At 41.5% G+C, this 288,358-nt stretch overlaps 3 protein-coding genes and 1 long non-coding RNA gene across 11 annotated transcripts; 1 reads left to right on the top strand and 3 right to left on the bottom strand.

The window, feature by feature from the left end:
* The first annotated feature begins 20,188 nt into the window (after positions 1-20,188).
* On the top strand, positions 20,189-37,191 carry LOC148685900 (uncharacterized). Its single transcript, XR_015949842.1, has 3 exons — positions 20,189-20,471; positions 31,981-32,154; positions 34,897-37,191. It is a non-coding gene; the product is annotated as an uncharacterized LOC148685900 (long non-coding RNA).
* Positions 37,192-59,372: 22,181 nt separating this feature from the next.
* On the bottom strand, positions 59,373-90,803 carry CLCN4 (Cl-/H+ antiporter 4). Its single transcript, XM_035115114.3, has 12 exons — positions 90,677-90,803; positions 84,211-84,362; positions 83,094-83,193; positions 81,020-81,207; positions 75,726-75,848; positions 75,223-75,429; positions 75,037-75,117; positions 73,534-74,079; positions 69,065-69,251; positions 68,304-68,702; positions 64,527-64,743; positions 59,373-61,258 (listed from the first exon to the last, which is right to left on the bottom strand). Exons 2-12 carry the CDS (start codon positions 84,352-84,354, stop codon positions 61,168-61,170), a joined length of 2,283 nt encoding a protein of 760 aa, XP_034971005.3. The 5' UTR covers positions 84,355-84,362; positions 90,677-90,803; the 3' UTR covers positions 59,373-61,167.
* Positions 90,804-94,183: 3,380 nt separating this feature from the next.
* WWC3 (WWC family member 3) lies at positions 94,184-154,768 on the bottom strand. Of its 2 annotated transcripts, none has more exons than XM_060273486.2 (24): positions 154,046-154,768; positions 135,808-135,917; positions 134,980-135,183; positions 130,453-130,529; positions 127,931-128,010; positions 127,452-127,581; positions 125,505-125,654; positions 124,971-124,994; positions 124,188-124,261; positions 121,505-121,747; positions 121,013-121,102; positions 119,242-119,816; positions 113,137-113,257; positions 111,652-111,726; positions 110,541-110,627; positions 107,169-107,361; positions 105,436-105,603; positions 104,223-104,374; positions 103,167-103,327; positions 102,248-102,393; positions 101,743-101,835; positions 100,023-100,253; positions 99,172-99,299; positions 94,184-97,725 (listed from the first exon to the last, which is right to left on the bottom strand). In XM_060273486.2, exons 1-24 carry the CDS (start codon positions 154,312-154,314, stop codon positions 97,659-97,661), a joined length of 3,648 nt encoding a protein of 1,215 aa, XP_060129469.1. In that variant the 5' UTR covers positions 154,315-154,768; the 3' UTR covers positions 94,184-97,658. The 2 variants fall into 2 exon arrangements, with proteins under 2 accessions (XP_060129469.1, XP_060129470.1); XM_060273487.2 differs by having other exon boundaries at positions 113,209-113,257.
* A 19,906-nt stretch (positions 154,769-174,674) lies between these two features.
* Positions 174,675-283,953, bottom strand: SHROOM2 (shroom family member 2). 7 transcript variants are annotated; one of them, XM_035114461.3, is made up of 11 exons: positions 283,506-283,931; positions 230,153-230,304; positions 209,888-210,019; positions 205,614-208,272; positions 203,473-203,573; positions 188,136-188,213; positions 186,008-186,769; positions 184,027-184,578; positions 181,806-181,992; positions 179,054-179,326; positions 174,675-177,458 (listed from the first exon to the last, which is right to left on the bottom strand). In XM_035114461.3, the coding sequence occupies exons 1-11, from the start codon at positions 283,737-283,739 to the stop codon at positions 177,192-177,194; spliced, it is 5,397 nt and encodes a 1,798-aa protein (XP_034970352.3). In that variant the 5' UTR covers positions 283,740-283,931; the 3' UTR covers positions 174,675-177,191. The 7 variants fall into 7 exon arrangements, with proteins under 7 accessions (XP_034970352.3, XP_088523836.1, XP_034970351.3 ...); XM_088667710.1 differs by having other exon boundaries at positions 207,993-208,272; positions 283,506-283,880; XM_035114460.3 differs by lacking the exon at positions 188,136-188,213 and having other exon boundaries at positions 283,506-283,953.
* Positions 283,954-288,358: the final 4,405 nt, after the last annotated feature.

The following is a 288,358-nucleotide window of genomic DNA, read 5'->3' as shown; positions in this document are numbered from 1 at the left end:
GCAACTTAATTTTTGACAGCGCATCAGCTGGGCTGTCAGAATTTTAAACATTCCTTCCAGGGAACATTTTCTTTGATTCCAAAGTTTGGCAGCAATAAAAATGGGATCTTAACTTAGAAGCAGCAAAGCAAAGGGAAAGGATGGGTTGATTAAATGAGAAAATGTGAGAAAGCAAATTTGAGGATTTCATCATTGCCATGTAGAGCTCTCCAAAATCTCTCCCGGGGTTTCTTTAGAAAAGCTCGAACTGAGTATGTTGTAGACCTTTGCATTGGAGAATGGTTCTAAGATGGCTGCCAGACTGAGACTTATGTAAAGAGAAACCTAGAAATACCTTCCAACATTCCTTTAGATGAAAGTAGGGACATTTCTCACTCCCCTCAGGAGAAGCCCCTGTTCATCCTCCTCTCCAAGCTTGGCAGCGGCGCTGGCAGGGAAAATCGAGACATTCCAGGACATGTCTCATTCTGAGACTGAGACTGAGACTGAGACACTTGGAGGGTATGTACAGGTTACATCCGTTCTTCTGTGTGGGAAAGTTACAGCAGTCACACAGTACAAACAGTAAACAATTATCCTGTCTCATATGCAGCTGGGCAGTGGACAGAATTGAATGCTAACATGTACAACCTGTTATTCTTTCATCTTACTGGTGTAGCATTTTCTACCTCTTAGATTTAGAAGATTGGAAAGAAACCTTTGTGCTTCTTTCCACAGTGTCTTTGTTCTGCATAGGAACCATTTTCGGTCAACCTGCCCAGAAGATAAGGGAACTGAAGAAAGGCCTCAAAAACAGGGTGATGGAAGGAAACTGTTTCACACACGGTATCAACTGGCCCAGTCCCCAACCTCCATGAATTCATCCTAAGATTGGAATTAGCCCATGTGCAGAGGCTCCTTTCCAACCTCAGGATCAAACCACCAAAACAGGGAAGTGGGGGCAAGCAGACATAATCAGTGGGTTGAACACTTCTTCTTCCACTCACCCACCCATTATATTGGTAAAATATAGCAAAAGGGGGGGATTGAAAGGGAAATGGAAAGAGAATGGAAAACTGGAAAATATCTCACAAATGCTGCCTGATGAAAAGTCATGGGTTATTATCCAGTGTTGGTGCTGACCTTTAAAGCCCTAAACGGCCTTGGTCCAGTATACCTGAAGGAGTGTCTCCACCCCCATCGTTCTGCCCGGACACTGAGGTCCAGCACCAAGGGCCTTCTGGTGGTTCCCTCACTGCAAGAAGCAAAGCTACAGGGAACCAGGCAGAGGGCCTTCTCGGTAGTGGCGCCCGCCCTGTGGAATACCCTCCAATCAGATGTCAAAGAGAAAAACAGCTACCAGATTTTTAGAAGACATCTGAAGGCAGCCCTGTTTAGGGAGGCTTTTAATGTTTAATAGATTATTGTATTTTATTTTTCTGTTGGAAGTCGCGCAGAGTGGCTGGGGAAACCCAGCCAGATGGGCGGGGTATAAATAATAAATTATTATTAATAATTATTATTATTATGCTTGTGCAATAGGACTTTCCCCATTCTCCTCCCCATGCAGCCTCAGAGGAGGACCCATAACTGATTTAGGGGGTACACAGGGGGCAAGCGAAAGGAAAGTCCCTTTGCTTGAGCCAGTTCAAAGGGCCGCAACAGATGAAAGGTGGGTCAGATGGCTAACCACCATTGCATCTAGACATGTGCTGGTTGTAAGATCTTTGAGTTTGCTAGGTTTTTAGAATCAAAAACAAAGACGTTGGAAGCATTTTCCATAGCTACCTAGTTCCAACTGGAAAATCCATAGTAAACAAAAATGATCTAACAGGGGAACAAGATGACCAACCCACTTTTGGACTGGAGCCAGTCCATATCAGACACAATGAAAGAAGCTAACAACATTTTGAGGTATCTGTTTGCCAAGCAAACAATACTTTACATAAGGGCTCTTAAGTGTGTGGAGTGGCTAATTATACTGAGTAAAACATAAAGGGATGTTTCACATCAGCATCAGGGTCATTAATCCTCCAGGAATTAGAAAATTCCCCATCAGCACTTAAAATACTCTTAATACTAAATTAGCATCACTTAGCTAACATGATGGCAGCAGACAGGAGATTTATGCGGACAGTAAGATCTTCAGAGGAAATCAAACACATCCGCATAATAAACAAACAAAGAAAGAAAGAACTATGATGCTTAGAAATATTGTGCTGGGCAGGTTACACTGACCAGAATTTTAAGGATCTTGCCAAAGTACTGTAAGTCATTATTACAATAATGTTAGGATTTAACTGATTTGAGGAAGAGGAATACAATGAAAGAAGAAATATTTATACCTTCAATTTGAAGGTAAGAAGACCAGGCATTTCGGTATATGGGTGTTCCATAGGCTTGAGAGATGTCAATCCTTTTTAAAGGCCCTCTCATATTCTAGTTTCCACAGTGGAGATTCCATATTCCAAGCCACATATCTAGAAATTATCCCTTGCATTTGTAGTTTTGATCTTGCATTCCAAGTGTCACATAGGTGAAAGATTTCTCCTCCTTTATTTCGAGGCAGGTGGTTGGAAAATTGGACCAGGAGTAGATTCCAAGGTTCTCGACTCATCCCAAGGTTCAAAGCAGAATCAATAGCTAGAGGGCAGATCGGAATAAACACAACTGAGATTGCATCTTGGCTCTGCATTTGGCATCATTCCAAAAGAAAGTAGGCATGATCAAGCTGTGGTACCTAATAACAAAGAAATGCTGAGCATATAATGTCATGGACATCAGTTTGGCATGGGGGCTGGTGTGAGAAATGTGGGAACTCTCGATCCCAATTTCCCACTCGGTTGTGAAATCCCCTTGGCCAACTCATGATCTTTCATGTTCCCCTCTTCAAAAGATAGTTGTTAGAACAAAATACTGCACTAAGCTCTCTTGAATCCTACTCATCACATCCACGAATGGATACCTGTGAAGAGAGCTGCTGCAAGTGTGAAAAGGGGGCATGAAAATCTTCTTTGCCATTTCTTCATATCATGTGCTTCCCTTAGTAAGCTGCAGTCATATTTTTCTTGCTCCAGGGATGCCAAATGGCATGTTACGCCATGATTTGATGCAATCTGGGGTGGAGGAGAAGACTTACCCACAGCATGTAAAAGAGAGCAAGATGAGAGAATGCAATTCAAAATTACCACAATTATTTTCATGCTGGAGGGGAAATGAGTTCAAACTTGGGGTTTCTTTTTCTCCTAGGGGAGCTGTAGAAAGATTTGTGCGAAACCTTTGCAAAATGTGCCAGCATGAGAGAAGGGGGAAAGCATCCATACCACAGAAAGCAAAATGTATTTGAAAATCATCAGTAATTATTGATACTAATGTGACTCAGAAAAGCAGGCTCAGTTCACTGGAATATCTCCGTTAGCTTTAGGTTGAATTCACACAAACAAAAGAAGCAGTGTTGAGTACCTCTTTGGAGGACTCTCAGGAGCAAGTGTCTTCTGTACTGTTTACATCTCTCTCACACACACACACGGCTGTTTTTTAACTGCAAAAGGGATCACATTGTTCAAAATCATGAGCAGCTATCCCAACTTATTTCAAGCCTGGTTGACACAAGCAACATGAATTGCATCTACATTTGGCCAGAGGCATTCAGCTGGCTGCAGCAGCTTCTATGACAAATGCTACATACAAGTAGAAAGCACTTTCCTAGCTATCTTCTGGGCCATTGATGCCATCAGTCTGCCTGGAAATTGCTCATAACTGCCGCGATGCTGCAATTTCCTGTCTGGAGATGAAAAGGGATCTCTGTTCTGCTGGAAGCTGCGTGAGAGTGTGGGCAGCGATACTAAAGACCAACCTTCTCATCTGGTGCTCCCCAAATATTTTGGTCAGCACCTCCCATGTTCCTTGATCACTATCCATGCTGCCTGGGGCTGATGGGAGCTGGAATCCATGAGATTTGAATCCATGACAGCTTGGAGAAGGCTGGTGTGGAGGGAAAGCTTAGAAGAGAACTTATCTCTGGAAGGTGTAAGTTTTTGGTTGTGCAAAGGATGTTTCTAGGCTCCATCTCTGAACCAGGCCCAAGTCCCATTGATTTCTATCAAATATGCCTGGCTGTGAGTCAGTGTGTATGCATGTGTTATTTTTGCCACATACAAATTTAACAAGCAGTTTACTTTCACATGCTGATAAGGGATTCATGATCAGCTACCAGAGGCAGTTTTAGGGCAGTGCCAGCAGTTCACCCAAACTGAATGAGGATGGAGCTAAGGAGAGCGCCTTCTCAAAGCCTGGCAAACACTTCCTTGCTTCGGGAAGGAAGTGTGTGGGCTCTGACAGGGTCCTAAGGTCTTTCTGCTTTCTTCCCAAAGCTGGGCAAGTGCTTACTGGGCTTTAGGAAGCAGGTGGGAAGGCTTTAGGGTCCCGCCTGAATTGCATTTGCTATATCATGCTGTATTTCGGAAGACTTCAATGAGATTCCTCATTCAACCATCATTTCCAATCTGTTGTATAATACTGTGAACGTTCTTTTGGGCATTCTTACATTTCCCCAGTGGTGATGTCTCTTTTCATATACAGTCATACCTTGGTTTTCAAACAGCTTCGTTGGCTCCCAAACACCGCAAACCCAGAAGTGAGCGTTTCCGTTTGCGAACTATTTTTGGAAGCTGTATGTCTGATGCGGCTTCCAGGGCTTCCAATTAGCTGCAGGAGCAATCAGAAGCCATGGTTTGGTTTCCAAACATTTTGGAAGTCGAACAGACTTCCAGAACAGATTCCATTTGACTTCCAAGGTACGACTGTACTGCAAAGCTTCCTTGCCACATAAGTCAGAGTTCTCCTTCCATACAAAGCATTGTGTCAGAGCACTTAACCAATTTCCATAAGGGCTTTAAAAAAGAAAAATGGGTCATCACTGAATAGAAGATTTTAAAAATATTTTGGAACAGGAATGAGCATTTATGCATTACATATATTACTTAACCCAAGTGTTTAAGATGGAAGGAATGATATTGAGAGGGTTTGGCATCTTGGAGAGGAAGGGAAGTACACTTAACTAAATCAATTGTATAAGAAAAAGACATATGTAAAACACTTGCAACATTTTTTATATATTCTGCATCTTTTCCACTACCATTACTGTATTTGATGATGAATTAATAACAATATGTAATTCATTCAAAACTGTTTCTAATGCTGTATTTTAAATTATTGTGGCCCACCCTGGGACCTTATGGTGAATCAAAATAAAATAACAACAACAGTGCAAAAATTACAACATTTTGACCCTCTCTGTATCATATAAAACTAATTCTTTCGCTATGTACAAGTTACTAACAAAAGAAGACCCTACTCAGAATGATCTTTGTGAATTCATGGACCCACAGGGGACAAGAGCATGTATTCAACAAGCTGGATGCATAAGTTCATTGAACATGAAAAAAGCAAACAAAAAGGGAGCCTGATCCAGCTTGCATTTTGAATATAATGCTGCCGAAAATCAGAATCTATCAGTTTGTAAGTTGAATCTATCATGTTAAGTATATTAGGAGCCCTTCCTTTCACCCAACCAGCTTTAGTATTTTTGTAATTCAATCAGATACTGATAAAGATACCCATAGTCCCTTCACCTGTGGAGCCTCCATGGCCATGCAATTTGTGCTATTTCTGAAGGAACCGAAAATGTTCCATTATTATCAAGATGCTCTGAATCTTTCTCACCAGAAGGCAATTACACTAGGAGGGAGTTACGGGATCATGTGCAAGGCTGCTCCAGTAAGAAAGACCAGCACATCATAGGGGATCTGCATCAACAACCTATAGGACCTGTGCTTGGCATATTTATTTTCCTGGTTAATGTGTCCTGAGCATGTTAGCAAAGCCATGAGTAGCAACCGGCTGAAGGACTCAATTTCATCAAGAAGATAGTCTATAATTAGACCGTGTCAACTAGATTATTCAGCACTTTCCCCCTTTTCTTGATGGCATCCAGAACATCCTTGATTAGAGGCTCCCTTAATTATGAATATGGGTTGCCCACTCTGCTCTTATTAGGCAACATGTCAGCTTCACTGTATTAGCTGCTCTGAGAGAGGGAGACGGAAAGAGAAGTTGAACAAATTTGCATCCAGGAAGGTCACAGGAATTCCTGCAAGGGCAAAGCAACTAGTTAGAATGCTTCTGGTATGTTTTTTCCCAAAGTGCTTCATGGCGACACGTACGTACTTTGTCTTTCCCTCCAGAGATAGATTATATTTAACATTTCTACAGTGCACCTTATACCTCTGGCAAAATAACTCTATAAGACAGACTCCTTTTCTATTATTTACACCTTTATTCATGGCTCCCATAAAATGCCACTTGCTCGACTAGAAATCTTGGAGCTTTTAATGGTTTCTACCATTCTGCTTCTTTGTTCTTGATTGGTTAGGACATATCTGCACAACTTGTGTGACCTTCCAACTATGTATTGTGGGATGGAACACTGGGGCAGACAAGTCACAACAGTTCCTAGAGTGTCCACTAACAGGAACTCACCTGGAGGGACACCTGACTACAGGTCAGTTCCTGTTCCCTCAGACATGCAAATGAGTTGGATTAGACAAAAGCCCTAGCCTGCAATCACTCTCTCTCTTAGCTACTTCCTCCTTCGATGGGAACACATCTCCAGAGAATCTCCAGTTAGCATGGTTCTCACTCTAGGCCTGCAGCCAAGAGTGAGACCAAATGGAGTCTTACTTTACTAAGTAGTCTCTAGATGTATATATACTTGTAACTTTTCTAAGCAAGCCTGCCTTTCTGAGATTATGCTGTAACTCAGGATGAAACTGTAAGTAAACTCTATCTTATTTTATAAACACTGTGTTGTGTATTTCTTTTAAGAGGGACAAAGGGGACCTTTGCCAGGAAGTGTAATATTGAACTATAAAGTGTAATATTGTTATAGAGATTCTAGCGAATCTAACGCACATGCTTTGCTGCGCACAAAAGGGGAATGTCACTCTGCTAATATTGGAAGCTTGCTAACACAAGCTTGGATAGGATCTATCTAATAATATATCCTAATCCACATCCCTAACATTCCCATAAAGGGTTATTACGGCCCAGGACTGCGTATTTTTGTGTATTTTTGAAGGATTGCTTTGGATTGTGATTTTGAACTGAGTAGGATTTTTTCAGTTAGAACTTCCTGGTGAGCACATGGTCTATTGTTCTCCAGTGTGCCTAGGGGATTAGCTACCCCTCCCCTCCCTCAGAGTTTACAGCACTGAGAACTCAGAGGCAGTGAAGATTATTTTGCATTTTGAGATATTTTTAGAGATTTTGATTTTGGAATTTTTGGCAAATTTTTGAATTTTGAGAAATTTTTAGAATTTTGAGATTCCAAGATGGCTTTTGCAGATTTTGATAGTGGAGTTAAGCCAGGATTCATGGCTCTAGATGATGACAATTATGTATTTTGGAAACAACGCCTGATAGCATTTTTAGATGCAAGGAATGTTTTGGATGCCATTGAAAAACCTATGCCTACTGGCACAACAGCAGAGGATTTAGCCAAGATAGCAACTTGGAAACGCATGAACAGCGAGGCCAGATACATAATTTTGAGTGGACTTCGCAACAGGCATCTAACATCAGTTAATAGCAAAGATGATGCAGCTAAAATCTTAAAAGATATTGAGCGCAGGTATGGAGCATCTACTAAGAACTCCTACAGGAATTTAATGAGCAAATTAACTGCGCTGAGGATGAATTCAAGAGAAGAATTCACTGACCATATCAGCAAATTTAGTGAAATTGTTCAGAGGATTGATCTTACTCCTAAAGCCCTTGATGAAGAAACAAAGGTTTCATTTTTGATAGCATCTCTAGGACCAAGCTTCAGTTCATTCAAGAGTTGCATGGATCACAAAAAGGACCTGACTTTTGAAGAACTGATTGATCATTTGAGAGAGGAATGCAGAGATTACCTTGATTCTTCAGAAAGGAATACAGGGAGAAAGGACACTAATTATGCTTCCAAGCATTTTCAAAGGTCCAGACAAATGCCAAAGGAAATAATTTGCTTTAACTGCAATTTAAAAGGGCACATGGCGAAGGAATGCCGGGCACCTAGGAATAAATCCCGCCCCTTTCCACCAAAAGGCGAAAAGAAGGGGGGGCGTGGGCGTGCAATGATATTGCAAGAAAGAAATGTAGCTTTCCAGAGCTGTGAAGGAAAGCGCAATAAGTGGCTTCTGGACAGTGCAGCAAGCAGCCATTTCTGTTATAAAAGGGAATATTTCAATGAAATAGACAATAATAAACAGTCTGAGATTGAAATTGCTGATGGAAATGTTATAAAGTCAATAGGTGCAGGATCTTTGAACTTGAATTTCAAAGTGAACAATGAGTCTTTTGATACTACAGTGAGTAATGTTAAGTATGCACCAAAGCTGAACTGTAATCTAATAAGTGTGTCTAGCTTGGACAAGAAAGGTTTTGAAATTATATTTAAAAATGGACAATGCAATGTGATAAAAGATGGTGAAGTGTTTATTCAAGCCAAACTAATCAATGATGTGTATGAGATTGATATTTCAGAGAATGAGTCTGCAAGGGTTGCACAACCCAGCAAAAAGGATCAACCAGATCTGGAACTCTGGCACAAAAGGCTTGGACACAGGGACACCAACGTTATCCTGAAAATGCAGAAGGAAAATCTGGTAAAAGGTCTACAGGTAAAGAATTGCAGTACACCAATGCCAAACTGTACAACTTGCATAACTGAAAAGGCAGTCAAGCCTTCCTTCCCACGTTGTACAGAGAAGAGAAGCACAAAAGTCATGGACACTGTTCATACTGACCTATGTGGTCCGCTGAATGTACCTTCCCTAGGAAACAATAAGTACATTCTGATATTTATAGATGACTTCTCAAGATATTGTGTTGGATATTTTCTAGAGGAAAAGAGTCAGACACCGGAATTGTTCAAACTGTACTTAAACATGGTGAAGAACAAATTCCAGAGAGCTCCTTCCACCTTAATTTCGGATAATGGTGGAGAGTTTTGCTCACGGCAGATGAAGGCCATCATGGCACAAGAAGGCATAGCACATGTAACTACAGTTGCTTACACGCCTCAACAGAACTCCATTGCTGAGAGAAAGTTTAGGTCTATTATGGAGATGACAAGGTGCATGTTAAAAGAGGCCAACTTGTCACAGAAGCTATGGGGTGAAGCGGCGAATACGGCGATTTATTTGCAAAACAGATTGCCTACAAAGGGTGCAGAACGCACACCATTTGAACTTTGGCACGGGAGAGTCCCAAGTCTGCAGCACATACGTGTGTTTGGAAGTGTCTGTTATTACCACGTGCCCAAAGAGCGCAGACACAAGCTTGACTCCAGAGCAAAAGCAGGTATCCTGGTTGGATATGCTCCTGGAGGAAAGGGATATAGAGTTCTAGATCCAAAGAGTGGCAGAGTAGACCCATACCATGTGGTTCATTTTGATGAACTAGGAAAGTTTGATACAAAGAACACTGTTATTGACTGTTCTAGAGAGTCACCAGATGAAGAGTTTATAAGTTTTCCTTTAGCACAAGGAACTAATATACCTTCTAGTGTCACAACACCCCCTACAGGCGACACCCCAGAAGACGCAGAGGTCCAGACCCCTGGCGGCACCAGAGACGAAGAGGAGGAGCTGTACGTGGACATGCCAGCGTTGGAGGAGGAGGAGGATGCTGATGCGGTTGCACAACCAGAGGTCAGATGCTCATCCAGAACCAACAAGGGCGTTCCGCCACTACGACTGTCCTACTTTGCAGGGTCGGCGTCTCCACCAGAACCCTCCACTTGGGAAGAGGTAGAGCAGATGCCAGCCACCGAAGCCAGTCTCTGGAGGAAAGCCGCGCAGGAGGAGATTGACGCACTGCACAAGAACAAGACCTGGACACTCACAGAATTACCTGCTGGTAAGAAAGCAATTGGGAGCAAATGGGTGTTCAAGGTTAAAAGGGGTTCAGAAGGGGAGGTGCAACGTTACAAAGCAAGACTAGTGGCACAAGGTTTTTCACAGCAATATGGCCACGACTATGACCAAGTCTTTGCACCGACAGTGAGATACAGTAGCGTAAGATTACTTTTAAGCATCGCAGCATCTAAAGGGATGGAGGTGAAACACATCGATATAGCTACTGCGTTTTTGCATGGGGAAATTTCTGAAGAAATTTACATGAAGCAGCCTAAAGGTTTTATAAAGCCAAATAAGGCACATTTGGTTTGCAAGCTTCAAAAGGGACTGTATGGTTTAAAACAAGCAGCCAGAGCCTGGAACTTAAAATTGCATGGAATGCTGGTGAAACTTGGGTACAGGCAAGGTGAAGCTGACAAGTGTTTGTACACTAAGCAGAGTAATGGACAATTTTCTTATATTCTTGCCTTCGTTGACGACCTTTTAATCGCAACGTCAAATGACAGGGATTATAAAAATGTAGTCCAGCACCTCAACAAGGAAGTGCAAGTGAAGGAATTAGGACCAGTTGAGTATTACCTTGGGATTCAAGTGGAAAGAGAACAGGATGGTTCATTTCTACTTAATCAGAAGCAAAAGATAATTGAACTGTTGGAGAGTATGCAATTGCAGGATGCAAAACCCGTCGACACCCCGATGGCTACAGACTTCTTAAAGAACCAAGAGGATTCGAAGCTGCTGCCAAACAACACAGAGTATCGTTCAGCAATTGGTAAACTTTTGTATTTAGTTACCACATGCAGACCTGATTTAGCCAATGCAGTAGGGATTCTCAGCAGGAAAGTGAGTAGTCCCACTGAGCATGATTGGGTTGGTGTGAAGAGGGTGGTTCGATATCTTAAGGGTACAATGGATTGTAAATTAAAGTTACCAGCTGTCAGTGACCCTAAGCTCATTGGGTACACTGATGCTGACTGGGCGGGTGATAATTCTGATTATAAATCCACAAGCGGGCATGTCTTTATGTATGGGGGCGGAGCTATTACATGGGGCAGTTATAAACAGAAATGTATAGCTTTATCGTCTACAGAATCGGAATATGTTGCGGCTACAGAAGCGTGCAGAGAGATTTCCTGGCTGGACCAACTCCTAACAGACTTTGGCGTGGAGAGAAAGGAACCTATAAGCCTCCTGGAGGACAACCAAAGCTGTCTAAAGCTGGCGCAGAATGAGAAGTTCCTAGCACGCTCAAAACACATTGGGGTCAGGTACCACTACGTTCGCCAGATGATACAAGATGGACTTGTCGAACTGTCGTACTGCTGCACATCGGAGATGACAGCAGACATCCTAACAAAACCCCTGCCAAGACAGAGTTTCCAGAACCTGCGTGTCAAGCTGGGACTCTTGGGTGGTTGAATAAAGTTGCTTATGTTTTGTTTTGTATGTAATGAATGTTGTGAATTGCCTGAGAAGGGGTTTGTGGGATGGAACACTGGGGCAGACAAGTCACAACAGTTCCTAGAGTGTCCACTAACAGGAACTCACCTGGAGGGACACCTGACTACAGGTCAGTTCCTGTTCCCTCAGACATGCAAATGAGTTGGATTAGACAAAAGCCCTAGCCTGCAATCACTCTCTCTCTTAGCTACTTCCTCCTTCGATGGGAACACATCTCCAGAGAATCTCCAGTTAGCATGGTTCTCACTCTAGGCCTGCAGCCAAGAGTGAGACCAAATGGAGTCTTACTTTACTAAGTAGTCTCTAGATGTATATATACTTGTAACTTTTCTAAGCAAGCCTGCCTTTCTGAGATTATGCTGTAACTCAGGATGAAACTGTAAGTAAACTCTATCTTATTTTATAAACACTGTGTTGTGTATTTCTTTTAAGAGGGACAAAGGGGACCTTTGCCAGGAAGTGTAATATTGAACTATAAAGTGTAATATTGTTATAGAGATTCTAGCGAATCTAACGCACATGCTTTGCTGTGCACAAAAGGGGAATGTCACTCTGCTAATATTGGAAGCTTGCTAACACAAGCTTGGATAGGATCTATCTAATAATATATCCTAATCCACATCCCTAACATTCCCATATGTATTAGGGCTCACCAAGTGTTGGACATTTTAGTTTCTGGAGTCCCAGGCAGCCACGGACCCAGCAGGCTCTGGGCACTGTCTGCTTGCTGTTCCATATTGTCAGGGGGACTCCCTACAGGGAGCCTCCCCCCATCATCATGACTAGCACTTTGCCCAGCGACAGCACTAGCAGCGGGTCAGGGGAAAGCAGAATTGAGGAGGGAAGGCTCAGCGAGGCATCAGAGCCCTGGCAACGCTCTGGAGAACAGACAGTGGAAGAAGGGCTCAGCGATGTATCGGAGCCCCTGCACCACTCTGACCATCAAGGGGAGGAGGGATGGCTATGGGAGGCGTCGGAGCCCAGGCACCGTCCCAGCCAGCGAGGGGAAGAAGGGACAGTGCTCTTTCCGGTGCCCGAATTGAGGCGTGTGCCCAAACGCAGGGTGAAGGGGCGGCGTTTTGGGGTGCCCCGGTTATTATGCTGGCCCCGAAGCTGACGGGCGCCATTGCCAGGTTCTGAGAGTGACTAGGCGGTCATGTTTCCTGCTATCTCTGCATTGTAAAAAGCTTGCACAATAAAGCCTTGAAAGAAACAACAGACTGGAGCGTCTGTTGGGAGTCTGTTGGGAGTCTGTTACTCGGGAGTAGCCGCAACAACTCCCTGACACATATGATCAAATTTAGGGTTCTCCTCATCACTACCATTAGCACACATATTCAGTAGAACTCTCTGCCTGCAACAAATCTACCCTCTTTCGTGTGATTTCTGCAGTCAGGGACACTTTGCTTGCCTTGGCCATTGTAAAAGCGTTCATTTCCAGCAGTCTGCCTCTGATTTTGCAATAATGTACTCCTCAGACAATTTTTAAAAAAAATTAAGTCAGCAAGATCTCCATGTTTGGTTCAGCCTTTGCAGATCGCAACAAACCTGAAACAATTCTTCATTTTGTGTTTTTGTATGAGAAACATACTTCTCAAAGGCCTCTACCCCCCCTGCCCAGAGTTCCTCAAACTTGTTTACCGCATATTTGTCATATTTAGACTTTTTAATGAAAATGTATTAAAGGAACCAATTGTTTGGAGCCCTGCAATATTCAATATATATTTTAAAAACTTCCCTTACTCATATCTGCCTCCTCACAGCTCCATTTGTTTCCACGAACAGGTCAAACTGCTATTTAAATCTTTTCCATTTGTCTGCTTCATGGTTGGAAAAATTTAACATGCTTGGGACTTTAAGCTGCTCCATCTCTCATCTTACTCTTTCAGATTTCCTAGCCGCTCTGTGGACCTGGATCTCACTTCTAATAACATGTGCTATTCCTTGTATTATTAAGCAACCCTGGGAACTATGGTACGTGAACATCACTTTATTCTGCTTGGGTACAAGAGTTTGTGCTCTCCACTTCCTCTCCTCTCTTGCAGTACATGTGTCTTACCCTCACAGTTCCCACATCTGCTGTCAAGGAAACCTGAGAGAGGAGCATCTGCTGGTGGAGAGATCGGGCTCTTTTCAGATAATTTCTGGTGCACATGGAATACTGGTCTCAGGAATGCTATGTGTCTTGCAAAGCCATGCACCACCAGCTACAAGCTGTGGGAGATTCTCTGTCCAAGGACAAACTGTGACTCAGTGTGCATCTTGCTGTAGCTTTACCATTTTTCCTTAGGGGGGAAGCTCATGACCCTTTAACCCATTATTCGGATATGAACAGTCCTGCCAACAGTTCAGATTCTGATAGCCTATAAGCAAATGACAAACCTAGACAGCATCTTAAAAAGCAGAGACATCACCTTGCCTACAAAGGTCCGTATAGTTAAAGCTATGGTTTTCCCAGTAGTGATGTATGGAAGTGAGAGCTGGACCATAAAGAAGGCTGATCGCTGAAGGATTGATGCTTTTGAATTATGGTGCTGGAGGAGACTCTTGAGAGTCCCATGGATTGCAAGAAGATCAAACCTATCCATTCTGAAGGAAATCAGCCCTGAGTGCTCACTGGAAGGACAGGCCCTGAAGCTGATGACTCCCTGGAAAAGACCCTCATGTTGGGAAAGATGGAGGGCACTAGGAGAAGGGGACCACAGAGGACAAGATGGTTGGACAGTGTTCTCAAAGCTACCAGCATGAGTTTGACCAAACTGCAGGAGGCAGTGGAAGACAGGAGTGCCTGGCTTGCTATGGTCCATGGGGTCACGAAGAGTCGGACACGACTAAACGACTAAACAACAACAACATAAGCAAACTGCCTTTCCTGCTTTTCCCAGGCACTGTCTTTCCCAGTCCTGTTTACTGTTTCTTTGCAGTTAGATGTTGTGACAGTTTCTAATTGGACCTAATTCTGCTCTGATGTGGCAGGCAGCCCAAATGAGTTGTTGTTTTTTTATGAGCATGCCACTACTGGTGGTTAGCCTGGTGCAATATGTTTTCAATTTTTTTTCGTTGAAATTAAAACATTTGAGCAGTTTGTGGTCAGTGAATGCAGCCAGTTACCCTTGCTGTGGAGAACCACAGAAATACTGAAGGAATGAGTCATGTTCAGAAATAGTGCTGGCATCTTTTTTTAAAAAAATGGGGGGGGGGTAGTAGAGGTCCACATCTTTCTCTCGGACAAGCAGTTTTCTCTGTCTTCTTCCTTCTTGTCACTTCTAGGTTTAGAAACATTCAGTTTTAAATTCAGGTGAAAATTGTAGTTTGCCTGGTTGGTTTCGTGGAACATTCACATAACTTTCACATAACACCACCAGAAAATAGTATTTGTGTCTATATAGGGCATAGAGGTCCAACAACTCTCTTGGAATGTTTTGAAAAGAGTTCCTTCATTCTGTTTCACCTGGTCTTATTTAACGAAACCATGTCTCTGAATTGCAATGTTCTGCTGTGGTTGCTGTGCAAGAAGAAGAAGCAGCCTCTGCCAACTCTGGAATTGCACAGTTGCAAAGACCATCTTACTTTGCTTGTTACATCTTATATAGCTCCAATATCTTTAGTGCCAACTAGTGACATTTACTGTAACTGCACTGACTTCACAAGTATCCGGTTCCATATAGTACAGGATGCCAACCACTGGAAAACAACTTGCGCTGTGCCAGAACCTGTCCTCCAGTTTCTTGAAAGCCCCCACAGACACAAAACAGGCTCCTGGTTCTTTGCCTCATTCGCACGCCACGTTATAATTTTGGTGGGATAGAGCATACCGTATGATTCCAAGTTGGCCAAGCGTGGCATCTGTTTTTCTTTCCATTAAATATCTGAATAGGGAACCATCACACAGCATATGGTTAAACGATGGAACTTCCTTCCACAAGAGGCAGCGATAGCCACCAACTTGGAGGCTTTTAAAAGAGGATGGAACTACATGTATAATAAGGCTATCAATGGCTACAAGCCATAACGGCTATGTTCTACATATGCCTCCAATTACCTGTTGCTGGGAATCCCAAGTGGGGAGAGCCTTTTGGCTTGATCCAGCGGAACACACTGCAATTACACCAGCTTTTCTTGATCTGAAAAAATCCCCATAGGAGGAATCATTTATGATAACTTTCACTGGATTTTAATTGGCACATGGGATGATAGGAAGGCTGGTTAACAAGTTTCCGTGCACTTGCTGATTTGGATGTTTTGTTTTGTTTTTTAAAAAAATCCTTTAAAAAAGAAAGAAAGAAATACTTTGCTTTTTTAAAAAAATAGCAATGCCTTTAAAGGAGACCTCAGCTAAGGATACAACCACCAGAGAGATGATCCACAAAATGTAGGACATTCACAAAACCCCTTGAACACAAGCTTAGCCCAGGAGAACTTCAATGAATTTTCCTCTCCACTTTGATGATTTTGAATGCAAATTCTGTCATTCATTGAGGAAGAATAGTGAAAAGTAGCAGCAGCAGTGATATTTCTGATACAGCGGTAGGAACAACTGTATGAGGGGGTTATTGCCCTCATGTTCCGTTTCTAGTTTTCTTATAGGCATCTTTTGGGCCATTGTTGGCCATTCTAGGTAAGCCTTTCATATGATCTAGCACAGTGGTTTTCAACCAGTGAGCCGTGGCACCCTGGGGTGCCTTGAATGATGATCAGGTGTGCCGTGGGCAACACTGGCCCCTGTCCCTCTTTCCTTCCCCCCCTCCTCTGATGCCCTCTTGTGTCTCTGCCTCCCAAAGGCTTGCACAGCTGTTCTTTGCAGCAGCCTTGGCACCTCTCTTTAAGGTGGGGTGGGGCAGCTCAGAAACCAGGGGCGGTGGCAGCAGCTGCCCAGCAGAGTCCCAAGGAGAGAGGAGAGAAGAGGAGGCTGAGGGAACACTCCACAAATAGGTTGTTTGAAAAAGGGTGAAAGGCTGCCATAACTGGGCTCCTGAGCCCCACAGGGGTGCCACAGAAAGAAGGTAGTTGGTCAAGGGAGCCGTGGACTCAAAAAGGTTGAAAACCTCTAATCTAGCAGGTCTCAACTCCTAAGGGTAAAACAGCCTGTAGGTCTTGCTTTCTACTATCCAGTCTCAGTCCTCCCCCTACTTGGTTATCCTACTTCCTTTTGATTATCCTAGTTTCTTAGCCACTAACTGCTCCAGATACTTCCCTTCCTAACCCACCCCAATTCCAAAGATCCCAGCTCATGTACTATTTATTTATTACATTCAAAATAGCATGGCTTCAACAAGACAATGACAAAAATCCACCAACAGCATACAAATCAATATGGCTAACCTGATCCAAAACACACACACACCCCACTCACACACGAAACAAAGACCACCACAGCCAACCACAAAGGAACAACCATATCCTAGGCCAACCCCCACATCTCTCACCACCAAAGGAACACAAGCGAACAGCAGAGAACCTACACGAGCGACGCTGACAAAATAACCCACATATATTAAGCAAAATAGAAACATTGTCACCCAACCCCAACCCCACCCACCCTCCCCCCATCTACCTCTCTTCCCCTTTTCTTCCCAATGTCTCAACAAATGAAACTGATTTGTAAAAATGTTATGAGAGACATTGCACATATCTTTGTAAACCAAGAAAACCTTTGATAATAATAAAAAGAATAAGTGATTTAGTAGTGGTACCTTGGTTTACAAACACAATTGGTTCCGGAAGTCTGTACTTAACCTGAAGCGTACTTTCCCATTGAAAGTAATGGAAAGTGGATTAATCTGTTCCAGATGGGTCCGCGGAGTACTCAACCTGAAGCATACTTAACCCGAGGTATGAGTGTAATTGGTTCCGGAAGTCCATACTTAACCTGAAGCGTACTTAACCTGAAGCGAACTTTCCCATTGAAAGTAATGGAAAGTGGATTAATCCATTCCAGACAGGTCCGCGGAGTACTTAAACTGAAAATACTCAAACTGAGGCATACTTAAACCGAGGTATGACTGTAATTGCTTAAATTCATATATTGCAGTTACCTTGCCTCTGCAGTGCTTGGGTCCTCTTTAATCACATTTGTAAAATCATTAATAGCTACATTCCATATAGATTTATTAAAGTAATGTATTCCATGCTTCATAAGTGCATCAGTTCTTTTGGGATTATAGAGAATGCACTAGATTGAAATAAAATACATGCGATTGTTACAACAACAACAAAAGTAGCATGGCTTGTCCAACAGACAGGTGCTATATCAGTGTTTCCCAACCTTGTGCCTCCAGATGTTTTGAGACTACAATTCCCATCATCCCTAGCTAGCAAGACCAGTGGTCAGGAATGATGGGAATTGTAGTCACAAAACATCTGGAGGCACAAGGTTGGGAAACACTGTGCTAGATTGTCTTTACATGTATGATGAATATGCAAGCCCAACTTCCACAACTCCCAATCTCTTTTCCAATCTCCCCTGCTCTGTTTCAGCCCTTCCTGCAGCAGATCCTTTTCCAGCTCACTGAGCCCTGTGACAACTCTTGGGCGAAGCACAAAAGGAAATAACATTCATCTCTATTGATTCAATTGAGTACTATCTCTCTCTAATAGTGCCATTCACTGCACTTGGGGTTGGGGGATATTCCTGACTGCTATTTTTAAAAGAACAGCTTCTTTTGAAAATCAGATTTCCAGTGAGTCTGGCTAGCATCTGGTTATTAAATTGAATTCAACGTAGATCAATTTAATTCAGCAGCAGTCTAATCAAAGGGCATTTTGAGATTCTGCTTGCTGAGGTTTTATTTGTTCCTGATTCCATGATCGAAATTTCCTGAAAAACCAAACACTGAAATGCCAAGTTCACATTAGTAATAGTGACTCATTAGTTCATTAGTAGCTGTTGTGACTAAACCACGGCAGGAAACATTTGGGTTAAGTAGCTTCAAAAAAGGCAAAAGAATCACTGCCTTACCAAAGGAACTTGCACTTCCACTCTGCAAATGCTGTTTCGTGTATTCTGCATTTTCCTTTTTATGCAGTGTTGTGTTTTGATAACTTAGGCTGCAATTCTAACCCCAGAGTAAAGCCAATGAAATTCAATAGGACCTTCTTCTCAGTAGACATGGTTAGGATTGTGTTGCTAGTTTCTTCATTGACAAAGATCACAAAGCAGGTTTTCCCATAGCACAGTCCTATAGGTAAGTGAAGTTACGTACCTACAAGATTCTCATAGACCTATAGAACAGCTTTAACCCTTTCTAAATGTCTGACTCTGTGAGCCAAAGCCTGGGAGGGGGGGAGAGGGGTATTTATGCAAATTTGTTGTTATTTCAAGTTACACTGGTTTATTGACAATTTTTTGTAGACTGAAAAAGTGACCTTGAGCATAAGGTTTCATTTAAAAGATGTATTTGGCTCTGAGCTGTACAAATTCCTGCGGATAAATTAAGATGAGTAGATGATGACATCCATGCCTGGGAATTCCAGCTGCCAAAATAAATAAAGTAATATATTGTCCATATCTGCCTTTGGTCATTTTCTCCAGGATACATTTGTGTATGCTGCAGTTTTACCCTCTCTTTATTTGCACCAGAAGTGTAGTTGTCTGCTTTAAAGCAGTCTCTCCTAAACTCCTTCCACAATATTTGGACTCATCTGTTTATTCTAGGATTCCTGACAGTGGGATTCAGTCCCAGTAGCTACTGTCTAAAAGCAATGGAAGGGGTGGCACAACATTGTAATTTTTCTTTGTGTGGGTGTGCTCCTTTGATATTGGGTGTGAACAGAGATAAACAACGCAGACCGATTCATGAACAAGCCTGAATGCTCCACCTCAGGCATCAAATTTAAGACCCAAGTTTAGGATAATACTTCATGACAGATGGGTGCCGGATAATGTGGCTGATTTTACAGGTGTGTTAATAGGTTTTTGTATGTGTATTTAAATACAAAAAGTTGTGTGTTTATCTGAACCCTGAAATTCATAGTATGGGGAGGCACTTCTGGAACAAACCTGTATGTTTATCTGTTAACATTCTATGAGGGCTTAACGCTGGGTAGTTTCACAACAGAGCCACTAAACTTAGTTTAGAATTCCAGGTTTTGCAGAAAACTTTTGAGCAGCATTCTTTACCAAAGTCTCAGGTAGACTTTTCCCTCCTAGTATGGCTATCAGAGCAATACCCACTCAGACCCTTCTTGGATTCCCCTTCAAGGAATCAAAGCTGGGTCAGAGGCGTTTTAGGGTAGTGTGACTCATGCGGGCTCCGTGCTGCAGGAGGTTCCAAAACAATGCTGTAGAATGGAGCTTGAGAGGCAGAGCCCCTGAATTTTAGTGTCACACAAGGCACCGCTGAAATTTCAGAGCCTAAAGTCTGCTGCTGACTGGATTACTCTGCCTAGTTGGATGCAAATCTTTAAAATTGCTAACTTGCAAAAAAACAACAACCCAAAACAAACCTAAACCTTAATGAATTGCTGACTTTACAACCATTTGACAACAATTGTCCAGTCAACAGAATGGGCAAATCACAGTGATTGAATTCCTCCAATGCAAGGTGCACTAATGGTTCCAAAATGCTGTAGCCATCTAGCCAACTGCTCCAGGAAGCCTGTGTTCAATGCATGTTCCCAACGCTTCTTGTGGAGATGCTCTGCCTCTGACCTCATTGCCAGAGCAAGTGGCCAAATGTACTTGGTAGAGCAATCTAGTTGGGCGGGGCAGGGGAGGTAATCTTTTTGCTGTAAGGCAGCGGGGAGGCGGACGCTAAGGTTGGCCTTTGCAAATGAGTCCCACAGCGTTTCTCTGCCTTGCATAGCTGGGCTTTGGTCATGGTCAATGTCTCTGCTGTCAACCGAGTAAACTGCTTCGACTGAGTATACATGCCTTTGAAAACATTCCACGAAGCTCTCTTCTATTTGGATAAGGTTTGCAGCTCGTTCCTACTGGGTGCTTTAAAAGCAATGCTTTGCAATAGCAAAAAGTCCGCGGAAATTAAATTTTGAAAGCAGAAGAGAGAAGATATGGTTGGCAACCTTTCCCCGCTATTTTACTGTCAATCGGGCATTGAATAAATATACTAGGTAAGTGGAAACTGTGCTCAACCAGTATTGTCCAGCTGTTTAAATATTGTTACATGTAGCATAGCTTTGCTAAGTGTGTGAGAGAGAGAGAATGAGAGAGAGAGAGAATGAGAGGATGGCGGGGCAACAGGGAAATTGTTGCCATAGCTAACTTTTCCGTTGTGACAACATATAATAAACTTGTAGACAACGAATTTCCTTTCACACTTCCTTTCTGGTTCCACTTCTAAGGGACACATGTAATCGGAATCTAAGGAAATGGGGACCATAATTTTTTCCAGTCATTTTTTAACCTCTGAAACCTGACGCAGTATTTCCTGTGCTGATTGGCTCTGAGAAGACACCTCTGTTAAAGTGCCCCCATGATGTAAACTTGTAAAGGCTCAGAGTTTAACAGGGAGGAAAAGGACAAGCAGAAGCTAGCCAGTGCAAATAAACCAACGGCATTTGGTACCAAAAGCATAAATGTAAGAGAAATTATACCGAGCTACAGTGTCCTTGTCACAAGCTAAGAAGGCATTTGAATGCTAATCACTAGAAGCGGGGTCTTTTGCACTTCACAATAAACACTTGCGACCATGAAGTTTGTCTTATACTAAGTGGCTGGCAGTCCAGCTCAGAGGAAGTGGGTAATCGTATAAGGACAAAGCATCCACTATGCATACAGAAACTTCCAAGTTTAATCCCTGGCATCTCCAGGTAGGTCTGGGGGAAACCAGTGATGTAATCCCAAAGCTCCTGCCAACCTAGCAGTTTGAAAGCACGTCAAAAGTGCAAGTAGATACATGGGTTCCGCTACAGCGGGAAGGTAAACAGCATTTCCGTGCGCTGCTCTGGTTTGCCAGAAGCGGCTTTGTCATGCTGGCCACATGACCTGGAAGCTGTACGCCGGCTCCCTCGGCCAATAATGCGAGATGAGCGCCGCAACCCCAGAGTCGGTCACGACTGGACCTAATGGTCAGGGGTCCCTTTACCTTTACCTTCAATCCCAAAGAGCTTCTGGTGGTCAATGAACACAATATAGAGCTAGAGGGGTATAAGGTAGCTTCTTGTATTTGTAAGTTGCATGGATCGTAGAATTGTAAAGTTAGAAGGAGCCAAGTGAGTCATCTAGTCCAACCCATGCAATGCAGGAATCTTTTGCCCAATATGAGTCTCAAACCCACAACCCTAAGATCAAGAGTCTCATGTTCCACCAAGTGAGTTATCAGATGGGCTATGCAAGAATTAATGTTGGGTTGGGATAGTTCAATGCCTCTTTTTAGTTGGATTTGGGGCAGGAGACATTTCTAGTTTTAGCAAATTGTGTGTGTTTGTGTGTACATAAACACACACATACTTATAGAATGTAGGCTTTGTTTACTATTACATTGGTCATAGTGAGAGAATGGTAGGTGGTCAGGTGATAATGCAAATGATCTAAAAGGTTTTGCTAGATGAAGGGGGAAAAGGTCTCAATAAGAAGGATGATGGGACAATGACCAAAAATAGGGTCAAAGTAAGACGTCAAGATCAGTCACATAATATCACGCAACGATATACAATATTTTACATGGCAATAACTAGGGAAGTGAAGGTGCAGACAAAAGGAGAAAACAGATTGCATGATTATTTTGGAGCTGACAGGATGACCCCAATGTTTTGGTAAACTGGATTTTCCCACTAGTTAAGTGTTGAAATTAATTGCATTTCCTACAGCATTTCTTTCTATGCCCATGCACAGAAGCATTAGAACATTCAAAGACTATAGACACCCATTTTAAATAAATTTTCACGAGTTGCCATAGCTAATAAGGGAGTAGATAATGTGTTTATTCTTGAAATGTCTCATTGCTCTTATTAAAAGCATAGGTGCTATACTCTTTCCACCAAGTCAATGACAACATTTCCCTTTGATCATGCTCTATAGTTCTAATTCAATGAATTTCAAAAAGGAACAAAAACAGTCTTCTAATGGAAATGGAATCATACCCATAGAAAGGAGCAGGCTGGGATTTGCGGCTGTCCAAATACTATATATTTGCTCTAACTAAAGGGAGTTTATATAGGTCTGCATAGAAAACCTCTTGAGTGAGAGCAAATATAGACCTCTTATAAGCTTAATGGTTAATCTGTACAAGAGATTTAAGTTAAAGGCTGCTGTTTGAAGTCTAGTTACTTCAAAAACATCATCATTGATTCTCATGTTCTCTACAAACAATAGGCATCTTTAGGTTATTCTTATAATGGGACGTTTGCTCTTCTAGCACTGACTAGCATTCTGCATTAATATTCTCCTGCACTCTTATAATAACTAGGTACTATTATACATTTATTGGTGATAATTGCATCCATAAACATTTCAATGATTACCATTTTGATATGTTGGCATTTCTTCTATTGCCTGTTGACTTTTTATTTAAGGAACTTTGGCTTCAGTTGATTCTTAGTATGATTGATGCCTCTAATTATACTTTTACATTTTATGAAATATCAAAATATCTGAAAGCAGGCAGCTGACATTATCAACTTATTAATTGCAGGCAGATGGTGATAACCATAAATAATACAACTTGCATTCTGATTAAGGCCTGCTGGTGTTGGCTACATGCCATGACCTACACCTTGCATACAGCTTATTTTGGGTCACATCTTCCAAAACAAGCATTTCTAAAGTTAATTTTTGAATTGCTTCTCTTAATGATTTGTTTTTAAACTGTTGTGTTATTTATGCTAAATAACTGTGTTGTTTATGCAAATAACTACTGTGCAGTAATTTTCCAATTATTCACTTACCTTCATTTTTATTTCTTTTTCTCTCGTCTTTTCATAATTGCCCAGATTTGAACTCAATTAACCAATTAATTGACACAGTGCCAAGTTCAATAAGACTTGTCAGCTTCTTTCCAGATGTAATTTGCTGAGTCGTTTCTATATAAAGGAACGGTATGAAAAAGGAGCCCTCAACACCTCAAATGAAATACTATCCTTGTGGCCAACTACTCCTTATCAATATGCTTTCCATTAAGTTTAATCCATGGTTATGTGTCTGAAGCAGAACCTAAGCCTGACTTAGAAATATCTGTATTAGAAATGCTCTGCTATACCAGCTGCTTCTTGTGGTTCTTTAGTTTAAAAATATGCATCTGGTTCTCCAAAGTCTCTGCTTCTTTTAAGTCAGAGACAAATGTTTAAATGGAGACATGCTTTTGCAGATGGAGCTATCAGCTTTAAAAAGAAATAATCAGAAAGGGTCTCTCTTTCAGGAAAACCCAACCATTTAAATGCGGATATTTGTTGTACCAGAGTTCACCAGCTAAAGTGTGAATCAGCCCACACATAGTTGCCTTAAGAAAATCATAAACATGAATGCAAGGTGTCTCATTTAACAGACAGAATAACAGCACAATCCCATGCATGCCTAATCAGAAGTAAGTCCCAATACTGAGGTCAGCAATTCCAGAAGAAGAGAGCTTGTTCTTCCCACTCCACTAAAAATCTGTTCGGTGGACTAAGAAGAGTGCAATTACCAGTAACTGTGTCTTCCTTTACATTGCAATACAGTCCCCTGAACCCACACAACAGCTCTTTGATAGGCTGGAAGTGGTAAGGTAAAAGGTAAAGGACCCCTGGACGGTTAAGTCCAGTCAAAAGTGACTATGGGGTGCGGCACTCATCTTGCTTCAGGCCATGGGATGTCCGTTTGTCCACAGACAGCTTTCCGGGTCATGCGGCCAGCATGACTAAACTGCTTCTGGCGCAATGGAACACTGTGACGGAAACCAGAGTGCGCGGAAATGCCGTTCACCTTCCCACCACAGTGGTACCTATTTATCTACTTGCACTGGCATGCTTTCGAACTGCTAGGTTGGCAGAAGCTTGGACAGAACAATGGGAGCTCACTCCGTCACAGGAATTTGAACCGCCGACCTTCTGATCAGCAAGCCCAAGAGGCTCAGTGGTTTAGACCACAGTGCCACCCGCTTCCTGTGCTGAAAGTGGTATAATTTACATTGCACCCCAGCAACAAAAACTGCACCACATGGGGAACGTGGGGTGCAGTTTGGGGCCCTGAGCAACAGGGTGCATATGATATGCAGGATTTCAGTCTAACAGATTGATTTAGGTTACCTTGAAATTAATGTAACAAGTTAGCCATGATTTAAGCCCCTCTGAAATACATGGGACAAGCACAACCTGCTTAGTTCATACCAACCCACTATATCATTCATTCATTCATTTTATCCGTATGCCACAAGTAAATCACTTTGAGCATGATCTCTAACAGTGGAAGAGGGATGCATTTCAAACAAACACTGCCAAAACATGGTGAAAATTTCATAATAACATAGCAAAACAAAAAATATAGTAACATACATAAACCCAATTTCAGTACTGTAGATATTAAAAGATTACTTAAACAATGTGTAACATCCAGTAGGAAAATAACAAGGGAGCTTTACAGTTTCATCTGAGTCCTACAGACAACCTTCCCATGATGTTGCTCAAGACTCTTAAGCTTATTCTGTTAGTAACATCTGACTTTTTACCTGCAGAGCAAAATGATCTTAGATTATATAAAAGCATACCATAAACATCATTGCCCTCCATGAAATAGCACAAAAGATTTGTCATTCAGTTTTGTGAGTCAGTTCACAGATCAGGCTTTCTTCCTGATATTAACCTCACCAAAATCAGACAAGTGGGGTTTTAGTCCAGCAGCAGAAACCCTGGAAGTAAAAAAGTCTGGCAGCCAGATTCTCCTGGAGTGATAGAACTGATTTATCTCTGTCTTTATAGGCCTTAACAAGGCTGCTTCAAGAAACCATATTCTTGATGTTATTTTGTCTCTGAGAAACTCTAACCATCTGCAGGTTTTTTATAACTTAGAGCATTAGCTGGCTGCTCCTCAGACAGCCATAACTTTACAGATGGTGGTGTGTTTGACAGCAAAAAGATACCTATTGAAAATCCCCAAATATCAATATCAAAGCATTAAAGGCTAGTATGAGAACATTTTCCCATCCTTTCCCCTCGCGGCTGTGTTCTAACATTTGGTTAAATTCGTTTTGTTTTTCCACTGTTTCCCATCTACAAGACGTGGGCGCCGTCTTTCAACTTCCCCGCAAATTCTTACATGGTCAGCATTGCAAAAACTGTTAAGAGGGACAAGCTGGCCTGCTTGTTTTTCTTCTCTCTGTGGTCCATGGAATGCTCTCGACAGCCATTGCATAAGATTTCACTAAAAGAGGGCGGCTCAGTGTAGTGGATGTTTGCGGAGACAGCAGAAGGGACATCCTTCCTGTTACATGATAGTAACCTGTGTGTCATCCTGAACAGGAGAAGGCATCCCAATTCTACAGTGTAGTCAAGTTTGTCAAGAAAGCCTGCAGGAAAGCTAAGACTGTGCTAGCTGGAAAATGGGTGAAGCCCCTCTCTCTAAGGTCAGAGTTGGGCAGAAGAACAAAGGCCCGTAGCAGAGTTTCAGGGTTGCAGTTTGCCTGTTGTAAGCAAGAGGGGAAATAGCTGTGTTTTGCAAGCAGTTTGGAAGCTTGAGAAAGGGCAGGAGCAACGTAGAATGACTGTCTGAATCTAAGACAGCAGCCGTGGGACAGATGGGACCCTCGTGGAATATAATGCTGTGAGCCCAGCCCCTCCATCTTAGGCTCAGGTTGTGAATAGGTGTAAATAAACCATATATCGTGCTTTATACGACACCACAATGATTTCCAAAGGAAACACAAACCCTGAGTAGTGCCTGGAGCCCTGGAATATCACACTGCTATGGAGATTGGCATGCAGCACTATTATAAAATTAAAATCCACAATGCTGCCCATACCAAAGTACGCAGACATGCCTTGAGGCTTTTATACTAATTTGCATCCTTCTGCTCCAATAAATACCATCCTCTCCATTTTTACATGTTACGCAAAAGAGTTGGACCAAATTATATATATATATGTTGCTCAGCATACTGGGGGCGGTATTTTTTTTTTAAAAAAAATAAAACCAAACAAATATAGGCCAGCTATTCCTCCTGCCCAACAAGGGCAAACAGAGAGATAAAACATATATCAAAATGCAGGCCCTTTTCCCATGTGCATGTCTTTGAAATTTTACTTTGATGTCGTATGTGACAAATATATGATACATGATGCATTCCTCTTGAGTGAGATGTAGCCATTTTTACTGCTTGGAAAAGCAAAGGAGTATGACTTTGCTATCTTTTGTTCGACCTGCGCTGTATAGATTGCACACATCAATTCCAGTCCACTGTAGACAAGACAACCTTCACATGCTCCCCAGAAAGTGTATATCACCCACAACTGCCTTTCTTTTTTCATAATAGCCCATCTATCAGGGAAAGTCTCTGTTACTGAGCTGCATTGGGTTTTATACTGAGTTATATATGGATTACCTATCATGGAAGTGCTGAGGATTCAGATGCTCACATTGGGGGGGGGTTACCATCTGAACCATGCTGACTTGTTGATCTTTCCAAACTTTGAGGCAAAGTAGGGCACATATTGTAGGCAGCAAGTTCTAAGGAAGTTCTAGATCACGGGTGTCAAACACAAGGCCCGGGGGCCAAATCCGGCCCGCCAGACCTCGTCATGTGGCCCGCCGAGCACCCCAGCCAGCGGGACCCAGCAGCGGGACCTTGCTGCTCAAGCGCCGCGCCGAAAAAGCGCCGACAAACAGCTGGGGCGGGGGGGGGTGGAAAGGCAGCCGGAGCAGCGCTGCGTGGAGCGCCCCAAGCCACAGCAAGAGAAGGAGGAGGCAGCTTTGAATCCTCCTCCTGCTGCCACGGCTCGGCGCCTGGAAACGGCTGTTGCTGTTGCTGCTGCTGCAGCACAGACAAAGCACCCAGTAGCGCCGCTCCAGGTGCATCTCCAGGTACTAGTAGCTCTGCAAAGGTCCTGCATGAAACCCTAGCGAGCCTCCACCACCCAGTGCAGTTACCAAAAATCATTTTTCAATAAATTGTACAATAATTGTACATTTGAATATCTACTTGCCATTATTCTGACTATGTTTCTGCTTTCAGAGCTAGGTAGTTATTACTTACATTATTACAAAAAACAGTAATAATTGAATGCAGTGACAATAATTTATGATAATAAAGAGTGGACACACAGTCCTACAGATACAACCGGCCCTTTGAGGGTGACCAAACTGCTGATGCGGCCCCCAATGAATTTGAGTTTGACACCCCTGTTCTAGATGAACACAAGTAAAGGAACCGAGACAGCCGCCCTTTAGAGGACAATGCTATGACTGTTTTTGTTCCAGCTGGTTGATGTGTAGCAGAACCATAGTTTATAAATCAAGCAAGGCTCTATGATATTCTTTATTCCGTTTTCATTACTGGAATTAAACCTAGAAGTGGGTAAGATATAATAAGGCCGCAGAATGTTAGCAGAGAAAGGGGGATTAAGATAGAGGATAGAACTGGGATTTGATCTCAGCTACACTGGTGAGTTATTGACTATATGGACTCAGCTACACTGGTGAGTTATAACGTTTAAAATGTGTTACACAAATGTGACACCAGAGGGCGCTGTTGGGCAGCAATCCGTTGCCAATGGAAAATTGAATATATTTTATAGCGTATTTTAAATAGTGTTTTTCAGGTCAGTGTAGATCCAGCCCTAGACTCATGGGTCTACAATATTTACTGAAAGTTTCCTTGGATCACAGAAATGTGACAGTTCATGATAGTTTTCTGAAATTCTTAGAATTCCAAGAGGTAATTTTATAGCTGAGTCATATACAACCTTGTTGCACAAACGTAACATCATGTTTATAGGTACTTAAATGTACTACCTGTGGACTTAAGTTCTATTTAAATCCTCTGTGCCAAAACACAGTTTAGTATGTCTTTCTTTCTGAACAGCTTGCTTGGTTTTATGAGCAGGGTTTTTTTTAATGTCCTTGCTGACCTCAGTATTGTGAACAATTAATTATATTCTGTAAGCCCTTGGATGTTACTGTCTTAAAAAGATAAACGGCCAACCAGTCCTAACCACTACATATTTTGGGGCCTTTTCATTTCACCTTGGAAAACATAGCAATATATATAATCTGTGGATCAGCAGTTCTAAAAGAACTTAATCCACACAGGAATGCAGCATTAAACATGTCCTTCAAATCTCTCTGATGACTAAACACATCATTTGGAATGACATGACAAAAACATAGGAAACATGATGGGGGGGAGAAGGGGGGGAAATAGCTTGAGCTAACATCAAACGTGGCACATGCACTGGGCATTTTCAGAGGGATTTCCTGTATACTTAAAAGCTGCAATGATTTGGCATGCCTTGGATCTGCAGCTTCTGACCCACCAAACACTTAACGAAAGCAAAGGGTTGAGCCCATTAAGTGAAAGGCCAGGTGTTTGCAAAGACAGAAACTCTCAGAAGAAGCTAATAAAAATCTGGCTTTGCCCTGTGAAAAGAAAGCCTGAACATTAGCAAGAAATGTAAATCAGAAATTGGAGCAAAACACATGGAAATTTAATTATTCCAATGGCAGCCTAGTCCCAGGGGGAGATTTTAGCTGCAGTGGCACAAGCAACGGTTTTTGCTGTTGTTGCTCAATTTCAATCTGCTTCCAGCTGGCTCTGCTCTTTTCTCTGCGAAGCACTGATTCGTGTTAGGCTTGTAGCCAGAAGCTTAGTGGTCGGGGCTATCATGGGGCAATGTGAAACAACAGTTTAGGGGGAAATTATCTGCTACAAGTAGTCTAATAGGTTCACATGACAGCTAAGATCCATGTTTGCATGTTTTTATTATTGCACATACTTTAAATGAAATATAATTACAGTTTAATTCAAGTACCAGTAAAACATTAGGTTCAAACTATGTCCCTGAAAATTTCTGATACTTGGAAAGCTGTAGTTACAGGTAGGTAGCCGTGTTGGTCTGATGCAGTCAAAACAAAATATGCACACGAAATGCATGCACACGAAAGCTCATACCTATGACAAACTTAGTTGGTCTCTAAGGTGCTACTGGAAGGAATTTTTTTATTTTGTTTTGGAAAGCTGTGTTTGAAATAATACGTAGCAGTCATCCAAAAGCTTAATAGGTAAATTGTTCACATAGTGTTTCTGCATAGACGTCCTGATATGGTTGTATCTGCAGGAGTCCCTCATCTGCAGAGTGCAGATCAGTTGGATATATAAAGGGTCAGATGATCTTTTAGGTATCCTCATCCCAAACTTCCTAGTGCTTTATCCCAAAACCAGCACCTTGAACTCAGCTTAGTAGCTAATTGGCAGCTTTCTTTCTATCTCTCTCATAGTTTCTTCCCATTTTATTCTGTCCAGTACTTCCATGTCTTTAGGTTCTACCTAGATTTCCAGAAGAGATTCTACAAGTTTTATTTAGTTATTTGTTGAATTTATATCCTGCCCTTCCTCCCCAAGGAGCATCTAGGTTTGTGCCTAACATGTGCTTGATAAAGGTTATCTTTGGGCTAAGACACCTGCAAAACTGAAGACACTTTGTGTCAGCCATGACCCTATCTTTTTTCGAAGCATTTCTATTTTACAATCAAGTAACTGATAATTGTTGTTTTTTACTTCAGCCCCGAGTACAGCACCTTTAATGTGTCACCATCCCTTTTTCTAAGTATCACAAAGTACTTACAAAGCTCCTTTCAGTTTTTGCCAGACTGTCTGTTTTTGATTCAGCAAAATGTATGTGCACTCCCATGAAAATCTACAGTTCATAATTTAAAAAAAAAACAAGCAGGGAGATTGTTGTTGTTCAGAAGAATGAGTGTGTATCAGGAATGAGAGAGCTCCAAAAATATATAGCCGGAATACACCGGGCAATTAATGTTACAGCATACATAAATTGTTCCCCTTCCCTTTTTTCTTCTTTTTGAGGGATAAAATAGCAGACTTCTAAAAGTTCCCATGAGAAATGGGAACATAACAGGATACTGACCCCTCAGGCTCTTGTCATCACACTTGGCCAAGTAGATGTCAATGGGAAGTCTGAAAGCAGGACTTGAGCACAAGAACATTCTCCACTTGTTCCATACCCTCAAATGAAAATAGGGACATTTCTCGACCCCACTCCCTTTTTTTTGCCCCCACCTAAGGATGGCTTTCATAATTCCAGGACTGTCCTGGAAAAGAGGGACACTTGGAGGGCATTATATTCAGAAGGTGATATCCATTGATAGTCCTTGTTGTTTAGTCATGTCCGACTCCTCGTGACCCCATGGACCAGAGCACGCCAGGCACTCCTGTCTTCCACTGCCTCCCACAGTTTGGTCAGACTCATGTTGGTGTCTTCGAGAACACTGCCCAACCATCTCGTCCTCTGTCGTCCCCTTCTCCTTGTGCCCTCCATCTTTCCCAACATCAGGGTCTTTTCCAGGGAGTCTTCTCTTCTCATGAGGGGGCCAAAGTATTGGAGCCTCAGTTTCAGGATCTGTCCTTCCAGTGAGCACTCAGGGCTGATTTCCTTCAGAATGGATAGGTTTCATCTTCTTGCAGTCCATGGGACTCTCAAGAGTCTCATCCAGCACCATAATTCAAAAGCATCCATTCTTCTTTATGGTCCAGCTCTCACTTCCATACATTACTACTTTAAAAGAAAATGAAACAAATTTATGGAGGGGTTGATAGGCCTACCCTCCATGAATTTGTTTCATTTTCTTTTAAAGCAGTTGGTGGCCATCACTGCTTTGGTACTTCCAAGATAGAAGGGAGATCCTACAAACTAGGACAGGCATCCCCAAACTGCGGCCCTCGTGGTCAGGGATGATGGGAATTGTAGTCCAAAACATCTGGAGGGCCGAAGTTTGGGGATGCCTGAACTAGGAGATGCCCATAAGGAATATTATTTAGGGGGAGGGCTACAGAGAGCATCTGCTTTGCATGCGAAAGGTCCCAGGCTCAGCCCCCAGCATCTCCAAGAAGGAATGTTCCCCTGTCTGAAACCTTGGAGAGCTGCTGCCAAGTCAGTGCAGACTGCGCTGAGCTCGATGGAGCAATGGTCCGACTCTGTCTGAGGCAGCTTCCAACATTCCCAAGCGAGCTTCTGTCTGTGGAGCCAGGATAGATGAAGATGGCCTCCTAGGGTGGACACTTCTCTCAACAGGCTGCAGCTGACAAAAATGGAAAGGAACTTTGTGGTACTGAGAGGAAAAGAGACTGTCATGCTATAAAGGTGTGCCATACTTGGTATCAATGTAAAGAAGGGATCAGTCACTTTATTGTAAAATAGCTCTGCTTTAAAAGAGAGGGTGGGTTGCACCCACAAAGCAGTGTCTTCCCCATCCAGAGCAAGGGCTGGACTGAGGCCAGAGTGTTTTCACATGTGAGACTTGCAATGCTTTGTAGTCTGGAACAATGGATGTTGCTAATGAGGAATTGATAGTGGAATACAGCCATTTTTAAATTGAATGCATATTCTCTGGCCAAGGTAGACTCCACATTCTATTTACAGACATGAGAAATGCAAAAACGGGTTTCAACTTGATGTATTTTTCCACTCACTTTCTCAGTAGGGCAATCTTACCCTACCCCAGAAGCAAGCCTCTTTAAAACCCATTCATGAAATTGCTGATTGTGTGGAATGGTGTCGTGTGGAGGATGGGCGAGTCTTCCTCTTGTAGCACAATCCTGCACATGTTAACTCAGAAGCAAGTCTCACTGTGTTCAGGGAAGCTCACGGCCAGGTGAGTGTGCACAGTGTTACACGCCACAAGGGCACTCATACGAGTGAAGCCTGCTTCTCATTTTAATTCAGGACAAAAGACGTGTGCTTCATCTATCAGAAATTTGGGAGACACTGCACCATAGAAAAACTCTGTGTTTCTGAAAGCTTTGAATGATGTCATTTTCATGTACGGTATGTTGAACTAAAAGCCAAGTTATCACAATTATTTCAGTGAATTAATCATGTCTGTATAGCTTTCATGAATAATGTTTATGTACAATACAGAATAATGTGTCCCAAACGTTTGGTAAGAGGCGCCATACGTTGAAGAATGAAATCCTGTTGTCATGTCACTGTTATTTCTGAAAGGTGCATTCGCAGTGCAGAGTCAAGTTATTTGCTTTTTCATTTCATTCCAAGTAGAGGCTACCAAACCCCCACCCCCACCCCCACCCCCACCCCCACACAAAAAACACAGACTTTTAGCTATCATTGATTCATAACGCATGTCTTTAATCAAGATAAATTTGGCCCTGATTTAAAGAGTGTACTAACCAGTAATGTATGTGCAAATTCAGATAGCAGAGGAAGGTTGTTCCTGGCCCTTCGCTGAGGAGAATACAGCCAATCAATCACTGAAGTTTATTCAGCGATGGTGTAGTTTTGCTCAGAGACTATTTTGATTAAATTCTGTATTCTCTCAACTGTCATTCCAGTAAAGCTGAGCAAACAAACAGCACCTCCCAGCTGAAATTATACAAAAATATCTGCTCATTGTACATTTGTTATAAATGTGTAGAGAAAATGAGGCACTCCTTTTGCCAAATCCCCTTTCTAACCTACAGTTTGATGGCAAATAACTTAGGAGGGTAATAGAACAAACCGAAGCCAAATACAGTAAGTGAAATTTTACATTCATTCCAAAACAACTAGAAATGAGAGGTGAATAAGCTAGCTGATCTTCCGGTAAAAGCAAACAGGGGCTGCATACATGTAGGCTTCATGTGGGTACATGAAATGGTTGCACACCATCCCTATCTCCAAGCGGTGTAAGATTGCAGAAGTTGCAGGGTTCAGTTTCCTTGAAATGCAGGACAGTGGAGATATATACAACCTGAGCCTACAATAATGGGGTTCACAGCATCAACACCCCATGAGGTATTGTTTCCCCCATAGTCATAGCCTTGGATTCCAGCAGAAATCAAGCACAGCTCACACTCTCTGGCTTCTGCATCTTCTAGCTCAGCTCTCTCACACACACAACTTTCCCTGTTTCCAGCCAGGTGAGGAAGTGAGGCTCATCCATTTGTCCTCTGCCACAGAGCAACTTCCTTCCTTTATACTAATGACCCATATTTAGGGACCATTATGGCCCTTGCCTGGCTAGTTCAACAATGGCATCCTCCATTTTAACACTCCCTGGAATTAGATGGGAGACTCAGGCCCCGCAAACTCACAACAATATGTAGGCACCGAAGTATTTCCCACTGTTATAAGCCACACGTGAAGGATGGGAAAAGACAATAACAAATTCCACCTGTCCCCAGTTGTATGATTTATTGCCGCCCACCTCACCCTAAGGTTCTAGGGTTACAACATTGAAACACAACATTAAAAACAGTTTAAAACAAATTACGATTAAAAAAAAATAAGGTAAGTCCTAAAAAAATATGCACCTCAAGTTTCAAAAGCCAGGGATAAGTGTGCCTTCAGCATTCTCCAGAGGTGCCAGGTGCAATTCCACAGCTTAGGGGCCAACACAAAGAATGCCCTCTCGTGGGCTGGGAAACTACAGTTCGCAGGATTCTTGCTTTACAGGTATGAGGTGCAGGCAGCCTCTGGCAGCCTCAGCCCATCTCTCAGTCAGTAATATACTGATGACATACAGATAGCCTGCTATACAGGGCTTTGTAGCAAGGGCTCTTGCAAGAGATACAAAAATAATGTACTCGAAGCAATTTTCAAACTCTCTATAAATGCTTTGTATTATTATAACACCTCAGTACAAAAGATTGCCTCTATTTGGAAATGATTGACCTAAAAGGCCTTTAGCTTTTCCGTAGAACGTATGTAACTAATTGCCTTGCTTTCATGTTTCTTTTTCCTACGTAGATGCTACCTTGAGCTAGGGATGAATCGTGGCTCTCTTGGTTTCCTTAGGCGCTCTAAGCTTCTCTAACAGCCTGCAAAGTGGCGATTGTGTGGGCGAATTCTCCTCTCGCTAATTATAGCTGAGCACGGAGGACCACAGTTTCCCTCCATGGATCATTAGCAGATAGATATGCCTAGTTTGTGTGGCACCAATCCTTTAAGCCTTCATAAATATTCAGCTCATAGTCTGGAAGGGAAACTGTCCTTGGCTGGCTAGCATGCTCAATGACTCATAGGGAGGTGTGAAACGGTTCCCAAATCCCGGCCCCATTTGGAAGGATGTGCAAACAGCTTTAGACACATGAGGGACAGCTGTGTTTTTAAAGGATAATTGTCCCCCTCCTCCCAAATTTTTCTACTTTGCGCTCTCACTCACTTTCTCTCTCTCTCTCTCTCCTCATTCTCTAGTGGGTTTTAAAATAGCTCTTGATGAAAGCAGAAAAGCATCTCCTTAGCCTGTCAGTCTAGAAAGTAGATCCTCAGGGACAATTGCCACACAGTGGAAATTACTGTACTTTGGGATTGTCACTGCAAAAGATTAACAGTAAGAAGTTCAACGTGTATGTTCTGTGCATTTTAAAATAAACTTATGCTCCATGTGCAATTATAGATCACCTGCAGCAACTCAGTGGAACATAGCACAAAATGGCAGCCACCGAGTCAACTCTCTAACAAAGATGCACAGCTGATGAAAGAAGCTTGCCCAACGGACTCCTGCAACAAAAACCTGCCAGGTTCATGATGACAACCTTGGAATGCTTGATAAGAAACATTGGCTTCAACTTGCTCTGACCAAATGTCTCTCCTCTCCTCCCTTTTAACTTTGATCAGTGTCTGCATTAAAGGCTGACAGTTTAAAAAATGGAAGTCCTCAAGAGCTCTCTTCTCTACCACCACCTTCCACAGCCCTCCAGTTTATCTAGGTATTCTCCTGGGAATCAAACATGACAGGCTGCAGAGACCTCTAGCCTGCCTGGTTTCTTTCTCACTGCAATCTTTTTATCAAATAGCCGAAGGATTATGAGTAAATAAAACTGAGCACATCATAAAACCAAGGATCTTACACCGATGATGAATAAATGGCTATATGCCGCTTCCAGGATCACAGGCAGTAATCCTGACCCGGGATTACTGGGCTTTGAGTGCTCTTTTTCTGCACTCCTACTTCCAGTGGACTCTCCTCACTCCCCCTTCTTTTGGGATTTACCAACCCGATGCTAACAACCCCCACTTTCTTTAGCTGCATTTCAGACAGAGACTAAAGATCCCCACCCCCAAGTGTCTGAAAACAAGTTTGTAGGTTTCTAGTGTGTGTGCGTGTATCACATTAAAGTCAGAATGATAACTTTAACTTGCTTTTAAGGACAATAGCTTAAATTTGTTATCGTAAACACACACACACACAACAATTATACATGTGATATATACTTGAGAGTAACCCCATCAAATCCAGTGGGTTTTATTTCTAAATAGATTTGAACAGGATTGAGAGTTCTAATCTGAGGTAGCGATGGTGAAAACTGAAACACATCAGATTAGTTAATCCATCATCGGCTCCACCAGCAAGCATGACTCCTGGTCCAGAAGATTACCCATAAGGAAATTCAGCTCTTGATATGGGAAGTAGAGGTTATTGGTGGGAATTTCTTTTCCTAGCAACTTCTTGGTTACAATAGCCAAACTATTCTCAGATGTTGTAATTCTAAAGAAGCACAATTGTTTTGGTATGTGTTGTTCAAACACAGATTGGGCATTTGTGGAGCTTGCACTGTGTTATGGGCAAATAGCTCAGAGACTGATAAATTTGCACCCCAGACTCAATATCAAGTCTACATAACTAACATCTACATATTTTTTTATCATGGTGGACATTAGCAGAAGTCAAGAAACTATGAAATTTCAAAACTTCCAATGACAAACTTCAGAAGCCAACGAGAAGCCTACTTATGGGCAGTCCACGTAGTGCTAACTTGTGAAATAGTGTGTGTCTGAGGCTAATGTGTGCATGGGTGGTACATTGCATGTGATGTGACGCATAGACTCATCATCTGTCCGTGTGTATGCACCATATGCATGTTCCATCTCTCTTATGTGCCAAATCTGTACATTGCATTCTTGAGGATATGCCTGGGACTTGCTCCTGAATCCCACTGAGTATTAAAGACAACAGTCAGAATGGTTTTGTGAACCATCCCTTCAATGTGTTTTGGATCAATTTAGAACAGAAGTAACTTGAGCTGCAACACAACATAAACTCTGGTGGCAAAAGCACTGAAACAGATCGGTCCACCGATTCGTAATGGTTGCTGCTGCCCCAACTCTGTTCCGGGTCAGCCCAAAGCCAACATGATTCTTTGTTAGATCTCAGCTGACACAATTCTGCCGGCCAGCATGAATTACAAACTGGTCCACATTCCTTTCTTTCTTTCAATCATTTATCATCATGAATTACATTGTCATTAAAAAGGATAAGAATAAAATACTCTCTGGGAAGATCTGATGAGGCCACTATTTGGTTTGTGTGTGTTTTAAATTAAATACAGGCATAGGCAGGCAGCAAAGGTTCACGAGTCCTGTTTAGTTTGAATATTTTCCCCCACCTGCACAGCTTTGGCTTCAAAATCTTGGGAAAATCACTTCCCCTGTAAGGTTTCAAGTTATTCTAGGCTCTAGTTGGCCCACAATTCATGCAATCTTTCTTTGTGGTGCTTTGTTATTCTGTTTGCAGACTCAATCCAATATTGTTGAGTGAAAACATCAAAGCCCCAAAACATCAGCCTTGCATATTCTATGAAATTATTTGTATTCCTGTTATTGAATGCATCTGAATGAAATATAAGTGGTATGTATCTATGATGTTTGGCCCTTCGAAGTGTGTTGCTTCAGAATAAAGACAGAACTTGTAGCCTCACTGGCTTACTAATGGTTATTTAAGTTGCGCCCAGGCAGGGACAGAGACAGTCAATAACAACACCGAGGGTTGAATCCAAGGGAATTGAGAATTGAGAAGGGAAGATTAATATATCCCTTAAATCAGCCATAGCATAGCATAGTTTGTCCCAATAACAAGCTGCAATAGTGCGCTTGCTTACTCAGAATTAAGCCACACTGTGCTCAGTATAGAGATTACTCCGAGGTAAGTGGGGTTTGGAGTGCAGTTTAAGTTAAAAATCCCCAAATAAGCAGAAATAACTCCTGCCCAGTTGTGGGCAGCTGTGTCATTTGCAAAATTCAGAAGATTGCATGGCATGGCAAGTATACATTTGAGACGTTTGACGTGGCTTGCCAAAGAATGAATCCTGTGTGGAAACATGGCTGCACATGACCAGCAGCTGGTGCGCTGGAAGGCAGCCAGCCAACAGCAGCAGTATGTAGCCACATGGATCTAAAAGTTGCACTGAAAAGGGTAGAACCCTTGGCAAGCTTGGTCCTGCCCAGACCATTAAAATCATGAACATACAGGATTCCTTTTTTTTAATATAGAGAGAGCCTTGGTATATGAAGTATGGAACAGATTTCTCTTGTCACTCATTCCATTACATAAATTTGGAGATATTAAAAAATCCAGGTTCTGGAAAGGGGGGGGGAAGTAATTTTGATATTAGAAGTCGATATGCTACTAGACTTCACAGGCAAGTTTTCCAAAATATTTTCTGGGGATTAATCTGGTTTACAGACTCCGACTTCTTCTGCGTTTGCTTTGATCTGAGACTACAGTAGCAAATGCATTTTCTGTCTAGGTATGAGGCACTGCATTTTTCTGCCCACCTGCCCATTTTCTTTGAACTCCATCTCACATTTCGCGTACTTTTAAGATTTGAGATAACCTCAGAACATGTTCCGCTTAGAGGTTGCGTGCAAGTCAAGGTTTCTGAAGATGCATTTCCACGCTCTTCATATTCGAGTGGAAGAAATGAAAGACAGAATCTCATCTAAAGTAAATGCACAGTAGATGGCAATGCGACATTAATTTCCTTTCAATCAAGTCCTGCAGATCATGTCCTCATCGCGGAGGGCACGTGTTGCAGTGAGATCACCAAGACTGACCCATCATTTGGATAGCCACAACAACCCGATTGGGTCCCTCGATTCCTGGGGTAATTCTACCCAATGGGGTTGAGAGAATTTGCAACTGGAGGACCTATTCATACCGCTGCACGTTGCATCGAGCTTCCTCTTAGCGTCTCGTGCATCGGATCACCTGCCCACCCTCCCTATATTGAGGGTCTCTCTATGACCTTGCTATGCCATCGTGGGTCATCTGCTTTTGGGGCAGGGGCCCAGTAGAAACTTTCCCATTTGGCTGATTGGCTGGTGCCACTTGGGTTTCACCTGCCACGTAGCAAATCATCACAACTTTGTAAGGTTTGGCGGTTAGGCATTTTGGTTCAAGGTGTGGTGGAGGGGGGGTTGTCACACCTGCCCCTCTCAATGTGCGATACGAGTATTCCGTTAAGTGAATCCAGGTGCTCGCCATGCTTTTGTCTGATCCCCTTCCAGGGGTTAGGGCAGGCATCCCCAAACTTCGGCCCTCCAGATGGTTTGGACTACAATTTCCATCTTCCCTGACCACTGGTCCTGTTAGCTAAGGATCATGGGAGTTGTAGGCCAAAACATCTGGAGGGCCGCAGTTTGGGAATGCCTGGGTTAGGGCCACGCCAGAGCACCTGGGAGCATTTTGGGGTGAGCTTGCATCTGTGGTAGGACCAATGCTCCCCCAGGATGTTTATCCTTACAGTCCAGTTCTCAGTGCTGCCCTGCCAGAGGTGTAGGTGCAGCTAGTCGAACCAATGTCTAAGCAAACCACTCACATTCTATAATCAATAAAGTTGTGGCCAAAATAATGCCAATAACCTTAAACTAATATTGGTGTCAACTGTGCCTTTCTTTGGGAGGTCTTGGTGGTCTTCACATGCAACTCTCTGGAATAAAACCATGGTGGTATGAGATACAACCATGTCATCCATCTTCTAACCCAGTGGTCCTCAACCTTGGGCCTCCAGATGTTTTGAGACTACAATTCCCATCATCCCTGACCACTGGTCCTGCTAGCTAGGGATCATGGGAGTTGTAGGCCAAAAACATCTGGAGGCCCAAGGTTGAGGACCACTGTTCTAACCTATGTGGCAGCCTTCACCAACCTGGTGCCCTCCAAATGTTGTTGGGCTGCAATTCCCATGAGCCCCATCCAACACACTTTGGCTGGCAAAGACTGCTGCATGGTGTCTTTGCATAGCTACACTCCCTAAGTCCCACTTGGCTCTGTGTTTGAAACGTATTCCCATAGCCTTAAGGCAAATGTGAAGCGATGGCAACGTTTTGAATGAAGAGGTGTTTTGTGTCCTAAGAGCTGACAGGGCGTGCCTGCACTAGACCCGAGTCTGGGGTAGGGGGGGAAATGTCAGTTTCATTATAGTCAGGGTCTCCGGCTAGACAGTGTGTTATCAGAGATCAGAAAAGCCTATTGTACCACTGCAATAACTTATCCTGGCTTTAAACAAGTCAAAATGTTAGAAAATACTACATTCCACAGTACACTGTGTTCAATACTTCAAAGGGAGCTTCTCCTTCATCCACATTTCAGAAAGAAAGAAAGAAAGAAAGAAAGAAAGAAAGAAAGAAAGAAAGAAAGAAAGAAAGAAAGAAAGAAAGAAAGAAAGAAAAGGGGGGTGGGGAAAGCAGGTCAAAGGTTGAGTGTTTGTAAACTAATAATCCCCAGATGACACAGGAAAAGGTTGTATATAAATCAGCAGTTTTTCCTTCTCCCTTTCTCTTCTTGGATGTACATTGAAAAGTGATTTGAAAAAAATAATTGGCGTCTAATGTAAATGTCAGCGGTCAGACTGTGCTGATTATGAGAGACTGGGGGCAGGGGGAGCTCTGCTCCACACAAGGATCGCTTTCCTCAAAACAGATAATGCATTTTGCTTCCAGATATTACAATGGAAAACAAATTATCATGGACAAGCTTCAAGTTTCCTTTTACAGCGCAACATATCCACTCACACACAATGATGCAGCAATGGTTCAGGCAACTAATATCCCTACAGGACCTTCTACTTCCATTCTCATCACTCTCCCTTTCAAAGAAAATAATACACACTGAGAGAGCCTTCTGTTTTGCAATAGGGTGAGGGCTAACGGATTAGGCAGCTGTGGAAAAATCCCGTTATTTGATCAGCTGCGACTACTTCACTACCCCCTTGTCAAAAAAACATTGGCTGTTATCTACCAATCAGGTATCAGCCGCTACTTTAGTGATGTAAATGAATTACATGGTTTTTTTTTCAGAATTTTTAGAATTCATACCGGAATGCTTAAATTCAGTGGCAAATGCTTCGGAAACATTCTGCCAGAACTGCGTGATGTTTTGCCAATTCTTGTACTCCAGATCATGCTTCTGAACTTGCTTTCCATACAGAATTTAGGCATTAAGAATTTCAGGCTGATAAACCGTGGGCTTTGGTCCTGCCCTGCCTCTCCTCATGTGCATCATTTCAGGGCTTCTATCCTGGCTTGTTGAAACCACCATTTCATCTGAGCTTGGTCCACACCAAGATCCAATCTCTGCTTATGAGGGATATGGAAGATCAGTTGGAAAAGAAAAATTAAATCAGGGTTTCCCAGTTTGGATGCCACAAGAAACTGTGGTTGAGCAAGGAGGGAGTCAACGGTGACAGAGGTCATTCTAGTTCTAATCATGGTTTCTTAGTCCAAGATTGTTGCAATTGAATCAGGCCACTTTGTGTTAAGTATCGCTGCCTGAGAAAAGCCTACACAAAACTCAAATAGCACTGCCTAACTGAAAGAATAAAACCCAATTTAAAATGTTCCTGTTTTCTTCAGGCAACATTAGTGCCATGTGGTTCTCAGAAGATTCCTCTTCAAGTAAACAACTTTGCTCTCCTTCTCAAAAAGAACACAATCCAACCCATGAGCGCCCATTTATCTCCCGAGTTGCCCTATTCAATAGCTTTTCTTTTTCTACAGTCTCTCTGTTCATAATCTGCAATGTATCTCCTTTTAATGGGGCCACCAGGTAGGAAGCGTACACTAAGCACTATGTGTCTCCTTCCAGCCTATTTGATGTCAAGCCTACCGAGTTAAATGATGTACACAAATGACTCTGTATCAAAAGATAAGACCTCCTCCTCAGAGACTGTGGGCAGCTCAGAGCTTAATTGCCTTGCCCAGTGAGGAGCTTTGGTTCCTTTCCTCCTCCATCACGTATGTGCTGTGGCTAATTGCAAGCTTTTAGGATGGGGGCAATCGTTTCTAAGCCTCATCTTGAGCTCGTTACAAAGGTCCTTATGTCCTGCCTTTTCACATAAAGACAGAGTGTTTACGTGCCATTCATCTACAGAAGAGGACTTGTATCAAGGGAGATGGTAGCCCTTGAAGATATTTATTTTAATACACTGGCCTTTCACATTTGAAGATTAGAGATTTCTCTCATGAGGCAGAAACCCCTCGCAGTGAAATTCAAACACTCTCGGAAATCTGGTTCATTTGTATTCATTAAATTGCATATATTTAATGCCCCCCCCCCAACTCTCTCTCTCACACACACAATTTAACTTCATTTTTTTAAATCATTTTTCTGTTATAAAAAATACTATTGCCAGCCTCTAATCTGATGCGCTTCAAAAGTCTGCATAGTGTAGTGATGGGCTTGGACTGATGACACACTTGGTTCTAACTGGGCCATCATGAAGCTAACTGGGAAACCTTGGGACAGTCAGCCATACTCTCTCAGCCTAACCTACATTGCAAGGCTGTTGTGAGGATTAAAATGAGGTAGCCTAAATCCTTGCCAGCCTAAACTCCTCAGAGGAGGAGTGATATACATTTGTGGAATAAATATAACCAGCTGTTTCCAAATTATTTTGCTGGCGTTGGAAGGCGATTACATTTTGGTGACCTTTCTGAACATGCTTCTTTTTTTTTTACATAGAAAACTATTGAATTCAGTGCAATTCTGATAAGCTGCCATGGGATCACCATCAACTGAAGTGCATGGGGGGGAAACACGTGCCAGGGTCAAGCTCAGGCTTGCTGGTAATTTTGAAGGAAAGGACCTTGCAAGTGTTTACCAGTTCAGTTTGCAGGACATCCCAGGCGTAGCTGAGGAGAACCCCTGTCTGAATCGCTAGTGAGCTGCTGCCAGTCAGTGGAAACAATACTGCACTAGATGGGCAGGTAACTATTTATAGGTCAGCTTCCTGTATTCCAGTTAATTATTATTCATTGTTTATTTATTTCTGTATTATTTTTTAATTGTAAATAAACACGTATAGCATTTTCCCCTGCTCAGTACAGTAAACTGTCTAGTATAGAATCTGAAACGTACCATTTTACTTTCAATGAAAGTTACCTTGTCTTAAAATCTGCTTTTATTAATGTTCTTCAACGGTTATGGGTGCATAAAAGCAGTTACTGTAATGTGTTACATATGGGAACTTGAGGCATTAGCTCCTCTCGTCCATATTGAGACAATCTAATATTTATTTGCAGGGGAAATTACATAAAATGTAACAGGGCAGTAGTACTAATATTACTTGTATGGTATTTAAAAAACAAAAACAATGCAGAAATGATGCATTTCAGGCATTAAAGCCAATAAATTTCTTTAATGTCATTAGCTTGTATAAATGTAATAAAAACTGTCATAAAGCAAACGGATGCAGTACACCTCAGGGAATGATATTTTAATTGTCATAAAACTGTCGTCTAGATGAAGTGGCTAGCATAATACTTATCTCCACAGGTTCTAATGCTATTCTAGTAAATTGTAGTAGAAACCTGGCCACTTCCTCTTCAGTGAATGGTTCTGAACAAGTTAGCAATCCATTCTGGAAGTGTCCTGCTATGGGGCGGGGAAGGCGGTTGCTAATGCGGTTAAGTGCAGCTTCAGAGGTCACACAAAAGCCTAACTTCTATCACTCTTAATTGAATTTTCCCTAAATGCTGCATTCTGGAGACAGCCCCCAGGCTGCGCAAGACGTCCTGAAAGAAAAAGGTTTTAATTTGCTTTCAAATACGACCTGGCCGAGTGAGCTCGCGTACCAAGCAAAGTCGCATCTTTCATTACATGCAAACTGCAGCAACTCATCAAATTTCAGAAATGTGTCGATACCTAATGCTTCTCAACGTTCTCAGAGCACCTCAGTATCTTTTGGGCTTTGTGTTCCCAGCTTCAAGGGACAATGCAGAAAGCATTCCAGACTTTTTTTGGGGGTGGGTGTTAATTTGTCTCATACGTATCTAAACTTGTCATACTTTGATTCAGTTTAATTGAGAGCCAAACTACAGATTACCTACAGGTTCTGCCTAGCTTGCACCTATTTCTTTGGGTTTTCTGTGTTCAGTCTTGGGTGTGGGAGGTCTTGATTCTGATTTGGACAGCAGCATGCACACAGCTATGAGGCGTAGAAAACAAGTTTCCATTGACACTAGTGTGTTTACATCACATTGCATAAAATCAGGCATGTCCAAAGTCCGCTTCAAGAGCATATCTCCTGGGGCAAAATCCTAAGAAAAGCTCACAACAACTTTGGTCGGCCCCCACGCATGTTCACTTCATCAAATCTGGCCCTCTTTGAAAAAAGTTTGGACACCCCTAGAATGATCTCTTCTTTGGAATGCTGCAAATTATATTGACACATAGATATTAGATTGTATCCAAAGCTGCATGAGAAGTGTTTCGCTCATGCAATAGGACTTCTCCTTCTTAACTCTTGACATGCCAACCCCCATAATTTACTCCATAGGGTCTCCCAAAGTCTTTTCCATGAGCAGAAGAGCAGCATTGCATAAAACCCATGGTTACAGAAATAATACTTTGCTATCATTTGATGACAATGACATGCGAATGCAGGACACTGTGTTTACAATGTAACCAGTATTTGTGAGTTAGATTACGACACAAAACAGAATAAGTAATAAGTACGATTTTAAGATGTCAGTTTTAAATTGAAGAAATAGGTAGGGTAAAAAAACGACGAACCTTCCTATAGTATTTATAATTTTAAAGGGTAAATCTTATATATTAAAATGTGCAACGGATTGCAGCAGACACCCCTAATAGAAGTATAAAGGTAAAGGTAAAGGGACCCCTGACCATTAGGTCCAGTCATGGACGACTCTGGGTTGTGGCGCTCATCTCGCTTTACTGGCCGAGGGAGCCGGCGTACAGCTTCCAGGTCATGTGGCCAGCATGACTAAGCCGCTTCTGGCGAACCAGAGCAGCGCACGGAAACACTGTTTACCTTCCCACTGTAGCGGTCTCTATTTATCTACTTGCACTTTGATGTGCTTTCGAACTGCTAGGTTGGCAGGAGCTGGGACCGAACAATGGGAGCTCACCCCTTCGCAGGGATTCAAACCGTCAATCTTCTGATCAGCAAGCCCTAGGCTCTGTGGTTTAACCCACAGCACCATGGAGTTCTGTTTGTCAAAGGGTCAAGATTTTTTAGTGTGTTTTGATTTTAAAGCAACCTGTGTAAAAACTATTGTATTGAGTTATTTGAGGCATTCAAGTTTTACAGCAGTGTAGTCCTATGCATGCAGAAGTAAGTCCCATTCTGTTAAATGTGGCTTCTCCTCAGGTAGCAATGGAAGAGAAATTCCATGCAAACTTTTTAATGCAAGCTTTCCAAAGCTATACAGAAATTGAAAACCGGCTCTTCTTTGAAATTTGCACTTCTCTGGATTTTGCAGTGAAGTTCTCCAACCCAAAAAATGTTTACAAGCAGGAGTGCCAACTTCGCTCCACCGGAATTTGTGGGTGCCTGGACACTTCATGGGAAATTTTGTGTGTGCTTGGGAACCCAGGGTCCCAGGGAGTTGGCCCCTATGTTTCCAAACATGTATATATAAGAGGATACTGTATAAAATCCATATATTCATGAAAATAATATACAACATGCATTATATTGGGGAAATTAGTTCAGAAAAATGTGTCTGTTAGGATAAATGTACACTATAATGCTGACAAATCTTTAGAGAAATGCTATTTATCCATCCCAATGCTGAGAGTGGCAAATGTTGGTTTGGAAACAGCATAAAGGTTGGCAAACTTTTGTTTTTCATTTCCTGTGGCAATGTTTAAAAAGGAATTGGAATTTTATAAAATAGTAATTAACACTGGGAACCTATGGAACAAGTGGGACCCGCAACTAATTGTATTCAGAGTTCGAGCCAACCAGTAATAACCTTTTCCATTCCCCTCCAAACTGGTTTTCCATTATTCACCCCAACCCACCAACATTCAATCAACACTCCATAGCCACGGGCATCTTTAGTCTCCATTATTACAAACAAACACTATGTATCGAGAAAGAAAGAGAGAGAGAGTGGGGGCACATATATTTTCCCCAGACTGGGGAAGACATGCCCCCCCCCAGCTCTTGCCCCCGTTTTCTTTATCCCTGGAAGAAGATTAACTCTTCAGGATGCCTGTCATCAAATTGCATTGGTCCAAAGGGGATTCTTATGCTCGCAGGCATCTGGCATCAGCTGAGAGTTTAATCTTTGTGCATTGACTGTCACGCTAGCACTGGAAGAGGACTTCAGGCTTCAAGCCGTGATAGCCCTCTTTGAAAGGAGCTCACCAGCTGTCAGTGAGAATTTTTAAAACATCCCTGCTACAATAGCCTCCCAGGCACTGGTGGGCAATGCTGAAACAAGGCTTCATATGGTGGAGAGGTCATCAAGCGAGAGGGGATTTGCAGCAATGTAATGGGAAAATGTTACATAAACAAAAGATCGTTCTAAGATGGACTTTGTTGATCTGTTGCCCTAGCTGGAGCAAACAGGAGAGAATACCATCTATCCAATTCTGCCTCCACACAAAAATTAATACTTTTGATGTAACTCTCAAACTTTTCATTTTCATGTAGTCAGGGGAGTATTAGATTAGTTTAATTAGTAACATTTAATGCATGGTCACGATTACTCCTATACAGATGGTGCACAATTTTGGTTCCAGATTATATGTCAGGGGATCAACCAGACTCCATAAAATCACGTTTCATTTAGAAACCAATGTGTCTAAGTTATTGAAAGCAAGATTTCAATCAACTTCAAAAGGTAAAGCTAGGTAAGGACCCCGGAACGGTTAAGTCCAGTCAGATGTGACTATGGGGTTGCGGTGCTCATCTTGCTTTCAGGCCAAGGGAGCTGGCGTTTGTCCGCAGACAGCTTTCTGGGTCTTGTGGCCAGCATGATGAAACCGCTTTTGGCACAACAGAACACTGTGATGGAAACCAGAGCGCATGGAAACACCATTTACCTTCCCGCCGCAGTGGTACCTGTTTATCTACTTGCACTGGTGTGCTTTCGAACTGCTAGGTTGGCAGGAGCTGGGACAGAGCAATGGGCGCTCACCTCATCGTGGGGATTCAAGCTGCCAACCTTCTGATTGGCAAACCCAAGAGGTTCGGTGGTTTAGACCACAGCGCCACCTGCATCTGCACAGAGTTTTAAAATGTAGTAGCCCATTTGTTTGTTTTTGTTTGTTTGTTTGTTTGTTTGTTTAATGAAAGTATTTATATCCCACCAGTTCATACAATAAAATATGATGATGTAGAACAGGCTTCCACAAACTCGGCCCTCCAGATGTTTTTGAGACTACAATTCCCATCATCCCTGACCACTGGTCCTGCTAGCTACGGATCATGGGAGTTGTAGGCCAAAAACATCTGGAGGGCCGAGTTTGTGGAAGCCTGTTCTACACCATCATATGTAGAACTATATATAGAATAAAATATAGAACACTATGAAGGGTGTGTGTGTGTGAAATTAAAGTGGCTTATTTAAAAAATTAAACATTTAGATAGCCCTGTCTACATTAAAAGGTCTTCAGAAGACACCTGATGAACCTCCGTTGGAAAAGCATTCTACAGAATGGGATGGACAACACAACTTCCAATGGTGCTCAGCTGAGGTCTGTAAAATGGGGAACAACTAGCAGCACCCTCCCAGATAACTGTGACCAAGCTGGGATATAACAACTTAAACTGTACATAAGGTATACTGGACCCAAGTCCTATGTTTAGTTAGGAAACATATGACACCTGTTGAGAATGCAGATGCCAGCTACCCAGATACTAATGCAGAAAATATTCTATTATAAGAAACTTTGGGAAAGCATTGCAATGGGCAGGGGAGGGGGGGTTGTAACTCATTAAATTGTTGACGTAAATGTATCCCATGCTGGAATAAAAAAAACTTCAATATAGAAATATTGGAAACAGAGTCCTGAAAGTAATATAGATTATAAGAACATAAAAGCTATTATTATTCTAACAAACAAGTATAACAGCAACATTTAATTACTGAAACAATTGCGGAATCATAAAAATGTATAGCTGCACAAAGAAAACAAACTTTAACCTACTCTTTAAAAACCAACTCTGAAAAAGGAGAGACAGAGGGACAATGTAAAGGTCTCACCCAAAGTAGCCATCTTAAACCTTTATAAGGATGTATAAGTCAATGGCACCATTTTGAATTGTATCCAGAAACAGACCAATATAATATGTTCCATTCTCTCAATCTCTGTGATTCATCAGAAGCTAGTAATCTAGTTTCTATATTTTGAAACTGCATTTTTCATTCAAAGGGGGCCTCACGCAGAGTACAATCCAGTAAGCTAAATGCTACCATAATGGGAGAATATGCAAGAAATGTTTTGTTTTGTTTCAATACTTAATTCACTGTTATAATTAAAACACACTCATGTATTTTGTTCCCAATGTTTAAAAACTCGTGTTCATTTCATTATATACTCATGAGACTTACCTTCGTTTCATTAGCCCCACGTGTTTTCATTGTCTTGCATTCCTCCAGCCTTTTTCCATCTTCGCTGCGAGTCCCAGAAGATCAGCTCTCTGCCTTTGCTGGCCTTTTCCCACCTGGCATGGGAGAGCGAGGCCCTGACTGGCAAGTCTTCAAGGGACCCCCAAAGTATTAAGCAGCATAACTGATCGCTTCAACTTGGATTTGTAGGGGGGTGACTGAACCTCCACTTCTCACACATCCCTACTCGGTTTGGGAAGAGTTGCTGCTTTACATGTGTAGGACCAGAGAGCTTTCCCTGTTTTCCTCTCTAATGCCAGAGTTGGATGAGAGCCCCAGATGCACAGCAGCAGACAGCATGACAACACTGAAGGATCACTGCCCAATTTGCTGCGGAGGTTGCAGCAGCGGTGAGTGTGGTAATGGCAGCAGCCCTCCCAACATCAACATCACTGTTCAGGCCTGGAGTGGAGCAGGGCAATGGAAAGATCAGGGCAGCACTGATGGGAGTGGTGGGTTGGATCCGCCGGTGCCTCCATGCAGGCCTGATCTCACTGGCTCCCTTCCTCTCCCAAGCCCCATCCATATAAGCTGCTACCCTGTACCCCTGGGTCTACCTGGTGGCAAGTCCTGCTGGCGTACACAGTACGTCGAGTCCAAAGTTCAACCGTCAGGAAACATAGTCCAAAGGTCCAAGTCCAAAAGTCAGGCAACACACTTCAGAGTCAGACCCAAAGCACAGTCCCATAGAAGTCCTGGAGCACCCAAGCCAAGATCTAGCATCTCAGCTCTGCTCTCCTTTCCTCTCTTAAGTCTTGATTGTAGCATCTGAGCTTGATGAGGCAGGTGACCCTCACCTGTGCCAAGCCTAATCAAGCTGAGGAATCACATACCTCCTCCTTGAGCTAACAAGACCCACCTGGGCTGTGGGCCCTTGCCTGACTCGGCCTGTTGTTTCTCCAGCTTGTAAACCGCCTTGTCTGTATAGAAAGGCAGTATACAAATTAAAAGTGAAATGAAATAATTTATACGCCAGTGAGATGACCACATAGGTGGTCCTCATCAGTGACTGAGTGCCACAGCCTTAATGGGTACTCCTGTTCCAGGAAAGTCTTGTCCTAAACACAAGTTTTGCACATATTACAACATCAAATCAAGTAAAATAAAAAAATTCCTTCAGTAGCACCTTAAAGACCAACTAAGTTTTTATTTTGGTATGAGCTTTCGTGTGCATGCACACTTATCTGAACACGAAAGCTCATACCAAAATAAAAACTTAGTTGGTCTTTAAGGTGCTACTGAAGGAATTTTTTTATTTTACTTCGATCCAGACCAACACGGCTACCTACCTGTAACCAGAACTATGGAAGGCACCACATTGAGCCGCATGAAATGGAAGTCCATCAACCTATCTGAAGAAGTGTGCATGCACACGAAAGCTCATACCAAAATAAAAACTTAGTTGGTCTTTAAGGTGCTACTGAAGGAATTTTTTTATTTTACTTCGATCCAGACCAACACGGCTACCTACCTGTAACATCAAATCAAACCTTCTCCAAAGCTTTTCTGGGCAATCTAGAAACACTCAAAAAGTTTTGATGAACATGCATCCGTTGCACATTAAAAGCTACAGAAACAATTTAGGTAGCCAGTTCCATATTGTTCTAGGATTTTGGTTCTCTCTCTGTGTGTGTCTCTCTGCTGTACTTTCCAGACAGGATATGTACTCTAGAAGGCCAGGCCCATTTGTGCTTCTCATTATTCCTCAAAGGAACCAAAGCACTTTATCCAGCTCGCAATAAAATGAAGAGACATCATACCCAAAAGTAATTTGTAATTACAACTTCATACTTCAAATGGTTGATCAATGTCATCTACTGTGACAATGTCATCTGCTACAAAATTAATAGTGTGTGCATAATTTGCTGGCATTCTAAGACGGTTATACTGAGTATTTGAATGCCATCTAGTGGTCTCAAACGGCAATAGTCTTCTGGTGAGTAGGCCTAGATGGACATCAATGTACATGCTGCAGTTTTCAGTAATGTGCAATATGAATTTTCCATATAAATCAAATGTTCCACCGAGTGTTGCCTCAATTACACATAATCTCAGATAGCGTGTTTCTCACTGAGCGTGTTTTATTGCATCTGCATATAAACAGAGTACTAAATTACCAATAGCTGGTCTACTATCTGAAAGTGCCACATTTTCAGCATTATTCAAGCATGAAACTGCTGATTTAGAAGCAATTCTATTCATTTGGAGATTAATAAGGGATGCGGTTTCCTATTGGTGTTAATCAGCTCAACAATGTTTACAACACTGCAGCCACCATCAAATTCTGCTGTTGTGGTTGGTGTGCTTATTTTGCGTGCATTTAAACTTCAATTGAATTGTCACACACAATGTTTTCCTTTCCAGGACATTCATTTACTACTTACTTACTTATTTCAGAGTTCTTATACCCCAGCAACGCTTAGCCTAAACTTAAAACAGCATCAACACTGTCAGGTTTCAAAGGTCTGAACATATGTAAATATCTTTTCATCTGTTGCATAAATATAGATAATGTTCAGTGGAGCGGGTGTGGGGAAGATTTGGCCCTTAAGGTGTTGCTGAACTACAACTCCCATCAACCCCAGCAAACATGATCAATGCCAAAAAATGACAGGAGTTGTAGAGGAGCAGCATCAAGGTGGTCAAGAACTATTTTGTGATTTTCCATTGGTCCTAGACAAAGCATTGGATTATTGCAAGTGAGTTTAACAAAGGTGTATTTTCATTTAATTTGGCCCTAACCAAGGGCCAACAGCACTTGGTTAGCTGCAACAACATGTTTGGGCTCCATTGTTGTGGTTTAAAGGTGGCTTGTTAGAGGGGAATAAATGGACGACTGTTCCTGGCACAGCTGTGTTTGTATGTAGAGCAACACACTGTGAGTCACTGTCTTGCTGCTCTCCCACAGGAATGCCATTGTTAGCAGAGAAGGAAGCTGAGTCACCAAAGAAACACTTAAAAGGTTGTTCTGATGGGACTAAATTGTGGCACACAGAAGTACGGCCGTTCCTTGTATTTATTATTGTTCCTATTGAATACAAACATCCTAAAGCCTGGCCCCCTTCAAAATGGATTTGTATTCGAAACACAATGACCATCGCGTTCCTACTTTCCTGCCACGCTCAAAAATGGAAACTGGGCTTGACTTTGTCTTTGAACTTTAACCACAAAATTAAGCAACTTTCAATCTGACAGTCATGAAGGGAGATGTTGCCTCCCCATTTGTTTCTTTTCTTATGACTCGCTCAGGAAGTTGTGGACTCTCCATCATTGGAAGTTTTTAGGCAGAGGTTGGGTGGTCATCTGTCATGGATGCTTTAGTTGAGATACCTGTGTTGCAAGGGGTTGGACTAGATGACCCTCAGGGTCCCTTCCAACTCTAAATTCTATAATTCCCTTTGAAAACAGGGAGGGGATCTGAGGGAACACAGAATGCATACCAGCTTTCGTCTTGATGCCCCATTGTTCGGGGGATTTTTTTGTGCATTGCCTGAAGTTTAACCTCTGGAAACAAGTGTGGAGGGCAAGCAGGCATTCATACTTGAAAAAGGAGGTATCATAATAAAAGTCAGTTGCATGTTGGAGATAATCTGTGCTTTCAGGGGTGCTGCTGCTGAATTGTGCTGTGTTTTCATTTTATTTATCCATTTGAAGATGGGTACAATCATCCGTTCAACATGTAAACCAAATTTTATTCTTAGATTTTAAACCAAGGTCCTCAATTTCCTTGGCCATTGATAAAGTTGTGACATGAAATTAAAAGGGATATAGCAATGATGGGGAACCTGTGGAGCTCCAGGTGTTGCTGAACTACAATTCCCATCAACCTTAGCCGGCATAGCTAATGGCCAGGGATGATAGGAGACACAGTTCAGCGACATCTGGAGGGCCACAGGTGAGTCATCATTGGACTATAACAGGCATCCTCAACCTTCGGCCCTCCAGATGTTTTGCACTACAATTCCCATCATACCTGATGTTAGCTAGGGATCATGGAGTTGTAGGCCAATACATAAGGAGGGCCACAGGTTGGGGATGCCTGGACTATAACCAGAAGGCCACCAAAAGGGCTCTTTCATTATTATTTTAATCTATCACAAAGACATTTCAAAGCAATAGTCTATATACTTTTGAGGCATAGAACTAGGTTGCTATTTTCTACATAGATAAAGATAAATGGAAATAAGTAATACAAACGTCCAAATTGATTCACTGGTTTCTGGAAGGAAGTGGAAGGAAGATGAGAGTTTCTGGGTTGCTGGCAGCAAGAAGTGTCACTATACGTTCCAGCTTCTTTAGGTTTGCTGCACATTATTAACCAAAGAAATCAGAGTAAAGGGGGAAAAAATCATGATTGTGTCATGCCAGCTGCCTGGAGTTTGCTTTATGGAAATAGTAAACTTCAGGTTAGGAAGACACGCAAGTATTCTGGTTGCTTGGTTACACAGACAGGCTGTTGTTTGTTTTGAATGCTCAGACTACCTATCCTACATGCTTTTTCAGGGGAAAACAATTAAGAATGAGGAACTGTTAAAGGAAAGGCTTGCCAATTCAAAAATCTTCATCTAGTCATTATAGTGCAGGCATCCCCAAATTTGGCCCTCCAGCTGTTTTGGGACTACAATTCTCATCATCCCTAGCTAACAAGACCAGTGGGCAGGGATGATGGGAATTGTAGTCCCAAATCAGCTGGGGGGGCCGAGTTTGGGGATGCCTGCAGTATAGTGACTATACTGTGTCAATTTTACCTGTGGAGGTGGCTTGGGCAAAAACAAGCCCCATGTGAAAAACTCAAGTTACTTTGTCAGAGAAAACGCTACTTGAAGAATTTTGTGTGGTATTGTAAGTTTCCCACATGCAAAAGCATATTGGTTTTGAATATTATAATGGTGCCTGCCTGCCCACCCATTCTTGTAAGACTCCTGCAAAGAATTTTGCTGGTTACAGTTCTACTTATTGTATGCAAGCCTGCCCACACTTACCCCATTGGCTATAGTGGAATTTACTTCTGAGAAATGAGATATGGAATTGTGCTGACAGAATTAAGAGTTCTCAGGAGAGAAATGCCATTTTAGTCATGGGACGTACTGAAAACGATCAGCCATTTTGTTATCTTGCATGGACCCAAGCATCAGAAAGGGCCTTCTTCCTCAATTTTAAAAAAACTAGCTTTTAGAACAATATAAATAAATAAAGTCATCTCCCCTTCCTCTGGCTTTCCTTTGTAAACCACATGGATTTGTCCCCTAAGTGAAAAAGCCTGGGAGAGGGGAACACCCTTTTCCTGTGGCTGGGCTCAGAATTATGAAATACCAACATGTTCAACCCAAACCGCTCACTAACTTAAATTATTTGAACTCATTGCATTCCATGGCACAGTCTGTTCCACCCACTAATTCTCACCGCCTTGTCCCTGAATGCATTACTTAAGCACTCAGAAATCACTTCAAGTGATGTCACAACCTCAGCATTCGAGTATCACGGCCTTCCCAATTAGCATGCTGACCCATATTGGCAGCTCTTGGTAGAAATGATATATTCATAACAGGAACACTGTGAAGCATCAAACAGCCAAGGCAAGGAAACATGAATTATTGCTCTGGTCATATTGCATTCCCACCCACTCTTCTCCCCAGATATCTCACCCTGCTGTAAGAATTTAATATTCCCATTTTGATGCACTGCGGGGGCCACATTCCTCATAATGGAACTCACCAGCAAACAACGTAAATATGAAAATCGGGGGGGGGAGTGGAGTGTTGCTTGATGGTGGGTGATGGGAACACATATTTGACAGAAGCAAGTGATTCCCGCACTTAGAAGAATTGATTGTAACCTATTTAGCAGTCTGGAGAAAGAGTACTTAGTTGCTTCTAACTTTTTTTCTCTCTCCTGAGCTTTCAGCCAACTCTGCTTGGATTAAGACAAGCTACTTAATCTTTAAAATATGTGTTTCCATAACAAAGGACAGATCATGCATAAATTCTTCATAAGACCATGCAAGCCAGAGATGGAGGGCAGGGCCTATTGGAAACACACACACACCCAGGGCGCTATGTGTGCTAACATTGTTTTGTTCTTTCCAAAATGCAGCCTGTTGACAGGACGGCCACAAAAAGCTACTCAATTAACCACTTCTGGCCTGGGAAGAACTAACAGCAGTGTTATTTCTCTGTCCTTCCTTCTTCCTTCCTTTGCCTTTAGTCATGGCTGGGAAGTAGTAGTAGTGCTGGGAAGAATGAGTGGCGAAAGCAGAAAGAGTGGGCTAAAAATGAAAAGGGTATTTTGCCTTCTATTTAGAGTTGTTCTGATCTCTGTATGCTAATGCCATCCAAAATGCAGATCTATAATAATAATCTAGTGACTGTATGCTTCTGAGGGATAGTCGTCTAACCATAGGCTAGCTTCTCAGGAAGCAAATGATTTATGTTAATAATTCTGCACCATCAGAGGTTACACTTTGAACTGGATTAGTCCCTTGGGTGAATGTTTAACCACCTTTGGAGACTACTTCCTGTTCTGAAGAGAAATAAATGAGGCTGTGCTAGAATTCAGATGAGAATCCTCATTGCTCTACTTTCAGAGTGGAAAGAGGCAAAGGAGTTGTACATGAAAGGGATGGAAAGGTGGGAAGTGGGGGGGACGGACGGACACAAGAATCATGGAATCATGGAATTGTAGAGTTGGAAGGGGCCACCAGGGACACCTAGTCCAACCGCCTGCAATGCAGGAAGCTTTCACCCAATATGAGGCTCGGACCTACAACTCTCATATTAAGACTCATGCTCTACCAAGCTGAGCTGAAGAGCACTTTGTTCCAGAGTAAATGGGTAAGGATACAGCAGCTTTTTGTCTCTTTCACTGCTCTAGAACCGGGCTGGACTGGATACCCCAAGTGGCCAGAGTACATTAAAAAGGAACTAACAATGCAATTTCCACTAGGTTTTTCTCCTAGTGGAATTTTAGAAGCTATTGCTCATGGGCTCAGAGGCACTCTTCAGTCCAAGAGCCTCAGGATCAGGTAGGAAAGGCATTAATCTTTTCACTTGCCAATGGCATGTGGCTATCTTTTGCTCATAGTAAACTTGTGAAGCAGGACTATGTGATGAAATGTCTAATCCTTAACAATTTTAAATTGTTCTTGGCATGCCAGGCCCAGTACTTACATTCTAAGGAAACGTCTCAGATAATTTTAGCTTTGCTTTCCTCTCATTAGAAAGAACTCTCAAGTGCAGGCAGAAAAATTAAGAAATGACACGCAGCCCCACACCCATACTGTTTTACTGGAAAATGACAGTCTTATTTAAAACATTTTTAATTATTATTTTCACTTACAAATGGTGTCATACTTAATATCTCTTGGGGTACATTTGACCACAAAGCCAGATTGAGGCAGGATTTCTTTTCATGCTGATTTTCATAATTACTTTTATTAAAAATATTACTTTTATTATGCTGTTATTCTAATAAATAAATTTGTGTACTACATTATTCATTCCTATGTTTTTTGTCACTTCATGGGAAAGTAAAATCTTATGCTTTATCAGTTGTTGTTGTTGTGGTGGTCGTTTAGTCGTGACTCTTCGTGACCCCATCGACCAGAGCACACCAGGCACTCCTGTCTTCCACTGCCTCCCGCAATTTAGTCAAACTCATGTTAGCAGCTTTATCAGTTAGGTACATCCAAAACATGCATAGCATAAAATTGAGTACCAACCATTCATCAATCATTATCAAATGTTTATTCACCCGTTTAATCTGACATAATCTCATTTTCATGTATTAAAAATCATGTAATGTACTGCATTGGCATAAATTAAATACACTTTTCCTGATCAATCTCAGTCTTAAGTCAACCGTGCTCAGTGACAACACAATTTTGATCCTCAGAATCAATTAAATAACAAGGGAATTGGATCAATATATTATTGAGTCCTTCCAGAAATTATTGAGCTCTGCTGTGCAATAATATACAGACAGAAAATTAACACTAGCTGATAATTGTGTAAAGAATTTTTAGAAACAAAATTTATTAGCCAGCAAATATTCATTGACCAATATGGCTAATGCTGACAATCTTTATGTCACTTTTATCTGCATGCAAAAATAAGGGCAGTGAGAGCACAGGCCAGAGTCACATGTCATTACAGACTTCCATCCTTTGCCTGTGATGGGGGGAATTCCCCAAATAATAAATCCTTTGACACACAAGGCTCTGGATTGTTAAGAGGCTGGGTTGTTTTTTGTTTAATGCTTTCATCTGTCTCTGGATAAATTGATTAGACACATTTTATCAACTGATAGATTAATTTCAACTGGACTTTTCTCTGCATAACTCTCCACTGTGAATCCCCCCCCCCAAATGAAATTTGTAGGGAGAAAGCTTCATAGTGGCACTATGTCAAGCAAACATGTTTGATTTTTGTATCCAATGACAGAATTAGTATTTGACAATGTTTGGCAATTGATGCACACAGATACCAAGGATGTTAATGTATTGTTATCTGATATGTGATAATATAGCACTGTGGTTTTCAGATTCTCAGGGAACATTTTCTACCTTGTCCTGTCTGACAAAAAAAAAAGCATTGCATATCTGCAACTTCCGTACATTACAAAAGCTTCTAGGCCAGATTTAAGGGATTCAAGAGTTCCTCAGCCCCCCAACCATCCTTTGTAGTGTGCAATTCATAAAAGATGAGCAGTGGTTGGCTAGCTATCTACCAGGAGAGCCTGTCTGTTATTATTGATCTTCAGGTTCCCCTTATATCCTTCCTTACCTGCAGAACAGGATTGAAAACCACTTGATGGCTGCAGTATTTCACATTTGACAGCCTTTGAATGCAGCAGCATTTTTAATCTTACAGGGTTAACTATGAGATAATGTTCAATGGTAATTAGTATTTAACAGTTCTCCATTTACAAATCATATTTGACATTTCTCAGTGTCAAAAAAGCCCCAAAATCTCTGGTTTTTATATTCAACTTCTGAAGATAAAAAAATTCAGACTTGAAAATGTCATACTATTATGAATGGCATAAGTGAAAGGGGAAAAAGGCAAATTTAAAATACTTACAAATATTAATTTCACTTGGTGGATGCAGATTTTTTAAATAAAGTCTCAGCATCTGCAAAAAAAAGGGACGATCTTTGTGCTTAACGATGGAAAACGTAATTTGCTTCTAGATACAATTTATTTTCTTACTCCCTAATGTATAAAGTAGATTACACGTACATCCCAAATTAAAATTTATTTTCCTCCCTATATTTCAAGGACAGGAGACCTGTACAGAGGATAAATAGTTCTCAATAGCCAGAACATAAATTACAGATAAATTCAGAGAGGAGGTAGATCATTTGCCCCTCTATTCAAAATTGAGTTGCTGAGTAGTAAAAATACAAGCCTTCCAAAATAAAGTGGCATTAATTCGTGTTCCCTTTTTAAGATGCTGCATTTTATTGCTATTAGTATTTTTGTGTAAGCCACTTTCTTATTTTAATTTTAAAAGAGAAACCTATAAATGAAATGAAATAAGATTTATGCACACCTGGTATAATATGAGGCAGTTTCAACAGTTAATATATATTAACCAAGAGATGTAAAATGTATCTACATAAAAATGTACACCTCTTTGTTAATAAGCATGTACCAAATTCCTCTGTGTGGACCTCTTGTGAGTACATGCAAGTTTTACCTACATGTAAACTAGCAAATAGACATTTCAGTGAGTCCTTTTCTCCTGTGTTTGGAATTCAGAAATGCAAAACTATATTCTGAGAACGGGCATTTCATTGAGTTGGGCTCCCTAAAGTCCCGAGCTACTCTGTTGATTTGGATGCCCCACAAAACGCTGCATTTGTAAAACAACCACTTTATTTTATTTTATCATTTTATTTTATGCGGAATCAAACTGACTAGGGAAACATTTTGAGCTTGAATGGGGAGTGAGTGACAGGAGGTACCTTCTAGGATTTAATCGCAGTGAACTGAATGACAAAGAGCTGCTCTGAAACAGGTCGAGATGCCTCCCAAAGTTACAGAGAAAAACTGAATCTTGTGGCTCGTGCACACCCTTAATACATACACCCAAATAAATAGTGTTATGGTGCTTGTAGTAAAATTGTGAGCTAGAAAACTGAGGTTTTTAAAGGGACCCACATCATCACTACTGACTATTATATCATACCTCACTCTTGCAAGCTATACTTTGAACAATGTGCTTATCAGATCGGCCTTAGCATCAGATTTCCTCTTCCTATACTTAATGTCTGGGGCTGTTCTACAATATGATATTATTTAATCCGTATTTGGTTCCATGCGCTGTTCAGAACTATAGGTTTTGACTTTTAGAAAACTTAACTTTGAGAGTGTGTGTTTTTCTACAATTTATGACCCATTGCTAACTTGGCTACCTAATAAAGGCTTGGACTTCAGTTTTAAAATGTTTGCATTGTGGCTTGTTCAGGCAGTCACATTAAAATATGAAGATAGCTAGGTCACGTTCCCTCAACCCACGTTTGCAGGTCCATTTGTCTGCCGTGGATAGGGATAATTTTCAAACGAGTTAGGCATTCCGCGCCCCGCGCCCCAATAATGGTGTGTCACACTTGGGAAAATTATTACTATCTTTGGGTGCCATTTTTGTTCCACCCCACTCCCAAGCTGATGAAAAACTATGTACTGACCACTTTGGCCCAAGTCTTGTTTCATGGTTCTTGTGACTGCCATGCACCGATGTTTCTTAAATGCCACTTCCATGCTGTTATAAGCAATTTAATCTCCAGGTCATGAGCATTGGAGTAAGGTAATTGTTAGGCATAGCCCACAGCATACCCACAAATACAGTAGATGCCGTATAAATGCATTGTTCAACCATCCACAAGCAATTTAAACCAAAGTACTCATTGATGTTGATGGAATTACAGTCCAAGGAGTCCACATTTACCAATTTGCAAAGCTGTTCTGTAGTGTCTCTACTTTTCCAAGTATGTGGAGTTCTGAGAGATATTTTTAGTGTCTCACATTCTTCTAGTACAAGGCTATCCAACATGGTGATCTCCTGGTGTCATAGACTACAACTCCCATCATCCCTGACCGCTGGCTGGAGATGATGGGAGTTGTAATCCAGCAACATCTGAAAGGCACCATTTTGCTACCTCTGTTCCAGTAGTAAACAATATCAGCCAAAGAAGCCATAATAAAACGAGAACTGAATATCACAAAACATTTTTCTACCTTTCTTTAACGAGATAAAACTTTCCATATGACTCTTGTGCCCAAGAAGATGCGGAGATTATCTCTGCTGTAACAGAGTGTTAGAACCTTCAAGTCTGCGCAAAGAACTTCCAACTGGAGGAATAAGAAAGTAGCTAGAACTGGTACAGAAGTGCGTTCATTACACAGAAAACATGGTTTACAAAGTATTTTACACTGCAAAAAAAACACTGTGGCGTAAACCAAAAAATGATGCAATATTTGCATAGAGAAGTAATAAATATTAACAACTTTGCTGTGCATTAAGAAGGATTAAAAAAATCCTATTGATAAAAATACTGAAGCTAATTTCCCATTATCTTTCATGACCAAGAGATGTGGCTATGGTTCAACTTTCACATGCCATGAGCTTGGAAAAACTGTGATAAAATCTCCAGAATGTAGTCAATTGTAGATTTTACCACTGTGGAAACAGTGGCCCAGTTTGCATGGTTTAGCATTACATAAATAAACTCATGCACTCTCCTCTCTTCCTCCTGCATAGACAAGATGAGGGCTTGGGCAGTGTTTAGTTCTGCTTACATAAAAGTCCTTGCTTGCAGTTGCATATGAAACAGAGGTCATGGTTTGTTTTTTTCAAAATCAACTTCTGGTTAATGTAAAAGCCAGGTTGCTTCAAAACTGACCAAAACTACTTGTAAATCATGATCCCTGGTTCATGCAAACTGGGATTCTGTAAGAGAAGGAGAAGCATGACCCAAGTCGTATTCTTGCTCATTCCAGCCTGCGCATGCAGTGTTAAACCAAAGTTTAGCATTACATGCAAATGCAGCCAATGAGAAGAAATATTCACCATGTAAAAATGACAGTCAGAAGTCACATCATGGCAATTTCATCACATCAAAAATGAACGTGAGAATTTAGGTTGGACAAAATTTAGTAAACGAAACCAGTTTTACAATGCTGAAAGTCAACTGAAGCACAGCTTTAAATCTATTTTGTCTATCTAAAAAAATAGGCAAAAGCAATACATTTTTCATAAAATTATACATTTCCTGAAAATACTTTAGCATAATCCATTAACAAATAAGTGCTAAACTTAGGAGAGAGAGAAAAAACATGGCTAGCACACAGTTGTTTTGAACACAACGTTTTTGCATTTGTCTTAATACTGTATTTATAAAGATGCTTGCTATTTTTCTACATCACCCTATCGAGTTGGTGGCATTCCTCCATGCTTCCCATTCCTTTTCAACACAAACCATTTCACACCTATGCATGCACCAACCAAGCAGTTATAAGTACCTTGGTTGCTACTTATATGTAATTCTGTGGGATCAAACCTCTTGGTGACTTCCTCCTCATCCTCCCCTCCCACACACTTTATCACAGCACTCACATTTTGACTCAAGGCTGATCATGTAGTAGAGTTTCTGCCCCCCCCCATCAGAGTTTATGTGCAAAGGGGTCAGGGAAAACAACTAGGTGATGATGGCTCCTGAGGAAACTACCACGGAAGGGAAGAACTGGAAACTCACCATGGGAACGCTACAAGAGTTAGCGTTTAGCCCAAGCTCATCTGCAGGTGGACAGCATTTCCAAACTCTAACGTTGCATTTGCGCTCCCCCCCCCCCCCCGTCAGCATTTTCCTTTGGTTCTGCCCTGGATATGATTCCAACTTATTTAAATCTCATTTTAACAAAACGAAACGAAACGAAAATGAAGTACTGTACAAAATCCACATCTATTAGTCCAGTAAAGTTCCCTTGAAAGCTTAGATCCCGGCCTGTCCTCTGAGATCAGCCTAGTTAAACATGATGGATTCAGGGTCCTGATTAGCCATTTGAGCCATATGCCTTAACACATCCTTTTTTGTTATGATGCCCAGAAGCCTCCTAGAGAAGAAGAGAAGGAAAGAAACAGAAAAGGTCATTAATCATGAGTCTGTCTCATCTGCTTCTCAAATTCTGCTGCAGGCAGAACTTCACTATAAAGAAACAGAGCAATTTTTAAAAAACCAGAAAATTGGAATATTAGAAAACTGATTCCCGCTAATGAATACACAGGTTGCTGAAGAAAACTCACAATACCATACCATACCATACCATACCATACCATACCATACACATAACCATGCTTTTACTCTGGGTTTTCCCCACCACATTTGGCAAAATGATAAATCTGCCGTAGTTCCTCTAGCTGCATTCCTGAATGTATGCTAGGTAAGGCTGGTCCTTGGGCAAGTAAGAACTTATGCCACCTGACATCATCTCTCAAACCTCTTTCTGGAATAGTTTCTGGCCTGTAGGCCACAACAAGCTGAGCTCAGTCCAAGCCAGACCACAAGGAGATGGATGCATACAAGAATCTCAAATGACTTGCAGCCTAAGGCCTTTGAACCAAGTATTGATGGGCATCTTAAATGAAAGATTTCTTGAAGGCAACTAGATTTTATCCCCCACAACCCCCTGGAAAAAAACCGGATGCAATCTCTCAAGGATTATTCCATTTCACCATTTGTACACAATCACATACGAGTTTATTCATGTTTCAGCTGTAGGCTGCCATGTCAGTTGCAGAAATGTAAACACCACAATAGCTTGTAGGCAACAACAAAACAGCAGAATCATTCAGAAACTTACTCCAACAAGGTGGGGGGATTTAAATCAATGCTGATTTATAAACAGTTTACTGCTGGGAAACAACATTTCCTTGTAGGTTAACTGCCAAATTTTGAACATAGATCAAATTGTCAATTTTTAGACAACCTACCAATAATCAACAAAGGAAAGTTAAAGATTTCTAACTTTCTAGTAAAGAAGACAGGGGGAAATGTAATAAGAAATATCTCCCACCAATACTGGGACTTGGATACAAAGGTCAGCTTTCAGACACAATGTCTGGGAAATGGCTCTCAAAAAATCAGTGTGCCTTATTTAACAGGATACGGCAATAATAGCTCTCTGAATTTACTGACACATTTGGTCATATAGCAATTTAGCACAGGAATTTTCCCCAAAGGATCATGGGAACTGTAGTTTACCTCCTCACAGTGCAGCAGCAGCACCTGCTCAGAGGATTCCCAAAGAGAGGGGAGAGGAGAGCAGGCTGAGGGAACACTCCCCAAGGAAGGGTGTTTGAAAAGGGGTGAGAGGCTGCCAGCTCTTTAGGCAAGGGGTGAGATAACTGGGCCCCTGAGCCCCAAAGGGGTGCTGCAGAAAAAAATGTAGTTGGTCAAGGGATTCGTGGACTCGAAAAGGTTGAAAACATCTGCCCTGGAGTATCTGGTGAATTCCTCAAGAGCCAGAGAGTTTACATTGTATCAGAAAAGTATGAGCTGTTGGGTTTAGAAGTCACTCTTCAATACCACCTTGCCTTCTACTTCAACTGTGAAATGAGCACTCAACGCATCCAACCTTGAAAATGTACTTTATAGCCAGGTACATCAGTTGTTCCACCACTGAAGCTTGGCCTGAATCGTGACTTCAGACTGTTTAGAATCCAATTTGAGCTTCTGAGGGACATACTCTGCATTCCTCGCAAGGTCACGGTTTCACTCGAGTTAGCTTCTGCCTCTTATTTTTAATTCCTCACCTTCCTGTAGGTTCCTAAGTCATGTGCACTTTCCGTTCGTGGAAAAACAAACCTCCGCTGGTTAATTCCCTTCATTTGTCATTCAGTTCAGGATTTTCATAAGCACTTTAGGCGCAGTTAAATCTAGCTAGAGGCTCAACACACAAGCAAAACATTTGCTAACAATGACATTCTGCTGGCACTCCTCCCCAGCAGCAAAATATTTGGCAGTCGTGCTGTCTATAGCCACAGTTTAATTACATGCATTATGAATGCTGCTCTCGTCAGGAGAGAGAGGGGTGCACGACTATGAGCATGAAGGAAAAATATTTTCAAAGGGAACTAGTGATAAAGAATCTTTGGTAACCTGTCAGGCCCAAATTTGTACATTACCAGCACCTGCCCTTGCCTGTTCTCCCTTCCAAGAACATGCAAGTGGAAACCTCCATGCTAATGCCTGTTCACATAGGAGGCCCCACTTAAAATGTTTTATCTCACTCAAATAAAGAAAAATGGAAGTTGCATTGGCACAGGAGTCCCAGTTCACATGTTATCAGAAGTCTGTGGTGCAAAAGCTGGGCTGTCCACCCATTTCTCTCTCTCACAAGGGATGCTGACGCTGAAAATATTATGGACTCTTGCATTCTGAATCTGGCTCTACCGGTAACACCATTGGCTCCCAATATGCTTCCGAGCACAATTCAAAGTGTTGGTGCTTTAAAGCCCTAAACAGCCTTGGTCCAGTATACCTGAAGGAGCATCTCTCCACCCCCATCGTTCAGCCCGGACACTGAGGTCCAGCGCCGAGGGCCTTCTGGCGGTTCCCTCCCTGCAAGGTGTGAGGTTACAGGGAACCAGGCAGAGGGCCTTCTTGGTAGTGGCGCCCGCCCTGTGGAACACCCTCCCATCAGATGTCAAGGAAATAAACAACTATCTGACTTTTAAAAGATATCCGAGGGCAGCCCTGTTTAGGGAAGTTTTTAATGTTTGTTGTTTTATTGTGTTTTTAATATTCTGTTGGGATCCATCCAGAGTGGCTGGGGAGGGCCAGGCAGATGGGCGTTGTATAAGTATATTATTATTATTATTATTATTATTATTATCATCATCATCATCATGTTCACTTTCCATATGGATTAATTCACTGTTCCATAATCATTATTTTTTACAAAGTATCATTGTATTACAATTATAGCAGGTCACAGGGTTGTTTTTGTTTTCATTCCCCAATAAATGTATTCGCCTCTGCATCCCTCCATATCCCCAACCTTTCTTTGTAGAAGTAGGTTTGGAAACTAGTGGCATTTGTTTCAGCCAGCTGCTCCTGACTTTCCTTCAGCTTCTTAGCCTGAAGACTCACCCAGGCCATCCATAATTTTTCAGAAACAAACAATAATTTTCTAGTCATAAATAGTATGAATCGAGCTAGGTTGTCTGAAGTGGTTCTCTACTAGGTTATTATTTATGTGGACAGCCTACGAAAATCTAACAATTCCAATGAGCAGGGCAAAATAGCTCCAACTTATTATGCCAGCATCTTAGCTGCAGACCCTTTTTTGCCTGCTCAGTTACATATATCCAGCTACTTACCCACTGCGTGTGACAAGACACTGCCTGAGTCCAAGCTTCCGGAAAATGTCTACCACCGTTTCCATGGGCGTGTGGTCTGTGACAGTAAAGGGGCTCAGATTGAGAATACGCCGGAGCTTCAGGGGGTGAGGGCTGTTTGCTGGGACTTCCGGAGGCTCTTCAGTGAAATAGATAATGGAATTGCTGACTACACCATCCTGGCGCTGCCTTGCGTTTTCTGTGTAACGGATAGATAAGGGAAAATACACTTAAAATGAATGCAACATCCATTCTTCATTTATTTATTTATTAGATCTATATGCTGACCTTCATCAGAAGATCTCAGGGGTTCACAGAATAAAATACAGGATAAAAGCAAGGAAAGAATTAAAACAAAACAGCAAAACAATAACACACCCACACCCTTACCACAAACACGTTTAAAAAACTGTAGAATATTAATCAGCCAAAGGCCTGGTTGAAGAGGAAGGTTTTTGCCAGGTGAACCTCCCTGGGGAGATCACGCCTCAAGTGGGGAGCTACTGCAGAAAAGGCCCATTCTTGTGTTGCCACCCTCCGGACCTCACGTGGAAGAGGCACACAAAGAAGGCCCTCAGATGATGAAAGTAAGAAAAATTAGCGACCTGAAAGTCCTTTAAGCTGTTATGAATTGCAAAGTATGTATCAGTACTGTGATGCAGGCCCAGAACCAGTACATGGTTTGCTTGAAGAGGCCTACTGCTACTGACATCAGGTCTGGTCAGAGACACCCCTTTTTATTTGTTTGGCGTTGCTGGACAATGGACAGACGCCAACTGGCCCCAGCCCTGGTAAGCTTGTGAGGGGCTCGGGCTCTGTGAGCTGCTGTGGTGGGTCACTGAAGAATGGCACTAAGGGCCCAATCTTGTATTGTTCAGTAGTATTTTGGTGTGGAGTTGACATTATGCAATTCACACACACACATTTGTAACCTGTTTGTAGCAAGAGTAACTGATGACTTGCTTGAGTCAACATAACATCGCAGGTTAACTGCTACACACACAGAATGTGGGCAGCATCCAATAGGTTCACCTCACTCTAATGTAATATTTTTAAATGAAATCTGGCTTGAGAGCAATCACGTTTTTGGCCTTTAAGCAATGCAAATGAATACGTAAAGAAGGAGGGGGGAAATGTACATCTTGAATTGAAAGTGGACTGAACCGTAAATACCCGATTCATTGGTGTAGATTTAATAAAGATTTATTTCAGAGTACAAACATTAACTTGTAAAGTTAAAAGGAATATGCATTCCTTGCTTGATAAATTCAAATGTTATGAGATCAAAAATTCATGACACCCAGCATAGTGAGAAAGGTGAGGTGATATGGGGAAAATATTTTAAGCACAGAAAGCATCCAGAATCAATTTATTACTCAGAAACTACTCAGTTGAGGATATGTGAGTTCCGCAAGCTAAAACAAACTACTGTACTACCTTAAACAAAGCATGGCCTAATTCATATGTAACAGCCACACCATTCCTCCCTCCCTCTTCCTGCCACATGTTAAAACCCTCTCACTTCCTGGTTTGGGCAAACCATTGTTTGCCATGATGTTCAAACTGAGCAAATGGCAATTCAAAAACAGAATTGAAAACCCATTTCAAACTGTGGCTTCCTATTCTGGTTTAGAGTCTAACTATATTCCCCCAATTTAGGTAAAACAGCAATCTAAAGTTTACCTGAACAAGGAAGTAAGGCGACGGCGAGGAATCAGAATGCATGGAGGATGGGTCCATTTAAATCATGACTCTTTAATAGCATTTTTTTTTAAGTGTACAGGACCTAAAGTGATTACAGTACTTAGATGTGCCTGAATTAGTTTAATCACCTATATTGTAGCAACAGTCCTTATTTGACTTTCAAAAATAATTCTCTTAAACCAGGCATGTCCAAAGTCCGTCTTGGGGGCCTAATCCGGTCGGTTTAATCTGGCCCCTGTGGCAGTTTAATTCCTGGGGTAAAATCCCCCCAAAAGCTCAACAACTTCAATCCTTAAAGGTAAACAACTTTGGTTGGCCCTTTGGTTGGTCCTCACGGCCCTTCACTTCATCAAATCTGGCCCTCTTTGAAAAAAGTTTGGACACCACAGTCTTAAACAAATGGCATCCCTCAGTTCCTACATTGCAGTATATATTATATACTATATATTCTAATAATGGCTAGTCCTATATCCTCCCCACTCTAATGTTTGCATAGAAATCCTCTGAACAATTATTGCGGAAGGATGCACCGAGAGAGGCTAATGCCCTTTACCCTCTCTCTCTCCTTTCCCTTCTATTTCCTGTGTGCATGATGAAAGCTCAAGGACACGGAAAGCCATCTAAAAATATCCTGTCTTCAAACACATATCCTAACTAGAGCCAACAATTTTTCCTCTTGATTGATTTGAGTTGGGGCTGATCTTAAGAAGGGGGCTTTATTACTACAAGTGTGTGTTTGTATCTATACACACTTCTTTCCCATCAATCATGGAGCACAAATGTGTCTCTAACTTTTAAAATCCAGAAACACAGGCTTTCCATCGCTATCCAGTTGCATTCTGTTAAAGGACCCCTGGACAGTTAAGTACAGTCAAAGGCAACTATGGGGGACGGCGCTCATCACTTTCAGGCCAAGTGAGCCAGCGTTTGTCCACAGACAGCTTTCCGGGTCATGTGGCCAGCAGGATTAAACCGTTTCTGGTGCAATGGGACACCGTGATGCACAGAAACGCTGTTTGCCTCCTGTAGCATCGATGGGCTTAAAACTGCCAAATCCAAAGCTTTATCACCTTCCAATTTACTGCAATTCACATAAACATTAACTTTTCTACTGTCTTCATATTATAAATGTGCCCTTTATTGAAATTGCAATGTGCTTCCTGTCACCTACGCCAGTCCCCACCCCACCCCCGCACATACATTTGCCACAGCTCAAATATAATCTTGTCAAAACCAATTTGTCAGACTTAAACTTGGATAAGGTATGGGCCCTGAAGAGGTAAAGGGAGGTAGAGGGAAATGAAGCATATATAAACTGAAGGTTCCTCTCTTCAAACAGTATATTTCTGTAATGCAGCTTTTGCCAATCTTTTCTGATGGGAGTTGCCGTTCAAAACATTGGAAGGACACCAGGCTGGCGAAGTACAGAAGTAATAACAGAGGGAAAACTATCCTATGAAGCTAATCCTGAAAGAATCGATAGGTTGTGCCCAACATCCTCTGCCCACTAGCACAATGACTCTTGTGCTAGCTGATGGATGAGTTACGGAATTAGGAATCCAACGCAACAGTTGTACTAGCAGAAACTCACCGTGAAAGAGATTGAGCAATTTACTGCACTATGGCATTAAAAGCAACTTGATTATGCATTCTCCTGCAGAACACATTTGCCGCTGCATTGGATACAACCCCAACTATACTCTTTAAAGCAAAGCTTCAAAAGATGGCATAAGTCCTACTCAGGCATTCAACCCGTACATGATTCCAATGGCATGACGGTGCAGCAGGAACGTGCTCACTGGCTCTGTCGCCTATGTCACTTTCCACACATTGGTAAGGAGCCTGCTCTCAAGGGGTGAAGGCAGCAGGGCCAGGCAACACTGGGGCCGCCCTCCACGCTCTCCCTACCTAGTGAATCACTGAGATGACATGCCAAGCTTAGGTCTTTTGAGACCTGATCCCTCATCCCCACACAGCTCTCTTACTCCTCTCCTCTTCTTCTATGTCATCTATAACAGTAAGCATATCTCTAGACGATACAGACTCGATACTTACTTATGGCAAGAATCAACTCCCGCCTCTGTGCAAAGCCTATAAGGCGTTCAGAGTCCTTAGAAACCACCACTGGAAAGCCGTTGTAGTCCGTCTCCTTGATTAACGTCTCCACATCTTCTACCGTCATGCTGTCTTGGGTCAGGACGGAGAGAGCCGGCTCTCCGCGCCTAGGCCTCATGACATCAGTGGCCAGTGTTCTGTGGGTGAACTCATCCTTCGCATCCAGAAACGGATAGCCGTTCAAATGGATGTGTGCCTCGTAGATCCCTTCTTTGCCAAAGGCATCAGCTACCCATTTGCTAGTGACAGCTGCAGCCATCAAGGGTACTATGTACTCCAATCCTCCTGTTAACTCAAACATGATCACGACAAGAGAGACTGTCATTCTGGTGACTCCGCCTGTCGAAAGAGAGAGGACCTTTGGTAATGGAAACGATTTGCAACATACATGGGTATCTTTAGCAGTATACCAGGATAACCTACGATTCCTAAATCAGAAGCAATGTTGATTTTTTTTAATATAAAGTTTATTTTTTTAAAAAAAAACAAACAGGCATGATAGAGGTTGAAAACTATTTTCTATAAAGCAACATTACATCAGTAAATACATCCATGAATGGTGAGTTCTTAAAACTTAAAAATAAGGTCCCAGCAATGAATCTCCCTTCTGATCAGCAAGCGTGGTTTAGATCACAGCGCCATCTGTGTCCCTATTTAAATACCACATTACATACAGCCAAGAGAAAAGTCACATATTGTACCTAAACAAGCTGCAGCTCCCACCATAGCATAAAGTCCTGGGGTAACACAGTCAGCTCCTGGCCTGCACCAGTTCCGGAAGATGATCCAGTCGTGGTGATGGTAGGCCATCTGCTCCACTCCGATCCCAACTATTCTTCCAGCGATAGCTCCCACAGCCATACTAGGTATGAAGAGTCCTGAAGGGATCTCAAATAACGTAAGCAGAAGTGAAAAGTCAGATTCTCAAAAGGTCAGCTTGACTACATACAATGAAGGCGATTTTAAAGTAATAAATAACTTGTGAATGCATCTCATGCCAAATTTTAATCCACAATCTTTCTGTGGATTAAACCTGTTAGGTTTGTTATATACCGCACTTAAAAAGGATAGCTAGCAGATGGGTTGCAATGTAAGCTTTCAAAACCAGAGCCTACTTCTTCACATGTGGCAAAATATAAATCCAGCCACATGGTAGGGTCACATCGACAGGGAAATGTTACCGGAATGACAAGGGAAATCAGCCATACTTTACCAGCTCCCAGATCTTAATTTTGTCAGAGGTCAATAGCACTGAGAGGGGCCACAGGTAGGGGTGGAACACCCTCCCTTCAGATGTCAAGGAGATAAAGCATTATACAACTTTTAGAAGACACCTGAAGGCAGCCCTTTGTTTTTAATGCTTGATGTTTTTATTATGCTTTTAGATATGCTGTAATCCGCCCAGAGTGGCCGGGGAAACCCAGCCAGATGGGCAGTGTATAATAATAAAAATTATTATTATCACAGCCCTTGGGTTTTAAGTTTTTTTCTTTCTTAGTCTTTTATGATACCCACATATGACTGGATTTATACAACTTCGAGAGTAGTGCCTAAGATTGACATAAAAACATTTCAGCTTTGCCTAATTTCATTCATGAATTTATTCCAAGTTTAGCTATTTTACATTTTCTTTTCTTTTTTTCATACAGCTCAAAACATGCATGCCTTTTCCCTCCTCCCCCTCCTCTTCCTTGTCAGAATCTGATAACAATTCAGGCATGGTGAGCAAGAAAAAATATATCTGTTTAAAACATCTGAAAATGAGCCCCTGTCATTTTGGCATACTTTACAACTTTATTACCGCCCTTTTCTGTATAATTTAGATTGAATTTGAATTACATGTCAAACGCAGCATAAAAATGTTTAACAAGGAGCCTGGCTTTTCACAGGTGAAATCAGGCGGTTCATTCCTGCACCCCTGCTTGTCAAGACCTTTGTGAATTACGCCTTTCCTTGCCTGGTGTGCAATCAAGTCACCAGTCACCAAAGCAATAGCAGGCAGAAGGTGAAATAAAAACATCAGTCACTCCACTTGCTCGCTCCATCCTGGCAAGATATACATTGCATATTTCATAATAAAGCTATTTCTCAAGCCAAGGCAAGTGTTCGTGTGTGTGTAATGAAATTCTTTAGCATCAAAGTCTGAATCCCAGTACCATCTTATTAAAGTCCAGTTAGTACTACAGAGATGAAGTGAGAGAAGCAAGCCCTGTTGAATTCAACAAGGTTTGCTGCCCTGTAAGCAGGGTAGGATTTGCAGCCTTAGATGTCTTCAGTGCGTAGTAGGCTGACAATGTTAGTCTTCCTGAGGACACGGTGGGAGAAGAAACAAAATCTGAATCGGATTTCTCCTATTGCAATTTCAGTGAAATGCAATGTACAAAGTGGGAACTAGCACACCTTCCATGAAATAAGATGTCCCTGTAGAGTGGTACCTCCAGTTACAAACTTAATTAGTTACAGAGGTCCATTTGTAACCTGAAACCATTCTTAACATGAGGCATGCTTTCGCTACGGTAATGGCACGCAACTTCAACTCACATGCCGGGGCAAAGTTCACAACCAGGAGTATCTACTTCCAGGTTAGCAGAGCTCGTAACCCGAAGCATTCGTAAGGAGTTACAAATAGGTAGCCGTGTTGGTCTGACGTAGTCGAAACAAAAAATAAAAAAATTCCTTCCAGTAGCACCTTAAAGACCAACTAAGTTTGTCATTGGTATGAGCTTTCGTGTGCATGCACACTTCTTCAGATATCTGAAGAAGTGTGCATGCACACGAAAGCTCATTTGTAAGGAGGACGGTACGTAAAACGAGGTTCCACTGTATTTGGAGCAAGCACAGATCATGAACTCAGATGTTATTCTCCATGCCAGAATTACAAAATTAGGGGATATTACATTATTTCTACTTCGCTTCCCTCTGCTTCCTTGTAATATGTGAAACCATTTTAATTAGCAGCAGTAAAGGACTAAATTATGAGGCACCTTAGTAACTAACAAGGGCTGAGCAGCTGGATCTCTTTCCTAGAAGGGACGATATACTGCAACATTTTGTTGCAGTGCCCGCTCGTATACAATAACCACCTTACCATTATTAATAAGCATGACTAACAACAAATTAAGAGCATTTATTATTATTATTATTATTATTATTATTATTATTATTATTATTTTATAACCCCCCTTTAATACATAGGTTCTGAGGTTGGTATACAACATCACATTAAGATACCACATAGCAGTATAAAACCATAAAATATCTAAACTGAGAAGCCATTGTGCCTTTCTTGATGCTGAATGTTAAGTTCAGCATAAAAGTATATGGCATGCAAGCTTTTGCTGACATAGAAATAGCTAGCTCACTCTAAGTTATGTTCCCAACGCTAGTTTAACCTTTTCATGCTACATGACATGCATATCTTTTCCACCAGTTAAGCTCATATTGAATTCCCAATCTTTTGTGCGTGGAAGTTTTCATCTGTAAAAATTCCTCACCACACCTAGCCAGAATAACAGGAGGTCTTAATTCAGTATTAAGATAAAGGTGATTTTTATAAATAAAGGAAACAATAAAAGATGAGCAGAGGAGAACATATAGCAGGTTTTCATTTAACAAGGTCCGTTTCCATCATAAGAGTTCACGGCCGTGGAATGAATTTTTTGAAATTATACCAGAAAAGTATAGAATGGAAAAATCACTTCAGAAAAGATTCTCCCCTGTGTAGTGTTTTTGAGGGTGAAGAGAGGATCTGGGAAGCTGACATTCTCACTTTGGGTCTGGGTCTGGTAGGCCAGAACAAAAATAGAGAGAGGCAACTATGCTGAGCCAAACAACCATAACACACCACTGGTTTTTGTGTGTGCTTCAAGTTATGTCTAATACTTGCCCTGCAAACCTATACGAGCTAATATGCGAGTTTTGTTTGGAAGCAAGCTCGTGGGACGCACACAAAATGAACTCTAACAACACACACACAAAAATTGGAAGGTCTTGGCACAAGAATCCACAATCGGTCAAATCAAAAAGTTGCCACAATCAGATCATAAAGGGACCTCATGTGCTGTCAGCAGTTTAGGCATTCGGAACAACTCTGTCCAATTGCACATTCTCCCCAGCCTTTGGACACCGTCCAAAACAAAATTAAAATACTTCCAGTGTAGTTTTTGCCAATGGCATGACAAGTTGATTAGGCTGCCATTTAACATTGGTCAGCTAATGCAACAACTTTACTTCCTGTCAGCAGCCCATAAGTTCTTATTTCAATCCAGGGATTTCAGAAAAGCTTAAGGAGCCTAGAGAAGGGGGAAGCTGAGACTTGCCAGAATGCTGCCATGTCAAAAATTCCTTCAACACAAGAAATGGGGAGGTGCCAAGATGCTCATGTTACGCTATTTGTGAATTGGGCTTATACAGTTTATCCCCTTGCATCAGTTAAGAGATGCATCAGTTAAGAGATGGGGGGGGGGAGAGATGTATGTCTCCATGTTCCTCCAGAGGGAAGTACGCCTCACACTTGACTTCCAATTGATTTGACTACCCAGAATGCAATGGTTTCTAAGCTCTATACCAGGCGTCGACGTTTTCTGCCCGTGGGCTGGAGGATTCCCACGGATTATCGTCCGTGGGCTGGACATGGGCCGGACAGGCACAGAAGCAATTTCCGGTGCTGCGCTGCCCATGTCCCAAACACCGGAAATGGCTTCTGCGCATGTCCGCAGCTGCACAGGAGCGATTTCTGTTGCTGGCTGCCCATTTCCAAAATGTCCACAGCGCCAGAAATTGCTTCTGCGGCTGCGTAGACGCGGTTTCCGGCGCCGCTCGGCGAGCCCCCGCGCCATGCTGGTTTACCACAGCGCGCGGGGGACTTGCCAAGCGGCCGGCTCGGTTCATGGGCAGCCCGCGGAATGGATAAATGGCCTCCATGGGCCGGAGGTTGCCGATGCCTGCTCTATACTCTGAACTAGAACAAACTGTGCAAAAGAAAACAATGGTTTCAAAGTGAACATGCAGCATCTTGGTGCACAGTGCCAAAACCGCGGGGGCTTCGCTCCTGCACTGCTGGGAGTTAAGTCATGGTCTGTCTTAGCATTACATCTAAACCACTTTAAAAATAAAAAATAAAAATGGGAGACCAGATTGCCACAAAATTGACACAGACACTGCAACTTACCTTCATACCAAAGGTAAATATTGTGATGATGATTTTAAAAACGAGAGCCAGGGCTAGTTGCCACATAGCCATGTACACTCCAATCCCAGCCGGTCTGTCAGGAATATCATCCACAGGCCTCGTCATAGTGGGGTCGTTTATGTAGTCGCAGAGCTGCGAGGACTCCAGAGCGCCGCAGTCGTTGAACAGTTCTGAGATGAGCTCGCTGGTGCTCCTGCGAGTGTACGGATTGGGGAAAGCAATGATGGCAGTGATGGCCGTCACCACGATGACCTCTAAGACTGGGTACTTTCCAAGCTTGGTGGTTTTGCGCCTCCTGCACCAGGCAATGTTGCATCGGATGAAAAGCGTCCCCCACAAACCTCCAAAAACTCCCAGCAAAATGAAGGGGAAAAGTTCGGCCATGTACCAAGGCGTGTGGTACTCCACATAAAACAGAACCAGGCGGCTGTTTCCGAACGGATTGATGGATCTCAGGGTAAAAGCGGCAACGAGGGCAGCAAAAAAGGATCTCCAGAGAGTCTTCAGGGGAAAATAATAACTCACCTGAGAGAAAATAGAATCAATCAATAACATAATCATAGCTGCCAAGTTATCCCTTTTTTTAAGGGATTTTCCCTTATGCTGAATAGGCTTCCTCGCGAGAAAAGGGAAAACTTGGCAGCTATGTTATTAATCAGCATTAAGTTACACAGTGCATTTTAAAACATGCTCATCTCCATTACTTTCAAAGGTACAGTCGTACCTTGGAAGTTGAACAGAATTCATTCTGCAAGTCCGTTCAACTTCCAAAACCAAAACGCAGCTTCTGATTGGCTGCAGAAAGCTCCTGCAGCCAATTGGAAGCTGCGGAAGCCACGTCAGATGCTCAGTTTCCAAAAATAGTTTGCAAACCGGAACACTCACTTCTGGGTTTTGCAATGTTTGGGAGCCAAAATGTTTGGGAACTAAGCTGCTCAACTTCCAAGGTACTTCCCTGAGATTTGTGGGGGAAAGGGTGCAATGTCTCTGTCACACAAATCTGTAAAAAAAAATCCCCCCACCCAGACTCTGGGAGAGGACAACAGAGTGCCATGGGGAAGAAAAACTGTGCTGTATTAATTTTGAGGTATCCATGTAGATTTATGCAAATACGTCGCGGAGGGGAATCAGCTCTTTCCCCAGACTTTGGGGGAAGTGAACCAGAAGTGGCAGCTGTACTAGAGTAGCAGTGGCAGCCTACCCATCTGCTAAATAGGAAACTAGGAGGGTCACTACTCACAAGTTTAGTTTCTGAGAGATTTTTAGCAGACCGCTAGCCCCCTCACAGAGCTATAATTCCCGGAGCACTTTAACAACCAACCAATCCCCCTTCCTAGCAAATTATGAGAATTGTAGCTCTGTGCAAGGAATAAGCTCCTCCTTACAACTCACAGCACCCTTAACAAGCCACAGTTCCCAGGTTACTTTGGTCTGGTACGGATGTGGCCTGTGGGCTTCTGCATAGCCCAAGTTGCTTCTTACCTCTTCTAGGCTAAAAAGGACACCACCGATTGGTGCTCCAAAGGCAACAGAGACACCGGCGGCAGCAGCAGCCGAAAGCACCTAAGCATGGAAATAATGACACACACACACGCAAGTTAAAGAGTCTGTGGAAAATACACATAAGTTTACGAGGTGAGGCAAGGAAATTGCAAAGCCCGACGTTACCTCTCGTCTCTTTCCCTCGTTCTTGCTGTACTTGGAGAAGAGGCTGCTGAAAAAGTTGCCACAGCAACAAGCCACATGCACCAGCGGCCCTTCTTTGCCAAGGCTGAGTCCGGAAGACACCACCAGAACCAAAGTTACTGTTTTGATTAAGAGGGTCCACTTGCCCAGGTAGCCCCTTATAATGAAACCGCTCAAGATGGTCTTTATCTGAAAGGCAGGAAGAACAAAAGTGTTAGGGCAGCTCTAGATTTTGTGAAGCTGATGCTAATTTTGAAGAGTTTTTTTTTTTTAATCTGAAGGCTTGTGAAAGCTAAGTCTCTAAAAATACAAATCAGATGCCACCAAAAGTTTCTTCATTTTTACTCCCAATTCCATCTCCTTTAGCCGACCCCCCCCCATGTCTTTTTCAAACCTTCACTCTAAACCTCCCTCAAGCATTGGAAATTATTCCCACCCCCTGTTTTGAAATGCCTGTCAATCCAAAAAGAAAGCAAAAAACTTACCTCTGGAATTCCAGAGCCGCAGGCGTAGGGAGCAAAAACCCGGACAAGGGAGACAGCCAGGAAAGCAAACAATAGAGCCCACAAAATGTAAAGAAAATAATTTAGAATGTAAGCGCTTGCACCCTAGAGAGGAGGAAAGAGAGAGAGAGAAACCAAGAACAAACAACTGTTAAACCAATCCAACAAGTGCTATGTTTCTGCTAGCTGCTATATAAATAAGAGACACTTTGGGGCTAGGTTTCTTCCCTGAATTTAATGACAGGGCTATTGCAGCAAAGAAAGCCCACTACTTATGCAAGGGTTGCATTCTGGGGATCACGCCTGGAGCCAAAATCACATATACCAGTAGTCAAAACACACTAGGTACAATGGCAGGTGGGATTGTCAAAGGATGCACACTCCTTTTCTATTTTTTATTTCTTTGCCAAGCACGTAAAGCTGAATGTGTGCAAGTTAGATGCACGTAAGTTGAGGGCTTACTGTATTTATTACACAGTCACCGATCTCCTCCAAAGGCAGCAGCCAATGGCTGGCCAGAAAGCAAGGCTTTGCCCTCCTGGAGGGGCCACGAATTGACTCTTTTGAAAAACCCTTTTGGGTGGGAAAACAGGCCCCAATATCCCACCGGCTGAGGGGAATTCTCTTTGAGGGGCAAGCAAACGTGTGTGCCCAGGCTAGTGTGGATGGTGGCCAAGAGCAAGGGGCCGCAACCGTCACCCACTGGGAAAGCGCTCAGCGGCCATTATTACATAGTCACTGAGTTCCTCCAAATAACCCATTTATTCAGCCACCATCCCAATTTGCTTGCACATAGCTTAGGCAGTATGTACTAAGCATTCCTTCTGATTTGTTTATGGCAGGCATCCCCAAACTGCAGCCCTCCAGATGTTTTGGCCTACAACTCCCATGATCCCTAGCTAACAGGACCAGTGGTCGGGGAAGATGGGAATTGTAGTCCAAAACATCTGGAGGGCCGAAGTTTGGGGATGCCTGGTTTATGGGGTGGTTGTATGACAATGAGCATACATTCCAATTTGCTTGTGGGGTGTTTATACATCTTTCTATTGATAATTCGTGCACCCCACACTTTTCAATGCAATTTCCCATCACTTTCCTAGCTGCAAAAAGTCTATTTGTTTTTTTCCTAAGTATTTTCTGTGCTGGAGTGACACCTGAATTTGCAGTTGCACTTGTATCCCTTCAGCCACATAGCGACAGGCTGGAGACGCCCAGTGTTTCTCCAACAGTACAAATATCTGCTTTTTGACTGCAGTTCTGCACACACTTAAGCAGGATCCAGCACTGCAGAACTCAGGGAGACCTACATCGGGGTTAAGTTGTCGCAGAACTGGGCTACGTGTTATCTGTGCAGCACCCACAGGAAAGCAATTCATACAGAAAATGCAGCTGGGGGTAGGAAACACTAAACTCTTTATAAATACAGTACAGTGCATGGCAGCCACAACTATACTGCAAACCATAGTTAAACAGATGCTAAACCACTGTGGGAGCTGGCGCAACATTTGGAAAATATTCATTAACTGCCCAAGAGGAAAAATTGCTCAACACATGTAGAAAAGGGTCTGTCCTATAATGCCTAAAAAGCAAGGGTTATGCAGGACAAATGAACACAGATACAGGCAGTCAGGAGGGAAACTTGAATTGTCACCCATCCCCCCCCCCACACACAGAGTCAATAGTGTTTTTCTTTTTTTAAGATAATGCATAGGTGGAAGTAAGTAGATGTAAGTAACTCTCAGTATGAATACTGTTGGACTACAACTCCCATCGGCCCCAGCCAGAATTCCCTTCTGGTCATGAGAGTTAGAGTCATGCAACCATCCGGTGGCACCACATTGAATACCCCTGAATTAACCCCTTACTGTCAAGAGGCGAAGGTTGTGCTAAGAGCCACAGTTTAGTGGAAGAGCATTTGCCTTGAGGGCAGAAGCTCTCTGGTTCAATCACTGCCCATACGGAGTGGGAAAGACTCCGACCTGAAATCTTGGACACCGGCTGCCATTCAGTGTAGACATTACTTAGCAAAATGGACCGACCAACCAGGATAGCTCAACTGGTTAGAGCAGGGTGCTGATAATGCCAAGGTTGCAAGTTTGATTCCCCATATTGGACAGCTGCGTATTCCTGAATTGCAATTCTATAATTCTATTCTATGAATGTTCCCAGCTCAGGATATGGCCGTTTCCTGTGGTCCGTACACCGGATAAGGGAGGATTCAGCTAACAGCTCATCTAATAGCTGGGTCGTTAACCCCTTGTTAAATCACATGGAATCAATGTGAAGCTCCTTGTACATGAATAAGAATGGCATTTCACCATAGGATGGCTCCAAATGCTTTACTGCTGCAAAAGCTAAATAGGGATTACCGCTCAGCAGGCATGGGTCTGCCCACACCTCCCACTAGTCCCTTTGTCTTACCTATTTGCACAGAACAATTATTAATTGGGGGCTCTTCCCACCAATTTTGACAGCTGGATTTGCTTATCCCCAGCTAAAGAAAATATAAATGGCATCTCTGTTTTGACACTTACTGAAGCTGTGAGTAATCCTTATTGCCACAGCTGAAGAGCATTTGTTTAAATTTCCCCATGCACGTCTTCCCATAGAGCTTTAAACAAGAGCCAGCTATGGCAATAATCATTACTCCTTTACAGGATGGGCTTTGTTTGCAAATCAAGGTCCATACCAGTGTGAATAGCCTTGAAAATTTGGTTCTCAAAATACTTGGAAGAGAACCTCTTTGTCCTCTCGATGTAGCTAAACTGTTGCTGGGCTTGGTTCCTACCACTCCTACCCCTTAAATCACAGATATAAGAACTTAAAAGATATATTTTAGAGAAAGGCTACGAAGGCTGCGTGTTTTTGACAAACCTAAATCTGGTGGAACTGGTTTGAGAATATGCATTCTCTGCTCTGGAAATGAATGTTTTGTGGTGTGGAGAATGTGTGTACCCAGATCTCTCATGCTCAGAATGTTACATATGTCTTAAGCCTCCCGTAAGTCCAACCGAGATAAAAGAAGACCTATGTTTCCACCCATGCTTTGAGCCTCAGCTTTCCCCATAAGTATCTGAATGCCCCTAAAGTACTTTCATTTCCTTTCATCAGTCTAAATCAAACCATGGGTATTACTAGGTTCATCCTTCCTCCAAGGAGCTTACAGCAGAATTTTGGCCTCAAGCCCATGAGGTGTAAGTTGAGAGGCAATGACTTGACTTGGCCAGAAAGAAAATCATGCTTTAGGGTTACATCATGCATTAGCTTTAGGGCTGTGTATGCCCAACTCCCTTCTCTGGTATGGCAGCGAGAAGACTTCAAGCTTCCACTTCCATTTTTAATTAACTGAATTTTGGTGTCTGTACCCTAGGTTTTGGTTAGCCTATGGTTTACTGAAACAAGCAAAGACTGCTCACAGTTCTGAAAAAGCACTCAATTTCAGTTAGTAAAGAACAAAAGCAAAAGTTTACAATCTTCTCACAGCCAGTCCAGGTAAGGGAGAGGGGGTACACAAACCATTGTTTACTGTTGTCCTAACACAGCCGGTTTAGTTGCCCAATGGCTGAGCCGAATACTATACCGCCTCTCGTATTTAGTAACTACAGGACAGATCTGTGACAAAATAGTAATGAGGTAATTGACTTACAGGTGACATAGCTTCTGGCACCCATTCACCTCCCAAGGACAGTTTTGATATGGAAACTGGGACGTAATTGGTCTTGGACTGTCAAAGCTGTAGGCTGCACTGGACCAATGTCGCAAGCAAGAGTGGGGAACCTGTGTTTCTGGTCTGCAGCTCCTAGTATGACCACTGGCAGATCAGCCTTGGGCTGATAGGAGAGTCTGACAACTTTTGGAGAGTCACATGTTTCCCATCCCTGCCTTAGTGTTTTGTGGGCTTACATGGGCGTAGCCAGGGTTTTTGTTAGGGGGCAGAACTGACCTGATTGGTTGGTTAGTTAAGTATTTCTATTGTTTTACTTGAGGGGGGGCAGCTGATCCCCTGCCCACCCACCCCGGCTACATCCATGTGGGCTTAGCGAGTACTGTTATGCAGAAGGAAAAACAGAAGGAACACAGGATACGGTGGCTGTCTGATTTGCTTCAGTATTTTTATACACCAGGCATCTGCTATAGAGGTTCTCTCTCTCTCTCTCTCTCTCTCTCTCTCTCTCTCTCTCTCTCTCTCTCTCTCTCTCTCTCTCTCTCACACACACACACACACACACACACACACACAATAATTAAGACAATTCTGACAGGTGTCAGAATTCATAACTGCAGTGTGACAAACATCTCTGAAGCCACGAAAAGGCATGAAACCTCAGGGTAAAATGGTGTTGCAAAAATATCCATCTATATCCATGTCTTCAATCTGTCAAATTCCATTAGCTATGACAAGCAGAATTCATCAGGCGCAGATAAGGAAGAGTCTGAAAATATTACATTCGAGACACTGCCCTTTAAGGATTGCCTACATAAAGCTAATAATTTTCCATTCTTTGTGGGAACGTTTCATAAAAGCCACTGGAGGATATAAAGTTTGTACAATAGCAATTAGAAAGGGAGACGGCCATATTTCAGTGGTGGAGAGCACATGTTCTGCATGCAGAGAGTTCCAAGGTTAATCCCTGGTGTTTTCAGGTAGGCTGGGAAAGGCTGCCATTCAAATCTCTGGAGAGTCTCTGTTGGTTAGCACAGGACATTCTTAGCAAAATGGACTAATGGACAAAGGCAGCTTTATATGTTATTGTGGTTCCGCCAAGCATTAGGCATGTACATATAGGAAAGAGGAGAGTGATTCGAATAATGCTCTTAAGCACCCTGTAACTCCATTCTCAAGAGAGCCAGCACCGTACCATGGCTATAGTGCTAGAGTCCTGTATTTTAATGAGTTGAATTACAACTTTAATCTATGTGGAACATGATTATTATGTTGGTTGCAGATGAAAGATGGCATCGTCTCAGCTGCTGTACTTATGAGAAAAACTTTGCACATCTTCAAGTCATAGAAGCAGGTACAGTGAGTGGCACACTCCCTCTCCTGTGAATTTCAGGCAATTTGCAGGCTCCATATTGTTTTGAACTAACTTGCCTTGGTCCTAATTAGATAAGGCTTCAATGACAAAGCACACCTTCTCCCTCCTCCAGCAAACCAATAGTCTCTTCAGGGCTCCTTTCAAGTTTAGTAGAACACATTTTAATGAGAGTTCCTTGCTAAAATATTAACTGTGCAGGGAAGAACAGTGAAAATTAAATGAAAGGTGTAGACATACCTCGGACTGGTTAACTAGAAGTTCAGACCACTTTTGCCACTGCGGACATTTGTCTCTGTCCTCAAAAGAAGTTTCGTTAAATGTCCAGCAACACTGCTCATGGCTGTACCAGAATGCGGATAAACAGACACCTTCCTTCAGATCTGTCATCCAGTCCACCGCCAAATCGATAACGCCAGCTAATGTTCCTGGCAAGGAGGGGTGGGAACAGACATTAATACACAAAGTATATGTCTAAGGAAAAAACCCAGACATCTGAATGTAAGAGAAATGAATGTGGTTCTCACAGAAATAAATACGAGTCCATCCATAAACAGGTGGCATTCACAGTCAACTCTATGTTGAATCACCACCCTGTGGTGACCAAAATAAGAGTTTATCCCACTCTCCGACTGTATCTGTAATTTATGACTCCCAAGTTTTGTAATTTATCCCTATCTGTAATTTATGACTCCCAAAATTGTCTCAGGGCTGCAGGGCCATTTCAAGAACACGTGTCCTTAAAACGCACATTAGGGGGTTGAGAGAGACCTGGGAAAACAGAAGATAAAGGGAAGTTCTCTTTTACCTTCCTGTAGGATTTACTGTGCAATGTTTCCTTTTAAATGCCATCTGCTTTTCTTGGCTCGGCACAGAGAATTTCTAAACAACAGGCTCCCCTAATCGCACACAAGCAAGCTCATTCGGCCAGACAAGAGTATGTTTGCAGCGCAAGTAAATATGTTCTCGTCTAGACTGCTCCATGTGCCAATAAAATCAATGGGGTTGAAATCGAGGTCAAAACTGGTGGTGGGGCTACTGTGCAGGTCTCATGCCAGGATCAGGCCACCAGATGAACAAGCAAGCATCTTGTGTGCTTATTAGTCTCAATATTCTCTCTCTCTCTTAAAATAGGAAAACATTTTTTTAAAAAAAAGATTTAGGGGATGTCATTTACATTGTGAAGACCAGAAGGTATAATTTACCTACACTATACAACTAAAATGTACAATGGCTTTTGTTTTTTGCACACATCTGATCTGATAGCTTTTTCAAATTACAGTACATAGTACAGCAGCGACATCCAGTGGTAGCTAAAGAATCATGCAGTACTGGGACTGTGTTGCAATAGCTTTATACAGACCAATCCAAAAATTACAAAGCAGTAATTTGCCAAATATGTTCTCCAACACTGTACAGTATAGGCTTTTCCGTTCACCATAGCACTGAAAACAGTTAAATGTATGCACTCTTAGATCTGTATAGACACTGGTAATGAAGGGCAAACTTGTTTCATATGTACACCAAAGTTCTGTTCACATGCAAAAGCCCTTCCTGGGCAAACTATTTTAATTTAGGGATTTATTTATTTGCTTTTCTTTACATTTTTTCAGTCATCACGGTACTATGAAGATATATGGCCTATTAACTGATAGTAAGCCAAAACACCAGTTAGTAACAGAGTTTCCAGTAAGCTGGCAAATGCCTGAAAATAAAAGAGCTATAAAATCACCTGGCTCGGGCGATTTTTTTTACATACTTCTAATTCCTCCTCACCATTTATGGCTTCACCTAAAATGTTCCCAGCAATTAAGCCTGGCGATAGTTGAAATTTTTGTAAAATCTTATTTGGTCTACATTTGGAACAGAAATCTAAGTCTTTGGCATTTGAAAAATAAAAGCATAGATAAAGGGGATGCATATAATCCATTCAGGGAGTTACAGGTTCGATTCCACATTTCCAGTGATACAACGTCCCTTTTATTAATGCCTATTTTTGTAGCATAAATTTAGTCAAGGCCAAGAAATGGGCATATTAGTGTCAACAAAAGAAGAGCTTATCAAAGCATTTCCCCTCACAGGAATATTTTCACAGAGAAAGCCTATTTCTGGCTAATAAAAAAAAAATCTAGGTCAATGTTCAGCATGCGATTTTACACACATGTCCCAAAGCATGAAGCATAGCTACATCTTCCCTTCGGCGTGCTGAAATGTTAGGGATCGCACGCATAAACTAAATTTATGCAGATGCCCTCATAGGGAAGCTGAGAATGTCTACATTGGTCAACATAGCGTAAGACTTTCTTGAAAATACCTGCCAGCAGTCCTATAAGAAGCATCACAACCCATCCCGACCAGGCATCTAGTAAACTTTTGATGAACTCCCATATTGACTCCTTGCTTTTGTTTGTAATCTGGAAGGGGGAAAAAACAGTGTTTAGTTGAAAGACATGCAATTTTTATATAGTACGGTTCTAAATAACCAAGCAGCCCAACAGAAAAAAACAACAACATGTGTATGCTTTGATCGCATAATATTTGCATTTGTTTACAATGCAAATTTATATACAGGATTTGCATGGAGTACAGTTAAAGCAGAGTTTCGGTTCACATAATTGCATGAGCAAGCTAGGATTCCCTGACGAAATTTGGACACTGATATTTGATAGTCTGTCTTGCTGTAAGGCAAAAGGTGCTCATTTTCTCCTAGGTCTGTCCCTTAACAGACAACCACATAATGCAGCACATTATGTAACCTCGGGTTACAAACGCTTCAGGTTGCAGTCTCCGCTAACCCAGAAATAGGGTTAAGAACTTTGCTTCAGGATGAGAACAGAAATCGTGCTCCGACAGCGCGGCGGCAGCAGGAGGCCCCATTAGCTAAAGTGGTACCTCAGGTTAAGAACAGTTTTAGGTTAAGAACGGACCTCCAGAATGAATTAAGTTCTTAACCAGAGGTACCACTGTATACGTTATTTTGAAAGAATAATTTAAGCATTGAGAAAGACAGGGATCGCCAACATGGTGCTTCCTTATGTTGTTGGATTCCAACCTCCATCAGTCCCAGCCAACATGGCCTATATTCAGGGATGGTGGGTGAGGTATAAATAATGAAATTATCACCATCATCAGAGCAGAAACATTCAGAGAGCACCATGTTGACTATCCCTGCAGTAGTCCAAAGATTCATATTCCTCCAGAAGTGGATATGCCTTGTCTTTGATGGCAAGTTCCTTCAACCTTTTCTCAAAGCATTACTTCAGTTGTTTTGATTTCTTTATTTTGTAACATTTTATACACGTGATTGTAATAAAATCTAAAAGTGGTTTATGAAGAGGTCAGACCTATCGATTTGGGTGTGTAGGGGTTAATAATATACCACTTTAGTTATATGAAATGCTCCCTGCTTTTGAAATATTTTTTTCCCTTACCTTTCTATGCCTGTCTGTGTCACGTGACTTCTCCCTCAACCAATCAATGGTATGAAAGTCTTCATATGTCCCAACATCAGGGAAAGGTTCATCCAAGAAATCCATCAAATTTCCAGGCCCATTCATGTTTCCAGCATTAACCATATTAGTACCTGTAAGGAAAATAGTGGGACAAGTTCCATGGCTCAAAATACGTACAGAAATTTACTCCTCAGGTACCTCTCCCTGTCATTCCCACCAAACCAGGCAAACAGAGAACATTATAGAATTGAAGAAAAGGACTGATCAATACTAGAAAAATAACTTAAAATCTATTTCCTTTGTTACTCCTGGCAACGACCAAGTCAACGATCCCAGGTGAGTCACTGACACACAGTTGGTTTGATCCCAGTGTTCTTGTCCAGAGCACAATTTGAAACTCCACCTTGAAGGATCACTCTCCCACTGTACAACAGATTTTAGTTTGTTAAAGACCTAATGAAAGGTGGGTACTGAGCAGACATAACCAACATAAAATGAAGGATCCAAAGAATGATGCAACTAGTTCCACATGCTCAGGGGAGATCTAGAATTGTGTTTCTCGCAGAGCAGTTCCCTGTGGCACACAACAAAACCTCTTTTGTGATTGGGGGGGGGGAATATACACTTGTAGCATCACATACAAATGTGAAAAAGTGGGGTGGGGAATCTACTGAGCATGCCTAAAATGTTGTTGTTGTTGTTTAGTCGTGTCCGACTCTTCGTGACCCCATGGACCATAGCACGCCAGGCACTCCTGTCTTCATGGATCAATGCCTTGTCGTGGCGAAGGGGCTTGAATAACTCAGAGAAGCTATGAGCTATGCCATGCAGGGCCACCCAAGATGGACAGGTCATAGTGGAGAGTTTTGACTAAACGTGATCCACCTGGAGAAGGAACTGGCAAGCTACTCCAGTATCCCTGTCAAGAAAACTCCATGGACAAAGACAACAGGCATGCCTAAAATAGCCCTCTGTATTCCGGCCTTTGCTTTTGAGCAATATTTTCTTTATAAGCATGTCTCTGCCCTTTGATAATTGATTATGCTGCAGTCCATAGTATCTTCAATCAGTTTCTCACTCCTACAAGTAACTTTGCACACAAGCATTTTACTCACATTAGCAGACGATTTGTGCATGTGCTCTCCCTTCTCTTCTGCACTCTCTAAAATCACAAGTTGCAGATTTCCATTTAATGGAAGGCAAACAGCAATCTCGAATCTGTTGCTTTGATCTTATACTACTTATCAAAGTAGAAAACCCATGTGATCAACTGCTTGGCAAACTAGGCCATATATTGATTATTGGAACCGACTCACTGACCAGCATGGGAGATGTGTTTTGCTCACTGGCAAAAAAAAAAAAAAGCCCACAAGCGTGAATTCCAACAAAGTCAATCTGTTCCAGAGGGTTGAAGGATCTACAAGGGCATGAATGGGAATGAAAGGAGACTTTTAAAGTCATTTATGTGCTTCATAGTATATTGGGCAAATCTGTAATGAGCATGTTCAAAAATATGTTTTTATTATTATTCTTAAAAGCTCAGGACCTCAATATCTCAATGACTGCCTCTGTCCATATGAACCAACCCAGACCCTGCAATCATCATCTGAGGCCCTTCTTTGTGTTCCAGAAGACCACAGTGCAGCAACATGAGGATGTGCCTTTTCTGTGGTGGCTCCCCAATTGTGGAATGCTTTCCCCAGAGAGGTTCGCCTGACGCCTTCATTGCATATCTTTAGGCACCAGGCAAAAACATTCCTCTTCTCCCATGCCTTAATTAAACAATCTATGGCCTTTTAAACTGGGGGGTATTGCTTTTGTTTGTTACTACATTATATTTTTTGTGTTGTAAACCACCCTGTGATCCTCGGGCAGTAGAGAAATTTAATTTTTAAAAAAATATTCTCAGGGATTGTTCAGATTTCACCTTTTTGTGAACAATGACAATGGCCATACCTAGAAGTGATCGTAATGTTGGTGCTGGTGGGCTCTTGAAACCCTCATGCAACCCAATTAAGTTTCTACATCTAAAAATCAGTTCTTTCGTTGCTGTTTGGTTGACACTGAAATTGAGTACACCCCCCAGGCTAAGTAGCACCTTCTGGGTGGCTAGACTGGGCACTTCACTTCATTTGAGCTCATTATTGCCACTGTTTTCAAAACTAAAGAACCTGTTCATCAGTCTTTACCCGATAAGAAGAATTTGGCTGAAAGAATGAATGTATTTTAGGATTTGGTGCCTCCAGATGCATTCAACTATACCTCACAGCAGGCCCAGCCACCATAGCTATGCAGACTGGGGGTGATGGGAATGGGATGGGAGCTGTAGTCTATAATATATGGAGGGCACCAGTTCTACAAAAGGCTGTGCTAGAGCTTCAAAGAAATTCTGCATATCCAGTCTGGCTGGAGTTCAGCTGAGCTAGTAGCAACCTGAAAAGTTGGTGAGGTTTCAAAGCTATCGGTTTATAAGCTTCCTGTGACGTTGACTGCCTAGGAACTCAACTCCATGCTCACACCCAACTTTCTCAAACTACAGCTGCAGACACATTCCACACACCCTGGTCAGGAAACCCAAAGATTTCCACAACCCAGTTGTGTTGTAGAACAGGCTTAGAATGAGTTTGAAGTTGTTCTTTACTACTAGCTGCATCCAAGAATGCCATTTTGGATCAGCTGGAAATGGGGAGCAAGATCCAGCAAGTCCAGTAATTCAGAAGAAAATATCCAAAGATAAAAATAATACATTCTAGAACATCTTTAAGTCCTAAGATGTCCACCCAGCTGTGAAAAAAGGCAAACTGAACGGAACGAAAATGAAAATAAAACTACCGGCATCATAACAATATTATACAAATGTACGATAAGACTACTTTTGGAATACAGTGGACAGTTGTGGCCACCTCACTTCAAAAAGGATATTGTAGAGCTGGGCAAGTTTCAGAAAATAACAACCAAAGCGATCAAAGAGCTGGAGCAAATCCACTCTCAAGAGAGGTTAAAACATTCGTGGGTTTTTAGTTTAGAAGAAAAAGTAGAGTGAGGGAGGACACAATAGAGGTTGATAAAATTATGTATGCTGTAGAGAAAGTGGACAGGGATATCTTTTTTCCAGTCTCTTATAATACTAGAACCTGGGGACATCCAAGGTGACAGTGAATGTTAGAAGGCTCCGGCCTGCCAACACGATTTATCTGCACAGCACATAGTGAAAACCATGGTGTTTTCTCCCACAAAATATAGTGATGGCCTCTAGCTTGGATGGTTTTAAAGGCCAATTAGACAAATTCATGGCGGCTATAGCTACTAATCATGATATCTATGTTCTACCACCACTGTTGAAGGCAATATGCCAGTCAGTGGGAAAGATCTGCTGCTGCACTGAGAACCTGCTTGTGGAGTCCCCACAGGTATCTGGTTAGCCTATCAGAACAGGGTTAGGTAAGCCTTTGGTGGGATCCAGCCAGGCTCATCTTATGTTGGGGGGGGGATGGCTTTCTAGGAAGATATAAAATTGCCTTATATTGGACCATCTCAGATGGTCCCTATGTGCAGAATTTCCCTACGTGCAGATGCTGGAGATTGAACCGAATTTCCCTACGTGCATAAACTGGGGATTGAACCGAATTTCCCTACGTGCATATGCTGGGGATTGAACCGAATTTCCCTACGTGCATTTGCTGGGGATTGAACCGAAGCCTTCTGTATGCAAGGCATGCCTTTCCCAGACTTCTTTCTTCTAGCGCTTCTGAAGAAGCCAGACCTTAACAAATATATAGAGAACTGTTTTCTTATCAGACTTGGTTATGTTTCACAGAACAATCCTAAGCGGAATCGTGGCGGAGCAGAGCAGCAGATCCATTGCCACATCATGTGGTTGTCCGAGGACACCCTCTAGTCCATTTTAGTTCAGACCCCACACCTTTTACACACTTAGGAGCCCAACCCATAAATACAAGTTAAAATCAAAAAAACTAAAAGCACAGAAAAAGTGTGTGTGAGGATCACCTCAGGAGGCCAAAGGCATGTCAAAAAAACCGAAGGCCTGCAGAAACATGAAGGTGCTCTAATATTAAGAATAGCAGAGGGGGCTTTCTTGATACTTCTATCATCCTCATGGGTGCAAGGAATGACACCCTGAGAGAGGGCTTCTCCTATGGAACTCCAACCTCAGAGAGGTGCATCTAAACACCATCATTCATCTTCTGTCATATGCTAAAGATGCATCTGGTTATCCTGGCCTTTGACAGTTAAGAGGTAGTTTTATGGGATGCACATCATCCGGTTTGTTACTTTTACCTATTCTGTGCTGCTTCTGTTTGGAATTCTTTTACTTGATTTTTTTTTAAAAAAATTGTATAAACAGTTTCCCCTGTTGTTTATAATTGTATGATTTTATTGTTGCAACCCACACTTATTCTCACACCTTATGGTGAAGGGCAGGAAAGAAATCTTAGAAATAAACACGAAAATATATTTGGTCTGATAAATGGTCCTCTCTCAGAAGGGGGAGGTACATACACTAAGAATGTATCCCAGGGAGTTGTGATGGGTGTGTGTGTATGTGTGGCTGTAATTATGTTTTTATTTTGTTTTTTTATGGGATGGCATTCAATTTCATTGTACTATGTACAATGACAATAAAGTATCTATTATAATCTAGTCTAAAATTAGCATTGTTTCTGTTGTGCTTTACAAGCATTTATTTAAAACACTTCTGCACTGCTTAACATTATTGAATTTTGAAGAGGTGTACCAAGAGATAAAATTGTAGGATAACAAAGCAGGATAGAACAATACATACAATAGAATTCAATTTCTTCCTTCTCCACAGTGAAGTGACTAAATATACAACCCATCATCAGTGATCAAGAAATGCAAGGTGCTTTATTTGCTATGGATGTGGGAAGGCAACTAAGCTAGCATAATAACACACGGTTGAAATAATTTCAGGAGTAGGCTGGTACAGAGCAGAAGGGCCTGTTGTGTATACACACTACCCGTAGCAATACTTTTTAACAGGGGATTTGGAAGGAGTATGGAATGGATGTGGTTATAAGAAGGATCTGTTTCTGCTGTCTAGGCCCAGGTTAATGTAAGATCTGAGTTTCAGCATTAAGGAAAAAGGAGTGGGTTCTCACTTTTCTGTCAGGGCTTTCAGGGTCCAGATGACAGCAATTTGGTTACTGGACAACGAAAATGGATTCTATGCGCCCTAACTGTGGCCAAGAAACAGGTACTGATGAAATGGAAGAATAAAGATTTGGTTCCATTTAATCAATGGATCGACAACATGACCACACTTGCAACATATGAACGGGTTGCCAATAGAAACAGACTTTGGATAAACATATTGACATTTAGAATGAGTTTTTATAGCATTTGGCGGGTTATTAATAATCATATGTATTAGGACAAAAATAGTACTTATAATAATTATTAATATGAACAAATGACAGCAATTAGGGTATTTGCTAGTGACACAGTACATGTGAGGATATTAAATTCCCAGGAGAATGATTAGCATGAAAACTCTTCAGTGATAAAAAGCATGCAACACCAAAGAACTGCGTGCTTTTTAACCATGAGTCATCCTTTTTTGTTCAGGCAGAGACATATTTCACCATGCCCTGACAGAAACTGAAAACTGTTCCAGTGTTGCATTCTTATACTGCTCTTTTATATTTGACCCTTTCCAACAACTGCCATCACTCTATCTGGATAATTAATCCATTCCCAAAACATCTCCAAATACCTTAGTAATATAAAAGGCATAACTCTCACATAAACTGAAAATGCAGGGCAATAATGTACTCATAGCTACAGAGGAATTAAAAAGAAAAAAAGAAATTATATTTCTTTTTTCCCCTATCCAGTATGACAAGGAAGTCATTCAGCTGTAGCAGATAAGCACGCCCACCCACTCCCAAAGAATCTCTGTGCATGGCTTAAAACTGGGTGTTAATTCCCCACAAACAAAAATAACTAGAATTCACAAGCAGAGTGAATTACAGTACGCTAGAAATTTGATGAATAGCACTTCCCTTAAAAGCACGGGAAAATTTACACTGTACAGTAATGCAAATGCTGACATCAATATGCTATAAAGGCTGCACAGCTGCGTTGGTAATACAATCGCTCCCCTCCTGCCAACCTAATGAAATTGTACCACCTTGTTCATTAAAAAAAAAAAATCTGTTAAAACACCGACAACGGATTGCCTCCTTCAGCTTAAAAAATGCCCCATCTGAGAACACAGCTCCTGAACTCTCCAAACGGAAGATCTGGAGAGCAAGCAAACAGCCTTTGCACCTGCCAGCACAGACCGTGCCAGGTTTTTTATTTACAAAAAAAGGAAACCTGCTCGACAGAGGTTGATTTCAAAACAAAGCCAGAAGGTCAAAAGCCCAGTAAGTCGTGTAAATGGAGGGTGTTCTCCTCTTACCTGCAATGCAACATCATTTAGTTCAGCCCCCAAATTCCTGACACCATCCTTTCTTTCCGGCTATGGCTGCAAAGGCAGTGATGTCATATGGAGGAAGCCGTAGCAGTCACGTGACTGCGTGCTCTCTCTATTGGAGAGCTGATTGAGAGACAGGCAGCAGCCGGCGTCCAATCCTTCAGGATTAAAATCTGCCTGTTGAGAAATTTGCTTCCACCTTCGCAGCTGACGCTGCAATTACCGTACTTTTTTATTTTTTGCTTTTTTTATTTTTGAAGCTATGCTATTAGATGACTATTTCATGCACAGTTTTGTTATGTTCTTATATTTTTTTGGGGGGGGATGTCGTTGAATATGGGGGGGATGTCGTTGAATTTTTTTTTATTCTTTTTGAATGAATATTCTCTGTTTTCACTGGACAATCTATGACACAATCCTGAGTAAATTCCACATTTCAACTAATGCAGTTTCTTTTAGTACTTGTGTATAATACTTTAGAACTTTAGTACTTGTGTATAGTGTGTGTGTAACTTATATATATATAAGTACTAAAAGAAACTGTATTAGTTGAAATGTGGAATTTATTCAGGATTGTGTCATAGATTGTCCAGTGAAAACAGAGAAACCGACACAGCTGCAGCTTATGATGAGAATATTCATTCAGCAGGCAAATAAAAAAATGTTCGACAATAATAAAAACCCCATACGTTAATGAGAACAAGAGCAGGATTCTTACCAACCCAGGGAATGATTTCTATACAGTATAGCATTCATTTCCTCCTTTTCCCTCAGTGTGCACACAAACACCATACCAGTCCAGGCTAATATTTTGGAGGCATAGTCTGGGTATGCCTCCCAAGGGCCGCATTTTGCCGCCCCTCCCCTTAAACTGAAATTTCCACTCTGAGGAAAGTCTGAAAGGGATTGCAGGCATGCTTGTTAGCAGGGACAACGGGGTGGGGGTGGAAGGGGCAGGCAGGAGGGCAATTTATGTGCTTCAAACCAAAATGTAGTGTGCATGCTCAGAGCTGCAAATTTAAGGAGGAAAGAGCTGTGATGAAGTAAAATGATCTTTCATGTTGCTTAACAGGTACTGATTTTGTTGTATTAAAGAGTCAATGTTCATAAATATTAATGGATGAGGGGCTGCCCCCCAGGCTGACCCACTTACCCTACCCCACCCCACCCCTCACCAACCCCTCCTCCTTTTACACCTTGCCAAACACTCATCCCCTCTCCCTTCTTTATGCCTCCCCAACCCGCCCCCACTCACCTTATCCTTGTCAAACCATACTTTACAGCCCTCTCAAACCACACACCCTTCCCCCAGGCCTTGCTAAAACCACAGGAGCCAACTCCTAGGGGCCAATGGGTCTTCGGCCTCACCAATAAAATATTTGAGGGTGCCAGCCAAGTTGATGGGCATTGCCATTCAAATGGTGTGTATGGGCTGATTGATTATGCAGGGTAAGGCTTTCCTGCTACCTGCCCCCAAATATTTTATTCAAGTTGGCACCCCTGGCCCAAACTATGCCCCACTCCTCTTATAACTTGCCAAACCCTCTTCCCCTTACAGTTTGCAAACCTGCTTTGCTTCCCCATGCCTGCTTGCCCAAACCCATGAGCTGACAGGACAGTCCTGACAGGTTGTTGCACCTTTCCAGCAGCCACCCCACACTACTGCAATTTCCTTCTTCCTTGGCCTCTGACACTGCTGAGGCCCAAACAGTGGGGTCTGTGGCAGCACAGCAGGATGGTTGCTGGGAAGCTGCTCTGTCCTGTCTATTCCTCTGCTGCTCACCTGTGCTGTGCCCCATCCGTGCTGGTCTTCTGGGCCACTTGCTCACTCATCTGCCTGCTTTGTCATCATGGATGCCTAATGGCAGCATAACATCCTTACAATTTTATTATATAGTTTAAAATGTATCGGTTCTCCTGGCAGATTAGACCATAATGAGTATGTCCCCTCTGATCAGCAGATTATACAAACCAACCTCTCATCCTTTATTTTGTGCCTTAGTATGTTTTCATGTTTCCACCTTATTTAACTATTTGCACCAATGCTTACACCTTTATTTCCAAGTTTGGCATTCCATAAATGGAATCAGGGGTGCAGACTCCTAGGGGCTGAAACCCTTTGGGCCACCTCAATGTTCATCCGTGCTGCACATGATGTTATGATGTATGCAACGCTGTCACGCATGACATCCAGGCATCATGCAGCCATGTGAGCCAGGAACACTGTGGCTGCTCCTCCTTCCATGAAGGGGAAGCAGCCCCTGGCTTGTGGCGGAGGAGGCAGAGGAGGCGCTAGCCATGCGGGCGACACATCTGGACATCACATGTGACGCCTGGATGTGAAATCAGCCCCCCATCTCTTTCCCAGATTGGCGCGCCTGAATGGAACAAAGTCTGAGTTAGGATGCAATCTTAGTAAGATAAAGTGGGATGCCACTGAATGTATCACTCATGATTCACACATTTAAAGTGTTTTCTGTTTGCACAGAGGGAGGTGAGAGAGTAAGCGTTTGCAATGATAAGCGTTTGCAATGAGAGAGTAAGCGTTTGCAATGAGCCAGTGTGGTGTAGACTCGTAATCTGGGGAACCGGGTTCCCATCTCTGCTCCTCCACACGCAGCTGCTGGGTGACCTTGGGCTAGTCACACTTCTTTGAAGTCTCTCAGCCCCACCCTCTCAGGGTGTTTGTTGTGGGAAGGGAAAGGAGAATGTTAGCTGCCTTGAGACTCTTTCGGGTAGTGATAAAGCGGGATATCAAATCCAAACTACTACTCTCTCTCCTCCTCCTCCTCTTCTTCTTCTTCTTCTTGAAGTCCTACTTCAGTTTGGTTATTACATCCATCATGTTACCCTTTGTTATTGTTCTGGGTTGCAGTGAGTGAAGAGGAACAACGGAACTTTCAGGACTAATTTCTGGACAAGTTAAATATAGTCTCAATGTGAGTGCATCAATTTCCACTCTTATAACCATGACATTTAAAACTGAGCAGAGTGTAGTGCAACAAATCTGTGCTATAGTTTAGTTTCAAAGTTATATAACATGAAATGGAACCGATGGTAATAGTAGTGCGAGCCATTTGCTTTAAACATGGTAAATTCTTCAGCCGCCATCCATCATAAAACAAAGTCTTCCCAATCTTTCCTTTGTGGTGGTGGTGGTGGGGGGACAGGAACAAAATGAAGATTTGACAAAATTGTATTCTGGAATTCACTACACTGATTCTAGCAGTGTTTCTGCAAAAGTGCCAGTGTATATGGCATTTAGAGGGTAGCACAAGCAATACTCCAGACTCCACTTCTCATTCGAGAGATCGAACAAGTCATCCTACAGAATACAATACATACTGAAAACCATGATGGGTCATTGATCTGCAAGGAAAAGTCAGTTGGGTGCCACATGATGGGTAGGTGGAGCCAGAACAGGTTTTTAAATTCTTGTTTTAATGATGGTTTAACTATGACCTGTAAAAAATAGATACACAGAGCACTGTATTTATGCCAAGTTTTTTAAAAATTTATTTTTCAGAATACTTTTCAAATACAAATGACACAATCCATTCAGAAAGTATGACAAACACAAGAAATGAATACTGGAGAGGATATTACACTTTAACACACTGAAGTAGTATTCATTTTGACAGTCAGAATCTTATCTTCCCTAAAGTCTCTGGGCATACTGCACAGCTACCACCACTACAACCCAGCAATATACTTTATCAGGGAGCCTCCAAAACGTTTTCTATTTCACATACAGTGCTTTCCATTTACTCCGCATAGGCTTAATGTACGCAAACAAAATACAGTAATTTGTCATAATAGAGGGCAACAAATTTACACTGCCTGATCTTTGTCACAAACAAGGAGTATATATCACAGGTGATAGAACATGGTCTTCATTTGCAGTGTTTATTTGTCTTCACACTGGGGGTAAAATGGGAAAGTCTTCTTTGTCTACTGCATTTTTCAAGTGTATTGGGAGCTGCTGAATTGTAACCCAAATTAATCACATGTCAGTTTGTAATACGATGAAACAACTCAAGGCCACCTCCTGGTTAAGTGCTGGGAAATACTTAATTCTTCCTAACTACTGAACTAGAGCTGTGATTTTTTTTTCCCTTTAGGGCTTCTGCCCCAGTTCCAAACCATTATTCTTGTTCCTTTGGAATTTTGAGCTCATTTTTTTCCAGACAAGAGACCCTTTTCCATCTACCAACATACCAAGCAGAGATTCTATAGAGCAACCCGTAATGGTAAGGCCAAGCGTTTCTCATTTCCAACTGAAAAGCTTGAAGCATCCATCAAAATATGATCATACAAAACCCATGTTAATTTTAACAGATGGAGGCTGCAATCCTTTGTAACACTTACCTGGGAGTCAGTCCCACTGTACTCAATGAGTCTTACATATGAGTTGACATACACAAGATTACACTGTTAGTCTTTAATCCAGATTTAATGATTTGCACTACATATGGTTTAAAATCTCCCTCAAAACACATTGTATGAAATTAAATTGTATGAAAAACAATTTAATGGTTAGGTTCTCGTGAGCTTAACACAATGCTTGAGTTCCAAGCTGACTTGTTTTTAGCTTAACAACTTTCTTTGGTATCAGGTTACCCTAAGGCATTTTTTGATTTTCAACTAACACCAAAGTTTGACTTGACAGTATCCCATATAAAAATGGTGTTCATTTCTTGATGTCCCCAAAATATAGGCTCCCATTTTGTGGGACATAATTCTTTGGGTAACTGAAGTTGAATACAATAGCATAATAAAGTCATTTTCATACATTTGCAAGACACAAGAAGTGGCACTCTCGGGAATTTAAGGTGACAGTCCAGCAATGTTAACAAAAACTACAAGTTCTCCTAAAGCCCAAGTGAACGTCTTCAAAGCTATAGAACACAAATGGAAAAAAAATGTTTAACAGGGCAACAAACTGCTTTAGCAGATCTTACCAAATTCAGGAGAACAATCTATGTTTGATGCAAAAGCTTATGCCATTCAACCACTTTAGCAATGGGATAAGGAAAATGTATTAAACTGTACATGTAATATGAGGTCAGAAGAGATTGCTAGTGCTATGGAGGTTAGGAATGCAACTGAAAATAGTTTTACTCAACAATTTGAATAATTAAAGTGGGGGAGGGAATAGAGATGAACAAAAACAAAGAATTAGCACAGATTTGAAATCATACCACAAAATGTACTACTATCTGGACAGTAGCTTTTTTTGAGGAATACTGTATTTCTAATATAGCAAGACGATGCCACATAGTTGAATTTTGCATAGCAGCTCATGTGGAAACGTGAAGAATCGCTGGTGAAGTCTGCAGCATTCATGGAAAGTGATGGGTTAAAAGAGGTAATGTCTGCTAATAGTTCAGAAACTAAAGAAGTTCTAGGCATGTACACAATTAGGCTTTTTTACTACAAAAGTAGACAAAGCCTTGAGTGAACCATAGGCAAAACTTGCATCACTGTTATGATGCTTCCGCAAACTTAAGCTGGTATTTGATCAGGTGATCCATGGCACCTCCTCTGTAAATATAATGGTAAAGGGACCCCTGACCATTAGGTCCAGTCGTGACCAACTCTGGGGTTGCGGTGCTCATCTCGCTTTATTGGCCGAGGGAGCCAGCGTACAGCTTCCAGGTCATGTGGCCAGCATGAGTAAGCCACTTCTGGTGAACGAGAGCAGCACACAGAAACGCCGTTTACCTTCGCGCTGTAGCGGTACCTATTTATCTACTTGCACTTTGACGTGCTTTCAAACTGCTAGGTTGGCAGGAGCTGGGACCGAGCAACAGGAGCTCACCCCGTCGCAAGGATTTGAACCGCCAACCTTCTGATCAGCAAGCCCTAGGCTCTGTGGTTTAACCCACAGCACCACCTTCTCTGTATGTAGCATTAAAAGCAGTATGGCATTAAGTTTTTTTGAGTCACACATTAAGGTATCGTTATAATTAAAGAAAATGAAGTTGTAAATGTAAGATTTATGAGGAAATATAATGAACTGATAGTCCTATGATAGCTGGGAAAGTTTCCTAAATGAGGTCCTAACCACTTTCTGGGACAGTCAAATAGTAGAAGTGTCCAAATCCTACACTGCTGATTAATATGGAAAACTCACAAGTGCCTTTCCTAAAATAATAGCTAGAGAGACCTGTCACCTTCTTCCTTCCCTCGTTAAACAGAAAAACTAGTTAAAATTATAAGAGACATACTTGACACAACTGAAATGAGAACAATCTAGTAGTGCACAGTAAGAACATGCAGTTTCACCCAGCAATGTTTAATGGCATTTTAACTTATTCTTTTTTAAAAAAGAAAAAAGATAACATTGCAGGTGATATTTTGATATCAAAACAGTGCCAGAAAAAACACGATACATTATAAGATGCAGACAGTAAAGCTGATTAAAAAGTGACAAATTTAGAACATAGTATTTTCATTTCAGCTATCAGAAACAAAACCAGCTCAATGGTTCCATTCTACTGTATGACAAATACTGAGTAACAAAATTTCTGTTTTTTAAAAAATACATATTAAAGTAAATATTTTCCTTCAAGGAAAATGAGTTACTATAAATAAATTACAATACAGTGAATTTGCCTGAACTCACTTTGTTTCTGTCTTCCAGCCTTTTAAGTCAAATAAAACAGCATAAAAACAGTACATAACTCTAACAGGATAGTTGATTTTTTTTTAATATAAAATAAGTTGTCTTCCGAGATGTCAATTTCACAACAAGGAAAAACCAAGCCTTGCTGCAGTCACTATTATAATATATATATAGACGTATATATTTATATATGTTTTTGTTTACTTTATTATTATTATTTTTTTACAAAATGTGTATATTAATAGTCTTTGCACAACGATTTTAAAAAATAAACTTAACTAGTTTAATAACTTCATTTTAAACAGGCAGATAAATACTTCATGTTTACAAAGTAACATGTCATACATCATCAGCCGGCAGAGGAGGTATGTTGATCCTTGGCCTTGTGAAGAACGCTATTTTCTCCCTGCAATTGGTAAGGGAAAATATTACGCAGATATTTAAGCATCTTCTTTTGCTGCTTGTGAGTTCCATGTTAGAGCAGATTTAAGAACCAGTTTTCAAACTGGACATTTCAAGAAACTAAAGCAAAGTAGCATAACAAGTAACACCCAAGTTCAATTTGTTTAACTGAATATTTCTGAACTACAAATCCTTTTGGCAGTTTACGTTTTGTGCTGCTAAAATGACAACTAAATATTATCATATTACCACACTTGTTCATCCTTCCACAGCACCCCCATGAGAGTAATATTTTTAATTTTGATCTACGTTCTTTATGCTATAGTTCACATGTGAAAGGAAACTTTAATATACTTCCACAAATGGAATAAATCAACTGCTTATTTCAGCGTGTACATTTTAGTCACCTGTAACATGTTTATTATACATGAATGAAAAGGCAAAGCTACAACAGAAATATGGCTAAATCTGAAAATGTGACTTCAGTGTTTAAGAGCGGCTGCATTCCAAATGTTCCACATATTTTTAATTCTTCCAAGTCTAGCTCTCAGGATCTCTGTATTAAGGGGACCTATCATAACTTGTCTTAGGCCTACTTCTCACTGAGATGGTAAAACTATGTCTGGGCTAGATCACTTCAGACTGAAAGACACTACGAAACAAAAATCTCTATGTATGAAGCTGGCAGAGAAGAGAGAAGACAAGGCTACGTAATAAGTTGTATACTGCCTTCTCAGGGAGCTAACTCATTTTGTCAGTATCAGGATTTACTATTGCACAACGTAACTCTCCCCCCCCTCCTGCTGTGCCACCCCGCAAATATGCTCCAGGGGGCTGGGGGAACCTCCAGAACAGGTTTAGGGGCACACAGAGTGGGGGAGGAGGAGGTAATGTGCTGTCGGAACACATTAGATAGCTACCACCCTCAATTCTGTTGAGTCCACCTGAAGTTGGAAGTTGTACAGCCCAGAGACAGGTTGATCACCATAATGAGAACTAGGCCTTAGTCTGGAGATCCTGCTGATTCTCTGCTTTTATTTGTTAAATATTTATACCTCATTTTTTAATTTAAACCCCCATCCCCTATATATACTTGATCACCTTCTGGAGACACAGTTCCATGATTCAAAAATATTTTTTGAGTATTTTGAATGTACAAATGCTCAAGAAAACATCCACTTTTAAAGTGTCTGGCTCTAACACACTAAAACTACTTCTATGTATTACTGTTATTCTGTATATTACTGTTATCCAGAATGCAAGGCAGATATTAGATTTAGTAATCCCACTTGAAATCAAACTGTAGAAACGTTCAGGAATAAGCAGCACATAGAGAAGAAACAAACACATAACAACTTGACTGAACATTTTAAGGAATATGACATCTAGTACATTGGAATACATTTGAAAGGAGTGGGGTAAAACCATATTTATTTTACACTTCACTTACCGGAAGGTCTGAACCTGAATAGGCTCCTTCTGGTTTTGACCACGTAGCTGGTAAACTTCTTTGGATGCCTTTTTAAGCAATTTTTCTGCTGCTTGTTGTTGACGATGTTCAAATTTGGTCTGTCTTGTCTAAAGAAGATGTATATGAAATCAAAAATAAGTTGTCAGAGGAACACGGGGCTTAGGATAGAAGCTCAGTCTCTTTCCTTGGACAGAGGGAAACCTCATTCGGGTGACATCTCCCACTTTCTTCAAAGGCAGGGCTAAACATGCTACCTCGTACTGCGTGTGAGGAGAAAAATCCTTCCTTGTACATAACAGGAATATACATTTTTAAATTGTTGTTGTTGTTGTTTCTTACCTATTCTTCTTTAGAAAGTCCCAGAGCGGGTTACAACAATATAATAATACAATATTAAGATAAAAGGATTTGTAAATCAGTAGAGAGTGGATTCTAAATATATATACTTCAGGTGTCAATGGCCACTGTAGAGAAGTGTGTATTCAGCATATAGCAGAAGCTATACCATGATGAGATGGGGAGGGAATTCCGCAATTTAGGAGCTGCTACAGAGAAAGCCATCTTCCTGGCTGACATTCCCTACACTTCGGAGGGTGGCAGAACTACCAAGGCTACCCTTCCATTAGTAGAAGAGCCTCCCTGCAAACCACCTGCCACAGGCAGAGTAAGATAACCAACCATTACAGTTTGCTCTGTAACAATTTCACTAGGGCAAAGATCCCAATTTTAAAAATGTTTAAAAATTGTGAAGCTCAGTTCCTTCTATTGGAGCTTTCTGCATAACATAATACCCTTGAATGCAATAATCTGCAGACCCCAATATGTCATACCTGCCTCTCCGCTTCCTTCAGCAAGTTTCGAAATCGTTCATCCCGAAGCACCCAATGAGGCAGATCAGTTTGACCTCTAAGCTGGGCATCCTCCAGGCGCTGCCGCAACTCTCTTAAGATAGATAATTCCTCGTTCAACTGCCTCTGCCTTGTTCTGGATGCCTGGAGATCCAGCTCCAGGTCTAGTGACGTCCTCTCCATAAGGTCAGCCAAAGATGATCTACAGGATTGCTGAGACATTAAAACAAAAATGTGGCAATAAGTCTCAAATGCAAACAAGACTGGACTTCCCCTCCAACCGCAAGGTATTGTGCATACTCCTGAAATAAACCAAAATATTAGGAAGCAATTTGGGCCAGTTTAATTGACACAGACATTGGCCCAACGGGATGACTACAAACCATAGTTTGAATTTGTGTGGGCTAGCATACACCCTTTTGAAGAAGAAATTCCATCTTCTCATGGTCCACTTTAATCGTATTCTGGAGTTATGTCAGCACTGAGATGAACACGGCTATAGCTAACCTCCTCTCCAATGTTATTCAAAACTATGGTTTGAGCTGTGTTTACAAACTATGTTTTTACGAGATTAATCCTGGTTATCTTTCACTATAATAGTGTTGAAGCCAAACATAATACTAAGCCATTGTTAAAGCAAATTATGCAATGGAGAGGGGAATTCACATGAGAGGAAACAGATGGGGAGGAGAATACAAACAAGGCAATGTCTTGGTAAAACATGAGCTGCAAGTTGTCATATTACATCTTCACAGCAGTGAGCTGTAAGAATTCTAAATTTAGTGCTTTAAAAAGGGGTTGATACTTTCTAAAAAGTTAAGAATTGTATTGATCTATGTATTCTGCTCACTGGAAGGACAGATCCTGAAGCAGAGGCTCCAATACTTTGGCCACCTCATGAGAAGAGAAGACTCCCTGGAAAAGACCCTGATGTTGGGAAAGATTGAGGGCACAAGGAGAAGGGGACGACAGAGGATGGGATGGTTGGACAGTGTTCTCGAAGCCACCAACATGAGTCTGACCAAACTGTGGGAGGCAGTGGAAGACAGGAGTGTCTGGCGTGCTCTGGTCCATGGGGTCACGAAGAGTCGGACACGACTAAACGACTAAACAACAATGTATTCTATGCATGTTGGCTTTCCAGTACAGACTTTGTCTAAGCCCCAAGGTACAGATTTTTAAAAATCCTCATGCCAATATTAAAGGTAAAGGTAAAGGGACCCCTGACCATTAGGTCCAGTTGTGACCGACTCTGGGGTTGCGCGCTCATCTCGCATTATTGGCCGAGGGAGCCGGCGTACAGCTTCCAGGTCATGTGGCCAGCATGACAAAGCCGCTTCTGGTAAACCAGAGCAGCACATGGAAACGCCGTTTACCTTCCCACTGTAGCGGTTCCTATTTATCTACTTGCATTTTGACGTGCTTTCGAACTGCTAGGTTGGCAGGACCTGCCAATATTAATCAAGTCTAAATCAATAAATTCAACAGGAACATATCTAAAATTGATCTAACACCACAAAATATTTTTATAGTTCTGGCTGCAGTGTATGATTATACATGCAACATACATTATTACACTGCCATATCAAACTATTCTTTTTGGTATCCTAATGTAGTTTTTTTATAAAAAAAAAACCTCTGCTTTCTTCTGTAAAAATGCCTCAGCAATGCAAAGCCCCAAATTTTACAGTCACAACTATACCTGCTTATAACGCAGCGTACGTCTTTCCAAAGTATTTCGGATAAATGGAGACTTTCTTGGCAGAGTAGAACTGTCACTGTCACTACGATATAGCTGATAGAAAAAAAAGATATGAAATGGAAATTGATACTTTAATCTTTATTCCAGCAACACGTGAGACTTATCTATGTCAGTTCAAGAGAAAAATAATAATCAGCCAACCAGTCAGACTTAAGTGCTGCCTTTGGGCCCATCTACTGCCTTAAGTATTTTTATTTTCACCACCTCCCCTCACCAAAACGCACAGCAACATTATCTAAAAACTGCATTTAAGAAAATACATACATTAAGACATACATTACCATGCTCTTAAACGAAAGAATATGGGAACTGAACCTGACAACGCATAAAAAGCAGTTACTGGACCAGGTTCAAATGCAAGAGCAAATGATATAGCATTTACAATAACATCCAATCTTTAAAGTCACAGTTCCAGACTGCTTGTTTAATAGCAATTACTACTCACTCGGCAAACATACTGACTTCGTGCACCAGGTGAGAATGTCTGTGAGCGAACGATAGTGCTACTACGAACAAAAGCAGACCCACGGGATCGACGGCCAGTTCTGTTTTTATGAAGCAAAGCTGTTTCTTCTGTGTTGGTCTCCTTATCTACCTAAAATAAGAAGCGAAATTCCAAGTGTTGCAAAGGCTTATCTTTTCATTCATCTTAACAAATAAGCATTTCCAGAGCACTGTAGAGCAGGCATGTCCAACAGGTAGATCGTGATCTACCGGTAGATCACTGGACGTCTGCGGTAGATCACTGGTAGATCATTGGCTCCCCCAAAGAAGCTGAACAACTGTGGCTCCCCTTAAAAAAGCTCAACATTTTACCTCCTCCCTGAAAAATCTCAACAACTTTGACCCGAACCCCCCCCCCCAAATGGGCCTTCCTCCTTCCTTAAAAAAATCTCAACAACTTTGACCTGAACCTCAAAAAAGGGGGTAGATTACTGCCAGTTTTTAACTGTGAGTAGATCGCAGTCTCTTGGGAGTTGGCCACCCCTGCTGTAGAGTATAGCTATTATGGTTCAGCACCATTATAAAAATGAGTTGAATGTAATGAGTTCCATTATAACAAGTAGCAGATTTTCAGCCAAAACTAAAAAAATTATAATAATCTACACAGAACCATTAAAAGTGTTAACAAATTATCTGTGGCAGTGACATGCAGGCCAGAACTACTCCAAGAAATCAGGTTAATTAAAGGTCTGAACAAAGAGGAATATTTACAGGGTTATAAAGCAGCGTTCCATTGTAAGACAAACAAAGGTACCGAAGTCTAGGGAGAAGAAAATGAGGGTGTATCTTGGAAAGAAATTGCTGACGTAGCCCAGTTAAGGATTAGCAAAAACTGGAGCAGAAAGTACAATTTTCTCTACTTGCCTTTAGAGGTGGAGGCGGGACATTTTTAGACGTACATTGATCTGTTTGAGGTGCAAGCATATGACTGTGTAATGATTCACTGCAGTAAGACTCTGGGTGAGGACTAGTCTGCATACAATTACTACATCCACTGTCAACTGATTCTGCTTGCCAACTTCTGCAGAAAAAAAATACATCAAGCAATGAAAACTGGTTCCAGTAATTAATTTCACACTGGCCTTTTGCATGTTTAATACAATGCAAATACTTCCAGAAAACTAGTCCCACATGGCCACTGCTGCTGCTGTTCTATTTTCTTATGAATCTGTGAACACTAGTGCCCCCCCCAAAAAAAATTAATGTGCGACTTTACAGGATCAGCAAGAATAATATCTAAAAACTACTTCAGGATGTTCTAGACCAGGGGTCCCCAAACTAAGGCCCGGGGGCTAGATGCGGCCCAATCGCCTTCTAAATCCGGCCCGCAGACGGTCCAGGAATCAGCATGTTTTTACATGAGTAGACTGTGTCCTTTTATTTAAAATGCATCTCTGGGTTATTTGTGGGGCCTGTCTGATGTTTTTTACATGAATAGAATGTGTGCTTTAATTTAAAATGAATCTCTGGGTTATTTGTGGGGCATAGGAATTCGTTCATTTCCCCCCCCAAAATATAGTCTGGGCCCCCACAAGGTCTGAGCGACAGTGGACCGGCCCCCTGCTGAAAAAGTTTGCTGACCCCTGTTCTAGACGCAGTGTAAGTGATTATATTACGATTCTAGAAGAAGTGTTACATGAATACATATTTCGGTACCATTACTGATCCTATCAAGGTTTTGCATTCTTGTAAATTAAATGCCATTAAATGCCAAGTTCTCAAATCTGAACTAAGAAATATGAAATTGGGTTATGTATGCTCCAATATCATAAAACAGCTAATGCTTACATCTAATAGCTAATGATTACATCAGATATATGCTATATAAGATTCTATACATTTAATACCTCAACAGAATCACACATATATTATTTTTAAAACTTCAAGTTCTGCCTTAACTCTTTTGAAAAAGTTACCTCTCTGACACAGCTTCTAGTTGATCTTCTTTTTGCTCCATCTCTAGAATTTCCTCTTCTGTGTACTCCAGTTTTACTCTCTCCTCTGCTAATTCTCTCTCCACAGCTTCCAGTTGAGCTGTGGTCCTAGCTAAAAGGGCAGTCACAGCATCCTAGAATGGAAATTGAGCTTAGAATCAAATGAGAGTCATTTTCTTAGCAGAAAAACTGAAGTCAACCTTTTGAAGGAACAACAATAATGACTAATTTCAAACAAAAGCACAAAGTAATTTTGGTTGGAAATTTCTCTAAACCAAAGAGTAGCATTCTGGCTGAATTCAGAATTTTTTGTTGTTATTTTGACATGCTTACAACAAATTAAATTAGAACTTAAGTACTGTGGTGTGAAGTAGCTCAAATATTTCATAATAATCCAAACATGGCTAGATAGTTGAATATGGAAAAACACAAGCATATTTACACATGTGTGCAGTTGTGGTGTGTAATCTATAGGTCAATTAAAATGACATAATCCTATTGATGAGAATAAGCTCAAATGCAAGTATCTCTCAGCAGATCCATTTGTTTTGAGTCCAGGCATATCATTATTTCTGTTTATAGCTGTTGTTGTTTCGACCACCATGGCCATAGCAACTACCGTATATCCTGGCGTATAAGACGACTGGGTGTATAAGACGACCCCCAACTTTTCCAGTTAAAATATAGAGTTTGGGATATACTCACTGTATAAGAAATACGACCCGGCGTATAAGACGACCCCTGACATTTGAGAAGATTTTCCTGGGTTAAAAAGTAGTCTTATACGCAGGAATATACTGTACATCATCATGTACAATATTGAAGAATAGTGCTGACTAATATATGCCTTTATATGAAAATATACCAAAATATTTCTACCTCTACTCTTAATATATTACATACAAAAAGGTTAAAAAATAATATGACAAAATATTTATATTAAAATACAAATGGTTGAGAGACCTAATACATTTAAAAGCATCCAAATGAATTTTAAATGGTATCATCCAATTAAATCATTGCAATTTACCATATTTAGCCTCAATAAAATTTATCCTCTGAATTCAGGTATATACTATATGCATTTTTCTCACCCTTAACTTTCAGTATCAAATGTTATAAGAACAAATTTTGTATCACACACGAGGAAACATACAAAAGAAACATGTTAGGAAAAGCTCAGATACAGCCATACCATTTTCATTGTAGCTTTGTTTTCGAAATTCTGAGAAGCACTTTCTTCACATTTTGGTCTGTCTTTCGTCTGCTCACAATCTGAACCAGTGAATATCTGGATGGGGTACCAGTGAAGTTGCATCTCACTGGAGCTCTCATAGTCAGCTAGGCTAATCTGAGCAATGCCCTGGGAAGACATTGAAGCAACATTTGTCAATACTTATACAGTACTACAAGCATACCTCGGGTTATGAAAGCTGTGGGTTGCACGTTTTCAGGTTGTGGACCGCGCCGAACCCAGAAGTACCGGAAGGGTTTACTTCCAGGTTTCGGCGCTCGCGCATGTGCAGAACCACAAAATGACGTCATGTGTATGCGCAGACGCGACGAATCGCGTCACGGGCATGTGCAGACGCGGCGCTGCGGGTTGCGAACATGCCTCCCGCACGGATCACGTTCGTAACCCAAGGTATGCCTGCACTAGAAAAACATTTGCTGTCTACAAGGCTACTTATTATATTACAAAACAGTGAAGAAGCAGCTGGGGACTTTTAGTAGGACATTCTGCAAAGATGCCTTAATTTTTATTTGAATACACAGCCTGGATAGCTGAGTTGTTTAGAGTAATAATGCCAAGGTTCCATATTTGATCCCTATGGGATAGCATCATATTCCTGTACTGCAGGAGGTTGGACTAGATGATCCTCAGGATCCCTTCCAACTCTACAACTCTATGAATCCCTTTGCATACTATATACTCTGATATGTTCTAAGAGAGAACAGGAATGTCCTAAAATGAGGATACTGTGTTCACGACCTGTGGAAGGCTTGGGGCTTTACAGATTAAGAGAAGATTTAAGTAAATATACTTGCTATTGTTTGGTAGACTGTCTCCCAAGCATGTGGGAGAAAAAAGGAAGGAGGGGGAAATAGTTTCACTAACATCTACTTCTAAGCTGAGTGTTTCCTGTCGGTAAACCAGCAGGGGGCTCTTTCTTAATGCAAAGTTTAGCATTGGCCTAAAAAAGACCAGTTAAGTATTATAATATTTCAGGGAGGAACATCTTAAAAACCAGAAATGTGACCACGCAATCCTGCAGCCACTAGCTCACTCCAGACTGTAAGCCAAACCACGGTTAAGGCAACTTAAATGTTGCTAGGCATGATGTCTGAACTGATAAATATTCATGTATGGGGAAAAAGAGGAGCAATTTTCTATTTCCAACAACAGAGCTGAATCATTTTAAGAAACAGTAATACAGTGTGACTTTTATTAGCCAGTGGTATGACTATAAACCAGATTTTGCTTTAAAAGGCTGAGTATTGTAAATGAACATCCATCATAGACTAAACCAATGACATCAACAAATTTATCATCCACAAAAAGGGAAATTTATCTTGATGATTAAATTAAATTTGAGCCACCTTTGAACACAGGGATATGAGAAAACTGAAACCACTTTTTTCATTTACAGTAGTTCAGTTTTCATGTAAAGCTAAGCCAAAGTATGGCTTAGAATGAACAATTAAGTGTTCTGGTGCACATTTAGAAAATTGTGTCCAGTTCACTTCTCCCCCAGTCCTACTGCTGTGAGAATAAACCACAAGCTCAGGTGAAGTTTCCAGCAGCACACTTGCTCATTCAACTAAGCCATAGTTTGTTAGGCTTAGTGTTATGCGGGAACCAGACCAATGTAAAGGAACTCGTAACACCTTATTATTATTTTTTACAAAAAAAAAGGCACCCCTTACCAACAATTCTTCTTGCTGGTGATGGCCAACCGAACAGATATAAAGCTGTAGTGATTTCAGCTTCAAAATATTTGAATGTACAGGAATCTGGAAGACTTCATTCAACACTAAGGGAGTTTGGAATTCCAAAGCTCTGGAGCAATAAGTGGTTGATGTGCCCGACTCAAGAGATGGTAAGTATATCCTCACATGTCTGAGAACAGGCAAAATAAAAATAAGTCATAGCAGGTAAACAGAAGCAGTAAGATATCATTTTAACTTGCTAAATAAAATTGGACAAAACATAATTTTCATTATTGCATCCCTGATCACTATACTATTAGTATGTTAACTTACAAGAGACTGAAAAACTCTGTAAACCTGTGTATGTGTTAAAGCAAGTGTCTCAAATTTGTCGAATATGTACATGTGAACACTAAAATGAATTTTATGGGCTTCCGGTTCAGCGCCAGCGCCGATCGGCGGGGTCCCGTCTCGTCTCCGAGACGGCCCGTCTCTGCTAGGAGTGGGGAGGGCAGCGAGAGCGACGCTGCGCCCCTTAGAACCTCGGGAAGAGCGTCCCGGGGGCGAATTTTGCTTGGCAGAGCCCCAATCCGGACTCCCCAACTCTCCGGCAAGCTCTAATAAGAGCTCCGGAGCGAGGAGGGTAGAAGTCGCGGGGGCCATCTTGAGCGACAACGTTATCCTAGCGGAGAGAAGCTTCAAGCCGAAGGCGGAGAGCGTTGGATTCTTCCGAAAAAAAAACGATTGGAAATAAGAGTGTAAGTAATCCCACGATTTGGATTTGGACTATAAAGTAATTTGGATTTGGGAGAGAGGGGAAAAAAGAGGAAGCCACCACCCCCCCCCACCGGCAATTTAAGAGACAGTAAATAGAAACCCGAAGCCGTAAATAGAAGATTTCAATTTAAAAGGTTCCCTCAAAGGCATCAAAGAGGATCTCCCCTAGATGCAGGGTAAAAGGGGAGAAAGACTGCGGTTGTGAATACCCTGCAGAAAGAGGTTAAGATCAAGAAAGACCTTTCTTTTCCCCGGGAGCCGGCAGCCCAGACAAACCAGTGAGCTGATCAGGATCTATAAGTGGAATTTTATTTTTATTTCTATTTTTGGACTTTTTGGAAATCCTTTTTTTGGTTTATATGCTTTTGAAATGTGAGTTTGAACTTTATCTCTAATAAGACTTGGAGAATGCAGCCAGCTTGTTAAAATGGAGTCGAGAAAATAAACTGTGACCATTTTCCACCCCATGTGACAAGTTTTGACCTTGACAGGATTGAACTATGTCAACAAAAAGGTATTCGCCTGAGTTCCAGCGGACTGTTTTGACCATAATGTGGGAAGTAAGAATAGGACTATGTCAAGAGGAGACACAACAGCAAGAGTTAAAGCAACAATTCCAGATGGTGATGGCAGAATATGACTTCTTAGAGGATGAAGCTACTGAAACTGAGGAAGACGAGTGTGAGAATGACAGTGACAGTGATTTGGAGGATTTTGACAATGATGGGGACTGTGATTTGGAACGAAAAGATGAAGATGAGGACTGTGACAATATAATACAAAATGAAGCTCACCACGAAAAAAAAGATGATTTTACTCTACAAAAAGTCAGGTGGAGTGCCCCTCCTTCGAGGGGGGTACGATTGGATTTACTGGAACTCCAGAATGCCCACAGGGAAGAGGAAAAAAATAAGCAGAGAAGAGAAGAAACTCAGGGGTGCTGTATGGAGGCCTGGATGGCAAAATACTGTAAAAACGGGGTGGGGTGAAGGGAAAGTGAAGTTGTGATTAATAGGATGGATTACTAGGATTAAAACTGGACTGCTGACTACGGAACTTGCTGGATTGGGGGGTTGGAGCCGGAAATTGGGGATGAAAGGTTAGATTGGGAATAGTTATAGTTTAAAAGTGAATTGATTTTGGAAAAAGGTGAAAATATGGAGGCTTATAGAGGGGGGGAAAATTAGGCACGGGAAGAAAAAATGGGAGTTTGATTTTTCAGTGATTTGGATATTTGGTGAAAATGATAATAGCTAAGTTTTAAAGTAGTATAAGGTATAAAGGTAATTATTTCATAGAATAAGAAACTGTTGAAGAGGATAAAAAAGGGATGAAAACCGGGGAAGGGGGGAGGTTGGGGAAGCCCACAAAATATGGTTTCTTAATTATGAATGAAAAAAGATTATTTTTGTTTTGTTTTTCCTTTTTTGTCTCTTTTTTTTCTCCTTTTTTTCTTTCTTTTTACTCTTTTTTGGTATGAGAATAGATGGTTGGATGGACGCCTTCCTGCGTACTGCCCTGGTTTCCTGGAGCTCTCTGGTGGCAGGGGGGGGGGCTTTGGGGGCAGGGGAGGGGGAGGAGGACAGAAATCCAACCATAAAATGGACCATCTCTGACTGTTCACCTGCGTGGGATACTTCTGTGGCAGGGGAGGACCCATGGAGGGGGGCGGGAAGAAGGTAGAAAAGGTGTTCATGTATGTACTGTTTTTTGTAATTTGTAAAATCAATAAAAATTATGATTTGATAGGCAAAAAAAAATAAAAAAATAAAAAAAATGAATTTTATGAAGGTTCAAAAGCAAACTTCTTAAGCATTCACAAGGGAATGCTGGTAAATAATCTATAGGTATACATCAGCATTTCCCAGTTTCCCTGCATTTGTGGACATTTATCTGGGACTGTCATTGCTTATCAAATATCCTTAATTCACTGCAAGGCCTGCACCAGTGAGTGTGCCCTCGGCATGGTGCCACAAATGGGCAACTGCACCAATCTCCTGCCTGTGGCTGATGCAGCTGCCCCCAAATCAGATTCCCAGTACAGTATGACTGCTTGCGGCCACCGTCTGTAACTAACTTCAGTCTCCTCATGCCCACAAATATTTTACCCAGCGGCAGCATTTATTATGAAATCCCAGCTGGTTCTTGTCTCTGTTCGGCAGTGGGTTCCATTTTAGATCCACTAACATCCCCTAACAGATGCCTGGCTATGCCAATCCCTGATTCCGCCCCCTCTACTGATTCATTGTGACATAAACATAAACCTTTTGCTATCTGATTAACAATATCAGCGTGTTTTACTTTTTGAGTCTGTATAGTTTATTGCTTTGTAGTGTTTCTTATTTCTTTCTTTTTTAAATCGTGTTGTGAGAGCTGCTTTGGCTGATCCATAATGGGACAAAATGATAGTTTATAAATGTCTTTAATTAAAAATAAATATATTAACATTATTTTTGTAAGTTTTCTGGAGTTCATTGTGAAGTGAATGAATCACATTCTATTCTAAACCCCAAGTAAGACAGATGTGTCGTATTCTGACGCTTGAAGGAATGAAAAGTAAGAAATCAGGCCAATGTAGGTATTTCAACTTACATTTTACATCCTTCTTTCACAGCAAAGCCTGTGAAGTTCTTCAGCTGCAACACATGGACCAGGAGACACTCAGTCGCACTGTCATGCCTGAAAAAGAAGTTCTCAATTAATTGGTGACCCAATGTGTGATATATAGGATACAAAGAGAAAACATGCAGAATCACACATACAGCACAAATGACTATTTTTATCTGCCAGAAACTCTGGAAGCTTCTTCTTCTTTAAATAAAATAAAATATTAAAATGACAATAAAAACATACTATATGACTATATCATAGTGAATTACTGACAGAACCATACTTAGTAATACAAACTAAGAAAGATGACAAAAAACACAACATTCCATTATCACATCCCATTGCACATACAACAAAGACATGAAGATCAAGAAAATATTGCTCACATCTTACCATAAATAAAATTGCACATAGAGCTCTTGGAACTTGAAATTCCAATCATTTATGAATAAAACCAACCTCTCAATAAGCTTATTAGGTGCATGTCCTTATTGGATATCTTAAGGACTGCCTGATCCCTTATCTTGTGATCCAAACACTGAGAACTCAGGAGGATTCTGTTGGTGGTTCCCCATGGTTAAATACACAGCTTGGAACTGCTAGAAGCTGTGGGCCCAAGCCTGTAGAACTCTTTCCCAAATGTGATTAGATTGGTACCACCTTCACCGAACTTAAGGCACCTAATTAAGGCTTGTTCCAGCAGGTTTTTGAAAAAAATATTGTTTTGTTTTATTGTTTTCATTTTGTGTGTAGTTTGTTTTTATGTACACCGCTTAGAAATGCCGATAGCCTTCCTTTTCAACATCGCAATGTATCACTATGTAGCAATGTTTAGCTAGTGATACATCGCAGTGTTGAAAAGCTTGTATCACCCAACCCTACCAATAGTAGAGAAGAACTGGAATGCCACACCTTACCAAACATGATCAGGTAATTTTCTCCTTACTTTTGGAGTATTCTCTCTATGAGATGATGATCTGTGCTCCAAAAGTTCAAAATTATTTAATCATTAAGGACGCTGCACACCTGGCGTACACTTGCATTTTAACAATGAATATTGACCAAGGAAACGAAAAGAGAAGAAAAAACTTACAGAAATCCAACTTGCATTTTGGGCTCTTCATTGCTGACAGCATCACTGTAAAGTGATTCTTCAATATCCTCATTCCTATGTGATAAGAGAAAAAGCTATTTAAAAACTAGCAGTAGTGCTGTATTTTTATTACCACAAATGGCCAGAGCTATTCTGTATGAACAATGCACACTTTACCTACTGCTTATTAAACTTCTTTACTTAGATTATGAACTTCCATCAAAAGTAAGATTTACATTTCAAAGGCATTATTGAACTCTATGGGAACCACTGCATGTTGACAAGATATGGCTACAAGCATTCATCTTGTGGTATATTGCCGAAAAGGAATGAATTAAATATTCACTTCCTATTATCACATGTTGCTATTCACCTTAAAAAATAATGAACTATAATTTTATTCTCAGGCATGCAAACCTGAACAGTTTATTAACAGCACCAAATTTCTAGCTGCCTGGGATATTTTGAGCCCTTCAGAAAATGGATTTTAGTTGAATGGGATAGCCCATGTTTTACATGCAGAATGTACCAGGTTCAATTCTCAGCAATTCCAAGTAGGGCTGGGAAAGGCCTCCAAGTAAACACAGTCACTCCCTACTCATGAGTAACACGTGAATAGCCAAAACAGATAAAGACACCAACATTACCAGTTATTGAAACAAGTATTATAGACAGATACTACAACTAACAGAGAGGCCTTTGTTTTAAAAGAGTGGTTCAAAAACAGGTGGGTGTTTAAAACCTGTTTTAAGATCTGCAGCAAAGAGGCCTTGCACACCTCTGAAGGAGGGTGTTGTCCTCTGGGAGCCACCACTGAAAAGGCCTGGCAAATGAACTGCCTTCACAGGCAGGCATACAAACAGGGCCTCCAAGGCATGAATCTATGCCCAAGCAAGTTCATATAAGCACAGGTGATCCTTCAACTAATTGTTCAGTGCTTTAAAGGCTAAAACTGGCACTTTGAATTGAACCTTTAAACACAACAGGAACCAGTGAAACTAGTGAAGAATGGTGCAATTAGATGTGGTTGTCTTATCCTCCTTCCCATGGAGCAACCTAGCAGAAGTGTTGTGCAATAGTTGAGTATATCATCCATGCTATTCAAATTTAAAAGCATGCATTTATTTATTTATTTATTTATTTATTTATTTATTTGATTGATTGATTGATTGATTCCCCTCACCCCTTCCCTCCCAAAGGACGCCAATCCCATATCTTAACTAGCTTAGGGAAAAGGAAAAAAAAGTTTGCAATACCCAAAACTGTTACTAAGCAAGTTAAGAAAGAGAGAAAGATAAAGCACTATAGTCGTCAAGCAGCCAGAGAACCAGGTAAAAAATCTACCTAACTAAAATGTTTTAAAGAATTAACCATTAGTCAGTGGTGTGTATATAAATAAGACTTTTTACCAAGTGTTTTTTGTTTCTTTTTAAGGGAAGGATGTTAAGCACAGTTCCAATTTACAACACATTTATACAACCTGACCTTTTGCTTAAAGCTTCAAACACGCCACTGTCACTAGCCAGTGAATAATTGGACAGACATGCTGAGACTCGCCTGGCTCTCCTCTCTGACCTTCTAGCACTATCTTCACGGAGGGTCACAGCTACAACATGGGAAAACAGCAAAGACAAGGTTCATTCATACATAATTATTATTAATATTTTGAAAAAGCAAAACTCAATCCATACAAATGTTTTATATATCATTGAGGCACCATGGTTTATTCAAGTTTTAAGAAAGTGCTCTTAAGAAACAGAAGAAACTTCTTGGTCTGAACTAACACAAGTTAACACTGAAGTCTCATTCATTTTAGCTGATCGTTAAATACATTCTCATTTAAGTCTAGATTGTGTTCTTTGCTTCTTTTGTGACAAGGCAAAGAGAGTACTGTTCATGCAGTAGTTTTTGCCTTGTCACAAAAGAAGCAAACGACACAATAAGCAGACAGTTAAGAGACAATGTTACAAAAACCAGAAGAATATGTTCTATTTTCACTGGTGTAATCCACGGATATTTAGTGTGGCCTTCAAATCATACCATGACTATGCATGTGCTGTAGATCAACTTGCTTCAAACAAGATTAAGGCAATCTAATATTACATGTCTTCGTGTTATCAAGCTAATCATAAATTAAATGGGTATTTCAGATACTTGCATAGTGCAGGGTTTATTTTGTTGTAAGTTCTGTGAATATAAATCATACCGTAATTGCTATGTATGTTCATGCTTACAAATGGAACCTATAAACCATAGGTTAGATCCATATTAAGTAAATTGGATTTAGTTCCCACTGAAATAAGAGAGATTTAAGGCAAGTCGTGACTAATTTATCCCATTGGTTTTCATGAAAGCTAAGTGCAAGTAACTTAAGGTAGGAATCGACCTAGTACTGTATATACTTCCAAGTCCAAAATAGACTTTTAAAAATAAATAAAGCAGTGGGAATAGGAATGGAGCAAAAGCAAACAAATACACAGTTACACTTCATTTTTACTTGGAAGTCAACATATATGAACAGCAGAACCGTGGCAGCTGTCTAAAGGACTACCAGCAATTATACGTGCAAAACAGGCAGGATACATGAGGAGTTGATTTTTCAAATGGAAACTACGAAAATGTTCACTTGAGACAGGATACATACAAATAAAGACAGTTTATTTTTCTCAAAAGTCAGAAAAGTAGGAAATCAGCTGAAAAGGTGGGCATTTGTTTTATGCAGTTGTTTAGCACACTTATGTCACACCTTCCTTCAACTGTGACCCTCAAGGTAAACTCTGTAGGGTTACCAGGTGGTCACCATTTTTGGGATTGACCAAACCTGCTTAGTTTCAGCAAGGTAGTTGCAACATGTGCCCTCTAGACCATGCCCTCATCAAAAAGTAGAAACTCCAGTTACCATTCTTGAATCTTATATACATGCAAAGGTGTTCCAAATAGTACCTTGAGATGTATATAACTGAATACACATAGCTTGGCTTGTATCTGTGCTGATAACCATATTAACATATTCATATAAGATACACATGAGATTTAGACATCATAGTCCTAGGTGAGATTACTAGTTTATGGGCTGTAAATAACCTACCACTAAGCAACTGGTCTATGAGGCTATGTGTGGCAAGAGAATAGTTTAAAATAGTTGCAAGGAGGAGTAAAATGCAGCACCCAAGGAATCAAGGGGGAAGTATCAACAAATCAAAACAATAAATGTCCTTTGCTGCATCTTTTATTTTTTCCAAGTAAGTGTTATCTTTATGTCCTATCACATGATCCTAGTAATTACTAGGGCTTGTTAGTAATTACTAACAAATCCTAGTAATTTCTCTTATGCTTGTAATACTTTACAATTAAACTACACTATTCGGGTTAGCAGCATTTTTTAACCTAGAAACACAGTTCCCCTTTTGATCAGTTTCCAGGTGAACTACCTTGACAATGGAGAACATTATTTTGCATGGAGTCACTCCAACCCACCAGAGGAAAGAACAAATATGATTTTTCCAATATTTGCAAAGTTCAAAGGAACAGAGGGGAGATTCACTACCTGAATTTATCTTTCCTATATGGTAATAAAGTTTTGCAAATTTATATAATTTTTGCAAAATTGTAATGAACAAAGAAGAAGTGCCCACATAGCCACAAAAAGCTGGCAGACTAAAAGACTCTTTCGCTGACTACTGTACCTTGGAGATCACCAAAAAGATATAACAGTAAAGAATAATAAAGAATCAAGATGCAATATGAAAATGTTTCAAACTCAAACATGTTATAAATGTTTCAGTTGAAGTTATTTTGCCTGATGCTTTCAAATGATTTAACAAGACAATGCCACTAAAATTAAAAGTAGGTGCCACCTATCAACATGCCTTTTACTAAGTATTAGCAGAAACACAGCCGGACCAAAAAAAGGGGGGGGGGACAAAATTTGAAATATCATGCAGCAGGCAGACAAAACCTCTGAAATTTAGCATATTATAAAATGGTAAAGGTAAAGGACCCCTGACAGTTAAGTCCAGTCGCGAACGACCCTGGGGTTGCGGCGCTCATCTTGCTTTACTGGCCGAGGGAGCTGGCATTTGTCTGCAGACAGTTTTTCCGGGTCATGTTGCCAGCATGACTAAGCCACTTCTGGCGAAACCAGAGCAGCGCACGGAAATGCAGTTTACCTTCCCGCCGGGGCGGTACCTATTTATCTACTTGCACTTTTTGGCGTGCTTTCAAACTGCAAGTTTGGCAGGAGCTGGGACCAAGCAACGGGAGTTCACCCCGTCGCGGGGATTCGAACCACCAACCTTCTGATCGGCAAGCCCAAGAGGCTCAGTGGTTTAAACCACAGGGCCACCCGCGTCCCTTAGCATATTATAGTATATAGTAATTATAGTATATAGTAATAGGAGCTTAATTTGGCAGATAAGTGATCTGAAGTCCTTGTATAAAGATATACCCACAACCAGTTGTGACATGTCATATAGAGTAATTTGGTTTAATAATCATGAAGCCGGAGACATTAGTTAGTGGACAGAAAAACTACCATCAAGGTAAGTAATTTTAGTTACTAAAACTGTAGAAAGAGATTCATCAAGCAGTAATAATGTGTGATTACTTTAACAGCTTTTATGAACCTTGCTATTTTGGGGGGTTTAAAATACTTTGATGGCAGTTTTTTTAAAAAAAAATCCTTCCAAAAATAAGGAAATAGTAAATCCTCACCCACAATTTACCAGGCATGTTGAAGACAGCAATTTAAGCTGCAAACACAGAACATTATTCAGTAGTCAATAGTGGCTATTAAATAGAAAATAATTCAGTTAAAAGTTCAGCAACATGAATGGGCTATAATGGTTACAGATATGATTTTTTGGGGATGAAATCAAGAAGCACATATTCCACCCTCCCAACATGCACACAATACAGAACAAAAACAAACAAACAAACAACACACACAAACTGGGCTTTACAGGCAGGAAGAAAAAACCCACCACAATAAGAAATTCTAAGTTCACTTACAGCAAATTTTTCTGTTGTGCCACGTGAGAAACAAAATACAAGAATAATTTAAGTAAAAAGTGAAATCAGTTGGTCAAACCTGTAATTTTTTGTAAAAAATGAACCATTATTTAAGAACAAACTGAAACTGTGATTCAAGAAAATAGGCAGTATTGGGGTGGGAAGCTTAAATTCAATAATGATTTCCAAAGCTTGCTACAGGTATTCGGATCTTAACAGTCCAGGATAAAAACAATAGCAAAACAAACAAACAAGCCTATGGCTTGCCACCAGGCAAGAATGCTGCTCTGTTTCTTCATCTTCACCTTATCAAATGCACAGCAAGGTGTCAATACTCGATGCTTTAGGGGCTGCATAAATCTGTGCTGGAGTCAGATTCCTAACTTTCCTTGGCCTGCAGAGAGTGAACTCCTGGTATAAACCAAACCTTACTTGGCTAGGCCATGTAGTAGCAATAAAAATGTCCCTTTTGTTGCACTTCCTCTTCCTGACATTTCCATCCATTGTTGGCAAAAAACCTTTGAATGGTAGTAAAAAAATCCCACGTTAACTGAACATCACTTTATTAGTATAAAAAGAGGGGTCCTGGGAGCCCTTAATCTCAAACTTCACTATGAAACATGCCAAGTTAAACATTTGTTCGTACAAATAATAAAGGTGGATTAGGCAGCTATTAAATTGGATAACTACTGGCAGCATCATATAGCTCACTCTTTTGGGGGGGGGGGCAGAATGCTACAAGAAGGCTGTGGCAAGTAGAGAACCCATTTTTGTGGGCAAAGTTTGGGGAAAATAGCTACGTATTTCAGTAACGCCACTCTTACCTTTCCTAGACCAGCCCCAGGTGTGGACAAGTGTGGGTAGCATAAGAAATAGAAACCAAAGGGGAATACAGGCTATGAGGTATTTTGGGGAAATGGACATATATTGTCCGAGAGCAGTTTATGACCAGATTAAGTGAAATACAAGCTAATTGGCTGCAGCAAATGCCATTTGGCCAAAACCTGATGAGGCTGGAGGAAGCCCCTAGAAGCCTGACATTCTTTGAATGCATCTGCGTCAATGGAGAGACTAATTTGACTGGACAACCTTCAGAATGTATGTCACTATTTATGCTGAAGAATTGGTAGAATTGGTGTGGTTCATAGCTCTAGCAGAAAAGCTAAGGCATAAGAATTGAGAACTAAGGGGAGCAAAATAGGAAGATACTTTATAGCTAAATGGAGCCACCTTATAACACTAGTGGCTTGACAAGGTGGAATAGTCAAGCCACCAAAAAGCATTATGGAAGAATTCACTACCATGGTATATGTGGTTTTGAATTTCCTGATTTATGGATGGAGACTGGGTCAGGAAAGAGGACTATATGTTGACTATATGCTCTGAACTGACTATATGCATGTTAGACACGCGCCAAGTTGTATCGTTAATCCTTAATTTGCCATTTTTAATTGGAATGATACTATGTAGATGTGTATGTAGAAAACTCAGTAAACTCAGTGTGTAGAAAACTCAGTAAACAATGATAATTTGAAAGAGGGGAATCCAATGTATACAAAGTACCTAAGGCAGATCAAAGATGGCTATCACAAGAATGCAGACTTGGAACTGAGGAGTAAAATCCACATGCATTCCACATGTACTCATGTGGAAATATTGGGCTCTGCATTTATTACATACAATTTTATTCAACTCTAGAAATAATGCAATATTGAAAAGAATATAGGGAAGACCTACAACAGCCAAGACTTGAAGTGATTTTAGAAAGTACTCAGTTGAATGCGCTTGAAAACTGTGCGTATTGAAATAACCTGGTAAGCAAAGTTTCCACTTGCAGAAAAGTTTCTAATTGAACATGATTATTTTTTAAAAGTCCAACTTTTGTGCTAATATCAACATGCAGAGAAATACTGTGCGAGACTTGCATGTGTGGTCCTGCACTCTACCCTGGTTTACCCCTTTAGTGAAACACAGCTTTAATTTTATTTGGATTTGGGCTGCTATTCCCTTTGTTGTGAAGAAGAAAGATTACATGATAATTACATGAAAAACACTTTGAAAAACCATTATTTCAAGATCTGAAAGACAAGACTTGACAGAAGTTTTTCAAGGGTGACTTTGGTAGGTATTATGCATCATGGCCTGCCCACTTGTGGTCCTGTCTTCCAGTACATGAATCAGGAAGATTTGAAACTGTCAAATTCATAACAAGGCACCATGGAGTAAAAAAAATTGCTGCTGTGAAGACCAAGCAACAACAATTTGCCTTCCTCCAAACTTATAACCGTAATTCCATATTAATTAACAAGCTTTATAGCAGGAACACTAACTGATCAGATTTCACTAATACTTTTTCCCTATTCACAAAGAAAAACACAAATTAGTTATAGCAAAATAAAGGGCAGTTTTGAGATTGCTGTATAAATATATTCACAAACCACCTAGGCAACTTAATTAGTTTCATTAATTCCTGCCACAGCAGTTATTTAAACTTACGAAACTTACTTATGGCATAAGCATATCGTGCATTTTAGGGTTTCGAGAATCAACAAAACAAAATGTTGAAAGACAAAAACTTACCTCCAGAGGTTGGAACATTTGTCAGTTGCAGTCCTGCTTCTCGAAGTCCTTCACTGCCTGTAGAATATTCAAGAGCCTTGGATGAAACAGTTTCTTGTGCTTTGTCTTCACCCAAAATAGAAGCCTGAGCTCTGAGCATTTCTAAGGCACCTGTTCCCATCATTTCCTCATATCCTTCTGACCGCTGGGCCAATGGAGAATCCCGGGAAGGAGGTAGGAAGGGGGTATCCAGGGGGGAACTTGGTGGCGATAGTGAGGACAGAGAAGACCGTGAGGACAGAGATGCTAAAGATAAAGGTGTATCCAATGATCTTCTTTGCTTATTGCAGCTAGAATGTCCAATAGTTTCAATATACTGTACATCTTTACTGTGAGAATCAACAGGAACTGGATCATATCGCATAAGCTGCCCATACTCTGTAGCACTGTCCGATTTCTCATATTGAGGAACACCATAGATGTCTGTGAAGCTGACAGAACTGAGAGAGCCCCTGCTGGATGCCAAAGATCCACGGCTCGATGCCAATGACCCCCGACTACTTCCAGATGATATTGTTAGTGTGCTGGCAGACAAGCTAGAAGACAAAAATGCATTTGTAAATGTCTGCACAAATGCTAAACACAATGGGTTGGTTCAGACAGCCCTTGGTACACAAGCTCCTTTGTTCCTGGCCTCCCACACCTCTCTTTCACAGCAAGCCATCGTTTGCCATTACATATGCAATAGCAGTCTATGGTTTGTGTTTGAGGGCCCCCCCAAATATATTTTTCCTGATTGAAATGTTAGTTGCATGGCAAGTGCAAACCAAGCTTCCCAGTTTGAATAGAATGACAAAGTTCAGTACTGTAGTTCCAAGCTAAAAGAAGTAGAGTGTCTTAGGGTAGGACTGACCATATTAGCCTGGAGTTTGATTTTACATGCAAACTGAGTCAATGGAATCTGTATTGTTTATTTTCAATTGTATTCATTTCTTCACTTTCTGTTACTCTCAAATTGGTTTCTTAACAGGATCTATGTTATAAAAAGTTACCAGAACTTACCCAGTACTTCAAATATCTGTCATCAATTTCCCACAAGAAATTCAGTCTTTTTTAGTTTCAAAGTCTGGCCCAAGACTGAAGGCCTGCATTTCTTAATAAATGCTTACAATAGCAAAAAAATATTATTGCTTTTGATTTAATTAACTGACAGATGAGAAATATTAATCATTTATATATAATCATCAGTCATCGTCATATTCTAATCAAATACACAGCTAACCCTCAAGATTTAGGAAATTGGACAACAGTCTTCCAAGTTTGTATCATTACTATGTATTTTGAAACTTAAGAGTGCTTTCTGGATTTTTGGAGTTAAGTCATATTCCTAATCTACTGAAATAACCATGAAGCAATATGCTAGCAATATACAGTGGTACCTCGACTTACGAAGGTGATCCGTTTCGTGGCGCTCTTCGTAAGTCGAATCCTTCAGTTGGCGAAGCGTCCATTTTGCGCATGCGTGAAGCGCGATTTTGCGCTTCTGCACAGGCGCAGAACGCACGCACAGCGAAAAGACTTCCGGGTTTGCCGACTTCGTAAGTCGAAACCTTCGAAAGTCGAGTCATTCGGATGTCAAGGTACCACTGTATAGCTAAAAGTAAAAGGAACCTGTTCATTCTCATTTAGCTATGAGACTATGAGACTATATCTAGTTCAATTTTACTTTTTTGGAAGCTAAACTGTCATGATTTGCCATAAACACAAGAATCAATTTCTCTGAAGAACTAACCTCTTCAACTGCGAGCATAAATAGGATGTTAAACGAGTTGCTTCTTCCAACTGCATGAGCAGACAGTTCTTCTTTTCTTGTAACAGTATCCTATAATAAAAAAACTAGTATTCTTACTTTGCAATGACAGTAAAAATAAAAACAACAACATTGTATTCAGTGACAGATAAAATACTAGCTTGACAGATAAAACACTAGCAAGCAATATCTGCAACTGGTATTACTCACATAGTATTTACCTCTATACTGTAGTTGAATTAGACTGGTACTATGTCAGTTAGTTAAACCAGCTCTGGAGACTTAATGTGGCATAGCAAATAAGAGCTAAGTAGGATTTGTTAAGTATCCCCTATTTTAGTATAGCCTCCTAACTTCAAAAGGGATGTAATTGCTATATATTGGCCGTTTGTCATACTACAGCATTCCTGGTTAAAAAGCACTCTCATAACTTTACTACTGCAGGATCATATTTAATTAACAAAATAATTAAACCTTTCGGCTGCACCATGAGAAGAAGTGGCCCGAGCCTGCTGGATTTCATCCTCCAACCTCCTCTTTTCCTCCTCTAAACGATCGATATCTTCCGGGGACCTCTGCTGCTGGCTTATGACCTGCAGTTCTTGTAGAAGAGCTTCTTTCTCTTTGATGAGCTGAAAGTGGTCTCTGTCCGCTTCCACCATCCCTGGCCAAGACTCATGATCATGGAGAGCCAACTGTTGCTGGATACTGAAAACCCTTCATTACAAAGGACCACCAAGAAATTACTAACTTACAGAAGAAGAAAAAGCAAGGAAAATCTCTACAGTATAGTTATGAAAGTCCTTAAAATATACACCACACATGTATCATCTGCTATCATAAGCTTCTGGAAAACCCAGGATAAGCTTGAAGAATACTGTTCCATATACTCGTATGCATTAGGTGCTTTTCAAGGCTACCAAGGGTAACTACAGTTTGCAATGCTAAAAAATAAAAACTCTAAGCTATTTATGATGCTGAGAAAAGCATTTTCACAGCTGTCCATAAGAACAGCTCTGGTGAATCCCAGTGGCTGATCTACACGGTGAACAACCAAAAGCAAACAGGACCAGAGCACAGAACTGTGCCCCCCCCCCCGTGGTTTCCATTACAAGCGAAGGGAATTAAAAACCGCCCGCCCCCTACTTCCTACCCCTGGCCAATCCAAGTGACAAAGACTTCAAATGTGATGATTGCTCCACCACTTTGGTCCTCCTCTCAGGCCATTTAGGATGGCTCTGTAAATCCAAAATTAAAAAACTAAGTACGGGAAGGGATGTAATTGCTATATATTGGCCATTTGTCATACTACAGCATTCCTGTTAAAAAGCACTCTCATAACTTTACTACTGCAGGATCATCTATATCAATTCTTCCAAAGCAGCCGTATGTGTTCATAAAAATATTCTTACTTTGGAATCTTCTGAAAAAATATTATTATTTTGACAGAAAGAAATGTAAAATCAGGGGAAATGTTTGCATCTGCCATCCACAAAAATATTTGTTACGCATCCCATGAAAAAGACTTGTGAACATGAATTTGTACTATCATGGTGCAGGAAAAAAAGAGGAAAAACACCGATACTGAATTTCTATTATCCTGAGTGACATTTTCCATCAGGAACATTGTCTGAAGACTAACTACAACCGAAAATGGAAAATGAAATGTAACAAAATTTTGAACTAACTCAAAACAAAAAAACAGTGGTATTTAACCTCAGTTAAATACATCAGGACTTGATTCAAATTAATAGTATTTGAAATAATAAATAAATAAATGCATTTGTTTAGAACTGCTAAAATGACTATGGGACAGAACACCTAAGAAAACACACACTGTCCAAACAGCTTACCATCTACTACAGAAAACAAAACTTTATCCTCAATATACTAAATGATTAAGTCTATTATTTCAGATTCCTTGACCTTGCTTACAGTAAAGGTCAATAAACCTACAGTAAAGGACAATAAACACTGCATGAATTCTTAGCATGGTCTCTAATGAAAAAGCACACACACACACAAATTTATATTTTGTGGAAGAATTTTCTCAACTCTAATGGTGACACATATACTTTGCTTTCTCATCACTTTGGATAAACAGGAGCCTGGCAAAAGCATTTTTAATGTACTGCAACATGTTAATTTAGTAGCTTGTAGATTTAAACCAAACGCAGCACATTCCTACACCCACACTGTGTAGTTGCAATGGATGTTTCATTAGCAAAGTGAGGTTGAACACAGAAATATTTTGTGGAGACAAAAGCCGTACAGAAATGCCAGCAAGCTAAGGGGAAGGAATGCATGATAAATGAAGAATGTGACCACAGAGATAACTGGGAGAAGCAAATGTGCTCTGAGCTCTTACCTAAACATGGTTTTAAATACAATTACTATAGATTTGATACAAAAAGCTACAGCTTTTCTGAAAAGGAGAGATTTATGCATGCCTGCAATAAATGATCTTGGTCCAATTTTTACAGGTGTTTCCCACTTTTACATGGAGTTTCCTGTGATCTCCTACCCAAGCAACTAACTGGCTCCACATCTATTTCAGCAACAGGTGATGTCAAGACAATTCCTTTTGTCCTGTGTCAGTCTACTATGTTGAATAATAATAATAATAAAACCTGCAGTACTTATCTGATTTGCCAATCCTTGATGGGAAACACTAACTGCACATTTCATTAAACAACTATTCTTATACTTAGGCACAAAGTTACAGACACAAACTTTTAGATGTAACTTACATCTATATTCAATGGGTGTGAAACTACTAGTGATAATATTCAAGCCCCATTTGACAACCTGCCCCACTCTAGATGCTCCCTCTTATCTAGCTGATATGATCAGACCTAGAGGTCAACTAAATGACCTGGCAACTATAAGTGGTGTTGGAAATCAGTCATGTTAAGTGACCTTTGAACTAAAGTGATTAGCGAGGTTTATAAGCTAGCAAACATTGGTTAATGAGCAACCTTTAACCAAACTTAATAAATACAGATATGTGTGAATGTAACCCAGCGACTTATTGTTAAGCCATAGTTTAATAAACCATAGTTTAGTTTCCTGTGAGAGCCAGACCACTGATTCATTTAAGAATTGAGCACCATCTGGTTAGCATTGATGATCAACATTGCATGTTATGCATACTTACTTCTTTCTGGCCTCTTCATATTGCCAGCTCAATTTTATTTTGTCAGCACGTCTTTTGTCATCAAATCCAAACTTCTAAAAGGCAAGACAAATGACAGAATTAGCTTTGCATTAGAAAATAGTAATACTGTGTGGAGAAATGTAACTTCAACATCAACACTTAACCAGGAGTGCCTACTGGGATAGTGCAGGGCAGTGGCAAAGTCAGGGCTGCACAGCAGCGCCAATGGAACCAATTCAACACTCTTGCATGGCACCCAACTTTAACATTGTCACCCTGTACCAATCAGCAAAACAGCAGTGACCCACTGTACCAGCCACTTCTGTCCCAAATCTAGTCCAAAACTATTTTGAAGCTATTATCATTTTGTTCTTGATACAGTATCTTGGATCCCAAGTATATGTAAATGGCTATAGTTATTTACTATATCTAATCTAGGACCCTGAATTCATGCTAAACTATGTTTAAAATACCATATAAACTTTTAGCAAAATACAGTTTGCTACAGAATGACATTTTCTTTATAAAATAGAAACACAGAGTGCAAACCTATGCCAATGTACATTGCTTCTCAATACCTCATTCTCACTAATTTCCATTAAATTAATGACTACACAGGCAACTGTTAGACTTCATATTTAATTGTTTTGTTTGAGGTTCTAGACCTTTCTCAAGTAAAGATTGTTTTTGTGATTGATTCAAAATTCTATGAGCACAAAGGGAATTTAATTCTTACATAATATGATTGCTTCTTAAATCAAGCAATTCAGCTATTATACATACCATGCTGGAGAGAGTTGCCCATTCCTGCAACAAAGAAAAAAATTATAGACAGAAAATATACTTTGGAACAAACACAGAAAAATGGTAGAAATTACATATGATTTGTAGAGTGAAAAAAATGTATGAAAGGTTTAAATAGCTAATGCAAATCTCAACCAGAAAAATAGATTCTAGTTTAATGCCTTAATAAAAATGCAATGTGTTAAGAGATTTCTTCAATTTAGTTGGATTTGCTAAACAGTCCCACTAACCTATAAAGTGGACATCAACAGCATAGTTTAGAAAAGTGCCATATTATTATATTATATTATATTATATTATATTATATTATATTATATTATATTAATTGAACTCCATTCTTTTGCTTAAATAAAAGGTAAAAAGCCCATAATGCAATTATATGCATTGTGTGTTTTGATTAAATCCTCTTTTGAACTGAATTGGGAAAATATATTTAAACGCTGTCACTATGCAGTACAACAAAAGTTACTGCTTTTTCATAACAAACATATTTAAATAAAAATATTTGCATACCTCTCCAATGATATCAGTTTGAGAACAAGCATCAGAGTAGTGTTGAGGTAAACTGGAGTCACTAAGTGGGCTAGAATTATGATGAAGATCCTGCAGAGATTCTGTAATACAACAGCTATTCCTGAATCCATCTGTCAGCTTGGCCAGACTCTTTAAAAAAGAACATTAAGGAAAGCATCTTATAAAAAGAATCTATTTGTAATTTAATCATCCTTTTTAAAACAAGTCACTAATAGCCCATGGATTTCTGTTACTAGTTTATGACAGGAAAGATAATCATATAGAATGGAATCATGACTTGCATAGAAAGCTTTTTTAAATGAGCTTATCTATACAAAAATAAAAGTTTAACATGATGCATATAGCAACATGAAAACATTGTAAAATGCATGTAGTCTAGACAGACTTAAAAAATAGCTAGTATTAAGTAGTCCTCAAGACTGTGTACATGAGGAGCTTTAATTCTGAGTAATATATAAGGAACAATTTTGTTACGTTGGAAATATCTGTAAATATCTGTGTTACTTTACATAACTCAGATCTTAGCTTGAAGCAGCTGTCATCCAGGAGGGCAGATCAGAATGGCAGGTGGTAGTGTTCAACAGATACCTTAGTAGAACACTACCACTATTTGTTGGAAAAGCCAACATTTTCTTTCAGTATCTCCTAGGGAAAGCATTTCAGCCTCCCCCAAATGGTCTGACAATTGGGAAGGTGTTTTCATATTGTAAATTAAGTTTCACTTGTAGTGGGGAGTTCTCTGACTGAGTATTTCTCCCCTCCCATTATGTTCAGACACCTTGTCACGTCAAGAAAACAGAAGGGATTATTCATTAAACAATTCTGTCAGTTATCCCAAAGATGATTTCACTGGAAATCCAGTCTAAGCAGCTAGTGAAAAGCTCCCTACACAATATAAATCCAACATTTAGCAAAGTATCACTTACAGATCAGTTTAGCTACATCCATTTATTTCAGCTCTCTAGCTTTTCCTTTTTTAAAAAACTATAATAATATAAAATTTCCAAAATAAAATCTCATACGCTAACAATTTGAGTATATAGAAGTCTCAATTCCTGAGCAGACCATAAAAACAAATTCTCAAGCAATTTGAATTCTTCTTTAAAGTTTCCTTACAAAAATGATATTTTTGCACATCAATGACATCATTTTAGTCATCATACCCTATTTAGGCCTGACTAACTCTTCCTGTCCTTTTACCTATATACGGACCAACTGTCAACAAATTTTCCATCAGCTAAGTTTTCCAACACCTACACAAAAATGAGTCATGCTCATCTAATCCAAGATCATCACCTAAAACGGGCATGTTAAGGTAAGTATTTCCTTCTTCTGGAAATAACCCCATCCCTGGCCATTTAAATTTTCTTTGAAGGCAACCTTGAGCGTTTTAATGGAAAATAGATGCATAAATAAATGACTTCCCATTGTGTCAAGTGATACTAGGTGTGATTGTTGCAAAATATAGGGCTGAGAAAAGCCAGTGGTGTATTTTGGGATTCTACTAAAAGTCTGGGCACCTTTCCTCCTGGATGTTTTTTTGCTTCATGATAACTGGACCTTGTCTGGCTGTGAGGAACATGTGTGATCTCAATGTTGGTGTGTGCTTCAAATTACTAAAATGTACCACCACCACCCCCCATTTAACTTCCATATACTGTACAATCACTGAAGAACAGGAGTCAGTTGAAGAGGAAACACTGATGTGATTAATCTTACAATACTTTACAAGGAAATGGAACAAACTATGGACATTTCATATTTCAAAACACGGTAAATCCTTAAATGGCAAAAATGAGAAACACGTTCCACAAAATATGTTACTGACCAACTATGTATGCACGAAGTAGTGTTCTGACTTGGTATAAATTCCCAGTCTTGTATAAGACAACAAATGTCATTATTAAGTAACTGACAGCTTCTTACCTGCATCAAGTCTTGCCTCTCTCTCTCACCCATACAAATAGCCTTCCTGATGCTTCGAAGCTCATTCATTATTGCTTGGGCTTCATCCAATTTGTAATTCATATGGGCATTTGACATCTTACGGTCAATCCTGTTAGACAAACAAGTAGCAGAAAAGTTACCCATTTCTGGTAATATACAAACCAAAATCAATCTTAATGCTCTAGGTGGGGAGGGGGGACTGGCCCTCTAGATAATGGCCAAAGAACAGAGAAAAAAGGGGAGTGTTCCTAGAGGGAACAATTCAGGAGGAGCTGTTTCCCAAATTAAACACTGTGTGTTCATTGTAACATTCTCACAGGAAATGTTACAATTATTTGGAGAATTGTTGGTAAGCACAAACATCAGCAAAGTACTATTATGAACAACATTCATATCTTTACTATCTACACCAGCAAGAATTAGGGCAAAACACCTCATCCTACTTCATTTGAACTCACTCTTGTAGTGTCTCTACGCCTCTCTCTTTGTACTGTAGTTCTTGCTTCATCTGCGTTAATTCCCGCTTCAACCTAGAAAGCTAGAGACCAAAAAAAAAAAAGAGTCAAGAGAATAGTATGCACTGGAAACATACTACTGCGGCTGCAATGGTTCTCTTGGTGGTACTTTCTCCATTTCACTGGTTAAAGTGGGTTTCTAAATCCTAGTTTATTGGGATACCATTAATCAGAACTTGGTCCAGAAGTAATGGCTAATTGCAGTTTCCTTCTTCACTTTCACAAAGGTAAGAGAAAAGCAAGTGAACACAGCTCATGCACATCCTAGCTTACAGTGCAATCCTAACCAGGTCCACTCAGCAGTAAGTCCTACTGAATACAATGGCGCTTACTCCTAGGTAAGTGGAGATAGGATTGCCACCTTATTAAGGCAGGAATTGATTTTAGAAAGGCAGCCATATTGGGCTACAGACATACCAACCAAATATTCCAGGTTGTTCAAGCATAAAGCAAAGTAACTGAGGACAAGAATTGTGCATTGCATGTCATTTTATCTATGTCTCTGTGTCTTCAGTTCTTTGTTTTACTATATTCATAATCATGCTGTAAAAATGTTCCATGTACTTGACTCAATAGTCCCTTTAGTAGTTTATTTCTGGACAAAATCATTCACCAAATGCCACTGAAACAGTGCATCCAAGGCAATATAATAGCTTCATGCCCTCTGTTCCTGTGGCTCCCAAGTCAAATGTAAACTTTATTTGTGACATTTGTACTAATGTTTTCTAATCCCTAATTATAACATACATTCAGAAGGGGGAGAGAGAGTAGGAAAAGCTGCATCTTCTCCCCACTCTCCTTGATCACAGAGTAGGAAGATTCAATCCTGCAGGAAAGGCACTTGCAAAGGACTACCTGCAGCCAGGACAAGTGAATGAGCTGAGTGATTGGAGAATTCAATCCTGCAGGGTGCCGCTTTGCAAATGCATTCCTGATGGGGGCTGCAGTCTTCCCACCAGATATCACAACCCCTCCAAGCAGTCCAACCCAGGCCTGTCTTGACCCAACTCAGGTCAAACCTTGATCCCTCTGAATCAGCCCAATTTGGTTTGGGGTTCAGATTATGGTTAAATCCAGTGCACAGTCCTAGCTACTAAACTGCAGTGATACCATGTTTGGTCAAAGTAGGAAAGCAAATAATCAAATAACTTGTCAAGTATGGAGCAAATGGGGAGGGCCAGAGCAAGTCACTATTTTTCGGTATAACCGATTTAACAGAATTAGCAAGATAACTGGGGTAGTTATGGTCTATTACATGGTGCTAAAGAAATTTCTACGTCTATAACTATGTGTTTATTTTGCTATAATTTTACCACTATAAATAGTAAAGAACTTAGGAAAATGCCAACTGATCTCAGGAAGACTTCTTTAAAAGTTAGCTTTTTCTATGTATACTATATATACACACAGAATAAATACCCCTGATTAAGTTTTGTTTTTAGGACTGGTCACATAAAAAATAGCTAACTCAAATGCATCCACCCTTTAAAAAGATATATTTCATCATCTAGAGTTTTTGGAAAGTTGATAACCATTCTCTTAATATAGGTGAATAAAAAGAACTTGCAATTTAGGAACATGTTTGTAGTGCTTAACATTGCTTTGGAATAGCTATGATATATCATGTCAGTTTCAATCTATATTTTATTGCTTACTGTAAAGAGTTACATGCAGCCTGAAATATAAGCTCAGACACAATATACTACCTCCATTACTCAACTCAACTCAGCCCAATATGTGAGTGTATCATATTGTTAATGGCAGCCAGAACATATTCCATTTTGCTCCATCCCAATGCCCCTAGGGCAGTGATGGCCAAACTTGGCTCTCCAGCTGTTTTTAGAGTGACTACAACTCCCATCATCCCTAGCTAACAGGACCAGTGGTCAGGGATGATTGGAATTGTAGTCCCAAAACAGCTGGAGGGCCGAGTTTGGCCATCACTGCCCTAGGGTATTACAACTCAATAAGGAGCATGCAAAGCTGCCTCATACCAAATCAGACCATTGCTCAATTCAGTAATTCTACTGCTGACTGGCAGCAGCTCTCCAGTGTTTCAGACCTAACTACCGGTAGGGATTTCCTTCTGCACAAAAGCATGCACTTTATCACTGAGGCATTGCCACTCCCTACCCTACCAATGAAAGTTTCCGACTTTAATATACGTGTGCTGCAATATAGTAACTCACAGTGGCAGCTAACAAACATATGTCTCAATAAACATGATTTTCAAAATTTAGGTAGAATTTGTGGTGTGATGATTCTGATTTTTTTAAGAGAGCATATAACCCTTAAAACAATAAAAAGTTTGGGTAGTTGCAAGGAGCTGGAGTCAAGTTTTCCACTAGAATTACTTCACTAAGGCAAAAGCTGAAATGCAAAAACACAAAGAAAGCTTATAGAGTGAAGAAGAAGAGGTGGCACTGATTATTTTCAGCATGAAGTATTAGAAAAGGGTTACTCACTCTGTCACGCCTACTTGCTATTTCTGCTTTAATCTGACATGGGTCGTATTTGGTATTGGTTGAAAATCCAGAGAATGCTGAACAAACAGAAAATGTCTTAATTTTCAAAACACTAGAAGTAGTTCATTAAGTGCATTGTAAATGCTAGGCTAATTAAATGTTTAACAGCCAGATCTTATGCTTCACTTGTTCCACTTACTCCTCTGTAGCTAAAGTGGAAACAAGTTGTCTACCTGAAGACATCAATCAGTTCAACTAATACCAATGTATACCATTAATCAGGACAAGCAATCTTATAGTCTATCCTACAAAGAAGTGGGGGGTTTAAAACACATAATTTTGTAACTTATATGTGTGGGGAGGGGGAACCTGTATTTATTTTGAGTTATGCAAAAACAGTTTAGAGGCAACAGATTTCTTATAAACTGCATTCAATGAAACCTAGTGAATTGACATTAACCATTTAACAAAATTCCCTTCAACAAGTTTTGTTTTGCTTTCAAGATCAACGCTTTCAAATACATTATTTTTACCCACCCCAACATAATCTGTTTAAGAACTATTACCAAAAAAGAAACAATTTTACATTTTTTCATCCATGTCCCTAGCATTCAATTGTTGTCGGCTGGATACAAAAGTACTAACCTAAAACATCCTATATACACTAAATACAGGGCATTGTTTATACAATGTATATAAATGTATAAATGTATATACATGACATTAAGTAATGGATGTTGACTGTCAACACAAAACATACCATAGGCATATGGTAATATCCCCTTTTGATTCATATTCTTCCTCTGGTAATACAGATTAAACAAAATGAATTATGTCTTGTACATTGTTATGTATATGTATGTATTTTTTTTCATCGTATTTTAATACTGTATCTAAGGCACTAGTTGATCATCAGAGTCCGCCCTCTACAATTCTATGATAGTCTGACAGCAAATTACATTCAAGCTTGAATTAAATTCCTATTTTGGTAATATATAGTAGTTTTTGTGTATGCACTTTTATAATGAGCAGAATTCACCACAGGCATACTACAATGTTATCGTTTGCCACAACCCACCTTAGGGATTCGCGAGGAGTACTGTGTCACTTTTTAAAAAAATCCACATTGAGAGTGCTCTGGAAAAACTTCATAAATAAAGTACAACATATGACTAGCTTTTCAATTCTGTTTTGTACATGGCTCCGCTTTATTTCTGCTATACAGTATCATATTTATTCTGTTTATAGGAAATTTTACATGGCGTGGTTGTTTTTATGTAAGCTGTGCTAAGAGATTTTTGTTATACTGAGTGATATAAATTGAATTAGTTTCTGATGAGTGGTTCAGCACTATCAGATAGAACTTATGGATTCTACTCACAAAGAAGAATTCCACTTGAACAATGGAAACTACCCTCCCTCTTCCCTGCAACATCCTCTCAAAATCTACTCCAAGAGGTTAGGAAATCCATTGGAGCCATTTTGGAGTGGGGCGGGGGGAGTGGAATGTTGCTTCTATGTTGCTGGATCCAACATTCTGAGTTTAGAGGACACAGTACTTGTAATTTTATAATATGAATGCATTTGATGTGTGTTGGAATTTATTTTTAGGACACACCATATTTTTATTGCAAAAGGCTTTAAATGATTTTGATACTGTACTTTCACATTGTTGTGACCCACCCTGGCACCTTATAGCACAGGACAAGTAGGCAATGCAAATAGTAGTAGGTAGTAGTAGTAGTAATAATAATAATAATAATAATAATAATAATAATAAACACATAGCAGCTTTACCACATGAATATTAAGGGAAGAAGTCACTTTGCAATGAAATCCATCTTCTAAATAGCCATATGAACTGCTCCTGAATTAACACTAAACCTGGGCTCACCCAAACAAACTAGGGAGCATGTCAATTAAAGAAATGGGCCAAGGAAACTATTTTATCTCATTGATATCTGCACACATAATTCGTATTATACGCATTTTGACTGTTCTTCTACCTGAAAAACCTTCATTGCTGGATGAACTGCAATACTTCTGTTCCTACAAATCAAACACTGCAACAGGTGTATAAAATTTGTTTTCATAGCACAAATTATAAATTTAATTTAAAGATTTAGACTGATTAATATCTCCCCTATGAGATACAACTAAGAACAGGAAGGACTGTCGCTGTCCCACCTAACAGAACAACCAATATAGTTGTTACAGTATGTATGAAAGAGGAAAGTATTTTAAACACTTTTAAGATTCTATCCAATGCCATTTGGCATATTGGTAAAATGTAATTAGCAAGCTTTTCACAACTACTTTATTCCAGTGCAAATAGTAGAATTTAGTCTTTAGAAATAAAATTAATGCAAGCCTATATTACATTCAATTGTACATGGTTCTGAAAAGAGCATATGTATGTTAAACAGCTTATTAAAATAACAATCAAGGAAAATCACCTTCTCTATTAGCATTTCCAGAAGTGAAAATTAGCATTTTACACATTTGAAATATACATATTTTAAGAAAAAGCAAGGAAGCCATTTCTGTTTAAACCTTTCTGTTACAAGCAATGTATTTTCCTGGGCTCAAGAATCAAATTAATGAAGAAAAATACAGGCCTTGGTTCTCTAATATGTATGCCAAACAAACATTAAAATATGTATTTGTAAGCTTCAATAGCTAAAGAAAATCAAGCTTTTTAAAACTACTGTGAGTTCTGAAAACTATGGGGATTTTTTTTTTAATAAAACAGAATGACTCATACTGTAAAGCATCAATTACTACTAAATTGTTTTTCCTGATTCTATTTCTGACATGTTTGGTGTCATGTACGTCTCACAAGAGATGTGTACTGCACAAAGTTTAAAACCTTTGTTAAAGAATTATAAAAGTTCTGTTAGATTTTTCAAAAGGTGTGTGCCATGAGTGATAATTTAAAATGAAAATACTACTGATCACTGAGCTGCTTTAAATTTGTAGGATTTTCTCTTTTAATTTTCACCAGGCAGAATACTCATACCCTGCACTGCTATCACACATACAAAAGGACCCTCTGGATCACAGCCCTAGTGTGAAACTTGAATTCCTGACCTTTTAGATTATGGATAAAATGTTGTTTGCCAGCACAGTTGAAGTTTAAACTTGTAATAGAAGTTTTCTCTTTATTAAATACTCTGATGCCCTAATTCACAGACACACAAGTGGGAGATCAAAACATACTAGGGTTTTTTTAGCTTAACAGCAGCACTCACCCAACAGAGCACTACCTGCTATTTAAAATCCCTAAGCGTTTAGAGAAAAAGTTGCAATGCCATTTTTGGAGGGCTGATATTAAACAAAATAAAAACGAAAGCCACACTGAAGATATAAACAATTCATTTTGCAAATATTCTCTGCCTCAACAATATACAAATCAAGCTTTTCATGCCACACAAAGTTGCATGATGCAAATTCATCACTGGATTGGATCTGGAGCAAGTTAGTTGCATTTAGTGCCTATTGAATCAATGATAGTTAAGTTAGGTATTGCTAACTTTTCACACTATTTCATGGAACCTAACATGACTTGACTGGTTTTGATCCGAACCTCTTATAATTTAAGTAGCGCCATCATATTCTGAATTCCACAGACAGGATGAACAAATAACAGCATTATATCATGTTTCTCAAATTTTCCACATGTAAGATGATTTCTTAATAAAGCTCAGAAACTTCAACTTAGCCTGCAGTGTAAAACTGGCTTGACTAAGACAGCTTTCAAAAAATAATAAATCAATGAATTATTTAAAGGCAATACTAATAAAAGCAAATGTTCCCAATAGTAGCCTTCTGAAGCAGCTTTTCTTTTTAAAAAAACAAAAACAAAAAAACCCTGCTAGATATCGTTCTACATATCTGTACACAGAATCGAGTTAGGCCCTTAATTTTTGAAGATTCTGCATGGAAACAAAATTATTAGTTTTCTGTCATAATTTTTTATTGTATTTTTACTTTTGGATCCTGCCCTTCCCTGCAAAGGGAAACCTGGATGGTTAATACAGGGGTCAGCAAACTTTTGACTCATGGTAGGCAACCTAAAGCCTGGGGGCCGAATCCGGCCCAATCGCCTTCTAAATCCGGCCCGCAGACAGTCTGGGAATCAGCGTGTTTTTACATGAGTAGAATGTGTCCTTTTATTTAAAATGCATCTCTGGGTTATTTGTGGGGCCTGCCTGGTGTTTTTACATGAGTAGAATGTGTGCTTTTATTTAAAATGCATCTCTGGGTTATTTGTGGGGCATAGGAATTCGGTCATTATTTTTTTTCAAAATATAGTCTGCCCCCCCCCAACAAGGTCTGAGAGACAGTGGACCGGCCCCCGGCTGACAAAGTTTGCTGATCCCTGGTTAAGAGATCATTGAATCAAGGAGGCGTTACTGCTGCAGTTCAGGAAGCATTTGCACATGAAGTTCTTAATCCAGCTAGGGAGAAATACATTGAAGCCCAGAATTCATATATGAACCATTTGGAGATTAAAGGTAAACTTACAGCTGGCATAAGAGCGACTGTCATCCTCACACATTTTATGCAGCTGCTGATACTCTTCTTGTGCTAGCTCAAAACGCTGCTGCTTAATTTGGTAGATTTCTTTTTTGGCATTAAGTGCTTCCTGGGCAACAATTAAATATTCCTTCAACATGCGCTCCTGCTCTCTTCTCCACTGCTCTCTTGGGTCCTCAATCTGTGTGAGTTCTGACGAGGAAAAAAAAGTGTTCCGATTTGTAAAGGGGCAAAATACATAATCATCATACACACCAATTTGCAACCTACAAAATTGGCAGGCTTCCACATCTATAATAACTTCTAATTTGAAGACAGTTATTTCTAAAATATGTAATAAAATCAACTGCCTGATTTGGATACAATGGAAAAACCACATTTTAGCAATATGTACATGAGCCTCTTCCTTGCACCTTCTCTAGCAAGTTTGCAAGAGGTCAGAAACGTCCACTCTTGTTTTCAAATAACTGCAGAAGAAATGAAGTTATACTGAGCCATGAAAGGAGATCCAAGCAGTTGTGTTTATAAAGGTTGTCAATCTTATTCCACTGTCACACCTCAGTCAAATGCAGCTACCTTATCTCAGAAACTTTACATCAAATTACACAAAGATAACCTGAGCTCATGAGAGCCATTAACATATTTCATGTTGTCAGAACTGTTTCATTATGTTTTAGCCTTACCCAATACAGTGTTCCTAAATACATTTCTATAGAAATTACTTATGTGCATTCATTTAGGCTTATGGGTGCATTAAAAAAATTAACTGCATTAGTTCCAAAGCATTTTTTTAAAAAAAAAAATCATTTTACTTACGATTGATATGGTCCATGTAATAAACACCAATCTGTTGATCATAAACAGTTTCCCATCCTAAAGGCAGTTCATCGCCAACACAGTCAGCAAATGTCAATGGCTTCGTAATCCTAGAAATAGCATAAAAAATGGAAATGCATTCAAAGCGAAGCATTCAGCTAAGTGACACTACAGTCACCTATAGAAGTTATAGATAATTTGGGGAAAGCCTTAGAGAGCAAGGATGGGGAACCTGTGCATCTCCTGTTGATGTTGGAATCCAGCTTTCATTAGTCACAACCAACTTGGCCAATAGACGAGAATAATGGGAGTTGTTGTCCAGCAACACCAGGAAAGCCACAGGTTCCTCATTCCTGCACCAATACTTTGAACACTGAAGCTAGTACTGGTTGGATGAAGCATGTACTATTTCAAGAGGTGGATATTGGAAGATATCTTGTAGAACAAGAGAGGCAAGATTTTCTTTTTGCATTCTAAGCTTAACAGTTTAATTATTGTGGTACGTAACCCTACAGGTTTTTCCTCTAACAAAAAGGACTGTACTGAAATTCATTGCTATTACAAATTGAGCCTAGTATATGGTTTGTTTGTTTTTTGTTTTAGAAATATCAATGCACAAGAAAGTGAGTTTATTTTCTTTTATAATCTAGAAGTGAAACATTTACTGACATTAAAGATTTTTTATAAGAAATGCAATCATTTGTAAAATACCCTAATTCCACATTATCAAAAGCTACAACATACATCAACTTGAGCCTACATGCAGAGTTATATCTGTAACAATGGCTATGGACAGGTATGATTTATCAACAGTGTTCAAGCATTTTGACATCATACATCAGGGATCCCCAAACTACGGCCCAGGGGCCGGATGCGGCCCGCACAAGCCAATTGTGCGACCCCCGATGACCCCTGCCACCGCCTGCTCTTACTGGCGCGCTGCGGTGCGGTTGCCCATCTCCGGGTCGGCGGGGCAGAAATAGCTTGTGCGCACGCGCGGGCCGGAGGGCATGGGAACGCGCTCCCATACGCACGCGCACAAGCTATTTCTGGTGCCGCGCCAACCCGGAAGTGCACCAGAAATGATGTCTGCACATGCGCAGAAGCCATTTCCGGCGCCATGCCATGCCAGAAAAAGCGAGTGCGTGCACGTATGGGAGTGCGTTCCCCTGCCCTCCGCGCAATGGGCGCCGGAGGAACCGGCCTGAAGCCAGGTAAGTTTGGGGACCCCCGTCATACATTTTTGCAGGAAATGCTTGCATGTTTTACAGTTTCAAGCTAAAAGAAGACATATCTAACAACTAGAAACTTTTTACTTTTCTAATAAAAACAGCAAGAACATTTCCAATTGCATATTTTCATATTTAAAATTGACTCACATATATTGTCAAAGGCTTGGGGAGAATTAGCAAGCTTCCCTCCCACCCTGACAATTACAACAAAGGTAGGAATATTGGTTTATTTGTCATGATACCAGTCTCTGTTGCTCTACATCAGGGATGGGGGATCCAGCAACCTGCCACATGCTGGATGGTCACAGGTCCCCCATTCCTGCTCTAAACAATGATTTCAGCTCTTCCTTTCTAAGTGAGAAATCTTTCTTGAACCTACTGTTCACAAGAAAGCATTACAGTGTTTCAAAGTTCCTGCGTTATGGTAATTGATTTTACAGTATTTTGTTTTCAACTTCCCAATCATGTTTTCCCACTAACTCGGGAGTGTCTAGGATTCACCAGTACTCACGGCTGCAAGGAATACAGTACTGCCTAATTCTACCCCAGGTGCGTGGGGTGTCTGTGTATTGTTTGGTTCAGAGTCAGACTTCAAAGAAACCCAATAAGTCTCTTATAGCTTTGCCAGGTCTCCACTATGGACTAGATTTCTGCTCTTGTATTATTTGGCAAGTCACTCACTACATCTCTACCCTACTCAATACTTTACTGACTGACCTGATAAGACTCTTTCCTGTTTCCACTCTCTTTCCTTTCTCCAGTCAGCTCTCTGTTCACTGTGTTAATATTAAATTTAAAACCATGATTTCAACTTGATTTTTTTTATAAAAAAAATAAAGTTAACTACAGCTTGTTAATTTGGATGATAAGCTGTGGTTAGGCAAAAACAGGAGCAAAAGAACCCAAACCACCCTCCACAGAGGAGCACAGGGGACAATGAGATCAGGTGAGGCTCATGCAAATCATGCTGTTGGAAAACCTGTCACCTTCCATAAATTGCTGACTACAGTCCCTGCCATCTCTGTCTGCTGGCCATGGGGCTTAGGCTATTGACACCTGAGAGCCCAGCAACACCCAAAGAGTCACAAGTTCTCTGTCCGTGGTTTCGTATCGAGTTCAGACACAGCCAGCCTTCACCACACTGCTTAGCATTCCAGCTGAGCAGCAAGAAAAGCCTAAAGAATATTGCAGAATCTGCATGGAAAATCCTTTAACCAAATACAGTACTAGCAACTCAACTCTTATTCTAAATTACCAAGTCAGCACACTCACCACAAATGCTCGCTCTCATTGAGAGAATAATTGGCCCTGTGCAGAGATGCCACTGTGAGCTAATGAAGCAACCTGCAGATCTCTCTTGCACACAGACAGACAAAAGATTTGCTACATCAGTTTTAAAAAGTATTTTGAGAAGTGTTTAATTAAGAGGCTCCAGAGTGACAAGCGCGTGCAGGCTGTTTATCAAGATTATCTCTTGATAATGCCAAGAAAGGCAACAGTTTTTGACATGTCTTCACTAATAAAATTCTAACAAATACACAAAAGAATACACCTATCTTTAAAAAACAATGTGAGACTGAAGATGCATCACTATTAACACTACATTTGCTTCTGGAAGAACTAAAAGGCAAACCTTTTCTGTTATTAAGCATAGGTTACGTACTAGCTCAAATATTTAATAAGCAAATTGCCCAACAGCATTTGCATTGGATGAATTATTGGTTGCAGCACATTTACTGTCCATATAAAGGTATGCATAAATCACAATGACAAAATGTTAGGCTTCTGATTTTATAAGTCTTTGTCTGACATTTTTGAAACATTCTCTTTTGTGAACTTGGCAGCTACACTATCAGAAGAGGGAAACAAGGAGTAAAGTTATTCACAGGAAGAGCTGCTTACTGTGCAGCTACAGCCTGTCTGGCAATACATTCCAATACATTCCAGACTTAAGGGGAAAGCCAGAGTCAAGCTATGCCTCTGTTTTAGGCACAATATTGTTTTCCAAAGAATCCGGCCAGCTGTTACTACATAAATATGCATTGTTCTACCTGTACACATTATTCCACCTTCCTTCCAAAGGAGGATCTTACAATGCTAAACACATAATGGAAGCACCTGTGGCTTATTGTCTCGATCATTGTTAATGGCTTGTGATGGATCTCCACTGTTCCCAATCAACACCATCAACTTGCAACACCCACCATGTAAGCCACAATGGGGCTTCACATACGGTATGTATCTAGGCACATTCATGAATGGGACTAGTGCACATTTGTTGGTCTCCAACTAGCTGCTTTACTGAATGTGCCTACCATGAACCATGCCAGCTGAAAAAAAGCAGCTATTTATGTTGCGTACTGTATGAAATTAACATATGTTTCACTTGACACAAAGCCTATTTTTCTTTCATTTTTAACACAGTTGTAAATGTTCTTGTGTAGGCAAGTATTAAACAAAACTAGCAATGTATATCTCTATTAGAATTCCAATTTATGTAAGTAGTGCAGAACAGAACTACTTCTTCAGTATTAAGAACTTTTGACAATATTGCAGACAATGTTTGAATTATCTAATTACAGGTAGGTATCCGTGTTGGTCTGAGTCGAAACAAAATAAAAAAATTCCTTCAGTAGCACCTTAAAGTAGCACTAAGTTTTTATTTTGGTATGAGCTTTCGTGTGCATGCACACTTCACAAGATATTATCTAATGAATATTATCAGATATTATCACCCATCAGATATTATCTAATGAATTATCTAATGTTTTGGTAACAAGCATCACATACAGTTATTCCACAAATAAAGTTAACTATCTGTGATGAACAACAGGACTATAAATCATATTTTAAATATAACAATGCACACATCTTAACAGCTTGACTAGTGAGCAACACTAGTCTAGATTCTAAAGATTCAAGTTTTACTAGCTATGGATACCAAAAATAAATACTGTAAATGGTTTTATTCGGACATTAGCTACACAATGATTTTTAGTTTATTTTCTGTATACTGTACTGAATAAATAATCCAACCAAAATTAAATGTTTTAAAGCTCAAAGTTAAAAGAGAAGTTACATGTTCTTACCTTTCCCACTAAAATCAATGGAACTTCAAAATATCTAACCTTGGGCAAATTGTGTGCTTAAAATAAATCTATATAAAAGTAATCTTAGTTCTGCACCATTAAAAGTTGAATTCTAAAACATGTATTAACTATGAAAAAGAAGCCTGCCTGCAATTTTTTGTTTCAATAAAATATTCAGCTTCTTCTGCTCAGTCTGAAAATAGTCACAAGCCTAATCATCTCATACAAGTTAATAATTGTTCAACAGATGGTATGGAGTAGCACTGGGTCCATTTAAAAAAATGCGGGCTAGTAAATCTTGTAATTTGCAAAGCTGGCCTGTGAGCTCAAGAATCCCATCCTTTGGAAATCCTAGTGAACTCACTTCTGGCTTCTGAAATGGGGAGCAGGCATTATCTGTAACTATAAGGGCTCAAAACTTTAATATTGCTTTTTTTAAAGAAGGAAAATAAAAAGAAATCATAATGCCAAGTTCATCTACTTTTCTCCATTGGCAACACATGAGGGGGGGGGAAAGGTTTACTTTTCCAGCATTCTACATTATTCTTCTTAAATATATGAAAATGTTGTCAACCACTAGGAACTACATTCCTCAATGAATTATACCATCACAATAATGTATTTACATTATCACAGAGAACATTGCTGAAAATGAAATCCATTGAAAAACCTACGCTAGGGAGCATCAACACAGGTCAGTCAGTAGAGCATGAGACTTTTAACCTCTAGACTGTGGGTCTGAGCCCCATATTGGTCAAAAGACTCCTGCTTTGCAGGGAATTGGGCTAGATGACCCTGGTGATCCCTTCCAACCTTAAAATTCTATGATTCTATTATTCTAAGTGGTAATTTACGACTAACCATAATACTTCTGCAGAGAGAAGTTATTTTCATAGGATCCAATATTAGCCACAGTTCCAATCTGTTCCCCCACCGCCAGCTCTACTCTCCCCCTCAATCCAAGTATCATTAAGTTTAAAATAGATATTTCCATTTCCTCTGATTATTTCCCTTGTAGTTTCCAAACTTCAGAAATGTTTAGTCAGTATATCACCTTCCTATGTTTGTATTTTAAATAGGATCAGTACCAAGAACTCTCTTCAATAGTGATTACCAACAAACAAAATTTGTCCTTAGAAATCAGGTGCTTGTTGGCATTTTTCTGTGAGCTGTACATTGCTGGAAGAATGATAAATGAAAGAACTTAAATCTCTTTAGCGTATCCCACATAGAAGTAATTCACTGAGAATGCTCAACCTACAGAAAACTCCTTCCAGCAACTATGTAAACTGCCTACTTAATTTATATAGCTCCCCTATAGCAGAAGCCAATGTGGTATAGTGGTTAGGGCATCGGACTGGGACCCGGGAGATTCGGGTTCAACTTGCCACTCCATCAAGAAACCCACAGCCTCTTAACCTACTATGCAGGATTGTTGTAGGGATTAATTAAGGAGTGGGGTGAGCCAGGTACTCCTTGAAGAAAAGGGGGGTGGATGATACAGCAACAGCAACAGCAACAGCCACCCACCTTGAAGAAAAGGGGGGTGGATGATACTACTACTACTACAACAGCAACAGCAGCAGCAGCAACAACAACAACACCCCACCCATCTGGCTGGGTTGCCCCAGCCACTCTGGGTAGCTTCCAACACATAAAAACATAATAAAACATCAAACATTAAAAACGTCCCAATACAGGGTGGCCTTCAGCTGTCTTGGAAGTTTTGGAAGACAAAGGATAGGTCAGAGGTAAAGACAGTGTGATATTAAGATGGTGTGTGCCAATGCTAATCTTCCCAGACAACCTGGCCACATAGTAGGCCATGGCCCTGGGTCCGAGATGCAATAAATAAGCTCCTCTGCTTACCTGCTCAAGAAAGCTGGAGAGGGGCCAGCCAGGTGGAGATATCAGTCTCCAACCTGGCATCCAGAGATCTTCACGTGGTCGCAATTGGGCCTGCATCAGACACAAAACGTTCCTGGCACTTGGGGATATTTGAACACTGCAATTTGTACTTCAATTTGAACTAATGAATTTGGTAAACCATTTGATGGGTGGCATCCTAGCTTACTGTGTACCTCTCTAGAAACTGCTAGCTATAAAGCTCATGCTCTTGTTCAAGCTAGCAATGCTATCAAACAATTGAGGTGGTACAACATAGAAATAATACCCACACCCTAAAATGGCCCTTGCAAAGGTTCCATCACTGTGAGAAGATATGAAAAATTTTATGCTAACTGGAACTAAACACAAATATATTTCAGGGATACAATATTTTTTTCAGATTTGATACATTTTGTTAAGAATGGCACAGCTACAAAAACCTCACTACAGTATAGTAATCATTTTGTGACTCATTATACAGAAATCTTAAAATTGATAGTTTGACAAGGTAAATCTGCAGGTTTAGAAACATTAAATTTCTTCTTAACCAAAAGGTACAAAAGACCAGCAAATGAAATAAATACTATGCATAGCACTTTATATCAAATGTTTCATCAAGCATTATGTCATAGTCTCTTTCAAATGGTAGCAATAATATTTCAAGTTTCCATACCAAGACAAATGCATGCAAAAAAATATCCACTGAGCACACCACATCTAAAATCTGGTCAAGTACTCCTATTTGCATAATTATTTTCTGGGTGTACTAAAATTGGATGCCAGTCTGGAAGTGTTGTAACAGCTGGATATTTTAACTGGCAACACCCTTATACCAACATGTTTTTATGTCATATCAGCTATAAAATCCATAGACACAGAACATTTAGTTTCAGAATTAAAATCCTTTTGCGAAGTTTACCAATACATCATACAAAAAATATAAATTTAATACTGTTCCACTTTACCAGCTTCTCTTAACTATATGCGGCATATGCAGCTAGGAATGTTAGGTATAAAGACAGTGCCTTTTTGTCTATAACGACAGAGTTGGAGAAAGCTGTTCGTATCAAAACACCTAATTAATTGGTTGGTATGTAAGCAATTAGAAAAGGACGCTGTGATTACTAAGAGTCAGCACGGGTTTCTCAAAAACAAGTCATGCCAGACTTTTTATTAGTGGATCAGGGGAATGCTGTGGATGTGATGTATCTTAACTTCAGTAAGGCTTTCAATTAAGTCCCTCATGATATTCTTGTGTAGAAGCTGGTAAAATGTGGGCTAGACGGTGTTATTATTTGGTGCATTTGTAACTGGTTGACTGATCAAACCCTAAGAATGCTCACCAATGGTTCCTTGTCATCCTGGAAAGAAGTGACAAGTGGGCTGCCACAGGGTTCTGTCCCAGACCCAGTGTTGTTCGACATCACAAGGTCCCTGGCCCAAGCCATGCAGCTATTGTAGATAGATATCCACTAGCCTCTGGTTGTCAATAATTTTGGGTTGCTCATAGTTTGCAGCAATTCATTTATCCAGGCAGACTTACAAGCATCTGCCATCCTCAGAAGTACAAAGTGTCTTATCTGTGCAAGCTATGACTTCTGCTGATGTAGAGAATGCTTGTGATTATGCCTAGCAATAAAAAGCTTAGCTCAGGATCAAAATGCCTGCCACAACTATTTAACTACCTCACTAAAAGTACTTTTTTCCAGTGTACAAGTACACTCTAAGATAGGCGCTGAGGACCTCAAACCTAGGGGACTCTGCTCAGGCCGCACATCCTCACCTGCCTTGCCCTGCTCCCACCTTTGAATGTTTCTTCCTTGCTGGAATAAGCCATTCAACTGTGATGCCTCTTGCTTGCCTGGATGAAGAAGAGTTACGTATGTGGGGAGGAGGTGGATGTGTGTATATAGAAACCTCTGTGCAAAGGTAAAAGTCACATTCATTGCTCCTCTACTTTTGCTTCTGGTCCCACCCACCACTGGCATGCAGCCTATGAGGCTGAAAAAGGTTCCTCACCACTGCCAAGGCACCAACTGAAGGAGAAATATTTTGATTTGGAAATGGAAACAGTATGTATATAGCTGTCCGATACATGGAAAGTAGTCTGCTACTCTTCCTGAAGGAACTAGAGCAAGCATACCTTTCATTCCACAACTTATAAATGCTGTATTGGACTTTCTTTTACATATAGTACCTTTACCTGAATACCAGAAAGAACAAATCTGTCCTGCTAAAGAAAAATACAGCAAGGGGAAGGCGGGAAAACCCTCCAATATGGAATAGTGCTCTTTGTTCAATAAAAAATTAACATGAATCTACAGATAAAACACTTGCCTAGGCTCTTCTTAATAATATATTCAATTACTAAGCAATTGGTTTTGATATTCAAAATTAGCGTAGCAAAAAGCTGTTTCAGTGTAAGTAGAACAAAAATGGAAATCCTGCCATATTATGAGCACTACAATTTCTCTGATGTATGTGTGTAAAATATATATATAGTTGGATTCATTATAAATAGCTGGGAGTCATGCTGGCATCATAGATAATAATAAAAATAGTGATAAACATAAGACATTTTAAAAATATTTTCATTAATTTTTCCGTCTCCACCAAAAATAGACACCACAGAGCTTTTTCAAGTCCAAGAGTGTATTTTAAATATACATTTATGCATACTTAAAGAATATTTAAGCTACAAATTTACAATCCTGCATTTTGAAAGGTTTATTCGTGGAAAAGCAAAATAAATGCGTTTCCACGGGCAGACACATATTTTCCAGACCAGAACTGTAGATGCTCTGCGATTGATTCTCAACTTAAAAACATCCTTCTGCTTAATAATGGCTCATCTTCACTGCAGTTTTCTATACATGAACTTTGACCATACCGTACGTCTATAAATTCTCTGAAACATTTATAAACCATTCAATTTTGTTGTACTATGTACAATGATAATAAAGTATCTATTCTATTCTATATGAAAAAATATTGCAGTCTCAAGGCCTTTTAGTATTTTGTAAACCCACTATGTGCTCATGGCATAGGTAAATGAACAGCTTGATGTGAATTTTAACAAAAATAGATAATCAAAGATTGAAGCATGTAACCTAAACATTCAAGCAAAATCAAAGCCTATTTATTTTTTAATTTGCATTTAATATTCAGACAAGTTTACACAAATCTTTGATGTCTAGCTTGTACACATGCCAAGGCAGAGATACATCTCAGGCTTACGCAATCTTCCTCCCCTCTTGCCAGCACACGGGAAAATTTACTGGATTCTGGTTATATAAATGGCTACATGAGTAGGCCCTACTCAGTTCAGTATGAAAAGGGACAGAGATTCTTGTCTTCAGTCTCTGTCCCACATTAAAAAGTTCTACACACAGCAGGAAAAAAAGCTCAATAGTGTGCTCTGCTGTGTGTACAACCTGAATGCTAAGAAAACTCTGTTTCAAAAAACAGTGAAAGAAAAGGAGCATGTACAAAGAGAATTCGCCAAGGAGAATGATTTTTTAAAAGAGCTAAAAATGTCATTTTATTTGCTTTTTGAAATCTGGGTACTATTTCAAGATACTATTATTTGTTGTTTTTTGGCCCGATTGCTACGTAAGTCTACATAAGTATACTATTTAAAAAAGAAGGAACAGGAATCACAGAAACACATTATTTGATGGTGAAACTGAAGTAGGTCTATTGTACTAAATAGTTTTTAAAATTAAGTTTAAAAGTCATCTAGCTAGAGCATTAGAACTCTAGTCAATCTGCAAATGAAATCCTTAGAACTGGAGAAAAAATACTGCATACCAGTTTTTGTAAGCTCACCGATGTTGTAGCAAGTGAAATTCAGAATGACAGATAAAGTAATTCATATCAAACTAATCACCACTTTCACAACAAGTTCCCTAACCAGTTTCGTGCCTGAATGGCATATGAGAATTTGAGAAGTGTGTCCTAGCACAAAGGGAGTCCAGAATAAGAATGATTTCCATTGCAAAACAGTTTGGATATACAAGAATGAGACTTAAAGGGAGTCAGAATTGTGCAAAATATTCTTCATCATCTAATCCACAGCTGTATTAAATTGGCATATATCACCATCTCTTTCCCCATCCTCTTAAGCAGAGATGGGCACACTGGCAGGATCTTCTACGTTTTACTAGAACCCCAGGATAAACTAACCAGAAACAAGTGTAAAAGGGACAGTGTTCTCGGCATTATGGAACAGAGTGCCTCTAAGCACACACTTAACTCAGAAATTTGTTTTCATTACAGTGGTACCTCAACTTATGTGCACCTATTGTTACTTATCCTTCAGGATACGCACACAGTAAACCCAGAAGTATTTTTCTGGGTTTCGCCATGTGCGCACACACAAAAGCGCTCTATTGCGCCGTGCGCATGCGTAAAACAGGCACCTCCAGTTGCGGAAATCTTGGGATCCGACCGGAGCTTCGGAATGGATCCTGCTGCAACCGAAGATACCACTGTACTAGAACTGAGTTCACAGTCCTGTCAAACACTCCACTCCTGGTGCCCTGCATTCTCCAAGTTTTCTTCATCCCAACAATCTCAATTAGGAGAGAAATAAAACTCCTGTTCCATGCACTAGCATACTAGACCAGGGTAGCCAACAAGGTGCCCTCCAGATGTATTGGACTACACTACAATCAGCATTATCAATAGTCAGGGAGGTGCGAGTGGAGATCCGGAAGGTCCACATTGGGTACACAATGTGTTAAGTGGTGCAAGCAGAATGACATTCACTTGGACTCCTTCCCCCTCTCATCCTCCTGCATGCCCCCTAAATACGAAGCATATTTGGGGACAGTTGGGGGGGGGCAAATTTGGAAGGAGAGGAAATAAAAAGTGCAAGCAAAGTCATTCTGCTCATGTATTTATTTAGTTGAAAACTATACATATTTTGCCTATTAAAAGTATTACTGATTAAGGTTGTTTTTATCATTGAGAGACTTTCACACTTCACAAGTTTTAAGAGAAGCTTCTGAGGTTTCCAAGCCCATAGCTCTGTACAGCAGAGCTGTACCAGCTACAAATTAAGCAGGTGCTTAAATACAATACAGTGGTACCTCTACTTACGAATTTAATGCGTTCCGAACGCACATTCATAAGTAAAAAAAAATTGTAAGTAGAATCCCATAGGAATGCATTGGGAGAAAAAATTCTTAAGTAGAAGCAACCCTATCTAAAAATTCGTAAGTAGAAAAAATCCTATCTAAACCGCATCAAAGATGGCAGACGGAGCTCCATTCGTAAGTAGAAATATTTGTAAGTAGAGTTATTCGTAAGTAGAGGTACCACTGTACTAGTTTCACTAAGCCATCATCTAACAACTTCATTCAGTTTGCAAAGAAGGAAAACGGTTCTCATTTTCATCTGAATTTTGGTGCAACCTTCAATTATTTAATGTGTGTTACGACAGAGGATGAGATGGTTGGACAGTGTTCTCGAAGCTACAAACATGAGTTTGACCAAACTGCGGGAGGCAGCCCAAGCCATGCCCGCAAATAAACATTTTGCTTTGAACTTCATTTTTACTTTGAGCACAGGTCAGGTGGCAAAAGAAAATGAGCTGCCTGTTGTCAGGAGCTAAGGGAGCCCATTGCTGTTCTTTACCCCTGATTTAGCTCCTGGGTTGGTAGAGTATTTATATTATGTTAGAAGCAATTTGAAAGAATTGTTTTTTAAAAAAACAGCTTGCAATGCCGTCTATACATCCAAACAAATTTTATATTACGCTTCTCAAATGCCGGTTCCTTATGCCACAGGGCAAACTGTTTTTGAAACCACAAGGATTTTCAGCAAAGCAGTGATATAGCAAGACCTGCTTTTCAAAACAAAATGTCCCACTGAAGATGCCCAAAGTAGCTCTTTGAATCCTGCCCATAGATCTGTTTATTAGAGCTAAACATGGAAAACATGATAACGAAGTTTGTGTTGAAAAAATAAAATTATTCAAAAATTTGGCTAGTGCCCTTCGTTCATTATTAATACAAAAAGAAGCTGCAAAATTTTTTTACTGTTTTGTAAAAAACAAAAGCACAACATTTCATGGGTTTACTTAACATTCCATGCGTATTTCTAGTAAAGTAGTTTTGGCTGATATTCAAGCTCTCCAGTTATGAAAACACAATTCAGTATAGGGAAACACACAGATATTTCTTCTTTCATAGGAATGCATAATACTCACAAACATTCTTTCTTGGAAATGTAGATAAAATGTTTATGACTAGTTTCTAAAGGACAACATACTCAGCTTTCCTTTAAAAAAAAATCAAACAAGAACAGATGTAATCTGATTAAAGTAAGCGCCTGTTAAAATTTAATCTATATATATAATAAGGTGACAAATGTATAGTGCCACATGGCATTTTAAAAAGAATTAGGGTCACACGATCAAGCAATTTACAAAAAGCAGTCTACAGATTAAAGCGATGGAAATGAGTGCTGAAGACCACTCCCTGCAAGGCCCTTTCCACCTGGCCTAGGGGGTGGGGCCCAGACTCAACCTGCCTGGAGGATGTGCTGGTTGATGATCTGCCTTGGTCGTGCTGGTTGATGATCTCCAGCGAGCTAGGGACAAGGGTGAGAGCTGTTTCCTAGTTCTGCTAGATCTCTCAGTGGCCTTCGACACCATTGACCACGACATCCTTCTGGACCGGCTAGAAGGGCTGGGAGCTGGGGTCACTGTTATTCAGTGGTTCTGCTCCTTCCTCCTGGGCCGTGTCCAGAAAGTGGTGTTGGGGGGATGAGTGTTCAGGCCCCTAGGCTCTCACTTGTGGGGTGCCTCACAGCTCCATCGCCATCCCATGCTTTTTAACATCTACAGTATATGAAGCCACTGGGAGAGATTAGCAGGGGGGTTGGGCTGGGTGTTCATCAGTATGCGGGCGATACCCAGCTCTACCTCTCTTTTAAATCAGAACAGTGAAGGCAGTGAATGTCCTGTGTGAGTGTCTGGAGGCAGTTGGAGAATGGATGGTGGCTAACAGATTGAGGTTGAATCCTGAAAAGGCAGAAGTACTGTTTTGGAGGAAGGTGGGTGTAGAGGACTCCCTGGTCCTGAATGGAGTAACTGTGCCCCTGAAGGGCCAGGTGTGCAGCCTGGGAATCATTTTGGACTCACAGCTGTACATGGAGGTGTAGATCAGTTCTGTGTCCAGGGCAGCTGTCTACCCACGCAGGCTGAGACCCTACCTGCTCGCAGACTGTCTCGCCAGAGTGGTGCATGCTCTGGTTATCTCCCGCTTGTACTACTGCAATGCGCTCTATGTGGGGCTACCTTTGAAGGTGACTCAGAAACTACAACTAATCCAGAATGTGGCAGCTAGACTGGTGACTGGGAATGGCTGTCAAGACCATATAACACTGATCCTGAAAGACCTACATTAGCTCCCAGTACGTTTCCGAGCACAATTCAGTGTTGGTGCTGACCTTTAAAGCCCTAAACGGTCTCGGTCCACTATACCTGAAGGAGCGTCTCCACTCCCATCGTTCTGCCCAGACATTGAGGTCCAGCTCCAAGGGCCTTCTGACAGTTCGCTCAATCCAAGAAGTGAGGTTATAAGGAAAGAGGCAGAGGGACTTCTTGGTAGTGGCGCCCACCCTGTGGAACACCCTCCCATCAGATGTCAAGGAAATAAACAACTAGCGTATTTGACTTTTAGAAGACATCTGAAGGCAACTCTGTATCCGGAAATTTTTAATGTCTAATGTTTTACAATTTCTTACGTGCTGTAAGCCGCCCAGAGTGGTTGGGGAAACCCATCCAGATGGGCCGAGTATAAAACAAACAAACAAACAACAGCAGAGGCAGGGGGTTAACAAGAAAATAACTTAATTACCAGTATTGCAGTTATTCAGATTTAGTTATAACAACATATGGAGACCAGTGGGTTGTACCAACAGCTTCAATGAAAAGAAGAGGATAGGTTTGAAGGAGAAGTAAGTACATTGGCACCCTGGAAGACAGTTCCATGCATAAAACAGTAAAAACATCATCTGTGAAGAACTTTAGATGGCTGAGGGGAGTAAAAGGTGGTCAAGCTAAGGGGCACAGATAGAAATGTATACGAAAACTAGAGAGATAAAGAAGGCAAGGCCTACATGGTTTTAAACGCAAGGACAAGAAGCTTGAACAGGATTCAGGAATGGACAGGAAGTCAGTGTAAGGATTTAAGGAGCGGCATTATAAAGAAGTAGTGAATGATTCTGGCAGCAACAGAGGTGAATGCTTTGGCAGCAAGTTGCTGGAAAAGCAGTAAACCCAGGTGAGAGAACGGTAAACCAGAGGAGGAAATTATGTAGTAATCAAGGAAAGATATGACCAGGGTGAGGCCCAGAGGGTTGTTGTTGTTTGTTTGTTTGTTTTTGCTGAATCAAGCAGCAACAGTCATGTTTTTATAACGGGAAACACACCATAGTTTGTCAATGGACTAGATGTGGGAAGCACAGGAAGCAGTCAAAGAAAAAGTTTCTGCTACATGCCTGCTCAATATTTCAATGGGTAAGTAAAATGAGCAAAGGAAAGAAGTGCTTGGAAAATGACAACAAAGCAGAAATATGTCTAGGTGGAAATATTAGAGGCAGCTGGAGATATGAAACTTGGGGAAGGGAGAAAGCTTGGGGGCAAAGCAGTAGAAGTGTCATCAGCGTGTAGGTGGTACTGAAAATCACAGGATGTGGGCAGGCCACTCAGGCAGCGCATGCAGCAAGGGGCAGCTCACACTTTTCAGCCAGAGGGATGCATTCAAAAACTCAGCCAACCTTCCAAGAGTCATATGGACTCTTTCTCATAATTACACACAGGTGCACACATGCAACCCCTACTACAGTGATAGGTTGAGAAGAGATACTGCAATGTCTCCTCTCAGCCCTGTGCTACAACAGAGCAATTTCTTAACCGTTGCACTGGGCGGAGTGGAAAGGTTTGAACTTCTCATCTGAGATCTGTGCTGTGATGGAGACTCAGATCGCAGACAAGAAACCGTGACTGAACTCACTGGGTTGGCAGAATTCATCAAACTGCTTTATGGCCTGGCCCAGCTTGTAGGCGCACCACTCCTCATAAATGCAGAGCGAAGTGGAGAGGGCCAAGAATACTTTCCTGAAGAACTCCAATGAAGTGATGAAAAGGAGAGCAAGAGCTTCCCAGTAGGAAAACATTCAGAAGGTGCTCAGGAAGATCAAAAGAGGCCGAACTGAAGACAGAATCATGGAGATGTAAAAAGACATGCAACAAAACAGAATTCCCTGTTTGCCAATGATGGCAGGTAGAATACTTCAGGACAACCCACTCTGAGCTTTCCGTAACTTGATATTAGCTACAGGTGAACTCTCCTTAATTTTTTCAGTCCTGACATGCAGTGTGCTAGGAACTGGAATTGAAAAAGCAATAGCACTTGGGACCACTGCAGCAGCCCTTGCTAATACTTTTATTAAGTTCTGAAATGCAGCACTACTTTAGTCCTTACGTGCTACAGTGGAGCATCAAGATGACAGAAAAAGTGGGTGGGGGAACTTCCTTCTCTCTGCTCTTCACCAATATTCCTGTTTAAGATTAAGAATTGGGAAGGGAGGGGAGGGCTAGTGGAGGCTAGGAGTAAGGTAACCAGAACACCTGCCCCCCCCCATCCATGTGTGTTTGTGTCATGGAATTTTGCCTGTCCATTGAGATGGCCGTTTAAAAAATCCAGAAGTTAGTTTACAAAACCAGCCTGGAGCAAATTTTGACAGCACCCCTAATCAGTAGTATGCATCTCAAAAGAAGGCAGGCGAATTATCTCTGCAAGTATTTCTCAAATAGATCATGAAAAGCATATTATAGCTAGCTTCCTTCTGAAACAAGTCTTTTCCTGACTTTTTTTCCAAATATTTCTTTCCCTTGATCTATCTAGGCAAACATGGTTATAATTAGTTTAGTAAGATCAATAAAAGCATATGATAAAATAGAAACTCTGCCTGCATACACCACAGGAATCATAGTCTTAGCCCTAGCCCACATGCCGTCATGGGAAATCCTGCTGACAGTTAAGGAGTTCTGCCAGAAGATATTGCTTGTTCTGTTTTCCTTTTAGCACCAGCATACTGTACAATAGTCACAAACAGGAGCAAGATCTTTAAAACAAAACACAAAAAACAAAATGCTTGACAGTACATTAATTCATAAATGCTTTGGCAGCATTTAAGTAAGCTTCCAAACATGACTATGATTATTTTAATTTTGATTGTACTGTATTGTTTCTTTGATGTTTGCTGCCCTTGAAGTGTAATAAAACAAACAAATAAATATGAATGAAATTTTGAACATGTGTGCACAGGGATCAATGTCAAAAGCTATAAAAATAAACTTTGCATTCTTGCATCCACCACAGTATTCTAGTCATAATGTTTTCAAAGGCATAGTAAGTAACAACATGTTTTCTGTAGCACTTCCCATGTGTAAAGCAACTTAATACAACATCATCTCAATCATGCAACTGTACAAAGTGTTACTATTTTCTAATTTGTAGACATAGGAAAATAAGTGATTACAATTCATCCCAAGTCTTCAGCTGAAATGCAGTTTGAGCTCCAGTCTTCAAGACTCAGTTTCAATGTTTTATCCATTCAACCACGCTGGCTCTAGACAAAAAAAAAGACCTGCAGCTTTTTGACAAGTAAACTCACTACATGAAATCACTGACAACTGTTAAGAGGGTGGGTGTGTTTAGCTTCTTTTGTCACTGGTACTAATAGTGCCTAAGTTTAAATACTATTATCAGTTCAATTTCAGGCATATTTTATCAGCAGTTAGGCCTACTAAACTTTCAAGTTACTGTACAATGCATAGGATTTCAGACTTAGAAATAACATTTTAAAAACTTGTTCAAAGTTTCCTAAAAGTCACGTTTGTGACCGTTTTGGTTGTTCTTATTAAAGGTACTGCGGTATGTAACTCTAGACTCTGGAGTTTTTTCTTATGCACCAACACAACCTTTGCTTTTAATGTTAGATGTTTGGAAAGTTTTGTTTTGTTTTCAGCAAAAGAAGCTGACAGCTTTCTATTACTGTATAGAGAGGGAGCCAAACAACCCTTCTGCTTTTTGATGATTAAAGCTTCATATACAAAGCTTCATATACAAAGGCACATCAGGATACTGAATGGTCCCAAAGCAATTTTAGTAACAATACTTATTAATGTCAGAATACAAGATGGTATGCCTTAAAAATGCTGCATTTGCCATAACCTCTAAAAGAAACAAAATGTCACAGAATAGAGCCAGAATGAACTGTTGCAATACCGTTGTTGTTTTAGATTTTAGCTCCAGAACACAACACCTAAGCATTATTGGGGGCAGGGGGGATTTTCTACTCTTATTAAGTAAAACAACCTAATAACACGTTACCCATGCAAAGCTGAGATACTGCTAAGTCCTGCCTGCTTACTTATTTATTGTTGGGAACCTTCCCACCCAGAAAAAAAAAGATTTAGAGGTCAGAATCCGTTGCTGTTATCAGAGGTATAGGAATTCAAGCCACAATCTGCTAAAACAAGATACTGAAGGGAGAAGGAAAGAAAACAGTCCTGGCTTCACGGCATTGCGAAGGAGAAAATGCACACACACACCCCCAGTGTCTCCTGTGAGTGAGAACAATGAGGCGCGCTCGATACTATTCTCGCCAGCCTCCCTTCCCAAAAAAATGACACGGGACAAAATGGAGTTGCGGTGTATCCCCAGAACCGGGAACGGTCCATCCCTAAACTTGCAATCCTTGGGGAAGGAAGGCGACTCGGGGAAAGAGCGTGAAAGGGGGATGGCCCTCGCTCCGAGTTAAAATCGCAAGGCCCCTCGAGATGCTCTTTCCCGGAGCCTGGACTTTCCCTTCCCGTCCCTTCCCTTCCGACGACCATTTCTGCAGGCCCCGCCGCCTTCAAGCAAAGGCCGTCCCAGGACACGGCAGGGATGTTGCTAAAGGGAGCCTCGTTTCGGAGGGAGGAAAAGGGGCCTCCTCGCCCTTCCTGACCTGTCCCGGGGGTCGATCCACGACGTCTGCCGGGTGTTGTGGTCGATGTAGAAGACGCGCCCGTCGTAGTCCCTGGCCTCCTCCCAACCGGCGGGCAAAGGCAGCTCCGAGTTCTCCCGGCCACGCGGCGGCCCGACGACGCCTCCGGCAGCCGGCTGCCCCATCCCTTGCCCCATAGCGGCAGGAGCCTGTTGCTGCGGCGGTGGCGGCTGCTGCTGTGGTGGCTGTTGTTGCTGGCGCCGCCGCCGCCCTCCGCTCAGCCACGGCATGGCCCTGCCGCCGCTGCCGCGCCGGAGCCTGGGCGGCAAGCGCTCCCCTTCCAGCAGCTGCTCTCCGGCCGCGGCGCCTGGGCCGCCCTGCGCCGCCTCCAGCACGGACTAGCGAGCGGCCCGGCCTCGTGGGACACAACTGGGGCCGCTCCCCGGGTTGCAGCAGCAGCAGCGCCACCGCGCCGGGCTCTTCATCCTCTCGCTTTCCCGCCTCCACACCCCTGGTTGGGCCCCGGGACGAGCCCAGCCGCCGCCGCCGCCGACTCCTCTGGCCCGAGGAAGAGCGAGAGCGCCGCCACCGCGAAATTCCCGCCCTTCCTTCCTCCCTCTCGGCCTCCCAGCAGCCCCCGAGAGCGGCCTCCTCTCCAGCAGCTCAGCCTCGCAGCCCCGTCGGCTCCCTGAGCTCCATCCCGCCGGCGCCTGCCCCCGCCATCTTTCTCCGCTCGGGCAGGGGGGGGGGATTAAAAAAAAAAACCAGCTAGCTCCCTCCGCCTCCCGCTCCGCCCCGTCGCCTCTTCTCTGGCGCGGCAGCAGCAGCAGCAGAGCTGCTCCCTCGTGAGGGAGAAAAAGGGGGAATTAATTGGCCTGAGAGGAATGAGAGGACTCCGCTCTGGAATGGGGTCTGAAAGGACGAGGGAATTAATACAGCTTGGGGGGGGGGCGTCGTCGTTTCTTTTTAAAAGTTAAAATAAAAAACACGCATAAGGCAAAGTTGGGCAGGTTTTCCCCCCGACGTTTGCGCTCAAGAGCACATGTTGCCTGGGAAGCTGGTCGGATATCAGGTATCCTTGCAAACGAAGGATGCTGGTATCCTCCTTGCAAACGTGTGAAAGAGGCCCACTGATGCCCGGGATGCCAACTTGAATAAAGTGTTGAGGTTGAATCAATCACATGATGCGGCGCGCGCGCACACCATTTGAATGGCAATGGCTATTAACTTAGGGGGGGGGGGCTCAAATCTTTTATTGGGGACGACCTCAGCCTCTAGGAGTTGGGTCTTATGACTGGCGCTGAGGCTCAAGGCACGCTTTATGCATAGCCCTGTACACATCTAGTTGGGAACGAGTGCTCCTCCTGTGGATTCGTTCCCTTTTAACAACACTGCATGGAATTGCAGCCCAACATGCACAAGCAGGGAGGCAGAACCTGGCACCCTCCAGGAGACTCCCAACACCCACCAACATGATTCATGGTAGGGGGTGGTGGGGTCTGTGGCCTAACCACATCTGGAGAAGAAACAAACTCCCCATCGCTCAGCCAAAGTGAAAGACAAGAAGAAATGAAGAGCCAAGCTGAGTCTGGCTGAAGGACCAGTCTCTTCCAGCATCCTGTTCTCATAGTGGTTGACCAAATGCCTGTAGGAAGCCTGCAATACCGTAGTACTCCATGGGCGTAGCCGGGGGAGGGGCAGCTGCCCCCTAAGTCAATCAAAATCAATACATTCAATACAAATCTCATTCTGTCCCTCCTAACAAAAGCCTATCCCCCCCCCATAAGAATCCTGGCTACGTCCGTGTAGTACTCTGTCCACTTGTAGTTCACAGAAACTGGTATTCAGGACCCTAGTCCCAACATTAAGAATGGAAAGCGTAATGCCGCTGGACAACAAAAGATTTAAAGACGCTTTAAAGGCAAATCTTTAAAAAATGCAGTATAAGCACAGATAATTAGGAAACACTGGCCTGTGAGCACTCCAAGTAAAGAATAGGCTAGCTAGCCTCTAGCAAAGGTGTCATGGACTTTGAAGAAGCCCAAACTCAGGACAAAAGGGAGAAATGAGCTAAGATGGAGGCACATTTGACAAACCCTCACCGTGATCAACTCCCGCCCGAAAAACTATGTCCCCACTGTGAAAGGACGTGTGGATCCAGACACTTTTGGACACACCATTCAGAGAGCCAGTGTGGGAGCATGAGAGCTGCTGCAGGGGTGCAAGCACCTCTGACGGGGGTGCGAGAGCCACCACGGGCTATGAGCACCGCCAGCAGGGTGCTCGTAGCGGGTGAGAGAGCCACCACGGGGTGCAAGAGCTGGCGTGGTGGGGGTGCGAGCACTGCCGACGGGGGTGTGAGAGCCGCTGCAGGTTGCGAGCACCGCCGACGGGGGTCTGAGTGCCACTGCACCGATACGAACTGTGGGAATTTTTATCACACACACCCCTTAGGGATGACACCTGGGGTAGCCCGCCCCCCCGCCCCCCTTGCAACGCCCCTGCAAAGAAGAAAGAAGATTCAGAGGGATACTGCTTCCAACAGTGGAGGTGGAATACAGCCATCATGACTAGCCACTGAAAACCATGGGGGGGTGGTATGGTTTTGTTACCATGTTGTGTATTTCTTTGTTTTTATATTGTAACCCTCCCTGTGATCCTCAGATGAAGAGCATTCTAGACATTTAATAAACAATTATTATTATCTTCCATTAACTTATTCTACACACACACACACACACACACACACACACACACACACACACACGATATAAGCTTTTTCACAAAGGTCTATATCGCAGTTATCTCTGACTTTGCAAACTTGCATGCCAATACTAACTATATTTACTCAGAAGGGAATTTAGTGTAATTTACTCCCAAGTAAGTATACACATTGTAGCCTTGGAAATTGCAAGGGAGGCAGCACCTGTAGTGACTATATTAAGAGGACAGAGGAAGGTTGATTTCATCCAAAGTAGGGCTTGAGGTGGACCTTGTGGGTTTCATTTAAAAAAACAAAAAAAAAACACCTCTACCTTTTCTCTCATAATTAGAGCATTGGTTTCCAGGTTCTTCACCCTGGTCTTTAACCACAGTATTGTCTGTGGGGGAAAAAAAAGTATGGCTGAGTCATAGCTGATCTGAGGTTGCAGAAGCCAAAAAAATAGAACCATGATATAACTACAGTATCAGTGAAGAGTACTTTACAATGAGGAAAAAAAGAGTCGCACTGTTCATTCCCTGCACATCTCATGTAGATTTTTCTCTGTGTGCACACAACATGCAAATCATACTTGATTACTGAAATGTCTAGTCTGCCCCAACTTGAAGATGAGAGCAACAACACACACACACACACACACACACACACACACACACACACTGGAGAGCTGGTGTGTAGTGGTTAGAGCAGGGGTAGGCAACCTAAGGCCTGTGGGTGGATGCGGCCCAATTGCCTTCTCAATCCGGCCCGCAGACAGTCCGGGAATCAACGTGTTTTTACATGAGTAGAATGTGTCCTTTTATTTAAAATGCATCTCTGGGTTATTTGTGGGGCATAGGAATTTGCTCATTCCCCCCCCAAAAAAAATATAGTCCAGTCCCCTACGAGGTGGACCGGCCCATGGCTGAAAAAGGTTGCTGACCCCTGGGTTAGAGTGTCCGACTAGGATGTGAGAGACCACGGTGAAAACCCCCACTTGGTCATAAAGACCACTGGGTGACCATGGGCCAGTCACTCTCTCAGCCTAACCTACCTTAGAGGGTTGTTGTTGGTGTAAAATGGAGAAGGGACAAGACTTTGAACTCCTTGGTGGAAAGGTGTGATTAAATGCTATATAAATAAATAAATAAATAAACCATTTGTGTGTATGTAGGGCAGGGGGTAAGCATATTTTTTGATTCCAGGGGCCACATATGGTGGGTGGTGACTTGGGGGCTGCAGAGCCATGTGTATACGCACACACATTATGCAAACACACAACCATCCCCATACACACATTCACATACACTGACTAGGGAATCATGGAATAATGTTGTTGGCACCCATCTGCACCTTCGGGCATAAACTCAAACTGTTGGAGAGTTACAGCACTTGCTGTGGCTGTAGAGACTGATAGGGGAGAGAGAGAGAGAGAGAGAGAGAGAGAGAGAGAGAGAGAGAGAGAGAGAGAGAGATGTTTTGTTGCAGCTGGAGGCATCGGTTGTCCTCTTCTAGTCACTGCTATGGATACATGATCTGCCAGTCTTCATGTCATATTTGCAGGATGGAAGGATGTGCAGATTGGAATTTTCCACCAGCCCTGTAGCACAATAGCATTAGACTGCTGAAGTGGGGCCTGGGTGAGCAAGAAACTACCAAACTTGAACAGTACCCTGCGGAGAAGGGAAGGGAGTTAACCGTCCCTCAAAATGTACAGCCCTGGTCCTATTTTCACCTTCTTCCAAGATACTTTTAAGGGCCAAGGCAAGCGTGACATTATTTGCATAAGTACAGCTAAGGTGCACATTTTTGGGTTGTATACATAGCAGCTTGGGATGGGTTAGACAGTAGAAGGAAAAGTTTATTCTTTCTGTCCCTGCCATGGTCTTCACAAAAATTGCCTCTCTTAGGCAGCTATGCTAAATGAGCTTCCAATAAGAACTTCCCTTGAAATGCAAATAAATTTGGAGAGAATAATTTTGCTGGATTCCTCCTAGTTGTTGGGCCTCATCTCTGGGAAAAGGAAGATCTGCCCTCAGATGCTTCTCTGTAGCAGTGGAGGAAAGGTCTGTGGCCCCTGCTGCTTCAAAAATATTACTTTGTGGCACACATTCTTTATTTGTAATTGTAACCTTATCTATCAGTCCTCCTAAACCAATTGCAAACTAGCTGATCCATCATTATTAACCCAAGTGCCACCAGGACAAAAAAAATTACATCACTGATTTATCAAGACACTTTAGTTGTATCCTACTTTTTGCAGAAGATTTTGAGGGTGCACAACAGGCTGGAGAGGAGAGGGAAGCTCTGTTGTGCAAGTGGAAGTCTGTTGCATAAGCAGAATGACAGCATTAGAGACAATCTCCTGACAGTTTTCATATAACACCTGTGTTTCCTCCATATGTGGTTTTATTCTCTTTTTTCTTTCTCTCAAGGATTGCTTGACATATCGCTTTCCTGATAAGATGTTTAGACACCCTATTTCACTCCCATAGAATAAAGAATGTATGTTTTACATCAGGCATTGTTCCAGACTTAAGCTTGTCATGGCATGTCAAGTCACATCGCCGCAATATCTATTTATCCAGATTCCCAAAACATAACTATGTCAGTCCTGTATGTGGATAAACCAGTCTAGTCAGTAAACTTCTGCCACAGCTCTTCAAGAAATTGGGAGTGCAAAAATTTGGCATTCATGCGCTTCTTGTTTGTGTTCTTCCATCTCTCAGCTTTAAAAGGGGTGGGGGGGGGAAAGATTTTTCTTTCTTTCTTTTTCTTGAGTGTAACATGAATAGTACAGAATTGATTGAGTTAATCTGCAGACTATATCAAGACAAAACAAAGTAATTTTGCTTTAAAATCACATATAAAGTTTACAAAGACAAAAAATAGGTGTTTACTGAAACAAAATTAAAATAAGGGTCAGAATGAACATGCTAAAATCACCACAGCTGTGAAACAAAATGGATCCCAAATATGAATCCGTACATACTATACTTTTGAATAGTGATACATTTTACATTTGTGAATTTAAAATTTAAAATTCATTGGTGGCAGTTTTCTTTTTAATTTCAAAATAATTAAGATATTTTATTTTCTCATGAAAAGGTTTGGTTTTTTTAACCAAAGCTTTTTTTTTTAATCATTAACCAAAATCAATATTGGCACCCCACCTCCATATGATCTTTTAGCTTTCAAAATTTGCTGCCATTAAATGGAAACACATTGAACACTTATGCAAGTAGCAGGAAGCGCAATCAGAATTCAGATTAGTAAATTCAAAACTACTCATTATAAAAGTGAAATATAGTACAGTACTGTATTTCAGTCAAAACAGGATATTCCTCGCTTCTTCTTGGATTCTTGCGTGCATTGCAGCCACCCTCTAGTGGCCGTGATGGTTCATTACATACCAAATTCTCCCATTAAAGAGATCCTAAATTCGTTATCCAAAGTGCAGAAGAAATGTAATTGAAAGTAATACCTAGAAAATCTCAGGTGCTTCTGGGTGCCATCAGTAGTAAAACAACAACAACAACAACAACAACAACAACAACAACAACAACAACAACAACAACAACAACAACAACAACAACACAGACAGATTTCAGTGATGCTACCAATTGTTTTCTTAAACTCTTTGGATTGCCACTGACCCCATTCATTTCCTATTTCCATTTGAGGAGAATGAGAGTGTAGATGCCCAAAAATGGAAAGGAGAAGTCCTAGCAAAGGAAGAATGGACACAAGAACTTATTGAATATGCAGAAATGGCGAAAACTTACTGGAAGAAAAAGAAATCAAGATAACAATCCTTTTTATAAAAGAATGGAAATGTCTTATTGAATATTTACAGATTAATTCTAAACAGATAAAAACATTGGCAGGATTATTGTAATAACCTGCGGTTTCATAAGAGTATATATTTAAATATGATGAATAAATGAACACATTTTGATACGGAGAAGATATTTAAAATAAATTTAAAGAAATGCAGAAAGCCGGGGAAGGAAGTCAAGTTTTGAAATGTCAAAATGCTTGTCAAATCAGTGAAAAGTATAAATAAAAGTTTAAAAAGAGGGTATGGATGCCTACAAGGTTTTTTTCCTCCCTGAAATGAGTGCACCTTCTACAGCATGGGTGTCAAACACAAGGCCCGGGGGCCTAATCCGGCCCGCCAGACCTCGTCATGTGGCCCACGTAGCCACCGACGACAATAGCCGCTGACAGTAGTTCTGGAGCCAGACGGGGAAGTGAGATGCAGGAGGAGGAGGAGGAAGCCCACCAAGGAGGTAGGAAAGCCCTACAGGCGCCGCCGGCAAAGTTGGTGCCGGGACGGAGCAGCGCTGGATTTTTTTTAGCGGGCTTTGCTGTTGTCTCCGAGAGCGAGTGAGGCGGCACTGGGGAGCTGCCGCCCGCCGCTTCCCTTCCTCTCCTCGGCTGCATCCGGGAGGTGGGTGAGCGAGCGGGTGAAAGGGACGCAGAGTGAGCCTGAGGGGGAAGTAGGTGAAGCGCAACAGTCGCTCTCTTGATGGAGCCGGGTTTCTCTTCCCTTTTCCCCCGTTTTCTCCTCATAGACACTCGGGAGGGTGCCTGGCTTTTGCTCTGCCCCCCACCCCCGAGCTGCCCTTTGGCTTCTCAGTTCCAGTGGAGCTGCTCCCCGGGGGGCGGCCGGGAGGGAGGCGGCGGCGACGGCACGGGTTCCTGCTCTTCTCGCTCTTCGCCGCCTCCTCTCAGCCCCTCGTGATGTAGGGCTCCAGATGGAGTTGCCTCACGGTTTGAGTAGGTGGGAGGGGATTTTTTTTGGGGGGGGGAGGTTTTCAAGCCTCCTCTGCCTGCAGTCCCGGTGGGGGGAAGAGCAGCTCTGAGGCGAAGATGCACGTCCGCTGGGGCTGCCACCGCCTTCCTCCTCGGGAAATCCGCTGCCCTCCCTCAGTGCGAGGGGGAGGGACTCTGGCGCTGAGGAGGGAGGATGCAAAAGCAAAGCAGGGAGTTGGCGCTGCACCGCATGTTCCTGCCCCTCTCCAAAGCATGGGGTGGGTTGCAGCGTGTGGCATCCTGCCTAGCGGGGTTTGGGTGTGCGCAGGGCAGGAGAGGGAAGCCCTCTTTCCATCTGCAGGTTTTTAATCCCAGCAGTGGCTTTCTCCTTCCTGCCGAAGGTTTAGTTGAGCCCCCCCCCAAGCCGTCGATCCCCACCTTTTGTTCAAATTTCCCTAGTTTACATCCCCTCCCACACACGCGCCACGACGCAGGAATGTGATCCGCGTGGGGGCGGGAATGAGCTTACCTTATTACAAAAAACAGTAATAATTGAATGCAGTGACAATAATTTATGATAATAAAGAGTGGACACATAGTCCTACAGACACAACCGGCCCTTTGAGGGTGACCAAACTGCTGATGCGGCCCCCGATGAATTTGAGTTTGACACCCCTGTTCTACAGTATAACATGGGCTTGGATTCCTTGTAGCTGTACACTGAATTAAAAACTGGCATCAGAAGTGGGTTCTTATGCGCTTTTTATGACCTCCAGTCACATGCATGAGCCCTGCGTGGCCTCTGCCCACTGACGCCCACTGCCTTGCCTCTGCTGGCTCTCTGGCGAAGTGGCGCTGACTGGGCTGTGGCCTCCGGCTCTGCTGCAGCGATGACTCCTATGTCGTGCCATGTGACGTCACACACTTGATGCGTTGGGTTGCCCGGCCAGGCACCCACAGTGGAAATTTTGGGGGTGCCGAAGCCCCCCGCCCCGCCCCCAGAGATGGCGCCTAGGCACCCATTGATTCTAGTCCTTCCTTCTGGAGCAAAAGTGAACAAGACTACTCCATCTTCTGCAGGAAAGCCTACCAGATATTGGGAAACTGTTATCTTGTTTCTTCATAATATTCTATTTTATTCTAACGTTCCATTAGAAACTGTTATCTTGTTTCTTAATAATATTCTATTTTATTCTAACGTTCCGTTAGAAAATGTGAAGGGGGAGGGGGAGAGAAGAAAAAGGAACATATAAATTGTTGGAAATGAATTTGCGTCACTGGCACAATTCAATGCATTTAGCAAAATGTTAATGTTTTTGACGGAGTTAATTTGTTTTCTTTTTCTGAAAGTTTGACGTTTTGCCCTCATTTATATATCTCTAATGGCAATGAAACTCAGGGAAACTCATATACTGAAAAACACACAAACCTCAGGGAGTCGGGTAGTAAAGTTGCAATGGCAGGTTTCACCATTCGGCAGGAAGTTTTCTCTGATCAAATCACAGATGTGTCAAAAACTTGATTCCATGATAAGAAAATATTCTCTTTCTACATTAGATATTTCAAGGCATGGTCTCTCACTACAAGCATGCTACGTGGATGAATTAGATTAGTAGCAAGTAAATTTCCTGAACTCTTAATTTTATAGGGAGTATCATTTTACTTAACATATAATAAATTGACATATTCTTTCCCCTCCTTTACTATTGCCCTTTGGGTAGGTTTTCTTTAAAATATCTTATTGGTATTTTATTGAACATCTGGTAACGATTTTTCTTGAGAAAGATTCAGAAAGCCTTAATAAGAAAATTGTGCTTTGTGAATTATACTTGCTCAAATAATACTTTGCTATAGAATGGTTTTTAGTGTTTACCATTACTATTGTAAACGTGACAATTTAGGGCAAATTAAAAGGGAAAACATTATAGGGACCAAATATGTGCTTTGTCTCAAATCACTTTTAGAAACGGTTGGGATAAAAATATATCCACACACAGAGTTGCCAGGTGGACAAGAGTGTATTTAAAAAAAAAAACCTTGGCCAAAAATAATCTAGCTCAAAATATAGAAGTGGATCAGAAATGACCTTATCTGCATGTATTACCATCGCTATTGTTCTCCAAAATAGCTCAGATATTCACATCAAAACACACAGAGAACAAGTGCTCAAGCATGTGAGAAAATGAAATAAATATTGTTATTTACAAAGGGGTGTACTGAATGATAACTATGATTCGGGGAGGAGAACTTGGCTGGTTTGGGAAAATAATTTAGAAGTTTTTGAATTTTCATGATGGCTTGGTTTTACATGATGGCACCCATTTTAAGGTGCTGCTACTGACTTACATATGGAAGTGAGAGCTGGACCATAAAGAAGGCTGATCGCCGAAGAATTGATGTTTTTGAATTATGGTGCTGGAGGAGACTCTTGAGCAGGCATCCCCAAACTTTGGCCCTCCAGATGTTTTGGACTACAATTCCCATCATCCCTGACCACTGGTCCTGTTAGCTAGGGATCATAGGAGTTGTAGGCCAAAACATCTGGAGAGCCAAAGTTTGGGGATGCCTGCTCTTGAGAGTCCCATGGACTGCAAGAAGATCAAACCTATCCATTCTTACGGAAATCAGCCCTGAGTGCTCACTGGAAGGACAGACAGTGAAGCTGAGGCTCCACCTCATGAGAAGAGAAGACTCCCTGGAAAAGACCCTGAGGGAGGAAAGATGGAGGGCACAAGGAGAAGGGGACATACAGAGGACAAGATGGTTGGACAGTGTTCTCGAAGCCACCAACATGAGTCTGACCAAACTGTGGGAGGCAGTGGAAGACAGGAGTGCCCGGCGTGCTCTGGTCCATGGGGTCACAAAGAGTTGGACATGACTAAACGACTAAACAACAACAACTGACATACAAAGCTCTAAAGAGCTTGGGGCCCAAAACACTTGATGAAGCATCTTGTCAGTAGGTGCCAGCCTGGCACTGAGTTCCTTGGAAGGGGTCCTTCTCAGGATACCACTGTTGGGTGATCCAGTCGTGGCACAGTGTTTCTGCATCAGGGATCATGTATTGTCCATTTCCAATGGGGTGCTAAAGACTGACTTCTTCATTCATGTTTGGGAGGAGGGAGTATGGAGTTACTGATCGCATAATAATTTCATTTGTGTTTCCTCATTGCATTCAATATCTCAAATTTTTTGAAATTCATCATGCTTCTCATCTGAGAGTACAGAAGTAGGGGGAATCAATTACTTACACTTTAGCTCTAATGAATGGAATGGAATCCTATAACAATATTCCCATGTTAGGGACAACATCAAGATATAGTATGATTTCCCAGGGCTCTTCCTACTCTAACGGGAGGAATCTTAACACTTTCACATTTAAGTTCTGCAACTTTAATAGCAGCATGTATTTCCCTTATCTAAACTTCTCTAATTTCATTTTGACATCTCTTACTCAGTAGAAATCAGCCCTGAGTGCTCACTGGAAGGACAGATCGTGAAGCTGCGGCTCCAATACTTTGGCCACCTCATGAGAAGAAAAGAATCATTGGAAAAGACCCTGATGTTGGGAAAGATTGCGGGCACTAGGAGAAGGGGACAACAGAGGACGAGATGGTTGGACAGTGTTCTCAAAGCTACGAACATGAGTTTGACCAAACTGTGGGAGGCAGTGCAAGACAGGAGTGCCTGGCGTGCTATGGTCCATAGGGTCACGAAGAGTCGGACACGACTAAACGACTAAACAACAACAACACTCAGTAGACACACACACAGATTTAAGAATTTAAAAAAATATATGCATTTGCTTTACTACTTGACATAGTTAATTGATATAGACCCAAGAGTGCAACCCATGGCTTGTCTGTTTCTTGAACATCCACCCTGATGTTATATGATATCTACTCTTTACTGAGAGGCCATTCGGATTTGCTTGTGGGGAGGTGATATGACAATGAGCATTCATCCTCACTTGCTTGCGTGGAAGCTATGCATCTTCCTGTCAATCAGTAGGTTTATCCCATACCTTTTAGTGGATTTCCCCTGTGATTTTCTAACCAGAAAGGGGCCTTTTAAAAGCATGTTGGGTTCTTTCCCCCACACAAGAGTGCTTTAGCCATGTTAATTTCAAAAGACTAAATTTCTGATAGGCAACTGAATCCATCTCTCAAAATGCTAACTGTCCGGAGGCAACCTTAACTGAGCACAATTCCAATGAGTGAAAGTGAATACATGTTTGTTTAGAAATAACTTTATTAGACAGCGTCAACTTTCACTGCAAGACAAATCCTCCAAACGTCTGAATTTTTTTTACAGCAAATTGTAATAATAGTCATTTAAAAATAGACAGCAGTACCCACTTTAACTCTCCTCTAATTCCCATATTTGTGAGTGAGATGATTGTCTAGGCCACTTCTTTACAGACACTTGTGGATTTGTCACACGTTAGATTAGTTTGGTATGCAGATTCTCTTCTACATGGCTATAATTCTATTTGATCTCACAAGACATCTCTGAGCGATTACACAAAACCCACCTATGAGCAGCAGGATAGCTGACATAAACCCTAGATAAATAGCACTTCCATTTCTTTGTGTTGTCGGGTACGAGGGCACGTGAAAAGGAGTAGGGAAAGCGATGCTTTTATTTGCTGATATGGAATGGACATTCCAGCTAATGGGAACAACGACACAAATGCTGGAGAACACAAAAAAGAGGCCTCCAGTTATAAACAGCAATTTAACCTGCTTTTCGGTAAGACCTGGGCAAAAAATATTCCACGGAGTTAAAAAGGAAAAAAACAGCCCAAAAAACGCAAGGAATGAGGCAACGACCATCAGAATTTGGCCAAGCTTCATTTCTAAAGGGAAGAATTTCTCATAAAATCCAAAATCATGACAACAAACTATGCTATACTCGTCAGCCCCTATCAAATTAGGAGGAAAGCAGATCTTCCATATTCCCACACGGGCGATGCCAGCCTTATACATTGCAGTCTTATCAATATACCACAACCTCCAGTCTGTGTGCTTCATTGTAAGCAATGACAGAACGCAGCCAGCACATCCGGTTGAAAATGCAACAAGTTGCAGGGAGTACGAAGCCTCAACTGACATTTCCGGACTGAGAAACTTCACCCAAATGAAGAATTCCCCTGAAAAACATTTGATTAACAATTTTATTTCATTTATGAGGGCTGCTATTTCTAGCGCTCACCTTCCCAATCCACATCATTGGCGAGAGTTCCTTTCAGTTGTTTCTAGTAGCATAACAACAACAACAACAACAACAACATATTTACAGTATTATTTACCGGTATATCCCGCCCACTTGGCTGGGTTTCCCCAACCACTCTGGGCAGCTCCCAATAGAATATTAAAAGCACGATAAAACATCAAACATTAAAAACATCCCTAAATAGGGCTGCCTTCAGATGTCTTCTAAAAGACAGGCAGTTGTTTATTTCTTTGAGGGCGTTCCACAGGGCGGGTGCCACTACTGAGAAGGCCCTCTGCCTGGTTCCCTGTAACCTTGCAGCGAGGGAACCGCCAGAAGGCCCTCAGTGCTGGACCTCAGTGCCCAGGCTGAACAGTGAGAGTGGAGACGCTCCTTCAGGTATACTGGGCTGAGGCCGTTTAGGGCTTTAAAGGTCAGCACTAACACTTTGAATTGTGCTCAGAAATGTACTGGGAACCATTGCAGGTCTTTCAGGACCGGTGCTATATGGTCTCAGCAGCCACTCCCAGTCCCATGATCGGAATTATGAAAATCTTATCTCCCATAAAATGCAGTGTGTTGGATTCCTTCACTTCAACCAGTTATTAGGCATCATGCTACACAACAGAGAGGTTCTGCTGATGCCTAGGAATATCACATTACAGTATATGTTTTTTAGACATGGAATTCTCCTCACTGGAAGTATATGGGAGGCTAAATCTTAAGAATGAATCTGTGGAGAGGACGTGTAAAATTTGCTTCGTCTTAGAGGGCAGGTTGCAAATTGTGGATTGTGGCGGGATTTAATCACATGGCACCACTTTCTGGTCTACATTAATATGGTGAATAGAGAAGGAATGAAAACATCACCATGAAATAATGAGATATAATCTGCTTTAAAACATACCATGTGCCATTCAACTACACTTCACTTTGCATTCAGGCTATGCTTCACTCTGCTATGATTTCTACATCTAGGTGTCCTTGTCAGATAAAGTCTTGGACCTTTTGGCTGCAAAGTTAACAATAGACAGTATTTGAATTGGAAGAAATTATCAACTGTTTGCAGCAAGAGGACTGTAGGGGTGGCTAGGACTAATGAGAAACAGAGGAAATTTTGTAGTCTGTTAGCTGTCTGGCCAAAAGAACCACAACCAATTTGCAGGCAATAGCCTGTGCATCAGATTTTAACCAGTTCTGAGCTTGCCACATTAGCTGGCATGGATTCCTAGCCTCTCAAAAAAGAGACAAGTATCTAGCCCTGTAGATTCAAATCTACATGGCAAAATATGCAGACGTTATTCCACCCAACTGTCAATAGCCAATGAAAGAAGAGAAATCACAGCTATGATTAGCATTGATGCAGAAACAGAGATATCCATAGAGATAGGAAAAGATATAAGTTTCAATTTTCTGGGATGGAATTTCCTGGTTCTTTTTTTTCTGGTGTTCCTTCCTCACCATCTACCTTGCTGGGGCAGAACTGCCCACGGAAAACAATGTCACGATCAAAACAAAATGAAAAAAAATCCTCCCAGTAGCACCTTAGAGACCAGCTAAGTTTGTCATAGGTATGAGCTTTCGTGTGCATGCACACTGTGTATCTGAAGAAGTGTGCATTAACACGAAAGCACATACCTATGACAAACTTAGTTGGTCTCTAAGGTGCTACTGGAAGGATTTTTTAATTTTGTTTTGACTGCGTCAGACCAACACGGCTACCTACCTGTAATGTCACAATCCACGGCTTAAGGCTGCCTGACATTGAGCCACTGCTCAATGTCCACCCAGAAATAAAAGATAGCAGGAAAAAAAGGGAACCTAAGCTCTTCCTAGGGACGCGGGTGGTGCTGTGGTCTAAATCATTGAGCCTAGGGCTTGCCGATTGGAATGTCGGTGGTTCGAATCCCCACGACAGAGAGAGCTCCTGTTGCTCAGTCCCAGCTCCTGCCAACCTAGCAGTTTGAAAGCACGTCAAAGTGCAAGTAGATAAATAGGTACCACTCCAGTGGGAAGGTAAATGGCGTTTCCGTGCGCTGCTCTGGTTTCGCCAGAAGTGGCTTAGTCATGCTGGCCACATGACTCGGAAAAACTGTCTGCAAACGTCGGCTCCCTTGGCCAGTAAAGCGAGATGAGCGCCGCAACCCCAGAGTTGTTCGCAACTGGACTTAACTGTCAGGGGTCCTTTACCTTTACCTTTTAAGCTCTTCCTAACTTTCCAGTACATCTTATTTCATTGGGAGGAAGGTTTCAGGATGGTTGGTTCTTTGATGTTGCGTTTTGAGGTTGTTAAACTTCTATAAATTGCCCTGTCACCAAAGCCAACAGGCTATTCTCCCCATACTGTACATTGCAAGTGTTATAATTGACAGTGCCTTACAACAGCTCAAACTTCAAATGGCAGGTTGGAGGCAAGGCCAAGGCTGGCTTGGATTACAAAATTCCTCAGAGGGTTCATTAATCACTCCACTAAATGCCATTTGGAAATTACCTGAAGCAAGCTCTTTAAGATTAGTTTGGTTTCTTGGGAGTCAGGTTGGTTAATAGCTCGCATGATCAGGATGATCATACAAGCCCCTCCAAATACTAAGATTCCCAATTCCAGAATTTTAGATTGCGGTTAAACTGCCCTCAAAGCAAATAAGCATTTGGTTGTGTTTTAAAATAAAAAGGGAAATGGCACATTTAAAATAGTGGTATACCGCTAAAAATGTTACAGCTTCTACCTGGTCAATCTTTTGACAAAAGTTGATGTTTTGAAAAAAACGGGCTCTTCAATAAAGCAAATAGTTACAGTTCTCTCAAAACCAGGAGCTCTACACTGAAGAACTGTAATCTACAGACTGTAAGGTCTAAAATAAAAACAGAAGGTTCTCAACCTATTGTGACTCTGTTGCTACAGATGCTGTTCCTTATTGGCTGTTCTTTTCATTCTACAACTGCAGGTTCTTAAGAGTTCTGTCAATGAATTATCAGACTCCTTTTCAGATTATTTGGAAGAAATCTTTCTATATTTGTTTCACTTCATTTATATAGTAGGTTCATTATAATTGTTCAAAAATCTTAAGACAATCTTTGTTTTCTTTTCAAATTCAGACATTTATGATTAGCAGTATTAATAACACTTTAGAACTTTTAAGTTTAAAAGCACAAACTACTGATATTGACAAATATCTGTCAAAGAAGCTATTTCTGTTTCTAACGTTATTGTAATAATAACAGATTGCAGAGAGGAGGAGGCCGGTAATAATTTAAAATAAATCTAGCAGTTTCACATTTTGTGTTTTTCACTCCCACCCCCACCCCCCCGCAAGACACCTGTTTTGGAAAATGGAACTTAGCAGTTTTGGGGAGAGGTGTGCAAGTAGGTAGGCATGCCTAGGGCACAAAATAGCCTGGCGCCAGCACATGGACCATCAAACACAAAAAGGAAAAACATAAATGAGGTACACGCCAGCTGGGTAAGCACAGCTTCTATTGAGAGCTCCTCACCCAAGCTGAGAAGGGCTCCTGTGCTCTTCTGTGCAATGCTCAGTGCAACACTGCCAGTCTCCTGTAACATTAAGGCACATGCAAGAGGCACTGATGACAGAGAGAAGTAGCTGGTGAGTAGTTGCTTGACCGAGGGGGAGAGGACAGCAGAATAGGGGGCTCCTGCAGCTCCTCCCAAACACACTCCCACCATCCAACTAGACATTCAAGTTCCTGAGATTGCTTCTGCAGCTTCAGGTGAGTCAAATCTATGCACGGTATTGACATGCACAGGGGACAGAAAAAGTTTAAGGATTCTGTCCCACAACTAGTAGGGCTGGGCAATATATCGTCCATATTGCAATTCCGGTTTCATAATATTTGACCTGGCAATATATTGCGAATCGTGAATTGTGTGTGTGTGTGTTGTGCAAAAATCACAATGTGGGGAAAACTGTGAAGCCAGCCAATGCTTCTACATAGCTCCATCCTTATTTCAGATATTGCGATATGTCAGTATATTGCGATATTTAGCTGGTGGTATATATGGGCGATGTTGGAAATCAGATATTGCCCAACTCTAGTGACTAGACATTTGGCTTATAGAAATTCTTCATAGTGATCCGCTACTGCTTTAAGGGAGGTCTTGGAATAAGTAGATTTATTGCTGTTCTCCTGCGCTCCCTGCCTCACATCCTGGTGCATGTGCCCTTCTCCCAAGCTCTGCACACTATTTCATATTTGGTATGAATTCCACTATTTCGCATTGCAATAGTGCAAAGATCATAGAATCATAGAGTTGGAAGAGACCACAAGGGCCATCCAGTCCAACCCCCTGCCAGGCAGGAAACACAATCAAAGCATTCCTGACAGATGGCTGTCAAGCCTCCACTTAAAGACCTCCAAAAAGAGACTCCACCACACTCCTTGGCAGCAAATTCCACTGTCGAACAGCTCTTACTGTCAGGAAGTTCTTCCTAATGTTTAGGTGGAATCTTCTTTCTTGTAGCTTGAATCCATTGCTCCGTGTCCGCTTCTCTGAAGCAGCAGAAAACAACCTTTCACCTTCTTCCATATGACATCCTTTTATATATTTGAACATGCTATCATATCACCCCTTAATCTTCTTCTCCAGGCTAAACATACCCAGCTCCCTAAGCCGTTCCTCATAAGGCACTGTTTCCAGGCCTTTGACCATTTTGGTTGCCCTCCTCTGGACACGTTCCAGCTTGTCAGTATCCTTCTTGAACTGTGGTGCCCAGAACTGGACACAGTATTCCAGGTGAGGTCTGACCAGAGCGGAATACAGTGGTACTATTACTTCCCTTGATCTAGATGCTATACTCCTATTGATGCAGCCCAGAATTGCATTGGCTTTTTTAGCTGCTGCATCACACTGTTGACTCATGTCAAGTTTGTGGTCTACCAGGACTCCTAGATCCTTTTCACATGTACTGCTCTCAAGCCAAAAGACGGTGTACAAATTAAAAGTGATGATGATGATGATGATCATTTAGCTGTTTTGCTTCATGCTACTGCAGCTATCATTTTCAACAGAGCATAAACACGCCTTATGGCACAGTGAGGAATGTTTAATCCATAAACTTACATGAAATACATTAATCAGCTACAGTCTAGTGTGCCAGGAAGAGAGTAGGTACTTCCTAGCTGCTCCTGAGCCTCAGGAAGACTGAGCTGCTGGCCACAGCAACTGCTCTACAGAATTCTTAGATCAGTTACAGTCCAGTTAGAATCCTGACAACAACACATATCGTAACTCCAGGATACTGGTTCTTTGGAACATCAGGAAAGTGGGAAATTGGAGGGAACTCTGTTCCCTTCTTTCCCAATGCAGTGTGTCTATTCCAGGACACTCTTGGTTAAAACATGTTATTCCTGAAGTCAGATTCAGAGCAGGTCCAGTAGCAAAAATGGTTCTGTGTGTATCTCAGTACAGATTTGTTTTCCGGTCCTGAATGCATTTCATAAAGGATCTCCATCTACAATAGAGGCTAATGGCATTAGGCCATGAACAGTAAGAATTTCCTTGGCAAAATTATGGAAGAGTCCTTACAAACCTATCATTATTCTTCCCCACCACCTCTTGTTTTGACATTATAGTAAGGGAGAAGATTTTAGCTCTTTTCCTTTGCACTGGGACCACATGAGCCATGAGACCGCATCACTCACACCAATACAGTATGGGCAGCACAATTTTCAGAACCAAGGTGCCCATGATTTAAAACTGCTTTTCTAAGACACTTAGGTCAAAATATTTGTGTTGCTTTATTTCTGTTCATTTCTGTGTTGATGCTGGGAAAGGCGGCCACACAATGTGGCGTGGCCCAGCCCATCGGCCCAATACCCACCTTTCCTGCATATCCTAGAAGTCAGCAATGGACTGGGATTGGAAGCAAACAAACTGAAGCTTTCTCCAGACATGAGCGCTGTTCCTGGTCAGTAGAATACAGATATGGGAATAGCAGTTCATCCTGTCTTAAGGTTGGGTAGTGCTTCCCTTGAAAACTCAACTTGGCAGTCGGTTTTGGATCCATCCTCGAGTCTGGATGCCCAGGTGACAGCCATAGCCAGGAGTGTTTCTGCATGGTTTAGGCTACACCCATTCCTGGGAAATGCAGATCTGGTTGTGATGACACACATTCATTCATTCATTCATTCATTTTCTATACTTCTATACTGCCCTCCACCCAAGGATCACAGGGAGGTTTACAATATAGAAACACAAAAAATACATAACATAACTAAACAAAACAGTAACCCCACCAAGTTAAAAAGGCTACAGATTGTTTAGCCAAATTTCATGATGTTCCACCTTGTGACACTTTCAGTTTGTTGTAATAATGTTAGCATTTGTAAACAGATGTCTTCATTTACTTTATTTTACCTTATTTGTTGGGATCTGTGGCTTTGCTGCTTAAGTGCTTTAAATAAAAGTATTCTTTTTAAAAAAGGCACACCTCTGTTACCCGACAGATGTGGTTTTCCTTTTTCGCAGTCTTGCTTTTCTGGCACCCCTCTCTCCTCAAAATAAATGCCCATATGGTGCCCCCCCTTTTTGCCTCTTGAAGAATTATTTTTTTTTAGGACCTCTATTAGAATTATGCCTGCATCTACACGTGTGCAGTCATATGCACTAAATTCACTTTCATTCCATCTCCCAGAACTACAGTCTAGCTAAAGCCCAAGGCTGTGCAAGGAGGGATGGGGAACTGATAGCCCTTCAGATGTCATCAGACTCCAAACCCCATCAACCCCAGCCAGCATGGCTCATAGTCAGGGATGATGGGAATTGCAGTCCAACAACAGTTTAATCTCAACTACAGCAGTTTTCTATGCATTTCCTTTGCTGAAACCGCTTTACTGGCTCCTAGCTCTTTTCTGGGCACAGTTCAAATAACTGCTTATGATGTTTAAAGTCCTGAAAAGCTTGGGACCGACTTAACTGAAGGACTGCCATGTTCAGTATGAACCAGTTAGCTAGTGGAGAGAATCAATGGAGGTTTTCACACCAGACATCAGGTTCCTCCACCTAGTGGCGCAGCAATAAAACTGCTAGCAAATTTGCAAAGCTAAACAGGGTCCGGTACAGTTTCAAATTGGATGGAGGCCATGTTGAGATTCCTGCATGGAATCCCTTCCAATTCTGCAATTCTATGATTCTAATGGACCTTGATTTTAAAGTATTTCTATCCCATCCTTCTCGAAAAGGATGGTCCACTATGCTCTGTCCCTCCAGCTACAGGGTTAACTCTCCTTTTGAAGTTAAAAAGAAAAGTAAACTGCAGGTTGTTTTAATCTTTCTTCTGGTTGATCCTTCTGATATTGTCAGCACTGAAGCTACTCCATATGGAATTTTAAAATCTCTTATTTTTGTTCTTCTGCCACTTGACTGTGGATTCTCAGCTGTTTTCTCAAAATGCTGCTGATAGTAATGTCTTTATTGCTTTAATATGGTTCTTCAGATTTTTTTTACGGAATGGTGGGTGATTTTTTTTAAACGTCAATCACTCCCAATCCTATACATGCTTATTCAAAAGTTAGTCTCAATGAGTCCAGTTGAACATCGGATTGCAATCTAAATTAAATTAATTGGTCAGTTGTTACTCAGTGGGACCAATATTTATCCCATTTAGCTAACTAAATAATTTGATTTATCTACAAGCATCGTCCTATACTGTATTTGACTCTTTCTCCCCCTAGTGTCTGTTCTGTAGCATAACACAAAATATGGGAAATCTCACATCATTCCACATTTGGGGAGGGGGGGGGGAGAACCTTAACACAAGTTGGCTTTATATCCCATACTTTCTTATTGGAGCTGAATTTGGTAAGGATTCTAAACTTAAATGGATCTGAACTGGGGAAAGGTCATGATAATCAACTCAGACACCATCACCAAAATGGTATGCACATTCCTCTATGAAAAGCAGGTTATGTATATTTGAACATTATGTAGGTAACATATTAAAATTAATAAATTACTCGTTACACTGAAACACAATATTCAGTTTATTTCCCTCGGTCAAGCATGATGTTATACTCAAGCAATAAGAAATAAATCTCTATATGCTTTTTTACTCAGGGGTGAAAACTCAAAGGGGGAAACAGGAGAAATCAGAAAGACTTTATTTCCTCCCACAATACAAAAAAGCTCTAAAAACTGCAGTGACCCATAAGATGGAAAAAGGAATCCTTCACTTATGGGTGCCAGAGGCAAGACATTAGCACCAGGTTTTCTTTCTCTCTCTTACAAAGCAACAAAAACACTATTTATAGAAATATATACAGCAGTAGGGAGAATCTCACTCCTGGTCCCTCCCAGAAAGCCTGCCAGCAACAATAAAGAATAAAGGAAGAAGCAAGGGGAGTGATTAAATATCACATTATGAAAAGGATAATATATAATGATACATCAATTTCCATATTGCTATCTTCATAAGAATTATGTGATTTAACTCAAAGTACTGTGCACAAACATAGTGAAGTTATATTTGGAGTTCACATACACAATCAGAATCACAGTCTCTTTTTTAAAAAAAAGAGTGACATGTAAAAGCTCACAGCTGACTGTACAAATAATCATTTATCTTAGCTTGGCTTTATTTAAGGATCAGGTAAAAGATTCCAAGACAAAATGGACCTGTTTCTCTAATGTTGGTCGGATGTAGCAGCATCTGATGATGTTGGTAACCCGTCAGATGTCTTCTAAACGGTATAGACAAACCTGGGACCCATTGGTACAGCAGAGGGTTAAAGGAATCGGTACAGGCCAGTGGCCTGTGGTGTGTGAAATAGCACTGATAACTCAGGGAAAAGCCCTCTTCTAAGATTTGTCTGTGAAATACTTGATTACATAGAAGTGATTATGCCAAGACCCTGTACAGTCAACCATTGCTTAAACTTATGATTGCATTTTACCTGAACGTGGAGAACCGTAGAAGGGAAATATTTTGTCTACACTCAAATCAAGCGGCAAGTGTCAAGAGAATTCTTTTTTTCGTAATGTTTAAATTAGTTCCACTTGTCAGGGAGGGCACTACAGCCAGGGGAGTTGAAGATTTAAGTGCTGAGTAAGTCATTTTCTCAGTATAAGTTAAAAACAGCCTATAGACAAGTATGATTTCCCTTTATCCGTCAGATATGTACATTAATGCAAGGGAACACTTACTGTGCAGATTAGTACATCAGCATTTGTTATCCCACTGTTCTTGTTATGTAAAGGACAATTTAGTGGGACTTTTTATAGATAATGCATCTTGTGATGTTGAGCTGGAAAATAAAGTCCCATAATGGCAGGGATATTTGTTAATATGAAAATGGGAACACACTCACATAATAACAGTGAACGTTTCCAATGTACTTCAGTAAAATGGAAATCATGCTTCTTCCTGAGGCATGAAAAAGCTGGACAAACAGCAGTCCTAGGCACGAAGGACATGATAAAATTAAAAAAACACAGTTAGCTTTGTGCAAATGAAAGATATACAGAATGATCTTCTAATTTGTAGTTCGATTCACCGAATCCCTGGCAAATGGCACCAAGCATAATGTAGCAGTAGTTCTGCCTTTTATTTACAGACCTGTGCATATTAGTCAGACCCTTAGTTACACTTCATTCATATAAGACAGCTGAGCTGAACGAAATTATTGCCTTTGTGCTGTGGAGAAGATGAGAATTAATGAATTGAACAAGACTGGCTAAATTTCTCCAACGTTATCTTCAAATGGAAAATAATAATAATGGCAAGTTTCACCCCGCTGAGACATTAAAAACCATGTATAGTCACACAGTTTCCTGGTGTGTTTGAAAGTAGCTTATTATAAGTTCTTCCAAGGTCTACTTGTCCAAACAGTTTTGACATAATTTTTTTGGAAAGGCAGAGCTTATGCAACACTTCTTCAAAATAGCACCTGCCAGTGGAATCTTGCAAGTATTTACTCAGAAGTAAGTCCCACTTTGCTCAATGGGGCCTACTCCCAGGTAAGTGTGCATAGGATTGCAGATCAAATGTGCAAACTTCACTATATCTCACCAACCTGAATACAACACTAGACAGGTAACATGAGTAAATCTGTTCTGTCTGTTTGATATGGCTGTATCCTGCTCCCTCCCAAGTCTCTTAAAATCCTCATTGTCAAGTTTTTGAGGGATCCACAGCAACCTATATGAATCTGAAAAGAAACCACACTTTTTTTCTTTGTTTTTTTTAAAAAACCTGCACTCATGCACAACTGCAGCAGATTCCTGAATATACCGAATCTGAAGCACAGAATCTAATGTCTGGAGAGGTCCCTAAGGCAGTGATAAAGGAAAGACAGAGAGGCTTTGAAATGTTTCTAGAAATGCAAATAACCCCACATAGAAACAACTCCCCTCCCCCTGAATATTATTGCTATTATGACATTGTTGTTGTTTCTTTTGAGCAGCTCCTCCTAGTGAACGGAGGAGGTCTATACTTCTAAACCCACGTTTTTTTGATTTCCATGGTCCTTGGGTGAATGTCATTTGGGCCTGTCAGGTTGAAGGCTATCAGTCAGACACTTCAGCTGCTCCTCCCCAAGTTTGATTTTGTCCTCCAGTTCTCGCTGTTCGATTATGAGGGCTGACTTCATTTTGACAAAATGCTCATAATCGGCAAGGCTCTCGTCGCTCAGGTAGTTGGCCAAAATGTCAAATACAATGCGTTCCCTTCGGTCCAGATTCTCCTTTAGTTCCTTCGCATCTTCGTGCTGCTGTGTGAGCAGCTTCTTCTTCTCCACCAGGATCCGCTTGAGGGGGAGAGAGCAACACCATTCCAGGTCATTTCAGATGTAATTTGGCAGGTAAGTCAGCCTGATCTCACTGCTACATGGTTGTTTTAAAATCTGCTAATAAACCTACTAACTGAGAGCATATAGATAGGAAGGCTTTTCTTTTGAAAGTGCAGATATGAAATGTGCACGATTACGAAGGTGGCATCAATACAGTGTTTCTCCGAAAATAAGACACCGTCTTATATTTATTTCCCCCCCCCAAAAACCCCCACTATGGCTTATTTTCAGGGGATGTCTTATTTTTTCCCTCCTCCTCCTCCTGCGGCTGGCATTGCTGCTGCACCTATCACTACAGTGGAGCATCGACTTACTAATTTAATCTGTTCCGAAGAAACCTTTGTAAGTCGAAAAAATCGTAAGTCGAAAAACTCCATTAGAAATGCGATTTCCCATAGGAATGCATTGGAAACGTAAAAATTCGTAAATCGAAGCAACCCTATCAAAAAATTCGTAAGTCGGAAAATCCCTATCTAAAACCGCAGAAGGGGTTTTTTTAAAAAAATGTCGAAACATTTGTAAGTGCGCGGCCATTACCCCCATTCGTAAGTTGAAAAATTCGGTTGTCGAGTCGTTCGTAAGTCGATGTATAGAATCATAGAGTTGGATGAGACCACAAGGGCCATCCAGTGCCGAGCAGGAAACACCATCAAAGCATTCTTGACATATGCCATGTACCATGTATGTCTTATTTTCAGGGTATGGCTTATATTCCTTGAATGCTTAAAAATCCTGCTACGGCTTATTTTATGGCTACGTCTTATTTTCGGAGAAACAGGGTAGGACTTGAAAAACCCATTTAAAAACAAAACACCACCACCCTCCTTACTCCTAAGCTTAGAGAAACACCCAGTTCTTAATTCTCTCTTGCGCACACATATTTACTTGTGCAAAATCATGATGCTTTTTTGGGGGGGGGGACAGAGAAAGAGCTTATTAAGTACTGGTGGGTTTATAAACGTCAATTAAATAAACTGTAATCAACTTGAGCCCCTATATTGGGGGAAGAAAAACTGGGGAGGCCAGCAATAGGATAGTAATATAGGCTGCGGTTGTGGAATAGAGAAGGGCTGAAAGGTGATGCTCACAATATCACAAGAGAGATCAAAGAAAGGCAAGGCAGAATGGAACAAGTTTTAGGAGCTATACAGAAACACAGGCTTTTAGTTTTCAGTTTTAGTTCCTTGAGTAACATGGCGAACATTTTAATTTCCTTGTTATAAAGGAAGAATGCTAGTAAAATCTAAGCGCATCTCATAGGCAAATTGCAGAGCGCCTTCTAGAACATCATCATATTCACCAAGACATTTTGAAACTTGGAATGATTCTTCTATGTCTCAGCTTGTCTCAAAATCTTGGAATCGCTACCCCTCTGCCAAATGTGTCTTTTTTGTGGTCTTTGGCTAGCTTTCCTGCTTTGGATATCCTTATTGGGGTGTGTTTTGGTGTTTTTTTAAAAAAACTTAAGGTCAACTATTATCACTGAAGAAATCTACTTGCCATCAAGAGAGCAACATTAGACAGGAGCTCTTTTAAAAAAACACAAGTCTTACCCGCTCTTCAGGAGAGGCATTTTCATCCAAGTTGTTTAGTGCATTTTCTACTCTGGCCAGGCGGCCAGAGAGTGACAGAAGGAGGTTGACCACTTTATCCAGGTCCCCAATAAACATCCGGAATTTGTCAAACTCATTGGATTTGCAGACCTCTTTGACAATGGCCTCCACTTCATCTCCAAGCATATTGTTGGCCTGAATGTCTTCCAGGAGTGTCTCTCGAGCCTCCCGCAACACTTGCAGCTTTCGACTTATGCTATCTATAAGTTCTTGCTAAGGGGGAGAAAAAGGGGGGGGAGAGTAAGCTCAATTTATTTGGCATAAGGGATGCAATCACAATTGAACCTTCCCAGCCCCATTTCACTCCAAAATACTCTTAAGGCCGCATCCGTACCATATTTTTAGCGCAGTATTATAACAATTTGAACAGCCATGGCTTTCCCCAAAGAATCTTGGGAACTGTACTTCATTAAGGGAGCTAAGAGTTGTTAGGAGACCTGTTTCCCTCACAGCACTACAATTCCCAGAGTGGTTTAACAACCAATCCCTCTCCCAGGGAACTCTTGCAATATGCTCTTGTGATGTCTCCTACATGCTTCCTTTTGAGAATATTTGCAAAAGTGAAGTGTCAGGTGTAGCAATTCCAATGCCTCCGGCTCCTACTTGTAAGAAACTTGTTTAGAGTCTACATCCAAGGCGTCACATGCATATTTCAGCTATTCTTGCGTAAGTTGCATTGTTGGTTAGTAAAAAAACAATTGTCTTCTTTGTCAAGAAAAAGACCACGCCAATCAGTTCCCTTGGTTTCACTGCCAACGTCACATTTTTGACATGACACCATTTTCAGACTTACTCAGGTGCCCTTCAGACATATCCGCAACCACCTGGAGCTGGGAGTTGTTTTCCCATGAGGCAATTCCATGCAGGTGGGAGCTGCATCTGACTGGCACATCAGATGGAGGGAGAGATGCAGATCCCACCCAGGAGGGCTTGCTTCATGGAAAATACACACCCCGCCCGGCTACAGATACACCTGAAGGACTTCTGCGGTCACTTCACCTATGTTAAGAAAAAAATGCTGCATATGTAGGTGTGTCGAGGCACATTCCCATGTTCTTCATTATTGGAGGGGAGAGGGTGCATTAACTGGAGGAGAGCTGCGTTTCTGGTTGCCAAAGCTTGACTGAACAACCTTTGCACTTGGCCTGAAGGAACACCCATTTAAGCAGAGAATACATCTCTCATTGCCTAGGACAGTGTTTCTCAACCTTTTTTGGGCCACGGCACACTTTTCTATGAAAAAAAATCCCGCGGCACACCAACTCTGTGCCGCCCTATATTTAGTTTAGTTTGGAGGGGAGACGTACCGGTAAAGCATGCCGCTGAAGAACTGCTGTGCGGTAGCCAGGCGGACCCACCAGGCGCAGAGCCTGCGGAGCGAGCGGGGACAGACCCCAGGCGGGCAGACACTCTGGCCCGGCGAAGGGAAGCCCTGCGCAGCCTTCCCCGCCTGCCTCCTCCTCCCCAGGAGGGCGATTTGCATTGTCACGTGCCTGGTGGCCGCCAATACGCAACGCTGACCCGCCGGAAAGGAAGCCGGCCGGGTCACAACGCGGGCGCTCGCCTCGCGTCGTGACCCGGCCGGCTTCCTTTCCGGCGGGTCAGCGACGTGACAGTGCAAATTGCCCTTCTCGTTGCGGCACACCAGCCAGTGTTTCGCGGCACAGTAGTGTGCCGCGGAACACCGGTTGAGAAACACTGGCCTAGGATAAGCAATAATGTAAACAGCAGTTGAGCCAAACCCTCAGAAGGGCCTTAAAGTTTTGCCAGATGAAAGCCCCAGCCAATTATGAGGCAAGTTCCCCTTTTTATGAGCCCCAGAAATAAAGGAGCTGTGTTCTCTCAGACCTGGCTTGGTTCAGGGAAATTCATAAATCTACACTCAATCAAGATTTTGAAATCTAACCAGAACTGGTTTATTATGAAATGGCAGTGTTGTGTGTGTCTGTGTGTGTAGGTGTCGAGATTCCTACACCAGATAAATAGATTGTTATCTCCAGACACAAACTTGTACTGTATGCACCATGTTTCTGCTGCGCAGTGTTGCTCCATGTCTTGGCCACCGTGTTCCATTGTGAAGTTGGCTTGTCCAATACAAAAGCCAGCTGCTGTTCAGTCAGTAAATTGCTTCTCCTGACATATGAGTGAAGTGAGGCAAGGACTCCTAACATTACAAGCCCCCTTCTGCATTTAGGAAGGGGAACACAGCTCAGCGCAGAGCTACATTCCTTACATCCAGGAGGTCCCAGACTCAGCTCCTGGTGTCTCCGGTTTAAAATGCTGCAAGGGGTGTGAGCAAAACAACCTCTGCACCCAGTTCCAAGAACCTGCCATTCTGAGTAGACAGGGATGCACTATAGAGAATAATAGACTGGTTGGACATAAATAAGGTAGCTTCCTGTGCTCCTGCATGACATATCTGTTTAACTGAAACCTTACTTCCCTGCCCACTCTCCAGCTGGTTGTCTTATAGCTTTCATTCCATCTGAGAGAAACTTTCACCATCCATCTTTTGTGTGCTGCGATGACAGCTTGCCAGCTCCTGTGCTGTCACACACCTTCTGGCCTGGCCACATTTGCTTTTGACTGGGCTGGCTGCAGTGGAGATCTACTAGACGGCTCTGGCAGCATGGATTTCAACAGTAGGCAATGTGTGGGTTTTTACAAAAGAAAAAAAGAAATGCAACCTTACCTTCTTCTCAGATAAATCATGGTCCAGCTCATCCTCAGAATCCTCCTCACTTTGCTGCTGCTGCTGCTGTTGCTGCTGCTGCATGTCCTTCATTTTGTTCAGCAGTTCTGCCTTGGGTGCAGATGTGCTGTAGTAAGTGGAATTGGTTGTCAAGGGGATAGCCGAAGGCAGAGGCTGCTCCTCTTTCCTAAGCCAAGGTGAAAAAAGAGCAACACCCAATTTTAATTCACTTCCTGACATTCTGCACATTGAGAGGACGACAGTAATCATTTTGAAACGCTGTTTGCAGCAAGTAAATTGTAGGGCTTCGAGAAAGGCTCTTTAACCGTGGGGCTATTGCAGGGGCTAATGTCTCGCATGAAATAACCATATCATTCTGGCACTCTCAGACCCTAGCTAAGGAGATGGGCAATTAAAAGAAACTGCCAAAATCATTGCCTGAAAATGCTGATTTCCATTTTGCCCCTTAATTGATGCTCTCTTGTCAGTGTTTAGATTTCCACACCATATCCTTGATTATATGGCCAGTGGCAGGAAGGTAATGTTTAAACCTCTTTGAGGCTCTCATTAGCCCCGACTATATAATCCCATAAGCATAACTTTTAGTGAAAAACACAGCTGCTCTTGTTTCATTATCCACAGTTCTAATGCTTAAATTGCAAGCCTTAAAAGGGTCTTGCTACTGAATGCAACCTTTTGGAAAAGCTATTCCATTGCCATAATGCTAAGCTAATGCAAACCTCAGCAAGGTGATGTGAATGTGCAGGCTCTGTGCTCCTCCCTAGTCCTTTTTGCAAGATTTGGCTTAGGGTGTTGTCTGAACAAGGACTCCAAGATAAGCACTCTCTTCACTCAACACTAGCTGTAGCCAAGAACAAACCTTGGAAAACAAAATGTGCTAGCTATTACCCGACAGTAAAGCTAAATTGCAATTGGCTAATTTGCAGCCGGATCCTATGCATGTTTAGTTCAAGGTAAGTCCCACTGAATCCACTTGGCTTTACTCCCAAATAAACATGCATACACAGGGTTTTGTCAAATAAGATTTATAGAATTTGCAACTGGTTGCTGCCTATTTGATCAAGGTGGTTTACATCCCTTCCCCAAAAGGTAAACATTTAGAATCGGACTAGGCAGCCTACCAAGAGTCACACCAGTCTGAGGAAAGACTTGAGAAAACTCAACAGGACCTACAACTCTTTGAACTTTTGCAATAGATAAGACACACTGTTGTCTGGCTTCACCCCTTTGGATGAGCTGGACCCAAACAGGCAACACCATAAGAGGAACTACCAGGCGAGGACTTTATTAGCCCCAAAGTGGAAATTACAGGAGATACCGAAGATTGAGGAGTGGCAAACGAAAATGATGGACTATGCAGAATTGGCAAAGTTGACATGTGGGATCCGAAACCAGGGAGAGGCAAAGTTCCAGAAAGAGTGGAGTAAATTCATTGACTATATAGAGAAGAACTGTAGAAGTTTAAAGACACTTGCAGGACTGAAATAAATCCTACGAAGTGAACTTATTTGGATTTTTTAAGGCACTGTGAGAGAGGAGTGAGAAATAAAGCCGAATGGCGGGAGGGAGGGAAGTCACAGCTTGGCAGAGCGAATGAACTGAGATGGGGAATGTAAGATGAAATGTAATGAGTTTTTCTTTTTTGATTGTTTTTTGTTTATTTGGAAAATCTAATAAAAATTATCTTTCTTTTCTTTTTAAGAGGAACTATCAGGTGGGCAGGAAGGAGATAAAGACACCATCTCATTTGGCTAGAAGCAACAAGAATTTAACCAGTACTTGCTTCAATATCAAATTTGAGATTTACTTTCCCTAGTGAATGCAGACTGAAGACACCAGAAGCCCACTTCACAGTAACACAGAGCAGGGCTTTTAGTGTGACTGCCCCTGTTCTTTTGATGAACATTCCTGTCAAATTATGGCAGGCCACCACTATCTGCGTTTTCCAGAAACAACCAAAGAACTGCAAACAACCGATGAAGGTTGCAGAAATTCATGCCCTGTTTGTGAGCTTGCTGGAGACATTTTGCTGCTGCAAAAAGTGTGTTGGACTACACGAACCCACAAGAACCCATCTTGATTTGCATTTCTATTATAAATGTCCCTCTTTCTAAATAGAAAATAAGCCAATCAAATGCACACATTGGGCAAAGGAAAAGAGAAAGGAGAAAAAGCTTAAGGTTAATATATATCTACTCACTTGTCCTCTGCAGTTTTGGGTGAAGGGTTTTTTAGAAGCAGCTTTCTGCGTTGCTGGGCTTCTTCCAAGAGATGTTCATCTTTCGGAAATATTCCCACCATCAGGTCCATTGTAGTTTTTATTTTCGCATTTGGGTCCAGAATATCCGCTAGCGACTTATCTTTGCCCACAATCTCTCTGGCCAGCTCTTCTGACTTCCAGTCTTCCATGGTCTTTTCTTTGGTCCTCATATAGCTGACTGCATGGGGAGAAGTATCACTGTCCTTTGTGTTGTTCCCAGGTGCTTCGGCGGGTTGCAAACAAGGGAGAAGGCTTTTGTTCTCAAGCTCTGGCTCCACCCCCTGCCTCGTGTAAGCACAGAAACGGGAGTAGGACTGTTCAGAAGTGCTGAGCGTTTTAATCTGGTCCTTCTCCAAGCCGCTTGGCAAAGCAGGAAGTTCAATGGTGCTCACAAGGTTCTGCCTACTTTCCTTCTCTGCGTGGCTCTCAGAATGGACAATCTTTATAGGAACCATCTTCACAGTTGTGTTGTTATCCATCACTCTTTCAATTCTTGAGAAAAGAGAACAACGTTAATGGCTCAAAATGGCATATCACATTTAATTTGTGCAAGATATTTAGGGAAATATATAGGGACCAACAAATGTAAGGAGCAAACAACACATCAAAGTTTTACCTTTCATTTTCTTTCAATTGGTTAAGCAGCAGGAAGCAGAGAGTAGGTATAAATGGACAGTTCTCTAGATAGAGGGATGCAGAAAGTGGAATACCCCAAGGATCAGTAATGGGATCTGTGCTTTTCCAACAATCCCACATAACTTGGATGTTTGGCCCATTAACAGTAAAGTAAATGAGCACAAGATTGCCAACTTTCCATTTGTTTGTAAGCATTCAATGCTTTGGGTATTTTAAGCCAGGTATGCCAGCACAAATGATGACACAGCTGATAGACCACAACGGTCATTCATAAATGGATTTGCAGTTTGCAAGCAGCATTACAAAACAGATATGATTTATTCTGATATATGCAGCATGTTGCTATAGCTACACTGATGCAGATCACTTATTGGGCCATATTATCTGTGCATATCTTGAAGATCAGAAATCTTGCGAAATCCTGCCCAACACTGGCACAGCACGGTCGTGTCCTTGAGACATATATGTGATCTATGAGGCACTTATCCATTAATATAAGGTCACTATCTCTGCATGCAAATACTGCAAATATACCAAGGAATTAAACACAGTATGATAAATTTGCTTCTCTACATTTATCAGTTTTGAATATTTAATCTAAATAAGAGTAAAGTTATGTGCTTGCCAACATATTTTGCACTGAATGTTTGATATTTAGTGACAGCCAATGAATGCCTGACCTTTGGTGACAGCCAACATTCACATGTGATGTTGACAATCCCAGACAAGTTTTGTGAATGTCTGAAAACTCAAGAGACACTGAGATTTACTCAGTATGCATAGCTAAGAATAAAAAAGTATTGGACTGACAGCTCCATTTGAAAGATAAAATAAATAAGTTGCAAGGTATTTGTTTGCAGATGATTTATGGGCGGCAGTACCCATGAATGAAGAGCCAGGTGAATGTTAAATATGTAGTTGTATCTTGGAAGTCAAACAGAATCCGACTTCCACAATGTTCAGAAACCAAAGCGTGGCCCGCCGGACGTTCAGGTTCCAAAGAATGTTCGCAAACTGGAACAATCACTTTGGGGGGGGGGGTTGCGGCGTTCAGGAGCCAAAACGTCCAAGTACCAAGGCGTTCGGGATCCAAGGTACGACTGTACAACAGTCATTCATACAAAATTGCATAGGAGGAAATCAGTAGAGAAAAAAGTGGTCACAACCCTGTTAGCATAACTAAATTCACTGCTGCAACTGAGCAGGCTACAGGTAACAATAATTAATTAAGGGAGATAACAATTTTAAGACAAGATGGTTAACAATTCATGTAAAACTGCCTTACCTTGTGGGATTCTCATCCTGAACAGCCACAGGAGGCTTATCAGTCAACTTCTGCGGAGCAAATTGTGGAGAAGGGGACCTTGATGTCTCCATTCCAGGTTTCAAATGGTAGCGATAAGTTGAAGACGGACCAGGTTCAGGTTTGAGGCGTGCTTTTTCTTCTAAGTGCTGGCAAACATTCTCTACGGGCGCCGACTGGGGAGGCTCTGGCAGCTCAGTGCTTTTCAATTTTTCAAAAACCTTTACAGGAGTCTGAGAAGGACACCCGCTAACCTCAACCGCACTGGCAGCAATGCCAGAATGGGAATGAGCTGGCTTGCTGGGCCCTGTCAGTGAAGACTCCGAGGAAGCAGCAAGTGACGCTGAAGAATTGTCTTGTCGCCTGTATTTATTCTCTCGTTTTGAAGGGGAAGGCCTCTGGGGCACAGGCCCATGTTTCTTATTCAGCAGCACTGAATCTTCCTGCAGGCTTCCCTCTCCTTTGACTTGTGTAGGGCAGAAGCGGTCCCCGTTGGATATTTGCAGCTCAGAAATAGCAAGAGGCAGGGCACTGTAATCTTTGTTTTTCTCCCTCACATTTTCCTGTGAGTATCTGTAATCACTGGGCAGTGTCTCAGATCTACCTCGGCTCCCCTGAGACGCAAGTATAGCCTGCACTGCATGTGAGGGCCTAGCAGACACTTTCCATTTGTTTCCTAAACTGTAATCCTGCTGAGTGGCAGGTTCTTCGGGACGGAATTCTGAGTACCCTGTGTCAGCTGGTCTAGAAAAACAAAGGGGAGAATCACAGTTGTTTAGCCATCCTCTGAGCATCACTACGAGTGTACCACGTACCTTCAAAGGCCAAAGATGATGACATACAGTGGTACCTCGGTTTTCAAGTGTCTTGGAAGCAGAATGCTTCGGTTTTCGCACGCCGAAAAGCCAGAAGTAAATGCTTACGTTTTCGAACATGCCTTGGAAGTCGAACTTCCGAGGTGGCTTCCTATTTGAGTTTTCTGTACGTTTTGAGGCTTCCGTATTGAGTTTTCAGTTTTTGAACATTACGGAAGTCGAACGGTCTTCCAGAACGGATTATGTTCGAAAACCGAGGTACCACTGTACTTTCTTCAATTACCAGTACTTAAAAACAGCACCATGCTACTTATACAAAAGCTGCAAGAAAATATGCAGTATTTCTTACAAAATCAAAGTACAGTGTGAGGGCACATTAAGATTATGTTATGCCATGCAAAGTGACACTGAGTTAACCCGGGGAGGTATACAACTAAGATATACAGAATTTCCCCCTCTTTTGCTTGTGGGGGTAGTTGCGTGTATAGAATTATGCACAAACTGCCTGGCTCTCGTTGATTAATGGGCTCAGTATCCAATTATATAATGATATTTAAAACAAATATTGCCATCTTCCCCTTCCTTCTTTTTCTAGAAAAAAAATTCAGACAGCTAGGTTATACTACACTTAGATGGTGCCGAAAGGGTTGGATAAAGCAGAGAAAACGTAAGTATTTTGCAGAAAGAGGTAACAAGATATGGCAGCATTTGGGGCAGAAGACCAATTGGCCTCAACTGAATGTTACTGTGGTTAAAGAGAGCCATTTGGGATGAGGCAGTAACCCCTGAGGTAAACTCTGGTTCACTGAAATGGGCTCAGGGATGAACAACAGGAGAGGGAGCTTTGTCTGAAGGAACAGCCCAAATGCAGAGGACTATTGAGGGCAAGCAGGGGCAAGAAAGAGGCAGAAAAGGGGGAAGTTGACAAGGAGACAGTGCACAGTACAGGGGATGGAGAACTGGATGGAGGACTTGAGAAGAAAGGACTGGGCTCAGAGGGAGGAGGAGATGGCAGAGATGGAAGATTTGGAGGGGAAGGCTTAGGTGGGGGATCTTAAAGCAGGCATCCCCAAACTGCGGCCCTCCAGATGTTTTGGCCTACAACTCCCAGCATCCCTAGCTAACAGGACAAGGGTTGATGGGAATTGTAGTCCAAAACATCTGGAGGGCCGAAGTTTGGGGGTGCCTGTCTTAAAAGGACTGAATTGGCCCTTTAAAGAATGCACAGTATATGTTCAAATAGTGGTGTTTCTTCTTCCTCCAAGAATTAAAGAAATAAAAGCAAGCAGAAGTACCTCTGAGAACCAGCAAGAAGGCAGGTTTGCTCTCTGATTAGAGAAGGCTGGAGAGATATTGTGAGAGTAGAAAAGAAGCTGAAACAGAAAAGCAGGAGTCTTTAGGAATTCTGCTTCTTATTTACAGAGCAAGTGCAATGGTCTACACATTTTCACTTAATGAACTAAACACGTATGTTGAGCTTCTATGACTGTGGATGCTGAAGGAAATCTTATAGAAAGCCATGATTTTATTTAAATCCACCATCATTAATTAAAGGTAAATTATACAGGTCTATATTTATTGAATTAATGTCAGAACAACTCTTGCTGTTCTGGAAAGAATACTGGTTCATGGCACCCAGGAATAAGTGAAGTAACTATAAACCATTATTACATATTAGTTAAAATATATGTTCAAGGATGCTGGTCTCATTACAATTTCCAAACACCTTAGCATTCCTATAAGACCTTTCATCTGAAAAAATGCCTTCTCACAAAACTCCAGATGCTACTCTGGATGATAATTTAAAATTTAAAATGATTTTAACACAGATAAGGCACATTAAAACATTGAAGTTACTTTTGGGATTATTTATGTGGGTTGCCTGTATATCCTGTAGCATGCTGTTAGCAATCACTCTGAAAATTAAAGAGAAATGCCAATTGCGGTGGCAACTAATATAAATGCATTAAAAAGATTTAGATTGATATGTGGATGATAGGAATATCAGGGGCTAAAGGATGCGATATATCCTTAGCATGCCTGCTAGTAACATCAAATTGCTTAAGGCAGGCTTAGGTATTGTGTTTTGCACTGAATTTTTTGAATTACCTGTCTGGCTATTTTAGGTAAACAGTGTCTCAACCAAGCTAGAATACTGATCTAATTCATCACTTCTTACCTCCCTCAAAGAGTTTGCTATGCTTTTTTGGGGAATGAGGCCAACATTAGAATCTATGTGAAACTCATATATGAGATTGACAGATTTTAGACCTTTATATATTATTATATATATAATAATACTCATTCATTATAATATTCATTAGCTGCAGGATAGGGATGGGGGACCTGTACCCCTCCTGACGTTATTGGACTATAACCCTAATCATCCCTGCCATGCTTGCTGGGTCCTACAATATCTGGAAGGCAACAGATTCCCCACCGCTGATTGCATGTCTAAATCATTTTTAAAATTTTATTTATATAGTCAGGTAAAAGGGATCTTAATATGCTGCTTCAGCTTGCAAATGTTACATTATTTTACCCATCTTTCTGCTAAAGTGCACCTGCCATACATACTATTATCCGCTTCATCCCGAGTTTTGCCACATACCTCAAAAATATACATTCTAAGTAATTATTAGAATGAAAGTTTGGATACATTAGCATTTTGGGGGTTGTTGTTATGGTTAGCACTGTTAAGACACTGACCAGGTAAAGGAGTCATTCTTCAATCTGGTCAACAGTTGAGGAAGCCGGCTTCCATTCTAAAGCACCCTTACGTAAATGGCTTTTTACAGAATCCAGCTTTCCAGGTGCATCTGAACACCAGCTGAGGTGCCAGAAGACACCCTGCTTTGGAAAGTGAATTAGAGGAGGGAGAGGCAGGTGGGTCTCCAGCAGGAAGGGAGTTCCATGAGTGGAACTTTCTATTCTAGTTCTGGAAGCAAACTTAACGTAATTTGGAGAATTAAATATGGATGCTAAGGACCCTGGGCCGATGGAAGCCAATGGTCTGTCTGCCCATTAACTTCGAAAACAGAAGAATTTCACTCAATTGTAGGTTTATTTCATCTATAAGCCACCCCAAAGTATACCGAAAAAGAATGGAATCGAGACATCAGACGGACATTAAGTAATTGGGTCAGAGTTATTATATGCTAGAAAATGGCCACTACGATGACACAGTGGTGTGTGTGTGTGTGTGTGTGTGTGTGTGTGTGTGTGTGTGTGTGTGTGTGTTGCAAGGGCTTGTCTGCTGCAAATACCCCAGGGGGTAGGTTGCAGTGTGCCTGTGTTCTCGGCACAGAGATAAGCATTGGGATTCCCTGTAGGATTCCTTGTCAGTCTGGCACTGTTTTTGTCATGGTAACATTAATATATTAAACCAAGTGGTAGGAAATATACAAAGGGAGCTAGCAAATGGAAGTAACCTGTGCTGCACTCCTATTGAAATGGCTTATAGAAAACTTTTTTTTTAAAAAAAAGCATTAGTATATATTCATTTTGTTGTTAGATTGTTTGAGACGCACCAAGGCAGACAAATTCTTATAGTTTTTTAATTGCACGTTTGAATGCGTGTTCATGCAAGGAAGATGAAAACAGGAAACTGGAGAGGTATTTCAACATTGAAAAGAAACTCTGCATCTCAGCATGCAAATTTGAGAAGGGCCTGTAAGGAAGCCAAAACCGACAATATGTACAACTAATATGGCATGCTTGAACAAGAGTTTCAGTCTCCAATACAACTTCTTTAAGGATCCTTTTGGCTTCTAGCACAGTTGTAGAAGTAGCAAAATGAATACAACAATGTTGTAATTCGGATGACTTTATGAGATTTTCTGCTTGGCACCAACAGAATACTGTTCAGAGCACCAAGTAACTTCTGCAGAAGTGGCTGACCATTATGGCTATAAGGAAAATCTAACCAAATTCAACACAAAGGGGTTTACACATCCAGGGTGGTGGTTTCTCATGCAACACATGCCAAGCATATTACCCCTGAAGAGACAGGATCTTACTGTTCAGAAAGGAGAAAAGAAAGAAAGCTTCAAGCAGCAGAAGAACCCAGAGGCAAAACCTGCAAAGTGTGACAGCAGAGTTAAGTATAAAGAAGTCCATACTAGGGTGGGGTGGGGTGGGGGACCTACTATTACAATGTTCATGACTTTGCAGAACAGACACACATGAGAAACGTAATTCAGAATGCTTCGTGTATCAAGGTCACATCTGAGCAAAGGGAACAATTCCCACTGAAGAATTCCCCTGCTATAATATATATATATATCAGCCCTATCTCCCTATTCGCCAACAGAACACTGGTTAGGGCTGAAAACTCAACTTCTCCTCACCTAGGCTTTTCTCGCCTCCACAGGCATGCGCACACAGAGGAATCACTTACTTCTGGGATTCTGCCATTGGCTCTTTCGCCTAATAGGATCATCGAATTGTAGAGTTGGAGGGACCCGGAGGTTCACCTAGTCCAACACCCTGCAATGCAGGAATCTTTTGCCCAACATGGGGCCACTCAAACCCACGAAACGGAGGTTGAGAGTCTCCTGCTCTACCGTCTGAGCTTTCAGGTGGCCAGTGTTAATACTAAAATTCAAACCCACGGGCAATATTTCAGAGGCAACATTTTGAAAGCAGTGTTTACATCAAGGGGTGTAATGCAAAGCTGCACATCTTGCCTCCCACACTAATAAGTTAATCACCACCGCCGCCGCCACCACCATCTAGTGCTGCTTTGTGAAGTGGCTCTTACTATATTTCATTATCCCAAGAAGGTATACACAGATTCCTTTCCAGTTCTGAATCTAACTGCAAGTAGGCACAAATGGGCCCAGGGTGGCAATTGAAGTACTAATGGCTTCATTTCTGTATAGGCATTCTATGGCACACTCATTTGTGTATATGCGTGCATTGTCTCATTTTTCAGCTCACAGAATCATTTCTACTGATCAGCTACATTCAATGTGAGACGTTAGTGTTGTATACAGTATACGGAGAAGAGAAGTAGGGAAAGGGGGTAGTAAATCTCACACTATTTTACTTAGTGTATGTGTGGGGTTTTTGTGTCAGTGTCACTTGGGTAGGTTGTCTTTCTATTCATTTATTATTTTTCCTTGGTAGTGAGTGAGATGGGTGGGGGCAGGGCATGGTTGGTTGTCTTTAGTTGACTGCAGTAAGATTTGCTTGCGTGTGTGAGAGGACGACGACTGTTGGGTCAAGCTAGCCATACTGATTCGTATGCTGTTGGTAGGTTTTTGTTGTGGTCTTGTTGGGCTGTGTATGTAATAAAAGCATTATTGAAAGTGTTTGTGTTTAACTTGCATTTGGATAGCCTCCTTTCCCCCTCTCCTCCCGTTACACTGTAATGGCTATTGACTAAAAGCAATAAAAATCTGATTGACTTGACTATGGGCCATTATTTGTGGCGCTGTAAAAAATAATTCAGAGATACTCTTAAGGATTCTTCCCAAAGCTGTATAATAACGTTCCATGCAGTAACAGTCAGGCTCTGTAGGGATATATCTAAATTGTGCATTGTTCTTCTTCCTAATCCCTGTTCTGCTGAAAACCTCTTAATGCTCACCCAGTTTGACTTGAGCACAAACTGAAAGCACGTGATGTAATCATACTGAAGCTAAGCAAATCTGTGTCTCCCCAGTGCCTTAATGGGAAGGGATCTGAAACCCCGTGCACATCACTTTTGAGTTCTATAGTGGGGGGGGCACACATATATCCAAATGCTGTTGTTTATTTGGCTGTATAGGCTACACATAGTTAGAAATCATAAAGGTGTATAACTATGTAGCCGTACAGCCGAATAAACAACAGCATTAAGGTACACAGATATAAATATATATCCTGAATAGTCTAAGATACTAAACAGAAATCCCATTTGATTGCAAAACACGTAATAACTCCCAGCTCAGTTTGTAAACTCCATTGAAGGGCATTGTGCACAGGTTAAATACACACATGCATATATTGAGGAGCCTGCTCTTAGGAAAATTAAGTTGCAGTCCTTTGCATGATTAACTAGGAACATGTCTCCAAGAACTTAAATAATAAGAGTGACTTATGGAGGGTCACTACCTGTAGACCAGGCACCCCCCAACTTCGGCCCTCCAGATGTTTTGGACTACAATTCCCATCTTTCCTGACCACTGGCCCTGTTAGCTAGGGATCATGGGAGTTGTAGGCTAAAACATCTGGAGGGCCGCAGTTTGGGGATGCCTGGTGTAGACATTGTTGAGCTAGACAGACCAATGGTCAGACTCAATCTGTGGCAGCTTCCTATGTTCCTATATGGGGAGACTTGCAAGATCAGATCTGGCCCAGCATCCTGTTATCACAGGGGCCTATGAGAAGCTCTTTGAAGCCACCAAAGCTGAGGACAGACATTACATCAAGAGAGGACTGCAAAAGTACATTGCTCAGCCACTCTGCATCCCAGCTTCACAAATGAGCTGGCAGAGCTGCCATGCCAGTGAAATGAATGTGTCTGTTTTGTCTGTCCCTTGCTGTTCCATTTTTGGCTGCCGTCCCCACTTCCTCCTTGTGCTGTGTAAAGTTAGCAAACTACCATGTGTGCCTCGGTGCATGTGACAGGATGCTCTCCATCTCAAGCACTGGGATGTGGGGGGAGAGTTGGAGCTACAGCAAGGAAGCAATGAAGCAAGCTTGGACCAATTTTTGCTGTTATGGTTACCCTGTCACCTCAGTTGTGATGCTGGGAAGAACCCATTGAGTTTGCTGCGCTTGGTTTGCACCTGGCTCCCCACCCCCACCCCAATGCTCAACATTGAAAAGCAGGATGAGTAATAAAGGTGGTTTTCAAAGTAGTAGTAGTAGTAGTAGTAGTAGTAGTAATAATAATAATAATAATAATTTATTCCCACTGCTTGATCCAAAAGTGCCCAAAGCAGCAGAACTCAGGTGCTCTAGCATTCTTACACATAAAGTGGAACTTGGAGAAGCCTCTGAACAGTGGGCTGTGGGTTGCAGAGATGCACAGATTATTGGTTCACAGAATCACAGAACTGTGGAGTTGAAAGGGACCATGAGGGTCATCTAGTCCAACCCCCCTGAAATGCAGGAATCTTTCGCCCAATGTGGGGCTCAAAGTCACAACCCTAAGATTAACAGTTTCATGCTCTGACAACTGAGCCATCTCAGCCAGCACTTCCAATTAGAAAATTTCAGGCAGCAAGGCCTAAGGCAATAATGGGGAACCTATCCCCCCCCCCCGATATTGCTGGACTCCAACTTCCTCCATCCCTGACCATTGGGCCATGGTGGCTGGGGCTGATGTGAGTTGATGTCCAGGAATATGGGGCAACAAGTTCCCCAACCAATCTTGGCCCTCTTTGAAACAGCTAGTAGAGTAGACAGCTCTGATAATGCAATGGTTGGATCCAGTTTTTTTTAAAAAAAAACAAAACAAAAAACTTTGCATTTCTTATCCCATTGAAAGATCATTTATTTATGTCTCCTTATGATCTCAGAACACTGCCCTAGGAAAACTGATAGGAAGTACAGTATTGTATAAGTGGACAACCAGACGGCTGTGGGAAGCAGGAGCTGAGCGTAACCACACTCCGCCCACCTGCGATTCCCACTAACTGGTATTCAGAGGCATACTGTCTCAGACTGTGGAGGTGGAACATAGGGGTGTGTGTGTGTGTAATGGAGTATCCCTGAAAAAGATATGACTGGCTGAAACCCTGAAGAGGAGGACTCCACACTACAACATTCTGTTGCAGGTTCCATTTGTACATAATGAATGCACATATATGCCATACTCTTCAAAGCATAGGGAGCCTAAACAAACTGGAGTAAGATAAAGTGTTCCATTCCCCCCCCCCCAAAAAAAAACAAGTAAGGAGAAGAGCTATGTTACAGGTCTGTACCTGGCCCAGGGAAACAATATTTAGGTACTGGTGCACAGACGTGCACACAAACACACACATTGCAATAAGCTCCCTAATTAATTACACATTGCATAGCCATCTCCTCTTGCAATTTTGAGTCTTAGTAAGTTCACCAGCATGGACGTGCCAGGGCTTTTCTTCTCCCCTAACAAAACATCTCTGATCCTTCAAAAACCAGGGAGAAGTTTTGGCTACAACATCAGGGCACAGGGTTCTTTTTAGCCCCAGGCTATACCACACCCACACAGTATAAATATACTGTGGTGGAAAAAGAATGCTTGTGACAAGCTAGAACAAAGTGTATCCTCATGAACTTGGTTAATGCTTACCTATAATCATAAGCGAGTTGTCATCATTCCTTCTTTCCCCCATTTAAGTCTTTGCACAAACGTAGCCAAAATGGCACCACCCTCTAGGCTCGGGGTAACCCTGAGGTTTGTTAAAGTACAAAGAAGCCCCTGAGAAAAGCCCATACGTATCACTCTCCTTGCTAACAGCCAATGAAGACTGTGCTTCCTTAGGGGCCATTGGTCCCACTTGTGTAGCTGATTCCTAGGAGGGAGAATTGAAAACTGGGTGGGAGGCAGAAAGAAATGGCATGTGTTGAAGAATGGCATGGCTGGTTGACAAGCACTGAACAGGAACCGTCTCTGCTGCAGTATTTGTTACGGGTCCCACTTGTGTAGCATTATAATATACAAAGCAGGTTATGATCAGATGTGTGCTGAAGGCCTTTGCCCATTCTTTTGGAAATGTCTGTACAGGGGGAGAGAAAGGGTTAATAGGTGGACCAATAGAAAAGCGCAGAGGCGGAGCCTGCCTGCTTTTAAAAGGCTTAGCCAGAGGTTTAGACAGTTGGGAAAGACAGTTTGAAATAGAGAGACAGTTAGTTCGGTTGGTTTCTTGTGGGTGGGAGGTATAGGAATCAGAGTGGGTTAGAGACAGAGGGGAGACAAAGAGAGTGAATTACAGTGTTTCAAAGTATTTAAAACTTGTTTGCGTTCACAATAAACTGGAACCTTTGTTAATATGTTACAACCTGACTGAGTCTGAATATATTACTGGGGAAACCTGGTTGGTGGCAGTGGACGAGAACAGACGTGGTGGCACAGGGTCAATAGTCTGTGGAACGACCGGGGGATCTGTGTGAACGCCACAGCAGAGCAAACCAAACGTGGGCCTATTATAAATCTATAACAGTCTGAAACAGAAAATGATGCATATACAACAAAAAGGCAGAGAAATGCATTTCTGAAACTCGCTGATGACACCTTTGGGTGGCATTCAAGTAAATTTCACTCAGAGTAAATTAATGGATCTAAAAATAGTCATTTTACATTATTTCAATGGGTCTGCTCTGAGATAAATGCAGTTGAACACCAGTCTTCGTTATTACCATTTGAGCAGTAATGTAAAGCACAAAAATCCAAGGTGAACAAACTATAAATGATAACACTATATTTTCCAACTTATGTGTTGACAAAACCTGATGGTTATAATGCCAATGACTGCATTTGAAATGTTTATTATGAACATTAAATACAGCATTATTATTTACTGTTTGATCACCTTGACTTTTGTGTTTTGCCTTGTGGTTTACAGAGATATTTTCCTCTTTATTTTGGTTTGTTATTTGAGCAGGCAAGCCTTACAAAATGGCACATTTACTTCTGCAGGGGTAACAGTCTCCCGCCCCTTTCCTAGGCTAGGAACTGTGCCCAGAAGTGCATTGCAGGGGGCTGAACCCTATGGATGGATCCCTTCCAAATCTACAATTCTATGATCTAAGTTGTGTGTTGCAAACAATGCTATAGCTATGTAACCAATTCTATATATATTTGTGTGTGTGTGTGTGTGTGTGTGTGTGTGTGTGTGTGTGTGTATGTATAGCTAAATATAAAGAAGGATCTGCTCAAAGAACAAGCAAATTAAAAGTACTGGAACACGTGAAGACATATCCAAGGACTTCCTGAGAGATATAAGGGAGAGGGAAGAGAGAGAGGAAAAATGCAAGTGCAAACATATTACAGAGATTACATGCTATTAACCCCTGTAAAATATATTCTGATATTTTGAAATATATTTCCACAGCCCTGAAAAATGCCTTTTAGATGCAGTATCACTATAAGTCCAAGATGCATATATAATTTAGGTCATTGGAAATGGTATAACTGCTACCTACCACTATAAATGACACTCAAATTCAATCTCATACAGATTTGAACAAGTCACTTATTTAAGAGCAAGGCTCCAACTCCCACCAGCTGAGCCAGCAGGGCCAATAGGTCGGGCAGGTGGGAACTGGAGGTTAACAGCATCTGGAGGGTCATTCGGCTTCCCAATTCCTGATTTAAAGATTGAACTTGCCGTACTGCATCATAAACTGGTAAAATGGTACCGGGGGGGGGGGGATCGAAATTTCTCAGCTTCTTCATCTGCTCATGTTCCAATGCGACATATACCACCACCTACCAGCAATACCCTTCTGCATTCTACTTAGGGCAAATAGGCCAGTTGCTACACAAAATAATAAATGTGTTGAAACCTCTTATTTTAAAGGGCAAAGTTCAAAACCAGTATTCAAAAACATTGCTCTCTCCCAGGACACTGTGAAAGTAGCCTTAGAGTGTCCATCCTGGAGCAAATGAACTTCAAAGTGAGAAGGCAACATGAAACTACCAAATCACAATACATCAAAAGGGTCAATGCTATGGGCTTGTGGGCTGAGTTGTGTGTGTTTTTTTAAAGCATAGTATGCGTGTTACTTGGCTTACCAATGCCAGGATACCTGTGTTATCAACAACTATTTTGCAGACCTGCCACTCTTAAATTCCTAATTATTCATTTTCCTCTGACCTCACTGTTCACAACCGCATATATACCTATAACAGGATAGCACTTCATATATCTAAGGAAGTAGACAATCATCCATGAAAGCTTATGTTGTAATAAATGTGTTTATCTTTAAGGTGAAACAAGACTCTTTGTTCTTTTTGCGGCAGCAAACCAACACAGCTACCCTTCTGGAAATGGTTTCCAAAGGATTTTATTTCAGCGAACTAAGCCACGCCGATACATTGCCAGGCTCTTGCAGCAGATTCTAAACCAGCTGCAAAAAGGCAATCCACTTAAACGGAGTCAAATCACATTCTATAAATGGCAATCACTATTGGAACAAAAGAAAAGAATACTTCGCATTGCTGCAAAAGGGTTGATACAAAAATCATTTGCATTCCTTGCACTTAGTCCTTTAAAAAAAGATTGTTTTGTGTGTGCGTGCAAGGGAGAGATTAACCCCCTCATTTGAAGTCCCAAAGCAAGGCATACTGGTATTAAACGTTAAAAAAAAAATACCAACACTACACCAACAGCTAAACACTAGTAAATAATACAGTATAAGAGAAAAAATAAATTATGTGTTTTACTAATAGCTGATTCGGCACAGGGCTAAAGAACAGGAAGCAAAGATAAATCCATCCAGTTCTCCCCCACCCCCCTGACCTATTTTCATCAGTTAACAAAGCAGGCACACCTTTCAATATCAGTTTTTCATTCCAACTAGGGTTTTGGTTTTTTGTTTTTACTCACCAATTGCTTTCAGAAACCCCAGCCAATATTTCGGTATACTAAGCCTCATCTCTCCAGATGCTTCAGTAAAAATAAATAGCAATCTCCATCTGAACCTGCACCACGCAGTGACAATTCTGCTCAAAAAGCTGTAAGTATGGAGATCTCACATCATGCAGCAGCAGCAGCAGCAGCAGCAGCAGCAGCAGCAGCAGCAGCAGCAGCAGCAGCAGCAGCAGCAGCAGCAGCTAAAAACAGGCTTGAAGCCACATAAATGAGGGATGGACGAGGCTCACACCAGAAAACAAACCATTTTTGAAAAGCGCTGCCTTCTAATTCCAGACTGCATTATGCTAACTGTGAAAACAAAAGCAGCCACAAACTGCACACGCAGCCCAATGCCTCTTGCTGCAATGAAAGAGTTCCTCTGTCACAGTGTTCCTTTAAATAATAAAATAATAATAATAATAATCGAGAACTAAAAGATACATTAAAAACAAAAGTACTATATCAGGCAGTGCCTCACCCACTGTAATCTTTTATAGTACTTTCTGCAGGCAGGGATGGGCAAACACATCTTGCACGTAAAGGCAAGGGCTGCAATCCTGCCTACGATTATATGAAGAGAAGTTCCATTGATTTTAGTGGGATTTACCCACACATAACTCTGTGGTCAGGATTGCATTCTAGAAGAACAAAAGGAATACTGAGCGCTGCAGCGACAGCAACAATAAAAAGCTTTGAACTTACTAATTAAGAGTCAACGCAGTACTTTATAGACCTAAGTGCTACCGGAGAACTAAGATTTGTTAACTTACCAGAATCTATAAACATTTTGCTGCTATTCAGATGGATTCAGGAAGGCTGTATCCTTGCAAATACATCCCAGCAAGGCACAGTGAATGGAATCTGCCCCAGCCTCTGTTTCACTTGCTGACATACAGATGGTTTTCAAAGCCATGCCTCACAACAGCTGGCTTGTTTTTGCCTTCTCATGTGACTGACAAGTTCATACAATCACTGTCAACTTTAACCTCAGTGACAGAAGGCTCAGCTTGTTTTATACGTTACATCACCAGAAATTATTGACCTTCGGCAGAAAAGGTTGTAGACTTCAAAGCTTTGTGTTCTTTTTTAACCCCTCAAAAAAGAATTTTGCAAATGCACTGGTTGTGGGTTTGGTTGTTTTTATTAAATATTCTAGTGTCATAAACAATAGGCGTGGAACCTGCAGAAAACATATTATTGTGCTTGCATAATTATTGCCTAATTGTGACAGATACAAGGAAGGTATCTTTTATAATTGCCTTCAAAATCTCACACACTGCCCTGCAAATTACACCTTCACACTTTTAGGGTTTGGTAGAAAAAAAACAATGGAATCTTTCTTGCACACAGAAACAACCAGTTTGACCAAAGAGACACACACACAAAAAATGAACATGAAACAATGGCTCTATCATGTTACCTTCACATCTCAGGGTGAGGGGGATATCTGTGCACTGCTGTCAAGATTTAAGACCTCCAGTAGGTTTACAGGAACTAAAGGGTTTGCTCATATTTGTGGCACAAATAAACATTCTGCGTATCTTTAAAAACAAAACAAAAAAGATGGTTTGCAATAAATTTCGGGGCCACAAACCATTCTTAGCCATTCACCAGAAAGAAAGGGATGTGCAAGCAGTTCAGTGCCACCAGATATATGTCTGATGAAAGCATGGTGTGTGAACAGGGTCAGAAACGATGCACAAGCTTGTTCCTCGTAAGAAGAGCCCTGGTGGATCACACCAAAGGCCTATGCGGTCCAGCATGCTTTTTCCTACAGTAGCCAACCAGTTGCCAATGGGATGCTGAGAAGAGAACAGGAGGGCAACAAACGCTCTCCTCTGGAAAGCATCCCAACATGGTCTAGGAAATCACCTCATTGAATCCTAGGTTTGTAGGTTGCAACCTTAGTCACAAATTGTATGTACATACACCACGCAGTATAATTTTATGAAAGAAAATTATTTACTTACAGTGGTACCTCTACTTACGAATAACTCTACTTATGAATGTTTCTACTTACGAATGGAGCTCCGTCCGCCATCTTGGATGCGGTTTAGATAGGATTTATTCTACTTACGAATGTTTAGATAGGGTTGCTTCGACTTACGAATTTTTTCTCCCAATGGATTCCTATGGGATTCGACTTACAATTTTTTTCTACTTACAAATGTGCGTTCGGAACGCATTAAATTCGTAAGTAGAGGTACCACTGTATATGTTTACTTATAAAGCATCTTGGCAAAGCTGCCTAACCAGCATTCTTAAGTCATGAGGACAGTCAGAAATGGTAAAAGCAAAAAAGCAGGTTAAGAAGTGGCCACCTTGTGTGCCCTTCTTAGAATTTATTGTACAGCTTGATAAATTTCTTCTAACTATTCACACATTGGGTAAGATAAGTTACCCTGCATTATTTACTTGGCAACATGAAAAAAGGGGGTCGGTGGGAGAATATTATTATTATTATTATTATTATTATTATTATTATTATTATGGTATTATTTAAATTCAGGACTAAAATATTCCATCTCTCAGTTTGGTAGTCCAATTTTGAAGTTTAAGAATACAGACTTGCAAACAACTTTTAATCCATATAAGATAAAGGAAATCTTATTATTAATGAAGTCGCATTAAGTTTTATTTTTATTTAACTTAAAAACTTGTAAATAAACCAATCCTAGTTCTTGCTCTTGCAAACTGGGTCATATGACCTTGGCCACAGGCATGACCACAACTCAAGTCACCTCTGCTACTTTGTATGGGGAGGGTTATGATAGCATGAACCAGAAACATGTTTAAAATGTACACCCTTTGAGTGACTTCTTTGACTAGCCTGAACCCAACTGATAATCTTTCTCTCCAAGAACTTTTACCACCACATATATGCACAAACTTGCCACCTCGCTGCTGCAACCTGCCTGTGGCAGCATGGCAGGGCTGCACAACAAACTAGATTTTTTTCTCAGAAGCCAGAGATTTCCGTGCTTTGCATTAATCACAGTGTAAATATAACCAAACAAATAACACCATTGGTTCCAGGACTCTTATGTCATATAAATTAACGATTTGTAGCTTACTGATAAAAAGGTAAATGTAAACATAAAATGTCCATGTTCCTTCGAAGTCTGTTAATATTTAAGAGATCGAGAGCTTTTTGTTTCCCATGCACACTCCCAGATTGCAATGGACAAGTTCCAATCTAGCATGTCAATACCACTTTTCTAAAGATGAACTAAAAAACGTGGGCCAAATACAGAAAGAAATTAGCTTTGTTTCTTAAGTATGTATAGAAATTTCATTACAGTATATTAAAGAACCGGTAGGTAGACTTCAGTCTTGTATATGTAAGCCCCACTTCTAAAAAATACTGTGAACAAACTACATATTTTTTTCAACTAGGTGGTCACTAAACAGTTACATGACAAATGTTGAAAGAAAACTTGATTTTAGAAGATTTGGTGTCTCCCTTTTAGGCTTACTGAAATGGGTGGGAAAGCAGTAAAATGAGTCCTACACTAAACAACTAAGAACACCAATGTCCCATATGTATTTTATCAATGGCTATTATTATTAAATTTATTACTCATCCTTCAGCAGCAGCTGCCGGGATGGGCTGTAACAATTTAAAGTTCAGAATTTAAAACAGAGGACTGTACAGCCAAAGGAATGGGTTTATTAAAAAATAAAAGTTATAACAAACCACATCAGAATGTTAAATGTGCAAACCATTTCAGGATTTTAAAAATATGCTTTCAGTGCACATGTATGCATATATATAAGGTCCCTGAAAAATACCTTGACTTCCATTATATCCCACGTTCTTATATGTCTGGTCACAGTTTCCGCAGTTTGCTGCTGTTTCTTTCATGCAGTGGATACAACTAGGTCAAACAGATCCTAAGCTAGGGAAGGGTAAGTACGGTACATCAATTTTGGTTTCTTTCAGTTTTTCATTCTTCCAGTATATCCAAGTATGCAGCCATGCTCTGAAGCACACTTCCAATACAAAATCTGCCTATGCTTCCTATTTTGCTCCAACATGCTGTGGTGCCCATAATTCCATAGTGAAGAGCAGCAAAACACTTTTGTGCACTTATGTGTGCGTGCTAAAAATGACAAAAATGGGGCCACTTTTCAAGGGCTGTGACAATACTTCTCAAACTCAACTCCCTGGAATAACTTACTTTTAGTCTTCTCAAATAGCAACAATTAGCTAAAATGCACACGCACACACAATCTCCAAGCCTACCAAGCAATTTTTGGCCTGTCCATCAACAGGACATAGTCAAAGCTCCTTGTATGCAAAGGGATCAAGTGACATAAGGCTGCCCATGCCAATGTTTTAAGCCAAAATGAATAACCTGACCCAGTAAAGGAAACAAAAACAATCAGGCACCTCCTCTTATGAATGAACTATCCATTGTTCCATTCTTAAAAGCATTTTTGCTGAAAGCACTTCATGCATTCCCCAGAAATACAGTTTAGTGCCAAACCTACATTGGCTATAAAGTACATTCTACAGGTTTCTCTCTCTCCTCCAATGCATGGTCTGGAGGCACGAGGCTATCACCTTGCTGAATCTAAGTAGGTCTGAGTCTGGTCAGTGCCTGGAAACCTCCTGAGGACCACCAACATACTACCAAGGATTCCATGATGGAAACAAAACATATGATAACAGAGTTAACACTCCCTCATGAATATGTGAGAAGCTCAAAGACAATCCTAACCACGTCTATCCAGAAATTAGTCCTGTTGAATTCAATAGGATTTATTGCCAGGTAAATGGGATTAGGAATGCAGCCTGAAGTCTTATGTGGATGTAAACAGCTCTAACATACGGTATATGCAAGAAATATATGAGAATTACCTCTGTAGTATTACTATACGCTTAACAGAAGTTGCATATTTAATAGTGATTTTCTTTTTCCTTGAGAAATAAAGGCATATCACAAAGCAAAAACAAAAAACTATTAAAAGCAAGTTCTTTTAATAGTTTCAACTCCTGCTGGATAAAATTAAGCTAACCATATTCTGCAGTCTATGCCAATAAGCCCTGCACACAGAAACACAGAAAACTGCTTACCTTAAATTGCAGCTCCTTTCACCAGATCTTGCTGTAGAGCACGTAAGATGTTCATCTTTCCTTTTATTTTCTGCTTGTCTCCTTGCTTCAGCTGATGCTTCCTGAAAAAAGGTTTCATAACACAGTAAAGCACCAAATCATCAAGTTTCAGTCTGCAGAAAAATATATTATTACACACCCCTTCATTTGTGGGTTTGTTTAGAGTCCATAATGTATCCACTCTTATGCTGATTTGGCTTAAAGCACAATAGTATATTCCATGCAAGCTCTCAGTTGGCTTTACAATCCTTGTACTCAAGTTACTAATTCATCTGACTGGTCTAGAAAGGAACAACTTTTTTCACTATGGCAAAAACTTGTTACTTGCAAGCATTTTAGGACTCTCAAGAACTGTGTGCGTGCACACATGGGTGTTTTGGCACATGCACACAGGAATAATAATAATAATAATAATAATAATAATAATAATAATAATAATAATAATATATTATTTATACCCCGCCCATCTGACTGGGTTTCCCCAGCCACTCTGGGCGGCTTCCAACACAATATTAAAATACAATAATCTATTAAACATTAAAAGCTTCCCTAAACAGGAAAGAGGGTGTGTGTGTGTGTGTGTGTGTGAGATCTCTTTTAAAAGTAGTTAAGACATGGAGCTTTTAGAACTTAATTGTCTTAAAAATGCTAAATAACAAAACTTGCAAAAGATGGATGTACACGACACCTTGTACATATCTGTGCTCTTACAGCTTCTACACAGAACACACCAAAGGTCTACTGTCCACAGCTACATCCTATGCTACAACTACATCTGCTCCAAGACAGATCCAGAATAAAAAGTGACACCACTACCTGTCACCTAGTTCCCAGATAAACACATTCCCACCATCCTCACTGATGACCTACAGTTCATTCCAGATACTTCCCTCTCAAAGGCCTGGAGTGGTATGTCCTTGTCCACAGACAGCATTCTCAGCCAATCTAAACCAGCTACTAATCAGCAACAGCAGACCATATATTAACACTCACAAACAAGGAGTAGAGTAGACCCTGAAACCAACCCAGATGTCAAGCTGTCTCTATATCTGGAAAGTTCTCTGCTGAACTGATGAGCAGGTCTGAGGAGCCGAACAGGAAATAGCTTTATTAAAGGAATATGTACAACAGGCTTTCTGTCCTTTAGCTACTTTCTCACTTTGCTTCCAGCCCTGCTTCCTGCTTGGGCCTAACCAACTAACGTAGACATGGGAGGTGCCCTTAAAGGTATACTCCCTTACAATATCCATCCTGGCAACACTAATACTGGTCCTAAAAATATCAGCTATCCAACATCAGCTGCTCGTTCACCTGCCCGTGTTCTAGGGTTACATATGGTGTCATCTGCCACCAAAGGAACATAAAAGCTGGTATATAGTTAGTCAGACCACTGGCCCCTACAGCCTAGTATTGTTGATGCTGCCTTGCTTGTTCAGAATCAGCTGTTTAATAATTTTAATTGTGCAACCCCATTGTTTTGTATTACTGGAGGAGAAAAAGTTGCCTAAGGTTACATACTTAACATTGAGCTTCATGTGCCATTTTGTTGCCCAAAAGCAAAGCTTAGAGAAATTCTTTTGGGCCTATTGAATTTGCCTGGCACTTTACCGTTCCTGAATAATTTGGAGCCATCCTGGCTACCACAATGCTCGCCCTTGACTCCAAATAATTTATTAATGAATTAAATAGTACCAGTCAAAATACAGGTCCTTGAAGGATCCTGCTGCTTACTTTCCCCTATTGGAAGTACTGTCCGTTTACCCCTACCCTTTGGTTCCTGTTATTTGACCAATTATAGACTAGCAAGATGACCTGTCCTCTTATTCCAAGACTGATATTCAGAAACCTTTGGTGAGGAATTCTGTGAAAAAGTAGATAACGCCTATCAATACAATTCCTGTTTGGCTGGTAAGCCAAGCTGATATTTGTAGACCGTTCGGTATGTTTGTAAGCGTACAGCAGGCTCTAAAATTAAATGAAAATGAAAAGCAATCATGAATCTCCTAGATTACTGTCAGTTGGTCCTGTTAATCTCTTGGTCTTAAACATTTTGTTCTCTCCAAGGCAAAACATTTAAGGGTAGGAATAAAAGTGCCCTTTACCTGTTTGTAGAAATCTGTGGAAGGGGATGACCTGGACCGTTCATGTGTATATGGAGATGTCTCAAGCTGCTCATGGCCAGCATCAAGGATGTTGTCAGCTGAATGGTATCTTCCTGAGTTCCGAGTTTCTATAGGTATCCTCTGCTCCTTCCAAGATGCCTGGTATTCTGCGAAGGTTTCCAACCTAGGAGATTGTCCAGATTTTGCTTTGCGGCCACTGTAATGGACACTTTCTTTGGGTCTACTGCATGCACCAATCATATTCTCAACTCCAAAAGAAGCCGACCTCATCCTCCTTTCATACCGTGATCCCTCAATCTCACCTTCGTAAGAATTGGTATGAGGATCATTAGGAGTCTGTACTTCTGGCCGACCATACGGTGCATGTCTTTGTGAAGATTTCTGGTAGGCAGGCTTGCTTGTTTCTTCAAAGAACTTCCACCTATCTGCAAAAGAACCCAAAGCTTCCTCAGAAGTAGTTGGACGGCGGCGTGGCCGGTAGTCATCATCCGACACCCCCACTTCATTTATCTTCTCGGGCTCAGAATAAGATTTCAATTTTTGTTCCAGTGTGAACCTCTTCCTAGCTCCAATGCGAGGAACGTGGTGAACGTTATTACCAGGTGAAGTCTGTTTAGAAGCCTGCCTAGCCCCAAGGAAGCCTGCCTCGTCTTCAGAGACAAGAGGCAGTGGAGAAGAGTTATAATTATTTGTCTTCCGGTCTGGAAGATAATCCGCAGAACTGGGCTCCAGGTCCCTTCGCTGGAAAGAGGTGGCCTTCAAGACCCTGGCCTGGGCCTCTTTCAGATTGTCTTTGTATACGTTGGTAAAAGAACTTTCTGATGAGGAGTTTATCTTTTCTGCTGAATCGGGTTTCCAGTTCTCAGCATACTCTTCAGTCTCACTTGACCCTGCTAAGACAGCTGTGCTTTTGCTTTTCTGCAACTTTGCTCTTTTCATCTGGATCTCATTTCTCAGTGTGGTAGCAAAACGATCACTCCTTCGTGCATTTTTGCCCAGGTTAGCATCGAATGCAGGCTGCTTAGTAGTCTCGGCTTCGGCAGCAGGATCAGCCTGGCTTTTCCCTTCCTGAGCTAAAGAGTGCAACATTGGGGTCTTCTGAGGAGAAATTTTGTAGCTCTCTTCTTGACTCCACTTGAAATCTTTTGGGGGAGCTTTACTGGTGGGCACTAAGACACATTCCCGCCCATATTCCCGCTCACAGTAACTATCATGGTTCTCCTCAAAGTTCTTGGCTTGCACTGGCTTTTCAGGGAAACTTACCTTTCTAGATTCTTCCGTTACAACGGTTCTAACATCCTCTCCTTTATTCACTATGTAATGACTGCTCTTTTCACATACATCTAGAGAAGGCTCAACAGGCTGCTGAGGTAGACAGTATTTGGGACTTTGGATCATTGTAGTCATAGCAGGACTCTCCTGTGGTCCAGAGGAAGCGTGGTTCCCTATGCCAGTATTCCGGCATTCATCTTTGAGTAGTGGTCTCGAGTTTCCCTGAACAGGCTGTTTCACTGTCACACAGTAATAGCGGCTTAGCCCTGCGTTGTCCATTTTCTGCTCAGCACTCATGTCAGAAGAAGTGGCAGCAGAAGCAGTACTATCAAAAATCCTGGTGTGGTTTTGATGACAGCTACGTTTGTCAGTGGGCCTTTCCTGGATGCCAGCATAAGTGGAGAGTTGCCGCTGCTCTTTAGGTGATGCAGAGACTTTTGCGTTGCGATAGAAAGTGCTTTCATCACTGTACTGGCGCTGGTGATGGTGGCCATAAGTGGGCTGTGTAAATCGAACGTCCGTGCTGGACAGAGATGATTGCAGCCTGCTGGAATTTCCTATGATGTTGTTGTTGACCCTGTCCCCGGCAGAAGGCAAACCACAATCCAGACTGAGATCAGATCTGTAGCTTGGTTTGCTGCTCTGGCTACCCTCGGAGGCCCTGTCGACTGCTCTGGCATCTCTCTTTTGTTGCTCTACAGTTTCGGCACTCCAGTCACTCTTGGCTTGCAGCCTGTGCTGGACTTCAAAGTGCTGGGTGCTCTGAATACCCTCTGAATAAGCAGCAGCGTGGGCTCTCTCGTGGCTTTTGGTGGCAGCAAAGCTATCACTACGAAGAGGTGGTGGTGGTGGTGGAGGGGAGGGTGACTTTTTCTTCTCTGGGACATACCACACAGGCCCAAAATTTGATCTCACGGACCCAGAATACTTTGAATCAGAATGATCTTCCAGCCGGGGGCTCCTGTTGTTTTCATACTGTGGCGCTGGAGGTGCAAAGCAGGTAGTTTTCTCATCTAATCCTCCATGATCACTTAGAAATGAGGCAGCCTTGCTATTTCCTGATTTTGGGGTTTCCCAGTGACTCACCTTGTACCCAGCATTCTCAACTGAGGCAGCATCTGCACTGGACAATGTGTGGTCAGGTGTGCTAGAGCTAGTAGAGAAAGAGCCGTAGGCAGAATCCCTTTTGCTGGGATTCCCCAAGTGGTCAATACTACTGTTGGACTTTGCAGAAGACATCTGTCCATATTGATACACCTGGGGCGTGTGATCCCAGCTGTCCATGCTTCCAGCAGAACTGAACTGGTCTGAGGTGCGATGGAGATTTGACTGGTCCCATGAGCTTGACAGATCATGGGAAGAGGAGCTGTAGCAAAATATGAAAAGGGCTCTCGTCAATATAGCGACAACAAAACCCATACTTTCTGTTGGTAGAAACAGCCATACTAGATAATATTACAAAAATGCAAATATTATAAAATCAAAATGCAAAATATTATAAAATCAAAGTACACCGTTTCTGTACTTTACATATGCTGCTGCCCTTCCCCCCACCCCTATTTTTAATACTATATCTACTGTTAAATATGTATTCTGTCTTATAGCTGTATATGAGACAAGCAGACTCTTGTTTTTCACAAGGATTGAATTGTGGAATTTATTCCATCGTGAGTATTTTGACGCTGCTGCTTATGTGCTTGATGTATAGAATCAAAGAATGTTAGAGATGGGAAATATTATGTTATGTGATTCTCCACATTTATCTCCCTATTCCCAGGTTGTCCCTAAAAGAAGTCAAAACAGGTAGAAGTTCCCATGCAGCCAGGACCCATCGGTGAATATAAAGTCCATGACAGGTTTTCATTCTACTGTGTAATACATGCCAATGAGAGCATTTGAAGAGTATATAACAAAAGCATTTTTAAAAATAAAATAAAATATGTTAGACACAGAGGAAACTGTTTCTGAAGCCATCCAGCATACTGGACAACAAGGTCTATAGAACCATAGGGACGGGTTAAGTGTTCAAAATAACTAAAAAAGCTGCTTTATTTTAAAAGTTTGAATTTGTATTATTAACACAAGCAGCAAATGGTAGCAAATGTCTAAAGGCCACTTAATGCTCTTCTTTTTAAAAATAAACATAGCATGAAACATTTAAGAGTACTGTACATTACTTAGTACTCCAATAAAACTGAATCAAGTACCACTTTAGGACCAGGAATGGCAAGTACAGTATACTTTCTCCAATTTTATTTCTTTTTTTTGTAAATTAAAAGTCTAAATATTCTGACATATTTTACATGCCACCAAAACAAAGAAGCAAATGGAATGCAAGGTCTGTGGCTAAAGGAACGCTTTGTGAGAGTTTGTAACCAGATCGTGGTATACCTGGATTACAGAGAGACATTTTACCACCTGAACTAAGATGTTTTCCCTCCCCAAAATAGTTCTCACACAACTCATTACTGAGAAACTTTCAGCAACTGAACAGGCGACGATGTGCCCTACCCAATTCTTATGAATTGCTACATAGCAAGCAGAGATGTAACTAGAGAAAGCAATTGCATGACAATTCTTTAGGCATGCACAGAGAGAGTTAAATGCTTGCTTTGGAATAGGAGATTTGGTTTCCTACTCCTTCCATTGCATTTTAGTACTTTTAAGGGGCTTTTCCACACCTGAAAACTGACGCCTGAAGAAAGGCCTAGAGAAAAGAAAAGAGAGAAAAACCTGCCGGAAGAACCTGTAGTTCACTCTATTTACATAGCTGCATGATGGAAAATACCCTGCAGTCTAAGGGCGATCAGGCCCTTGTTATATCTAAGTTCCCTCATTACACAACTCACTTCGTGCACAAAGACCAACTAAAAAAAACACTGTGCGTTGCTGTCCATTTTAAGATAAGCAACAAACCGAGGCAAGCAATTATTTTCTTACCGTTGGAGCTGGATGCATGTTAATTTTAAACAGGAACTCACCTTGCATGATACCGAGAGTGCCAGGAAGCACAGGGATTGGTTGCGGAGAGCCGTGACGTGGCTGTCTCAGGCTGACTCTCCGTGAATTTGGTCGCATGCCAGGAGTGGGGCCTGCAGGCTAGGTCATTCTTTCTGGAATGAGAAAGGAAAAACATAGGCATTTACTGCATATATTTTTAAAGCAATCAACCTCAGACCTAATTAACAAATGCAGTAAGTAGGCTCAGGTTACAGAGCAGTGTCTGCTGCTCTAGGAAATCACCTTTGAAAAGAATCCAGGTGCTTTTTTTCTTTTTAAGCACTTGAAATACAGACAGTGAGTCAAAGCCTGGAATGTTTCACCTCTGCGAGGCAGAGAAAAGCACCTACTGGTTAACTATGAAATCCCTTATAATATAGACACATACCGTCTATAACAATTAAGTCTTGTATAATTGCATGGAAGTACAGAAATGAGGAAATTTGTGTTTGAGCAACTCTCATTTTTAAAACCAGAGTAGGTGCGGTTCAGTGACAATGGCGAGGAGCTTTGATCCAGATTCAAATACCTGCTCATTAAGAGAGAAAATGTAATGTAAAAACAAAAAAACCCCAGAGGGTGTTCCCCACATTTCTCAGTAGTGCTGCAAGCCCAGTTTTGCCAGTCAACTGGCACAAAAGCTTCCTGGGCTATCAAACGTTGGTTCAAGAAGCGAGCCTTAGGCCTCCCTGTCAACCTTGCCATTCCCTATTGCCATCTTCTCATCCAGTAAATGGAGAAAGTTATCAAACTGTCCTGCACCTGCCTGCTTGAAGCAGTGCAGCATCCAATTCAGGACTCAGCATCACTGACAAGCACCTTAGGAGGTCGATACACCAGGAGGTGCCTGAAGCCAACCATCTTACCTTGCTCCTGCTTACTGCTGTTGCCAGCTTACTACACCCCTTTCCAAGCATGCAAAAAGTGACAATAGTCTATAGAGAAGGAGCCCCTGTTCTCTCCTTGTGAGCCGAAGTAGAGAGTGAGCTCACAGGGAGAAGCCAAGCAAATGGCGAGTGGTGACAGCGGCAGGGAGTTCCTCAATGGCATCTTGCCTAATGGCCTCCTAAAAACGTGGGAGCCAACAGTGTTCCACCAGTTTTAGGCACTTGGTTGCAAAGCTTTGTTGGGCATGTAGGAGGCGGAGAGGCAGGGAGGGAGGTTCAAGACCAGCTACCTGCTCTGGTCACTTGACAGTTCTGTTGTGAAATCTGTCACAAAGGACCAAGGGGCCCGTTTTCACATGGTGGTTGTCTCTCAACCCATATCCATAAAGAAGCCAGCATCAGAATCCAGTATGCTCAAGCAATAGTTGTCCATTTTAGCTAAATGGCTTGAAGGCTAATTGCTACAGGATTTCACACAGCTTGGCACTGTAGTACGGTAGTTGCATGAGGTTGAATAGCCTGTGTGGACATGCTATTCTGTAAGAGCAATGCCATTTCTAAAAGAAAACACATGTCCAAGTCCTTCATAAATCAAACTTCCCACACAATGCTGCCAACTTAATGCTATCATTGAGTTCTGCACATGCAAATCTAATCCCACAAATTCAATGATAATTGTTGTGGCTGTCTGCACAGTTAGCTGATGAATCATGCAACTGTCTAGTTTAAAAACAGTAGCCTCGCAGTGGAATCCCATGCATGTCTATTTAGAAGCCCCTTTGAAATTCAATGGAACTTACTTTCTGATAAGTGATAATTGGTAGGATGGCAGTTTAACCACAAACTGTTTATTTGTTTGTTGTTTGCTTGATATATATGCATGGAACCAGAATGGTTTGTACATACAGTAATGTGAATGAAACATGAGACTACAGACCGACTACATGGCCAGATGCTTATCATGGAGAAATGGAAGTGAGAAGGGAGGATTTCAGAATGGATTCCTGGATTACTGAGAAGGGTTTTTCTATTAGGGGAAGGGATAGGGAATGCTGTCTTTGTGAAACCAACACCATACCTCATGGAGCTTCTCAAGATCTTCGTAAGATAGCTCCTGGCCACATGAACATCTCTTTCAGATGGCATTTTCTGTGTTACAATATCCACCACCAAATTCAACTTCCTGAGCCGTCAGGGAAGCAGAGGAGGAACACAGTAGACCAGAGGTTCTCAGACTTTTCCATAGTGAGTCTCACCCCACATTAGAAAAAAAGGAAGCTGACTGACAGTCCTTGCTCTCATTCCATGATTGTCAGCAAGGAAAGACAGAGAACATGGTCATGCCAGTCTGCAGAGGAAAACTAGAGTAGCATAAAGCCCACTAAAAAGAGGAATTTGCCTAAACCCACTCAAAAACCATGGGGATAGAAACAAAGCAAAACAGAGAAGAGAGATTTGGGGTTTTGCTTCTTTCTGTGGATGAATTTTGGATTTTTTTAAATTAAAAAAACAACAACCCACACTGCATGTTTCTGAAATACTATGTGAATGCTTTCGGCTTTGTTAGTACACTGTTATAGGCTGCTATATGGGAGAGGATTGGTTTAGATCAGGCATCCCCAAACTTCGGTCCTCCAGATGTTTTGGACTACAATTCCCATCTTCCCCAACCACTGGTCCTGTTAGCTAGGGATCATGGGAATTGTAGGCCAAAACATCTGGAGGGCCGCAGTTTTGGGGTGCCTGGTTTAGATTATTGTATCATGCCAACATGTTAGTTACTGAGAAGAGCCAAATTGCAGTGTTGTTGCTTTTAAATTGAAAAGACCCCTTCAATCAGGCTATCCAACACAGAAATTAATCCCAAATCCCTTGGTGCAAACAGAAAGAAGTCTGAAAAGAGAAAGAGCAAGATATTAACAAAAATTATACTGCTAGAGTGAAATACTTTGCAGGCAACTAGAGTGGTTAGTACTGTATTTCCTACAATTCTGCTGTATTAACTGTAAGTGACAGAATGAGAACATCTGAGCCCAGAAAGCAACTCTGTTACTAATGGCAATAGTAATAACAGCCTTCCTTTGTGTTCCTAAGCCTAAAGAGATATGATACACCTATGAAGTCGTCCCAGAGAAGGAAAGCTAAAGTTAAGATTTGAGGGGACAAGACAATGAAAGAAAATATTTTGGCATATTTTTTACACCGAGGAGATCACACTTCATAGCAAGTCTTCAATTTTTTACTGCATGAGGTTATCTTTATTAACACTTTCAGTGAAATTTATTTCTGCCCCCCACCCAGTGTTATAAGAGCTGAAACATAGCAGAGTTCTCTGACACAGAAAGCTAGAAGCTCAGTTCCTGACTACACTTAAAGGGAGTGCCTTGACTGTGGTATCTACACATGCATTTGCATAGTTATAAGCATTCTTTGCATAATGTCCTGAAGTGTATTATGCAAATAAATGGAGTGAAACAAAATAAACAGGAATTATATACAGGTATTATATATTCTTGTCCCCTCAAAAAACACACAGACACACACATACACAATCCCACCAACCCACGACTTGCAAATTTAATGACATACTAACAAAATAGAATTGGACAACAAATGTAACCAGTTGCTTTGTGGGATGAATTTCCACCCACCCACTGGCATCCTAAAACATGTTTCAGTTTTGAAAAATAAACATTTTTCCAATTTGAAAAGTAAACAATAAACAGTCTTGAAAAATAAACAATAAATAAAATAGACAAGATCACAAAGAGAATTTTTGAAGGTATGTCTTAAAACATAAGTTGGTGAGGGTTATATATATGCCACGGGGCCTCTTTTAAAGGAATATATATATATATATATATATATATATATATATATATATATATACACACACACATACACACACACACACACACACACACACACACACACACACACACACACACCTTTAAAAGAGGCCCTGTGGATACAGAGTACACATAGTACACATGATCCACGGGGCCTCTTTTAAAATATTCACCTGGATATTTTATGTACCTGGATATTTTACATGGTAGGTGGTAAACACACACACAGAGAGAGCACTATATACTTATGTGACAATGTCATTCTACAGATATTTTGTTTTTTAGAAAGTGCCCAATGTATTGAACAATAAGTTTATGCTCCTTCCCCCTGAAATACATAGCTGTATGCTTGTATGTTATGTTTGTGCTCATATAGTATTGGATGATACTGACCTAAGTCATATTCAAAGTATTACTTAAATCTATTGATTTCATTGGGTTTACTCTGGTACGGTGTGAATTAGTTGGAAATCACCCACTGTACATTTGTGGTTTGTACTGTATTCAAAAGGTGGTGATGATTGCTTTGTTTTTTTAAGCTCACACTTAGCAATGGGACCTAGCTAAAATCTAAAATATGTGCCACTGCCTTCAATGGGACTTAGAATTGTGACTAATCCTGGTATATGACAGCTGCCACTTAACATTTTTGCTAGGATATTTACCAATTCCAAGAGACTTGGTAACATTGCTGCTCAGATTTATTTTCATCTCACACAGCAGTTTCGTGCTGTGACACAAACTAGATACGAACTTACTGATGGGATGATAAATTTAGAAAAGAAAATACGTGCTGACATGGAAGGAGAATTTTCAATTCATCGTTCTTTTATTCAAGAAAAGCATTCCCACCCTCTTTTTATAAGATGACAGCAATTGCTTACTGCTCACATTTAGAGCAAAATTCCTCCCTCTACTGGCCACTTCCTCTGCAAAATCAGAACCACTTTGAAAAGAAAGAAATGCCAGCTAGAAAAATGAGGAGATAAGAACAAATCAGTTTCTAAGTCTTTCTGGACTGAAATGTCTCTCTGCTGATCTAACTCCTCACTAATTCAGACAGAATTACATTATGATGCTACTCCTCCTGTGTGGTAATTCCACGCTGACAAAATCTGTTGCTTTTTATCTTCAATGTTCTTCACAATAACTGTCCCAAGTTTGGACACATCACCGTCAAGCATATACCAACAAAAGTATTAATCTACAGTGCGTCTTACGAGCTTACCTGTTGCCAAGAAAACATGCAATTGAGCATTCAAAACAATCAATTGAAAATGCAGTGGTATTACAGCCATATATAATGCATGAATGAAATGTGTTACCAAATGATTCCAGTTCTACGCAGCACAGGTCTGCATTTTTCCGACTTCTGAAGTCTCAGGTAAAAAGTGGAACAATTTCCCACGGGATAAAAATTGACACATCAGCACCCATTACTGAGCCATGCATGACTAAAAGGTGTTTTGGTCATTCTTGGGATTCTTGATTTGGGAATTTTCCCAATCACCAACACTTATGCAATTTTATCAAGTTATTGTAACACAGTCTAGGCTGGTAAGAGATGACATTCATCATTATTATCCCTTCAAGAAACATTTCGTGCTGCCTGTTCCTTTCAGCTGGCATACAGTGAAGAACTATTTGCTTCATCATACAACAACACTGCTGTAATTTCCTTAACTGTTCCAGGTACTTCATGAGCATTCTCTCCATAATCCTTTGAACATAACCCCATGGGAAAAAGTCAGTATCATTGCTGCCTGGTTATAGATGGTAAGGCCCGTTTTGGGAAATGGCAGCTTGCCCAAAGTCACCTAGGAAACTCAAAACTGTGCTGAGATGGACCATGCTTGACACTTCTGCCTCAAAGTTCTTGCTCTTAACCACCAAACCAAACAAATTCTGAAAGGAAATTCCTTTCTGATTCAGCTATACCTACTGTCTTCAATCAATTCGGCCACCAATTTAATTACTCCAAATTTGCTGCTCCTTTTAATGCAACCACACACTATTGGATCAATTATATTTTCACCATGGGAGTCAAGTTCTCTGCTAATTTGAAAACAAATATGAACTCCATGCCCCTCCAGTCAAATTGAGGTCCTTAATTGATATCTAGTCCTGGAGACCAAGACATCCACTCAGGATATGTGTACTCTAACCAATATATCTGCTCCCCATTATCCCCTTCTCCAGTGCTAGAAAAAGTACCATGTCACATGAATTTATAGTGGCAATAGTACTGGGATAATTAACTGTGGAACAGCATCACAGATACATGGGTGTGCTCAGAGCTTCTTTCCATCTCTGCTTAATTGAGTTCAAGGGGAAAACCCTGCCAAGCGGCTATTGGTCTCTTAAGTGTGTGTGCATTTTAGCAGCAATGGACCTGTAGCCTTACTGCTATAGATGGCAATAAAACACCTTGACAGATGGGCAGCCTACTGATACCTCATGTTTGCCTTCTTATGATACAAAAAGGAGATTCATGGCTGTGTTTACGGGGTCAAGTTTACCCTTCTACTGAGAGCCACCAAGAAAGATGTTTCATTGCTCTTACAGCAAGGTTTATCTTCCTTTGATTTAAGCCAAACACTGTTAGTTTAATTATTTGAATGTGTTTCTTGAAGATTTTCTTGGAATATGAAGCTATATACTTTTCACTAAACTTCAGCTTCTACCTAAAAAGGGAAGCTGAAGCAACATGACCGAGTTAGTACTCTGAGGAAACTGGTTGTCCCAACCGCCTATGAAGCTTGTATCTCTTTAAGGATAGAATAATTTTTCTATGTACCTCTCCCCCCCTCCAAGCTAAACAGGACTAGCTAATGTGGTGTCCTCCAGGTGTTGATGGATCACAACTCCCATCATTCCTGATGACTGACCAGATGGGCTGGTGCTCATGGGAGTTGTAGTCCATTAAGATCTGGAGGGCACTGCATTGACAACACTTGAACAGAACTATAGCATGAAGCTATAGCATCTCCCTGTAATCATTAATTTAGTAAGCAATGTGGTTAAATTAAAAGGGTGCACTATCAACACAAAACCTTATGGTGAACTTCACACACCTCAACTGAACACCTGAACAAAGTAGCAGACTAGGACCTGGGAGACCAGTTTTCTCATCCCTACTAGACCATGAAGCTACCGTAACTGGGTGACCTTGAGCTAGTCACAGTCTAATGTACCTCACAGGGTTGTTGTGAGGATAAAATGGAGGGAACTATATACACCACCTGGAGCTCCTTGGAGGAAAGGTGGGATATAAATGTAATAATAATCATTCTTCTTTAAAAAAAATGCATGTGGAATTGTATCACATGTTAATAACATTTGCACATAATAACCATGCTGTGCAGAAGCTGTATGCTGATGCAGGTAGCCCCCATCTGTCTTAGAAACTCATGATCTATACGCTAGGCATCAAATGGCTCCTTAAACAAGGGTTTGCACGTTTTAAAGCGGTTTCCCTCTGTTTTAGGTATGCACATTTAAAAGGGAAACTGTTTAAAGAACAAATCTTTAATTCCTGCTTTAAATCACTGGCAGTATAGCAATTAGCAACAGCCTCCTGCCAGTTCCCCAGCTTATTGTTTTGCTTTAATCCCCCGAGTCTCTGTGGATGAGACTCAGAACAGCAATGACTGGTTCACCATAAAAACAGCCTCTTTCCCCAAGTGATCTTGTCTCAAGATAGCAGGGAGACTGACCTGCTTAAGGGACATTGGTATTCTGATTTCATAACGTAATCATTGTTCTATTTTATACAGGAAGCACCTGAAACATTACAACTAGCACGCTGGGTTAAGAGAATAGCAGGGATCCTAGAAAACTAACCGCGGGGAGTTTCTTCTGAACTCAATAGGCTTCAAACAAGTCAAACACACTCATTCCCCTTGCTACAAAGAGTTGCATCAGCTCATTTGTCAGGAAGATAAAATCATTTTTTAAGCGGCAAGAAAAAACACACCAATGAATGGTTTGCTATAAAAAACAAAAAAAACCTCCTTCCCGAGTGATTTTATATCAAGAGATCAGACTGATGTTTCCTCCCCTTAACCTGGAATCTGGTATCAATCCTGACATTTCCATTAAACTAATACCAAAAAATGAAGAGATAGCTAAATAATAAAATGAAAATACTTATCCTCTTTTTGAACATCTAGATATACAGCAACAGCAACAACAACAGCAGCAGCAGCAGCAGCAACAACAGCAGCAACAACAACAACAACAACAACCTCACCTGCATGGGCAATAATTGACAACAGTTCCATGGAAAGCATTTATACTTACTTCCTTAACTCTCAGTCTTTCCCACGTGACTGTATCACAAGCACAGGTAACATACCCTCTATCAGAACCTGAGACAGCCCATCTAAGATTTCCTAGATAAAAATATATGCCATATTATAAAGTACTTTCCTCAGTGCATTTTCAAATATTGAATCCTTTGATTAAAGATTTAACCAGAGCTCCCATGAACATCTGTGCTAATCAGCGTAGCTGACTTTGGGAGTACCTTGTCAACGGAATAGTCCAAAAGACCTAACTGGGGGGGGGAGGTGTTTATAGACCTGATGCTTGATTATGCAAAAATATACTCAGAAATAAGAAGAGCTTTTTTTAAAAAAAGTTTTTTTTACAAACTTACTTCTTCAACAATAATGGATACCGAAAAATCCTCATTTTGCATGTCAGCAGAAAGAGGCTGACCTGTTATTTAAGAGAAGCAAATCCCCAGAGGCTTCTAAACTGAGCCTGTCCCCTTCTTGCTTAATCTGTGTGCCGCCTGCAATTGAGCTTAGCGGATATAATTAGAGTCACAAAGAAGCCTTATTACAGTATTAAAATAAGGGGCAGCATTCTGATTAGTCATGCACACATTTCTGCTGAGCAATCCCTGGCTACTCGATTCAGGCCTGGGAAACTGGGTTTTTCCATAAAACCGTTCTTCATCACAAGCTGGGAAAGGATACCTCTGAAGCATCAGCTCAACTGAGCACATGTGTTCTGAAAAACCAGAGTAAATAATATTAGAAATACTATATATTTCTTCCCTTTACTCTGGGACCACTCACAAGGACAAAATAATTTACAATGCCAGATGGGAAATCTGGATTCCTTGGAGTGATTGTTGAGCAACAGCTGGAAGCTTAGTTGTTTGGTTCATAATTGCAACGTGACATCTCTGGGTGATCACAAACAATTCTGATGTGCTCTAGAAGGCCCGTTAAAGGTTAGACAACTCAAACGCTTAAAAAAACAAAACCAAGCCTCTTTGTTCGCAGACTCTTATACCCTTTTGCATTTGAATGTATATTTCTTCCTCTATTAGGCCTACCAGCAGTTTTACATTCATTTTTATAGAGCAGTGATGGCGAACCTATGACACACGTGTCAGACGTGACACGCAGAGCCCTCACTGCTGACACGCGCCCCATCGGCCCATTCGAGCTGTTGTTGTTGTTGTTTCCCCCCCATTTGTTCTCCCGCTACAGCTTGTCTTTGCTGTTAAAACTCTGCTGTTAAAACCTGAATCCTTTTTTGTTGTTGTTGCTGCTGCTGGTAGCCAGAGATTGGTTTTTTAACCCTTTCTGTGCAGTTTTTTCTGGCGCTTTGGCAGACGATGATTGGGTGTAACAGCGTTCGTTTTTTAACTCATTCTGTGCTGGGTTTTTTGGCGCTTTGGCAGGCTATGTTGGTGCTGCGTGTTAGTTCCAGCGAAGGTATTATTCATCATTTATTTCTGTTCTCTTCCCCCCCCCCCAAAAAAGTGCAGCAGCTTTGGGGCACCCCCCCAAAAGCAAAGCAACTTTTGCACACACACCCCCAAAAAAACCTCCAAAACTTTGGTCAGCAGCTCCCCCAAAAAAGCTCAACAACTCTGGGCACTTTGTGATAAATAAGGGTTTTTTAGTTTGGTTTGGTTAAATAATTAGTTTTTGGCTTATTAAATACAGTTATATATTACAATTATACATTTTTGTTATTTAAACTATAAATATCGCAAAATTATGGTTTTTTTCTCTAAGTGACAAACCACCCGAGTTATGCTCGGTTTTTTGGCGAATTTTGACACACCAAGCTAAAAGGTTGCCCATCACTGTTATAGAGCATACTCCTTTAACAGGAAATGTGCCAACTCAGTTCAGTGCCTACACTCAGCTAAACTGGGATGGTACAACAGACTGAGTCAGAGTTCGATTGACTCCGGTCCTTGGGGAGGGAGAATCATGTCCTATGTGGAAAACTCATCAAACTGAGGTAAGGTTAAACAATATGTTCTTTTCTGTACTGACATTTTTCATATTTTCACATAAATGTGCCATCTATTGGCACACCAAAAAAGGGATATGTATCATCACATCTAATGGCCAGGATATATTTCATCCTGCAGCAGCTGCAAATGTCCACCAGAAAGAAGGAGGCAGTAGAGAAAAAAATCACTATTGCTCTATATACCTCCTATATAACTCCTGATACTGCATGGAACCTACCTATGGAGAGCAGCCAGGATAAATGGCAAGAATAGGCATCTATATGAGGAGTTGGAAGGTCTTCTCACACTGTCTAAACCATCTTATGCAGAAGTAGGATTGCCCTGTTTGCATGGAGATGGGTTGTGTGCATTGTTCTAAAGAAATACTTTTTCAACAGTCTTTGGATCAAGCCCCTTTTCGCCTCGACCCATCATTTAGCCCGGATATTGAAGTCCAGCTCCGAGGGCCGGTTCTCTCACTGCGAGAAGCCAAGTTACAGGGAACCAGGCAGAGGGCTTTCTCAGCAGTGGCGTCCTCCCTGGGGAACGCCTTCCCATCAGATGTCAAGGAGATAAAGAACTACACAACTTTTAGAAGACATCTGAAGGCAGCCCTGTATCAGGGAAATTTTTTAATGTTTGATGCTTTATAATGTTTTTATATGTGTTGGAAACTGCCCAGAGCGGCTGGGGCAACCCCGCCATATAGGCGGAGTATAAATAACAACATTATAATTATTTGTACAAATGAGCAGTTCTGCTGAGAACTCGGGGCCTGTATGTAATTTGCATGTATTTTAATGTTTGTTGGAAGCCGCTCAGGGTGGCAGGGGAAGCCCAGCCAGATGAGCAGGGTATAAATAATAAATTATTATTATTATTATTATTATTATTATTATTATTATTATTATTATTGATAATATGCAAGGAGCACAGGAATTAGCTCCCATCTACTGATGCACATGGGGAGAATTACCCCCTCTCTACTTATTATTGCCAATTGGTTTATGTATTTTTTCCTGATACATTACTTAGGCGCTATATAGTGCAGCAACAACAGAACTGAATAAAGGTCTGAGTCACTGTTCAGCCAACCATTGTTCATAGTTTCTCTCTATCTTTTTTTTTTAAAGGCCGCCATGAAACCCTATACAGCTTTTAGGCCACAGTGAATACAGAGTTGAACCCAATTTTATTTCTTTTATCTAGTACAGCATGTAATTTATTTTGTCAGCTGTACTTAAAATCAGCTGTGTCAGGGAACACAATTTCCACTAGAGGGCATGTGACGCAAAGGCCTGAGCTTTCTGAGGTAGGGTTTTTGTAAGACTTCAGAAAATAACATATGTAATAAGTTTAAAAGCATTTTAAGAAGTGACGTTAAGAAGGCTTTTTACTTTAAGTCTGGAACACATCATTTGGCCATTTTTAAAGTGGGGAATACCAAATAGGGAGGAACAATTTTAACCCTGAACTATAAAATATTGGGAAAATGTGAAAGACATGTGGAGACACCAAACTCTCTAGATTTTTGGCATACCATTAAAAAAAACAAATCATGACAAATATGAATCTTAAAAATGTGAAAACAAGAGTCTTGAAACAGGAGGAGAATACTCTTGTTCCCTTCCAGTCACAAAATTTCCTCACTATAAATTATGAGCAAGTGGAACAGCGGGGAGTCCAGATCTTTATTACCACATATTTTATCTATTTCAGCTCTTGCGACACCTTCTTTAAAACACTTTGCACAAGTAGTGCCACTAACTTCCAGGAAAAAAAACTCCTTTACAAGAACTGGCTGAAATTCTCCACATTCTTCCCCAGCACAAAGTCCCAGGATTGGAAAATCCATTGTTTCTACTTAACACCGCCCGCCTCCCCCACCACTACTCAGTTCAACAGCCTTCCAAACCACCTGTTTTGTTTGTGACTGTTGGCTTTGAATGCCTTACAAAAGCAACCCTCTACCAAATTCCTTAAAATAAAATAAAAAGATGCTATTTCCATTTTTAAGCCAAAAAAAATAGTGGGTGTGTATTTTCTCTCGAGGCCTCCCATGCCTCATCAGCTCAGTACTGTACTGCCTGAAATTCAAATCACCTCACATATAGTAAATACCAAAGCACAGAGGCTTAGGCCACTTAAATGTGAGGGATAAAGGTAAAGGACCCCTGGACGGTTAAATCCAGTCAAAGGTGACTATGGGGTGTGGCCCTCATCTTGCTTTCAGGCCGAGGGAGCCAGCGTTTGTCCACAGACAGCTTTCTGGGTTAGACTGAGGTCCAAAATCAACCAGTGGGCTTCATCTTGGCCTTGATGCGAGTCTAGACATTGCAACACACTGGCTGTCACCAAATCCTATAACCATGTCACCAACAACCTGCAATCAACAGAAAACAGCAGAGAGCACTTTCAATTTCTAGGCAGGAACTTTCACCAAAATACCAGGCCCACTGTCTTCCCATCCCTTTCCTTAAAGACCTCTATAAACACGGTGAGCTTGACTTGTATGTTGGCAACATATGAGCTGAATATACTCAAGATGTCTTGACAATGATCCTCCAAAGAAAATAACCAATGAATAATTATATAAATTACACACTGCGTTCTATTTGAATATTGTGTGTAGGAGGAAGAAAATACAACAACCATGCCCTTTCTTATAGCTCCTGAAATCCTGTGTCACCCTGACCACAGTTATGACATTGCTCCTTACACAAGAAGCAAGGGGCTGCCAGAGAAGATTTATTATTTATCTGTATTTGTAGGCTGCCTATCAGGGTTTCCCCTCCCATGAGGCACCATCTCCCGTAACAAAGAGGCTGCAGAGCATCAGCCCTGGGCCAGTTCAGCTACATTCTTCTGACTTAGCATATATCTGGTACTTCTGCACACCCTGAAAACCTGTATAAAATAAAAACAATCATGGAAAGGCTGGAATTAGTATGATCTCACATTTGCTAACCTTGACCTTCCCACTAACTTCCTCTTAACAAACATGACTAAGCCACAGTTAATTATATGGGTAATCAAAGAAATGTGCTTTCCACTATGATGCACTTCCTAGTTATAATAGAATGAGCAGCTCAAATCACGTGTCACTTGGGCTTTCAATTCGTGTGTGCGTGTTTGCCAAGAGAAAAACATCACTGCTTCTTACCACTATTTCTTGCACCGTACAAATACGTAGTATAGGTGAAATAACTACACTGGTGTAAAATGAGAACTTTTTCTCCCAATGCAAATAGCAGTTGCAGGGGCTTTAATATGGGCTGCAGAGGGGTTAAAGCAGGCATCCCCAAACTTCAGCCCTCCAGATGTTTTGGACTACAATTCCCATCATCCCTGACCACTGGTCCTAGGGATCATGGGAGTTGTAGGCCAAAACATCTGGAGGGCCGCAGTTTGGGGATGCCTGGGTTAAAGTTTTAAAAGCCCTCTGCCATGGTCCTCATCCACATTGGGGGACCCATACCCACTTCCTTTTTAAAAGCTGTTCAATGTAGTGTATGGTGTCTTGCATAGTTTGACAGGCGATAATTCTATCATTTAAGGTTGTAAGCCTTCTGCATGTGTTGGTTTCACTGCATCTGCAGTCCCTTATCATGAACACTGAAGAAGCAAACTTTCACAATAAAATTTAAACAAGTTGCTTACCAGACAATGAAATTAGTAATAGTTTTACTTATGGTTGTGAAGCTGGTACTATTTTTAACAAACATAACTCCATAGCCGCCAACATTTCTCCAATGAAAATAGGGATGTTCTAAGGCAAAGTGGGGCATTCCGGGATGAAATCAGAAACCGGGACATCTTCAAATGTGATGCTGGAAATTAGGGACACTTGGAGGGTCTGTAAATGATAATTGCTATCTTTTAAACTGCCCAAACCCCTTTTGCTAACATTAGCAAAATTTTGCTATTTACTTTCCAGATTACTGAAGATAAAAACATAACAGCAGTCTTGTTTTTATTTTGACAGTAAGCATTTCTATATAAGTATCAATCCCTGAAATAGCCACAATGTTGTACCAAAACAGTTATTTGTAAATGTGTATCACCGAACAGTGGCAAGTGCAAGTATTAGGGCTTTACAAGAGAGTTGAATCTGGTGAATTTATGTACTGTAACATAAAAGAACTGATATGCATTTCTATGCAATACAAAATAGTGTGACCTACAGAAACAATAGCTCAGAGCTGCAACGACTCTGAAGGCCATTCATGTAATTTAACCAGCACTGAATGAGGATCCCCACCCAAACATACGCATCAAATTAGCCACTTGGTTGATTAATGCAGTTTACAATTACCCAGACGATGCTGGCTTATCTTTGATCTTCTTTTACTACTACAACAAGCACAAAACATAGAGTACAGTGTACACACTCCAAGTAAGCTGAAAGTCTCCGAAAGAAAAGACAAGGCTTCCATGCTTTTTAGATTAACAGTATTTCCTACAATTTTATGAAGACATCAAATTAACATGCATGGTTCCAGCGAACATAAAAGCAGAAATCAATACTGTTGTCTCCCATGTATTATTCAAATACACAGATGGGCCCAACCAATAAATGAAGCACTGGCCTCCACTGTTTACACTATTTGTGTTTGTTTGGTTTTTTTTTTCAAATGTACTACCATTCCATTAGCATCCAAATGAAAAAGAGAAAGGAAGTTCAGCACCACATGACACTTTCGTTTAAAACACGTAGGCACGTAGAATCATGGAATCATATTTAACTCAAAGTCAGCATGTCTCCCCAAAGTGCCTAAATGAAAACACATCAATAGGCTTTAAAGAACACAACATCTGGGAATTGCAGCCTGCAAACAGGAGACCTTGTGTTCTAGACATCAGAGATCCCACTCTGTGAATGCCTGTGTGCACGTATTTCAATGACTTGCAACACTAGAGATTCAGAACAAATACATATTAAGCAGTTCACACACAACAAAGCACCACAATAGTTATCAGCAATATAGTGGAACACGGGAAAAGATTTCCTATAATGTTGCTACCCAACCAAAGTGAACTCATCAATGCAACTAATTACCACAAACTGCAATGCATTCACTAGCATTAACTCCTGTAACAGATAAACCCATTTAACGCAACATGTTAAACCAGATTATGGCTTAATTTGTTTGTTTAATTTAATTTTATTTGTTTGTTTTATACTGTATTTTATGCTGCTTTTATGTTGTATTACAATTAAGTATTTTAAATTTGTTGTTAGCCGTCCTGAGCCTGGGTTTCTGAACCGGGAAAGCCCGGGGTATAAATAAAAAAAATATTAAATTTATTTATTATTATTAATTTGTATATTGTCCTTCATCTGAAGATCACAGGGCAGTTCACAACATAAAAAAAATATAAAATGAAAGCACGAAATACATAACAAAGCAGAAACAAAAGCAAACAAACTAATAACCCTCCTCTCCCCACATTTTAAAGGCCATCATATGTTAATCAGCCAAACACCTGGTTGAAGAGAAACATTTTCGCCTGGTGTCCACATTGGGCAGCAGTTTCATTAGTACCAACCGAAATGTCACAAAAATAGTGGCAACCTTCCTTTGTTTAACATCTTTCCTGATACAGAGTTTTGAAGAATTCAAAAGCTTCCCAATATCTTGTAACATTCCGCTTGGTCCTAATAAAGGCATTGCCCAACTGTGGATTCTGGCATTATTAAAATTTGTTATGCACTTTACTTGTTATGAACCTTACATTGCAATCCCCTACATGCTGACTTAAAGGTATGCCCCACTGAATTCAATGGGGCTTACAAATTAAGTGAGGATAGAGTTTCAACTTTGAAGTTCCTTTTTAATTTTTCTCCCATCTTTCCATTTGTGGTGTCATGCATTATTTATTTATTTTAAATAATCCTGGTCAATTTATTCTGTTGGATAAAAAGCATACTAACTCCATACTTTAAGCTACATAATATGATTTAATGTGTGCTGGGTTTTTTTCTTTAATTACCTCCGCGGGTTCTAAGTCCAGCCAAAGCTTTGTATGTCTGGGGGAAATTGTGCCAGTAGATGGTGCTCGGGATACCGTAGCTGGTTTTGCTTCCCTTTCTTCTTCAAGGTCCATCTAGCATCTCACTCTCACATTGGCCAACCATGGCAGAACCATGGTTGCAACAGCACTCTTCCCACCTGTAATCCTCAGCATACGTGGGTGACTTGTCCTTATACTGGGTGTTCACAAAGCCAGAACCAGCAGCATGAAGGGGGGAAAGTGGCCCAAATATTTAAGGAATGTGTTGCACCCTTCAGACTTATTTGGCCTGTGAAAATCTTTCTACCCCTCAATTCAGAATGGGATTTAGGCCTGCCCCTGAACGTTTCTGACATCCTAACCATGGTTAAGGGAACTGAGAGCACGTCGCATGACCGTGGATTTCCATAGTTTGCTTTAACCATGGTGCAGTGCTACATTTCTACTGGCACAAACCACGGTTGATGGCGAGGAGATGACCTCACCTCTAGGACTGGAAGTGAGAGCGCATGATCTACGACTGCAGATCCCTCAGATGCCATCATGACCAAATAACTGAATTGCCACAGGTGGCATGCACAACACCGAATTCATGCTTCAATGGGTCTAAACAGCTAAATATAAGGTAGTATAATTCTTTGGTATTTTTAAAAGTATGTAGGGTTTTAGGCTTTGATGGCAAGCTTTCTTTGGTTAACAAAAGAACAGGAGTAGTTCTTCCTTCTAAAAAGTTTCTTTGTTAAGAGCACTAGCACAGCAGAGCCATCTACTTGTTTCTCCGTATGCCTTTCCCCATCATAGAAGGAAGCACATCCATTCTAGAAATAAAATCAACACAGGAGAGTTCTAGCATCTCCCCAAATAACCTTTGCTGAGCTTGATTCAAAGGAAAGTGACGAAAATACTATTTGATGACCAGTGCAGAAGCAAGATGCTTATCCCTGAAAAAAATACTTAACAGGAAGGAAGGAAATTCTGAACGGGGTTTGCTGAAATAGTGCTTTACAGACAACACTGATTTATTTATTTTAACAACCTATGGTGCAACCCCTTCCCCACCCTTCCTCATCTTCCAAATGTAGGTAAGAGAGCATATGAGTCAATGGCCCAGCGACAGAGACAGGGAAAACCAGAAATCAAGGCACCGGGAACTTTAGTCTAGCTTTGCCCACAAGTATTTTTTCATAAGGGGAAGAATTGAAAAATGCAGTTCCTCAAGTGCTTTTTCTGCTTGGGTGTTTTTTTTTAACCTGATCCTTAATTGTCTACATGTTTGTCCTGTTCACATGTCACAGTAAGCCACAGTCTGAAATGGCTTATCATGAAGAAGGAGCATGTCAGTTTGTTAGGCGAGCAACAAACCACAAATGCTGGTTCCAGGGTTTCTTCCTTTCCAGCTTAGGAAAGGATGGAGTGGGAGAGGCATGATTTGAGCAACATGCAATAGCACACAGCTTGTTCACAGTACAGCATAAGTTTGTTTCAGACTATGGCTTATGAAGTGTGAACCAGGCTATTGACAGAAAGAGTAGAAAAGAACAGGGAGAAGGGAGGAGAAATGGACAGAGGGAGAATATGATAAACAAAACTTTCATTTAACAAACAAAAAGCTGCTTCGGCTCTTGCAAGTCGCCAAACACATGTGTAACTCCTTACAAACTGAATTCTAGCTCCTTTTCCAGAAGGTTCGAGTTAATTTCTCAGGTTACTGCAAGTTGTGGACGACGGTTAACTAAATGGAGAGTGTTGCAAAGGGGTAGAAAGCATCCAGCTGTGGCTTGACACCCGGAGACATGGTCAAAGAACAGCAAAATACTAGGAAAAGACTAGCATTCCATCACAAGTTAATGGGGCAGACCATTTTCAGTGAGGTACAGCTGGACAGAGATAGAACACTGTGACCTTAGTGATAAATTATTATACTGTATACTGCATGTGACTAACAATTGTTGTTTCAACAACAAACTGAGCAGAGAAAAGTACATTTAGGCTGCAAAGATTTTAGACCAAGGAGTATGGGAACTGTTATCACTTCACTATGCCTAAACATCCCTTGTGATGTACATCACTAAGAATGTGTTCACACATGTCCATGATAGCAGCAGCAAGTGATTATATGTTTGGCGAAGCAACTATCATGGTTCATACGTACAGAAGAAGAGCCTGCAGGATCAGGCCAAAGGCCAATCAGATGCCTGTGGGAAACACACAAGCAGGACCTGAGCACAAGAGTATTCTACATTATTATACTGGTAGTTTTATTTTAAACCCTTTTCTAATATTCCCCACATGGATTTTGACATCTTCACTGCCACAGTAAATGGAGAATAGGCCTAGAATATTTTGCCAGCAAGAAGCATTAACCCAGTGCCTAGAAGCAGATGTAAGTAAAATATCCAAACATGACTAACTTTTGTAAGTTATGAACATCTGCATATCTAAAGGAGAGAAATGTCTCCTAAAGGGAAGCTACCTTAAAGCTGATAGCTTGCTAAGCAATGAGTTATGTTGTGGAATGTCTGAAAATGTCAAGGGCTCCAAATAAACAGATCATGAAGATCGCTCCATTGCTTAGAACATAGATTGTGTATTAAATGTTCTTTCCTCCCTGCCCAAAGTAGAAGCCAATGTAAGATCAAGTAGATATGAATTATAATATATTCCAGATGGGGTTTTGATATAATTTATTGGTTCCTGGGCAATATAACTTTTGGTAGAACTCCCTGAAACTATTCATATTATCTGGGTTATAGCGCCATCTGCTTTCTTTATTTTGTGCGCTAATCCACACCAAAACTATTTTTAAAGACTGTTGTAATATTTTATCCCAGTACATCAATGAAGCATTACTTATATACATCCAGAAACAGGCATTGTTTATCCGGCCCACAAGCTGCCCGGTCACCGAGCTGCCGGTCGGCAAGTCCCCGCGCCGCGCCAAACCAGCAGTATGTGGCGTGGGGACTTGCCGAGTGGTGCTGAAAATGGCATCTGCGCACGCACAGTTAAAACAAGCCAATTTCATAGCTCATGGTTTGAAGTTGGCTTGTTCAGCATCATTGTTTGTATTCAATCATGATCTTAACACTAAGATTATTTGAAAGCAAAATTAAACTTGGCAGAAGTCTTGGAGAAGGAAAGGGATGTGAACAAGGCCAGTGCTTTGCATCAAGCTTGTGGATGCTCATCCATATAATGCTAAATTATATTTTAGTGCATAGGTGGGCAACTTCATGAGGATTCTCCATTTCCCCACCCCACCAGAGTTCTTCCCCTTCATTTCCTCCTTATTCTTCATGGTTTTAAAAGTGTTTTCTCCCATTTTCTATTTCACTTCTAACTCCAAAACATTAGACTCACAAGGCATTCGGGATCCAAGGTACAACTCTATTGTATTTTCACTGAGATCCAGCACCACTAGTGGAGAGCACCTTGCAATTATTCAATAGCCTCTTAATTTAGCCCCATAGATTGTATCTTAAGCAGAGGCAGCTTACACAGTATGCTCAAGTTGTTGTTGAATTTTATCAGCCCCAGTCAGCATGGCCAGCAGTGAACAAAGTGTGAAGCCTGGTGTGACAAAGGTAAGGATCGACTGAAGGCTTAAGAGCAGGCACATGGTGAAATAGGACCTAATACAGAACATGAGCCAGAGGCTGTAAGGTTGAGGTTTGTTGCTGAGATGGGCTCTGAAGACTCCACAGCCTTCTTTAGTAATTGGCATGTTCTTTTTCCATGCTACTCAGAATCTCTTCATGGGACTATGTGAGCCTGTGGGAACACTGAGAATAAGCTAGCCTTTGCTGACGGCTTGCCATGTCACCCTACAACAAGCCAGTTCTGAGAAGCCTGAAAAGGATTTGTGAAGCTTGGTTACTTGTACATCACTTCTTTTAAACCGGAGGATGTTTGCAGAGGTATGCCCAAATCTGAATCCTATGCATTGTGGGATTACTTGGGCTAAGAAGTGCGAACAGAAACCTGAAAAACATTTGGTTTCTCCAGTCCAGACCACTGGTCCTAGTTAAAACTGAATGGGAATTAACCATTCAACAACACACAATAATATACCATGTGAAGTTATTTTTTGAAAAAAACCCAAACCCAATTAACTCAGATGAGATTCTGAAAAGTGAAAAGGAAAGACTTTTGTCTAGTTCTCGGCCAGCAAGTTGACTCTACCAAGAACGAACTTTAGTCTCTGTCATTGTGAATCACAAACCTTACCTTTTCACTACAAGCTTTAGCGACTTGTGCGAACCTTTCACCAGGCAGATGGCTTCTTGCCTGAACCCAGAGAGGTCCACATCATTGATGCTGACAATTTCATCCCCAGCCAGCAGCTTGTCGGCAGCTGCCGCTTTGCTGCCCTCTTCAATCTGAAAAATAAAAATAAGTTTGAAGTTAAAAGAGAGAAGTTGCTTACTCTAAAATTGTTTGTATTTCACCTCTCTACCACATAGGGACTGATAACAGGGCTAACAGCATTACAAACCAAGAAATTAAAAGCAGAATAAAACAGTAAAACTTGTATATAGAAGCAAAGGAGTGACAAGGGGCAGCCAAAGCATTGAACGAAACAACAAATTCAATTTGACCTCAAAGCAGCAACTTTTTGAATTTCTGCCTAACTTCTAATAATGAGGAAATCAAACGAGCCTCTTTTGGAAGGGACTTGCAGTTCCACTGCCACCACTGTGAAGACCCTGTTCTCATGCAGGCACTGCTTCTTGGACAGCAACAAGGCAGGCTCTTATGGGAGAAAGGGAGTCCTCAAGGTAACTCGCTTACAAACTTTTCAGGTTTTAAAGGCCAAAGGAGAACTTGGAATTCAGTCCACTTGGAACAAATGAAATTTGTGCAAAACTGCAAAACTGAAATTTTCTGTTCTATATTACTTCTTTATTACTTCTTTATAATGAATTCCTTAAGTACAAGGGTGTGACCAGGTGTACTATGCAAATAATGAAAAACACATCTGAAAAATGCTGGAGGAAATGGGAACTGCAAACGTCCTCCAGAGGTGGAAAGGGGGAGGGGGAAATGAGAAGCAGAAGTTTCATATTGTTTTGTCCTTCCAAAGCCTTAAAGAGGATCAGAAGCTCGGCATTCAACCCACAAACATAACACGCACAAAATAACACACGAATCAGTTGTTCGCCTAAACCCCATGGCAAAGCGCAAACGCAGCTGGGAGGGCAAAACAATTAACCAGCAGAGACAGGATTTCTCTATGTCAAGAATCAAACCTTGTCTTTAAGACAAGAGTTTCTCTAACAAGAATCAGGCCTGCAAAGAATCTCCATTGTTTTCCCAGGAGAGGCTATTTGTTTTGTTTTTTTTCCTTTAAGGTTGGCAGCACACTGATTGCAGAGGGTTCAGTTACCCCCCTCCAAGCATTTTTCTTTCAGCAGGGGGTGGGGACACAACACATTCCACATATCACATACCCTACAGGCATCTGCTCAAGTACAAAGCACAACACAAGGGTACAAATAAGCATTCCCTGGGCTCAAAAGCATTCCCTCCCTCTGCTACCAAATAAAGAGAAGTGGCGCAACAATTTTTTAAGGGCTAAAATGAATTTTAAATAAAAATAGGCTGGTGGCTTTTAAAGAAATGTTGATTTTAAAAGATTTACAAAAGATTAGGCTGGGTGTTGGAAAGTCCAAATGCAAGCATACTTTGTGGGAAGAAATGCAGTCTCCTTGAATTAACAATGAAATCATTTAAGTTATCAAATCTCTGAGGAAATCTTCATTGCAAAGGAGGAATGCAATGGACATATTCACCCATTACCTACTATTTCTTGCCCTGTTTTAACTCATTACATTTTTCTATTGCTTCTGATTATTTTCTACTCCAGGCATGAATATCCTTTGCCATATCAGATTACTGTTTATAATGTACACTTTGCCCAAAAGGAATGAGAAGATTTTTCTGTTGCCAAACACCTTCATGAAAACTATTGCACAACTGCGGGAGGGGGGGGGGATATAAATGTGTCAGGAAAGGGAAAATATTTTTCTATTTCTTCATATTTACCAAATACACACAGAGAGAACACGTGATGGCAAAGAGGGAAAACAGGAAAGAAAGAACTGGAGCCCATTTTGATTTACAACAGAACGTGGAGTTTCAGCGGGTTTGCTTGAAAACGTGAAGCTTTGTAATGACATTTCTGTCAGACAAAAGCCTATCATACAGAAATCAGTTCCTGCTCCTTTGATTTAGCTGTACATTCAGAATTTTCACCTCCCTTACATAATTGTTTTGACTTGTGTGGAGTTGGAAGGGGCCATGAGGGTCATTTAGTCAAACCCCCTGCAATGCAGGAATATTTCATTTGAACCCATGACCTTCACATCAAGAGTTTCATGCTCTAGTAACTGAGCTTGGCTAGCTAATGTTTAAACCATTCTGTATTTAAATAAAATAAATAAATAAATAAATCATCCTGTCCACAATAGAAAGGTTAAGAAATGTGTTTTTTTTCCTCCACCAAAAATTGTCAACCTATTTCCTGTAGTCTTCTACAAGCTAAGCATATGCAATGCCTTCTGTATATCTCCATAGGATTGCTGCCCAAAGCCTTCCCAACAACATCCTGTGTTGAATTATCATGTCCCAAACTGAACTGTTCAGGAAGGATGTTGGAGGAAGAAAGCAGTCAACACACATAACTATCAATGTCCCTTTTTTGGCTTTAAATTCCACACATATGTCTATCCCTACTGAAGAAGAAAATCTATACAACAGTAAACCTTTAAAGTAAAATTTAATCAGCAACTTTCTATAATGCTACAGCCCCCCATCAAATCTTTGTTCTGAAAGAAACTGCATTAGAACTAAATATTAACTTTTAATAGGTTGTCCTCAGTGCTCAGTTGAAAGTACAACAGGGTTAAATTTCAAGATCAGCAGTGCCAATATGCAGGCTAATTATGCTTTCTCAGTACTTCTGTGTGGACCACACACAGAGCAGCCGAACAAAATGGAAGTTCATATATTATTGTTTCTTCCCAGCAGATTCTTTTGTTTGATAAAAGGCAACAGAAGTCCTGGGGACAAAAAAGTTGCTCTTAGGTGTGGAAGGGCCCAGGGTTACATGCCTGCTCAGTCATGGATTTACTGAGACGCATTAGGACAAGCGGAATACAACTCTTTGAAAAATATCAACAGTGACCATCTGTTAAGGAGGATAAATTAATGCCAGCTTAATGGTACAAAATGGTCTACAGCAGGCACCCCCAAACTTTGGCCCTCCAGATGGTTTGGACTACAATTCCCATCTTCCCCGTCCACTGGTCCTGTTAGCTAGGGATCATGGGAGTTGTAGGCCAAAACATCTGTACGGCTGCAGTTTGGGGATGCCTGGTGTACAGGGCAACCTCACGGCAACTTCTATAGTGTCGTCCAACCCACACTCTTTATCTTGCTCTACGCGACACTACGTACAGCCTCCAACTACAATGGTGCCTCGCTTAACAAATGCCCTGCTTAACGAAATTTCCACTTAACGAAAGGATTTTTCGAGTGGAGGTTGCCTCGCTAGACGAATTCGTTTTATGAAAAATTCGTCTAGCGAATTGCGGTTTCCCATAGGAATGCATTGAAATTCAATTAATGCGTTCCTATGGGCAAAAAAAAATCAAAAAAATTCAATGCATTCCTATGGGATTCGCTAGACGAATTTTTCGTTATAAGAAAAGACCCGTGGAACGAATTAAATTTGTCTAGCGAGGCACCACTGTACCTAGTTTATAAAAAGACGTATTTTGAAAGCCTTTGGTTTAAAAAAGGGCTCAGTTGCTAAAACAATTTAGTTATTCATTAAAAACAACTGAAAATGTACCGGGTACCTGGAAAGTGTATTTCATGAAATAAGGTCAGTTAAATATAAACAGTTGTGTGGTGTATAATGCCGATTCCTCTCCTCTTTTTTCGGGGTGGGGTGGAGGGTGCAAAGCAATGTTAAGGAGAAAAAAGCAGCTCCCCATAAAAGGGAGAACAGTTCTAATACAGAAGTGGTAAGGCAGGGCATTCCAAGAATAGTTACAAACCCTATTTTCCAGGGTTGATAACACACATGGGGCTCTGTGTGTGTGTGTGTGTGTGTGTGTGTGGATGATAGCTGCAGATTTAAACAGATGAAGGTTGATAGAGATGCTTCAGTCTCAAAAAAGGGAGAGAGAGGGCCATTAGCTTATCAGCTTTCATTGGTTCAGCTGAAGTGCCCACATTCCTCCACAGACACCTGTATAAACAAGCAAGAGGCTGGGTGCGGAAGCACAGCATCGCATGCTATCTGGTTTCACGTGGAATGATGACTTTGTATCAGGTTCTTGTCCTTGGAGATTTTGCTTTTTTTTGTTTCTTCTTAATAATCTCCCAACACAGGAAAAAAATAGTTTCAGTTATCAGCCGTTCTTTGTTATCAGCCATGACCTCATGAAAAAAAATAAAAATATATCTCCCACCAGCCAAAAATAGATTGGGGACATCTGGCCTGAACTTTTGTTTTTCATGTTAAAAAAGAAAGAAAGGTTGTTAGAATCTGGAATTGTGTGCTTAGGTGTTGCCTGCATGGATGGCTGACTTCCCTTGAATGCATGTTTAACTTACATTTAATGCACTTCTTAAACCAAAAGGCACAATGCGGAATTAGGGCAGCCTTGTCATTTTGAAACCTTGCTTGTATTGAAGAGGATTTACATATTACTGGTCAATTCAGAAAACAATTAAATACAACCCTTCATCCCAAGGCAGCCCAGGGTTCCATCATGATGGTGGGTACCACCAGCATGAATGGTAATAATCCTATTTTTGTTTTTCCACAATGTTGACTTACCTGTCTGCCTATGAATTTAGCTTTTCTGTTAAGAGAAAACTAATTTTTATTCAGACATAACTACCGTAGTATGCCTCCTTGTCCCCTACTCTTAAAATTCCACCGAGAGCCCTATCTCCTTTTTCCAAAGAACTCCAAGGCATATCCTGTACAAAGGTTGGCTCCCGCCCCCCTTTGAGCAACAAACTGACATGCCGCATAAATAACATTCACTCTATTTACACACAGCATGCAAATAAGACAGAGAGATCTGGGTCTTAATGGCCAGTTGGAAAAACAATATCTCTAGCACATCTCTAGCGCACAAGGTCAACGAAGGAATTTAATATTTCAGTTCTCTTCTTATTAACTCATATTCCAGGTATCACACCTGAATATGTGAGAATCACATAGAGTTCTGGAACTACAGCTCAGCTATTGCAGATATATAGGTATGTACGGTATGTATATATGTATGTGTATGTGTATGCACGTGTGCATGTTTCCTAATTTTTTCTGTTTTACATATATCACTATATAATTCAACAATTCCTCAAAGTTTCTAATTAATCAATTACAAAACAACCTTGAGAACAGAGCTCTTTAAAAAAAGAAGGTGGCACATTACAGCCAGGCGTGGCCGAGTCTGTTCACTGCCTGAGGCAAAATGGGAAGGTACGAATCCATGCTTCCCCCTTCCCCCAGAAGCAGTGTTTGAAATTTGCCAGGTGCTAGGTGCATTTTGCACATGGCTATCAGCCACTTGCGACCAAGTGAAGATGCCCGGGCGGCAGGATGGCACCTGACGTCCCCACCACCTGGAGGTGGCATGCCTTGGGATCCTTGGATCTTGACTGTTTTCACACACTAACAACACATCCTGTAGAGTTCCATTATATTTTATCTGAACAATCAGAATTAATTTCAGGAACCAAAAAGTTGTATTGAAAAATATGGTTTTCGAGTGGTCTGGCACAAAAATGGCAACTAGGCATTCCGTTTTGGCAACTGTAACCCTGGTTTAAGGAGCCACTTGGCACCTAGCTTTTAGATCTGAGTTTCTAACACTGCCCAGAAGCCTCACTTAACCAGGAATTGCGCAACGGCTTCTTCCTACAAAATCTTGCTAGAAGCAGCCACTGCCACGTTGCAACCTTGGTAATGGCATGTGTGCCTGCCCCCACAGGATTCCACCTGAGGCCCTGACTACAGCATTCGGGGGCGTTCGTTTTTGCACTTGAGGAATCTTGTCATCCTTTCTATTACAACTTACTAGATACTGACACAATTTATGATTTTGGTAAAAACTGGCTTCCCCTGTTAAAACCAAAACCAAGAGAATTTCAGAATCTATTATCAAAACTTTAAAACATTTGAGGGAATATGTATCAAACTTTTTGGTTGTAAGGCAAGCAAAAGTAGCAAGTAAAGTTATGAAGAGGCTCCAGTTCTGAAATGTAACTTCCATATTTCCACGATGTACTTATACTGATCAAAAAAAATATATTAACCATTGCTTTTTCTTGGAATGCTCTAATACCAAGGGCACAATCCTTTTCATTTGTTAGTCATTAGTTTATTTCATGAATTATGCTTCATATCTGAATCTGGCTACTACAAGCTGAATACACATGAAGTTACATTTCCACATCTGGAGTATTACTCTTTGCAACCTTTACTGTAAGAGATTTTCTTAACACAGCTTACGGCTTGATTGAACCCTCTTTAGAAGTCACCCCTTTTCAGAAGTCACGCCTGCCTCTTGTGAATTCGAACCGTCAGATTTTTCTGACACTCCCATGTTGTAAGAATGCTCATGAACCGCCCTTCCAACAAACATTAAAATATTTGTTTAAATATCAAGTATGCCACCCAGGTTGAGGAAATCCGTACCTTCTGAAAACCATTTATAAAGTTCATATTTAATTTAGTTCCCATCTCTTTCCCCCAGCCTCTAATCTGGAAGAGAGTGGGGCAAAAATGGTTTATTATTGTGGTTAACATCTGCGGTGTGTTCAAGCATGCATTTTATCCACAGCGTTTCACCCACAGAGATTTGTGTTCCTTCCGTTCTACTTCAGGAAAACCATTTCCCTTACAGTGAACGATAAATATTCTGACACATACCAGTGATTTTGAAAAATGCATTGCAAATAGGTGAAAGGATTTTGGTTTGCTTAGCTTAGCTGTATTTCTATGGTCACTTGAAGAAAAAGAAAAAAGTAACAGAACAATATGATAAAGGAAGGGTTGCTAGTCTTCTACATAAGAAGCTACAGGGCCCTCCGATATCAGTGACTGACCTTCCTCGCCAACAAAGGTGGATTATCTACAATAAAACAAAACCATTGACCAAGCTGTATTTTTTATTGCAGGGGCATCCAACTCCCAATAGACTACTCACAGTAGGAGATCACTGAGGGGCCAGAGATCAGAGATCTACCAAGATCTACCAAGAACGCCCCGTGATCTACCAGTAGATCGTGATCTACCTGTTGGACATGCCTGGTTTATTGCACTGCAACATCTCGGCATCTACACTGGAGGGGTGTAAAGGTTCTGCTTCATTTAGTTTATATTTAGTGTATGTAATACTGTTATTACATTTCCATCCCTCCTTTTCCTTTAAGGACATCAAGAAAGCACAAAGGGCACCACTCCACACACTTTAAACCTCCCATCAATCCTGTAAGGTACATTACTGAGAGTGATTGACTGGCCCTTGGTAACCCATTCAGGTCTTGCCATTCTATAGGTTCAGAAAGGACCGCTGCAGTGCCACAAACGACCACAACAATGAATCACAACAGGCTCATAATGTAGCAAGATAAAGGGATTAGAGAAACAAAAGGAGGAATTGTATATTCGACTGTATAGAAATGAAGGATTTATAGAAATATTTTCTGTTGTATAACTTCAACACCCAACATGTTGCAGCAACCTCCCAATTAACTGAAGCACTGTAGCATACATCACCGGACTTCATCAAATGCGCAGTACTTCTTGGCAGGAACTTAATCCCAATTGGTACTGGCCATGCCACTTTTTATTATACATTACAGGCTCTTCTACGTGCCCCAAATGCTTGTGCAACCACATTTCAACACAGAAACCACAACAGCAACAGCAGTAAGTGTTAATGCCTGGGGAAGGTATCACATTTTTTCTAGAAGGTACACCATATTTGTACAATTATAAAATTGCCTTTCATCAACATAGATCCCAGGGGAGTTTACAAACATTAAACAAATTGTCAACAAAAGACAGCTAAAATTATAAACACAAAACCAATCAACGTATCTAAAACCCCTCACAAACAGTAGAACAATAGAAGTAACGTAGCAGCCATTCATAAAAGCCCTCAAACCATGGGTCATGGGTAAGCAAACTAAGGGCCGGGGGCCAGATCCGGCCCAATCACCTTCTAAATCTGGCCCACGGATGGTCCGGGAATCAGCGTGTTTCACATGAGTAGAATGTGTCCTTTTATTTAAAATGTATCTCTCTGGGTTATTTGTGGGGCCTGCCTGGTGTTTTTACATGAGTAGAATGTGCCCTTTCATTTAAAATGTATCTCTGGGTTATTTGTGGGGCATAGGAACTTGTACATTATTATTTTTCAAAATATAGTCCCCCACAAGGTCTGAGGGACAGTGGACCAGCCCCCCACTGAAAAGGTTTGCTGACCCCTGCCATGGACAATCTGATTAAATTCTGTTAAAGGTCTGGAGAAACAGTTGTGTCTTAACCTGGCATCAGAAGTCCAAGTCTGTTGTGGCCACCCACACCTCCTGGGGAGCAAATTCTATTATATACCGTAGTTAAAAGGCTATCCTGTGTCACCGCACAGCAAGCGATCCCCACTGCCAGTATAATGAAAAGGGCCTTCCTTCCATTCCAATCTCAAGGCCTGGGTTGGGTGATATGGGGAGAGGAGCTTCATTATATACTTGGTCTCAAGCCCATATTTCTTTCTTTATTATTGGTTTCATAAAATCTGTGCACCTCTTGATTGTAAAAAAACAACAACCCAACCCCTCAAAGTGGTTTACGAAATATGCCAATGATAATTAGCACCTTATATTGGACCGAGTAACACATAGGCAACCTGTCATGTGGAAGACATGACTCCATACAGATGTTGCTATCAGCATTCTAGCAGCTGCCTTATGTGCTACCTGAAGTTTCTGGACCATCTTCAAGGGTGGCCCCATAAAGAACACATTACACTAATCCAGGTGTGAAGTTTGCTAGAGGATGTAGTACAATGGCAAGGCTATCTCAGTACAGGAACAGCTGTCGCTCTCAATCAGCTGCAGCCTGGAAATAGGAACCCCTTGCAACTGACACCACCAAGGGCTCAAGAGACAAAGTACCGCCCCCGGTCTTTCAGGGGGGGGGGAGTGATTCTGTCTCTGTCTAGTTGTGATTCAGCATCATTTTACTATCCCTCGACCCACCCCATTACCACCTCCAGGCTGGTATAGATGAATGTCATCTCCATGGTGGTGGCACAAAATCCCGATGACTGCTCACAACAGCTTCATATAAATGCTAAGCTCACAGAATAAAATCTGCATAGATCCACAGCACAACTCTCATGGGACCAGGGAGGAGTCCCCCAATGCTGCTGTCTACTAATAGCCCTGCAGGTTTGACTGAAAACACCACATCATGGTGTCTGCAACTCTCAACCTGCTCCAGGTGGTTACCATGGCTAATGGTACCAAAGCCTCTGAAAGACTGAGATCAACAGGGTCGTCACATGCCTCCTGTTCCTCTCTCAAGATAGGTCACTAACCAGAGCTCTCTCAGTACTGAAATAGAATCAAAAGCCAGACTGAAATGGGTCCAAATAATATTTTGTGAGTACTTAGAAAATGTGATTTCCTCACATTTAAAGCACCATCTTGAGGGAAGATGTGACAAATGAAAAAAAAAAGAAATGTAAAAGATGTTGGTACCAAAAGTCCTTGATTCACTTTCTTCAAACTAAGTTATATTGAAATTAGTATGGTATAACTTGGGGGGGGGGGAATGAAAAGAGTAGGGATAACAAATATCCCATTTTGAATGGTGACCGCCAAAGAATCAATGAACCAAACACTTCTGATTTACTACGGATGAGTGAATTTGGCAAGGACTCGCTCAAGGACAAGTCATTGACATTTCATGTTTGTCATGAAATTTCTGAGACGAAAACTCTGGAGGCTTGCTCTGTGTGGTATAGGAAGTACTGAAACATTCAAAGAGAATAAAAGAAGTAAGAGGGAATATAAGAAAGAAAGAAAGAAAGAAAGAAAGAAAGAAAGAAAGAAAGAAAGAAAGAAAGAAAGAAAGAAAGAAAGAAAGAAGAAGAGGCAGGCAGAAATCTGGAAGCACTCACTTATTCTTTGAAGTCGGACCTAAGTAGATCTGAAGAAAAGAGATAGAAGGTTGCCACATATGGTCAAGGGTCACTTAAGTTTAGGAAGCATGGAGCAAAAACATTGCAACAGTTTACGTTCTCTTCCTTCCCAGCTGAAGCCAGCAGGAGTGCTTTGGCCAGGTGTGACAACGTGCAGGTGAGGCAGCAAATGTTCAGAACCAATGACAGATCATGTGGGGTGCATTCAAGACTGGGCCAAACTCACTGAAAGCAGGAAAATTAGTTTCCTCCAGCATTTGTCTGGAGTAAACTAATGGTGTTAAACTCTGAAGGTGGAGATGTGTGTGTGTAGAGTCTGGCTCATGTGGTCTGTGGTAATTTCTGCAGGGATAGGAGGCCTTCTGTAGCCCTTGCATGTGGTGTGATGCTGGAGGGTCCTCCTGGGCTGCAGGTGGTTCTGGAAAGGATTTAAAGAGTATTCAGATGAGGGCAGAGTTATTTCCTTACAAGAAGGGGATGGAGGCCTTGGGCTCCTATATGAAAATCTTCAGTGGGGCAATCATTTTTCTGTCTGCCTTAAGATGGGGATTCAGGAATGCCACCTTCTTCATCCTAGGAGTCTTCAGGGCTTTCCGTCAAAGGGCAAGTGGGATCGTAGTCCGGGGCCATGATATATGGAACCACTACTGACAAACTTCATGTATTTACTTGGAACCTTTATATGATGAGTTTTTCTCAAATGATTTCATAGCAGTTTACAAAAATTCAAGTTAAAAAAGAGAGAGACAAGGAATGGTGGCCTCTTGCATTGCAGTGAATAGGAGATGGCAGTGGATCAGTATTTTGTACATTAGGCAAGGAAGGAAGTATATCATTACACTTGAAAGGATTAGAGAGGTACTAATATTTTGCAATGATTCCCTGACCAGTTTTTAACGGGATTTAAACGCTATTATCTTATTAGACACTGTTTGGGAGAGCTATGTTCCTACTTCCTACTTCATCCCGCCTGCCCCATCAAGCCACCACAAATAGTGCACACTGCTGCATCTATAACACTTGGAAAGTATAATTGCCATGAAATCACTACCTTTTTTCACATCTGATAGACACAACTGCAGGGATCTTTTATTTTTATTTTTGCTGCTTTGCCATGAGCAGCCTTCTTTGGATGAAAAGCAGACAAGTTTTTAAAAGAAATAAATGCAGCAGTAGATAAAACTGGGGGGGAAGTCCTTCAAGAATAATCTCTTTAAAAAATTTAATTTTTTTTTTACATAATCTGCTTAGGATCACTTGGAGCAGCCCGGCTGTAAGATTTGTTACAGGAACACCTCTAACAAAGAGTGAACAGTGTAAATAATTCAAGGCAAGGTTTTAAAGGTAGATGAAACCTGTTGCCTCTGTAATCTAGGCTTACCCAGGAAGACAGAATGCTTTCACTACATTATCAAGCTATGATCAAATATTAATCCTTCGGTTCTGTATTCCCACACTATGTGTAATGAGAAATAAAATTAAAGTTAAATAATTAATTGGGTTCTGAGAGACCAAAGCGTCAAACCATAAGAGAAGGCTGCCTGTTGCATCTTTGCATGAATCAAGAACGCAACTACCCCGTGCTACCGGGAGGCAGACTCAAAACAGAGAAAAGCAGAAATAAATAAATAAGAATAAGAATAATTTATTGTTTATATTCCGCCCATCTGGCTGGGTTTCCCCAGTCACTCTGGGCGCCTTCCAACAAAAATATTAAAAACACAATAAAACACCAAACATTAAAAACTTCCCTAAACAGGGCTGCCTTCAGATGTCTTCTAAAAGTCAGATTATTTCCTTGACATCGGTTGGGAGGGCGTTACACAGGGCGGGCGCCACTACCAAGAAGGATAAGGGCTTTTTCGGAGAGGAAAGATGTTTTTCCTTTTTCACATTCTCAAATAAAAGGTTAAGTGTAAGAATGGCATGCGCTTCAGGGATCAAACGTTAGGGAAATAATGCAGTTTTAATTAGCGGCAGAGTACGAATTCGTACCGGAGGCTATATGAAACTACACAGACCTCACAGGCATCAAGATTTCAGGACTATGCAATGCTTAGTCATTTATTCCTGAAGTTCAGATATGAAACAAGAAATATATGATGGCTAACTATCTTTTTTGTTTTGTTTTGTTTTAAGCTAGTCACTACGTTTTAGACACTGCAACTGACACTGTGAAAACGATTATAACTTTTCATATAAAGGAACGTGGAAAGCATGCTTGATCAAATATTTGCCCCCTTCCCACCAAAGATTCAAATGCTGAATCGAAAAGCTTATATTAGTAAGTTTGCTTCTGAATTTTTCACATGTTATAAGACTTCAGACTCTGGATTCAAAAAGGTGCCTGGCCTTTTGTCAGAAAAAGGAAAACATTTGGATTCTACCATGGTGGTAATTTTTGACAACTGAGAAAGATTTTGTTCAGCTGACCATTTTGAAAAAGTGCTGGAATTAAATGGGGTGTGTGTATAAATCTACCCCCCCCCAATAAACCCCCACCTCAGTTGTGTCCCATTCATTTTTTTTAATGAGAAGCCAGGGCCACAATCCAAAATTTCTCTGCCCAGTTCCACACTGCCTGTAGAGGCCCCAGTCAAGCAACGATCCTTAACTGATGGGGGAAACCACAATTCCTCACATCTTAAGAGCTGTAGCTCTCCGCTTCTGTTCCAGTCCGGGAGTGAGGGGAGACAGCTCTTTGCACTACATGGTGTTTCACAGTGCTCGGGGCTTGCTGGAGCTTGTCTGGCAGACAGAAGCAGCTGTTTGCAATTCACGCCCTAAGTTATAATATGTTGTTCGTAGTATGAAAACATTCTAGAGACTCTACCATGCCTCCCGACACTGACTTTTGGACATTTCAGATTACTATAATTTAAGAATAACTTTTTACATTACATTACTATAATTTATGAATAACTTTTTACATTCATCTCAAAAATGATGCACATGGCATAAAGGTAAAGGGCCCCCTGACCATTAGGTCCAGTTGCAGACAACTCTGGGGTTGCGGTGCTCATCTCGCTTTATTGGCCGAGGGAGCCAGTGTACAGCTTCTGGGTCATGTGGCCAGCATGACTAAGCCACTTCTAGCTAACCAGAGTAGCGGTACCTATTTTTCTACTTGCACTTTGACATGCTTTCGAACTGCAAGGTTGGCAGGAGCTGGGACCGAGCAACGGGAGCTCACCCCGTTGTGGGGATTCGAACCACTGACCTTCTGATCGGCAAGCCCTAGGCCCTGTGGTTTAACCCACAGCACCACCCGCGTCATAAAAAGCCATAAAAGCACATGCCATAAAAGCAGCTAAAACAAGTTTTAAAGCAGTATGAAAAGCCAGAGATAGGTATAGCTCAGCTGGCTAGACTTTAACAGTAAGAGCATGGTGTTGGTAATGCCAAGGTTGCAGGTTCGAGCCCTGTAAGGGACAGCAGCATATTCCTGCATTGCCTCAGGGTCCTTCCAACATTATTTATTTATTTCCAAAGGGAGAAACCATTTCATCCCTACTCGTTTGTTGTATGTGTGTACGTGCAACCACAAGCTAACAGTGGCTGCCCAACACTTGATCTCTACCCAAAGAAAAAGGTTGCAGAATTTTATATGTAGCGGCTCCATTTATTGTTATAGTTGTTACAGCAATGCAGTAGAACTAACTAAACACTCTTAGAATTTACATAGATATTGGCCAACTGAACATATACAGTGCTGCTGATGTTTTCTTTCAAGAATGGGCAACCATTCTCTTAAGTTTGTTTCTTGGCAATGCAGAGGACTGATTTTGAAAGGGTGATCAGGAGTTCTTCATGCACAGCCCTTCTGATATCATGCAAAGCATGAACTAAAGGTATAATAAATTATTTCAGGAGGAAAGGATGCTGAATAGCCATGGGGGAAGAAAGGTACCTTTAAATATAAACATGGTTGTAAACAAAAGTTCAGATTAAAAACTCCTCTGGGGGAACAGGCATTAGAGAGCAATTTTTTCCCCAAAATTTCTCAGAAACATATGACCCAGACATTCAGTTGCACCCGTTTCTATGAAAGAAGCCAAAGCTTCTTTCTATTGCTGAGTTATTAATTGGTAACATGAATCCTCTATAGTGGTGTAGTGTTACACTGAAGCCCTTTATTCTACTCCATCCAGAAACAGGACACTTTCTTTTTCTTCTTCATGACAATTAACTAGATTAGAAACTAATGGATGAAACTCCTCAATTATATACAAGGTTAAGAGCACATTAATTTGGTTTCCTTGCGAATTTATAAGGCACTGGGTGATCTAACCAACCCAAGGCATCTTCACTTGGAAGAACAGAAGACAACCACTCCACCATGTTTGCTGAAAAAACTAACATTTCATCAATGTGCTCCTGCTAGTACATATTTGAGATATGGATGGGCCCTTGGCTCTCCAGTTCTGGCTATGCAACATATTTCATTGACAAAGTAACTTTTCATATCTTACACTATATTATATTCAGAAAGTTGATGTGGATGAACACTGGACTAGCATTTAACATGCTGTGGATGGAACTCCCCGGGTGTACCTGTTAAACGCTTGTTACTGACACCAGAAAAAGCTTCCTTTTGTAATAGGAGCATTTTTATTTGTTTGTTTGTTCACTTATTAAATTTGTATACCGCCCTATATCTGTAGATCTCAGGGTAGTTCACAACATAAAATCATAACAGAAAAAACATAGAATACATAATAAAAACAAAAGCAAAGAGAACCCAATAATCCCCACTTCCACAACACATTTTTAAAGGGCATTGGCTGTCAATCAGCCAAAGGCCTGGTTGAAGAGGAGTGGTGTTGCCTGGTCCCCAAAGGTGTATAATGAAGGCGCCAGCAGAACGTCCTGGGGGGGGGCAGGGAGCCACTGCAGAAAAGGCCTGTTCTTGTGCTGCCACCTTCCGGACCTCTCATCCACAACCTGATATACAAATTTATTAAATATGCATGTTTAAAGCAAGCCACAGTACCGTGAACAAAGGGAAACTGCGGTTAGTTCAAAAGCAAAATAGGAAGCTTTTGGTGTCCATGAACAGGAGATGGGTTAGAGCAGGCATCCCCAAACTGCGGCCCTCCAGATGTTTTGGCCTACAACTCCCATGATCCCTACTAAGAGGACCAGTGGTCATGGATGATGGGAATTGTAGTCCAAAACATCTGGAGGGCCGAAGTTTGGGGATGCCTGGGTTAGAGGGAACATACAAGCCCAAGGTCTGCATAGGCTTATACAGTACCTTTAATAGCAAACCATGGTTTGCGGTTTTGTTTAAACTGGATGTTCATATGTTAAAGACGAGCCTTCTGTTTCTGTAAGCCTTATGTTATGAAGGCTGTTTTTCCCACAGCATCCACTGGCACAGAGCTCTGCACATATACATGGATCTTTTTTCTATCTATATGGCAGATGAAACATTGAGTTTAAAAGGATTTTTTTTCTCACCAAATGCAGTACAACTAGCAATGCTCGTAGGAAAAGCCCTAGCAGCCAACACATAAACAGTTTACGTGCTTTACAAATACGAACCTTGTCTGTTTGGTGATACTTTAGAACATTATTCCTGTAGTAGTCTAAACATGGAAGGGAAATATGCATCGCATTAATCTAAAGACGTGCTTGGAGCAGGAAAATATTATTACTCAGATTTCTACAAAAGAAAAGGGACTAACAAGCTAACACAAAAGTGCTACAGTAGAGGATTTTATCCTAAAGGCTAATGTAATGCAAATATTTGGTTTGGCACAGGCCACTTTAAAAAACACAGTGTTAAATGCACAAACAGTGCAGTCTTATGTGGACTACTCAGAAGTAAGCCCCATTTGCTTCAATGGGGTATACCACCAGGAATAAATATAAAAATCCTCTCTCTCTCTCTCTCTCTCTCTCCCTCTCTCTCTCTCTCTCTCTCTCTAAATATATATATGCCTAAAGCAGTCATTCTTCTGCATTGGCTTGAAAACAAGCAATTTTCTCAAAAAGTAAAAACAAGAGTAGATTTTTTTTCATTAAGAACAGCTGAATGTTAATTACATTTAAGGCATCTCCTTATAAAAACAACTTGTCAGAATCTAGGAGTGGCCACATTAAACTAGCTCACTTGACAGAAATGACCTTTCACATAGAACAACAGCTCAATTGAAGGTGGCTGAGTAAAGTCTGGACTAGCAAGACTGAGGAGTACAACTGGGAAAGTCCCTAACAATTATTATTATTATTACATTGGTGGGATCTCAAACTGTGATGCGGACTGTCAGTCCCATGAAGTTTTCTTGTTATGTTTAACAACGCTGGTTAACAAATGGCTGAACTCAAGTTTCCAAAAGTTGGCCTGCTGCAAACTATGGCCTACTGTGGCCACATAAACATGCAGGGTCCTGGACAGGATTTTGTGGTTCTTTTTGTCCTAGCTTCACACTGGGCTAAACCAAAGTTTGGCTTAGTGTGTTATTCAAAGCAGGACTCAAGGCTTGTTTTGGGCTACAGCTTGTGGTTAGTGAGGACTAAGCTTGACCTTGAGTCCTGAGCTTGGGTTACATGTTAAGCCAAACCCTGACTTAGCTCACCAGAGACGCCCAAAGTGGCTGCAAGCGCTTCTCTGTGAGCCCACAACATTTGCATGGTCCTGATAAGCCATTGTTCGGCTTACTGTGTTGTGCAAACCAGGCCAAGGCACCATACAGAATGCACTTAAGTGCTTTCTAAAAGTCTTCTAATCAAAAGATGCAAATAAATCGTAGAATGGCACCCAACTAAGTCGCTGGCTCAGAATATGACTAAAGAATATGACTGCATTTCTATCATGCCTTAAAAAGAAGATAAAGACCTATCCTCCACACATTATTTTAAACCCACCATTCCTCTGAGGCAGAGCTTTCCAAACTTTTCATGTTCGTAACACACTTTTTAGACATGCATCATTTCGCGACACAGCAATTCAGTTTTACTAGCAAACTGGAGGTTACACTAATACCTTTCCAGCTCCGGGAGGAGTGTGGGGAGGGTTCACGAAACATACCTACACATTGCAGCTGATACAATAACGTGTCGCGACACACAGTATGGAAAGCTCTGCTCTAAGGAGCTAACAGAGATTTTTAGCTTCACAACAACCCTGTAAGCAAGGTTACAGGCATTTAAACACAGAGGGTTCCTGCCTGATGCTGTTAGGCGAGGCCTTTCAAAGCATAGGCGCTGCCGCACTAAAAGATCAACTTCTCACAGAGGCACATGAAAGGTGCATTATTAAAACTCATCTAAAAATGAACCTACCATGATAAACATGCAGAATGCAAGAAACAGCCTGGATGAAATCTGCTTGAACTGTCATGAGTCTTGCCTCCCACAGTCTTCAGTGCCAAACACAAACCAGGGAGACTATTTAAAGAAAACAACAAAACCTACTATTTTCAAGCTATGCTTTAAACACGCACACACACAGGTCACAAAATGGGGGTATTTTACAGATCTCTGAAAAATACATAAGCATTTACAGGTGTTAATAGTTACAAAATATGCTAGGTTGTGGAGAAATGGGGACTGTTTTTTATTTCCTTGACTGGCTATGCTGTAATTTATTTAGGAGTTCACCTTAAACTCAAGGTTATTGTGTATTACTGGCCCCAAGCAGAGTTATTTGAAAACATGCCAACCCTGAGCAATAAGTTACTGGATTTCATGCTCCATGAGGGGTATTTTAAACATAATTCATGGCCTTCGTTTCAGATCAAAAGCACCAAAGGAGTGCAGAGAATTAGATTACAGATATTACAGACTGACTAAAGGAGTTAGGGAAGGCAAAGTCACAGTCACCTACCTTCAGAATACATTCCTCCATGTGTATATGTGTGTATGCACACAAACACAAAGCAGTAAAGTTAAACTTTGCATTTTAACAATTAACTCCAGTGGAGTCTTGAGTCCCTCGTCGGTCCCAATTTAATGTTTTCTGCTGTTGCCCATTTTGTATAATGAAACAACAGATGGATTAAGGTGAAAGACATTTACAGAAGAAGAAGAAGAAGAAGAAGAAGAAGAAGAAGAAGAAGAAGAAGAAGAAGAAGAAGAAGAAGAAGAAGAAGAAGAAGAATGCCACAGAGCTGGAAAATGCTCAGGAAAGTGCAATCAAAAAGATGAGGGTGCAATTTCTCTATGAGGGAAGGTTTGCTTTTTAGCTTACCCAAAAATGGCAAGACGGGACAGGACAAAGGTTTCTACATGGTGTGGGCAGTGTTTCTCCTTCTCTCATAACCGAAGAACCCAGGGTCATCCAATGTTGCTTAATTGTGTGAGAGGCAAGACAGACAAAAGGAAGCTCATGCTTCAACTATGGAACTCACTGCAACAAGAGGAGGCGACAATACCAACCCAGAGGGCTTTAAAAGGAAATCAGTCAAATTCACAAATGATATGCTACTAACAAGTATGCCCCTAAATACTAGTCACTGGGAAACAACAGTGGGCAAGGGCTATTATCTTTACATTTCTGCACTTGTCATGTGATTGGTACAGGGTGCTGGATTAGACAGTCATTTACTAGGACTCTTATTTACTCTGAGTAGATACTAAATAACCTCCTTCTCCCCCCCCCCTCTCTCTCTCTCTCTTTTAGAATTATGCTTCTTCCCACTCAAAACCATGCAGTACCCAAAGTACTGCATGAAACAGGAATGTATTTGCTGAAACATCAATATCCATTTTAAAAGGCACAACCAACTTCCTCTGGTTCTTTTCCTTTTTTCTCAAGCCAGCTGCATCTGTACCTTAGGGATGTCCTTCCCACTTAGAAAAACATGCAGTGTTGCCAATATTCTCAGATTTCTCTCCTGGACAGAATCATTTATCAGAAATGCATGTCTGAGCCAATGTTCAAACTAAATTCTAAGTAGTAAATTTATTTGCTTAGCACCATTGTTCATTTCAAGGAATCAGCCACTTATGTGAATAAATTAGCAAAGTGAGCCTCTTTTCCTAACTTTGAAAGCAGTTCTGTGAAAACCAAGAGCGTATCATCCCTCACAACTATCCAAATAAATAACAGCACTAGAATTCGGTGAATATCTCCTGTACTGCAAATAAATAATAATAGGTAACCGTGCCTTTGTAAGCAAAGCATGTGTGCGACTGTTGATAGGCGCACCATTTTCAGCTCTGAAAGGGGGCGGAATGGGGCGAGGCAGAACAAGTAAGAATGGACTTCCATGCATCCTGCTAACAAGCACAGCGGCCAGGATGGAACCTCAGCATAAGTGGGAATTCTCCTTTAAACCAAAAAGGCCCCCCAACATTTTTAGTAACTTCTAAAGTATAGCAGCAGATAGTATTGAGCTATCAATCACAACAAAGCAAACACTGCCCATTCTAATCATCACACCACTTCCGCTCCACCTAGGAAACTTTTCTTCCAATGTACATAAAAATGTAAGTCGGTCAACACGCAACCCCCATTGAAGGATCTGTAGTGCTTCAATACCATTGAGAAAAAGGGCATTTGTGATTTTTGAAATGGATTTCCCATGAAATCCCTCTTTTCAGTCCTGTGTCTCATACTCTGTCCTGAGACACTAGGGATTCTTAAGTAGTAAATTATAACCTAGTGGGTCCTGCAGATGAATTTTCAAGTTGCTGGTGGTTTATGCATTAGGTGTGTATGAGGTAAAAGGTAAAGGTAAAGGTACCCCTGACCATTAGGTCCAGTCGCAGACGACTCTGCGGTTGCACACTCATCTCACTCTATAGGCCAAGGGAGCCGGCGTTTGTCCGCAGACAGCTTCCAGGTCATGTGGCCAGCATGACTAAGCCGCTTTTGGCGAACCAGAGCACCGCACGGAAACGCTGTTTACCTTCCCGCCAGAATGGTACCTATTTATCTACAGTGGTACCTCCGTTTATGAACACAATTGGTTCCAGAAGTCTGTTCATAAACTGAAGCGTTCATAAACTGAAGCGAACTTTCCCATTGAAAGTAATGGAAAGTGGATTAATCCATTCCAAATGGGTCCGCGGAGTACTCAACCTGAAGCGTACTTAACCCGAACATGGGTGTAATTGGTTCCGGAAGTCTGTTCATAAACTGAACCGTTTATAAACTGAAGCGAACTTTCCCATTGAAAGTAATGGAAAGTGAATTAATCCATGCCATATGGGTCCGCGGCGTTCGTAAACCGAAAATTCGTAAACCGAGATGTTCATAAACCGAGGTTCCACTGTACTTGCACTTTGACGAGGTTTTGAACTGCTAGGTGGGCAGTTTGGATCGAGGAACGGGAGCTCACCCCGTTGTGGGGATTTGAACCGCCGACCTTCTGATTGGCAAGCCCTCGGCTCTGTGGTTAACTTTAGACCACAGCGTCACTCGTGTCCTACGTGTATGTGGTAGGAAGGCAAATTATTGTTCGATGTGCAACCAATGTTCATATTCCTCCTGGCCATGAGCTTCTCCCAAATGAGAATGTCTATCCTTTTATATTTAAGGGATAGCTATATTTAAACCAAAATTTTATGCACAACAGAAGGTATGGTAATGTGTCTGTACATACTTTCTGAAGTAGACTTAGTGGCACCAAAAGCCTGGCTAGAAAATCATAGGGAACTTAGTATGACCTATAAATTTATTTATTTCTAGAAGTATTTATTTACCTACTATCCTAAGGACCTCTTCCCACATTATATTAGTAGCACTAAGAAAGCTGAAACAGGTCTAACTTGTTCTCATGCCTTAGTACAACTAACAAAACACAAAGCCGTCCCTTCCCGATTACATCATCTAGCTGGACAGAAGTAATTCTTCCTACCACAATACTGATTGGCTGAACACAGTCTAAAAGTGTAAATACAACAAACAGGCCTTTTATGAGTGCACCTATATGATACACATGTTTTTGGAGAGTTGGAACTGGCCACAATCTTCAATGTGACAAAGCTGAATCTCCTGGTGTATATAATGTGTGAAAGAGAAGCAGGATAGAAATGACTTGATTTGTTGAGCAAATAGCATCAGGCCCTTATCAGTTCACACAGCTTCTTGTTGGCCCACAAGCAAACGGACAGTAACAATATCAAAGTGTTAAATTAAACTAACATTTATTTATTTATTTCCAAATTTACCAACACAAGCATTGCATAAACAATGTAACTTTTATAGCTAGAGAGTAATGTCGCAAAATCCCATAACATGCTGGTAAGTAAGTTTTATATGAATATATGGAGCTACCTTAATTCAGTCAGTGCAGACACCCACTGCTTCAATGGAGCCAGCTCTGATTTGCAGCAGAGAGAGGTTCCAAGGCCTGTTTTAACTGGGCATATTGATGATTGTGCTTAAGAAATGCTCTGTTACTACTGAGCTATATTCTTCCATGTATTTCAGCCAGGTGGATCCTGTTACCAGGTAGGAAAGTGGAAGGGTATAACATGTCTCATAAAATAAATCTTTAATGTCTCTCTGGCAAGATGCATGTCACTGCACACAAGAATCTCCACAAATTTACCTGCTGGTTTGAGGGGCAGGATTTTAAAATAAGACTACAGTGGAACCTCGGGTTGCAGACGTTATCCATGACGGAGGCACGTCCACAACCCGCAGCGTTCATAACCTGCATGCGTGACCCGATTTTGCGCTTCTGCGCATGCACAAAGCGTGATTTTGCGCTTCTGCACATGTGGCGAAATCCAGAATTAACCCTTTCCGGTACTTCCGTGTTTCCCGCGGTCCGCAACCTGAAAACACGTAACCCGAAGTACCACTGTAAATTTAAGCCTCCTCACTATCGCCACATTTGAAAAGTTTGAGAAACATTCTTGTTACAAAGAGATACATAACACGAGTCATCCTGAACATAAATCCCCCCAGGATAGCTGGAGATAATTGTACAACACAACAAAAAAGCATTCCTTGTCATTCTTTCAGATAAGCTTGACTTCAACATTTGTTTCCACAAAATGCTTGTTAGGTAACTACTTCTTGAATTAATAGGTCACAAAAAATTGAGGAAGCCAATAATGGAAGTCTACTTTTTGACAAGACAATGAAACTTCAAACTAGATGACTAAAACAAACAGAAACAACAACAGCTATGTACATTTTAATTAAACAAAGCCATATGGCAGAGGATGCTTGCCTGACAGACTGAACTGTGTCACAAGATGTTCTGTTTCAAGATCATGCAACAATTCCTGGCACTGTTGCTTATAAAAATCCCAGAATTATACCCCTTTTCCCACCACCAAGACACTAAAAAAGTCAAAGGAAACACATTCCTGAGCCCCCACGATAAAAATGGCTCAGCGTGTGGAATGCAAGGCGAACATTCCTGTATGAACTCAAAGGTCTGATTTAACTTTGGAGCAGTAGCCATAGCTTCAGGGGAGGGGGGAAATGGAGACCTTGAATGTTGGTCTTTGCCTCCAAACTCCCTTGCTCCCAACACCACCACATTGTCTATCATTGTCTTTTGTAGAGGGGGAAATAGCAGCTTCCTTAAGACAGAATTCATCCCGCATTGTGGGAGAAGAAACAAAATGCTGAAAATATACCTTGTTTGAGGAGAGTCCATTTTTCTCTTTCTTTCTTTTTTTAGTTACAGGTAGGTAGCCGTGTTGGTCTGAGTCGAAACAAAATTAAAAAAATCCTTCAGTAGCATCTTAAAGACCAACTAAGTTTTTATTTTGGTATGAGCTTTCGTGTGCATGCACACTTCATCAGATGCACACGAAAGCTCATACCAAAATAAAAACTTAGTTGGTCTTTAAGGTGCTACTGAAGGAATTTTTTTATTTCTTTTTTTACTCTGGAATCTTTCTAAACAAACAAGAGTAATTTATTTACAGTTTGTTAAATTATCTCAGCATCATTGCCAGGAGTGGCTTCTGTCCAGCTTTTAAAAGCCTAAACAACGTGATTTTCTAAAGAACAGAGGCTCTATGGTTTTGAAAACAAATACCAATGGACAGTTGGCTGGTTTGGAAAAACGCATAGGGCTCAGTGTTGCGAGTGACCATATTTGCAGACAAGGCTGTTCTGTCTCCATGCTTTCCACACCTATGTGAGAAAGGTGAAAGCTTGAAACATGTTTTAAAAAATGAAATTTAGGCTTAGAAGCCATGTGGTTTCTGCTTAAATGTTACATTTTTGCCACACGTAGACTCTGTGCAAATGTGATCTCCATGATCGACTTCTGTCGCTCACTGTTCAAGTTTGTCCAAACACGTCGAGTAAAGAGAAAAAGGCTTGAAAACAAGAAGAAAATATTTGTTTCTTGCAACAGCATCTTCCAAAAAAGGTGAACAGAACAATGCCTATTTAAAAGCCTATGTGATTAAGTGCTACTTCTCTCTCTCTTACACAAGCGCGCGCACACACACACACACACCAAGAACAGTTAAATCAACTACCTATTTTGCCTATCAAAGATGAACTTTTATAAGAAATTGATTCAGGGAAGAAAAAAAACACATTATTTTGCAAATTAAATAAACCAGAATAATAAACTTTTAAAGTGAATTTATCCATTTATGAGATATTTCCAGCCACATTGGTCTGTAGAATAATTTTTAAAAATCAACACATTGATGGGACACAATATATTTATTAGGACAATTCAAGAAGCTACAAAGCAGCCAGCAGCCTTTGTAGGACCTTTTTCGGGCTGGTTCATATTAAAAATAATAGGGAAGAGGGCTGGGGTAGGCCACAGCAGAAAATTCCAGAATTAAAAATGGAAACTCATGAGACTGTATGGCATGGGGTTGTGGTATATATGTGGGAGGCACACAGGTGGAACAAGCTGAGCCACCTTTCCACCCCTGCCCTCAAAAACACTTGAGCTCTGGGGGTGAGTTAGGAAAATTGAAGCCAACCAGATCATAGCCTGTTAGCCCTATCTACAACCTGCAACAAAATTGTGTCACGCTAAAATACAGGCAGAACTGTCAGCAGGACACTAAAGTGTGAAACATGGAACTATACTCAGTTCTCAGAATACAGCTTGACATAAAATCCATTGTTCAACATGGTTGAGCATGGGCCAAAGTGTTCCATGGCTTGGTGGAGCTAGAGCCATTTGAGAAATAATGCAGCAGCAGCCCATCTATCATGCATCTCAGTGCAGGGAGCAACATTTATATACCAACCAGATTTACTGAGTTTCTAAAACATGTAACTCACATATCAAAGGCAGAATCATCTGGGGAGTCATTGTCTGGGCAGTAAGAAAATGTTTTGGCTTTAGATATTGTCTTCTTTTCTCTGTCCAAGCCGAGAACATTTCTCCCCATCACATTCTGAACTGTCTAGCATTAAGCCCAGTGCTTTCAATTACATCATGTTAGTTGCCAGCTTCTGTGCTTTCATACAAACTCCCCACCACACCAAAAAAGGGAGCTCTCAATCATAAGAGCAAACGACAATCATAATTGAGTGTTTAAATGTTTTACAAGGTACGATTCTAAACTTTATTTAGGTTCTCATTTTGAGCTGTACGAGTATAGGATTTGAAAGGGGACTGGCATCTTTTGTAACCATCGTTTGGTGTTTGGTGTGTGTGTGTGTGTGTGTGTGTGTGTGTGTGTGTGTATAGATGCACCAACGATGGATTTCTGTGCCTAAAAACAAGAGTTCATTTGCTGTAAGGGGTGTGTGTGTGTGTGCGCACACACACACACACACACACACACACACATTTAACAACCTTAGCAACATTACCCCGGTTACCTTAAGCTCCATTAATCTTAATGCAGTCCTGCAAAACAAAACAGTTTCCTTTAACAACCGGATTCTTGACCTTCTGCTACTCTGGTGCATGAATGGGGGTCGGGGTGGAAAGGATACTGTCCAATCACAGCAGAGCGCTGCAGTATTAAAAACAGCACACGTGCCACAGAATAGCCAGGAGAAAAGACAAACTCTTCCCCCGTAACACCACCATGGCAACAGGGCCAGTTTGCATTCCTCTTCCGTGCTCTCAGAGCATTAGTAATTCAAATTCACAGAAAATGTTCTTTTTATAGTATCTGTCCATTATGAAGGTGATCAGGAATATATATATATGCGCATCATTGCCAGTACAGGTCAGTCTTCAAACACAACCCCAAATATCTAAAGAATGCAAACAGATTTTAGAAGCCGAAGGTGGAAAAGGCAGTTTGTGAAAATTATTTTTTCTTCCCCGTGAAAAACCACCCTTGAGCCTCAGAACTTGGTTTCTTGCTAAATTCTTCCCTTACATATATTGAGTACAGTAGTTAGTTCTACTGGATAATCAATGAAGAACCGACATGCATTATTGCTATGGACGCTAATTTAAAACATTTCCCTTTTACATATATCTTCACAACTGCAGTTCCAAAGATATCAGAACATACAGTACTGTATTTTAAAAAACATGTTACAGTGATTCCCAAACTTCTTGACCATTGCTTGGTTATCTTGGTGTACTACTTCACCATTTCCCCCCTGCCTGTTTTAGCAACTAAAACCATAGAACTGTAGAGTTGGAAGGTACACCAAGGGGTCATCTAGTCCCACCCCCTGCAATGCAGGAGTCTTTTGCCAAACATGGGGGGTTTGAACCACGACCCTGAGATTAAGAGTCTCATGCTTTACTGACTGAGCTACACCTGCTGAGTTAAATGCACTGCTAGACAGTGTACAATTCTCAACTGAATCTTTTATTGCTTCTTTTATTTCATTTGTATTGTGTTTTTAGTATGCTACAATTTGAGCTTCCATAGAATTCAAACTGTAATACAATAAAATACAATATCTAAGAGAGGGGTGGGAAAGAAGTATTAAAAACACAATTAAAAACAAATAGGAATATTTAATGCAATGGGTGAGCAGTTTCCCATCTTCAACGACGATTCCACAGACCACATGAATGAAGCTTATATGGGCCCCCAATTTTCTGTCATGTAACTTTTCCACATTATTAACAGCTAGTGTGGAAGTGTGCTGGCTGATCGCTCATTGTCCGCCATCTCCACTAATAAATATTTATGCAATGCTTAATTCTATTACTGCAACCTGTCCAAAGTGTAGGGCAGGGTGGGAAGGGTGTGGAGAAGCTAAAATTACCTTTTAAATAATGCATTATTTAATTTGTGGCTTTAATATAGTTCCAAATAATTCAAGACCAGTACATCAAATAATATGTTGCTATACTTAATACAGTGTAGAATAATGATTGTTTACCACACAAATGTTGTCATGCAGGTCTACTGTAATGCTTGTGGTTAAAAAAAAGTTTTAAACTCCTTTGTGGGTTGTTGTGATGAGTTTGCAAACAGATCTCTTGTGGAACAGCAGGGATTCCTGTGTAAAGGAGCCCTTATTCCAATAGTCACTTTTCTTGTTCAGGTTAAGGTAAATCTCCTTAAAGTAATTTAGTTTACTGCAATCTCATTTGCCCTGTTAAATGAACATAAGCATAGAGCTAGAGACATGGCTTCCTTTGTGTAGTTTACACTTATTTCACTGCAAGAGATTTTTTTAGTAACTTCAATGCAAAACTCAGTTTTCCCCATTAACAATCACTTGAAGCTCTACTTAAAGATGTGCTTACATTAAGCTCTGCTTAAAATGAGCTGGTTCCACAGTTGTGCTCGGAGGCATACTGCTCAAGATGGAGGACGAGGACAGAGGGACTATCTTCACCTGCCCCCTCACTCCACACGCTTCCTGAAAAATTGCCCCATCAAGGGTTGAGGAACTAATTGTTTTTCGAAGTCACCACATATGATAGCAGGATGGTTTTTCCTGTGTTGGTGAGCTATACCCAGCAATTATGCCTAGATTATATTGTGTATATAGCTGTATCTCCTACATAATTTTATATAATTTAAGTTGCGGCAATAAATCTGGATACTGAATTATATTCAACTATTCTGCTGAGGGAAGGATTTGGTGTTATCCTACAAAGCAAGAGATAGGCATAATTATTCATCCTTATTCATTTGGTAAAGTTTATACCTCACTCCATCCTAGCAAAAATATATACAGTATGCAGATATGCATATACGGTACACAATACACATGTATGGCTAATCTCCAGAAAACAATATTCAAACTGTTTTCTCTAATGAGAATGTGGCCACATTCTGGTATCGTGTTTTCCTGTCCTCCCAATTATATTTTGCTTGGAACCAGCCATGCACACCCGTGCTCCCCTTGTATGCTCATCTTACCAGAAGATTTCCTGGTTTGTTAAACTCTTACATATGACATCTTCCATGCTATCCAACTCTCCTATGTTTACCATTTTCCCAGACGGACCTCAAAATGTTTTTTACCAAGTCTTTACACCTCTACCAGGTGTCAAACAAGCGTGATGCCAAGGAAGAAATCATTACAATTACAAAAAATATTTTATTAGTCAAATACATTAATGGACACAACAATGCTTTAACTATCCTTAACATTAATGAACTACTAAATTTGATGCAAGCAAGCCCCTGGTGCAAAGTGGTACTCTTCCACATTACCCACAACATAATGGAAGAAATCTACTGTGTGTTTTGTTGCAGCTTTTTAAGATGCTGACATCATCTCATATATTTACAATAAACAGTCCAAGGAAAATTCCTACTGCTTAGCTACAGCGATATGTAAACCAGTGTTTCTCAACCTTTTTTGGGCCACGGCACACTTGTTCCGTGAAAAAAATCACGAGGCACACCACCATTAAAAAAGTTTAAAAATTTTACTCTGTGCCGCCCTATATTATAATTATGACTGTAAGAAACACTTGCCAAATATTGCTTTCCGACGGGCCAGTGTTGTGTATTGGCGGCCGCCAGGCTTGTTTGCACTGAGCTTTGGGAAAGAGGAGGAGAAATATTGCTTTCCGGCGGGTCAGTGTTGTATATTGGCAGCCGCCAGGCACGTGACAATGCAAATCACCCTTCTCGTCGCGGCACGTCGCGGCACACCAGCCAGTGTCTCGCGGCACACTAGTGTGCCGCGGAACAGCGGTTGAGAAACGCTGATGTAAACTGCTTTGCAGTGAAAATAAAACACACAACGAAAGAAAACTTCTCAAGGGTCAATGAAAGCCATTTAGAAATAAAATCTACGGAACTAGCCACAAGCATGGTGTGTTAACTGCTGTTAGATAGTGGGGAGGGAATTCCACAACTTAGGGGCTGCCACATATAATGGCTTCTTCCTGGCAAAATGAAAGTATGGGGCTGACATGGCAGAACAATCTGCATGAAAAAGCATCTTTACACATAAAAATCTAGCATGTTGGGGAAAAGGCTAAGCCAGTTTTCTAAATGCATGGGGTTTTGTTTCGTTTTAGTAAGGAGAACTATTCAGTTATGTAATTTGCCGGACCTGGAGTTTGAAGTGATACAGCCCAGGCTCAGCTTTACCACCTCATCTGTAAGAACAAGATATAAGCTGTAAATTATAGTACTTACGCATTTAGTGGATGATCTAAGACATCCCTACCAAACTTAATGCCATTTGGGTTATGACTGGCACAGAGGGTTTATACATATCTGATCAGTGTGTACAATTCTGTTCTACTTATCAATTCTGCTCTTAATTTTTTGTGTACTGATATACTTCTTCCTCATCATGGCTTTTACTTCATAATAAAAAGTTGAGGAAATACGTAATCTTGGAAGGCAACGAAAAATCATTTTCATTTTTTGCTACCTTGTTTAGGTACTTCATGTCATCTGAGGAAGGACTCTAGACTAAGGTTAAACCTTTCAGCTTATCTACCCTGGCACACCCAAAATTATTTTAAGGTCTACATTAACTTACAGATAATAATTCCATCTCCCCCTTCAGAGGAAGAAGCTTCCATTTTAAGACTTTATCAGTTTCAAAGGGCAGTGCATGCAATAAAGAAACCACACAGACTTTCATGTTTGTCCGAAGATCTCAAAGCAGATATAGCTGCAGAAAACTCAACTGTGCAAATAAGTACTTGAGACGTTGAGGATTCTCAGATTTAAAAAGAAGTTTTAAAAATGGAGATATGTGGTTCAGTTTACGAAGGGTTCTTGGCTCAAGTCTTCTCTGAGTTCTAAAAAGATAGGACAACTTTTTTAAAAAAAGAACATTTAAAAAAACCCTCCCAAAATGCAAAATGCAGTCCAAAGGTTTTCTTCAGAATTTAAAAATAGATGTATGAGGTTAGATGTTTCATAAAGCAAAAAGAGTGTGAAACAATTCCAATAAGCCATTTTATACTTAAACAAGAACAAAAGATAACTGTTTCAAATATCAGTAGAACATATTGTGTAATTTCCATGTATATCATCCAACACAGGTGTATTTCATTGCTATCCGAGTAGCTCTGTTTTACACACATGTGCAATGGTATTATGTGAAGGTCTGGATTTCTGCCTCGTTTGAACTATCCCCAAGTAACCAGAATGGGACCACATCTCTTCTAGCTGTAAATTTTATCTTGGCATAGTTTGCTTACCATGATGGGGTTTTTTTTTAATGCCTTACATGGCTAAAAGTGTCAGGCTTCCTTCTTCTGTGGCTGGATTATTTATTATTATTGCTGCTGTTAAGAGACTCACTTTGGCTGTTCTATTCATTACTAATAGCCTTCACTTGAAGTTATCAATGCCCCAAGTTTGTTTCAGGAGCAATGTAAGACCTTTTTGTTCCAACCGCCATTCTGCGTGAAAGAGTTTTAACTTGCTGGGTTTTTGTTTTGTTTTTTTACAAATATAGGCAGATATTCATAAGAACAGTAACAACCAGATTTAGTAATGGCTAGCATGTAGGGAATGGAATGTTTAGAACTTTTTTCTTTCTTTGATTAGCTCATTTGCTACTATATCTTTTCTTTTGAAATCTTCCTTGACTTCAAAAGCAGTTTACTGAAAAGAACTGGAGATGAAGAAAAAAACAAAATTTGAAAGACCTCAGGATTCACAGAACTATTTACTTGGTTCTTCAGATTAATAAATTTACCTTGGATAGGATCCAGACTGGCCTGCCCTTTTTAAGCAATTTTCGTGTTTGTTAAAAAACAAGAAGCCCAAACTTGATACCGTAGTATAGTTAATGTTTCGGGAACTCTATTGCCGCGACCATTATGTACCGAAGCCAACTGTTTTGACTTTGGATCATGAAGAGACAAGGGCCATAAATTGCAGGTGTGAGTGGCAACCACAAGCTTTGCCACGTATCTAGTTATATATAGAAAGGCAGTGTGGTGTAATGGTTAGAGTAGGACTTGGGAACCCAGGTTTCAAGTGCCCATTCAGCCAGGAAGCTCATTTGCTGACCTGGGGCAGCACTGTCTCTTCAAAGGGTTGTTGTGAGGACAAAATGAGGAGGGGAGAACTATGTACCGTATATTCCGGCATATAAGACGACCCCCAACTTTTCCAGTTAAAATATAGAGTTTGGGATATACTCGCCATATAAGAAATACGACCTGGCGTATAAGACAACCCCCGACTTTTGAGAAGATTTTCCTGGGTTAAAAAGTAGTCTTATACGTGGGAATATAAAAGGTAAAGGGACCCCTGACCATTAGGTCCAGTCGTGACTGACTCTGGGGTTGCGCGCTCATCTCGCATTATTGGCCGAGGGAGCCGGCGTATAGCTTCCAGGTCATGTGGCCAGCATGACAAAGCCGCTTCTGGCAAACCAGAGCAGCACATGGAAACGCCGTTTACCTTCCCGCTGTAGCGGTTCCTATTTATCTACTTGCATTTTGATGTGCTTTCGAACTGCTAGGTTGGCAGGAGCTGGGACCAAGCAACGGGAGCTCACCCCGTCACAGGGATTCGAACCACCAACCATCTGATCAGCAAGCCCTAGGCTCAGTGGTTTAACCACAGCGCCACCTGGGTCCCATACGTGGGAATATACAGTACTTCAAATTGTGATCTTTAGAGGAAAGGCAGGGTATAAATATAAGACGGGTTCTCCATTACAGAGAGCACGATTTGCGGTGGGGGCTGAAAACCACGCCTATGGCAAAGGAGGGGGCATGAGTGGCCACCGTTTGATTGGTTAAGGGCTGTTGTTGGGCAAATTGGTATGTATCATTTTGTGAATCAAACCTTGGGGTGTATTTAAGCTTAACGTTGGTTTTTTCTGGACCCTTCTCTTTGGCTGCGTTTCTGATCACAACTGTGACCATTTCAGCTCCAGAGATATTCGGGTTGTATTTTGCCTTCTTCTTTCTGATTCCCTTATTCCCCTTTTATTTCTCTCTGCTTTAATTCCTTTTGGTTCCTCTTCTCTTGCTCACTCGAAGCACTTCTGGAGGACAGCGGAGCAATCTTCTCATTGTCTGGTTACATTTCTTTATTTTCCCCTTTGTTCTAATCCTCTCCAGTCCCTTAATTAATTTAACTCCCCTTCCCCCCCTTTTTTCTGCTTGATTTCCCACCCCTCCCCTGGTGGGGTCTTTGTCACCCCAGGAGGCTGTTTGGCCTCTTACCTGGCCTTTGGGAAGATTCTCCCTGTACCTCTGAGCACTACCCATGCGTTACCCTCCTTGGCTTGCCTTTCCTGATAGGGGCTTTCTTGCAAAAAGGTGCCCCCCCCCATTTTGCCCGTTTTATAATTGTAGGCTAGTCAGGGCTGTTCCAAGCCTGGCTGGAATCTCTTTTGTTTATAGTATTCCTAAGGTTGGCTTTATTTTGGGTGTGTGCAGCATTTGTTGGCTGAATTTTAATTTTGCCTTGGGGCTTGAGTACCATTTTGGGCTGCTTCTTTTCGCAGCCATCGCCATTGGGTGTGAGGCTTGTCATGAGACAAAGATTCTTAAGTGCAGAAGCAGTGAGGCCTACACGGCCCATACAGATCATTCAAGCCTAAGCCTGCTACTGTGCTCTCTCTAAAATGTATCTGTTTGCTTGCAGGCTCAGTGTGTGTGTGTAACTGCCTGAATGTGCTGTTGTTGCTAATGCATATCTGTGGCAGACAGAGTGGAGCCAGTGACTCTCTGTGCCTTCAATGACTATGAGCACTCTGTGTATGCTCTTTAACTATGCTATTTCTGAACCAGTTTATTTTCTTAAAGTATGTTTTGCCCTGATGATAATGGTAGTAGTGGTGGTGGTAATAATAATGATAATAATTGTTATGGTTATTATTATTATCATTTATTTGTATCCCGCCCATCCGGTTGGGTTTCCCCAGCCACTTTGGGCGGCTTCCAACAAGGATTAGAAGCTCAGGGGCCTTCCATCTCTAGTAAAGAGGGAGAGGATTTTCCTCCTTTTGGCCCCCTTTTTTCTGATTCACAATTTAATTTTAATTTTCCAGAACCCAGCTAGGCCCTGAGGGAGGAAGGTAGCGTCTCCTAGTGGTGCATTGAAGGGTTGGTGTCGCTGGTTCCTCACATGTTTTTAGTTCTTTGCAGATTATGGCGGGGCCTTTTCAGATGCTTCCAGAGGTTGCCTCTCCCAAAGGAAGGAAGGAAGCGTCATCGGAGGCAGTGATCCAGAAGGAGGCAAAGAGGAGCGTGGACGATGATTCCACTTCATCGTCAGTCTGTGCCAGTCTCTCCCAGGTCTCTAGAGGTTACATCTCATGCAGAGGATGACTTGCTGGTCCGCCGGGCACCATCTTCTGGAGGGAAGTGGCATCAGTGTCATCTTGCCCTGGCATGTTGAGACAGGATCAAGGATCTGGGTCTTTGGCGGAAGACACTCTGCCAGTGCCGGCCAGAACATTTTCGGGCAGCAAATGCAATCTCTCGCCCAGTCCTTATTCATCCCTGCGACCTTGAAAGTGTATAGCATCAAAGTGTTGGCCACAATGGCCTATGCTGCACCTTTATGGGCGGCCTTTGCAAATCTCTCACCTTTAGAGTCGCTTCAAAGCCAATTCTTACGCCGACTTCTAAAATTACCAACATGCTCTTGCCCAGGGACCTCCAGACAGGATCCTGTATCTGAGTCTTTGGCAGTTGACAGTCTCCAAGTCCCGGCTAGAATGTATCCAGGTGGAAACCACTGACATCTCCAGAGGTTGCATCCCAGAAGAGGATGCTTGCTGGTACACCGGGTGCCATCTTCAGGAAGGAAGCGGCAGCGGTGTCGGTGATCCAAGATGAGTATAATGAGGGGTGGGGATGGCGATTCCACTACCTTGGCATGTATATCCCTCATGGGCTATGATGCGATTCAGTTGGTACCTTGGACCTCTACAGGGGTCTGGGGGGGCCATCCCCTCCCTTCAGGCCCATCGCAGGTGGGGAAATCTTTAAAGTCTTGGCTTAATGGCTTTCAAATATTACAGGGTTACGCTTACTTTCCCCAAAACGCGCCCTGCAGGGGTCTTGGGGACAAGGTTGGGTGGACTTCCGATGGGGCTCCACCTCTTGAATGGCTTCCCCTGAGCATTATGAGTGAGGCAGACGTGCTGGAAGCCGGTTTAGCAGCAGAATTTGGGTCTGCAATAGCGGTTCTTGTTAGCCATGGCCCTGTGTGTGTGTGTGTATATATATATATATATGTATATGTATATGTGTATATATATATATATATATATATATATATATATATATATATATATATACACATACGCAGCTGTGTGGGAGGTGCCCTTGGGTATCAGTCATACACTGCTTGCCCTATCAGCAGGGCCCCCACCATGCTTTTGATAGAGTGTCCCCCCCCCTGCAGCAACCCAAATCACCTCCTCCCCAGGCTGATCCGAGGTTGATAAACATGTGTTAATATCCCTTGCCCTTCGTGGCACCCCACTGATTTTATTCATCTTTGATTTTATTTGTCCCCTTTGGGATTATACCTAGTATATCCCTTCTGCCTTTTGCCTGATCCATTATTGATTGCATCGCACAGCCCCCCCCCCCCCAACCGACTCCATTCCAGTGGAAGTCCTCAAATATACATCCTTGGATCAGGTGGTTGAGCACATTCAAGGCAACACGGCACTCTCAGTGGGACATAGCTTTTCTATTGTAAGGTGATGCCAATGGGCTGCGCAATCGCTTGTGCAGTATTCTAGTCCTTTTGGGACTTTCCTTCATAGGGCCTCTCAAGTTTGGCCTGGTTCACTGGGGTGACCCATTATAGCGTTTGTTTGCTTTCTGGGCTAGATCAGGTGTCACCTGCATCGGCACAGCCTCCCTGGTCGCCTCTTCTTCCCCACTGAGGAGTCGGGGGTTCTGTGGGCGGCGGTTAGACAGAGGGCCCGATGACCTTCCTTTTAATTAGGAAACCAATGGGTCATCAATGCTTGAATATTCCATTTGCCTTTGGAGGAGCTGTCTGCCCTGGAGGAAGTTATTTTGTAATACTTCCTCTGTAGCGAGTGATGCTTGTCAGATCTGCTCTGGCTGGGTGGTCTGTATCTTGCAATGAGTGTGGTTGCCCCTGGTTGCCACTTCTGTTTTACAGGAAACGTCGAGGTGGAACCCATGCCCAGGTTGCAATTCCTATGTTAATGCTATGGTAGTTCACCATGGCATTATGCCTTGAACCGGCTCAGTGCTTCAGGTTCACTATGATGCTAAGTTATTGACTTTTGGTCCTATTTTAGGGGGGATGCAGGTATGGCTTCGCCCTTGGGGTGGTGACATAATCGTTTGTCATAACTTTCCTTAACCCCCCCATTGTAGTAGCAGTGCACATTTGGACCCAGGGAGCCCAGTGATTGGCGGTCCGCTTTTGGTGCGATACCTGGTAGTGGTGAGCATTTTGGCTTAACAGCCCTCACGCTACAGCGAATATCACTGCCTTTCATATACTTCTTGTGCTGCTGCTCGCTTTATTCCAGGATCCTCTAATGATATGGCTGGTATTCCTTTCAGCCTGCTTAGGAAGCGCCTTGGATCCTGGGCTCAGGTCCCTCAGTTATTGCTGTATTTCCAACCTACCTGTGTCACTTTGATAATAATTACTAATTACAAGGTATAGCTTCCATTTTCCCTTCAGCTTAAGGTCTTAATGAAGGCCTGAACTGCTCTTATGGCATTTAGCTGGCAGTCCACGGACATTCGGAGGTACTTGTCCTCTCCTTCTGAGCAGGTCCTGCAAGTCATGGCTTACTTGCTGCAGAATGGCGGTGATCAGGAGACTACCCATATTCAGCCCTGCTATGTCTGTTATCGTGCGGCTTTTATTCAGTGACCCTTGCATATGGTTTGTCATGCGCAGGGCTTTGGAGGGTTGGGATAGGTTCCAACCTCACTAGACGTCAGATGGGAAGCCAGTCATTTTGTCCTCTTTATAGTATCCCACAGCTATAGCTAAGATTGTCTGTGGGTTAAGTATCTAGGCGGACCCCCCCTCCTTCTCATGCCATTGCATTTTGGAGCATTAAGGGTTGGGGTAAGTGTGTCGGAGCCTGCACGGGGTTGAGAGTCTGGAGGCTTATTGCTTCAGGACTTTCCTTCACAGCCTTGGAGCTTGTCGTTAAGAGTCAGGAGCTCTAAGACAGACCTAGCGGGCAGGGGTACCATCATCAGGCTTCTGGTCGCAGGTGGAGCGGGCCCTTGCCCAGTTAGGGATACCTGAAATATCGCGCTCTTCATCCTCTTGGGGGGACTGGCCTGCTCCCAGTGCGAAGATTAAAAGGTTTCCCGTTAGCCAGGCATTATTGCTCACCTAGGGTGGCAGTTATTCTGCTTTATGCTTGCCCTTCGCTGAACGTGCCTCATTCCTTCCAAGCAGGGCTGCTACAAAGGTTGGGCACTGGGGACCTGTCAGGGGACAGGATTGTGCATACGGTTCATTGGAAGGGTGACACGGATAAAGGTTTAAGTTGGGAAGTGTCGTAGTAATGCCTGAGCTAATGCCTGTCTGTTATTTTCCTTGTGTTTTCATAGGACCATCGCTGTGAACTGGATTGTCTGCCGCAGCTTCATGCACTGGGGCTGGCAAGCCTGCTGACAAGTCTGGACTGGGGTGCCGTCTCGGCCGCTTGCCTTTGCAAGTGTATCTTGGATGTCCAGATTGGGAATGCTTTAGGAGGATTTCATTCCTTTGGTGCAGTCGAGTGTGACCTGCGAGGGTCCTCCTGCAGCGGTGATGGGCAGCTGGGTGGTTGAGTGGCCTGTAACGGTCCTCCCGTAGCGCTAGTGATGCTCTGGGTGGGAATGTTTTGCCGTCTTCGCCCGGAGTAAGTTTGCGTCCTGCAGCAAGCGGACTTGGATGAGCTGTTGGCAGTGCCCCCGGGATAAAGAAAATTTAATTTTAATTTGGGCGACCAAATGTGCGGCAAGGTACCCGCTGCCCAGCTGCCACTAAAGAAGTGAATACGACAGCCCAGGAACTTTGCGTGGGGGGGGTCATAGCTCCTCCAGTAATTTATTTCCAGAGCTCAGGAGTTGGGCCTTGGTTCCAGTCTCGGACGCCCGTTGCACATGCATGTGTCTTGGCTGGCCAGGAAAGGGATGTTGTGGGGCGAATTTCTCCCATTGATGCACAAGCAGTTGCACGCTGATGGACTCCCCTCGGCAATTGTGGTGCAGTTTGGTGAAAATGATTTGCCTACCATGGACTGTCGCACATTGCGGTTTTCAATTTGTGATGACATCCATGAATTGAGTACCCTGCTGCCTGCTACACGATTAATTTGGTCCCGTCTATTCCAGAGAAGAGAGTGGCGGGGGAGTCGATCCCTCGCTGCCACCAGACGGGCTAGGAGACGGGTGGATTGGGCGGTAGTTAACTTAATCAGGGAATTGGGAGGGCTGATCATTGCTCATCCCCATATTTCTTTTGACGCTGCCCAGGTTTATCGTCTCGATGGGGTTCATCTTTCCACAATGGGTAATGTTTTATGGTTGGAATCAATCAGAGGCTGTTTGCAGTCTTGGTTGGGTCTGTGAGTGGTTTTGGCGGTCGAGCCTTCGGCTCTGGTGGCGGTTAGGCATTGGTTATGATGTTTGTATTAAGGGTCTTAAAGATTAGTTGGCCCCAAGTTTATGCCTGAGTGGTGGGGAAATCCTGGTCAGGTATACAGTGGCTCTATGCTGTGTCCGTAACCCCTAGGTAGGGGCCAGGACGGCATATTGAAGCCTCTGGGAGCCTGAAGGGAGAGGGGAGAGTTCTGTACACCCGGTCCCCGTCTCTCCCTGTGGGGATTTCCCCGTGTTGACAAGGCAAGTTTATCTTATTGTGGTGGGGAAATCCTGGTCAGGTATACAGTGGCTCTATGCTGTGTCCGTAACCCCGAGGTAGGGGCCAGGACGGCATATTGAAGCCTCTGGGAGCCTGAAGGGAGAGGGGAGAGTTCTGTACACCCGGTCCCCGTCTCTCCCTGTGGGGATTTCCCCGTGTTGACAAGGCAAGTTTATCTTATTATCAGTTCTGTCCTTAGGTGACAGTTGGGAACCAATGCCTACGCAACCACTCACACATTGTTTTGGATTTTAATAAAGTTGTGGCCAAATTCATGCCAAAAACCATTAAACTTAATTCTGTGTACGTTGTGATTTATTTAGGGGTGGTTTGGGGACCTCCACACGCAATAATAAGTAAGTTGTGCCAGGGCTAAAAATAGTACACTTTGTCACTGGAACTGTACTGGTGCAAAATATTGAGATCTTACATTTATAAATGAACTTGTGAGTGGGATGTTTTTAATGAATTCCCTGCCCCTGCCACCGGTTTTAAAGTATCTACCGGTATGTGGGTCTGTTTTTGTTTGGTTCTATGCTTGTTTACTTAAGCGAAGTAAAGCAACTAGCACATTTACTTCCATACAAATACAGCGAAGGCAGGGATTTTAAAAGTATGATACTAAACATATCTACTCTGGATTACGCCACACTGAGTTCAGTGTGTAAGACTGCAGCCTAAGATAGTGGAAAGAATCTTCCAGGTTTCAGATGTTTGCAACATGTCTGTCTGAAGGTTAATGCATGACATCATACTGGTATTTCATAGTAAGAGCCTCTCCCCTTACCTCAAAAATAAATAAATAATAGTTGCTGCCTTATCAGGATGACTGAGCATGTGTAATAGTGCCTAATGCCTGTGGGAAGAGGTTTTATAATTGCTCAATAATGCGATGGGAAGCTAACTTATAAACATAGTGCAAAGACACAGCAGAATACAACTATAACTGCTATTTGTGAGAACCAGGCCTATGTGGAACTAACCTATGAAAGACTACCTTTCGTCTCTTAATATATTCAGTTGTAATTGTGGACTGTAGTTAAGATATAGGGTGTCAAAGATTCCACATAAGGTTCCAAGGCTGTAACAAAACATATTCTTTCTGAGAAGCACCTTCCAGGCCCGCCTCTCTGCCCAAGATAAAAAGTAAGAACCTCCCAACTCTGTAGAGCTTGCATCAAACAGAAAAAAGCATGTTTGCTGTGAGTGGAGGACACTGTATGAGAACATGTGCATTTGCTTTGGTCCATCTAGTTCTGCCAACACAGACTGGCACTAGCTCGCAGGGGTTTCAGACAGGGGACATTCCCTGTCCTACATCGAGATATCAGGGCTTAAACCTGGGACCTTCTGCATGCTGCACCACTGAAATACCCCAAAACAAGAGAAGCCTACTAATCTGAATTTCTCAGTCAACCTATCATATAGGTCTATCTGCCAACAAGCCCATACACAGAACAAGATAGTCACAGATTTTTTTCCTTGACAAGCTCTGCCACAGTTTTATTTTTATAGATGATCCTTTTAATAACTCAGCATGTTTGAGGAACTGAAGCACACACACCTATTTACACCCCACCCAAAGTGCAGATTAAGCAACACAGGAAATAAAGAGTTTCGGGTTTTGATGTGACAGGAGTGTTCGCTAATTATATCCACTCCTTTTAGCTATTTTTAAATTGCGTCTTTCCATAATTTATCGGAAGACACCAACACAACATTTTGTTTGGAATTTTGGAGTAAAGGCTGCCTGGTTTTGGAGAGGTGGAACAGCACATTTATTTACACATGCTCAGAATGCAGACCATAGTCATAGATCTAACAGGGAAGAGCACCATTCTGCTTGGGCTTGCTGCCTTCTCAGCAAATTGGTACCTGTGCTTTCATCGGTTGCCTCAAAACTATGTCAAGTTCTTGAAAACTGAGCACAAAGCATCATGTACAGTAATTTATTATAAAGAATAAATGAGATCATCCTTCCTTCGTCCAGGTGTAGTTTTCTCCTACAACTGCATGGTACAGATCAGTTCATGCCCTAAATACAGTGGGACCTCGACTTACGAAGTACTCAACATCCGACGTTTTTTACTTATGAGCGGAAAAAGTGGTTGCGCGCTTATGATTTTTTCGACATCCAAACGGAAAACCCGTTTGCAGCTAGATGCGATTTCCTCGACTTAGGAATTTTTACATGCGATTTCCTCGACTTAGGAATTTTTAGATGCGGTTTCCTCGACTTACGAGTTTTTCCGTTTCCAATGCATTCCTATGGGAAACTCGACTTATGAAGTTTTCGACCTACGAGTGTGCATTTGGAACGGATTAAATTAAAATTAAATTAAAATTAAATTCATAAGTGGAGGTCCTACTGTATTTGTTACTATCTGCCCAGAGCAGATCCCCGTATCATGCTAATTATGAATATGTGAAAGGGCTTGGAGGTATGGTTTTAGGAAAGTTTTCTACATTTAGCTGGAAGTTGATATCTGCAAGCAGGGTGTCCATGTGTCATGCGTTACAAAAAACAGTCCTCTGGTTCAAGAACCATGATTCTGGCCCAAGTCCAGTTTAAAGAAAAAAAGGAGGCAACAGGGGCCTTAAAGATGCCCAACTGACAGCAGCTGGACAGCAAACAGGTTTTGTCTATTATGGCAGGATTTTTTTCCTTACATTTTTAATTAAATTATAGTTGTGGTTTCTAAATTTGCATCCATATCTATGAATTATAGCACATTTGAACTTTATACAAATCATTTCCGTCTTTTGTAGAGATGCTATTCGTCTTTTCTAAGAGGGCATTTTCCAAAGTGGCGCCCCAACTGTGGAGAACCCTCCTCCCTTTTGAGGTCGATCTGAAGCCGACCTTAGCTTAATACTGCTGTCAAGATAAGAACTGGCTAAATTCTGAAGCATTTGTGATTTGTCTGCGACAGTAAGGGAATCAGTTGCCCTATGCTTTAAAAATGCTTTATTTATTGTTTCATCTACTTGAAATTAATGAAATGATTTTAAATGTATTCTTGGACACTGCCCTGAGATCAATTTGATATAGCGTAGTACAGGCACCCCCAAACTGCGGCCCTTCAGATGTTTTGGCCTACAACTCCCATGATCCCTAGCTAACAGGACCAGTGGTCAGGGATGATGGGAGTTGTAGTCCAAAACATCTGGAGGGCCAGAGTTTGGGGATGCCTGGCGTAGTATTTTTACGGCCATGATTTTCCAGCATTCTAAGCCGAAAATGTCACGTGTGGATTTTATGTCTCATAAAATGTTAGACAGGATGGACAAATTATCATAAAGAAGAAAAGATAGGGCACACAAAAGCACTTGTTGGTTTAAAATATTATAACAATATGAGTGTCCTCTGAATCTGGAAGAATCTACAATTATTATCATTTACTACTTTACATGTTGACTAACACATGGCCTCAAGGTCATTTATAACACAAAATAGAAAAAAGAGAGAATTAAATACAATTAAATAAAACCACCAGAGACTAAAAAAGACCATATTTAAATGTGAAACAATTTAGAAACCTCCTATCACCACCACAAACGTTAATTAAAATATCTTAATAGTGATTATACTAACAAAGCCATCAAACTGTGGAAGATATACTGTAATCCCAATGAACCCATAGCTTATGTAACATGGGGGCGGGCAAGAGAAACAGAAAATAAAAACGAGCAGCAATATCTGAATAAACCATTTAATTGCTTTAATTTCCCATTCAGATAATATTTTCCTCAACATATTATTTAAGTCTTACAACACAATTCCACAACACAACCACCACATCAGAGACTGGAGAAAGATTTAAGGATCAAGCCCTGATATGAATCATGATTCATGTTCTCTAAATATGACTTCATATAATGAGACTAGATATCTCTGTTGGCAGAGCATGTTCGACCTGTTCTTGAAAGTCTCCAGAGAAGAAAATTTAAGAGCCTCTCAGGCAACTTTCTCCACTACTAACCCTAGGCCACTTTGTCTTCAAGGGCTGGCACAGAAAACAATGCAGGAGCTAGCCTTGGGAATGCACACTAGGGATGCACACTAATCACAAGACATCATTCAGACCCCAATTTGGTGCTTTGGAAAACAGCCCTCTTTCATTTGGCCCTGGGTCCAAGTCTGCTTTGGAATAAGCAAGGCCTTGTTTTTCAACACCACACTTCACAAGTGGGAAAGCAAAATTTGGATAGATACAGTCAGACCTCGGTTTACAACCACCTCTGTTTGCGAACGCTTCTGTTTACGAACGCCACGGACCCATCTGGAACGGATTAATCCACTTTCCATTACTTTCAATGGGAAAGTTCGCTTCAGGTTAAGTACACTTCAGTTTAAGTACAGACTTCCAGAACAAATTGTGGTTGTGAACCGAGGTACCACTGTAGATAGATAGATAGATAGATAGATAGATAGATAGATAGATAGATAGATAGAGATAGATAGATAGATAGATAGATAGATAGATAGATAGATAGATAGATAGAAGTTAATGGAATCTGAAGCCATAGCAGGCCCTTTATAGTGGATACCTTTTTCAAAGCCAACAAATATATATAAGTATGTGTATGTGATTGTGTGTGTGTGTGTGTGTGTGTGTGTAATTTGCAGAAGCAAAAGAAAGTTACCAACATGGTAGGCTGCTGAGGGGATTAATTTCATAAAACAGCTGAACTCCAGTATCTCCTGATATGTCCTGCCCATTTTACAAATACCTGCCCTGCCTCTCAAGGGTCTGTGTTAAAACACTTGCTTCCTATTTACGGTACCTACTGAACTTATCTACCTGGTTCTAAACCTCTTGGTTTGCCTCTCAGATTTTCTCTTTCTTCACTCAGAAATGAATTATTTATCCAGGAACAGACCCAATCTTGCTGATATCTATTTTCCCTCATCCACACAATTATGGGGCTGACAAAGCTCCAAATACTATGTCTAGCATTTGAACTCTACTGGGGAAATTACCCAACAGTGGTCTTTTATCATCATAATTTAAATTAAGGACAATGATCTTGAAAGCAGTATCACTTATTCCTTAGAGAATAAGGACAAATGTCATGGCTGTCCATTTATGTCACACAATAACTTAATATGTATTTCACATTTAGATTAATTTCTAAACACAGACACATATTATGCAATACATCAACACTTTTCAGGGGCTCATAATTAGAGTTCTGAACCAAGTTAGAGTTCTGAACCAAGCTTGTAACTCTTAAAATAAAAGAAATGAGATTTGTCTGGCATTACTTGGTCCTGAGAAACACATGCTGGGTCATAGTAATCGCAGCATCCTTTTCTTAGTGCTTACAGACCAACTGTTTAATTACGGTATCTGTTGTAGGACCTTTTTCCTTATATCACTGTCAAGCTCACTGGTCAGTAGTTACCTGGGTGTTCCCCCCCCTTTTTTTGAAGATGAGGACAACATTTGCCCACCTGCAGTCTGCAGGGACCTTACCTGTTCTCCAAGAATTCTCAAAAGATTATAGACAGAGACTCTGAGATTACGGTACATCTGCAAGCTCCTTTAGTATCCTTGGGTGAGCTCATCAGGCCCTGGAGATTTGAATTTGTTTAAAGTAGCTGGGTATTATAATTCCTATTGAGACACAGCTAGGTATTATAATTCCTATTGAGAACAGCCTGTGTATGAATAGCACTGGATCATAACCCATTTCCACGCATTAAGGTGCTTCAAGTGCTGTAGTATTTTAAAAATATATATATTGTAAGTCAGACCAAGTAACCTTTTATGTCCATCTGCTGGGGTGAAGGAACACAATAATACGGTAACTGGAAGTTATATATCAAGAGGTAGTACTTTTTGAGAGTGACAAATATTTTTCAACCCCACCCCAAAACAACAGAACATCTCTTTGGTAATGTCCGGACATTACACACACAACAAAATTATATGTTGGCCAGGACACACTCATACAGTACACTAAGGAGGAGGAAACCTTTACCTTGGAAGTAAGGTTCATGATGTTGGCAAATGCTATGACACCTTATAATTTGGGAGGAACGATAGGATAGAAATTTGATACAATAAACACCAGCAAATTCTAACAAGATTTATTCCCTAGCCACCATCAGGCTATTAGCACAATACAAAGAAATACAGAGTGTAGCGTTAAACGTTTCCTGCCTGTTATATTTGCATTTTCATCAGCCTACTGTTACGAGACACCTGCTGTGTACTTCAGTGCAGGTAGGGCTTCCAAGTTGTAACCTGGACAATACTCACATACCTTAAATTATTATGCAAAAGGAGAAAGGGCAAAAAAAATATTCCAAACACACACACCCCTGGACCATATCAACTTTTGTGCAACAAGCTCACTGCTGATAAAAACAGATCAAAGCAGTTATGCAAATAAGAAACAAATGTATACTGTACTAACTACTGGAAAAGCTTTTGTTTTGTGCTGGAAGAGACACATTTCTGTTTCTATATTTGAGACTTTAAAGCAATAGAAACATTGGGTTCTAGCACAAAGTTGAATGTTCAAGTGTCTTTGCTTAGCAAAGAGGTTCCACCTAGAAGACTCGAAGCATGCACAGAGCATTGCTTGCATTAACTGCTTTTATTTGAAATGTGCTGAGCCCACAGGTGAGCTCCCTGTAGCCCCTAGCCTCATTTGACACAGCCCCATGGACCTCCTGAAACTGCCTCATTCTTCCATCCCATCAGAGTTTCTTCTCTCCTTATTTCCTCCTCTTTGTATGTACAATTGGAAGGGGCAGTATTTAATGTAATAAAATTGATTTAAAAAAACAAAAAAACACACCACCTTTTCCCTGGCTTTATGGCTTTAAGTAAGTAACCATAGTGAAAACTGAAGGGTAGTTTGTATTCCAGATTAGCTAAACCAAGACATTTTTGTCTCTGGTCCTGCCAAACACTTAGCAGAAAACTATGGCAGAAAAAAGGTTGCTTACGCCTGGCTTACACACAGACACAACACATTAGTATTCATGGAAGGCGATCCCAATGGAGATAACATCACACACTTCTGCACCTGAGTTTCCATTAACAGTACAGTAATGAATAATCCCTACAACAGCTGTTTATTTATCCAATGTCCTGTAGCCTATGCTCAAACAGTGCGGCTTCCTTCATGCTAATCATATACAAGTCCGGTTGTTGTTTTTACACTAAACCTCCACCTCTCACAACTGTCCGTTTGATAGAAAGGTGATGTTACATTATGGAAATATTCCCAATAGGAGTCTGAAACGTATAGTTCATGGTTGTAAAATTATAATGGGCTGTAAGGGCCAAACTTTCCACCCAGCAATTTTCTTGGTGGCGATGCCCATAAATATCGAGACCTTGTGAATCCATTCTCCCCATTAGAATACTAAATTTGAAAAACTATGGCATATAGTATGACACGGTTGAAAAAGTATGACATCATGCATCCCCACAGTTCATGATTTACAGCAGTGGTCTAGCCCAGTGTTTCCCAGACTTGGGTCTCCAGCTGTTTTTGGACTACAACTCCCATGGTAGGAATTGTAGTCCAAAAACAGGTGAAGACCCTGGGAAACACTGGGCTAGCCCATTATATCCCAAAGGTTTGTGACAGACCCTTGTACATGTTATTAAGGAACCCAGGAACACTGCCTGCCCTGCACCAACCACCACCAGATTTGGGTCTGTTGAGAGCAATGTCAAAAACAGTGACCTATGAGCAGACGTAGAGAATACCCAGTTGCCTAAGTGTCCAGGTTTTTAGAAACCCAACACCAGTGCCTAGGAATACCAAAATATATCACTGTTTTAGATTCTGCCAGGAAGACAACAGCATTACATCTTTCATCGCCACAACAAGTCTATTACAGCATCTACATATGCACTGATTCACAAGGGATCCCCTAATTGAATAAGCAAACCCACTTTCTGCAAGGAAATTAAGTTTCACTTAGAAGTTCCCCACCCAAGTATTTGCCAGACTCACTCAACATGACTCATCTGCAATTTACTGCTGCAGGCAGTTTCACAATGGGGTTCTGCGGAAGAGAACCTGCACAGGAATACATCAGAATGTTCCAAATATGTACCGTGAATGTCTTGCATTATGTTATCAGGATGCTTATCTTGATCAAGTTAATATTACCTGCAATTTCAACATGTTTACATGTAGTTTGCTAGTCAGCTGACCTGAACTCCACTCAGGAGCTACTGAGTGACTGAATTATTGCAATTAGGTTTGCTGTCATTTTTAGTGAAAAACTGGAATGGGTCTTTTCTGGAAAAGTTAAAGAAAGAACTCAAATAACAGGGTGTTTTTCGCCATCCTTTTTCTTTAATTGATCACCCATTAATATATCAGCATCTGAACTTCACCACTGAACAGCTTCTGCTAATTAAATATTGACCTTCTGTAAACCATCAGAAAAGTCGAAACAAAATAAAAAAATTCCTTCCAGTAGCACCTTAGAGACCAACTAAGTTTGTCATTGGTATGACCTTTCGTGTGCATGCACACTTATTTAGATACGGTGTAATAGTTGTAACATATTGCTAAAGAACATGAATTCAGGTGCAATACAATCTCAGTCAGGTTTCTTTTTTAATCTCAGGCATAGATTAAAACTGCCAGAGTAGACAAGAATAGTTTGCCTTCAGGAAAGAGATTGTTGGAATACTGTGGACAAGCACCCTTTACACCTAGAAGTGAAAAAAGAACAAAAGGTAACACTATTTCATTTTGATGCTCTGATCTGCAGGAACCAATTAGACCTCAGAAAGAACAATAGTCAACTCCTGCCACAATTCAAAGAGACATTTTTTGAGCATTAGTCAGCAATTCTGATTAAATGGGTGTGGGGCACTTCAAAGACCAGCTACGTAAAAATGTCTGCTTCACAGCTGATGCCATCCTTGCTGCTTCCTTGCCAAGGTCTTAGGTGGCTACTCCTGTCCTGTGACAGATGTCAGAGCTGGCTCATGCTCAGAGGAGCAATATTGCCTCCATCATGGCTTTGGCTAGAATGGAGATGAGCAAATGCAGACAGAATGGGACAGCTGCCAGGAACTGTTGGCTGCCAACTGTATCATACACCTGAAGAACCAGCAACAGGCTATCTGTGTCACTTTCTTGTAGTGGCAAAGTGCAGAAGAGTTGCTTGAACAAAGGGTCTTCCAAGAGATAACTTGAGTGCATGTAACAAAGCCAGTTCCAGCGCCATCATTTTCTGCAAACCCCCAGTATTTTTTTATCAAGCAAATCCTTACTGCTGCTAACAACTAAAATCGTTTAAACTTTATATATGCTATTTACTAGATGTATGAAATCTAATATACAGGGCCCTGAAGAAAAAGGGAAAGAAACAAGAAAACAATGTAAGGTGGCAATAGTTCCGTTGAGATCTGCCAATGTAAGAATTGCCCAGCCGGATAAGACTTAAGGTCTATCAAGCCCAGCATCCTGTTTCTCACAGTGGCAAACTAGGTGCTTCTAAGAAGCCAACAAGCAGGGCCGTCCTTCCCATTGGGCTGACTGGCGCGGTGCGCCAGGGAGCCCGCCCAGGAGGGGAGCGAAGCGGGCGAGGCGGAGGCACGGGCGGCTCCGTGCGCCTGGCCCTGCCCGGCGGAACGTGAGGAGCGGCGGAGGAATCATCGAGCCACAGTGCCCGATACACTTAAGACGGCCCTGCCAACAAGCAAGGCACAAAGCCAACTGTGTTGGTTGTCTGCAACTGGTATTGAGCCCAATCCCAGAAGTAACATATAGGCATTAAGGCTAGAAGCCACTGACAGACATCCTCTAAGAATTTCACCAGTCTCCTTTTAAGCCATATTTCAGTCAAAGGCTGAAACTACACACCTGCACATTTTTATTTTTAAATTACAGCTGTGCTGAGCCTAGATTCTGATCAAAGTCTTATTACACAGGGAGGAGAAGAGGTTTATCCCCTCCCTCTTCAGCTGCTAGTCCCCCGTCCCCCCAATATCATCGCCACTTGGCTATGAGGCTTAGTTTTGCTTTGTTTTTTAAGTGCCATACCCATTGAAGTCACAAGAGTTGGCACAGTTCACAGAAAGACTTGTTGCCGGAGCATCTTTGAACAAATGTTTAGACTCATCTGCTGCCCGTTTAGGAAAAAACACATGGAAAATTAAGTTTTGTATATGAGTGAGAATTCTATGTTTTTAAGAAGCTTGCCCTTGTAGTACTCATAAATTCTGAGCACCGTGTTTGCAGAAAGAAAAGGGGAAAAGTTCATTGACCAAGTAAAATATAGCACATACGCATGGTTCAGCATTCAAAGAACTTAAATGGCTTGCTTCTGTTTCCTGAGTCAGGATTTTTTGGCGGAATGACAAAGCTAAATTATTACCTTAACCAGGAGCTGTCAACCAGTGGGTACTGGGCTGGCTCTAGCCCCCTGGAGAGCACAAACAAGCATACTACTTGCCAACCAAGAAGTGAGAGGAAAAGTGATGGTGCTGGTGTGGGGAGAAAGAGAAAGCGCCCTTTCCTCTCGGTTATTCTTTCATCTTCCCTCTCATTCCCAGCAAGGCACTGAGGAGAAGGGCAAAGAGAATCACAGACAAAAGTGAGGACAGGTGCAAAGTAAGTGGTATATAAATTGTTATAAATAAATAAGGACGGAAGGGATGGACTTACAGACTTTGGGACTATGAATGTTTTTTTTTTTAAAAAAAAAGGCAGTACAGTATAATGCAGTTGCAAAATCAGGAATTGAACCACGTAATACTTTTGCTTCATACCAGGGATGCAGAACCTGTGACTCTCCAGATAATGCTGGGCTCCAATGCTCATCAGCCCTAGCCAACATGGTCAACAGTCAGGGATGATGAGAGCTGTAGTCCAACAACACCTAGATGGTCCCAGGTTCCCCATCCCGGCTTTATAGCCACTGAAACGGGATAGCTCTGTAGGTAGGTTAAAGCCGCACACTGGACAAAAAGATTCCTGCATTGCAGGTGGTTAGACTATAAGACCCTTGCAGTCCCTTCCAACCCTACAATTCTATGATTCTAATACAACAGCCCTTTTGAACTGAATTTCCCCATCTTATATCATACAATATCATTAGTGAGTTTACTCCTTTAAAAAAAAAAAAGAGTATGCGGTACACTTGACAATCACATTCTACACTGCAGTCGCAATAGTACTATGTACAATATCTGAGAAGAAAATATTATTCTCCTCAATAACAAAATATAGCACACTCAGTACTGTACTGTGGAAATGTGCTATGCCAGTGCCAGAAGTGCAAATTCAAGTGATGTGCTGATTACATACAGCAAATACTTAACAGGTGCACATCTTTTGCACTCGAAAACGGGGTGTTTGAAAAGGTCCTCGATGTCTACATAAACGTCAGAAATGAACCAGCCAAGTCACTCAGTTATGGGCTGTGCTACCCTATTATTATTTGGTTTAACAATGTGAATTTGGCTTGACCTTCCAACAAACCGCTATAACATTTTATACACCCAGCATTTCAGTACCCAAACACATGGTTTTATTCCATCTTATATTTAAAATAGCTACAGAGGGGCTTGTCGAATGTTTTTAGCACTTCAAACTTCTCATAGATTGTTTACATCTTGTCCTTTGCTATCTTCCCATGCACTAAGAAAAAGTTCATAAAAGTGTGTGGTGTAATTAAGTACAGAATGCAAACAAACCTTACACCTCTCTCCACCTTATCACCACTCCCTCTCATAGCAAACCTGCCTATCAGTTTGGAAGCAAAATGGGGCCAGCCACCAAAAATTGGACATTTCTATATTCTCAGGGAACACACAATATACATAAATTTGTAAATGAATGTGTTTAAGTCCCTCAAAAGGGTCTGGCAAGTACCCGTTAGCTTTCTGGTGTATGGAAGACTGGGGCGTCAGCCAGGAGAATAAGACACAGGGAATTTGCCAGTCTAGCAGGCATCTTACAGAAAATATCTGGAGTGGAGGGGCAGAATCAGGATTGTGGCATCCATGCTGTAAGCTCAAAAACCTCCTTTCCCTGCACTATACAGCAGGTTGCATTTATCAATATTTCAAACCAGTCCATCCCTGTCTACTTTGACCATTAGATCCCGATGGTCCCAGAAATTATTGTGCAGGTGAATCTTTGAAAAACCACTGCTGCTGCAGGTGAGGGATAATTTTGCTGGGGTAGTTGCATGGACTTTTAAAAAAGATAAAGAACTGCCTTGAAACACACAGCGTTACACATACTGACCACGCTAAGCCCATACTTAGGATATAAAAATTGGGAATTGAGTGTGTGCAAAATCCTCAGTGAGGCTTACCCACAGGTAACTGGGTGCAGAATTTCAGCCTAGATTACACTTTGACTCAACTGAACAGTTTGGCATGATTAAGTCTCCATTCAAAACAATAGGAAGTGCAGGTAACTTAGTTGGCTCCAATTCTATATTCTTAGGAGAACAAACAATGTTCTCCTGGGCCCCACAGGCATTTAATAAAATCTGAGCATCTCTAACCATACAATAGTAAGATTCTCAGTACATACACGAACAACAACAGATACTCAACACTAGCAGTATTTTTATTTCTTGATTAAACTACAAGTTTTAACTCTATTACTTCATCTTCATCATCAATATAAATAACAATGACTAAAATCACTCATCTCTTAAAACACGGGTGTCAAACACAAGGCCCGGGGGCCAAATCCGGCCCGCCAGACCTCGTCATGTGGCCCGCCGAGCGCCCCAGCCAGCGGGACCCAGCAGTGGGACCTTGCTGCTGAAGCGCCGCACCAACAAAGCACCGACAAACAGCTGGGGCCGGGGAAATGCTTTTTGCCCCTGGGTCCCTTCACCCTCTTTTCTGGCGCTGAATCAAGGCGGCGACCCCCCCCCTTCCCTTTCTTTCTTCCTCTCTCTCGTTCTTATTCTTTCTTTCCCTCTCCTTCCTTCTTTATCTCTGTCTTCTCTCCCTCTTTCTTTTTCTTTCCTTCTTTATTCCTTCTTTCCTACTCTTCTTTCTCTCACCTCTTTCCTTCCTCTCTCCCTCCTGCTCCCTCTTCCTTCCTTCCTTCCTTCCTTCCTTCCTTCCTTCCTTCCTTCCTTCCTTCCTTCCTTCCCAACTTTCTTCCTCTCCCTCATTCTTATTCTTTCTTTCCCTCTACTTCCTTCCTTCTTTCTCCCTTTCCGTCTTCTCTCCCTCTTTCTTTTTCTTTCCTTCTTTATTCTCTTCCTTATTTCCTACTCTTCTTTCTCTCCCCTCTTTCCTTCCTTCCTTCCTTCCACTCCCTCTTTTCTTTCTTCCTTCCTTCCTTCCTTCCTCCCCTCCCCTCCCTCTCCCTCTCTCTCTCCTCAGAAACATAGGATGCTGCTTTATACTTCTGGCCCTTAAACCCTGGAACCAGGAGAGCAGCTTCAGTGAGTCAACCTCAGCTAGTCCCTTTGGTGAAGGGTGGTGGCTCACTGGCAGAACATCTGTCCTGCATGCAGAAGGACCCCAGCATCTCCAGGTACTAGTAGCTCTGCAAAGGTCCTGCATGAAACCCTAGCGAGCCTCCACCACCCAGTGCAGTTACCAAAAATCATTTTTCAATAAATTGTACAATAATTGTACATTTGAATATCTACTTGCCATTATTCTGACTATGTTTCTGCTTTCAGAGCTAGTTATTACTTACATTATTACAAAAAACAGTAATAATTGAATGCAGTGACAATAATTTATGATAATAAAGAGTGGACACATAGTCCTACACATACAACCAGCCCTTTGAGGGTGACCAAACTGCTGATGCGGCCCCTGATGAATTTGAGTTTGACACCCCTGTCTTAAAAAGTCCTTCCAATGTGTTATCCCAATGCTGAAGACATGTATTAATTATATTCCAAGCCTCAAGTCTCTGCTTTCGTCCTTGCTTAAAACTTAACAATATATCAACTTCAAACTTATCAATAAACTCTAAAACCTTTGGCTATTTTTAATCTCCTAAAGCATTGAGTTACTTCTATCCAATACAGATATATTGTTATAGTATGAATAACAGCAGTAGCGAAAGCCTCGGAAAACGAAAATACAAGCATCTCACAACACCTTGATTTGGGTTCCCCTGTCTGCTGGTATACGTTTAATACAATCTAGGGGTCCCTAGAACATTTTCAAGTGTTGAAGGCAGGGAGCAGTGATCTTCTCAGCTGGTCCTCACAGTGATCAGGACACAAAGTGAACAAAAGGCAGCCATTTCCCAAATGTCTGTCTATGTGACTGTCTATGTATCCTTGGTAATCCAATCCTGCCAAGGGATGAGAATAATTTTTATCACGTTTCCACACCTAATCAAGATTCTGGAAAAGCAAGGGTGTGGTGCAAATGTTCTCAGCACTTTGCAGGATATTAAATGCACACTTTGGTAATTCCTTGTATTGTCCGTATTCAGCCACCTATAATAAGATTATCAGACACTGACATAGGTAGGTAAATGATGTGAGCCACACTGATATTATGGGACAGTGGCCATGGAGATTAGATTGCGTCACAAGACACAAACCTGTACTCCTTCAGAGCAGCTAGAGGCTCACATAACTGAAAGTTTCTTCATACATCACCACTAACAAAATATCTCTGAACTGGACATGAATGCCAGGAAGAAGGGATTTAGCCTAGCTTTCCCACAGCCTGCTAGCTTTCTATGTCCAAGGAACTGTTTAGTATGAACTGGGGCCCAGCTTCCACCAGTGAATACATAAAACATTATCTAGCAGCAAGCAGCTGCCCCCTTGGTTCTCAAGGTCTTAAGAAATATGATGGACAAGCAATTGTTTTTTTAAATTATAAGAAAGTACACTGATCCAGAAACAAAACTAATTTTGCACAGAGCAGATCAGGGGTTTGAGTTTGGATAAAAGTTTGGCAAACAACTGAAAACCATGATCATTTGAACAACACATGTTTTAACACTGAGTGGCAATACTGAAAGACATGCCCTTCTGGAAGGAGAGGAAAAATAAAGTGAAATAACCTGCCTAAGAAAGTCTGATGTTTGCTTTTCAGCTGCGCAGGTAACATGCAAGTGGGTCTGACCTTTTATCACATATGGCCTTGTGAATGGCTTTTGGGAAATGGAGGAGGATCTTTCTGACCAAACACAGCTAAAGAATCCAATCCAGTATTCAGCTGCAACAATGACATAAGCAAGAAAGAGCTGCAAAAAGCTTTGATAGTTCTCCCTCCACCCTAGGCCATTAGGGAATAAGCCACAACAACTGGAAAGTTAAGAAATTATCTTGACCTGGGCAGTTTAGAGCAATCCAATCTGTAGTTAAAGGTTGTTCATTCAGCACAGGAGAAATGATAGTGAAGAGACATGCAGTTATATGAGGATAAAAAGGAGGAAACTGTACCACTTCTATGAGGAACAACTAGCCATTCTTAATTGAGTGGTATTGTGTGACCATTCAGGAAATTAAAATAGGCAAATAAGATCACTTACTGTCCTTGAATCATCTTTTTGTACTCATAACAAGAAGTGTACTTTTCTCCAGTTAGTGCAATGGCTGAGTATACTATGAATTCCGATTTGGTGATTGTGTGATAACACATTAATTAACCTGGAATGCTATTCTGGATTAAAAGGTTGTATGTGAACTCTACAGTGCACTTACTCAGAGGTAAGCCCCACTGTGTTGAATAGGGTTTACTCTCAGGAAAGTGTTCCTAGGATTGCTGCCTGAAGCTTCCATCCATAATGGAATTGACCATGAAATCAATGGGACTACCAGTGAGTATGCTAAAACTGAAAATGTGACCAAAAACAAACGGCAAAACCACATTATAGCAATTACAGCCAAGAGAACAAAGCCAACCGGGCATTTTCAAGCATATTTGAAAGCAACCCTCAATGAGTGGCGGCTGGAGTACGCACTCCAATGTCACTAAGACCAAAGTGAAGAAGAATTCAACAACATCGCAAGAGTCCCCTGTTGAGGTGAATCGAAGCGACCACTTACCGTAGTAAAAAGTGCTTCCAGAAAAGGAAAGAAAAACTATTGCCATTTGTATGTGCAAAGCAAACTGCTCGGCCAGGGGGGCAGAAAACTCTGGAAATCGGTAGGATTACAATACTCAACCGGCCACATCCTGACATAAACAAAAGAGGCTGGGAATCCCCTCACCCACCCCATCACACTGTGCGGCACCCCTTGGATCACCTACGCAGGGAAATACACGCGCGCGTAACCTTACCTTGGTGATGATGAGAGGCTCTCCATGTTCTCTTCCTCCTTTCAACGTGAATCCCCAGGGAGCCCCGCCGCTCAGTTGCACTTCCACCAGCTTGTACGCGTCGCCTCCCCTCTGCTCCCCTATCAGCAGCAGAGGTTGGTGAGGGTGCCCTTGGCTGTCCAAAAACGCGGGGTTCAGCCTCGGATCTTTGTCCGGGAACCTCTCCTGACCGCCTCGGAACTCCACGTTCTCCATGGTCGCCCGAAACTGCCCCCCAACTCCTTCCTCCTAGCTGGATCCAGCGTGCCGCTGACCTAGGAACCACATACCTAACAACAGTTTCCAGCCCGCTCCCATATGGTGAGGGGAGGGAGTTGCAAAACCCCCTTGCACAGCCTTGGCTCCTCCTCCGCTTCCCTCCGGATCCCGTTGGGTCGAAGAGGAGCCCGGGCAAAGGGGAGGCGGGGAAAGCGCGCAGGGAAACGGCGCGGCTGCAAACAGGCTTGCTCAACTCAGCCGGTGCGGCTGGGCAGAGCCAAGCCGGGTGGGAGGAGGCTCACGCTTGTGGGGTGTGTTGTAAAATATTCCAGCCCAAATAGTAGTCGCTGCGGCGGCGGCGGCTTGTGGCCAAATGATTTCTCTTTCTCTCTTTTTAAAAGCCAGGAGAGAATTTAGAAAGTCTCCCAGAACTAGCGCAACTTTCGACCGAGGGTTTTCTTTAGGAAATCGGTGGGTGGGAAGATCGAAAAGGGGCTGGGTTGGAACATGCTCGTGGGGAAGTGGGAATGAATCTCCAAACAAAGCGGCGGGTGGAGAGAGAAAGAGGAGTTTTCCCCCATCAGCGAAATGGGAGGGTTGCAATGCCAACATACAGAGGAAGAATGCACGCAACGATTTAAAAAGAGGGGGTCACTGCGTTTTCACGTGGGGAATAAGTCACAGCCGTGTTAAAAAGACAGCGGGAAAGCGCGCCTCCCGGATTCAATGGGGTTCCGGCCCCGAGGAAGAGACCTGTTGGTTTCGGCATTGCTAAATGCAATTGCCTCTCTGCCCTTCGAGGATCCAAAGGGGAAACAGATCCCCCCCCCCAAAAAAACACCCAGCAGCGGCCGCTCCTACCAGCTATTTCCGCTTCCTCCTTTTAAAATAAATAACAATAATAAACCTTTATTATTTTGCAATGGCTTCTGATCGTCGAAGGGCAGCCTAGGCGCTCGCCGCTTAGGCGCAGCGAAGAAGCTCTTTGTGTGGGTGGGGAGAGAGAAGGGGCAGGAGGCCGAGGCCTCGCGGGGGCTGCAGCTGCTATGGGGGATGGCGTCGTCCCCGTCCCAGGGAAGCCCCCTCGAAAGGTTTCGGCGCTCCTCGCGGGGGGGCAGGCTGGAGGGGTTGGGCGGCGGCGGTGGCGGCGGCACAAAGACGAGTCGTGGGGAGGCGGCGCTTGAGCGCCTCGCTTGAGCCGGCCTCCCCTCGAGCAACCTGCGGGGCGGCAGCCCAAGCTTCTCCTCGGGCAGCAGCAGCAGGTTTATCCTCCGGGACCCTCTAGTGGCGGCTGGCGAGAGGAGCGGCTGAGGGAGCCAGGCGGCTTCCCGCGCGCTGCCGCTGCGCCTAACGAGCAGGCGGCCAGGCTTGCACGTCACCTGCACGCCTTTCTTCTTTCACCTTTCCCACACGCACCTGATAGAACATCTCTCACTTGCTCTAGAGAACAGGGAAGGTGGCCACATATAGTATTAACGGACGGTGCTATTTTTCGCGGAAAAACAGGTGCCAGGACATCTCCCTCGTTCTTGGAATTGCAATGTCGCCCACCTGAGAGGTGCCGGAACTGAGCTCCTGTGAGGGGGGGGGGAGCCCTGGTTCTAATAGAGGTATTGCCCAACTTTATAAACTTTTGTCTCCATCCCATGTGTCTGAACCATGCCTTCACATTTGTTTAGCATACAGCTTTTCTCACGAATGATGCATTTATAACGCATTCAGTATTGGAAAATGTTTCTCATACATCTTCTAAATAATCTGTATACCTAGTGCAGGCTGACTGGAGGAAGTTTGCAGGGCTTACCCTCTGCTAAGTTCATGGCAGAAGAAATGAATTTTAGCTGGGGATTTCCTAGTACATAGGTGGCAGTCTTCAGCCACACCTAGTGTCTAGCGAATACACTGGCGCCCGTTAGTAAGCTTAAAATAAATCAGACTAACAATGTACTGCTGTGCATGTTTACATAGGACGTTGAGTATGGCTTCCTTCTGTTATATGATTGCAAAGTCTACATTTGGAATCTTCCACATTCATAACCATCACATGCCCTTCGGTTTCAAATAGGCAACCGGTACTTGAGTACACATTACTTCTCCGATGCACCAATGTGTAGCTAACGTCATACTAAACCGAATAGGTTCTGAACTTTGAAACACTGGCATGACCAAAGAGATTCTACTGTAGCCATATTCCAGCATTTTGCAAAACTAGAGGACAGAACTGTGTGTAGAATCCCCCAAACAGAGATCGTACCAATTTGCTTATTCCGAAGGAAATTCTGAAGTTTGGAAGTCACTGAGTTGAATAGTAAACCAGTAAGAGATTGGATAAATAAGTATTTACATTATATTAATTATCCCTGGTATGTTTATAAGGCTTCTTCTGAGTTATGTAGCATCAAAGTTGTTGCTAGTAAACACACACATACAGCCTGCAGCTAACCGGTTCCCTTTAACAATAGTATTTTATTACTGCAAGGAGAGCGCTCAGGATCCTTGAATTTCATCACAATATTTACAGCTAGACATTGCATCAGAAACCATACTGCCCTACACTGGCTCAGCCATGAATTTGAAAACAGCTTCTCGTTTGGGTATAAGGGAAATCCTCCGCTAAATAATGCAAGTCTACTGAGAAAACAAACTTACTTGCTTTCAAATCAAGTGATCTCTGAAACAGCACATTTCTGGAAGCTTCAAATGGCAACATGCAGTGACAATGCTCTTAGTAATACGTAAGGTTAATTTCCATCGTAATATGCAAGATTAATTTCCATCATTAATTTCCAACGTATGTGTGAGGGACGAGGGATACAGGGAAGTCCCTCCCATCTTAAGTTCCAGCCCATCCCCAAGCGCGGGAGAGAGTAAGGAGAGCTCTGCCTCCAGCGGAGAGTCAGGAAGTGGTGTCCGAGGCTCAGGCAAGGTTGTGGAGCCCAAGCCGCAGGTGGGACAGGAAGTTGGACGCACAGGGGGGAGGCCAATTCCCCCAACTCCCGAATTGCGACGCAAACGTAGGGGGAAGAGGTTGGGTCTGCCAAAGCTGTGGTGCTGGAAGAAAACGCGCCAATCGCCATTCGGGAGTTCAGACACCTCACCTTAAGGATGCATTTTTACTGCTCTGAACACTGTAAATAATCAGCACTTAATAAAAACCTTAAAAGACCATGCTGGAGTCGTTACTCTAGAGTAGCCATACCAGGCCCTCTGACAGCAACTCCCGAATCTTTTTTTGGCTACTTTGGAGTGCAGCGATGAGCGCTCAAGAGGCTGAGCATTGGAGGCTGGAGGCCGAAGCAGCGAAGCAGGAGCTGCAGAACCTCACAGCGCACGCACAGCAGCAATTGCATGCCGCTCAGGAGGAAGCGCGAGGGGCGCAGGAGGAGCTGAACAAGCTGGTGGACCAGGTGAGGACAAAAGAGGAGACTGAGAAACAGCTAAGGGTGATGGTTTTGGACCTACAGAAAAAGTTGGAAGAGGAGAAAGCCGCTAGAGGTGGGGGGGTGCCCCAGCCGCAGCTAGTCCAAGTGAGAAGGGGACAGAGCCTAGTCACCAAGTTTAGCGGCGACCCTAGGGAGTACCTAGGATTCGAGACAGAAATAAATTATGCGCTGGAATTGCATGCAGCAGAATTCCCAGATGACGCGCACAGAGTCTCCTTTATCATAGAGCATTTGACGGGGGCCGCCCGAGAATGGGTAAGACCGCTCATCGCGCAAAAAAATCCTTGCATGAAGAACGCAAAATTATTTCTAGAAGCTTTAAAAATAATGTACGCTAGTGACAGTGAAATGGAGGCCACTAAAGAGGAGCTTCATAACTTAACACAAGGAAAATCGACAGTTAGGGACTACTGGGCGAGATTCACCATGCTGGTGCACAAACTGGGGTGGGATCTGCAAAGTGAGCCAGTGAAATCAGCCTTCTACATGGGTTTGCACGCAGACGTTAAGGATGAGCTGGCAAGAGGTCCCAAACCGCGAACGATGGATGAGTTAAGCAAAGCGGCGCTAGCGGTGGGGGTGAGACAGGAATCCAGATGGAATGACAAACAAGCGACGCGCGCAGCAAAACCTTGGTTCCCACGCTCCCAGGACAGACCACATCACCAAACCCCACCCCAGGGCCCGCCCCCACACCCGCCCAGGCCAAGCCCAGAGCCGGAACCGATGGAGATCGGAGGAGCGCGCGCGCGGGCTTTTCAAACCCCGGCGGCGCCAAGACGCAAGGAGGGAAGAGGCAGGAATTGCTTTCTCTGCAACTCCCCCCGGCATCGCGTCAGAGACTGCCCTCATCGCAGAGAGTGGCAAGGAAAGGCGGGAACGGTTGTACCTTCCCCAGCTGACGCAGCACCACAGCAGGGAAACGAGACAGCCTGGCTGCAGGAGACAAGGGGGAGCGGCCAGGCACAGTCAGCAGACAACAGCCCCCGCCCGCCCACCCGCACAGAGAGGAGCACAGCCAGCCCACCCCTCCCAGAGCAGGAGTGGTTCTAGAAGTCACGCTCACGCTCCCAAATGGCTATCCCCTGACAGTCCTCGCCTTAATTGACAGTGGTGCCTCAGCCAACTTCTTCTCGAGAAACTTTGCGGAAGAGCACCAGATCCAACTTCTGC

This window comes from Zootoca vivipara, chromosome 4 (genome assembly GCF_965207765.1).
Source record: "Zootoca vivipara chromosome 4, rZooViv2.hap1.1, whole genome shotgun sequence".
Classification (NCBI taxonomy): Eukaryota; Metazoa; Chordata; class Lepidosauria; order Squamata; family Lacertidae; genus Zootoca; species Zootoca vivipara.
The sequence above is the reverse complement of the archived record's forward strand: the minus strand, read 5'-3'. Positions and strand labels throughout refer to the sequence as shown.

Bases quoted from the DNA above. Each gene is read 5' to 3' on its own strand.
- CLCN4 (XM_035115114.3), bottom strand. From the start codon at position 84,354: ATGGTTAATGCTGGAAACATGAATGGGCCTGGAAATTTGATGGATTTC. The intron at 75,849-81,019 runs GTATGTCTACAC...CCTCCTCTCTAG, and splicing joins TTCTAGTTAACCAGTCCGAG to GGTGCAAGCGCTTACATTCT. The intron at 75,118-75,222 runs GTAACGTCGGGC...TTCCATGCTTAG, and splicing joins ACGAGGGAAAGAGACGAGAG to GTGCTTTCGGCTGCTGCTGC.
- WWC3 (XM_060273486.2), bottom strand. From the start codon at position 154,314: ATGCCGTGGCTGAGCGGAGGGCGGCGGCGGCGCCAGCAACAACAGCCA. The intron at 135,184-135,807 runs GTAAGTAAAATG...TTTCCTCGTCAG, and splicing joins TTACATGGACCATATCAATC to AACTCACACAGATTGAGGAC. The intron at 100,254-101,742 runs GTATAGTTGTGA...TTAATGTCTCAG, and splicing joins GTACGCTGCGTTATAAGCAG to CAATCCTGTAGATCATCTTT.
- SHROOM2 (XM_035114461.3), bottom strand. From the start codon at position 283,739: ATGGAGAACGTGGAGTTCCGAGGCGGTCAGGAGAGGTTCCCGGACAAA. The intron at 230,305-283,505 runs GTAAGGTTACGC...TTTATTTTTCAG, and splicing joins AGCCTCTCATCATCACCAAG to ATTGAAGAGGGCAGCAAAGC. The intron at 203,574-205,613 runs GTAAAGGGCACT...ACCTTTTTTCAG, and splicing joins CCACAGATTTCTACAAACAG to GAAGCATCAGCTGAAGCAAG.